The sequence below is a fragment of the Oncorhynchus masou genome, chromosome 22, assembly GCF_036934945.1.
Source record: "Oncorhynchus masou masou isolate Uvic2021 chromosome 22, UVic_Omas_1.1, whole genome shotgun sequence".
In the NCBI taxonomy this organism is placed as follows: domain Eukaryota; kingdom Metazoa; phylum Chordata; class Actinopteri; order Salmoniformes; family Salmonidae; genus Oncorhynchus; species Oncorhynchus masou.
In genome coordinates, this window is record NC_088233.1 from 19,627,380 (window position 1) to 19,915,737 (window position 288,358).

The following is a 288,358-nucleotide window of genomic DNA, read 5'->3' on the forward strand; positions in this document are numbered from 1 at the left end:
AAAACAAAAACAGAATTCCACAAGAGCATCCACCGGAATCGACAAGAATACACAGAACACTAGGGCTGGGTGCTAAACATACAAACACAGAGCACAGAACTGAGGGAAACTAAGGGTTTAAATACAATCAGGGGAAACGAGACACAGGTGCAAATAATAATGGGGAACAAGGGAAAAAACATAAGGTCAAAAAGCACAATGGGGGCATCTAGTGACCAAAACCCGGAAAAACCCTGGCCAAATCCTGACAGAATCCCCCCCCCCTAGGAACGGCTCCTGACGTTCCTACCAGCTCTCTCAGGGTGGAGGGCCCTGAACTGACGAATGAGGTCAGGATCCAGGATGTCTTTGGCAGGAACCCAGGAGCGCTCCTCGGACCGTAGCCTTCCCAGTCCACCAGATACTGCCAGGACCGCTGCACCCGGCGGGAATCCAGTATCCGATGGACGGTATAAGCCGGCTGGCCTCCAATGACACGAGGCGGAGGGGAGGTCTGTCTGCCGGGACAAGGGGAGAAAAACAACAGGTTTTAACAATGAAATGTGAAATGTGGGATTAATCTTAAGGGATCTGGGTAAGTGTAGGCGATAAGAAACTGGGTTAACTCTCCTGGCAACCTTGAAGGGACCGATGTATTTTTGGGACAGCTTGCGAGACTCCACCCGTAGAGGTAAGTTTCTTGTGGAGAGCCAGACTCTCTGGCCGGGGCGCAGGGTAGGCCCAGGACGGCGACGTCTGTTGGCTTGTTATTGGTACCTCTGTGAGGAACGCATAAGATTAAGACGGGTTATCCTCCACATAAGCCGACAGCGTCTGACGAACTTCAAGGCTGAAGGCACTCTGACTTCTGCCTCCTGGTCCGGGAACAATGGAGGAGCATAGCCAAACTGACACTCGTGCGGGGACATACCAGTGGAGGAGGAGCGCAAGGTGTTGTGCGCGTATTCGGCCCAAACAATAAAGGATGACCATGTGGACGGGTTGTCACGAGTCATACATCGGAGGGTGGTTTCCAGCTCTTGGTTCATCCTCTCTGTTTGGCCGTTGGACTCCGGATGGTACCCTGAAGATAGACTGGCAGAAGCCCCCATGAGTTGGCAGAAGGCCTTCCAAAACCTTGAGGCGAACTGGGGACCTCTGTCAGAAACCATATCTTGAGGAATGCCGAAGACTCGAACACATGATTAATTACCAACTCAGCCGTTTCCTTGGCAGAAGGTAACTTAGTCAGAGGGACGAACCTGGCCGCCTTTGAAAACCTGTCGATTATGACTAGGATAGTAGTATTGCCATGGGATGGAGGAAGTCCAGTAATAAAGTCCGATGAGATATGGGACCAGGGTCTGTGGGGAACAGGTAAAGGGTGAAGGAGTCCTTGAGGGCGGAGGTGAGAAGATTTGCCCTGGCAGCACACGGGACAGGCATTGACGAAAGTGGCAACGTCTTCTCTTATGGTAGGCCACCAGAACTTACGCTGGATGAACTCCAAGGTGCGACCTACGCCCGGATGACAGGTGAGGCGAGAGGAGTGCCCCACAGAAGGACCTGAGTCCTCACTGCCTTGGGGACAAACAACCGATTGGCAGGACCTCCTTTCGGGTCCGGTTCGCTAGCTTGAGCACGTCTCACGGTATCCTCAACTTGCCACGAGATCGGAGCCACAATCTTAGCAGCAGGAAGGACAGGCATGTCCGTGTCATCTCGAATGGCAGGAGCGTAGACTCGGGACAGGGCATCCGGTTTGAGATTCTTCGACACGGGCCGATAGGTGAGGATAAACTGGAATCGATTGAAGAAAAGAGACCATCTAGCTTGTCTAGAGTTCAACCGCTTCGCCTGCTGGATATACTCCAGATTTTTGTGGTCCGTAAGCACTTGAAACGGGTGAGAAGCCCCCTCGAGCCAGTGTCTCCATTCCTTCAATGCCATCTTAACCGCTAGGAGTTCACGATCCCCCACATCGTAGTTCCTCTCAGTCGGGGTAAGCCGGTGTGAGAAGAAAGCGCACGGATGAAGCTTCTTGTCTTCACCCCTCTGAGACAGGACAGCTCCAACACCAACCTCTGATGCGTCTACCTCCACCACAAATGGTTCATCCGTAGTCGGTAGTATCAGGATGGGAGCAGAGAGAACGCGCTGCTTGAGTCCTTGGAAGGCCGTCTCAGCTTCTCTTCCCCACAAAAACCTTGCATTGCCACCCTTGGTTAAAGCTGAGAGAGGGGCTGCCACCAAGCTGAAGTTCTTGATGAACTTGCGGTCAAAGTTTGTGAAGCCCAGGAAACGCTGAACTTCCTTAACGGATTTGGGGGTGGGCCAATCCGCTACCGCCCCTACCTTCCTGGGGTCCAATTGGACTCGACCGGGTTCCACTACAAATCCCAGGAATTGTACTCGGGATGAATGGAATTCACATTTTTCCGGCTTAACGTACAGATGGCTGTCCAGGAGGCGTTTGAGTACTTGTCTGACATGCTTAGTGTGTTCTTGAAGGGAGCTCGAAAAGATGAGGATGTCATCCAAGTAAACGAACACAAATATGTTAAGCATATCCCTAAGCACATCGTTTATGAGCGCTTGGAACACCGCTGGGGCGTTGGTCAGGCCGAAGGGCATCACCAAGTATTCATAGTGACCAGTAGGCGTGTTGAAAGCGGTCTTCCACTCGTCACCAGGTCTGATCCGCACAAGATGGTATGCGTTCCGCAGGTCAAGCTTAGTGAAAACAACTGCTTCCTGGAGCAGCTCGAAGGCTGTGGCCATAAGGGGTAGCGGGTAACGGTTACGGACGGTTATGGCATTGAGTCCCCGGTAGTCGATGCAAGGACGTAATCCACCGTCTTTCTTGGCCACAAAGAAAAACCCTGCTCCCGCCGGGGAGGTGGATGGACGCATGAGGCCTGCTTCCAGAGCGTCCTTGATGTAGGTATCCATAGCAGCTCGTTCAGGTGGAGATAGGGAAAAGATCCGACCCCTGGGGGGGCAAGTGCCCGGAAACAGGTCGATGGGGCAATCGTAAGGTCTATTGGGTGGTAGCATGGTGGCCCTCTGTTTTCTAAACACCAGTTTGAGGTCATGGTAACACTCGGGAACTCGGGTCAGGTCGATGGATTCTAAAGACTCGGGAGTAGAACTCGGGGAATTCTGGAAAATACAAGTAGCTTGGCACGTAGGACCCCACTGCTTGATAGTGCCCACAGACCAGTCGATGTGAGGGTTATGGCTGTGAAGCCAGGGGTATCCAAGGACGAGAGGGAACTCGGAACAGGAGATCAAATGAAAGTACATCAATTCCTGGTGTTGTGAAACTGAAAGTCGCAAGGAGGTAGTGACATGAGTGACAAGTCCAGATCCCAAAGGGCTTCCATCCAATGTAGTGACCCTCATGGGTTCACTTAGAGGTTCAGAGGGAACGCCATTCTCCTTCGCCCAGACACCATCCATGAAGTTACCTGCGGCTCCAGAGTCTACCAAGGCTTGAGGGTGAAGCTTGTGGTTGTCCCAGGAGAGGGTGACTGGAATGAGCAGACGGGAGTTGGACGGATGGGAGGAGGTTATGTTTCCCGTTACAGTTCCCCCGGTCTGTACGGGACAGAGCGTTTCCCTGGAGCCCGGGACACGTGGAACGGAAATGGCCCGGTTTGCCGCAATATAGACAGCGTCGCTCCTCATCCGGCGGTCTCTCTCAGCCTGGGAGATGCGTCCAATCTGCATGGGTTCCGATGGAGCCAGCGAGGATAAAGGTGGGGACTCGGAGCTGGGACTGATAGGGGCTAGAGGTCTACGGTTGAGTTCTCTCTCTCAGACGCTGGTCAATGCGTGAGGCCAACTTGATCAGGGACTCGAGATTGTCCGGTGGTTCCCGAGTGGCCAGTTCATCTTGGATAGTGTCGGAAAGGCCTTTCAGAAAGCACACCGTGAGCGCCTCGTTGTTCCAGCCACTTGCTGCTGCCACCGTGCGGAACTGGATGGCATAGTCCGTCACGCTGCGCCAACCTTGGTGGAGAGTCAGGAGCTGTTTGGCTGAGTCAGAACCACTGCTTGGGCCTTGAAACACTCGTTTGAATTCCTCAGCAAAGGCAGAGTAGCTGGCACAGCAGGAACTATGGGCATCCCACACAGCAGTAGCCCAGGCCAGGGCTTTTTCCGACAGCAGGGTGATGATATAAGCGATCTTAGACCGGTCGGTGGGAAACGACGAGGGTTGTAGCTCAAAGGAGAGAGAACATTGGGTGAGAAACCCTTTACAAGCACTTGGATCACCTGAGAACCGTTGGGGAGGTGGAAGACTAGGTTCAGCCAGGGGGTTAACTGCCATGGGTACGTGAATCTGAGGTACTGGGACGGGAACTGTTGCCGGGTAAGACGATCAGATATTTGCTTAATGGAATTCAGCATCTCCGACAGAAGATGAGAATGTCTAGCCATTAAGGCCTCTTGCTGAACCAGGGTGGCTTCGTGGCGTTGGACAGTCTCCTGGTGGTGGGACAGCATGGCAAAAAGGTCCTGGGAACTGGCTGCCTCTGGGTTCATTTTTGGCTCTGTGTTTCTGTCAGGACCCGGTTACGAACCTGGGTCTCCGGAGTGAGAAACAGTCACTTAACCAACTGAGCCACGAATAGTCAGCAGAACCCAGAAGATGAGGCAGACACAGCAGTACTTAAGACGGTGTATTTAATAAAGTAAAAAGGAGAAGTCCTTCAATACAAAAAATGGCAAATCCAAAAGGTGGTAGGAATAGCACAAAAAAGCCTCAAGAGATACTCAAAAACAAAAACAGAATTCCACAAGAGCATCCACCGGAATCGACAAGAATACACAGAACACTAGGGCTGGGTGCTAACATACAAACACAGAGCACAGAACTGAGGGAAACTAAGGGTTTAAATACAATCAGGGACAACGAGGTACAGGTGCAAATAATAATGGGGAACAAGGGAAAAAACATAAGGTCAAAAAGCACAATGGGGGCATCTAGTGACCAAAACCCGGAACAACCCTGGCCAAATCCTGACACTCAGTTAATTTGATAAAAATATAATCTACAGATAAATCATGGAATCTTTTGAAAACCACTGCTATTGCATTGAATGTACAGAATGTACAGATGCAGGATATTAATTTAATCACCCTTTGAATTTGAGATTTCCTGCTATGCAAAACATGTAAAAACTTGTAGTGTATTTGAGGTTTAAAAAGGCTTCTAAAGTGTGAAATTACCAATTTGAAATTTCAGACTTGCATTTCACCTTATGAAAAAATGTATCAACCCCAACATAAAATGTCCATCAACTACAGTATAATCCACATAATAATTACTATTTCCTGTTGGTGCATTATTATTTCCCTGCTGTACCAAACCAGCGTAATTTAAGATCTTACAGTGGCCTACATTTGTATGTAGTTTCATATTTTTTTTAGGCAAAATAAGCTTAGAGGAGCAGTATTCTATCTAACGTATCCTACATTATTAAAGCATTCAATACAAAAGTGAAAAAGCATACAATGCTAACACAGGCAATGTGAGTGTTCCATTGGCACAGCACTTGGTTATTTAGTAAATCCAGAAGAAAATCCTTCTCCAACTCCAGCTTGCATCACTGTCTCCATGGCTGAGACTAATGATGAGAAGAGGAGTCTCAGAGTCTTGGCTGGCTGAGAGTGCTGCTTCTCTCTGTAGTCATCTGGCCAGTGACTGACAAGACTAAACATTGAGCCAGCCCTTTTATTGTCTCAGACAGAAGTCTCCGGAACCATCAGCAGAATTTCCCCCCAGTTCACAACCCTCACACATACAGGCGGGATTGTCTACTAGTAGTTAGTATTCATTTCTTCCACCGGCAGACTGTCACACTCTGGGTAGCCATTGTAGGTCCTCTTTAGGGTTGTTCCTAGTACATGCCTTTAGATGCTCAGCTCACTGTCATTGATTGTCAGAGAGGTGGACTGGGTTGTGGCAATGTGCCAGCCAGAGATGTGTAATGAATGAAACATGGCTTGTCAGTATCCAATGGTAATCTTTTACAGCAATGACATTTCCAGCTATATGTTTGTTCTCACACCAATAATCAATTCCATGAGAGACATGTACAGTAGTTTGCACAGCACAGTACAGGATGGACAGTAAGTATATTTTATCATGCTTTTCAAGATTCAAGTTTAAAATGTGTGTTTATGATTGGGTGTACCTGAAGACATTAAAGCAATATCCTTACTCAAATATTTTTTTCCCCTGGAACCCCTGTCGAAAATATAAATTAAAGTTTTAAACATCGGGAATAATGTAATTACAGGTGTAACGTTGCCAGTAATTGCTGCTCCTATTTTAATTAAAACCAAACAACCCCAGAGTATTATATAGCGTTTATGATTCAGACTTGAAATAGTAAAGTTGTATAGCGTGATGGGACTATTGCAACTGACCTGTCTGAAGTCTGGATCTCAGTTTCATCACAACAGTGTTGAATAAATATAAAAAGTCATTGTTGTGCTGGATCCAAGCAATATTCATTGATAAACAGCATCTTTCGAAGAACAGGCTTGGAGAGGCCAGACATGATTAATTATTCATGTCTTGATACATGTTAGACTGCATTTCATTTCTTAACTGGGCACATTAAAACATTATACTGGATATGTGTAGGGTCAAATCTGGTCTGCTGATATTCATTTTTAACCTTTCAACAAAGGGTACTGACATTGGATCCTTCTCATGAATAAGGGATGAAGAATATCCTTGTAATCTATTACTGAACATCACAAAACACATGCCAAAACACATTGATAATAGTCGGTGTGCTACTACAGAACAGAACAGGTTTAGATTTGACTTATTTTACAAGCATAATCATAGATAAATACAGACCTGCTGAGTCAATAGATTCTGTAGTTGGTGGTTTCAGGTGGTATTAAAAAAATAGCCTGTTAGAATTGGCATGGAGCATGGTGAATTAAGAACAGAGCGTGACAGAGTGAATGAAGAAATACAAGCACTGCATGGTTCCGAATGGAAACCATGCATTGTGTTAGAGAAACAGTCAAGCCTCTATTAAAAGATAGTGGCAAAGCCAACTAAAATACATCAGTCTTCCTTGGTTTTACAGTGTGGCCACTGTTGTGGCTAATGTAGGAGTGAGTATGCAAGCGCAATTAGGTCCTCCATTCATGAAATACTTATTTGTCACCATGGATTAAAATTATGTTTATTTATTGTAGTCTGCTGTATAGTCAAGAAGATACAGTTTTGGTCTACTCAATTTAAATACAAATGAATACCCACCTGAGTATGTCCAAACTGGTCCAAACCATTGTAACATGACTGACAAGATAATGAAACTACACAAATTGCCCATCGTCCTGCAAAACAGCCAGTACAATGTAGTGTGTGAATACAAAGACGTAATGTGGCTCAGTTGTTAAGACTGTGGTGTTGACTACACAAAGGTTGTGGGTTCAAGTCCTATAAGGATCACATGCTAAACATGAATGCATTCACTGAGCTGTAAATTGCTTTGGATAACAGTGTCTGCTGTTTGACAGACATATTTCTAAAGGGACCTGAATGACATACATGGATTTGATACATGAGCATGTACAGGTTTGTGTCAGCTCCACATCTGTGACATTCTGCAGATCTACAGCATAGTGTGCACAAGATATTTTGTGTACCTAGTAGTGGCCCATATGGAGTCTATTCATACACGTATATGTCTTTCAGGTCTTTCAGCAATAGACTTACTGTAAGTAATTAAACACACAGGTTATAGAAAGTTGAGTGATGAAAATGGTAATTGTGTCGGTTCCCAGACAACTTGTTTTCTAAGAACTTTTGCTGCCCTGAGACTCTCCTCTGCTCCTCCAGCTTTGTATTATCCCCCCTCAGGCCCAGATGTATGGATGAATGCTCGATCCGAGGTCAAATTGGCCATTCTTTCACTTGCACACATTCCTCAATGGGACTGATACTTTGGAGGAGTGGATGCAAGCAAGCAGCTCAACAATATGATTAGCATAATTCCGTCATTAATTGGGAATTCCTTTCACTTTGAAAAATAGCTGCTGGTATGGGACGCGGCCTCTCTTCATGAGAATGGCAGCCACGCATAGCACTTCAGAGCTGGCCAAAGACATGCACCCAGTCTCATTAAGGGACTCCTACAGGCCTGCTGCTCTGAATGAGGAGATTGCTAACGCCTGTGTGAATGACTGGCTCTGCTTTTTACCAGAGAGGGGCCATTCAGGTGAAGGTTCCCAAGACTCAGAGCTGCATAATTCTGGTCTGGTGTTTTAACCACTTTGACACTTGGGTCGATTGATTCTTCATGAATAGCAACCAAACTTCAGTTCAAGAGCTGTCCACAACAACCGTGTTAAGACAAATTAACACGTGTATCAGATTTACACTTGTATCCAAAATATAATTTTCCTAAAAGTACAGAAAAAGAGAAACTGAGTGCTGGTGCTCTCTTGATTTGGCAGTAGCGTGCCGTGGTTCTGGGGCCTGGGCCTTCAGTGAAGTCCTACACAGTCCCACCCGAATTAATCCACCTCTTATTACCATCATCATGATGCCATGGCTCTAGACACTATACATTTAGACAGAAGCGCAGTATAACCAGGCGTTGCGTCACCTTGAAATTTAAATTTTTATTCAGAGGAAGAGGGGAAGAGGGGAAGAGTACAATACCTTTTCATTGTGCAGATTCATTGCCCTGCGCACTTGTTCGTTGAGCTGTAGATCCACTCAGGTGTCCCCAAAAGTTTTCAAAAGCACCATTGTTTGTAAGTGCCCAGCCGTACTTTGGTGTCTCGTTGCTGCCTTGGTTAGACAACTCAGGTTTGCAAAGCCAGTGTGGCTCCAAACACCAAATCGATCACTTGCAAATAATAGGCATTCCCAGCAGTACAGTTTGAGGTGCTTCTCGGAGCCTGTCTTTGTAGCGTCGGGTTTGTAGCGTCGCCGTCTACCTCACCTGACAATGTCTAACTTTTCTTGAAAAGTTTGTCTTGAGAATGGCGTTATAATTATATCCTCGACCAAATCAATATCTTCTCCTTCCGCCATTGTGGGTTGAAAAAACAGCTTAGTAGTAATTCGTTGATCAATTTAAGTTTCCTAGTTCTGAGACCTTCCAATTTATTTTTTATATTACCTTTATTTAACTAGGCAAGTCAGTTAAGAACAAATTCTTATTTTCAATGACGGCCTAGGAACAGTGGGTTAACTGCCTGTTCTGGGGCAGAACGACAGATTTGTACCTTGTCAGCTCGGGGGTTTGAATTTGCAACCTTCCGGTTACTAGTCCAACTCTCTAACCACTAGGCTGCCCTGCCGCCCCATATAGGACCTGCCTCTCAATATTGGTAATCCAATCAAAAGACGTGCAGGCACTACGTCTGCTAGCTGGCTCCTGTGTAACACTGGAGACAGCCAGCAGGCGTACAATAGCCAACTTTAAAGCTGAATGGTTGACACTAAATTTTAATTTCCATTCACTTTTTAAGCTACAAGCGCCCGCACTGTTGATTCTGAAGACCTGAGGGCAGATTTTAGACCCCTGGCAACACATGATGGCTGAATATGATTGGATAAAATATCTAACATAAAGACCAGCCCTCCAAATCTCAACCTGGGGCTGGAAGCAGTGCAACCAAGAGGAACGCTATGAAATGAAGAGTGTAACTCTTACTCTAGGGAATAATTTAATACATATTTGTGGGAAAATATATATTTTTTAAAATTATATTCTGATGATGTTTAGGCCAGCAGAGAAGGCCTTGCTGGCCCTGACGGCCCACCACTGTGATTTGGACACTGTGTATGTGCATGTCTTATTCCCATAAAGTGGAATCCTGGTAAGATCATAGAGCATTCCAATTCATGGAGAATACTGAAAATAAAATGACAGCGAGTGTGTCAAGTGAGATGAATGAATGTGTAATCAGCGGAGTAGGACTGGTCCTGATTTATCCCAGGAATGAGGGAGACCAGTGCGTCTCTGAGGATTTATATTTTTTGGACCAAAGAGTCCTATTGAGGATGAATGAGTCATCAAGGCCTGGGTTGACTGCTTCCACAAAAAAACATAGGGTATCCTCATTCCATGAATGCCTGCTTAAGAAACTTAATTTTTTTTTACTTTAATTAAACGTAACATTTTACTGCTAAATAGTACTGTGCTCTCGATTCTTGTGGTCTTTTCATTTAATCTTTCAAGGTTTTTCGTGAAGAGAATGATGCTCTTCTCTCTTGACATTTATTTGTGAAATTCTTTGTTATCTACATCAGTAGAGGCACGTCTATATAGTTTAGAGAGAATATCTGTGAACAGCGTAATAATGGTTATGTGTATTGAGATAGCGGTTATGTGTATTGAGATAGCGGTTATGTGTATTGAGATAGCGGTTATGTGTATTGAGCTGAAGGCAACAGCATTGTCAAATATGAGTCATTCTCACCATGGCAAGTTCAAGTTTCTACTGTTGTGACATGGGGCAGTAGAAAAGCACTGAGACAAGGGGAAATCAAAGAGTGAGTGGCTAATTATCATCATCGTCTGGCTCGTCAACAGTCCAAAGTTAAAATGGATGATCACTCCCAGATGAAAACATGCCACTAGTATTCATTTGGCTGCATGTTAAATAGTAGACTTTAATGGAGTTGTAACTAGTCATTAGTTTTTTCAGAGCTTGGCTTAAATTATGATTTTATGGAAATATAATATCGTAACATACGGTATAATTTTGTCGATGGAGAAACTCCTCCTCAAAGTGCATTCACCCAAATCAAGAAGGATACAATGCAAGACATTCAGCTCAGGAGCAGAATTGTATAAGCGCTGGGGGTGAAAAAGGTACAGTGATTCAAGGAAAATAAATAGCATTCTCAAGTGAATTGATTTTAATTATTTTATTTCACCTTTATTTAACCCGGTAGGCCAGTTGAGAATAAGTTCTCATTTACAACTGCGACCTGGCCAAAATAAAGCAAAGCAGTGCGACAAAAACAACAACACAGAGTTACACATAAACAAACGTACAGTGAAATTGATGGTCTGGGTTGAAAACATTTGAGAATACTTTCAATAACCACTGGGTTTAACTAAGTGTTGCTTTTACATTCAGCCAGTGTTATTTGAGAGAAGGATGACAGCAAATAAAGGATGTAAAACAGTAACAGCACATGTGCTCCAAGTTTGAGTGGCAAACAATGGAATCAACCACAAACCATACTATTAGAAGCCAAAGAAATGATTGTTTTGTTTTCCAAAACTAATTTGTTAAATGACTCCAATTCAGAATGATTGATGTTTATCTATATTTATTTCTGGTATTCTGATTTATTATGTGGATTAAAGTTCCTGTCCAGATTCTGCTATGCAATTTAGACTTTTTTTCAAAGACAAATATGTGACAACCATATATTTATTTATTTATTAACATTTCATGATTTATTATGAGAAAGCTAAAATTTTCAGCCTCTTGTATTATGTGGGATAGATATCAGTTACAGAAATATCCAAAATATTTAATGGAACCACATTCACCACCACCACCATAGGCCTACTGATAGTGCTGAAGCTTATAAGGTGGGGAACAGTTTCATAACAGGACATGCCCTCATACATGGATTGCAAGTATTGATTAACACAACTTAATTTGATGGCACTCAATGGGTCAAATTTGAAAGCAGTTTAGCAGAGAAAAGCATAATTTTAGAATTTATATTGGAAATATGACATGCCATCTTCATAAAGCTTATATTTAAACAGTTTGGGGCCGAGAGATACATTTGATTCTCTTGCTAAAACATTTCACCCTGACTGCACAGCAACATTGACTTCTGAACAATCTCACACAACAGAACCAGAAAAGTATTTGCTTTAAGTGCACAACACTATTTATAATGAACTAAGTCACCAGGGAATATTATTTTAAAAGTTACGGAAAACCAAACACTAAAAGCTCTTGGTTGTGCTTATGTTGGACTGCAGACTCTCCGATGAATGACATGTGAATTATGATATGTAAACCACCCAGGTGTAGACTAACAAATGTGTCTCTAAATTCTCCTGTACTAAAATTATATGTTTTTGACCTTTGCTGAACTTTGAGATCTTTGAGCAATCATACATCTTTTGTCATCACTGTGAGTGACGTCTTTGTTTTGATCCAAGTAGTCAGGTACGATATAGTGCTCTCAGAGGAAGAACGTTGTTCATTGACTGTATTAACTTCCAAAACATCAGATCCTTAGATGGAGTTATATTATTATAGTTGGATGGTCTTCCTGGTCTTTCTCTCATTTCGCTTGTTATCTCTAAATAAATTGTTGGACGTTGTGACAGTGTGGCTTGTTGTTTTTCTTTTGCGTGTTAAAACTATCTGCCAATTCCTATTTTCTAAAAATGAAAGTGATGATATGTCAGGGCCACTTGGGAAACGTTACTTTGTGCAGCGTCAATTACCTCACCACAGCAAACTGGGATAGCAGGGCCAATGGCCACATCTATAAATGTTTATATTGGAGAGAATGTGGCCAACTACTTTGATAGTTTCGAGGATTCATTTTTTTTTACAGTCATTTTACAGTGATTTGTCATTTAACAGGGAGGAGGGTAATAATAAAAAAAACAATCAAATAAACTACATTCAAAACTTTAGTAATAAGTTGGGCCAAGTACAAGTGTGACTTGAGCAGTACAATGTGTGTAACACTAGTTATGGCACAGTTATAACCTACTCTTATTGGCCTACAGTAAGTGACTAGAAGTTAAATAACGGCCATCAGACTAGAACATTCCAGTCCAGTTCAGATGTACCCAACTTAATGTGAATGTCACTTTTTGACCATGGCTAAGGTCCAAGCTATTTACTGCAATGAATAAGTGGCGGACACATCTAAATGTTTGGATTGGCTGTGATTATGTGGGAGCCTGGGGACTGGGGTCTCCATTGTGGACTCTCCAGATTAGTCTGACTACAGCCAGTCATTATCTGCAGTCACAGTCCTCTCTCCAGTCCATTCCATTCTAGCCAGCTCATATCCTCATCAGCTGCTTCTCTTATAGAGGACAAGAGTTCAATATGGGATTATAAATCTTATCAATAGGGCAAAGAGCTTTTCCTGCATGAGCTTGTGACCTGGCCAGGAAAAAAAGAAAAACTAGGGCTCGGGAGTTTTTGCTTGTCAGGCTGATCCAAGCCCTAATCATGAACACTACTTGTTCACCAATGTGCTTTTAGTTCTGTAGAGTTCTACCCTTGTGTGTATTAAAGGGATGGTATACATTACCCATCCCAAATACAATTACATGTTGGTGTTCGTGTGGTCTTGATATGAGTCTGACTTGAACTAATGTTTCAGATTTGTTCAACATATATAGTACAAAATAACACATGCCTCAGAATGTATTCTTTCTTCAGGTGTACACTTCCAAACCAAAGTCTTGGCAAGTGTTGAAGTCATGGAATAAAAAGATCTATCACATCCACTCAGATGGCCAGTGCTGTCTCACAGCAATACCATGTCCTGATGGATGTCTGTTCCTATGCCATGAGACTCCTTCCAGCTATTTCTTGTTTATAAGAACTGGAGCTTCCATACCACTCAGGGCCTTTAAAGTGATAAGCTGCATTTATTTCCTGAACTCTGGGCTTGTTCTGGACATCTGTTAAACCTGATGGTTAAACCAGAACCTTTGTCTGTGTCTCCACTTCCCCCCCCCCCGCCTCCAGATTTTCTTTCGAAAAAATGATGACTCGTGAAAGGAGTTATCTGGGGGGAGAAGATGGGAGATGGGAGATGATAAAAACACAGATGCATCGTATTCTCACTTGTTTTGAGATGATGTCAGTCAGTTCGATGAGGAACTAAAAGACACCGCTTGGCCTCTGGCTGTGAGAACACTCATTACGTTTGATTAATATATTATATAGCAAGCCAGGAAATAGATCACACATTGGATATGTGACTGACTCATAAGGCTATAATCTTCTACTTATTTGTCAGAAAATGGATCACAAAATTTCTCAAGGTGAAGTAACAGTTAATCTCACAAACATCCCAAACTAACACAAAACATTTGGTTCTAGGGTTCTTGGGAAAAAAAAAACAGTCAAGATTTCATTGTGATGTGGAGTGATGTTTTTGAAAGCTCTGTTCCCTGTCTTTTAATATATGATTAGGCATTTGTCGAGGTAGGTAACGGCTGAACTAGATTTTTGAATTTGCTCTTATTTCTGTTTTCTCTTAGTTTCGTTTAATTTGCTCTTATTTCTGTTTGCTGCCTTAGTGTTTGTGCTTGTATGGATTCAAAGGAAAGGATTTTCAGAGGCTCTCTTCATATTTATAACATGGAACAAATATAAACCCAACAGGGTGTACCTATTAGAGGAGCAATCACATATTAACAGGGCTGTAGCCTTTTGGGGGAGTGAGGTTTGGTTGGGCCCCCCCCCCCCACCTTGTGGAAAAATCTTTTAGAGGCCCCCCTCTTGACGGTGGAGAGAAACATTTAAGTTTAAGTTAATTTCCTACAATTCCTAACATTTTCCATGGGGTGTCGAGAAAATGTGGCCGTTTTAAAGGTCCAGTGCAGTCAAGGTGATTTTCCTGTGTTTTATATAGGTGCAGAGTGTTCAATTTGCCTGCTGGGAGGCAAAACCATTGACAACTGCATGCAGTTTTCAAGGGATTGTTAAATAAATGTTTTAAATATTTGGTTTTAATATCATCACCTCTTGATGAGCATAGTCAGAACTACAACATGTCCGATTATTCCACATGTAGCTCTATCATAGGAGTTCTACAGTTATACAGACACCGACTGAGTTCCTGAGAGACCGCTTATGTCGCTGATGCCTAGAACCATCCCTGCATATAAACCCGACAGAGTGTACCCATCATATGAGGAGGAGAAGAGCAGTCTTTAAACCACCCAGGCAATATTGACCTCCCTGTTCTGTGCTCAGATCACTCCTCCATCTGGGTCAATGTTTAAAGTGCCTCTGCAACCCATAAACAAAACCCACGCTTGTGTTTCATTCTTATAAACATGCATTTCAGAATTCAACCCATGACAAAAATAATCTATGTAATTGACTGTAAGTATGATGTATATTTCGGTGTGATTAGATGAAATGATTACATTTTGAAAATCTATTATCACGTGCGCACACACACAAAATCAATCTGCCCAGGCTTAGAGTCTGACATGAAACAAACCCGTGCTTGATCAGCCATCCAAAACAAAGCCTTCAGATGTTCCCAAGCAAAGTTTCCAAAACGTCCTTGTTAGATCATCTCATTTTGATTGGTTTATTTGTCGTCCAGACCTCAGCCACATCTGGTGGTGAGGCTGTGGTTGGTTGGTTGGGGCAGATGGATGCGATTCACATGCTCAGTGTATGTCCTTTGCCTCTCCTCTCCTCTCCCTGCCCCTCCTCTCCTCTAATATCCTCCAGGACCCATATTTCACATATGCCAAGCAAGAAGGCAGCTATATCTCTGATTGTTAATGTTTACCCTGGTGATTTACAGTATAATTTATTCAGGATCATTTACAGGAAGCTTTTATTCAGGATATTTTACAGTATCATTTATTTAGGATAATTTACAGTATCATTTATTCAGGATAATGTTAAGTATAAATGAAGGCATTGGAATTGGATAGGGATCAGTACATATATGTACAAGGGCCAAATTAGCATAGGTCACTGTTCATTTCAATGTTTTGTCTCCACATATTCCAATGATTTTGAAAGTCAACACATATCCAAACCAGATTTAGGGATCCTACCTCAGCTCTTTCTATCTGCTATTTACATGGCTTTGTTCTTGTCAGTTATGAATAACATAGGTGCCTCCACATGTGTTCTCCAGCTCGTGGGCCTAATAGGAAGTATATCCGCTATGGTACACAGATGTTCATTCTAAGGGTCATTTGCTGTTGATGTTGTATTAGCTAACTCAAGTGTTTTAGCTAACTGACCCAACAATGATTTACGATCTTTGGGGACATGCAGGAAGTGTGGGGCGTACATAATTAGGAGGAACATTTTTCCCGCTCTTTCCTCACTGATACTCACTGGACATTCTTTCTTAGGTCAGAGGTCAAGCAACTGGTATAGTACTTAAATCCTCACAAATGATTAATCCTCTGCTACAAGTTTGATATACAATACTGGTGTGGACAAACACACCCTGTGAGTCAATTGAAATATGGGAATTATGGTGGAATGGCTAAAACTGTAGGGGATGTTCATGTTTAGAGTATGTGAGCATGTGGGGCATGACTGTGAATGGTGAATCGGTCAGTCACATGCATTGTTTAGGTAGAACCTGAGTAATTGGCTGTGGTTACGCACATGTGCACAGACAAAGGGAGAGAATGAAAGCCTTTGATCCAAACAGACCAGGCCAGTCTTGCTGCTGCTGCACCTCCATACTTTTCTCTGTGTTTCTTTCATCCAGGTGTGGATGTAAAGGTCAAAGGCATGGTCTGTGTAAATGGCACGTACTACCTGGGTTCATTAAAAAACAGTCTTTAATACGCTCAGTGCAATAACTAAGAACATGCTTTTTCACCTCCATAAATATCTAAATGTATCACCTTGTAAAATTCTCAGCAAATGTTAATAATGCCATTAGCTGAATTGCATTTTGAAGTACCTATGGTTGTTGTTATTTGAAGGTTACCAAGAATGGTCAAATAAATATGACTATGTATCCTTGACTTTCTCAATTTGCTGTCTAAGTTAAATAATACAGTCAACAAAGGACATGTCAGACAAAAAAATATGAAACAGAGCCACATGCCCAGCACACCATCCCTGTGGCTGATATACTGATATACTATCCAGAAATCCTGTGGTAGATGAAGAACTGTATGTTGACAGAAAACATGAAAAGAACCACCTCAGGAGCAGGCAGCCAATATTAGAACAGTGTGCCTCCTTTGTGATGTCCGGCAATTGCAGTGGGCAGAGTCAAATGGATCCTGCTGAGATGGCTAAACAAGCGTTATGTTATCACCAACAGAGCTCACGGCTCGGGATGAATTTATTTGTGTTCTGATTCAATTTTCAACATAAAAGAAGACTGTTTTTGTATGTTTTATCTAGAAGCAGCTGCTTGATGAGAATAGAATTGCTAGCCTATATCTGAAGGTGAAATGCAGTTGTTTCAAAAGGAAATTAAATGTAATTGTAATGGAATGATCGCTGTTATACCTTCTCAGAAGAGGATCTTAAATGAACTGTTTTAGGTTTAAAAATGTACAATTCATATAAAGAATCTGCAGAAGAGAGATGCTCTCCTAACATTATTATACTGTATTTCAGTCACAACTTACTATGACTCCTTGTATTATCATTGATCAATTCAAAGATAACATTGCTATCGTCACGTGATCTTTAGTCTTTCCCAGTTAAGTCAAGATGTGTTTGGCCTCTTGTGTGCTCTGTTCCCCCTATGGAACATGCACTTTTTCTGTTTATTTTGCATATCTACAGGAAATCCCCTTCCATGTCTAACCGGTAATGATTTGGTGCACTACTCCCATGGGATCCCTGACACTGAACACCTCAATCCCTTTATTTTAGATGTAATCACCTGACCGTTCACTTAATTTCCCTAACCTTGCCAAATACCGGTTGATTCACATTAAGTTAAGGATGTCCACATAATCTGCACTGTTTACGAGGTTATACTTATTCCAGAGTGGATATTTTATCATACATTGTGTCATTTCATTGCAGAACTCTGGCTCTACCGCCTTCCTTTACATCAGTCATCATTATGTTCCTGATAGGCATTTATAAGTAGTCCCACAGTTTCACTCTGTTTAAGGTAGGTTGCCCTGGATATTAAAGGGCATCCACAATACTGAATTAAATATTTTGTTCGAGCTTATCCCAAAGTTAATGTGACCAATAGGACTACATGGAATGCTTAGATTTTTTGATCTGGAGAAATAATTTATATCTGCTGTAATACATTCAGAGCCTCAAGTATAACAATAGCATCAGTGTAGCCTATTCCAGAGGTAGGGGAGAAGTGGACGGATACTGTACATTTAAATTTCAATCTCAATACTATTGGTAAAATGTCAAGCCTTGGGAAGTCGGAGTAAGCGTTTAGACAGAAGACCTGGAGCATCAGGTAAGCAAATTTCTTAGAGTTACAGCCAACCACATATCCATCCAAATTTGTCATATTTTTTCATAGGTACTTGATGTGTGGGGTGTGCCCAGAAGTCTGTGGGGTGTGGAAAGAGTCAAAGGTTATTCCACTACCTATGGATAAAACAATCCGCCCTCATTGATCCAAATAGTAGTCCTATAAACTGTGTTAAGTAAATTATTGTAAAGAATGGTATCTGTACAAATCCAATATTATTTATTATGTAATGGTCTGATAACGGGTTTCCACCATGCATACAGAGAAGGGCATTCCACAAGTAATGCAAATGACAGATGATTAGCTAAAGAGTATGAATGACAGGAAGTTAGTGTGTGCAGTGTTGTTAGACTTTAGTGCTGGTTTTGATGTAGTTTATCATGAACTGTAGCTAGGTAAACTCAAATGTTATGGTTTTATGTCTGCCCCTCTATCCTGGATGGAAAAAAGGCAAAAAGTTTTCTATAATGGTTGTCACGCCCTGGTCTTAGTATTTTGTGTTTTCTTTATTTATTTTGTCAGGCCAGGGTGTGACATGGGTTTTGGTATGTGGTGTGTTTTGTCTTGGGGTTTTTCATAGGTATTGGGATTGTGGCTTAGTGGGGTTTTCTAGCTTAGTCTATGGCTGTCTGAAGTGAATCTCAATCAGAGGCAGGTGTTTATCGTTGTCTCTGATTGGGAACCATACTTAGGCAGCCATATTCTTTGAGTGTGTAGGGGGTGATTGTTCCTGTTCCTGTCTTGTGTTAGTTTGCACCAGTTTAGGCTGTTTCGGTTTTCACGGTACGGTTATTGTTTTTGTATTTCCTTTGTTTCATTAAACATGAATCTCAATAGCCACGCTGCATTTTGGTCCGACTCTCCTTCACATGAAGAAAGCCGTTACAATGGTAGTATTTTGTACAGTAAAGAGCTACGCTGTGGTGTTCCTCAAGGCAGCTGCCAAGGTCCACTTCTCTACTCTATCTTTACTAATGCTTTACCCTCAGTAATGAACAATGCAAGAGTGGTTATGCATGCTGATGGCTCTGCAATGTATAGCGCTGCATCAGCATGTAATGATCTAACAGAGGTACTGAGCAGATAACTACGAATGGTGTCAGTGGGTTAATATAAACACATTTGTGTTGAATATTTCTTAAACAAAATGGTTCAAGATACTGTAATGCTTGCTGGAGACCCCCAATTAAATAAGTTGATGAATGGGACGCCTGTAGAACAAGTTTAAAATACCAAATAACTTGGCATCACGTAAGGTCATTGCTGGGCATTGCTGTAACAAGAAAATGTCCTGAGCATGTAACATCCTGCACTCTGAATCAGGTGATTCAATCTTGGGTTTTTTCACAGCTAGGGTATTGTCCAGTCATATGGTCATCTGCAGCAAAAAAATACCAACTCAAAGCAGAGCTGCCAGATTAGCTCTTCATTGCTTTATCCAAATGAATGTCAACCTAAAGCCTGAGAATATCTCATGAATTCCCTTTAACTTCTTATGGCTGGCAGTATTGAGTAGCTTGGATGAATAAGGTGCCCAGAGTAAACTACCTGCTACTCAGGCCCAGTTGCTAATATATGCATAGCATTTGGATAGAAAACACTCTGAAGTTTCTAAAACTGTTTGAATGATGTCTGTGAGTATAACAGAACTCATATGGCAAAAACATGAGGAAAAATCCAACCAGGAAGTGGGAAATCTGAGGATTGTATTTTTTCAACTCTTTGCCTATCGATTATACAGTGTCTGAGGTCAAATTTCACTTCCTTAGGCTTCGACTAGATGTTAAGTCTTTAGAACCTTGTTTGATGCTTCTACTGTGAAGGAAGGGTGAATGGGAGCTGAATGAGTCAGTGGTCTGGCAGCGTGGCATGAGAGTTAGCTTGCGTTCCATTGCATTTCTGACGACAAAGGAATTCTCCGGTTGGAACATTATTGAAGATTTATGTTAAAAACATCCTAAAGATTGATTCTATACTTTGTTTGACATGTTTCCACGGACTGTAACAGAACTTTTTGACTTTTCATCTGGCCTTCGCGTCATGAATATGGATTACTGGGCAAAACACGTGAACAAAAAGGAGGTATTTGGACATAAATTATGGACTTTATCGACAAAATCATATATTTATTGTGGAACTGGGATTCCTGGGAGTGCATTCTGATGAAGATCATCAAAGGTAAGCTTTTTTGAAATCTGACACAGCAGTTGCATTAAACACAAATTGCTATCCAGTCTTTACATTTTCCTAGCGGTTAAAGCGTTGGGCCAGTCACCGAAAGGTTGCTGGTTTGAATACCCGAGCCGTCAAGGGGAAAAATCTGTCTGTGTCCTTGAGCAAGGCACTTAACCCTAATTTGCTCCAGGGGCGCTGTACTACTATGACTGTAGTGGCAATTCCCTATAAAAAGCCACTAGCACAGAAGAGAGCCGTCCATAACTTGTCCACAAGAATCAACTTTCCAAACGTTACTCTTTTTGAGTGAAGTTTCCATTTATTGCCCATATAAAATATAAATACACATAGTCCTATACAAAAGGTGTAGAGAGATGCATTCTATAAACTGTATCTGTGATACGCTAAAAACTGTATACCTCCTCCTCTCACCTGTGCTAACCTTTCCTGGTCATCTACATACCTATATACAATACATGTGACCATTGACCCAAGACCCCAAAATATAGAGCCCTCTAGTGTACAGAACAAATTCAAATAACCCTTGACAGACAACAAATACACAACATAGAAACAAGACAAAACGACTCCTAAAATGGCTGACCCTGTAAAACAACACATTTCAGAGCACCTATCCAGTGTTTTTTTATTTCATATATTTTTTATATATTTTTCAAGAAACCATAGTATTTCTCAGACCAATCAAATAACATATAATGTAGTCATATTATGACATTATGGCGTCAGCTAATGGGGATCCTAATAAAATAAATAAAATAAATAAAATGTAAATACAAACTGCATCATTAAGGCACTATACTGTCATGAGCACCATCCCCATCTCTCTGTCTCCTACACTCAGGCTGCTGCGACCTCAGGTTGTAAATTCCTGGAGGAGATTATCTCCTCATGACCATCGTATATAGAGAGAGTGAGTTTTCATAGAGAGAACAAAGGAATTTCTTCCACCTCACAGAACTTGAGGTACGAAAAACATTTATATTCTGGAGAAGGTATAAAAGATTGGTGAAGAATCCAGCTACGAACTGGTCCGTTTGGTACAATTTTGTGAAACTTATGGGAGACAATACGGCCACATTACCATAACACTGTTTATACAATAGCCTCAGATATGAGGCTTACATCTAATTGTTGTATAAGATGAATGAGTGAGGATGATACTGTTTGTGAAATTGTGTAATGTGATTTTGGACTGTTTAATGAAGGAAACTCCAATTCCCTTTGGAGTTGAACTAAATCAGAGGACCGCCCATGAGCACAGTTATGGTCTGGCGTCCTGGGACAGGCCCCTTTCTGCTCTTCCAAATAAAACCCCCACCTTGAGAATTTCTCAACAGACAATGTTTCTCTCAATTACTAGAGGACAAAGGTTACAGACCAGCTTGCCTCGATAACGAGAGGGCCAAGGTTTGAGAGGAGACCGAGCCTAAAGTTTGAGTAGATGGCTGAATCTTTTAACCATACCACGTGGTTAAACTCTTAAGAATATCGATACCGACAGAATAGAACAAATCTTTGATATTAATTACTAGTCTGCAGCTAGGAATTCGGTATCATTGAACGCGAAGACCGACAACCGCTGAAACATCTGTTCTATAACGACATGAATGATTGTCACTCTGAACTATCCATTCTAACCACGACAGAGAGAAGGCGGACAAACTCTCCAACAAAACAAACTTTTCAACAGAGATCCTGACGACACACTGAGCGTAAATATATATATTGATTGCAATTATTACAGAATGAGTGAGTAAAGGATGTGCAAAGGATTAGCATTTCAAATGTTATAATTAGCACCTTTGTAGTGTCTCATCTCAGTTGACCAACACTTCCCTGTTTGTCCACCAAGCCGCGATACCGGTTTATCCCACTAGAGAAGATCTGTTATCATTTCCTTGTAACTATCTACTGTTTGTTTATGCATTTCTGTGAATTACTTAGTTAGTAAATAAATTATTTAAGACAATTGATGTATGGATGACTCATAGTGAAGACTGGGCTGGTGCAAATAACCAACAATTTATGACGTTTGGAATGAGACTAACATGAGGTAAATAATAATTCATTAATTCGAAGACTAAGTGATCAGATATTAAAATATCTGAAAGTTATATTATGAAAATTATAACTTTATAATCTGAATATTTTCCTTGGCGCACCGACTTCCTAGTTAATTACAGTTACGTGATTAAGTAGTTTAATCACGTAATAATAGAGACTTTTTGATAAAGTTTAATCTTCAGTTTAATGATAACAAAGACACGACAATACTTACGATGCAATTCAAATCTCAATGAACTCCATGTGTCCAGTTATTAAAAGGATGAAATGTCTGGAATGAGTGCAGATAAGGGGTCCTTTAACTAATTAAGAGTGTCCCCCTTATGACACAGTAACAGAGGAATGATTCACACCATGCAAAAAGCATTAAAAAGGCCATTAAGCATTCACAACAAGAAGCTGTTGATGTACACTTTTAGAAAAAAAGCTTCCAAAAGGGTTCTTCATGTGTCCCCATAGGAGAACCCTTTTTGCTTCCAGGTAGAACCCTTTTGGGAACCATGGAGAACCCTCTGTAGAAGGGGTTTTACATAGATCCAAAAAGGGTTCTTCAATGGGTACTCCTATGTGGACAGACGAAGAACCCTTTTAGTTTCTAGATTGCACCTTTTTTTCTAAGTGTATATAGAACACATTAAGGGAGGACCTCCTGAGCAGCGCAGTGGTCTAAGGCTGTGTCACTAGAGATTATGGGCTCAAGTCCAGGTTCTGCCGCAGCCAGCGGCGACCCGTGGGATGGTGCACAATTGGCCCAGCATCTTCCGGGTTAGGGAGGATTTGGCCGGCAGGGATGTCCTTGTCCCATCACGCACTAGCAACTCCTGTGGCGGGCCGGGCACAGTGCACGCTGACGCAGTAAAAATGTTTATTACAGCAACATTGGCAGGCAAACGACAGGTCAATGGCAGGCATGGGTTGATAATCCTGAGTTGTGTGGCAAAAGTACAGGATGGCAGGCAGGCTCAGGGTCACGGTGGACAGAAAAGGTCAAAACCGGGAAAAACAGGAACAATCAAGAGACAGGAACAGAGGAGAAAACGCTAGTAGGCTTGACGAAACAATATCAACTGGAAACAGACAAACAGAGAACACAGGTACAAATACACAGGGGATAATGGGGCATTGATGGGTGATACCTGGAGGGGGGTCACAAAGACAGGTGAAACAGATCAGGGTCTGACAGTGTGGCAGGCTTATGGGTTTAGTGGGCATTGTGTCAAGAAGCAGTGCGGCTTGGCTGGGTTGTGTTTAGGAGGGCGCACACCTCTCCACCTTCGCCTCTCCAGAGTCCGTACAGGAGTTGCAGCGATGAGACAAGACTGTAACTACCAATTGGATACCATGAAATTGGGGAGAAATAGGCGTAAATATAACATTTTAATTAAAATAACAAATAAGAACACATTAAGGGCTGGTCGCTCATGTTGGTTAAAATGTCTTTAAACCCTGTAAAGTAGTCTGGGATTCTCAAACTAATCAAGAAATATGGCCGGTTTTACACTGACAGCTTAATGGCTGGGTTAGTAATGAGTTAACCCACTGCCAGTCCACATTCAGCACCACAATGCCATTTTATACAGAGAGTAAACTGGTTACCTAGTGGCTTGGATGAGATACATGGCCATGCATTTTATTTATGACACAAAATGTACTTAATGGGTGTCCATTAAAAGGCTGGTTACTTCCAATAATAAATTAAATCAACACCTAGTTTTGAGAACTCTAGTTTTAGAGATTTCAAGAGCTGAATATTAACATATTGTGTAACATGACTGTTGATACCAGCTGTATCGTGTGTGTATTTTAGGAAAAACATTTTAATAAACCAATTATATGGTTCAGCCCTCTACATAAATTGAACATGACAAACCATGACATGTTTTCGGTGGAAAGGTGGAAAGACGTTTAAAGCCATGTCCACTTCGGTATACAAGGTTGTCAATAAAACAGTTATTTTCCTTTTCAATCTTCAGCTCTTTTCCCTCAAACTAGTAGCTATTCAATCACACCAGTCTCATTTTTCAGTAGTAGAGTTGTTACCGTACAGGCTTCATGATAGAGAGCAGTATTAGTAGGCTATATGGTATGCATCCAAAATGCCATAGGGCTCTGGTCAAAAGTAGTGCACTGCATATTATGAGGAAGCTTCTCAACTCCTTTTTGTAAGAATGTGCTGCTGATATCAACGCTTGAGACAATCATCTGCTCCAAAGGGATTGATTACAATCAGGAGTGTGTGGAAACTATCAGGATTGTTTAAAGTAGAAATGACTTGGAAACACTGCCTCAGTCCTTTAGCTGAATAAAATGTTTTGAGGAAAGACACATTTGCATGATTTGTGCAAGGAGTGCACAAGTTTGTTAATATTGCTTTTATGTTTTTTCAACATTTAGAAAAAATTGCAATACTTGCCAGAAAATTAAACACAGCTCAATAATTAGCTTTAACAGTTCAGAATATATTAATGCTACATCACTGTCACATAGCAAACCCCGTTTCAAGTTTTATTAGTGGTATGTACAAGATACACATGGTATACACCGTCCAACGAAGTGCTTACTCGCAGGTTCTTTCTCGACAATGCAACAACATCAAGAAATAATAAAAGATAAGAATATGAATATAAAGTAAATGGCCCAGTAGGAACCGGCAAGACCCTCAGCCTCCTCAGCTATCTTAATATCTTGGCTTTAGTTTTGAAGACCAAATGGTTTGCATATGCTCCTATATCAATAGAAATGCAACCCCAAGCCTTTCAAATATGAGCTGCTGCTATCTGAAGCAAAGTTGAGATGATTATAGTAGTAGATTAAAGAGCATAGTTGATTCCACTTTCAATGGGTCATTTCCCACAGAGTGAGTCACAGTAAAGGTTTTGAAGCGTATCGTTTCTTGGAAAGTAAGTTAAGTCACGTCACACACACTCTTCATCACAATTATTTGTATATATCAGCACAAGCGGATTCCCTGACATCCTAAATATGAGGAAAGCACACTGTTTAGATCCATCCAGAACAGACACGGGTCTATTTCCAAACCACAACTCTAAGAGTTTTCCATTGGAATTCATATCAGAAGTGTCAAGGGCCTCCGAAACCCTGGTGCTCGACATTCTGAAGCCTATTTGCAAATGACCTCCTTCACCAGAGAGGAGGATAAAATAACAGTCTGCTCTCCATTCAAGGAGTACCTGGGACAGCTAGTGCACCGGGCAGACGTGGGGAGAGGTGGGGAGCCAAGGATTGTCAAAGCTGGGTAACAGAATCCTCACTGATATAATGCCTTTGCACCTCTTCCCACCCACCCAACCGCTGGTGTTCCATTTCTCTATTTGTGTTTTTCTATCCTGGTGTCCAGAGTTATTAGCAAAACTTTGGGTTCTCTTCTGACACACGGGTGTAATAAAGCAGACGTTAGTGGATTTGCGCACGGTGTCCATGTTCCAGATTTATATGATGGATGAGAGCAGTGTCTGGCTGCGTCAGGTTGTCTGTTCTAATAGGTCTCTAAGGAGCACAATCAGCCATTCCCGCTGTGCTCCAGATAAATAACGAGTGGGAGGATTCTGCTCCGGGGGTCCAACAGGGACCAGGAAGGAAACCAGCGGCACGGCACCCTGAGAAAATGTCAATAATAGCATTTTTCGGATAATGATCCTAATGTGGAGTGAAGGCAGAGAACATGAGTTGCACACTACTAAAATATGTTCATATTTCCCAAACCATGGCCTATCTGTCCATTTGTGTGAATTCACAACGTTTCTAAATCCATGATGAAGGGTAGCATAAGGTGTGCTGGCTCCCGGTCGAACCACATGCATGAGCCCTAGACAGTTTCTCTTGCTTTGTGAGCCGTGAGTTTAACTCCACTGTAATGTTTATGTTCACTGGAAGCTGTCTCCTTTTTGAAGTGTTAAGCATTACACTGACAAGACCTCTTAATAAAAATCTACTTAGGGCACAGAAATGTACTGTTTTGGAACGGATGGACAGTGCTGGCTGGGTCTGATTGTGATAGATATACAGCCGTATGGTTTGAATAAATACACTATGAACATTTGGAACATAGAACTTTTTGGGACTATTAAGTCAAAATGGCGACAGAGGTGTACTCTCAAATCTCTAACCGGTCCAGCCAGAACAGGACTGGCCACCCCTTGGAGCCTGGTTTCACTCTAGGTTTCTTCCTAGGTTCCTGCTTTCCAGGGACTTTTTCCTAGCCACTATGTTTCTGCCTCTGCATTGCTTGCTCTTTTGGGGTTTTGAGAACTGCTGATGTAAAAAGGGCTTTATAAAATAAATTAGAGTTGATTTGATACAGCCTTAAATCTCAATGAAATACTAAGGAATTTCCCTTAACAGATGTTTGAAAACTAAAAGGCCAGTGCAGCCGACAATAATGGCAACTTCCACAGGTTATAATTCCCAAGAAGCTGCATTAATGAAATCAATCATTAAAATCAACAATATCCAGGATGAAGAAATGTAGATGCTGGGCTGGTGAAACACAAAGAGCAGCTAATGACCATATTGAAAAGTTAGGGCACTAATTCCACTAAGTAAACTGACAGAGAGAAAACAAAAATAGAATAAAATATCTATTAAATTGCGCTATATTAACTGTCCCTGTATCTCACAGTAGCAACAGGAAATGTAAATTATTATGTGGATCAGAATGAATGGTCATTTTTGTAGAGGATGATACATTTCTCATTAGGGTAAATCAAGGTTGACATTTTAAAGGAGAAATTACAAACTTTAGAAGCTTTATTAAACCTTGAATACACTACAATTTGCATTTCCTACTGTGCAGGGAAACTGTCTGCGACAACAGAGTGATCAAATTAAGATAGCATATCTGTAGGAATTGTAATAGTTACAGAGTGTTGCCAAGCTGCTTTCTAGTTCTGAAGTTTGAGCTTAGAGCAAGGGAGAAAAAACTATTTTTGGTTGCCAGGCAGTATCTAGTGTTACATTGGAATGTGAAAATGTAGCTCTATCCTGAACAGAATATGGTTTTGTTTTTCTCTCAACAATCCTGAGGAAAAGAGAGGAACATTGGATTTACCAACAGAAATGGTGCTGTGAACAACAGTGATTTGTAGTGCTTTTTGTGAATCTGATGTGATTACGTCACATAAACAGTAATCGTTCTCTATTCTAACTTATATTGGGGGATATCATTTTGATTCTCTTAGCACATTTTGCCATACAATTTAAGCTAATTGCTATTTGTCACGGGTAGTTTTGAATTTGCTATGCACTCTTGGTGCTGATTTTGGCAAGAACAGACGTGGATTATGTAAGAGATAAAGATCAACACCCACGTGCATCTCTATGGGTACAAAACATGACTCAGGGTGATGATGCAGACAAGACAGTAGAATGTTTTATTTTTGACAGTCATGCAGCTATGAAAATGTGCATTAATGATCTGGCTATTGGGAAGACTAAAGATAGCTTGGACTACATTTTCTCTAATGCAGCTCTCCATATAATTTTCTATGTAGTGTTCATGCTCTATTTCTGTCATCACAGACATGCTCCATAGCCACAGATGTTCTTCCCTAATCCACCTGTAAGTAGTAGTGGATAGAAGCCCACTGACCACAGTCACCCCTGCCCTGAGAGAGGGACTGACAAGTCGGAAACCTGCCCAGATGTAGCCCAGATGCTTAATAATAGCCCATTATTATTGTGTATGGAGTGTCTGTCTCCTGCTGGGCAAAGAACTATTGCTGTCCCATGGATAGCTCCCCACCTCTCATGTTCCCTGCTCCATATTTCCTCATCTTGAATGGAACTCCAGCTGTCTAGGAATCTGGAGGAGTGTCTCTCGTTTTGACATACCCTGCTGGATCCTTCACATCCGTCTCCCTCCCTGGAACTAATCGAACCTGACCCCGCACTCTGGCCACACCTGCTGCTCTCACAGTATACAGTAATGCATAGAATGCATAGACAAACTCAACACAGGCTGGGAACACTATGGGAATGGCTGCCCATGGCGCCAGACTGGTGAGGACTGGCAGAAGACACACTGTGTCCTGTCCTCCCCGAGAGAGAAAAAGGGTAATTTCCTGAACAAAGGACTTGGTCATTCAGATGTTGCCAAATGATAGGGAGTTTACAAGGCCCATGGGTCTTGGCTGTAACAGTGCTCTGTAAATCCTCGAAAGCTGCCATTTTGACACAACACACAACACGGTTCTGGGTTCTATCACTGGCTCCTCGTTTCACACGCTCGGTTTGCCATGGCAGGCTGGGCCCGGGGCACTGGGAGAATACAGCTTAGAGGTGATCTGAGGCCAGGCCAGGCTCCACAGAGGTTACTCTGAGGTTGACTGTAGTGGTAGAGTGTAACGTGTTTGTTGATTTATGTTGTTAACTCTCTCTCAGGGCCCTCCTGAGTGGCGCAGCAGTCTAAGGCACTGCATTGCAATATTGCAGCGTCACTACAGCCTGGGGTTCGTTCCCAAGCTGTGTTAATATTGGGCGGCGCACAACTATCCCAGCATTGTCCGGATTAGGGGAGGGTTTGGCTCTGTTTTTTTTACCTTGCTCTATCGACTCCTTGAGGCGGGCCAGGCGCCTGCAGGCTGACTACGGACGTCAGTTGAACAGTGTTTCCTTCGACACATTGGTGCTTTCAGGTTAAGCGAGTGGGTGTTAAGAAGCGCGGTTTGGTGGGTCATGTTTTGGAGGACTCATAACACGACCTTCGCCTCTCCTGAGCCTGTTAGGGAGATGCAGAGATGAAACAAGATTGTATTCATGAAACTGGGGAGAAAAATTAAACTCTCTCTCAGTATGATCTCTTTTCTCAATCAGGATATCGACTGTGTAAATTAAATGGATTATGTTGATAATGACCTTCCTTATTCTTTACCAAATATAGAAAATGGAAATGGAACATGTTTGAATAGGTTTCCCTGTTTTCAATGTAGCAGTGAGTGTTCCAAGGTAAAAATGGAACACACCAGGGTTGATACAAGAAGACAATGCCATGAGGAAATGCAGAGGAAACTTTTCACCAAGGATAATGGAGGACCACCCAATGTAATTACATTCCCTGGGCAGTATCAGTGACTGACACACACACACACCTCATTACTTTTATCACACAGTCACATCAGTGGGGTATTATATTACACCGCCACGTGTCTATATGTTGAAACATAAATGAATTACTGAAAGCATAACCATGTGCCATGTTGATAAATGCATTGTCATTTGAGTGGGCTCTACCTCTCCTACATAAAGGAGTCATGAGTGGGGAGGAGGAGAAATATGTTTACTCTTTATTGGGGTCTTAAGCGGTGTCTTGTTAAAGGAGTTATGAAGTGATAAAAGGATGCTGGCAGAGGAGATGAGTGGAATATTTTTCCATGATAACAGTGTCAGTTGTGTTTGCTTTATGTATTAGAAATGTAACATTTGCTGTGAATATTATCAGAAATTGTTGGCTTTTATTGGAATTAAGAAGCACATTTCCTCTGCAACAATGATGAATCACTAAGATTGCCTTGGTTTAACCGCAGGATCAAAAATCCCCAATCTCTATTTTTCTACAGCTTAGTGTTGGCATATCTCTCAAGGTTTCACATGAATATACAGCGCCTTTGAAAAGTATTTAGACCCCTTGACTTTTTCCACATTTTGTTACGTTACAGCCTTATTCTAAAATGGATTAAATTAATTGTGTTCCTCAGCAATGTACACACAATTCCCCATAATGACAAAGCGAAAAAAGTTGTTTAGACATTTTTGCAAATGCATTAAAAAGGAAAAACAGAAAGTTAGGATTGCATTTTGTAGTGAGAAAACAAGTGATTACACTTTTTTCCTTGTGTTATGATGAAATAAACATGTATAGCACAACAATGTGAACTATAGATGTGGGATATTCATTTGAGCCAGTTTGCTACATCAGGAAAATGATCCTTCACCAACAGGAGATGAGAACTATGTGGATTTTTGTAGGGTTTAATGCATTCTATTAACCTATTAACTGCCCAGACTGGTAAATTGAAGGTGTTCAATTTGGTAAAATCCCTGGTTCCTAAATTAGACATGAAAAAACAAATGTTCAATATTTCCTTAATAATCCTCCTTTATTCAGGAGTTTGGTCTGGTACAGTGACTATTGTTCAAATGTGTGACTAACCGGGATATACTTTCACATTTATTCATAGAAGACTTAAGTCCAGAATGAAGGTCAGTCATATAACAAAGTCTGTTTATGCATCTCAGCAGGTGACAAAACAGCAGGAATGCAATTATTTTGTTTGATTCACTGTCATTCACACATGTTGGGCCTCCTGTTGTGAACTAATGAGACAATGTTTGTTAACACGGTGCCACAAAGACAAGCAAGCTGTTTATCTATGCAGGATTCAGGTTCAGACCTAGGCCTACTATAGGCTATGTAGGCTAATGCTCTGGCTTTTAAATGCAAGCCAATTTGCCATCTAAACCTCTGGGTTTATAATGAGCGGACAGTAGTGGTCAGGTCAAAAAGTTCCCCAGTAATGCTCAAGTACATAGTTGTGTTCCCCTGCTCAGCAAGAAGTCTAAACCAAGACTTAAACCCAGGCCTCAATAATGCATGATAAGAAAGAGCCATGTAGCAACATGTCCCCGTGGTTTAAGTCATGGTTTACACCTCTTTACTTATGATTTAGTTTTCTGTCCAGTTTATGTTCCGTTTTGTTCATTGTACTGTTTATTGTTTTCTATATTTATATTGTAATTAAGTTTGCTACAGCTTATTTCCCTACTTCACTGACGTTGAAACTATTTTGGCATGGGCCCTCAAATCCTCAAAAAGCTGCACTATTGAGAGCATCTTGACCGGCTGCATCACAGCTTGTTATTGCATCTGAACCGCCCTCGATTGCATACGCTACAGAGGGTGGTGCGGACAGCCCAGTATATCACTGGGGCCGAGACAGGAAGGCCCGGAAAATTGTTAAAGGCTATAGCCACCAAAGCCCTAGACTGTTCTCTCTGCTTCTACATGGCACGAGGTACCGGAGCAACAAGTCTGAAGGCTCCTTTTTAAATTCTATCCCCAAGCCATAAATAGCTAACGAAACAGCTGCACAGACTCTATGCATACTCACAGGACTCTACACACTAACTCACACACACTCACACTGACACTCCAACACCTGACACCAACAGGCTCCTGATCAGATTCTATCCTCAAGCCATAAGACTGCTAAATAGCTAACGAAACAGCTACACAGACTCTATGCATACTCACAGGACTCTACATACTAACTCACACACACTCACACTGACACTCCAACACGCACACACACACACACACACACACACACACACACACACACACACACACACACACACACACACACACTTAATTTGCTCACACACATTCATAGTGACTGTGCACACACACTCACATACAATCATCATATACGCTGCTGCTACTGTTTATCATATATCCTGATGCCTAGTCACTTTACCCCTATACATATCTACCCCTAATACTTCAGTATCCCTGCACATTGTAAATATGGTATTGGCACTGACCCTGGAACTGCCCCCGTATATAGCTTACTTACTTTCTGGTGTGTTTTTGTTCTACTTTACTTTATTTTATAGTACTGCTCATATTGATTACTGCATTGCTGGGAAAGAGCAAGCAGGGAAGGCATTTCACGATACTTGTGCACATGACAATAAAACTTTAAACTTAAATGCCTCACCTTGAGCACTGCACCGTTACCATCCTACTGCCTTATCACGGAAACCTCCACCACTAAGAGTGCTCCTTCACAATAAACAAGATACCTCTCTCATTGTTGTATCTGTAAAGACAAGATACCTCTCTCATCTCTCTCATTGTTGTATCTGTAAAGACAAGATACCTCTCATCTCTCTCATTGTTGTATCTGTAAAGACAAGATACCTCTCATCTCTCTCATTGTTGTATCTGTAAAGACAAGATACCTCTCATCTCTCTCATTGTTGTATCTGTAAAGACAAGATACCTCTCTCATCTCTCTCATTGTTGTATCTGTAAAGACAAGATACCTCTCTCATCGCTCTCATTGTTGTATCTGTAAAGACAAGATACCTCTCTCATCTCTCTCATTGTTGTATCTGTAAAGACAAGATACCTCTCTCATCTCTCTCATTGTTGTATCTGTAAAGACAAGATACCTCTCTCATCTCTCTCATTGTTGTATCTGTAAAGACAAGATACCTCTCTCATCTCTCTCATTGTTGTATCTGTAAAGACAAGATACCTCTCTCATCTCTCTCATTGTTGTATCTGTAAAGACAAGATACCTCTCATCTCTCTCATTGTTGTATCTGTAAAGACAAGATACCTCTCTCTTCTCTCTCATTGTTGTATCTGTAAAGACAAGATAACTCTCATTGTTGTATCTGTAAAGACAAGATACCTCTCTCTTCTCTCTCATTGTTGTATCTGTAAAGACAAGATACCTCTCTCTTCTCTCATTGTTGTATCTGTAAAGACAAGATAACTCTCATTGTTGTATCTGTAAAGACAAGATACCTCTCTCTTCTCTCTCATTGTTGCATCTGTAAAGACAAAGATAACTCTCATTGTTGTATCTGTAAAGAGCTGTGGTGTCACTTTTAGTTTCTGATCGTTTCTATAGCGACGGGCCACCCAAGTTCACTCCCGAGTGGTCTAAGGCACTACATCTCAGTCCTAGAGGCGTCACTACAGACCCTGGTTCAAATCCAGGCTGTATCACAACAGGTCGGAATTGGTAGTCCCATAGGGCAGCGCACAATTGGCCCAGCGTCTCTCTCTCTCTCATTATAAATAAGAATTTGTTCTCAACTGACTTGCCTAGTTAAATAAAGTTTAAATTAAAAAAATATATATATATAAACCATACAATATAGTATGTCAGAGATGATTCCGCAGGCCCTACTACGGAAAGACTTAGTCGTCCTCTACTCTCAGCTAAGATGATTTATTTGACATAAGGGAAGTATGTAGGCAGATTGTGGCATGTGAAATTTCAAAAGTAGACATTTAGCTATGGGTACATTTGCCGCAGTGTTTGGTATTAATCCACAGATTCATGTGACTTCAGTAAAGACTATCTTCACAAGTATTTAGGACAATAACTACTATTTATGGAATGGTTTAATTGTTCAAAATGGATGGTTTTCTCTGTTGGTTTCCCTGAGTTAGTTCTGAGTCAGTCTATGGTTGCAAATACCAGGATTTCTGGAAAACCAGGAAATGTATTTAAAGTTCATGGAATTTTGCAACCCTAGCTCAGACATTGTCTACAAAGCCCAGGAAGAGAGAGCCAACCATCATTCCAGCATCTTTGATCCCCAGGGCCTGAAAATGTTTTCTCAACTGATAATGTACCTCTGCTAGCTCTGGATCAGAGAGCATTGAGAGGAGTATTTCCACAGAAATACAAAAATAAATGCAATTTCCTGAAGCTAAAAAAGACCCTTCAATAATATGAAGCAGTGTCTTGGAGAGATACCTTAAGATACCTTATTGTTGAGTCAAGCATTTCGTGCCTAATCCTCGTTCTAATGCTTCTTCTGTTAAGCAATAACAGTGGCTATTGGGTCCAGAGGGAAAGACTTCCATGCGTCACGCACAGCGATCCGCTCTAAAGACGCCGCATGTTTGCTCCGAGCGGCTGGCCCATGCCGCTCAGATCAAAGCCCCGATAGGTCACCGGCGCATTCCGCAAAATATTTGCTTGATAACAGCTGGCAGATTTGCCATATAACAACATAATAAGAAAAAGACCCTCATAAGGAAATGGTAAGCCCCTCTCTTCCAGCTCGGACTCCTCTGGATGCAAAAGGCAATATCGTAACGTGATGAAGTAGGTCATGAAAATGGAAGACAGATGTGATGTATTTCCTTGGGTGCTGGACACAGGGAATCCATGACTTAATGCTTAATGCCCTGATGAAAATGTGCATTTATTGATAGAGAAGCAGGATATCAGATCGCATGAGATGTGCTCCTCAGAGATGGAACGTTTTTTAGTGAGTTCAGACCTTTTTCATTATAACGTTTAAAGCGTCGTCGTGGTCATCTTACATGGCTAGAATACAAGGTTCTCAATATGCTCTGTCATGTAGGTGTGCATACAAAAGCTCCCATATGGCAGCAGCGAACAATACATGTATTATGAAAAATGGCCAAGCGCATCACTGCTCTCCTAGTAAGTGACTATACTGACTATTATTGACCATAACATCCTTATGGCATTAGTGGATGTAATCTGTCATCATCTGTTCTCAACTTGTAATGCCTTGCTAATAACGCCTGATGGAGTTATTAGTGGTACATAAATACCTGTAATGCTGATAGGTACAGCGGGGCAAAAAAGTATTTAGTCAGCCACCAATTGTGCAAGTTCTCCCACTTAAAAATATGAGAGAGGCCTGTAATTTTCAACATAGGTACACTTCAACTATGACAGACAAAATGAGAAAAAAAATCCAGAAAATCACATTGTAGGATTTTTAATGAATTTATTTGCAAATTGTGGTGGAAAATAAGTATTTGTTCACCTACAAATAAGCAAGATTTCTGGCTCTCACAGACCTGTAACTTCTTCTTTAAGAGGCTCCTCTGTCCTCCACTCGTTACCTGTATTAATGGCACCTGTTTGAACTTGTTATCAGTATAAAAGACACCTGTCCACAACCTCAAACAGTCACACTCCAAACTCCACTATGGCCAAGACCAAAGAGCTGTCAAAGGACACTCTGACCTCTATCATTGCCAACAAAGGGTATATCACAAAGTATTGAGATAAACTTTTGTTATTGACCAAATACTTATTTTCCACCATCATTTGCAAATAAATTCATTAACAATCCTACAATGTGATTTTCTGGATTTTTTTTCTCATTTTGTCTGTCATAGTTGAAGTGTACCTATGATGAAAATTACAGGCCTCTCTCATCTTTTTAAGTGGGAGAACTTGCACAATTGGTGGCTGACCAAATACTTTTTTTGCCCCACTGTATATAGCTGGGCAAAATAAGAAATATTATAATGTGGAGATATTGTGCGTGAACACCCTTTACATGTGTGCCTGTTTCTCTCATTTCAGAACTATTACCTCACTTTTTGGCAACGAGGAGACTGATTAACGTTTTAATTAATTTGGAGACGTGAGTGGAGCAAATGGAGAAAGCATTAGCCACAATAGAAAATAGTGACAAATAAAAATGGATTTGAACTGGCATTGCGCAACATAGGCTTCCACTCTAACGGCAGTCACTACACATGCACAGAATGTATTTTAACTGCTTGTGCATTTATAGAATGGTGTCCAAGTCAACCATAGCATATGGTTAGTATCTGAAAGGGAATGTCCACAGCCCAGCTTTCTGACATGTTTGATCATGATTTGTCATGATAAGAGCACACCTGCATTGGGAGAATACAGTTCCAAAATGGAACAGACAATGACAATGGCCTTTGCACATGACATTTTGAATGAATCAATAAGGAACCCTGGTCACCAAGGGGGGTTCACATCATGCGAGTGGCCTTCAGGCTCACACATGAGAAACATCACAAGACTGACTCCCATGTCTGGAGGGTTACTGGGTAGGACTTCTGCTTGTCAGCGGGGTCCGAGGTATGGGGTGGGGAAGGAGGGGCAAGACAGGCAGGCCACATGTAGACACTGTGTTATCCACCCTTCCCTTCCATATGGGAATGTTTACTTTCCCTTTGAGATCAGTTTGAGCTGATTGCATGACACATTTTAGCAAATTTGCAGGGGAACTTCAAATGCCTTCAAAACCCTTTTTCCATACCCTGCAAGACCACCCCATTATGTCTGATACCCTTTGTGAATAGGAGGTAAATATGCCTTATGCCTACGGACTGTATACAGTGCCTTCGGAAAGTATTCAGACCCCTTGACTTTTTCCACATTTTGTTACATTGCAGCCTTATTCTAAAATTTATTAAATAAATAAAAATCCTCAGCAATCTACACACAATACACCCATAATGACAAAGCGAAAACAGGTTTTTAAAAATGATTGCTAATTTATTACAAATGAAAAACAGAAATACCTTATTTACATAAGTATTCAGACCCTTTGCTATGAGACTCGGAATTGAGCTCAGGTGCATCCTGTTATCATTGATCATCCTTGAAATGTTTCGACAACTTGATTGAGATGTTTCTACAACTTGATTTACCAACCTGTGGTAAATTAAATTGATTGGACATGATTTGGTAAGGCACATACCTGTCTATATAAGGTCCCACAGTTGACCGTGCAAAAACCAAGCCATGAGGTTGAATTGTCCGTGAATTGTCCTTAGAGCTCAGAGACAGGATTGTGTCGAGGCACAGATCTGAGGTAGGGTATCAAACATTGAAGGTCCCCAAGAACACAGTGGGCACCATCATTCTTAAATGGAAGAAGTTTGGAACTACCAAGACTCTTCCTAGAGCTGGCTGCCCGGCCAAACTGAGCAATCGGGGGAGAAGGGCCTTGTTCAGGGAGGTGACCAAGAACCCGATCAGGCCTTTATGGTAGAGTGGCCAGATGGAAGCCACTCTTCAGTAAAAGGCACATGACAGCCCACTTGGAGTTTGCCAAAAGGCACTTAAAGACTCCCAGACAATGAGAAACAAGATTCTCTGGTTTGATGAAACCAAGATTGAACTCTTTGGCCTGAATTCTAAGCGCCACATCTGGAGGAAACCTGGGACCATCTCTACGGTGAAGCATGGTGGTGGCAGCATCATGCTGTGGAGATGTTTTTCAGAGGCAGGGACTGGGATACTTGTAAGGATCGAGGCAAAGATGAACGAAGCAAAGTACAAAGAGATCCTTGATGAAAACCTGCTCCAGAGCACCCAGGACCTCAGAATGGGGTGAAGGTTTACCTTCCAACAGGACAACGACCCTGTTGCATACAGCCAAGACAATGCAGGAGTGGCTTCGGGACAAGTCTCAATGTGCTTGAGTGGCCCAGCCAGAGCCTGGACTTCAACCCGATCTAACATCTCTGGAGAGATCTGAAAATAGCTGCGCAGCGAAGCTCCCCATCCACCCCGGCAGAGCTTGAGATGATCTGCAGAGAAGAATGGGAGAAACTCCCCAAATACAGGTCTGTCAAGCTTGTAGCGTCATACCCAAGAAGACTCGAGGCTGTAATCACTGCCAAAGGTGCTTCAACAAAGTAGTGAGTAAAGGGTCTGAATACTTATATAAATGTGATATTTTCAGTTTTTTATATTTAATACATTTGCACACATTTGAAAAAACATATTTTTGTCATTATGGGGTATTGTGTGTAGATTGATGTGGGGAAAAAAACAATTGAATCAATTTTATAATAAAGCTGTAACGTAAGAAAACGTGGAAAAATTATTTCAGTATATAGAAGGACGTCATGGGAATGTTGTTTTTGAGGCTAAGTTTGACATGTTAAAGTACTGTAAATGTAAAATAAACTCTCCAAAACTGTCTCCCTAAGATACTCAGACAGACAATGAAAGCAGAACACCATTACTTTATTGTGGAAAAAAAGCAACATTGGGAAAGTTTATACTGGCGCATCGTTTAAGCAAAGGCTACAAATCTTGATAATTTATACAAATACAACAACTTTCAAAAAATAAAACTTTAATTTAGTAAACTCTCCGAGTGCTCCGTGAGTATGATTCACCAATACAACCCACCGCTTGAAATCCCTGAGCAGAGAGACAGAATGAAACACTTATTTCCATCTTCATTCATACTATAATTTGTTCATAAACAATTTATCCACAAGAGAAATTAGCACAACTTGTGATGGGGGTTGTAGGAGTGGGGTGGAAGGTGTGAAGGTAGAATAGTTTATTGTGATAACCGAGTTCAACATTTCACTATAACAGACAGATAGACATGGTGACCATAGCTATATACAACACAGTGTTGTACAGTGTTGTGCTGTATGGTCAAGACCATCACAATCATCAGCACTGTAACAACCAGTAAGACCATCCAGCTCCAGCCAGACACAGTGCCATGCTGTGACTCCAATACTGGCAGACAGACATGAGAACAGAGGTTACGTACAGAGTAGAACAGGGCAACTATCATTTTTTTGTTCAAGAAAGAACAAGGCAACTATCAGACTACTAACGTCATAAAGCACTGGATATGACCTCGGATGGATGGGGTGGCTGCAGAGACAGCAAAAGAACAGCAAACGAAATGGAACGATATGAATACTTTTGACTTTTTGGTAGCCATTGAATTTATTGTCTATGATGAACTTTTTAAAATCAAATGCAATATCTTAGCATAATCAAGATACACCTGTCAGAAAATGGGGTTAAGAATCAAATAGCTGTATAATACTTTTTTTCAGTCATGATGCAAGGCAAAGTCTTCCAGACAAACGTGTACAGGTATATCACATTTCTTGAAGGGAAATGGATCAATATTTATCCTACGAACTTCCTTCAACATACATTTAAAAAGATAACACAGTACCAGCTGGTTTATATGCCAAGATAACACAAAGAAATAACTTACAAATATTAAACCGCCCGGTGGCTGTGGGCTTCTTTACCATAAACATAAATGTCATAGCGGGATCATCTCCAAAACACTTTTTCTTCCTTCCAAATGTAAGTTGATAAATGTTGGTAAATGTTTTAATGACAAGCACCAAGTAGATGTTAATTACACATAATATATACAAAATGGACGTTTAAGACCAAAAAAGTGAGAGAACATTATGTATTGATACTATGGAAAATACTTCATATCTTACAGATACTGAACCTGCTGGGCACTGACCTCCCCTTGCAAGTCAGACTATTGTCTCCATTATAATGTATGTGGATTTTTACTGTATATATTAAACTTCATGTATACATACAAATAAAATAACATTTACGTTTTCAAAGCAATATTACATAAAAAGATTCCCTCAGACAAACTATAGCTGTGCATTGTTATGTAAAGGAGTGCATCGATTAGACAGCTATTTTGGTTAGGAGATTTCAGTCATCAGTAATAGCTTCCAACTGTCCTCTAATCATGTCTGAAGACAGGTCATCAGTATGAATCACGAAGGAAGGGGAAGTCCTCAGTTCTCTGGTAATGTCCAAACCTCCAGCTAGCATGCCAACTTATAGGGGCCAATGTTAGTACCATCGGAAGTTAGTTGGTCATTTCCTTTCATAACACATTACTGTCCTCTAAGACAAATATCCAAGGACACATGAGTAGCCTACACAGGATCCATGTGATGTCTCTCTATGAAACAACAAGATTATTGAAGGAATGTGAAATTATCTGCTACATTTACATGGAATAGTTTCACACCTTCAATTAGAAAGGTATAATAGAGTTTGCAAATAATGACAGACATTTCTTTCAGTTCAAAGTCATTTCACCTTTCCATCTGACAGATGTATTGGCATTTTATTTCACAACTACCACTGTGTTTTTTGGCAACAATTTTCTTTTACCTTTATTTAACTAGGCAAGTCAGTTAAGAACAAATTCTTATTTTCAATGACGGGTTCCCTTTTTATCACTCAATGATGCTCAACAATCTGCTACATATCGTTTGCAGGCATGGTGCTGTAGGTCTCAATGTCCAACAACATGTCAAATCAGTGAAATCTCATAGGCATTCGGAATCCATAATTAATCAACCCTGACCTCCACTAGTTGCATGCTGGGCAAAAGCCGGTTGAGTCAAGGTCGTTTTCATGTAATTTCCACCCCCAAATTCTACGCGATGACGTTGAATCAACGTGGAAAACAGATTGGATTGGAAAATAGTTAACGTAAGGCAATTGTCTTATTTTCACTCAACTTTTTACTTAAATCCAATAACATGGTGATTTTGTTGTTGTTGATTTAACATTGAATTCATGTTAGTTGACAACTCAACCAAATGTAAATCAAAACTAGATGTTGAACTGCTGTCTGTACCCAGTGGGAGTGTTACATTTGAGAACAACTGATAAAGCTGTTTACAACTGATAAAGCTGTAAACTCCAATACCATGCCACGAGTTCCACTGATGTGCACAGAAGCCAATGAACTGACTTCAGACGAAGAACATAATTAGACGGTGAGTAAAAGTAACTTCTACTCCACTGCTCCTGCTTCAGAGGGCAGCGCCTTGGGACGTTTTTTTCGCTTTCACTCACACACACTTTTAATCTTGCACTGTCCCAGGACAAACGTTGTCCTTAAATATTTTTTAAGAATCTATAACTAATTCAAAACCTAATTAACCACAAAATATGTCCCACTTCAAGTTAAGTGCTCTGTTCAAGAATCCCAGATCCTGGGAGAGCACCCTTTTTGGACAAAGTTCCAGAATGTCATCATCCAATGTAGTGCTCCTCACAACAGACAGTCACGAGGAGCGTTCTGCTGTCCTCCCCCTTCCTCACCTTCCCAGTCTCTCCTCCCTCTCTCCTCTGAGGGTGACTTCTTCCCCAGGCTTGCTGCACAGATGGCTTGCTGGCTGGAGAGCTAACTCACAGCCCCATGGTCCTGAGGCCCTGTTTCTCCATGATGTTCCACAGCTTGCGCAGGTTGGACTGGGTGATGGTGTCGTCTGGTTTCAGCTGCAGAGCTCGCAGGTAGTTGGTCTCCGCCTCCCGCAGCTTCCCGTTGAGATGGAGAATGGCCCCTAGGTTCATCAGGGCTGCTGGGTACTGGAACACAAGAACAGGACAGTTCAGTTCAGTCATTCTCAGAATCACATCTCACAGAACACTACTTAAAATAATGGTTATCTTTGGTTCTTTATAGCACCATTTCTTCTAGCAGTATAGAAAATCTTTGTTCAAATGTCACTCTGAATGGTGTCTTCAGTAATCGCAGACACTAACAGTCAGAGATGGATATGAAGGGGAGTGAGTATGTGGTTGGGAGTGGAGTAGAGTGCTGAGAGCAGTCAGGCCTATTGAAGCAGTAGCAGACGTGGCAGGAGAGTAACAGTCTCCTACAGTACAACTCAGTCAGACCCCCCCAGAGCTGTCAGCTTATTAAAACACTTTATTAACCTCCCACTAACAGCCTCTGTTTTGACTGTGGAATTAATTGCATAAATCATATATAATGTTACAACATCCCAAGGCTGACAGCCATAAAAAGATGTTTGGATATAAATAATGCAAGTTATGTCATATCTACTTATTATATGAATCTAGACTTGGTCGGATACATTATTTAATAAGAAAAGTACTTCTCGAAAGAGACGGCATGACAGTCCACTAACAAGTCCTGAGAAAATATTGATAGGACAACGATTAAAGTTGAAATAAAGTAGTAGAACAGTTTTAATCACATATAAATTGGTGGGGTTGTTTGACTAGAATGGAGGCATTTTATTGCCTGAAACCAATTTCTACCTCAATACAGAATACTCAATCCTCTTTATCATACAGGCCTACTCAACATGCTTTCAGTTGACCTATTACAATAATGTCTGATTGCCAAAACAGAGGACAAATGTAATGATACTGTAGGTTAATTCAGTCAGCCAATAGGATATAGTAGTCATTTTTCAGACCTTAAACTAAATCAGTCTCAGTTAACAGGACCAATCGCCAAAGTTACACAGCATACTGTGACAGTAGTGGTATGCTGTTGGACCAGCCATCTAGACCGCCCAGGCCATAGTGCCCTTCTCAGGGGGTGGTGTCAGGACTTCTCAATGTCCCTCTGTTTGGGGCTCCATATCTGAACCCAACTCTTTGAAGTGGGACACATGGATTAATGTCTTTTAATGCATTTTCCTGCTGATGCCATGAGGTAAAATAGCAGAGTCAGTTCAAGGGATGTGTCACATGGGATCGTAAGAGAGTGGTGTTCAGATCCCAATCTAAATCAAAACAATCCAGAGCAAAACAAGACCAAAACAATCCAGAGAGACGTGAGACCAAGGAAGTGTCTCACGTCTCATATTCATTTGGAAGATAATGAATTGTACTTGTGTACAGTTACGCAACTGTTACAGAGTAATAACACACAGCATTATATTATGGTTGATTAATTACTGTTTTGAATGTAAAGTTCAGAGCATGTCATGAGAGAGATCAAAATAATTCTAACTAAATAATGACACATACTGGGTGAGTTGCTGAACTGCACATGCATTGTTTTTTTTCTGATAGTTTTTTCTGATTTGCTATTTGTCAAATGTAATCTGACTCAATAAAAAATACCAATAACAGTTTGTAAGTCATAGAATATAATTCTGCTGTTTTGGTGACTTATAAGTAATTATCACATATAGGTATTTGTCTCATGAAACGCCATGTGTTTATGTCATCATGGTTTGACATTTTCACAAATTTCACCAAAAGTTTATAAAATACCTCTTCCCCTCAGACCATACACCACTGTGGAGTAATACTGCTGCCAATACTGTTGCATGGCAGGGGAAAAGTGTCTATGAACGGAATGGGAAATGCTGCATGGCAAAGGTTTACAAATTTCTAAATGGACCCCACTATGCACATTAGTATAAACAACAGCGTCTTGGTGATATATTAAAAGTTGACACGAAGAACTTAAATCTCTGGTCTCAATTCATGTCCTTAAAAAATATATTTTTCACCTTGCATGTTGTAATTGATGAAACAACATCAACTGTGTGGAACAAATAGAAACGGGACTAGTAATTCCAAATCATGTTGTGTGCTAGCTAATAATAGATACAGGTACTGTAACCGCCAAAATAAAGGAACACCCAACAGAAAATGTCCTAATAGGGCGTTGGGCCACCACGAGACACCATAACAGCTTCAATGCGCCTTGGTATAGATTCTACAAGTGTCTGGAATGTGTCACCATTCTTCCACGAGCAATTCCATAATTTGGTGTTTTGTTGATGCTGTCTCAGGTGCTGCTCCAAAATTTCCCAATTGGGTTGAGATCTGGTGACTGAGTCACACACACATGCACGCACACACGCACGCACGCACACACACGCGTACACACACGCACACACACACACACACACAGCCAAATATATTTTAATATTCATGACGTCGTCGCTGCTCACGTTGCTCCCTTTGTGCACTGAGTGATATGTGTGCATGTGATGTTGGTCCGTATAAACCAGATATACCCTCCATGAATCAAAGTATGTGAGTTGATGTAAATAATATTTACTGGTCTGTGGCGTGTAATGAGGAGCAACCAGGCACTGCAGTTGACATATTTATGAAACTGACTGTAAAAGAAAATGACTTTAAAAACGGTTAAATCTCCGTGGATTGATGAGAAATTGAAAAATGTTATGGTTGAGAAGGACGAGGCAAAAAGAATGGCAAGTAAGTCAGGCTGCATAACTGATTGGCAAACCTACTGCAAATTGAGAAATCATGTAACAAAACAGAACAAAAAGAAGAAGAAACTACACTATGAAACCAAGATAAATTATATAAAGAATGATAGTAAAATGCTTTGGAGCACCTTAAATTATATATTGGGAAAAAAGGCAAACTCAACTCCCTCATTCATTGAATGAGGTAACTCATTCATCACAAAACCCACTGATATTGGCAATTACTTTAATGATTTTTTTCATTGGCAAGATGAGCAAACTTAGGCATTACATGCCAGCAACAAATGCCGAACCTACACATCCAAGCATTGTAATTTTGAATTCCATAATCTCGAATTCAGAGTGTGGAAGAGGTGAAAAAATTATTATTGTCTATCAACAATGACAAGTCACCTGGGTCTGACAACTTAGATGGAAAATGACTGAGGATGATAGTGGACAATATTGCCACTCCTACTTGCCATCTCTTCAATCTAAGCCTACAGTACAGTGTGTGTCCACAGGCCTGGAAGGAAGCAAAAGTCATTCCGCTACTCAAGAGTAGTAAAGCACCTTTATTGGCTGAAATAGCCAACCAATCAGCCTGTTACCAACCCCCAAAAGTAAACTTTTGGAGAAAAAAATGGTTTCACCGGATACAATGTTATTTTACAGTAAATAAAAGCACATTTTATAGGGAAGGGCATTCAACATGCATGGCACTCAGACAAATGACCGATGATTGGCTGAGAGAAATTGATAATAAAAAGATTGTGGGGGCTGTTTTGTTAGACTTCAGTGCGGCTTTTGACATTATCAACCATAGTATGCTGCTGGAAAAAAGTACATGTTATGGCTTTACTGCTATACTGTGGATTGAGAGTTATCTTTCTAACAGAACACAGAGTGTTTCTTTAATGGTAGCCTTGCCAACATAATCCAGGCAGAATCAGGCATTCCCCAGGGCAGGATGGTGGCAAAATTGCTGTTATAACATTTATCCAGTGTATCTATGCATTTAACTAAAGTCACAATGTACTAAGGTGACTTGCTCCCTCTACTAGAACACTCCCCTTTGTCTAAGTGACTGACTCATGGACTTAAGGCCAAATTTAGCAGTAGACTGGACTAAGCTCTGAGAGACGAGCAAGACAAATGGTTTCGGTTCCTTTTAGAAACAGTGTCGAGACAATGAGCATTTAGAAATGGCATGACATTTATCAGCAAGACCTCATCATAGGCAACCGCAGCATCTCATAGTCCTTTGGCTGTACATTGGGGTCACCAACCAGTGCTTCCTCATGGCTATTGTTCTGTTTGGTTGTCACACCACCCAAAGGGGGGGGGTGGTACTTTTATAATAAAAACCTTTTGAGAGATTGTTAAGCACTCCAGAATTGCAATTCTTTAATAAAAGTTGTTGTTTGAAGAATCTACAGTCTCTCTTATTTTCTGGTTAGAATTTCCATGACAGTAGTTGTCTAGGCCCCTTACTTTTTTTCAATCTTTACTAATGACCTGCGTCACTCAACATTATACACATCAGCTACTACAGCGAGTGAAATCACTGCAACACTTAACAAAGAGCTGCAGTCAGCTTCAAAACGAGTGGCAATAAATAAGTTAGTCTTAAATATTTAAAAAAACTAAAAGAATTGTATTTGGAACAAATCATCCACTAAACCCTAAATCTCAGCTAAATATTGTAATAAATCATGTGGAAATTGAGCGAGTTGAGGAGACTAAACTGCTTGGAGTAACCCTGGACTGTAAACTGTCATGGTTAAAACATGTTGATACAACAGTAGCTAAGATAGTGAGAAGTCTGTCCATAATAAAGTGCTGCTCTACCTTCTTGTCAGGACTATCAACTAGGCAGGTCCTACAAGCCCTAGGTTGGTCGCACCAGGACTACTGTTCAGTCGTGTGGTCAGGTGCCACAAAAGGGACATAGGAAAACTGCAATTGACTCAGAACAGGGCAGCACGGCTGGCCCTTGGATGTACACAGAGAGGTAATATTAATAATATGCATGTCAATCTCTCCTGGCTCAAAGCAGAGGAGCGATTGACTTCATCACTACTTGTGTTTATGAGAGGTATTGACATGAGCTGTCTGTCTAAACTACTGGCACACAGCTCGGACACTCATGCATACCCCACAAGAGATGGCAGAAGAGGTCTCTTCACAATCCCCAAGTCCAGAACAGACTATGGGAGGCACACAGTACTACACAGAGCCATGCCTACATGGAACTCTATTCAGCATCAAATAACTGATGTAAGCAGTAAAATTAGTTTAAAAAACAGATAAAAAAACACCTTATGGAACAGCGGGGACTGTGAAGCAACACAAACAGACACAGAGACATGCATACACACGATAACATGTGCACTATACACACACGATAACATGTGCACTATACACACACATACACATGGATTTTGAACTGTAGCTTTGTGGTAGTGGTGGAGTAGGGGCCTGAGGGCACACAGTGTGTTGGGAAATCTGTTATGAATGTATTGTAACGTTTATTAAATTAATAATAAAAACAGAACACAAATACAAAAACAGATTACCTTGAAAACAACGGTCAGACATCTTGGAGGCAGTCTCCAGTTCTTATTAAACCTCTGTGTTTAAACCCCCTATCCTCCTTTGAGAGCCCTCTTTCAAAGTCACTGAGTGCACATCTTCTAACCATGGTAGCCAAAATAATGGGCAACTGGGCATTTGTTTTTATACATGGCCCTAAGCATGATGGCGCCGGAGAAGAAGGCAGACGATTTACATGACCCCAACAGATTGTGTTTTTTTGTTCGTTTATTTGTGTTTGAAACTTTTTTTAAACTTATTTTGTATATAATGTTGCCGCTACAGTCTCTTATGACTGAAAATTACTTCTGGACATCAGGACTGCGATTACTCACCGCGGACTGGCAGAATCGTTTTTTTCCTTTAACGAGTCTGATGATATACTGCTTTCTCAGGAAAAGACCCAGATCCCTGTGATTTGCATAAAGAGGAGAAGAAGAAAAAGGGGCCGGAGGGTGGGCTGCCTTCTGAGAATTCGTAGGTGATCGAATAAACCCCCACTTCCATCCATTCTGCTAGCAAACATGCAATCTTTGGACAACAAAAATAGATGACCTACGCGGAAAATTAAACAAACCCCCACTTCCTTCCATTCTGCCAGCAAACGTGCAATCTTTGGACAATAAAATAGATGATCTACGCGGAAGATTAAACTACCAACAGGACATTCATAACTGTAATATCTTATGCTTCAAGGAGTCATGGCGGAACAACGACACTATCAACAGACAGCTGGCCGGTTATACGCTGCACCAGCAGGATAGAACAGCGGCGTGTGGTAAGACAAGGGGCAGCGGACTATGTATTTTTGTAAATAACAGCTGGTGCACGATATCTAAGGAAGTCCTCAAGCTATTGCTCTCGCCTGAGGTAGAGTATCTCATGATAAACTGTAGACCACACTACCTACCTAGAGAGTTTTCATCTGTATTTTTTTATAGCTGTTTACATACCACCACACTTAAGCACTAAGACAGCATTGAATGAGCTGTATTCTGCCATAAGCAAACAAGAAAAGCTCACCCAGGGGAGGCACTCCTAGTGGCCGGGCACTTTAATGCAGGGAAAATTTAAATCCATTTTTACCAAATTTCTATCAGCATGTTAAATGAGCAACCTGGACCACCTTTACTCCACACACAGAGATGCATACAAAGCTTTCCCTTGCCCTAATTTTGGTAAATCTGACCATAATTCTATCCTCCTGATTCCGGCTTACAAGCAAAAATTAAAGCAGGAAGCACCAGTAGCTAGATCAGTGGTCAGGTGAAGTGGTCAGATGAAGCAGATGCTAAGCTACAGGACTGTTTTGCGAGCACAGACTGGAATATGTTCCGGGATTCCTTCGATGGCATTGAGGAGTACACCACTTCAGTCATTGGCTTCATCCATAAGTGCATCGCTGACGTTGTCCCCACAGTGACCGTACATACATACCCCAACCAGAGCCATGGATTACAGGCAACAACAGCACTGAGCTAAAGGCTAGAGCTGCCACTTTGAAGGAGTGGGACACTGACCCGGAAGCTTATAAAAAATCCTGCTATGCCCTCCGGCGCACCATCAAACAGGCAAAGCGCCAATACAGGACTAAGATCGAATCTTTCAACACCGTCTCTGACGCTCTTCCGATCTGGCAGGTCTTGCAAACCATTACAAACTACAAAATAAAGCACAGCCGAGAGCTGCCCAGTGACACGAGCCTACCAGACGAGCTAAACTACTTCTATGCTCGCTTCGAGGCAAATAACACCGAAACATGTATGAGAGCACCAGCTGTTCTGGAAGACTGTGTGCTCAGGTGATGTGAGTAAGACCTTTAAACAGGTCAAGATTCAGAAGTCCGCAGGGCCAGACGGATTACCAGGAAGTGTACTGCGAGCATGCGCTGAACAACTGGAAAGTATCTTCATTGACATTTCCAACCTCTCCCTGTCCGAGTCTGTAATACCAACGTTTTAAGCAGATCACCATAGTGCCTGTGCCCAAGAACACTAAGGTAACCTGCCTAAACGACTACCGACAAGTAGCACTCACGTCTGTAGCCATGTTGTGCTTCGAAAGGCTGGTCATGGCTCACATCAACACCATTATCCCAGAAACCCTAGACCCGCTCCAATTTGCATATCGCCCCAAAAGATCCACAGATGATCCATCTCTATTGCACTCCACAATGCCCTATCCCACCTGGAAAAAAGGAACACCTATGTGAGAATGCAATTCATTGACTACAGCTCAGCGTTCAACACCATAGTGCCCTCAAAGCTAATCAATAAGCTAAGGACCCTGGGACTAAACACCTCCCTCTGCAACTGACAGGCCGCACCCAGGTGGTAAGGGTAGGTAACAACACATCTGCCATGCTGATCCTCAACACAGGGGCCCCTCAGGGGTGTGTGCTCAGTCCCCTCCTGTACTCACTGTTAACTAATGGCTCCATGACCAGGCACGACTCCGACACTATCATTAAGTTTGCCGATGACACAACAGTGGTAGGCCTGATCACCGACAACGACGAGACAGCCTATAGGGAGGAGGTCAGAGACCTGGCTGTGTGGTGCCAGGACAACAACCTCTCACTCAACATGATCAAGACAAAGGAGATGATTGTGGGCTTCAGGAAAAAGTGGACCGAGCATGCCCCCATTTTCATCGACTGGGCTGCTGTGGAGCAGGTTGAGAGCTTCAAATTCCTTGGTGTCCACATCACCAACAAACTAACATGGACCAAGCACCCCAAGACAGTCGTGAAGAGGGCACTACAAAACCTATTTCCTATCAGGGGACTGAAAAGATTTGGTATGGGTCCTCAGATACTCAAAAGGTTCTAAGCTGCACCATCGAGAGCATCCTGACTGGTTTCATCACTGCCTGGTATGGCAACTGCTCAGCCTCCATCCGCAAGGCACTACAGAGGGTAGTGCGAACGGCCCAGTACATCACTGGGGCCAAGCTTCCTGCCATCCAGGACCTCTATACAAGGTGGTGTCAGAGGAAGGCCCTAAAAATTGTCAAAGACTCCAGCCACCCTAGTCATAGACTGTTCTCTCTGCTACCGCACGGCAAGCGCCAAGTCTAGGTCCAAGAGTCTTCTAAACAGCTTCTACCCCCAATCTATAAGACTCCTGAACACCTAAATAAATGGCCACCCAGACTATTTGCAATGCACCCCAATACATCACATTTACACCGCTGCTACCCTCTGCTGTTATCACCTATGCACTTTAATAACTCTACCTACAGTGGTTCCTCCTTTAAAAGTTGTGTCATACTGCAACACACCTTGCGGGCTGCTGCAGCATTCTATGGCACATTATTTAATTGTCAGCCATTTTTACGTTAATGAAAGTTAGTGCTAGTTTGACCACCAGAGGGCAACTTTGAGAAGCATTTGATAGTCTCCCATATTATGGTGTTTCTATTCTGAGAAAAACGAAAAACAAAACTCAGGATGGAAAATATTGCGCTGTACAACGCGACGGTCGGGAGAAGGCTACAGCATAAGAGGATTGGTGTAACGCCTGGACCAAAGCGCAGCGGACCAAAGCGCAGCGTGGACCAAAGCACAGCGTGAAAAGTGTTCATGATATTTTTATTATCAAAAAACAATCGAACAAAGTAACAAAATGAAAGCGAACAGTTCTGTCAGGTAACAGAGACTAAACAGAAAATAACTACCAACAAACACAGGTGGGGAAAAGGCTATCTAAGTATGATTCCCAGTCAGAGACAACGATAGACAGCTGCCTCTGATTGGGAACCTTACTTGGCCAAAACAAAGAAATAGACAACATAGAATGCCCACCACAAATCACACCCTGATCTAACCAAATAGAGAAATAAAACGGCTCTCTAAGGTCAGGGCGTGACAATTGGAGGATTCTAAATTAATATCTAAGGGGTATAATATTAACACACCCAAATTATAGTTAACCAATACTCATTTCGCCTATGGTCGGCCTACAGTATATATACAAATATTATTTTCAATGACGTGACAATAATTACATTTAGAGGATTGGGGTGACTCTAAATTAATATCTAAGGGGTATTTTCCGTTAGGATCTGTGAGAATATCCAAGGGGCTTCTATATAATTCTAAATTAATTAATAATAATAATAATAATAATGACTTTGTTTAAAAAATGACGATATTTTGGAGATTTCGTTTCCCATTAACCTAGAGTGAGCGAGAAAAAGGCCTGGGGTAAGACATTCTCACTAATTTGTAAATAAAGCCAGTTTGTTATTTAGAATGATTTATTTCTGGAGAAATCTAATTGTATTATTTAGCAGACATCACTTGCTTATATTCCATCAACAAATATATTTTAAGAATATCATGGAATATAACTGAACATTTTAATTTCTCCATCCTTGTCTCAGAGCAGCGCGAAACGGTTCTGAAATAGACGTCCACAGTGGGAAGGCAATATATAACGATATTTTGGAGATTATTAAAAAAAAACGACAGTGAGCGAAATATAGCCCTGCTAATAGCCATAATGACCATGTGTGTTTGAAAGAGTATTTTCCAGTAAGCAACTATTTGTTTGCCTTCATTAGACAACTTTGTTCCAATATTTCTGTAAATCAGTATTATTTATTCCCATAGTAATTTGTTATGGATCCATAACTAAATCAACATCTGCATTTTGAAAGAGCATTTTTATCATTATTTTATAAACGAAAGCATAAAGATAGTGATGAAGAAATACAGTACAGTACAGCATAAGCTTTACATTTGGATAATAAAGCATTTAAACATTTTGAAGATATAAGCTACCTGCATTTGTTTATTAGGCTACTGTGCAGTCTGACAAGTAAACATAGCCAACAATACATACTGCAGTAAACATAGGAAAGTGCTGAATTCCTTACATAAGGGTGAGCAGGCCATGTCCAGACTTTCTTGGTGACCTGAAGTACCTTCAATAATGGCTGTACTAGAGAATGCGTGCACACGGGAGACCTGTGGTTCAATTCCCCGACCAGGAGGAAGGAGTAAGCTGTCCTTGTAAATAATAATTTGTTCTTAACTGACTTGCCTAGTTAAATAAAGGTTACACTAAGAGCATAACATTTCTACACCCTCATTTTCTAATTCTAGTCTAACCAATACCCAAACGGAGATTCAGTGAAAATAAAATCTCATTGATTTATCAAGATCAGTCCCCATGCTTGTCTCAGAGCAGCACGAAATGGTGCTAAAATAGTTGTAGGCTATTGCTTATAACTTCAATATGCTCTTTAAATAAATAACAGCTACACCACTTTTAACAGCACATTACACAACACTTGTGAGACTCATATCGTCTACGGCCTACAGTATATCGAAAAATATGACATGACTCATAGAGCATTGGAAGATATTTCTGTAATTCAGTGATATGATGGCGTAGCAGTCAGACGTCTTCGTTCTTCGTCCTGTCGTCCTTCGTCCTGTAGTGTCCCTTGTATATATCGTTTTTTTGAAACAAATTTTTAACATATTTTTCTTCGCATATCTTTTAAAATATTTTGCTAAACTTCAACATCTAAATACCGCAACTGCTAAAATGCAGAACTAAGAACAGATATAGCCCTTGGTTCACTCCAGACCTGACTGCAATAGCATCGAATAGCCCCCGCAATATGCAACTGTTCAGGGAAGTCAGGAACCAATACACGCAGTCAGTCAGGAATGCAAAGGCCAGCTTCTTCAAGCAGAAATTTGCATCCTGTAGCTCTAACTCTAAAAAGTTCTGGGCCACTGTAAAGTCCATGGAGAACAAGAGCACCTCCTCCCAGCTGCCCACTGCACTGAGGCTAGGTATTGTAACACGGTCCCCACCGATAAATCCATGATTATCGAACTTCAACAAGCATTTCTCAACGGCTGGCCATGCCTTCCTCCTGGCTACTCCAACCTTGGCCAACAGCCCCCCCAGCAGCTACTCGCCCAAGCCTCCCCGGCTTCTCCTTTACCCAAATCCAGATAGCAGATGTTCTGAAAGAGCTGCAAAACCTAGACCCGTACAAATCAGCTGGGCTTGACAATCTTGACAACCCACCGTACCTTCTCCGCTGTGCAATCTGGTTTCCGAGCCGGTCACGGGTGCACCTCAGCTCAAGGAACTAAACGATATCATAACCGCCATCGATAAAAGACAGTACTGTGCACCCTTCTTCATCGACCTGGACAAGGCTTTCGACTCAGTCAATCACCATATTCTTATCGGCAGACTCAGTAGCCTCGGTTTTTCTAATGACTGCCTTGCCTGGTTCACCAACCCCTTCAAGACATAGTTCAGTGTGTCAAATCGAGGCATGTTGTCCGGTCCTCTGGCAGTCTCTATGGGGGTGCCACAGGGTTCAATTCTCAGGCCGACTCTTTTCTCTGTATATATCAATGATGTTGCTCTTGCTGCGGGAGTTTCCCTGATCTACCTCTATGCAGACGACACCATTCTGTATACATCTGGCCCTTCCTTGGACACTGTACTATCTAACCTCCAAACGAGCTTCAATGCCATACAACACTACTTCCGTGGCCTCCAACTGCTCGTAAACGCTAATAAAACCAAATGCATGCTTTTCAACCGTTCGCTGCCTGCACCCGCATGCCCGACGAGCATCACCACCCGGGATGGTTCCAACCTAGAATATGTGGACATCTATAAGTACCTAGGTGTCTGGCTAGACTCTAAACTCTCCTTCCAGACTCATATCAAACATCTCCAATCTAAAATCAAATCTAGAGTCGGCTTTCTATTCCGCAACAAAGCCTCCTTCACTCATGCCGCCAAACTTACCCTAGTAAAACTGACTATCCTACCGATCCTCGACTTCGGCGATGTCATCTACAAAATAGCTTCCAATAATCTACTCAGCAAACTGAACGCACTTTATCACAGTGCCCTCCGTTTTGTTACTAAAGCACCTTATACCACCCACCACTGCGACCTGTATGCTCTCGCCGGCTGGCCCTCGCTACATATTTGTCGCCAGACCCACTGGCTCAAGTTCATCTACAAGTCCATGCTAGGTAAAGCTCCGCCTTATCTCAGTTCACTGGTCACGATGGCAACACCCACCCGTAGCACGTGCTCCAGCAGGTGTATCTCACTGATCATCCCTAAAGCCAACACCTCATTTGGCCGCCTTTCCTTCCAGTTCTCTGCTGCCTGTGACTGGAACGAATTGCAAAAATCGCTGAAGTTGGAGACTTTTATCTCCCTCACCAACTTCAAACATCTGCTATCTGAGCAGCTAACCGATCGCTGCAGCTGTACACAGTCCATCTGTAAATAGCCCACCGAATTTACCTACCTCTTCCCCATACTGTTTATACAGTGCCTTGCGAAAGTATTTGGCCCCCTTCACTTTGCGACCTTTTGCCACATTTCAGGCTTCAAACATAAAGATATAAAACTGTATTTTTTGTGAAGAATCAACAACAAGTGGGACACAATCATGAAGTGGAACGACATTTATTGGATATTTCAAACTTTTTTAACAAATCAAAAACTGAAAAATTGGGCATGCAAAATTATTCAGCCCCTTTACTTTCAGTGCAGCAAACTCTCTCCAGAAGTTCAGTGAGGATCTCTGAATGATCCAATGTTGACCTAAATGACTAATGATGATAAATACAATCCACCTGTGTGTATTCAAGTCTCCGTATAAATGCACCTGCACTGTGATAGTCTCAGAGGTCCGTTAAAAGCGCAGAGAGCATCATGAAGAACAAGGAACACACCAGGCAGGTCCGAGATACTGTTGTGAAGAAGTTTAAAGCCGGATTTGGATACCAAAAGATTTCCCAAGCTTTAAACATCCCAAGGAGCACTGTGCAAGCGATAATATTGAAATGGAAGGAGTATCAGACCACTGCAAATCTACCAAGACCTGGCCGTCCCTCTAAACTTTCAGCTCATACAAGGAGAAGACTGATCAGAGATGCAGCCAAGAGGCCCATGATCACTCTGGATGAACTGCAGAGATCTACAGCTGAGGTGGGAGACTCTGTCCATAGGACAACAATCAGTCGTATATTGCACAAATCTGGCCTTTATGGAAGAGTGGAAAGAAGAAAGCCATTTCTTAAAGATATCCATAAAAAGTGTCATTTAAAGTTTGCCACAAGCCACCTGGGAGACACACCAAACATGTGGAAGAAGGTGCTCTGGTCAGATGAAACCAAAATTGAACTTTTTGGCAACAATACAAAACGTTATGTTTGGTGTAAAAGCGACACAGCTCATCACGCTGAACACACCATCCCCACTGTCAAACATGGTGGTGGCAGCATCATGGTTTGGGCCTGCTTTTCTTCAGCAGGGACAGGGAAGATGGTTAAAATTGATGGAAAGATGGATGGAGCCAAATACAGGACCATTCTGGAAGAAAACCTGATGGAGTCTGCAAAAGACCTGAGACTGGGACGGAGATTTGTCTTCCAACAAGACAATGATCCAAAACATAAAGCAAAATCTACAATGGAATGGTTCAAAAATAAACATATCCAGGTGTTAGAATGGCCAAGTCAAAGTCCAGACCTGAATCCAATCGAGAATCTGTGGAAAGAACTGAAAACTGCTGTTCACAAATGCTCTCCATCCAACCTCACTGAGCTCGAGCTGTTTTGCAAGGAGGAATGGGAAAGAATTTCAGTCTCTCGATGTGCAAAACTGATAGAGACATACCCCAAGCGACTTACAGCTGTAATCGCAGCAAAAGGTGGCGCTATAAAGTATTAACTTAAGGGGGCTGAATAATTTTGCACGCCCAATTTTTCAGTTTTTGATTTGTTAAAAAGTTTGAAATATCCAATAAATGTCGTTCCACTTCATGATTGTGTCCCACTTGTTGTTGATTCTTCACAAAAAAATACAGTTTTATATCTTTATGTTTGAAGCCTGAAATGTGGCAAAAGGTCGCAAAGTTCAAGGGGGCCGAATACTTTCGCAAGGCACTGCATTTATTTACTTTTATGCTCTTTTGCACACCAGTATCTCTACCTGCACATGACCATCTGATCATTTATCACCAGTGTTAATCTGCAAAATTGTAATTATCCGCCTACCTCCTCATGCCTTTTGCACACAATGTATATAGACTCTTTTTTTCTTTCTACTGTGTTATTGAGTTGTTTATTGTTTACTCCATGTGTAACTCTGTGTTGTTGTCTGTTCATACTGCTATGCTTGATCTTGGCCAGGTCGCTGTTGTAAATGAGAACTTGTTCTCAACTAGCCTACCTGGTTAAATAAAGGTGAAATAAATAAAAATATTTATTCCCATAGTTATTCGTTATGGATCCATAACTAAATAAATATCAGCATTTTGAAAGAGTATTGTTATCATTATTTTTAAAGATGCCATTATTAGTTACATTGTTTTAGTTTGAACGTGCAGACTGGCACTAAGAACAGAACATCGGGAACGTTTCCCTAGTCAGCGCCATTATTAGTTCAATGCTCCTTAAATATTTTGGAGAGTTTCAAATAACGTAAAATAATGGAGAAAAAGGCCATTCTTGAACATGGGGTGAGATATTGCTGCTAATTTGTAAATAAAGCCAGTTTGTTATTTAGAATTATTTATTGATGTTTTTCAAGGGGGAAAACCAAAAAACCTACAGTCATCTCATGGGTTTCCCTGTGAAGGCCAGCACAGGTATTGAACCAGCATCTGTAGCAACACAGCTTGCACAGCTATGCAGTGCCTTAGACCGTAGCGCCACTCAGGCACTGTACAACATGATGGTCGGGATTGGCATACAGTACTACAGTAAAATAATCCTAACAAAATCAAATAATAAAAACCTTAGTGTTATAACAGTTTTAGTAAGCAATACTGAAGTCGTGCACAATTATCAGTTTCTATTTAGGTTTATGTCGCCCATTCTTTGTCAGTTAGAGACACAGTAGGACCCAAAAGCATAATCAGTGCTCTAACTCCAAGATGGCAGCATGTGAAGTCGTTTGTCTGTCACTAGTACATTTTAACCTGCTAATGACCTATTTATTTATGGTTGCGTAACTTCGTTGTTGTGTAGCGCAAACTATTTTATTTTTGCTGGTGTGAAGATCACGGGTCCTCCTCAACTCTGCACTTCATTACTTGAAGTTTACAAAAGTAACCCTATCTCTGGCCTTAGTTCCTCCTTCGTCTGCAGAGTGTCTTGTCCAAGCTGCTCCTTTTTGCTCTTAGCCTAGCTGTCAGTGGCAGCTCAACAATCTCAATGTTCTCTCTATAGACCTGAACACCCAATCTACTCACACGCGCAAACACTCACATTCAGACTCATACATACACAGAGTCTCTCTCTCTCCCCTTACCTTCGTTGGCCTCTAATAAACAAATATAAAAAATAGTCAGAGAAAATGACAGTTTTCATGGTATTGCTTTGTGCACTGACTTTACTGAACTCTGGAGAAAACGAACATTGTCGCTTGGGTGAGTACATTCGACAATGTGCTCTCCCGTCCATTGGACATTTTGTCTGCAGGAACTCGCTCTTTTTCACGCGGTCCACTCGTCCAAGTACCGATGTATTTGTGGCATGATGTGAACAGTATGAATTTGTGTCACTACCAAAGTCTAATGGTTTTAAATGACTGTTTTGTATTGTCTGGAAACACACTTGTAGAATTCGGTTGCAGTAGTGTCTTAAAAAAGAGAAACCGTGCAAGGTTATTAAACAGAGGTGCCTAGTTATTCTTATTTTTCTGGGGGTGTGGCTATATCTGTAAAAATCTAAATTCCATGTAATTGTGGCAAAGTCTGAAACTATTTGTAAACAGTCGGAATTTCTTGCTTTGAATATTGAGGTTTCAAAGGGCCTCTCTATAACTGTGATTGGCTGTTACAGACCCCCCTCTGCTCTCTATAACTGTGATTGGCTGTTATAGACCCCCCCCTGCTCTCGGTGATGCATTTTCTTCTTAGACGTACCTTATGTCTAAACTTTTTTACAGTGAAATGATATTGATTGGTGATCTCAACTGGTGTTGGTTAAAGTCGGTGTCTGATGATTTAAAAATGTTTTGTAATTCTATGAATATTACCCAGTTGATTAATTTACCCACTTGCCCAAATCTTAAATGCCCAGATAAATCTACCCTGATTGATTTGATATTGACAAATGTTCCACATAAACATTCTGCGGTTGGTGTTTTTTGTAATGATTTAAGTGACCATTGTGCTGTTGTTGCTATTAGAAATACTAAGATTCCTAAGACAAACCCACGTTTTATTCGTAAGAGAAATTTGAAGTGTTTTAATGAGCAGGCTTTCTTTCATGATTTGTTTTATTTTGACTGGAGCAAGATTGAGCTTATCCCTGACGTGGAAACTGCCTGGAAATTCTTTCATGATGGTTTTTCCCAAATTGTAAACAAACAAACATGCCCCATTCCACAGGTTCACAGGTTAAAGGGCGGGGCCATGGTTTTCTTCTGAGCTGTCTTGCATTATTCACGACCGTAATCTAGCCTGGGCTAAAGCAAGGAAATCATGTTGTGATGATGATCGGCTTATTTTTAGGCAGTTACGAAACAAGTGTTCTTTTCTTCTCAGGAAGGCCAAGTCTGAATATTTTATGTCTGTTACCACTGATAACCTGAATGACCCTAGAAAGTTTTGGAAGGCTATTAAGTCTATGTCTGGTAACAGTAATGTTAATGAATTACCGTCATGTGTTTTGAAGGACTCTGTTGCTATATATGACAAAACTGAAATGCTGAATTGTTTCAATGAGCACTTTGTATCATCTGGTAGGCTGTTTGTTTCAGTGTCCTCTGTCTCTGTACAACCCTGTGTGGATGAACCAGTGAGAGCTGGTCAAACTTTTAGCTTTTTGCCATTCTCAGTGCAGGTGGTACATAAAGCCGTGAAACCCTTAGATCAGAGAAAGCCTGCAGGTCCTGATCTTTTGTATCCCTGCTTTTTAAATCTGCCAGCTGATTTCATAGCTGAACCACTTACCTCTCTGTTCAATCTAACCATGGAATGTAATGAAATTCCAAAGATCTGGAAATCAGCATTTGTCCTACCACTTTTAAAAGGGGGAGATCCAACTCTTTAAAAAAATTATAGGCCAATCTCAAAGCTGTCACCCCTGGTGAAAATACTTGAAACCTTTGTAAGTGAACAGCTAAAATAGTTTTTATTTACTAACTCTATTTTATCAATGTACCAATCGGGCTTCAGGAAGAAGCATAGCACAATTACAGCAGCCATGAAGGTTTTAAATTATATCACTGAAGCCATTGACAAAAACAGCACTGTGTCTCAGTTTTTATTGATCTCTCTAAGGCTTTTGATACAGTTGATCATACTATACTAAGGCAGAGATTGTCGAGTGTAGGTCGTTCGAAGCATGCAGTTGCATGTTTTGCTAACTATCTGTCTGATAGAACTCAGTGCACTCAATTTGATGGGCTTATGTCTGTTAAATTGTCTGTCTTAAACTGCAAAACCCTTACGCACCACTGCACTTTGTATACCAGGGTTGGCTGGCCTTTTCTCGTCACTCGTAGGCTCAGTCACTGGTATACTTTTATTTACAAAGCCATTTTGGGTTTACTACCTTTTTATTTGTGCATTTTTATTGTTCAGAAATGTAGTGGGTCGTCTCTTCGTTCGCTGGACTTCCTGCTAACTGTTCCAAATGTCCAAACTAAATTTGGTAAAAGGGCTTTTATGTCCTCTGCGCCATCGTCTTGGAACACCTTACAAAATACTTTTAAACTGGAAGAACTTGTCCTGATTGGTGTTTTTAAATCACTGATGAAGGATTTTGAAGCTGATTCCCTGACCCGTCAATGTTTTTATTTGCTGTTTTATACTCTTGTGAATTCAATGGTTTTTACTAGATTACTTGAAGCTTTTCCTGTTGTCTGTCTGTATTTCTTTTGTAATGACTTAGTGTTGCCTATCTTGGCCAGGGCGCTCTTGAAAAAGAGATTTTAATCTCAATGAGCCCTTCCTGGTTAAATAAAAAAATAAAAAACTCCCACTTGCGCTGGCCAGCAGCAATAAGAGGTGACACAGGGTACCGTACTAAACCACAAATGACCTCTAAGTCACGTGGCGTAAGCTTGCGACTATTTATGGAGGAACCACTGTACATATACATATTACCTCAACTAACCGGTGCCCCTGCACATTGAGACTGCACCGGTACCCCCCTGTATATAGTCTCGCTATTGTTATTTTACTGCTGAGCTATAATTACTTGTTACTTTTATTTCTTACTCTTATCCATATTTTTTTAACTGCTTTGTTGGTTAGGAGGTTGTAAGTAAGCATTTCACTGTAAGGTCTACACCTGTTGTATTTCCATTTGATTTGATGGGATAATTAATGCTTAATTAACCCAGGAACCACACCTGTGTGGAAGCACCTGCTTTAAATACTTAGTATCCCTCATTTACTCAAGTGTTTTATTTATTTTGGCAGTTACCTGTATGTCTGACCCCTTAACCCTTGGCCCTAGAAGCGTTACTCTGAAGGTATGCAACCTAAAATACTTCTTATGTCATGGTGACAGTGAACTACAATTCAGGCATTTTTGGTCATCTAGTCATGAATGAGGTCCTGGAATTGTGGACATAAAACCACAGACACTCTCCCATTGTCTGGCCATTTGTCTTGCTTTCTTAACAGTAATCTGAGCTGTGTTACCTGCAGGAGAAGTCATGTTCAGCTGTGCTTTGCTCTGCTCTGGGCTGTTCTGCTCTGGTCTCAGACACTCATCATCTCTGTTTTTCCAGTGTCAAGGTTAGATGAGTGATGCTCCATGCATGAACATTTCGATGGGAACAATATGTCCAATATCTCCTCTTCTCTCATAGGGGGAATTAAATTGATAAATAAATCAAACTTGCCTGTGGAATAATCTCATTGTCCCTTAGAGAGCCCCGCGTATCCCTTAACAGATGTAAGAAAACACATTGGCTACAGTGGCCGGGGCCAAAGTAAAGGCTGGCCTGACCAGGAATTCCCACTAACGCTTTCTCCAATGTGTTAAAGCGTTTAATTGCCAGAAAAAATAATAATTTGTGATTTCATCTTAGAAGTGCTTCGGTAACCACAGACTGCGGGACTGGTACTTTTGTAGCTAAAGCAATATCCTCTAGCAGAAGAAGTAAAAACATTTCTATACGTTTAAATCACATGAGAAGCCAGATTTCATGGTTAAATGGTCATGGTACTTTTTTTACTGGATTAAGTAATAAATTACCCTGTATTTGACCCTGCAATTGATGGTCAAAGCACGGGATAAGATTTTAGGAACCAATTTGCAGGACAGAGCGTTTTAACTAGAACACAGAAAATAATAACCATAACTGACCACAACGAAATGTAACTAATTTAAAAAGAAAGCACATAGATGGTCTCCTGAGTGGCGCAGCGGCCTACGGCACTGCATCTAGGTGCAAGAGACGTCTCTACAGTCCCTGGTTTGAATCCAGGTTGTATCACATCTGGCTGTGATTGGGAGTCCCATAAGGCGGCGAACATTTGGCCCAGCGTCGTCTGGGTTTGGCCAGGGTAGGCCGTCATTGTAAATAAGACTTTGTACTTAACTGACTTGCCTAGTTTTTATTTTTAAATATATGTGATATGAAAGGGCCACACGTTGGTAGTGGTGAAATACCGGCTACATGTATGTTATTGTTCTTCTGTGGTGTTGTAGTGGTCTGATTGTGTGTGAGGTGGAATTAGCCCCAATTAGCCATTTTCCCCCTCCGGTGTCATGTGGCTCGTTAGTGTTACAAGGTCTCAGGTGTGAATGGGGAGCAGGTGTGTAAAATTTGGTGTCATCGCTCTCACATTCCCTCATACTGACTGGTCACTGGAAGTTCAACATGGCACCTCATGGCAAAGAACTCTCTGAGGATCTGAAAAAAAGAATTGTTGCTCTACATAAAGATGGCCTGGGCTATAAGAAGATTGCCAAGACCCTGAAACTGAGCTGCAGCACGGTGGCCAAGACCATACAGCGGATTAACTGGACAGGTTCCACTCAGAACAGGCCTCGACATGGTCGACCAAAGAAGTTGAGTGCACATGCTCCGCGTCATATTCAGAGGTTGTCTTTGGGAAATAGACGTATGAGTGCTGCCAGCATTGCTGCAGAGGTTGAAGGGGTGGGGGGTCAGCCTGTCAGTGCTCAGACCATACGCCGTACACTGCATCAAATTGGTCTGCATAGCTGTCGTCCCAGAAGGAAGCCTCTTCTAAAGATGATGCACAAGAAAGCCCGCAAACAGTTTGCTGAAGACAAGCAGACTAAGGCCATGCATTACTGGAACCATGTCCTGTGGTCTGATGAGACTAAGATAAACTTATTTGGTTCAGATGGTATCAAGCGTGTGTGGCGGCAACCAGGTGAGGAGTACAAAGACAAGTGTCTTGCCTACAGTCAAGCATGGTGGTGGGAGTGTCATGGTCTGGGGCTGCATGAGTGCTGCCGGCACTGGGGAGCTACAGTTCATTGAGGGAACCATGAATGCCAACATGTACTGTGACATACTGAAGCAGAGCATGATCCCCCTCCCTTCAGAGACTGGGCCGCAGGGCAGTATTCCAACACGATAACGACCCCAAATACACATCCAAGACGACCACTGCCTCGCTAAAGAAGCTGAGCTTAAAGGTGATGGACTGGTCAAGCATGTCTCCAGACCTAAACCCTATTGAGCATCTGTGGGACATCCTCAAACGGAAGGTAGAGGAGTGCAAGGTCTCTACCATCCACCAGCTCCATGATGTCGTCATGGAGGAGTGGAAGAGGACTCCAGTGGCAACCTGTGAAGCTCTGGTGAACTCCATGCCCAAGAGGGTTAAGGCAGTGCTGGAAAATGATGGTGGCCACACAAAATATTGACACTTTTGGCCCAATTTGGACATTTTCACTTAGGGGTGTACTCACTTTTGTTGCCAGCAGTTTAGACATTAATTGCTGTGTGTTGAGTTATTTTGATGGGACAGCAAATTTACAAAGTTATACAAGCTGTCACTCACTACTTTACATTGTAGCAAAGTGTCCTTTCTTCAGTGTTGTCACATGAAAAGATATACTCAAATATTTACAAAAATGTGAGGGGTGTACTCACTTTTGTGATATACTGTATGCTGCTCTTTCAGAAAAGCATGCATCACAACTTTGTCCATTTGCACAATTTCTCTCATTCACTTTCTCTTGTAAATGTCTACACTCACTGAAAATTACATTCGGTAGCTACTAGCTATGCTTGTATAACTTTATGAGCTGGATTTGCCTGTCTTTGCAATGAGTTTTGTTATTTTTCGCTCATTAGCATTTAGCTAACAGTGTCTATGTGATTTCTCTATTAGTTTGTGCAAATTTGGTTAGCATTGATTAGAGGCCTGATGGGCATGATAATAGAGGCCTGATGGGCTTTTCTTGTGTTTTTAGCGACCCCTTGTGTGATATGCTGGTAATACTGTGAATCCTGGGATGAGTGATGGCCAGTATGACGATATGAAAATCTGTATAATGCCCAAGCCTAGTTGGTTGTCTGATTTGCAATTCTGTACTTTACCATAATATTTGGGTGTGTGGTGCATGTGTGTGTGACAGAGAGAGAGAATGAAAGAGTGAGAGCAAGAACGAGAGAGCACGAGAGGGAGAGAGAAGGGGGGTGCGACAGTGTGTAAACATGTTTTAGGGATTGATTTAATCAAACTGTCTTGAGGAAGACTAATTGAAACCAGCTGTCTGGGAAGAAAGAATCAGGGGAAGTAAAAGCTGAGTCCCCTGGAGGAGAACACCTCTGGCTCCTTGGACTGAACACAATGAAATACCATCACAGGCTAGGCCTTTATATCCTCAGCCTCAGACACTTACACATGAGAGATAATGGTGTGAAAGGACTCCTGGGTAGGGATTCTACTGCTCTTCGTTCTCTTCGTTCTCTTCCTGCTTTTCCTTTTAGTCCTTCTCCAGTCGAGCTTCAAAAGATCCCCGCCCCAGCGACCCTCCACACCCTCCAAACCTTTCCTCTGGCATGTAGTTGTAATGGAAGCGTCACCAGATGTGGAGTATATTAGCTGGACCTCAGAAGAAACATCTGCTTAAAACCATGGGAGTATGATGAGGAGGGAGCAACGACTGGCCATAAACCTACTTTATGCCACTGTAAATAGAAAGCATAGGGACCATATCTAATTGGACTGGCAAACGTAAAGACTACAGATGCTGTAATTTTATGGTGACCAAAGCAGGCCTCTGATAGGCTGGTCTCTGGACAGAAGGAGAAGGGGAGGGTTGAGGCACCAAAGCCATTGAGTTAAGCCAATCGTCCAGTCCTAAGTAAAGTGATCGGACAAGTGGACTTAATATAATATGAAAATGCCAGTGCTTGAAAGTCAAGCAATCAAGCTATACAGGAGTTGAAGCATAGCATGCAATCGCAAATGAAGATAGACAGGAACATTTTTTGAGAGAACAAAGGGTAATACTGGGGAAGATGGATGAACATCCTCAATCATTACCTCGCCTCCACTGTAAGCAAGCGAAATGACAAGGGAGGCATCCCAACAATGTGACCGCATTGGGCTGAAACAGCCTCTGTTTTTGGACTTGGATACATCGAATGCATGTTTACATATTTGTGGATGCCAAGAGACGAAAATGTAAATATTATAATGATGATATGTTCCTGAAATAGACAAGTACATAGGAAAGCCAATCATCTTGCTGCTCCGAGGGCAAAAATATAGCCAGAGCCACGTATATATATATTATCGATAAAATGTAACAATACAGGTGCAGAGCGTTCAATTTGGCTGCTGGGGGGCAAGGAAACCCCCAGCTCAACTAAAATCATTGACAACTACATACCGTTTTCAAGGGATTGTTAAATAAATGTTATGACTACTTGGTTTTAATATCATAATATCTTGAAGAGCATTCCACATTTAGCTCTATCATCAGAGTTATACAGCAAGTAACTGCATGCTTTTTATGATCACTAAACATCAACTGATCATGTATTAGATACGTGACGGTAGCCTATCCATGTAGCTAAGCAACATGTGTCATTTAGCTTGCTTCATTAGAGATGAGGCTTTTGGACAGAGCTTGACATCGGCAAGTCCTCGTCCTGGTAAAGTTGTCAGTCGGACTAATGTCATTACCACTAGATGGCAAGCAAATCAAACAATATTTTAGCCATATAACCATCTAGTTTATCCTCTGAAAGTTAGCTTGTTAACTTGCCGTATTGACGTGATCTGTTATTAGCTAGATAGCCCCCCAGCTTGCCCCCCAGCAGGCAAAACACTGTACACCTTATTGTGACCTTTTATTGTTAACAACCTATTTAGACAGTTGGGCCAATGTTGTTTCTGCATGAAATATTTACACGACACTACAACAGTCTATGGCAGCCATGTTAGCTCCCCATTAACATTACATGGGGAATATTTAAACAATGCTATGTAACTGAATGTATAGAATCAAACAACAATTCTAAAATGTGGCCGAACTCTCTAAAGATATTGCTCTGATCTCAGCCAATGTTCTGACCTTATTGTGGTTCTCACACTTCAAGCAGCACAAACAAGAACTATTCTAATTTTAGATAGTATTTTTAACAGTAAGGTTGGATAGCTTGCATCGCTCCAACACCAACTACATTATGCTCTTTCCTTTTTCCAGTTTGCTGGGGTAGGACATCATTGTGAATATTAATTAGTTCTTAATTGACATGCCTGGTTAAATAAATTAAATAAAGGTTAAATAAAAAAATAAATAAACAGAATAACTGTGTTAGTAAACAACAATCACAGTGTCTTCACAGCGGGGACTGTCTGGGGGTCTATACTATTAGTAGCACTGAGTTATGGAAATGAGTTTCACACTTTACCTTCACCTCTTTGGTGTACGGTCTCTATCAATGCATTTAGTTGAACTATGACAATAACGAGGATTGTGCTGCTCCAAGAGGGTGGGAGTTTGACTCATAAATACAAGATAGTCCATTGAAGCCAGACAGATATTTGAATGTATTCAAACAAATAATCAACGTTTTTACTCACTACCATTACATAAACATAGTGGGTAAACCGTGTAAATTGTGTATTTTGTACGTTTGTATCTACAGGAAACATTTCAGTTGGCTGAATCAAACATCAATGTCGGTTGACACTATCCAGACACACTTTGATTGTTCCTTGACAAGTGAATTCTTCCAATCAGGAACTAACATTAAGACCACAGAAGCCAAACATTCTTTCCCCCACTGCAGTTCAAACATCTGTGTTGTCAAACGATAGCCTACTCAACTATCTGGGTCTATTCATTATCCACACACCAAAGCCCTGTGACTAAGTGTTATTATCATTATTCCTTTCAGTCTGACCACCCTAAAATGGCCCTGGCCCCTCCTTTGAAGTCACTGATTGATGCTGCACACACAAACCTTACAGCCCAGGACAACATAACCCATGTCTTTCTCCAAACTTTGATGACTCTTTTGACAATAAAGGCCATTATGAGGAAACAGGCAAGACAATGATTGGCCAGAGAGCCACATAGCCAGTGATTGCCCAGAGAGTCATTTAGCCAGTGATTGTCCAGAGAGACACCCAGCCAGTGATTGGCCAAAGAGCCACTGGCCAGAGAGCCACCCACCCAGTGATTGGCCAGTGCGCCACCCAGCCAGTGATTGGCCAGAGAGCCACTGGCCAGAGAGCCACCCAGTCAGTGATTGGCCAAAGAGCCACTGGCCAGAGAGCCACCCAGCCAGTGATTGGCCAGAGAGCCACCCAGCCAGTGATTCAGACAGTGTCCATCATGTTGAGTAATAAAGGGTGATTAAAGGTTGATATACTCACGTTGGGTCTTATGCTGGCTGCTCGTCCGTAATACTTCTCGGCTGCGTCATTGAGACTGGCTTGTCTGCAAAGGAAAGCAAAAAAAAAAACAATCATCACTTATTTCTTCGAACTTCAGAGGGTTCAGAGGAGACCTTGACCTCTGTCTGTTTACTGCTGCTCTGGGGTCAGTGAGGACAGGCTGAGGAGAGAATGCCGTGTCGAAATTAGAGGAGTCAATGAAACAGGCAGTTTGTTTCCAGGCCTTTCAGCAGACAGCACCCCATGCTGAGTGGTGTACAGCATGCCCTGGTTGTTTCCATTATATCCCGGGTTGTGACCTTTATGTCATGATCTTTGACCTGTGTGTCATTAAAATAGGCTTCTCATCAACCACTGCCTTAGTAAGAACAAACATAACTTCAAAGGCGAGTCTCCTGTCTTCTGTGTAAAAAATATCTGTTGTTTTTGGTACTGAAGGTCAGTGGGGTTGGGAGGATTTGAGGCCTAGGAAGAAGATCGTCACAAAATCCATGTCAAATAATTTGCACGTTTAAAGTATTTCTTACAAAAACATTGGACACAAACAATTATCATATCTAATGAAATTGTAAAGGACGCCACAAATACAACAAATCATACAATGAAAGACAGTGAAAAACATATTTTAAGGTAAAGGCACCTCTAGACAGATGTCCTCCTGAGAATCCCAGAAGACTTCAAGTATTTAAAGTCTGTAGACGCTCCAATAAAAAATCCAGTCAAAACAAGAATGTCTTCCATATGCTCATCTCCGTGTACAATACACCACGCCAGTACGCTTAGATTACCATCGTACCTGACTGTGTGACTCTTTCCCTTTGGCCAAGAGCTTTTCCGTTTATTCATATTCCTATAAACCAGGAATCATTTTTACAACCTGCAGCTGCATTTCACTGATGGTAGCAATTGTCTCATTGCAAACAGTTTAACTTTGACACAGTCAAGGACGGAGTCAAGGACGGCTGGCTCCGGAGCCCTGAGTCATAATGATGAAAGCGAGACCATCTGAACTGAACTGGGCTTCCATTAAGCCTGTCTGATCTTATTAAGGTATCCTCCTCCATATGGTATCCTCCTCCATACGGCATATACAGACATTTTCATATTCCACAACTAGCATGACAACACCACACCTGAGTAGTCTCTAAACCCAGAACGAAATCTCATAGGGTGTCAATAGAGCTAATACCTGAGCTACATGTCATACCGTAGCGCATGAGTGCTGTCCTATTCCTGTGGAACTGTCATCACAATATGACATGATTGAGGCACGAGAAGCAGGTTTGGTAAATCTCTTAATCTTATGTCGGTTTGCATTACTAGCATACAGCATGTGATTCTAATATTAGCAAAAACAGTTCTATCCAGCATCCCACAATGACATTTAAATCACCCCAATTTCAGCTGCAGGGGTTTCCCCTCATGAAATGTTAATTCTGCCAAATCAGTCAATCACATTTGAGATGCTAAAACGGTTTGTACTTCATAAGGTAAGAGAATGGGTCATTGTGTATTCTTAGGACGGTTAAACTAAACTAAATATACATACAAAAACAAATGACTCCAAGAAACAACACTTGATACCCTTGTGGCTCGTTTCAAAACAAACAGACCATTAAGCTCCATATGTGACCAACATTGCCGTTAGGCCACAGTAGTAATGGCTGGCCAACAGACATGGGGAGTGGATGCTTTCCCTATGAGGTAACACCAGTGGTGGGGTGAATGAGTCTCTATGGTGTGAACTGATATGATATATGTTTTGGACGGACACGACATGATCAAACTCAAGAAGAATGACTGATGTATAGGATCACAGTCTGTCTTCTGCATCTGTCATACTGTGTCTCCAGCTCTAATGAGGGTGGAGAATCACTGAGACTCATTGAGAATCATTACTCAGTGCAGAGAGCACTGCCTCACGCAAAGAATTATTGATACGCTTTAGTTCAAGGCCTTTGTGTAGGAGGTGTGGGAACTGGTGTGTGTCCTCACAACGAAACCTCAAACACCTTGTCTTAATTCAACTCCAGGAAGCAGAGCCCAAGAATATTAAGTTCCATAAAATGTACAGTAATGACAAAGATGGGTTTGTTGTCTAACTGTGACCGTAACCATGTGTTGCAATAATGGCAATCATATTCAGACTAGAATATTGTCTCAAGAATGAATCTAATGTCATTTTCAGGTCTATAAACACTTCATTATCAGACTGGAGAACTGCCACATCATTGTCACCAGACAAAGAAGATCTTTAATGTGAGTAGCAAAGGATTGCCTGTGGATAGTGGGTTGTGAAAGCACAACAAGCACAATGGGAGAAAACAACCGAAACTTCTGCCTTCGGTTCGACCCGTCCACTGAGATACAGCTGTTGGGAAGAGAGGTGAGAGAGGAGAACCAGAAGAGCCCGGAGAGGAAGAGAGAGGGAAAATAGGGATAATGAGTGAACGAAAATAAATAACTCCCTGGATGAAACGAGGCTTGATAGTCGGTAATCTAAATGTGCTTTATTAACCCCGGTGCAGACGCACAGACACACAAATCACATGGCTGACACTACACATTACTTCATTTAAAAAATACAGATGACTTAATTAACTAATTGTTCCAGCAACAACCGCCAGTGTACGATCTGTGTACTAACGACATCTAGCCCATCTGTCTCGTGCAACAAGACACACTTGTTACACAAATGTTACGCAATTATTCCTTGTTCCTTCTGTCAAACAGATCTGGGTTTCCAGAACAGTGATGTGACACCACACAGCCTGGCTTGCAGAGGGATTTGAGCACTTAAAGGGCAGCATTAGCACATTCCCCTGGGAGCTAGCAGTCAGCCAACCTTCCTCTCCCTTTCCTTCGCCTCGCCTCGCCTCGTCTGCTGGCTGCTGCCACTGATCTGTAGACCCGGACGAAGGTTTGGAATAACGTGCTGATTGTTTAAAGAAGGCCGGGGGAAATGGATAGCAAGGAAGTAAACTTGTCAAAGACCAAGAGCCCCAGAGAGCAATAAGAGAAGGTTTGTACATCTTAAAGTTGACTCCTCCCCACCCTCTCCCTCCCCTGTTCAGATTCACTAGTATCCCCCACCAACCGAGGGCCTTCCACATCTTGGTTCCAAGACAAACACATAAAGAACATGAGTTCCAGAGGAGAGAGACCCCATGCCAGCGTGGCGGTGGGGAGTCCCTCAATGAGCCCAGCCGGAGACCCTCTTTAACAGCCAGGGGTCCTGACCCTGGAAGAGGCTCTGTAAAGCATGGACGGCTGGGATGCTGGTGGTGCACATCCCCCTGGATCATAGTGATGTGCAGTGGAACACCTTGTGAAAACCAGCTGGATAAAGACATTATACACAGCTGCATGACGTGGCCTCTTTCTGTCTTTGGTCAAGAAAGTGAACCCGAAGCACAATGATTCAAGACATCGCATTAACTGTTTTAGTAGTCGTAATTTCCCACCGCCAGCAGTAGTAATGCTCACACAGAAAACCCCTGATTAACCATGGTAAGTCCTAACAAGGGAAATATAATATTGTTGGCTCTAGTAATCCTCTCTCAGTCATGTGGCATATTCTAAATTGGCATGTTCCTCTATTTACAAATTTGCTCTCGCGCCTTGTGACTTGAAACACAGCACCTTGCAGCTTCCAGGAGAGCTGTGAGACAGACGCCGCGCTGCTGAACTTGCTCTGGTTTGGAACTGGCTCCACATGAATAAGACAGAAACAGCAGAGGGAGCGACGAGGCAGGCATGTAGCAGCGCGCCGCACTAAGACAAGACGGCAGCTCCCTGGCTACCGCTCGCTGCAGTAGAGAAGGGGATTACAGAAGCTGGTCAAGTAAATCACACTGGCAGAGGAGAGCTGTAAGCCCTGGAATAAAGTATAGAGACAGTAGATGCTCTCCCTCTTTCCCCCAACCCTTGACTCCTCCCTCCTCCAGCCCTTGTCCCCTCCCTCTCAGTGTGTCTGTCCCATCCAACACTCACCTGAGCATGTGGGCTGCGCTGAAGACCACATCAAACTCCCCGCTGTCCAGACGGGCTGCCTTCTCCGCCATCTCAGCCGCTTCCAGCAGACGAGACTCCTCCAACAAAAACTGACCTGGGAGCAGCCAGAGGGGGAAAGGAAAGGGAAGGAGAGAGAACAGGAACACCATGTTAAAACGCGGTGTGTGGATGTATTCCTAGAGAGGGATGAATAGTGGCTGGGAATATTGCCTTTGGCCAGGGGAGATAGGCAAGCCTCTGTCAGCCCTAAGAGTGATTTGCTGAAACACAAGATACGAGTGGAGCGTACCATCACTCTTTGGCCATCACTCAGGCCCATTTGTCCAATTAGTAGGGTTGTGATAGGAATGTTTCTCTTACATGTGCGTCAGGCCTGGCTGGAGATCTGAGTTCTGTACGTCTGAGGTGCAGCTGAAATGTAGAGCAGGGCCTTTGTAGACCTCCCCAATGACGCTAGAGTGTGGACCCCTGAAGGAGCCACGAACTGGGAGGAATTAATAGTCTGTTGATTTTGGTGGGCTCCACTACTGTACCATGCTTCCAAACCACTGGGTGAAACCAAGTATATTTTCCGAAATAGCTGTGAATGTAGACCTTGCTACAAGCCTTATGTGAAGGAAAGACTGATTCGCCCCTGACTGATTACCAATGTATTGCAGAGCACCTACAGCTTAGAAACACTGCAATGGCAAGGGATAGATTTCAATATGTCAACTCTTATTTTATTGGAGTGGTTAAGAATATGTAAGAGCAGTTCCTTCAAATACCAAGAAATGAAAAAAATGATTTCATTTTACGAATGATCGATCAAAATGTATGTAACCACAAATTATTTTACTGGCACTCCCTCTCAAACGCACATTTAAAAGAGGAAAGTTCAAGTGACTTAGTATCAAATAAAATAAAATGTGATTTGTCATATGCTTAATTAAGGTAGAAATGTACATATAGGTAGGGATAAAGTGACTAACCAACGGGATAGATGATAAACAGTAGCAACAGCATATGTGATGAGTCAAAAGTGTCAACTATTTATCTAACTATTTAGCAGTCTTAGAAGCTGTTCAGGGTCCTGTTGGTTCCAGACCTGATGCATCGGTACTGCTAGTTGTGCAGTAGCAGAGAGAACAGTCTATGACTTGGGTGGCTGGAGTCTGACAATTTTTAGGGCCTTCCTCTGACACCGCCTGGTATAGAGGTCCTGGTTGACAGGGGGTTCGGCCCCAGTGATGTACTGGGCCGTGTGCACTACCCTCTGTAGCGCCTTGTGGTCGGATGCCAAGCAGCTGCCATACCCAGTGGTGATGCAGCCAGTCAAGATGCTCTCAAAGCTGCAGCTGTAGAACTTTTTGAGGATCTGAGGGCCAATGCCAAATCTTTTCAGCCTCCTGAGGGGGAAGAGGCATTGTCGTGCCCTCTTCACGACTGTGTTGATGTGTGTTGACCATGATCATTTCTTAATTTGTAACCTTAATATAATGTTGGTGAATCAAAAGAAACTGACCCAGAATGGCAGTACTTACCGTAATGCATATAGCAATTTCCTTTAGTGGGGTCTAGTTGGATGGCCTTCAGAAAGAACCTCTCTGCTTCAGTCTTCTGACCCTACGAAGGGAGAGGAAATAAATAAATTGTCAGTATTTGTTGCCGTTGAGATGCTTTTCATTTTATTATAATACATAATGATTTTGCTAAGCCACAAACTTAATGTAACATTACATCGTAATATGACACCTTGTGTCATCCTAAAAAAGATTTACCCTCAAAGTACACAATGTCATGCTTGGCACAGCTGACTGCCTGGTCTGAGCATTTAATAATAACACACTTATATCTGTACAAATATATCTGTACACAGAGGCTGTGACTAATCCACTGCAGCTGAGAGAGAGACAAACAGACACACAGAGAGATGGAGAGACAAGAGAGACAAACAGACACACAAAGAGAGAGACAAACAGACACACAAAGAGAGAGAGACAAACAGACACACAAAGAGAGAGAGACAAGAGAGGCAAACAGACACACAAAGAGAGAGACAAACAGACACACAAAGAGAGAGAGACAAGAGAGACAAACAGACACACAAAGAGAGAGAGACAAGAGAGGCAAACAGACACACAAAGAGAGAGACAAACAGACACACAAAGAGAGAGAGACAAGAGAGACAAACAGACACACAAAGAGAGAGAGACAAGAGAGACAAACAGACACACAAAGAGAGAGAGACAAACAGACACACAAAGAGAGAGAGATAAACAAGAGGGAGAGAGAGAAATGTGTGCACACGCACACAGAGATTGAGATAGGGTGCATAGAGTCGTTCCGGGTTACGTCACACAAGGAGTGACAGACAGGGTGACTGGAGCCTGATGAGGGGCAGCAGCAGCAGTGACAGATTGGGGCCCAGTGGAGCCCAGAGGAGCCAGTGCCCCGGGGGGCCTCAGAGAGCAGGATCAGATTAAAACTAACACACAAAGGCTCCAGCCAACACAGCTGCCTCTCTCTGTCTCACACACACACACACACACACACACACACACACACACACACACACACACACACACACACACACACACACACACACACACACACACACACACACACACACACACACACAACGCAGATCTTATCTGTGTATCAGATGCACTCTGATGGAGATGAAGATCACAATAGAGGTTCAACTAATCAATTAAAGCCTATAGAAACCTAAATATATGAAATGCCACAGCATTTCACATAATGAACAAAAAGAGGCAAGAGCTCCCTTAATATTACATAAACCACTAACCAGAATAAATTATGTTTACTAAATACACTATATAGAATGAACACAATTCTTTAATTTTAATTGCAAAAGGCTTTGAACAAAACGCCTTTATCCAAACACTGAAATCAGATTTGGATGATTCCGTGCCTCATACATTTTTCACCGGGTTTACCTTCAATAACTCAAAAAGTACTCAAAATTTCCAAGTGTAAATATTAGAGTTTATTCTCCATTGACAAGATGGAACATTGAATTATATGTTTAATGCAGCTCAAGGCTCTCAAATTCACAAATAGTACAAAGTGCTCAGCTGAGGAGCAGCTGGAATAGTCATAACATCAGCATATTTCTATTTATTGAAGTTCAAACAAAAAGCCTGTCAGGAAACCACGTTATGAAAATTTAATGCAATGGCTCTCATTGTTTGTGTGGATTTGAATCATGTGGTACATACAGGTAACTGCCAAAATAAAGGAAACACCAACATAAAGCGTCTTAATAGGGCGTTGGGCCACAAGCCAGAACAGCGTCATTGCACCTTGGCATAGATTCTACAACTGTCTGGAACTCTCTTGAAGGGATGTGACACCATTCTCCCACAAAAAAATTCCATAATTCTGTGTTTTGTTTGGTGGTGAAAGAAACGCTCTCAGACACTGCTCCAGAATCTCCCATAAGTAGTCAAATTGTGTTTAGATCTGGTGACTGAGAGGACTATATAGTTTTCATGCTCATCAAACCATTCAGTGACTTCTTGTGTTCTGTGGATTGGGACATTGCCATTCTATGGGGGCATAGCCATGGTAACCAAAATAATGGCCTGCCCAGGATTTTCATACATGACCCGAAGCATAATGGAATGTTAATTGCTTAATTACCTTAGGTACCACACCTGTGTGGAAGCACCTGTTTCAATACACTTTGTTTCCCTCATTTACTCAGGTGTTTCCATTATTTTGGCAGTTACTTGTACTTTGCAGATTTGACTGAGAAGTGAGGAAACTCTCTTTACTGGAGAAAAGTTGTCAAAGAAATCTTTGCAGAATGTGAAAATAATATGTCCCATGTTCCCCTGTTGATGTTCTCATCTTTTGAATCCAATTTTGACATTATCAGGCTTAGAGGAGTTTTATTCCTGAGTGGCTTGTTCAATGAAATCCAGTTTCATGTCTAGACTGCTAACGAACATCATCATTTCAACATTAGAGCTCATTAGCTTTCCCCCTCACAACTGTCAGGTATCCGGATCAAAACATTATTTAGTGTGTGAGGGGAAAGTGGCGGTTTGTATGCATCCTAGTAGGTTCTTAAAATGGCTGTGCAGCGCATCGGGCCACAGCAACAGCAGCAGAGAGAGATTCTTATTAACTATGTGTGATCGATGCTGATAGATGGCCTGACAGTCTGCAGTGTTTGAATGGACTGGAATCGATGGAAGAAACAGCTCTGTCTGTCTTTCTATCTGTGTGTGTCTGTCTGTCTTTCTATCTGTGTGTCTGTCTGTCTGTCTTTCTATCTGTGTGTCTGTCTGTCTGTCTTTCTATCTGTGTGTCTGTCTGTCTGTCTGTCTCTGTCTGTCTCCCACCACCCATATCCACTTCCTATTCAATATCAACTCATTATGGAGGTGAAATCTCCAGTTTTCACACATACTGCGCTTATTGTTAGTGTTGACCCCCTAATCTCCCAGTGACATCAGACGTGGAACAGATGTGTACTTCCACTCTGGCAGCCATCAAGGTGATTATAAATGGAGCCTGCATCTGATTAGGCCCGGAAATGCCTTGTGAATGACTGAGTTCAATAACACCCACCACCATGGTACACATCTCCGCCCTCAGCTACACCCCTCCCCGCAGGGGGTCCCGGGTGTGGTGCACAGGGGTCAGCCCAGCAGGAGAACGACGCCAAACCCTGTCCCCCAATGCGCACAACCCCTCCCCCAAACGACGATCCCCTGCCAGGATCTGAACTTAGGACCCTTGACAGGAAGGCTATTTCCTCATCACTCACAGTGGGGGTAAAGGGTATGGGAGTGGAGGTGGGGGTCACTTTCCTGGTGTGGTATCTGATCAAGACTAAACTCAGTCGACAGTGAAGAGACAGTAGAGGTAGTGGTATGGTGGAAGGTCGGAGGTCACGATGGGGCTGATGGAGGTAGAAGGTGAAGTGAACATCTTCAAGGTAGCTCTTACCAACTTACACACCTGGGCACTCATAGATACAAATATGTATATGGTTGAGCCACTGCATTTCACACTACACTCTGTTCTTTGAAAACCATCTCAAGGCTATTGAGTCTGTAAGTCTGAGAGCTCTCTCCTCTCCTTATCCCTGAGGTTGCATCATTTACACACAGAGGAGAAAGAAGGCCCAGGTAAACCATTGTTGATCTCTGCCTGAGATTTGTATTGATATTTGTATTTATTATGGATCCCCGTAAGCTGCTATATGTGATAATGTCAAAACCCGCAATGAAGTCAAACCAAACAGTCTTTTTTGTCATCAACTCCTTATTTGTGTGCTATGCTTGTTGAATGTGCTTTCCTACAAGTGTGCTGAAAGTCTGTTGTCAAATTGTTTGCTATAAAATAGCATTGTTTCGGGTGAAACACAATTTTTCCCAAAAGTTTACTAAGGTTTGGTAGCAGACTGATTGGTCAGCTATTTGAGCCAGTAAAGGGGGCTTTACTATTCTTAGGTAGTGGAATTACTTTTGCCTCCCTCCTGGCCTGGGGACACACTTTCACATTGGTTTAAATTGAAAATATGGCAAATAGGATTGGCAATATTGTCCACTATTATCCGCATTAATTTTCCATCCAAGTTGTCAGACCCCGGTGGCTTGTCATTGTTGATAGACAACAAAAAAACAACCTCTTCCACACTTACTTTACGGAATTAAAAATTACAACGCTTGTCTTTCAAAAATTGTTCAGATATACTTGGATGTGTAGTGTCAGCGTTTGTTGCTGGCATCTCATGCCTAAGTTTGCTAATCTTGCCTTTGAAAAAATCATTAAAGTAGTTGTCAATATCAGTCAGTGTTGTGATGAATGAGCCATCTCATTCAATGAATGATGGAGCTGAGTTTGCCTTATTTCCCAAAATGTAATTTAAGGTGTTCCAAAGCTTTTTACTATCATTCTTTTTGTCATTTACCTTTGTTTCATAGTGTACTTTCTTCTTCTTCTTTTTATTACATTTCGTCACATGATTTCTCAATTTGCAATACGTTTGCCAATCGGTTGGGCAGCCAGACTTATTTGCTATTCCTTTACCTCATCCCTCTCAACCATACAACTTTTAAATTCCTCATCAATCCACAGGGATTTAACAGTTTTTACAGTCATTTTCTTATTGGGTGCATGCTTATCAGTAACTGGAATAAGCAATTTCATAAATGTGTCAAGTGCAGCGTCTGTTTGCTCATCATTACACACCAACAAATATTCTTTACATCAACATAGGAATCGCTACAAAATGTATGACCCCTGATACACTATATTAGGCCCAGCCGTTGGAACTCTGGTTTTCCTAGATATGGCTACTATATTGTGACACTACATCCGATGGATCTGGATACTGCTTTCAAGCACATTTCTACAGCATTAGTAAAGATGTGATCAATACATGATGATGACTTCACTCATGTGCTGTTGGTAACTACCCTGGTAGGTTGACTGATAACCTGAACCAGGTTGCAGGCACTGGTTACAGTTTGAAGCTTTATCTTGAGTGGGCAGCTTGACAAAAGCCAGTGAATATTTAAATCACCCAGAAAATATACCTCTCTTTTGATATCACATACATTATCAATCATTTCACAAATGTTATCCAGATACTGACTGTTAGCACTTGGTGGTCTATAGCAGCTTCCCACAAGAATGGGCTTTAGGTGAGGCAGATCAACCTGTAGCCATATTACTTCAAAAGTATTTAACATGAGATCCTCTCTAAGCTTTACAGAAATGTGTTTCTGAATATAAAACAGCAACATCTCCCCCATTGCCATTTCTGTATTTTCTGTACATTTTATAACCTTTTATTGCTACCACTGTATCATCAAAGGTATTATCTAAGTGATTTCTAGAGATTGTCATCTGTTCCTAGCAAATGATTGATTTCATGAACCTACATATGTTAACGTGGGCTTTTTTGAGAACTTTTCTTCTGGGATGCTTACATGTTTTCATTGCTTTACTGGGAAGCTTAGCAGAAGTAGATATTCACATCTTATTTGTAGGCTTGATTACCAACAACGACGAGACGGCCTACAGGGAGGAGGTGAGGGCCCTCGGAGTGTGGTGTCAGGAAAATAACCTCACACTCAACGTCAACAAAACTAAGGAGATGATTGTGGACTTAAGGAAACAGCAGAGGGAACACCCCCCTATCCACATTGATGGAACAGTAGTGGAGAGGGTAGTAAGTTTTAAGTTCCTCGGCATACACATCACAGACAAACTGAATTGGTCCACCGACACAGACAGCATCGTGAAGAAGGTGCAACAGCGCCTCTTCAACCTCAGGAGGCTGAAGAAATTCGGCTTGTCACCAAAAGCACTCACAAACTTCTACAGATGCACAATCGAGAGCACCCTGTCGGGCTGTCTCGCCGCCTGGTACGGCAACTGCTCCGCCCACAACCGTAAGGCTCTCCAGAGGGTAGTGAGGTCTGCACAACGCATCACCGGGGGCAAACTACCTGCCCTCCAGGACACCTACACCACCCGATGTTACAGGAAGGCCATAAAGATCATCAAGGACAACAACCACCCGAGCCACTGCCTGTTCACCCCGCTATCATCCAGAAGGCGAGGTCAGTACAGGTGCATCAAAGCTGGGACCGAGAGACTGAAAAACAGCTTCTATCTCAAGGCCATCAGACTGTTAAACAGCCACCACTAACATTGAGTGGCTGCTGCCAACACACTGACTCAACTCCAGCCACTTTAATAATGGGAATTGATGGGAAATTATGTAAAATATAGCACTCCGGCCGCAGACACAGGTACCCCCAGCGACGAAAGTGTAGGAAGATCAGGCTCCAGGACGGCGAAACTACTCGTTGTTTGTATCTGTATCTACAGCGCTGGAAACATTCATTTATTTCCAATTGCAAAACTCATCTGGGACTAACTTCATTAGCTTGATGGCTAGCAGCTTAGCGGCTCTGTTAAGCAGGCTGTCTGTTAACAGGGATTCTGGGACAAGAAATAGAGGTCCCAGTTGTTAAAAGCTAACCGCGTCATGGAATACATGCAAAAACAAGTTCAGTATTTATATTTAATGAATATTGGTTATGTTCTAGTGAAAAATAACAAAACGAGTGTTTCCTGCATAGTGTTGAGATGCACACTCTGATGACATCACTTGTGTTCCAGGGATGATCGAGATGAATACAGGCATGAGCTCGGAAAGTTCCTCTAAATCAATACCCCTTCCTTTACTAAAACAACAGTGTGTTTTTCCTTGCCTGCTCACTCAAGGGAAGTTTTTCTTCTCCTGTTGTATATTGTTGTTCCCCTGGTGTATGATGAGACAAATCTACGTTTCAGAGATTGTATCTAATGACTCTTGATAAGAGACCAGTTCATGTCAGCTTTTCCCTTAAATGCTTGCTAAGTTGTTTGTTAAACTTACCACCACTCACTTACTACAGACAGGGAAATACATCTGGCAAGGTGGTCAATATGGAGAAAGATCATGTTCATCTACAGCCATTATTCTCTAGAAAGGTAAACGAGTGATTGACAAAGATAAATGTGCTCTTTGTCTTTGTCTGGGACCCTGTGGAGTGAATTACCCCTAGCACACAAACCAGCCTTTCTCCTCTTAGTCCAACCCGGGTCAACTACGTGACCTTGGTGAACAGCATCTGACCAGTCGGAAGGCCCTGGAGGCCCAGAAGGCAGTAGGGTCCGGAGTTAGAGGAGGATCCACATCAGATCAGTCCCTCAGGGCTAATGTGTTGCAGGGACTGGTTAGTTAGCTGGAGCCATTTGCAACCTGTATTAGTGAAACTGATAAGGGGTCAATATGGAGATCCGGTTTAGGCAGTTGTATAGAATCACTCCCGGGATTTGGTAACAGATTTTAAAAACACACATCAGTTTCAATCAGGAAGCTATCCCCACAGGACGATGGCGCACCTTGAGAAACTCTATGTGATCACCCCCCCCCAAACACACACACACACAGGCCATTGATGATCTGCATGCACACTCTCAGGCTACTTGCAGAGCTGAATAAGAATAAGAAAGCCAAGAAGTGAAGGAGGAAGATGATGATGGTGAAGAAGTTACCGTGAGGGCCAGGAGTTTGCCATAGGTCAAGTGTGCTGGGATGTGGTCTGGCTTGGCTCTCAGGGACTCTCTGTACCAGTGCTCGGCCTCGGTCAGCTTGTTCAGTCTCATGTAGGCCTCTCCTGTGAGGGGAAGTGAGGCATCAGGTCAAGGTTCAGAGGTTAAGGAACCACATGTCTTCCCATTGTCTTACTAAGGAATCAAATGACAGCTAGGGTAGTCATGCAGAAAGGCCTGCCATCACTTCAGTGCACTTTGAAACCCGATACCAAACGGGTGTTTTATGAGCTAAAGGACCTTTTACTAGGACTAGGGTCATAACAAAATCGCTAAGTAAAGGACGGCTTTTGAATTTGTCTGCATCAGTTGAATAGTGTCCCACTAAAAGCCTAGATCGGATCACAATATGTTTTATTAATATCCTCTATCCTATCACAAACTCCTAATACCTGCTCAGCAACAATCCTATAAAAATAGTCATCGAACTAAGGTGTATTTTCAGATCCCCCATGTGTTAGTTGGATGGAGTTCTATGGGATGTCTAAGTAAGTCTAAAGTCAGAGTAGGAGAACAGACATGGGCCTGACTCAATCCTTTAATATGACTGGCCTGAGCTGATTGTTTGATATGTTGCTGATGACATGTGTAGAAACACCCTTCCTGATTCTTCAGACAGTGATACCTCTTCCAGCCTTGAAAACGTTACCCACACCTGAACAAACAGTCCCTCTTTCTTTCTCTCTCCTGCCCCTGACACGTATTATAACTGCATTTCACGACATAGTCAGATAATTGGGGAAAACACAAACCAAAACAATGCTTTAAATGTAATGATCTCAGGAATAATACTGGGATAGGGGACGTGACTGCAATAAGAACTTGTAACAGGGGTCTTATATATTTTTTTCGTTTTTGAGAGGAGGGCTAATTGAAGCTAGATTATAAATTGGGGATTATGGCGAATCATTTCCACTGATAAGAAACAGGAGAGAAACAACAGGTGGCTGGTGATGAATGTTGACCTGCTGACCTCTGAGACGATCAACAGACGTCCCCCCTGTTCTTCATTAGCAATGGCCTGTAATAGACCTTTTAATATACGTCTAAATACACGGTACTCAAGCATGTAGTGGTATCAAATATAAGACCCCAATTCCATTTTTGCTTATGATAAGGATCAGAGTTAATGCAGTATTTTGTAAGCAAGTATATAAAGTATCCAAGGAAAGTAGGCTTTATGTTGGAGTAGATATCTTTCAAATTGTTCTGCATAAGCATAAGCATTTACTGTATGTCCTAGTTGGGTTACAGAATACCTAGACTTAATTTATTTCCTTTCCAGCAGCTAATATAATACTGTACATTGACTGTTATGATTATGATAAGGGCAACATGAGTCGCTTTATCTACATATTTGTCAGACATGGTGTAACGCAGAGCTAGTAACAGCAGAAGACCGTGGTGAAACGGGCTTTGTGCCGCTCCCGTCTACCATCAGATTCAGATGGAGGTCTATGAGGAAGCACAGACATGGACATAAAATACTTATTAGAGACACAATTTCCAAGGAGTTGAAAATCACATCTAGTGGACCATTCCATTGCCCATTTGAGCGGGGGGGGGGGGGGTTTGGCAGATAAAGACCCAACTTTGACCCAGACTGCCATGTACACTGACGAAAGTTTCCCCTCTTGAGAATGACAAACACAATGACAGCACCCAAGTGAATTGGACTGTAAATAGATAGGAGCAGGTGCACCAAACATTTAAATGAGCTGCTCAGAGTAATGTAAAAATCAGCTGCAAGAAATATGGGAAAATGCCGCAACATCCACCCTGCTAATGCCCTTACAGCTTTCAAACTGAGGGAGGTGATTTGCTATTGATTTCTCAGCACCTCCGTCAAGCTGAATTTGACTCCACTGGTGAATGTACTGTACTAAGGGGGGGTTGCTGGAATTCAACAAGATGAAGAGTGAGAGCAAGAGAGGGAGGGAGGCAAAGAGAGACTGAGAAGAAGAAAAAAAGAGAGGGAGAGAGAGAAGACAGAGAGTGACAGAAAGAGAGAAAGAGTGAGTAAAAGAGTGAAAGAGAGACAGAGGAACAACATGGGGGAGCCACAGAGAAGGACAAAGGCATGTCAGCAGGCCCATTGATTGACAAGAGTGCTAGTGGAATCAGGGGTTACTTGAAATTTAAAATTATTGCATTTTGAAATCAAAAGTCGCAATTTAGTCTGCAGCTGCTTTCACATGACTGTAACACGAGGAGCGTAGTTATTATCGTTAACACGCTGTGGAAGCCTCAACATCGGGGCCTCGATGGGAGCGTTGAGCTGGAGCCACACACCCGTGTTTGATGCTGATTTCCACGTCCAATACTGGCTTGAGATTTATAAGACGTTATGAAAACAGAGCACCTCTAAAACCAACGGCCTTAAGCAGAGTCTACACTCTGCTACACAAAAACGGGCTAATGTGTAATGCTTACTGTAAGCATAGCTCAGCTGACGAGCTCAAGACCCTGGCCACAATCAATGCAACTCAATCCTGTGACCCCCTTCAGGTGGAATAAAGTTCAACAAACTCAGCCAGAAGTGCATGGACCAAGCTGACAACCAACAGCTGACACAATGATTACAAATGTACCCCCCACACCTCCAATCTACCAATCTTCTATTTCATTCCTTTTTCTCCTCACAACAAAAATCTAAGCTTTTGTGTTTAGTTTGAGAGAAAGATAATTGCCACTTACCCATCATGTTATAGAGGCTCTGAGGTGCAAATTGTCTTGGCATTTTCTGTATTGCTTCTTTATACACGGAGAGGGCCTCCTATGAATGAATAAAACAAATGGAACCATCCGTTAGGCACGAGGAGCCAAACATGCCAGGGCCACAAGTCATTTGTCCACTGCAGCCTGGGCCCTCACAAGCTGAATGGAAGCATGGAATCAGAGGTCACTAAGAGGTGGTTAAGACTTGGTGGAGGAGAAAGGATCTATCCTCTCCATGACATGGCCAGTCAGAGAGCTAGTGCAGTGTCACACAGCCTCTCTCTTTCGCTAAAGCCCAAGGCAGTGATTCCCTTTAGGCTCTGTTAGTGGGTAGGCTTAGCGGAGTCGCCAACAACCGGATGCATCCGGTTTTCAGGGATACAACTAATTCAACCTGGCTTCCTCATCTGCTGAAAACCAGATTCAGGAACTCCACTCAGGCGTTTTCTTTTACGCCAGCTACGTTAGGTTAATTAGTGGGTATACTAGTGTAGAAGGTCAGTGGGTGGTGGAGCTTTTCTCCTGACATTTCCACAATCTCAGAACGGATGCACTTTTCGACCTGCTTGTATATGATTAGTGTGTGTGTTCCTGTGAATACGTTTGGTGTGTGTCTCCCTGTGTATGTGTGTGTGTGTGTGTGTGTGTGTGTGTGTGTACCCCTGTCTGCTCCCCTATCCTACCTCCTGGTGCCCCTGCTCATGGAGCAGCTTTCCCAGGTTGTACAGGCAGCTGGTGACAGAGCTCTTGTGTGTGTGGGGGTCCTTCAGGTTCTCGTCAGGGATTTCGGCGCAGGTTAGGAAGGTCCTCTTGGCTTCGTCCAGTCGCCCCTGGTTCATCAGGACAATCCCAGTGTTCAAGTAGGCGGCTGCAGGGGGGAACGAGAGACATATAGGTGATCCATTACTTGATCAACATGCAGCCAGAGAGTAATTAGGCTCTATGGGGCTGAAACTAGTCATTATGAAAATTCTTTCTGAATAAATTGACCAGCCACTGATGATCAATTGGCTGCCGCATCCATGGGGTAACAATACATATTCAAACACTCGTGGAAGGGAGTGTATGGGGTGGTCGTGGCTCCACCAATACTGTATACAGTGCCTTGCGAAAGTATTCGGCCCCCTTGAACTTTGCGACCTTTTGCCACATTTCAGGCTTCAAACATAAAGATATAAAACTATTTTTTTGTGAAGAATCAACAACAAGTGGGACACAATCATGAAGTGGAACGACATTTATTGGATATTTCAAACTTTTTTAACAAATCAAAAACTGAAAAATTGGGCGTGCAAAATTATTCAGCCCCCTTAAGTTAATACTTTGTAGCGCCACCTTTTGCTGCGATTACAGCTGTAAGTCGCTTGGGGTATGTCTCTATCAGTTTTGCACATCGAGAGACTGAATTTTTTCCCATTCCTCCTTGCAAAACAGCTCGAGCTCAGTGAGGTTGGATGGAGAGCATTTGTGAACAGCAGTTTTCAGTTCTTTCCACAGATTCTCGATTGGATTCAGGTCTGGACTTTGACTTGGCCATTCTAACACCTGGATATGTTTATTTTTGAACCATTCCATTGTAGATTTTGCTTTATGTTTTGGATCATTGTCTTGTTGGAAGACAAATCTCCGTCCCAGTCTCAGGTCTTTTGCAGACTCCATCAGGTTTTCTTCCAGAATGGTCCTGTATTTGGCTCCATCCATCTTCCCATCAATTTTAACCATCTTCCCTGTCCCTGCTGAAGAAAAGCAGGCCCAAACCATGATGCTGCCACCACCATGTTTGACAGTGGGGATGGGTGATGAGCTGTGTTGCTTTTACGCCATACATAACATACATGTGTCTCCCAGGTGGCTTGTGGCAAACTTTAAACGACACTTTTTATGGATATCTTTAAGAAATGGCTTTCTTCTTTCCACTCTTCCACAAAGGCCAGATTTGTGCAATATACGACTGATTGTTGTCCTATGGACAGAGTCTCCCACCTCAGCTGTAGATCTCTGCAGTTCATCCAGAGTGATCATGGGCCTCTTGGCTGCATCTCTGATCAGTCTTCTCCTTGTATGAGCTGAAAGTTTAGAGGGACGGCCAAGTCTTGGTAGATTTGCAGTGGTCTGATACTCCTTCCATTTCAATATTATCGCTTGCACAGTGCTCCTTGGGATGTTTAAAGCTTGGGAAATCTTTTTGTATCCAAATCCGGCTTTAAACTTCTTCACAACAGTATCTCTGACCTGCCTGGTGTGTTCCTTGTTCTTCATGATGCTCTCTGCGCTTTTAATGGACCTCTGAGACTATCACAGTGCAGGTGCATTTATACGGAGACTTGATTACACACAGGTGGATTGTATTTATCATCATTAGTCATTTAGGTCAACATTGGATCATTCAAAGATCCTCACTGAACTTCTGGAGAGAGTTTGCTGCACTGAAAGTAAAGGGGCTGAATAATTTTGCACGCCCAATTTTTCAGTTTTTGATTTGTTAAAAAAGTTTGAAATATCCAATAAATGTCGTTCCACTTCATGATTGTGTCCCACTTGTTGTTGATGCTTCACAAAAAAATACAGTTTTATATCTTTATGTTTTAAGCCTGAAATGTGGCAAAAGGTCGCAAAGTTCAAGGGGGCCGAATACTTTCGCAAGGCACTGTACATCGGCATGCAAAGATGAACTGTATGCTAGACTCGTTCGACCTAGTCCCTATCCTCAGTTCACTCTGTCCATCCTTCCAAAGTGAACTGGTCTAATCAACAAGCCTTTTGTAGGAATAAATTGCATATATCCCCCTGGCTAGAGTGTTTCTGAAGACTGTTTCCATAAAGGATGTGTGTCTGAAAGAGAGAACAGTAGTAATGGAACTGGATATCATTAGAGTATCATCATGATGCTGCCACTTTGGAATTGTTCATGAACAGATTCTACGTTGTACCAGCTGCCAGCTAAACACATTGAATTATGGTACAACCTTGACAAATGACTTTTATTATCTGACTGACTCTCATACCTTCACCTCCAATACCCCCCACCACCGCTTTAGGTGACTCATTAATTTAGTTATCGGCAGTAACAGATAGGATCATTGCATAATGAACGAGAACTTCAAAGTGTGATCATCATCTGATTACATTCATAATTATTAATTACACTTTGGGAGACAAAGGAAAGGACTCCACCTGCTAACCAGGCAGTGCGACAGCTGAACCTTACTGATACAGTAATGAGCTAGCAGGAAGCATGTTTGTAAGAGTTTCCTCAAGATAAGACTCAAGAAAAAACTACCACCATTAGGGGATAAGGAAAGAAGTGGAGAGAGGGAGAAATGGAGAGATGGAGAAATGGAGAGAGGGAGAAAGGGAGAGAGGAGAGAGGGAGAAAGGGAGAGATGGAGAAAGGGGGAGAGGGAGAAAGGGAGAGATGGAGAAATGGAGAGAGGGAGAAAGGGAGAGAGGAGAGAGGGAGAAAGGGAGAAAGGGGGAGAGGAGAGAGGGCGAGAGGAGAGAGGGAAAAAGGGAGAGAGGAGAGAGGGAGAGAGGAGAGAGGGAGAAAGGCAGAGATGGAGAAAGGGGGAGATGGAGAAAGGGAGAGAGGGAGAAGGGGAGAGAGGGAGAGAGGAGAGAGGGAGAAAGGGAGAGAGGAGAGAGGGAGAGAGGAGAGAGGGAGAAAGGGAGAGAGGAGAGAGGGAGAGAGGAGAGAGGGAGAAAGGGGGAGAGGGAGAAAGGGAGAGAGGGAGAAAGGGAGAGAGGAGAGAGGGAAAGAGGGAGAAAGGGAGAGAGAGAGAGGGAGAAAGGGAGAGATGGAGAAAGGGGAGAGGGAGAAAGGGGGAGAGGGAGAAAGGGAGAGAGGGAGAAAGCGAGAGAGAGAGGGAGAAAGGGAGAGAGGGAGAAAGGGAGAGATGGAGAAAGGGGGAGAGGGAGAGAGGGAGAAAGGGAGAGAGAGAGAGGGAGAAACGGAGAGATGGAGAAAGGGGAGAGGGAGATGGAGAAAAGGAGAGAGGGAGAAAGGGAGAGAGGATAGAGGGAGAAAGGGAGAGATGGAGAAAGGGGGAGAGGGAGAAAGGGAGAGAGAGAGAGGGAGAAAGGGAGAGATGGAGAAAGGGGAGAGGGAGAAAGGGGGAGAGGGAGAAAGGGAGAGAGAGAGGGAGAAAGGGAGAGAGAGAGGGAGAAAGGGAGAGATGGAGAAAGGGGAGAGGGAGAAAGGGGGAGAGGGAGAAAGGGAGAGAGGAGAGAGGGAGAGAGGAGAGAGGGAGAAAGGGAGAGATGGAGAAATGGAGAGAGCGAGAAAGGGAGAGAGGAGAGAAGAGAGAGAGAAAGGGAGAGATGGAGAAAGGGGGAGAGGGAGAAAGGGAGAGAGGAGAGAGGGAGAAAGGGAGAGATGGAGAGATGGAGAAAGGGAGAGAGGGAGAAAGGGAGAGATAAGGAGAGAGGAGAGAGCGAGAAAGGGAGAGATGGAGAAAGGGAGAGGGGAGAAAGGGAGAGATAGGGAGAGAGGAGAGAGGGAGAAAGGGAGAGATGGAGAAAAGGAGAGTGAAAAAGGGAGAGATGAGGAGAGAGGGAGAAAGGGAGAGGGAGAAAGTGAGAGAGGGAGAAAGGGAGAGATGGAGAAAGGGGGGGAGGGAGAGAGGAGAGAGGGAGAAAGGGAGAGATGGAGAGGGAGAAAGGGAGATATGGAGAAAGGGGGAGAGGGAGAAAGGGGGAGAGGAGAGAGGGAGAAAGGGGGAGAGGGAGAAAGGGAGAAAGGGAGAGAGGGAGAGAGGGAGAGATGGAGAAAGGGGAGAGGGAGAAAGGGGGAGAGGAGAGAGGGAGAAAGGGGGAGAGGGAGAGAGGGAGAGATGGAGAAAGGGGGAGAGGGAGAAAGGGAGAGAGGGAGTAAGGGAGAAAGGGAGAAAGGGAGAGATACTGAGAGAGGAGAGGAGAAAGGGAGAGATGGAGAAAGGGAGAGAGGAGAGAGGGAGATAGGGAGAGAGGAGAGAGGGAGAAAGGGAGAAAGGGAGAGAGGGAGAGATAGGGAGAGGGAGAAAGGGAGAGAGGGAGCGATAGGGAGAGAGGAGAGAGGGAGAAAGGGAGAGATGGAGAAAGGGAGAGGGAGAGAGGGAGAAAGGGGGAGAGGGAGAAATAAATACAATTGGGAGAGGAGAGAGGGTCCTTGAACACTCAATCATTCATCCAGTAATGGAGCAAGCTTGTCTGTGCCCTCCCTCCCCCATTGGCAGATGCCTGGACACCTGCGCTGTGCAAACACAAGAGTTTGAAATGGGGAGAGGGAGACAAGCCAGAGTTGGCCTGGGCCAGTTTATAGGGGAGTGGAGAACTTGGGAGCAGCAAACCACTGAACAGAGAAAGTTAGGGAGAAATCTCAACAGGTGTGTGTCTGTTAAGATGGAGAAGAGGGAAATGTAATACAGTTTCCTAGAGTACTGTAAAATGAGAGTGGAGAAATAGGTTCTGAGAGAGGAGAGAGGGAGAACAGGGAAAGCCCTTGGGGCTAGTGTTGAGAGTGTTGAGGGGGCTAGTGTTGAGTAACATCTAAAGGGGGAGTGTTGAGTAACATCTAAAGGGAGAGAGGGAGATCTAAAGGGGGCTAGGGATCTAAAGGGGGCTAGTGGAGTAACATCTAAAGCCCTTGGGGCTAGGGAGAACATCTAAAGCCCTTGGGGCTAGTGGAGAAAGGGGGCTAGAGTAACATCTAAAGGGGGAGTGGAGAAAGGGGGAGAGGGATTCATAATAAATACAATTGTGTAATAATTGAATCTATTGACATGAGTGGTCCTTGAACACTCAATCATTCATCCAGTAATGGAGCAAGCTTGTCTGTGCCCTCCCTCCCCCATTGGCAGATGCCTGGACACCTGCCTTGGGGCTAAGTGTTGAAATGGTACATCTAAAGCCCTTGGGGCCTTAGTGTTGAAAGTGGAAACATCTAAGAGTTTGAAATGGTAATAAAAAGCCCTTGGGGCTAGTGTTGAAACATCTAAAGCCAGAGTTGGCCTGCTCCCAATGGCCAGTTTATAGTAGTGGAGTGCCTCAGAGAACTTGTTGTTTTCTTGTAGCAGCAAACCACTGTAACAGAGAAAGTTAGGGACTCTCATGGCTACAAATCTCAACAGAAGTCTAAAGCCCTTGGGGCTAGTGTAAGTAACATCTAAAGACCTTGGAATGAACAACTAAATGCTAGTGTTGATAACATCTAAAGCCCTTCCTAGTAAACATCTAAAGCCCTGTAAAATGAAGTGCTACCAAATATCTAGTTCTGTTCTGAACAATCGAATTGTGTAAATGGATCTGTTGAGTAACATCTAAAGCCCTTGGGGCTTAGTGTTGAGTAACATCTAAAGCCCTTGGGGCTAGTGTTGAGTAACATCTAAAGCCCTTGGGGCTTAGTGTTGAGTAACATCTAAAGCCCTTGGGGCTAGTGTTGAGTAACATCTAAAGCCCTTGGGGCTAGTGTTGAGTAACATCTAAAGCCCTTGGGGCTAGTGTTGAGTAACATCTAAAGCCCTTGGGGCTTAGTGTTGAGTAACATCTAAAGCCCTTGGGGCTAGTGTTGAGTAACATCTAAAGCCCTTGGGGCTAGTGTTGAGTAACATCTAAAGCCCTTGGGGCTAGTGTTGAGTAACATCTAAAGCCCTTTGGGGCTAGTGTTGAGTAACATCTAAAGCCCTTGGGGCTAGTGTTGAGTAACATCTAAAGCCCTTGGGGCTAGTGTTGAGTAACATCTAAAGCCCTTGGGGCTAGTGTTGAGTAACATCTAAAGCCCTTGGGGCTAGTGTTGAGTAACATCTAAAGCCCTTGGGGCTAGTGTTGAGTAACATCTAAAGCCCTTGGGGCTAGTGTTGAGTAACATCTAAAGCCCTTGGGGCTAGTGTTGAGTAACATCTAAAGCCCTTGGGGCTTAGTGTTGAGTAATGCCTGTGTGCTTCCTGTTGTCCTCCCCTCAGGCTGACACAGCATGATTAATAACCCACTGTCACAGAAACAGCACCCAGGGGAATACAAAGCACCATGACCTCTCTGTGAAGACCACTGATCATTAGACAGTCGTGTGTGCCGGGACAGACTGGGACCAGAAATCGGCCCTGTATTTCTAACACATCGGGCCCTTTCTTCCCCCTCGAGGCAAAAAATGGACCAGCCCATCTGGTGTGTGTGTGTGTGTGTGTGTGTGTGTGTGTGTGTGTGTGTGTGTGTGGAGAGACAGTACTGCTCATGTATGCATACAGAGTCTATAGACACTCACAGGTTATACAGCATGTCTGCCATGTTCCTGCGGTAGTAGAGGGCATTCCTGTATGCCTGCTCAGCCTCCGCCATCTTGCCCTGGTTCTTCAGGACATTCCCAAGGTTGCCCCATGCTGATAGAGGGAGGAATAAAGTCATTAAGGTTAACAGGGTCAACCAACATGGCTGCACGCCCCTTTTGGACACACTATCACTTCCTGGGTTTACGGTATGTTATCGAGCCTGGTTCCCGATCTATTTGTACTGTCTTGCCTGGTCACGTCAAATGTCAAGTCAAACAATGAACATAGGCTATGTATAGAGTTGGTAAGACAGTACAAACTGATCTGGGACCAGGCTGGGTTTGACCCTCCTCAGAGGACATTGTGCAGGCTAAAACAGAGGGTATATCTGCTGCAACTGAACTACTGGGCTTAGAGTGAGGACAGAGAGAGATGATGGCGCACCTGGGAGTTAGTGTGTCAAAGATCCCTATTATTCCCTAACAGAAAAGGAAGAAAACAATGGCTCCCTTTGACTCTCCATAGTAGATTAATGGCAATACTGTAAAATGGATTGCAGATTAATTGACAGGTAAATTGGGTCTTGAAATGTCATAACAGTGAAAATTATAAGAATGAATCTGGTAGGCAATTTTCAGTTGTCAAGTGGTAATTGTATATTCTATTTTCCTTGGGAAATACATCTACATCGATTACTGCTTTAACTCACATATAGAGGAAAATGCACATAGCCTGACAACCAAATTGACTGAATAGTGTTTCCCTTCAATATTTTAGCTTGAAAACTAAATCCATACAGCTTAGTATGGGCAGTTGGAATTCATCATGTATACATATGGGCTTATACTCTTATACACTATTTAACTGTGTCTACATACAGTACAGCTGAAGCCAGGGCACACTGGGGCAACAGTATGAGCACTGTGAACAGGCCTGACAGAGAAGAATCATCCCCTTAGACACGGTTTCTTCTTGTTCTCCTGATGGCTGTGTAGCATTTCATTCAAATGTATCGAGTGGTCACTTATGCCAAAGGCTCGTTTGAGCTGTGCATTATTTATTAGATATCAGATATCCCAAAAGTCTCAAATTCAATATTAGCAACGCCAAGCAGAGAAAAAAAAGACAAGAACTTTATTGTAAACACAATATTAAACATTTTAAAATAAATATGCTAGAAAAGAAAATGTTCTAAGTGGTGTTACCATCCACTGTGAATTTGTTAGGTCTCTTTTACAGTGTTTTCTCACAGAACTCATTCTCAATGCTTAACGAGCGTGTCACTATTTCAGACTCACAAATGGCATGAGGACAGTGAGCCAGGGAAGGAACGTAGCTGCTGCTCTGCTCTGTGTTGGCAGGATCAACAGCTGTCATGTCTCAGCTCTGCTGCAACATGTCCTGCCATTACCTCTGTCTCTAGCCCGGGATCACTATCTCAAGAATAACACTAGTACACTACCAGTTATTCAGTATTATCTTTGGATGAACCTGAATTTGAATGTTTGAATATTCAAGTATTCTAGTTTCCCCTCATTGCCAGTCAAGCAGGGATGTCAGTGAAGATGCCGTCCAAAAGTGAAAAGGAGAGAAACTGTAGTCTGCCCATAGTGAGGGATTTAGTAGGTTTACAATGGAGGCCTTGTGTTGAAAGGTCCTTCAGCCATGATATACTGCCTGGAGAGGATAAACTGTCTGGAAGTAGACATACTGTAAACAATTTAACAGGTAGCGCTTAACACTCATGATTCATCATGAGCTCCCGAGTGGTGCAGCAGTCTAAGGCACTGCATCTCAGTGCAAGAGGTGTCACTACAGACCCTGGTTTGATTCCAGGCTGTATCACAACTGGCCGTGATTGGGAATCCCATAGTGCGGCGCACAATTGGCCCAGCATAGTCCTGGGTAGGCCGTCATTGTAAATAAGAATTTGTTCTTAACTGACTTATGTTTTTCTTTTTGTATTACATCTCAGGGTACATCTTGAAAATCCTACTTTCGTTCAATCCCAGGAAGTAGCTATCACTGAATGTGATGCTACTTTAGGTCATACAGTCAACCTGTAAATATATTATGTGAGAATGTTAAAGTGAAGAAGGATGTCTAAGTAGGACCTTTTTCAGGGAGCTCTAAGCTACATTATTCAGTGCAGAAGTCATGAAAGCTCATCTGACATGACACACACTAGCCTGTTGAACACCTTTTAAAGCACACTCAGGCTATGCAAACGTCACGGTCTGAGATGTTGTGTGAGTGTGTGAGTGTGTCTCTATGTGTCGATCTGTCTGTGTATTACCTTTAGCAGGATTAAAGTATATTCCTGACTTGTAGAGCATCTCCTCGTTCTGCCAGTCTTGGTTCCTCAGCACTGTTTTAACCCCAAACAGTAGGACCAGGGTAACGCTACAGTACACCACCACAGTCCTGGAGGAGCTCCACCTCAGCCGTACGTACAGGGCCCTCAGCCCCACCGCCAGCAGCAGACAGAAGCCCATACTGGGGATGTACAGTACCCTCTCTGCTATCACAAAGCCCACGTAGAAGAACAGGTTGGTGGCAGGGAGGAAAGGGACGGCCAATAGGCCCAAGGAGAACAGCACTACGTTTTCAGTGGTGGGCAGTGGAGTCCTGGTAACGTAGTGCTTTTTGGTACCGTTCTGTGAACTTGCAGTGTGAGGCTCTGTTTCAGAGTTTGTGTGGTTGGGAACATCGGGGTGGTGGCAGCTGTGTCCATTGGTGTGGGACCTCCCGTTCCCGTTGGTTACATGATGGGCTTTTCCGTTGGTCTCCTTGCCCTTGACCTGGTGGGTGCGAAGCCCAAACCAAGCCAGAAGGAGCAGTCCCACATAGAAGGCCAAAGTATGAAGGTTCCTCCAATCGGCAATGCTTCTGATCAGAGGCAGGGTGTCCATGGACCAATCGAAGCTCAGGGTGTTTGGGCACAAGAGAAGCCACATGTTGACGGCAGGCAGATAGAGGAAGGTTAGAGTCCGAGTGAGGAGGGATGGGGAGTCCCCCGCTGGATTGTCTGAGTTGGAGAAGTTGGGCGGTTTGTTGCCCATCCAGTAGAGGCGGTAGGCCAGCAGAACAGCCCCCCAGGCAGCCAACAGCAACACACTCAACAGCAGGTGGACGTTCCTCCTCTAAAAGAGAGAAAACAACAACAGAGCTGAAACTAGGAGGAACGGCAATCGACTGGAAAGCTAGCAGCAAAGGCAAGAAAAAATATTATGAGACGCTAGGGCCAAAGTAGTTTTCTGGTTGGTTGGTGATTTTTCTGACTCTTGGCATGTGACTTTGATCCAGGCCATGTTGGTAAATCGAGCATAAGGTTTAATGTAATTTAGAAGAAAAAAATGCAAGAGTCTGTTATGTAAGGTTGTCTGGAACAAAAGCTGTGTTCATGCACTATTTGTCCAGCCAAGTGTTAGACTGCAGATTTAGAATGCATTGCAAGGAAAGTCAACTACAATTGATTTTATTGTTATGTTTTGGCTGTGATGGGGGTTTTGAATACCCATGAACAGGAAGATATCAGTTAACCGCGAATGCCTTGGTTGCTGGGGCTTATAAACCAAAAAAATCCCAAAAGAAAGGGGAAAAATGCCCTGTGACTTTGTCTTTGATTCAAGCCAAAATAATCACGGCTATACTGGATTCATTGACTGTTGCTGAGCAAATGTGGTCTTACATCATAGCATTCCCTTATTCTGTGTTATCTTTCTCCTCACGCACCTGGCCTTAGACATGACTAAATAAACACCAGAATACATGCCAATAGACAGTCCTATTCATCATAATGCAGGCTTGATATTAAACACTTTCTGAAACTCCTGCATGGAAATGATTATGAAGTATTGAGTGTTTGAAACTTCTGCACGTTGGTGGGAGTGCAGAAAACAACCTGGCCTATATTGTTCCCAATAGAACTGTTCCTGCTGTAGGATCAACTAGTCTTTCTTATGGGGTTTATTTTGGAAGTCACACTCCTGCTAAGAAATCTTTATGGCTTCCCTTCCAAAATATTGTCAGCTAATACATGCAGGGCAACATCCATTTGTGCCCTGCAGTGGTGCTCTTTATTCAAGGGAGGATGATCTCATACTGGTACAGTACACAACAATGAGGCTAGCATTCAGTACATGCATTTCATGTCCGAGCAATGCAGTAATTGACTGCTTTCCCCATAGAGATTCAATGTAGAGGATAGGGATATTATGAAGCAAATCAAATCAAATGTTATTGGTCACATGCGCCGAATACAACAGATGTAGACTTTACAGTGAAATGCTTACTTATGAGCCCATTCCCAACAGTGCAGAGTTAAAAATATGGACAAATATATGCAAAATAAAAAAAGGAAATAGTAAAAAAAAAACTATTAACAGGATACATACAAGGAGCACCAGTACCAAGTCAATGTGCAGGGGTACGAGGTAGTGGAGGTAGTTGAGGTAGTACAGTATGTACATGTACATGTAGGTAGCGGGATAATCAGGCAATCAGGATAAATAATTAACAGAGTAGCAGCAGCGTTTTTGGTGTGTGACAGTGTTTCTATGTGTGAGTTTGGGTGTGTGTGCCATCAACATGCATGTGTGTTTTGTGTGAGAGCGTACATTATGTAGTGTGTGTGTTGTAGTGTCAGTGTAGTATGTGTGAGTGTATGGGTAGTCTAGTGAGAGTGCATCGAGCCAGTACAAAACAATTCAGATAAATAAATAATAAAGGGGTCCATGTACATTTTCCGCATCGCCATTTGATTAACTGTCCAGCAAAAAGCCCTGCAACGTTTTTATTTATTTCATGTATTTAACCTTTATTTACCTAGACAACTCAGTTAAGGACAAATTCTTATTTACAATGACGGCCTACCAAAAGGCAAAATCATTGCAATTGTCTTTAATTCATATCATTCCTTACAGATCTCAAGATTACAGGCTTACACATAATTGAGTATTTATTCCCCATGTGCTGTACAGTATTCCTTTGGTAATATACACACAACCCTTCTTTACCATTAAATGAAAAGCCATGGCTAGTGTACAGCTGAAGATCCTGTTAAGTCCATTTGATGTCCCCTCTTCCATCCTTCCATGCCAAATAGATCACAGTGGCTAATAAGAGTTTCCTCAGTCGGACTGTGAACATGGGGTCCTAGCTCTGCCGGTTGCAGTGCAGGGGGCTTCAGGGCTTCTATGAGAAATGGGCAAGGGACAAGGCCAAGCGCATCATAGAAGACCCCACGCACAAGCTTGCTGCCCCTCCGGAAGGAGATTAAGGGTCCCACTGTTCAGGAAGAATAGGAACAAGGCAAGTTTCATTCCATCAACCACCAGACTGCTGAACAGTGGGATATAGGACAGATGCAGGCCAAACACACGGTCGGACAGAAGGCCGCAGAAACTATGAATATGTGAAAATGTAAATGTGTGACTTGTGTACTAACTTTCCAGTTTTTCGTACTGCATGTAATATGTTGTGTTTGTGTATTTGAATGCTAACATCACAAAATGAATTTCCATGTAAATAGACACAGTATATCGTATCATCGTATCAACCATAACCCGATTGGTAGCTTTATAACATAACATCACTTCATTCCAAATGTATAGCGACTTTATTTATTAACTGTATCTAGTAAATTACAGAAATAAATGTTGCAAATCTACATGTTGAAGACGTCATAATTCTTCAAATAAATATTGAGTTGAGATTCTGCTACCAAATATAAACTGGTGTGGTGTCAGAGTAGCTACGAGATGATCATCGGATCATTAGATGTAGGACTATTGACAGTGATCAAATCTTGATGGATTCCGGCATTTAGTCTCTTTCTTTTTCCACTGGTATGGTTTTGTGGGCCGGCTAGGCGCCCATGGAGTAGACCTCATGTCAAAAGGGCCTGGTAGTTTAACTGTGTACCCAGTGGCAGGCTACAGAGGCTGAGAGGAAAATAATGACGGAAGAGAAAGACAGAGCCAGCCCGAGACTCTTCCTATCTTAGGCGTTTCAGCAATTCTTCAGTGAAGGCACAAATTGTTCAGCAACAATGCTTTCCTAGTCATTGCCTTGAAATAGGCCTTCGGTATGTTGGAGCTAAATTTATTCACAATGCTTCTTGGAAAATGCTGTTGATTATGCCAAGTCGCATATGCTGGGGGAAAATAGAGACAGTTCCAGAGATTTAAAAGACATGTATTAAACATGTATTCAGCCATGTGGTACCAATTTTGCGAGTAAGCCTGTTGATGTAGGCTATGCTACCATCCAGCTCCAGAGCAAGATTCCTTTACCTTAGACTCCCTCGCTCAGGGGAGTCATCCCTATTAAAACAATGTGTAAGGGCAACACTATCAAAACCACAACAAAACTTTTGACAAATCAGGACATGATTTCCAAAGGAAGACAATCCACCACCGTTCTAGAGGTTAATATGTTGCTTGGCAACAGATAGGTCACCAGTTCAATCCATATCCCACGTTTCTTGCTAATTCGAAACAACTGTCAAAAGTCTCATGTGGGGGGCAATCAATATGTGAATTAATTGCCCCCCATGTATCTTCAGAGTTCGTAATGTTAGGTGACCTACACTGGGATATGCTTAACACCCCGCCCGTCCTACAATCTAAACTAGATGCCCTCAATCTCACACAAATTATCAAGGAACCTACCAGATACAACCCCAAATCTGTAAACATGGGCACCCTCATAAATATCATCCTGACCAACTTGCCTTCTAAATACACCTCTGCTGTTTTCAACCAGGAACTCAGTGATCACTGCCTCATTGCCTGCATCGTAATGGGTCCGCGGTCAAGAACCACCCCTTATCACTGTCAAACCCTCCCTAAAACACTTCTGCGAGCAGGCCTTTCTAATCGACCTGGCCCGGGTATCCTGGGAGGATATTGGCCTCATCCCGTCAGTAGAGGATGCCTGGATGTTCTTTAAAAGTGCTTTCCTCACCATCTTAAATAAGCGTGTCCCTTTCAAAAAATGTAGAACTAAGAACAGATATAGCCCTTGGTTCACTCCAGACTTGACTGCCATTGACCAGCACAAAAACATCTTGTGGCGTACTACACTAGCATCGACTTGTCCCCGCGATATGCAACTTTTCAGGGAAGTCAGGAACGAATATACACAGTCAGTTAGGAAAGATAAGGCTAGCTTTTTCTAACAGAAAATTGCATCCTGCAGCACTAATTCCAAAAGGTTTTGGGACACTGTAAAGTCCATGGAGAAAAAGAGCACCTCCTCCCAGCTGTTCACTGCACTGAGGCTAGGAAACACCGTCACCACTGATAAATCCACGATAATCGAGAATTTCAATAAGCATTTCTCTACGGCTGGCCATGCTTTCCACCTGGCTACCCCAAACTCGGCCAACAGCTCTGCACCCCCGCAGCAAGTGGCCCAAGCTCCCCCCCGCGTCTACGTCAACCAAATCATGATAGCTTAGGTTCTGAAAGAGCTGCTAAATCTGGATCCCAACAAATCAGCTGGGCTAGATAATCTGGACCCGCTCTTCCTAAAATTATCCGTCGCCGTAGTTGCAACCCCTATTACTAGTCTGTTTAACCTCTCTTTCGTATCGTCTGATGTTCCTAAAGATTGGAAAGCAGCCCCGGTCATCCCCCTCTTCAAAGGGGGAGACACTCTAGACCCAAACAGTTACAGACCCATATCCATCCTGCCCTGCCTTTCTAAAGTCTTCGAAAGCCAAGTTAACAAACAGATCACCGACCATTTCGTACCTTCTCCGTTATGCAATCTGGTTTCCGAGCTGGTCACGGGTGCACCTCAGCCAAGCTCAAGGTCCTAAACGATGTCATAACCTCCATCGATAAGAGACATTACTGTGCAGCCGTCTTCATCGACCTGGCCAAGGCTTTCGACTCTGTCAACCACCGTATTCTTATCGGCAGACTCAACAGCCTTGGTTTCTCTAATGAATGCCTCACCTGGTTCACTAACTACTTCTCAGATAGAGTTCAGTGTGTCAAATCAGGGGGCCTGTTGTCCGGACCTCTAGCAGTCTCTATGTGGGTGCCACAGGGTGCAATTCTCAGGCAACTCCTTTCCCTGTATATATCAACAATGTCGCTCTTGCTGTGGGTAATTCTCCTCTACGTAGACGACACCATTCTGTACACATCTGGCCCTTCTTTGGAAACTGTGTTAACAAACCTCCAAACGAGCTTCAATGCCATACAACACTCCTTCCGAGGCCTCCAACTGCCTTAAATGGCAGTAAAACTAAATGCATGCTCTTCAACCGATCGCTGCCCGCACCCGCCCGCCTGACTAGCATCACTACCCTGGACTTTAAATATGTGGACAACTATAAATACCTAGGTGTCTGGTTAGACTGTAAACTCTCCTTCCAGACTCATATTAAGCATCTCCAATCCAAAATTAAATCTAGAATCGGCTTCCTATTTCGCAAAAAAGCCTCCTTTACACATGCTGCCAAACTTACCCTCATAAAACTGACTATCCTTGACTTCGGTGATGTCATTTACAAATTAGCCTCCAACACTCTACTGAGCAAATTGGATGCAGTCTATCATAGTGCCATCAGTTTTGTCACCAAAGCCCCATATACTACCCACCACTGTGACCTGTCTGCTTTGTTGGCTGGTCCTCGCAACATATTTGTCGCCAAACCCACTGGCTCCAGGTCACCTATAAGTCTTTGCTAGGTAAAACTCCGCCTAATCTCAGCTCACTGTTCACCATAGCAACACCCATCCATAGCATGCGCTCCAGCAGATATACTGCACTGGTCATCCTCAAAGCCAACACCTAATTTGGCCTTTCCTTCCAGTTCTCTGCTGCCAATGACTGGAACGAAATGCAAAAATCACTGAAGTTGGAGACTTACATCTTCCTCACTAACTTTAAGTGTCAGCTGTCAGAGCAGCTTACCGATCGCTGAAGCTGTACCCAGCCCATCTGTAAATAGCCCATCCAACTACCTACCTCATCCCCATATTTGTTTTTGTTTTTTCTGCTCTTTTGCACACCAGTATTTCTACTTGCACATCCTCATCTGCACATTCTATCACTCCAGTGTTAATTGCTAAATTGTAATTACATCGCCACTATGGCCTATTTATTGCCTTACCTCCTTACTTCATTTGCACACACTGTATATAGACCTTTCCATTGTGTTATTGATTGTAAGTTTGTTTATTCTATGTGTAACTCTGTGTTGTTTTTGTCACACTGCTTTGCTTTATCTTGGCCAGGTCGCAGTTGTAAATGAGAACTTGTTCTCAACTGGCCTACCTGGTTAAATACAGTTTTTTTTTAGAGTAAATAAAAAAAGGTCAGGTCCCTGTGTAAACGGTTGAAGACAGTTTCACACGTTAACAGACGCCTCAGCATTACTTCAGGTAAATAGCATACAATGGCTATTCTTCCAGAAATAAAGAATTAACAAATCATTGGTTTTCATGTCATAAAATTCCTACTAAACTTGTTCTGTGGAGGTTTAAAGCTATTACAACACCTGGCCATGATACATCTTTTGGAAAGGTAGCCTAACCCACCGTGAACTTAGTCGTTCTGCACCAAGGAACCAAATGGACAACTACAGCATTACTGACTACAGTATTACATCTCTTGATAAACACCACACCAATATCACTGTGTTATTTGCTGTGGCGAATTGAAGGTATCTGTATCAAGAGTCTGTGAAAGGACAAACTCTAAGACAGAGGGGCTGATGTGTAAGCAGAGGCATAGAGAGACAGAAAGTAGGTTAGCAGCCTTATAGGACAGGAAGAAATAAGGGCCCACTTCCCCTGGAACCCAGGTGAATAGCACAGCTATGTATCATGGGACTATAAATGAAGAGTGAGTGACTGTATGTTTTAGCTGACCACAGGATTAGCCATTGGGTCGGTTCAAAGGACTCGCCATGCTTATGACTAAAATAAACAGATGAACAAAGGGGATTATGGTCAATGTCATCACCCCTTTACATTGGGGCTTGTATTGAGCAAATAATATATCTTACTGTGCAGCTTTCCCTTTAAAGATTATCTGACCTTTGGATAGCCTGGTCCCAGATGACCACAGGAGTTGGCAAGACAGCATAACCAGATCTGGGAGCAGGATAACATTGGGACGCTCTTATGACAGCATATGTATCGGTGTGAGGAGCTGAATTTAGGCAATGGATAGAACAAACAGGGTTATTATAATGAGTCTACTGCACATCTAATGATGATAGTGATGTACCCAAATTCAATTCTTAATTCATAATCTTTCAAAAGGAAGAATTTGAGAAGTAAACAGCTGTAGGAGTTCCTGCTATGTTTAAGGGAAGTTAAAAGCCTAAAATATGTCTCTCATGTGGTTTAGTTTGGGGATGAAGTAACAGAGAAGAGGCACAGCTTTGGGTTGAAATATGACATGCATAAAAGAGGGATAGCGGCGACGCGACGGGGACATTTAATGCTTTTCAACAGATATAAATCAGCAGTATTGTTGGTGGCCACCCTACATCCCAGATCACCCTGCCGTTAGGTCCCACAGTTTTGTCTTATGAACTTCTTGGGAACCTGTCGGCTGTCCACTTGAAAAACTCCACAAATCTCACCATGGGCTTTACACACACTAAATCCAACTCGAAAACATATTACAGTGCAAAGTAGCTCTGCCACTTCTCAAATTGAAACAAGCGAGAGAAACTGTAAATAAGATGGTGTGGATGTAGATGGAGACCCCGGCCTGAAGCTGCTGTAGGATGCTGGCAGGGAGCCAGAGTAAGAGGTACTGTAGCCACGTAACGAATGCCACGCAACCACCCCACTCTGCAGGACTGAGCTCGCTGTGCACGGCTGCCTCTGGCTCTGACAGGCAGATTTATCCCTGTTGTGATGGGACCACCCTCCAGAAGGGCAGGGAGTCTTTCCTGCTGCCTGTGTGCTGCTGATGGCTTTCTAGCCCAGGGCCAACACATGTGAACTACCTGGCTCAGGCGCAAATGTATGTCATGCTAACTCTCTCTAACTCACTCCCCAGCCTTGGTGCACACTGTCAAACACCAGCATGCTAACCACATCCATATGTTTGTTGGAGTTTTCTTTATTCACGTGTGTATATGTTCTGATGTTTCTCTGTTAAGTACAGGCTAATACCTTAGGGCAGTACGGCAAACATGAAAAAAGCCTTTAATGATATTGACACATTTGTGACCTCTGAAATATTTTGTATATGGACTAACCTCACTGCCTGCAAAACAGGATATCAGTTGAACATACTGTAAATGCATTAGGGCCTGCTAATAAAACTCTCAAGGGTTAACCTTTCGGCGGTGGATAACTAGAGGACCATCACTATTATCTCACAAATAAACAAACATGTGCGTCTCCCTAATATGCCTCCAGTTAAAATGTCCGCCTTTTCAAAAGCACAAGTTCAAATAGGGGCCCGGCGAGGGGTACCCGATTGCCACAACCCCATTATGATGCGAGCCAAGGAATTCCAGCTTTGTCTCGTTTGTCTATAATCCAGTTTAGCTTGAAATAAGTGGTTTAGCACAACCCGGTAGGTTGCATGGGGCTTTTCTTTTGTATTTCAGGCTCAGTTCAGAACTGAAACAATTTTGCTTTTATGAGGCAGGCATGTGAAGAAAATATCCTTGGAGATGAAGTGCAAAATAGACCAATTTACACAAAGTATTTTCTGGTGCTTTGAATGCCTTTCTTCTCAACACTTGGGGTGGAAACTACCGGTAAGAAAATTACATCCAGAAAGGATTCTTGAGTGCTGCCACTAAATTGTCGGATAGGTGCTGTGCCATTGATTATGCTTGGTGACTGGAATGGGCAGCGTTAAAACATTTTTTTGGGGGCAATCCGGTTTTCAAAACCCACACACATTTACTTTTGAATATGTAATTTAGAACCTACCATCATTCAACATTACTTTGAATAATATCTACTACATGTAACACCTAACAAATTCATCTGAAGCCAGATACAACGCTGGGGGCAGTCATGTTGTGACCACAGGCCATAGGGTCCGAGGGGTTACAGGGTCAAACTTCAAACCTTCAGTGGGTCAGCCACAGCTTACAGTCATGGAGAAACCCACAGGAGACTCTGGGAATGGACCAGAGATGAGGCAGGAATCTGGTTGAGATAAAATATGACATTTATTGACTGTGAAACATTGAAGATAAAAACATGGGGGCTTCCAGCAGAGCGGCAAAGGCCAGGAAGAGGGGAAGATGAGAGAGGATGGCACGGCATCACTTCACATGACAGGACATTACCTATCAAAGAGTATAACTCTGCATGAGACTTACAACATTCATCATCCATGGTTATCTGGGTAAAATATTAAATGCCATGAAGTACTCACTGCTGAACTTTAAAAGCACTTTATTTCCTTTCTATACTAATATTGATTGGATTAGGCATTCTGTTTCAGCCTACAGTGGCTTGCGAACGTATTCACCCCCTTGGCATTTTTCCTATTTTGTTGCCTTACAACCTGGAATTAAAATAGATTTGGGGGGGGGGGGTTATATCATTTGATTTACACAACATGCCTACCACTTTGAAGATGCAATATATATATTTTTTTGAAACAAACAAATAAGACAAAAAAAACTGAAAACTTGAGCGTGCATAACTATTCACCCCTCGAAAGTCAATACTGTGTAGAGCCACCTTCTGCAGCAATTAAGGCTGTAAGTCTCTTGGGGTATGTCTCTATAAGCTTGGCACATCTAGCCACTGGGATTTTTGCCCATTCTTCAAGCTAAAACTGCTCCAGCTCCTTAAAGTTGGATGCGTTCTGCTGGTGTACAGCAATCTTTCAGTCATACCACAGGTTCTCAATTGGACTGAGGTCTGAGCTTTGACTAGGCCATTCCAAGACATTTAAAAGTTTCCCCTTAAACCACTCAAGTGTTTCTTTAGCAGTATGATTAGGGTCATTGTCCTGCTGGCAGGTGAACCTCTGTCCCAGTCTCAAATGTCTGGAAGACTGAAACAGGTTTCCCTCAAGAATTCCCCTGTATTTAGGTGATGAGAGGTGTTGAGTTTGGGCCAGACATAGCATTTTCCTTGATGGCCAAAAAGCTCAATTTTAGTCTCATCTGACCAGAGTACCTTCTTCCATATGTTGGCAAAGACCAAACGTGTTGACTTATTTTTATCTTTAAGCAATGCCTTTTTTCTGGTGACTCTTCCTTAAAGCCCAGCTCTGTGGAATGTATGGCTGGTGTGGTACTCTGGACAGATACTCCAATCTCTGCTGTGGAGCTTTGCAGTTCCTTCAGGGTTATTTTTCGTCTCTTTGTTGCCTCTCTGATTAATGCCCTTCTTGCCTGGTCCGTGAGTTTTGATGGGCTACCCTCTCTTGACAGGTTTGTTGGTGTGCCATATTCTTTCAATTTTTTAATAATAGATTTAATGGTGCTCCGTGGGATGTTCAAAGTTTCAAATATTTTTTTTATAACCCAACCCTGATCTGTACTTCTCCACAACCTAGTCCCTGACCTGTTTGAAGAGCTCTTTGGTCTTCATGGTGCCAAGTGCCCCTTGCTTAGTGGTGTTGCAGACTCTGGGGCCTTTCAGAACAGGTGTATATATACTGAGATCATGTGACAGATCATGTGACACTTAGATTGCACACAGGTGGACTTTATTTAACTAATTATGTGAAGTTATTTTTAAATTTCACTTATAAAATTCTGACTATTTTGTGTATGTCCATTATATGAAATCCAAATAAAATTCTATTTAAATCACAGGTTGTAATCCAACAAAATAGAAAAAATGCCAAGGGGGATGAATATTTTTGCAAGGCACTGTATATACAAAACCAAGGAGAAATTTCACCCTAGATGATGAGCGCAAATAGAGCCTGGAAACTGTTCAAACTGAAATGCCTTGAGTTACGCCAGCTCATGTTCTGTTGGTCAGCCTTTATTAACCATAATCACAAAATCAACAGAGGACCCCTTACAGAATGCTACATTCCAGCACCTCTCTTCCTCTCTCCCCCGCTCTCAAACTCCACCTCTTTAGCACACTCTCATTTGATGTTCCAATAATCCGCTCTGCTCCTTCTGAGGAAACCACAATCACACATACTCCTGTGGAAATGGTTCCTTTTTGTGCCAAAGACAGGTGACCCTGGTTTGAGGGTCAGTGAGGCTCCCCTTTCCCATGTTGTCCCCTTGTGCCTTAATTAGAGCCCATTAATGCCCCTCATCAGTAGCAATAATGAATGGCAACCTGAAGAGCTTAATTCAAAGTATAAAAACCCCAACTGGAGAGAGGCTCTTGAGTGGATGAAATGTGAACTTCTAGTGTCGGGTAAGCAGATCGCTGTGTAGAACAACGCTGGGTAGGGAATGTGCTGCGTTAGCTGGAGCGCTACAGTGTTTCTCCCTGAAGTATGATGGAGGTGGTCTAACACCAACCCGAAAACCTTAAGAAACATAAACAGTCCATCAATGGGAGATCCTTACGGTGTTGAGTTTGAGTGAATATCGTAACCCGAGCTGATACGGTGTTTGAAAGTTTGCCATGAAGATGCCAATCATAGGCCAGTACAACACTTGATTGAGAGGGTCCAACAGGTCAAAGGGTCATGCTCACCTGAAAATGTGCTGACTTCATAGAGTTGTTACCTCACATTAGCTCCTCATACATCAACAGTGGAATCAGAATTAAATCAATATCAATTCATTCAAGTGCCTTATTACCAGGCCAACGGAAGTACGTTTGAATATGTGTCTTCATTAGTAACCAATATTAGCCAAAACCCTTCGCAGAAGAAGAGAAAGGGTAATGGAGACCAAATGAAAACACTGTAATGACAACAGAAAACACAAGTCAAAACATTTAATTGGAAATATTTATTGAGTGAAACCACAAGTAAGGGCCTGAAATCTAACCAGTGACAGCTCCTATATGCTAGTCCTCCGGTTTCCCTATCTATTTATCTTGTCCGCTTGGCTGTGTGAGTCCTGCTTGGCTGTGTGAGAAATACATGTCTAATCTGCTGAGACAAGATGCTGATTCAAGTTTGCTTGCAGGGGGGAGGAAAGACAGAGGACAGAGGTCCTGGAGTTTGATGATAATTCCGCACGGTCCACAAAAACTGCATGGATTTGGGATTTCTACAGAGCCACATGCTGTATATTCCCAGTCGCCTGTTGGTTGACAACACTTGTTGAATATTTGAAAGAGCTTTGCCCTCTGCCTGGGATTCCCACTCATTACCATGCCGTTTGGCAGATCAGACCACTGTAAGCCTCTTCAAAGATTATGCTTGGAGGCAGACAAGAGCTCTGATTATCTAAGCCAAGAAGATCTGCTGTCATAGGGCTGTCAGAAGCAAATTGCTTTCACTTCTCTCAGAGGGGTCATTTCATAGAGTGGTTTTCACTGAACATTGTTGTGTTGTTTTGTCTTGTTAAGCTTCACCGCTTCATCTCTGTGACAACGTAACATTCGCGCTGTTTCTATTGGCCACACTTCAACAAAGACAAAGTGATGACTTGTGGTGTGACAATGAATTGCTGACGCAGGTTTATAGGGAGCATTTAGTGCGTAATATTGGTTTTAAGGCCTCCCGAGTGGCACAGTGGTCTAAGGCACTGTATTGCAGTGCTAGAGGTGTCACTATAGACCCTGGATTGATCCCAGGCTGTGTCGCTGCTGGGCCGCAGGTCCGGGAGACCCATAAGGCGGCGCACAATTGGCCCAGTTTCGTCTGGGTGAGGGGAGGGTTTGGCCGGCCGGGATGACATTGCTCCATTGCACTCTAGCGACTCCTTGTGATGGGCCGGGCGCATGCATGCTGACTACGGTTGCCAGCTGTACGGTGTTTCTTCTGATGCATTGGTGTGGCTGATTTCCGGGTTAAGGGAGTGTTGTGCCAAGAAGCAGAGCGGTTAAGTGGGGTCTTGTTTCGGAGGACGCATGGCTCTCGACCTTTGCCTCTCCCCAGTCCGTACGGGAGCTGCAGCGATGGGACAAGACTAATAACACTATTTTTGTTATAAATATGAGAGTGAATTAAATTGTCTATACACAAAAGTAAAATATGAACAGATAAATATATGACAACCCCTCCCACACACACAATCACACGATCACACTGCAAGGTAATGTGAAGGATAAAAACCTTGCAGGTTTCACAAATGAATGACAAAATAGATAATAATTAGCTTGTCAGGGAAAGTGTGTGTGTGTGTGTGTGTGTGTGTGTGTGTGTGTGTGTGTGTGTGTGTGTGTGTGTGTGTGTGTGTGTGTGTGTGTGTGTGTGTGTGTGTGTGTGTGTGTGTGTGTGTGTGTGTGTGTGTGTGTGAGAGAGAGAGAGTGTGTGTGGTAGAATATCAGAGCCATTTTCTCTGACTCATTACAAACCACAACTCTGCTCTGGATGAGCTCAGAATAAATGATATTGATGTTATTGGACAACATGCAGGAGAGCTCTGACAAATATACATTCCTATTTTCTGTGCCTTTCTTGGGTTCAGATGTAAATGCAAAAAAAGCAAGCGGTAGGCCTTTATTAGAGTATATTACTGACCACCCCACAAGACACAAGTGGATAAAAAATATTTGATCGAAGAGGATAACAGATAACACATTGTGGTTAATAAAGCAGTATTTTTAGGCTGTGATGGGCACATCACAGCAACTACACTACCATCCTCACTTATACTCCCAAATTAGCTGGTTCTGGCTGAATGACTTGACATGTCTCTTTATTGGGCGAGCCACAAAAGGAGGCAGATACAACAGAGATTGTGGTTTCATAATTGAATCAAGGCTGAAATAGTTGTTCACGAGAAAAATATTATTTGCTTTGAGTTCCAAAAGAGTGGTTTGCGACAATACAATCACAGTTAGAAAAATATTAATTAACCTTAAGGCGTTTTCTGTTTTGAACCGATGATCACTCGACTACACAGCTGATGCCCCCTGGACTGTTTCAATAACACGGTGCCACATTTTGCTTACCTGTCGGCCCCAGCCTCGAACTCAGGTCCTGTATGTACCTAACTGACCCGCTCTGCCCATTCATCGCCATTTACCCGTTGTTGTCGTAGCTTTCCTGATCAACACCTGTGATTGCTTTATGCCTCTCTCTAATGTCAATATACCTTGTCTACTGCTGTCTTGGCTAGTTTTTACTGTTTTATTTCACCGTAGTGCCTTCAGTCCCGCTAAAAATGCCTTAGATAGCCCTTTCGTCCAACCACACACACGTGGAGACCTCACCTGGCTTAACTTGTCCCACCAGAGACTAAACCTCTCTCATCGTCACTCAATGCCTAGGTTTACCTCCACTGTACTCACATCCTACCATACCCTTGTCTGTACATTATGCCTTGAATCTATTCTACCACGCCCAGAAATCTGCTCATTCTATTCTGTCCCCAACACACTAGATGGCCAGTTCATATAGCCTTTAGCCGTACCCTTATCCTACTCCTCCTCTGTTCATCTGATGATGTAGAGGTGAAGCCAGGCCCTGAAGCCCCCAGTTTCGCTCCTATCCAACAGGCGCTATCATTTGTTGACTTCTGTAATCGTAAAAGCCTTGGTTTCATGCATGTCAACATCAGAAGCCTCCTCCCTAAATATGTTTTATTCACTGCTTTAACATACTCCGCCAACCCTGATGTCCTAGCCGTGTCTGAATCCTGGCTTAGAAAGGCCACAAAAAATGTAGAAATTTCCATCCCCAACTACAACATTTTCCTCCAAGATACCACTGCGAAAGGGGGTGGAGTTGCAATCTACTGCAGAGATAGCCTGCAGAGTTCTGTCTTACAAACCAGGTATGTACCCAAAGAGTTCAAGCTTCTACTTTTAAAAATCTACCTTTCTAGGAATAAGACTCTCACTGTTGCCGCTTGTTACAGACCACACTCAGCCCCCTGCTGTGCCCTGGACACCATATGTGAATTAATTGCCCCCCATCTATCTTCAGAGTTAGTGCTGTTAGGTGACTTAAACTGGGATATGCTTAACACCCAGGTCGTCCTATAATCTAAGCTAGATGCCCTCAATCTCACACAAATTATCATGGAACCTACCAGGTACAACCCTAAATAGGTAAACATGGGCACCCTCATAGCTCTAAATACACCTCTGCTGTCTTCAACCAGGATCTCAGCGATCAGAGCCTCATTGCCTGCATCGTAATGGGTCCGCTGTCAAACGACCACCCCTCATCACTGTCAAACACTCCCTAAAACACTTCAGCGAGGAGGCCTTTCTAATCGACCTGGCCCGGGTATCCTGGAAGGATATTGACCTCATTCCGTCAGTAGAGGATGACTGGCTATTCTTTAAAAGTGCTTTCCTCACCATCTTAAATAAACATGCACAATTTTAAAAATGTAGAACCCCGCGATATGCAACTTTTCAGGGAAGTTAGGAACCAATATACACAGGCAGTTAGGAAAGCAAAGGCTAGCTTTTTCAAACAGAAATTTGCATCCTGTAGCACAAATTCCAAAACGTTCTGGGTCACTGCAAAGTCCATGGAGAATAAGAGCACCTCTTCCCAGCTGCCCACTGCACTGAGGCCAGGACACACTGTCACCACCGATAAATCTACGATAATCAAGAATTTCAATAAGCATTTTTCTTCAGCTGGCCATGCTTTCCACCTGGCTACCCCTACCCCGGCCCCCCACAGCAACTGGCCCAAGCCTCCCCACACTTCTCCTTCACCCAAATCATGATAGCTGATGTTCTGAAAAAGCTGCAAAATCTGGACCCCTACAAATCAGCTGGGCTAGACAATCTGGACACTCTCTTTCTAAAATGATCTGCCACAAACGTTGCAACCCCTATGACGAGCCTGTTCAACCTCACTTTATTATCGTCTGAGATTCCTAAAGATTGGAAAGCTGCAGCAGTCATCCCCCTCTTCAAACGGGGTGACACTCTAGACCCAAACTCTTACAGACCTATATCTATCCTACACTGTCTTTCTAAAGTCTTCAAAAGCCAAGTTTACAAACAGATCACCGACCATTTCGAATCCCACCGTACCTTCTCCGCTATGCAAACTGGTTTCTGAGCTGGTCATGGGTGCACCTCAGCCACGCTCAAGGTCCTAAACAATATCATAACAGCCATTGATAAAAGACAATACTTTGCAGCCGTCTTCATCGACCTGGCCAAGGCATTCGACTCTGTCAATCACCGCATTCTTATCGGTATAATCAACAGCCTTGGTTTCTCTAATGACTGCCTCGCCTGGTTCACAAACTACTTATCAGATAGAGTTCAGTGTGTAAATCGGGGGGCCTGTTGTCCGGACCTCTGGCAGTCTCTATCGGGGTGCCACAGGGTTCAATTCTCGGGCCAACGCTTTTCTCTGTAAACATCAAAGATGTCGCTCCTGCTGCTGGTGATTCTCTGATCCACCTCTACGCAGACGACACCATTCTGTATACTTCTGGCCCTTCTTTGGACACTGTGTTAACAAACCCCCAGACAAGCTTCAATGCCATACAACACTCCTTCCGTGGCCTCCAACTGCTCTTAAATGCAAGCAAAACTAAATGCATGCTCTTCAACCGTTCGCTGCCCGCACACCGCCCGCCCATCTAGCATCACTACTCTGGACGGCTCTGATTTAGAATATGTGGGAAACTACTAATACCTAGGTGTCTGGTTAGACTGTAAACTCTCCTTCCTGACTCACATTAAGCATCTCCAATCAATAATGAAATCTAGAATCGGCTTCCTATTTCACAACAAAGCATCCTTCACTCATGCGGCCAAAAATACCCTCGTAAAACTGACTATCCTACCGATCCTCGACTTCGACGATGTCGTTTACAAAGTAGCCTCCAACACTCTCCTCAGCAAACTGGATGTAGTCTATCACAGTGCCATCCGTTTTGTCACCAAAGCCCCATATACTACCCACCACTGCGACATGTATGCTTTTGTTGGCTGGCCCTCGCTACATATTCGATGCCAAACCCACTGGCTCCAGGTCATCTATAAGTCTTTGCTAGGTAAAGCCCCACCTTATCTCAGCTCACTGGTCACCATAGAAGCACCCACCCGTAGCATGCATTCCAGCAGCTATATTTCACTGGTCACCCCAAAGCCAACTCTTCCTTTGGCCACCTTTCATTCCAGTTCTCCGCTGCCAATGACTGGAATGAATTGCAAAAATCACTGAAGCTGGAGACATATTTCCCTCACTAACTTTAAGCATTAGCTGCCAGAGCAGCTTACCGATCATTGCACCTGTACATAGACCATCTCTAAATAGCCCACCCAACTACCTTATCCCCATATTGTTATTATTATTTTTTGCTCCTTTGCACCCCAGTATCTCTACTTGCACATTCATCTTCTGCACATCTATCACTCCAGTGTTTAATTGCTAAATTGTAATTATTTCGCCACTATGGCCTATTTATTGCTTTACCTCCCTAATCATACTACATTTGCACACACTGTATATAGACCTTTCCATTGTGTTATTGATTGTACGTTTGTTTTACTCCATGTGTAACTATGTGTTGTTTGTGTCGCACTGCTTTGCTTTATCTTGGTCAGGTCGCAGTTGTAAATGAGAACTTGTTCTCAACTGGCCTACCTGGTTAAATAAAGGTGAAATTAAAAATATGTATATTTAAAATAAAATGCATCAGCAGTCAAAACAAATCAAGAGTGATTTCAATAAAAACACTAATTAAAATGGGTAAAAAGTAAATAGAAAACATGTAAAATGTACAACAACCAAATGAATTGAATTAGCTCTGCATGAAAATAGGCATTCCAAGACACTGCACTGACGAAGACATGAGCTTCATGTTATTTCTCAACTGTATCTGTGACCAGGGTTATTTCCAGCCCAGAGTATAAATCAAACATGCTCAGTGAAAGCCTCAATGATGATGGAACAGACAGACTCACCAACCACAGAATCTATATTTAACCTAAAGCGGGTGCTGCATGACACTTCTCACTCTTTCTGTAGCGTGCAGTTCTGGGGGAAAATTAACAGACAATCAAGGGAAGAAGTTCTGACACTGCTTGCCAATGCTGAAGGGGGGAACAGACTGGTGATAAATAAAGAAGAGCGAGAATAAGAGACGGAGAGAGTGAAAGTGGCTGTAAGATATTTAGAGCAGCTAGCGAACGGATTGGTCTTTGTTATCGAAGATATGAAATGTTCCTTTCTGCTTAGTGAGTGTAGTCTGTTTCTCTCTCTCTCTCTGTTTCACTCTCTCTTTTTCTCTTACTCTCTCGGTTTCTCTCACTCTCTCAGGTTCTCTCTCTCTCACGCTCACACTCTCTTGGTTTCTCTCTCTCGCCACAGGGAGAACCAGGGTCAGAGCTTTGGCTGTCTCCGACACGATGTGTGTCAGCTCCTCTTATCCCTGATGAGTGGTAGGCCAGAGAGAGAGAGAGAGAGATCAAGAGCTTCCTAATCCAGTCACTTTCTATCAGCACAGGCCCACTACTGTAGCCACATTTTCTGGAGCTGTGGAGGACATTATGGGAGAAACTCTGGATGCACTGAAAGATCTGTTCCTTCAGCATCAGATGGAATTTCTACACATTATTATACTGTTACTTGATATTAGCATCTGTATAATGAGAAAAAGCACTGAGAACAAAGCCTTATTGTTGACCATGTGACCAACCTAAATAGAATGAACTTTGTCTACTCTTATGTGGAAAATATCTGCTTAATTTTTAAATACCCAGAACAGTAGCTCTCTCCAAAGACAGATGCATTTGACCTGAACCGTCTGCCTATAGGTCTGCTCAGTCATGCGAGGTCCACTAGAGTGTAGCCATCCCCAGGTGGGAGGTAGGTGGGTGAGGGCAGGGGATAGGGGCTACCTCCACCATGCTCACTCCATCATACGGTGACAGCGGCCATTAGAGCATGCATAAGCCATCTGTGGAGCCCAAGATATAAGACCCTGAACGGTCTCACAGTAGAAAATGAAATGCCAAGGACATGTCAAGTCTACATGCAGTGACAACAACTCACGTGCCCTCACACACACCTGGCCGCCTCTGGTTCTCACCGCCCCCGGAGAGGCTACACACTAGGGTTGGGTGGTATCCAGAAAATAAACAAATTGCAAAGAAAGGCAATCCAGCTCATAAAGCTATACATACAGTACCAGTAAAAAGCTTGGACACACCTACTCATTCAAGGATTTTTCTTCATTTTTACAATTTTCTACATTGTAGAATAAGATATCAAACTATGAAATAATACATATGGAATCATGTAGTCACCAAAAAAAAGTGTTAACAAATCCAAATACATTTTATATTCTTCAATGTAGCCACCCTTTGCCTTGATGACAGCTTTGGACACTCTTGGCATTCTCTCAACAAGCTTCATGATGTAGTCACCTGGAAAACATTCCAATTAACAGGTATGGCCTTGATGAAAGTACATTTGTGGAATTTATTTTGTTCTTAATGCGTTTGAGCTAATCAGTTGTGTTGTGACAAGGTAGGGGGGGGTATACAGAAGATAGCCCTATTTGGTAAAATACCAAGTCCATATTATGGCAAGAACAACTCAAATAAGCAAAAAGAAACAACAGTCCATCATTACTATAATACATGAAGGTCAGTCAATACGGAAAATGTTAAGAACTTTGAAAGTTTCTTCAAGTGCAGTCGCAAGGATGCACTAGGATGAAACTGGCTCTCATGAGGAACGCAACAGGAATTGAAGACCCAGAATTACCTCTGCTGCAGCGGATAAGTTCATTGGAGTTAGCAGACTCAGAAATTGCAGGCCAAATAAATGCTTCACATAGTTCAAGTAACAGACACATCTCAACGTACACAGCCTGGAAGTGTGTTGGGTCATTGTCCTGTTGAAAAACAAATTATAGTCCCACTAAGCGCAAACCAGATGGGAAGGCATATTGCTGCAGAATGCTGTGGTAGCCATGCTGATTAAGTGTGCCTTGAATTCTAAATAAATCACTGACAGTGTCACCAGCAATGCACCCCCACACCATCACACCTCCTCCTCAAAGCTACGTGGTGGGAAACATAAATGCGGAGATCATCTGTTCACCTAATCTGCGTCTCACAAAGATACGGCGGTTGGAACCAAAAATCTCAAAATTGGACTCATCAGACCAAAGGACAGATTTTCACTGGTCTAATGGCCATTGCTAATATTTCTTGCCCAAGCAAGTCTCTTCTTATTATTGGTGTCAGCAATTTGACCATGAAGTCCTGACTCATGCAGTCTCCTCTGAACAGTTGATGTTGAGATGTGTCTGTTACTTGAACTCTGTGAAGCATTTATTTGGTCTGCAATTTCTGAGGCTGGTGCCATAATATGGACTTGGTCTTTTACCAAATAGGGCTACCTTCTGTATACCACCCCTACCTTGTCACAACACAACTGATTGGCACAAACGCATTAAGAAGGAAATCAATTCCACAAATGTACTTTTAACAAGGCACACCTGCTAATTGGAATGTATTCCAGGTGACTACCTCATGAAGCTGGTTGAGAGAATGCCAAGAGTGTGCAAAGCTGTCATCAAGGCAGCTTAGCACACTTGGAAGAATCTCAAATCTATTTTGATTTGTTTAACACTTTTCTGGTTACTACATGATTCCATGTGTTATTTCATAGTTTTGATGTCTTCGCAATTATTTTACAATGTAGAAATAGTAAAAATAAAGAAAAACCCTGCAATTAGTAGGTGTGTCCAAACTTTTGACTGGTAGTGTAGATAGGTAGGAGCTACAGTGTCATTTTTGGTGAGTTTCGACAATGACAAGTGAATGTGAACGAGAGATGTACAAATTAACACAGTTTTGATACATGCAGTACTGGCTCTCCAGCAGCATGTCTACAAGCTGTGTCTGTGTGGAGTCGCTAGGGTAACGGGCCTGCCTGCTCTGCTCAGACAAAAGGGGGGAGGAGAAGACTTACGAGAACAGAGAGGAGAAAAAAATGCAAGGAAATCAAGATCGCAGTGGCAGCTGTACAGATGACTCATCCAAAGGGCTTTGCCTTCTCAAACACGGCATAAAGCTATCACCATAAGATGCACCATCATTTTATTAATTCAGCTACTTACTTAGATAGCAAGTTAAACTATGGGTTGTGTTAACGTATAATTCTGCGTTTTCAAGCAAGACAAAACACAATCTATCAGTAGACAGCGCTCTGACTGATGTGAAGCTACTTTTCTCTGGTAGGCTACTTTTCTCGGTGTAGCCAGTCTATTTTTCTCTAGTAAAATGCAAGATTAACTTTAAGCAAAACATTAGGAGATGTAGCTGGCTACATTATTTCTGTGATAGGCCTAAACATTAGAAATATGATGGCAATGCATCATTTTTGCTTTTTCATTGTAAGCTCATTTACTTATGTGGCTACCATCAAAATAGTGTTGCACTTCTTTTGTCATCTGATGAAAATAAAGATATTTTATGCCAAATGTGTTGCACTAATGTTTGTTTTGTGAATGAAAATTATAGTTGCAATTATAGTTCATTGATCATTATATTGAAGCAAAAAATACACTGTTGGCTTTCAATATACTGTAGAACTCCTGTCAACACACAGCTGAACTCCTGTTGTGCCATTTAAAAAACGCAAACTTAACTGGCTCAACTGTGCTGGGGAACTAAGTAAGCTTCATAATGTTGGGGGTGACGCTGGGGGTGACGCTGAGGATGACCTAACCTTAGTGTTAGTCACATGAGGTGTCATGACATCACACCAGGAGTCCTCTTTATCCAGCTGATAGTTGTAATGTATCGTGTTTCAGCATTGTGTATTCACAGAGGATGGGAGGCATGATATGGTAAAGAGTGACTGACAACCCCTTAGGGCCATAAGACCATATGAGTTAAAGCAACATCACCGACCACCACTGTCTTTTTCCCAACATAAAAAGTACACATGATGCAAGAGGTGCTCTGTTTTTCCCCCTGTTTGAGATATTATGGCAGGATGTACTATTATGTGGGCACAACTGTCCACAGTCACAAACAGAGGAACAAATGGGCATTCACTCCCAGTCCATTTAAACAACATTTTAACCACACATCAAAAGGGAACTATTTTAATTACAGACATTATAAAATGTTTATCCAAAAGCATGGGGTAAACATTTATATATCCTCTCTTTTCTCATTTTTAATGCTCCCGAGTAGACAAAACTCTTTGTCACACAGTTGTCCAAACATTTACTTTAATAGCCAACCAACAAAGCAATTTGCGTGGTGGAAAAACATTGCAAAAGCCAAGTCCTAGGAAAGACATTTTACTGCATATTGCTAATGAAGAGCTCATACTGAAAAGCAATGCTAACGTTGGCCAAGGTAGGTGTACTAATTGTATCTTACTTCAGTATCTGTTATTGAAAATGAGCCTATTAACCAGTTCCACGCACAAAATTAGCTCATAAAAAACATTTTTCCACATAAAGATAAATCGGTTAGACCACAAACGTAAGCACTGCCAGCCATGTTATATTTGGATGCTAATAAAGTATTTGGTAGGCGTACATACAGGCTAGCATGCTATCCTTCCATAAATGCTACAACACTCACAAAGGCGACATTACAAATATCCACGTAGAGAAGGGGGACTTGAATAAACAACTGACAGTGTAGAAAAGTACTCCCATCCCTATCGACTACATGTCTTGGCTGTAGTCTATTATTGAAAAAGAGTCTAATCCTGACCTGTTGGAAATAGTGCAGAATGTGATATCCCTACTGTAAACATTGGGCCCAACTCCCATACAGTGTAGCTATAGCTAGCTAGAAGAAATGTGATAGTAGTAATGTTTGCAGTAGGATATACCATGGTTTGTTCGTTAGTCATAAAGACGTGAATATAACACCATCAGCATACTAGATGTACAAAAAGTCTGCATGGTAATTAAAAACAGCTCTTTGAGCTTAGTGATGGGTGACTGTGATTGGACAGTGTGATGGGTGACTGTGAGGAGGACAGTGTGTTTTGGATTTTTTATAAAGTGAACAGCAACCAAAAGCAACCAAGAGTTCTACCAGGTCTCTCAATAAAACTCACCCCAGAGAACTAGGGAGAAGAGGCTGCCAAGAACTCACTAGACTCAGCCTCCAACATATCTCTCTCTCTTTCTCTCTGTTAACCCAACATGTGTTTATTCACTTACTCTCATCCTCTTTTTCTTTCTTGGACGCACACACACGTCTAATCACCTCTCACACACGCACACCTCTTCATTGTTTGACTTTGTAAGGATCGGGAAATACTGAACATCAGCATATTTGATGCTGATTATACTTCATGCTGATGAGATTAAATCTACCATTCCAACAAGCACATACAGTGGTTCCTCCTTTAAAAGTTGCGTCACACTGCAGCACACCTTGCGGGCTGCTGCAGCATTCTATGGTATGTTATTTAATTGTCAGACATTTTTTTAACATTAATGGGAGTTAGTGCTTGTTTAACCACAAGAGGGCATCTGTGAGAAGCATTTGATAGTCTCCCATATTGGCAATACTAGAGAATTAAAACCTTTTTTGAAATAACATAGTACATGGGATTGATTTTAAGAAATTTGGTTTGATTAATATTATTGTGTTTCTATTCTGAGAAAAATGAAAATCGATTCTGCTAGGATGGAATGGAAAATATTGTGCTGTACAACGTGACGGTCGGGAGTAGGCTACAGCATAAGAGGATTCCAAATTAATATCTATGGGGCATAACATTTCCACACCCCAATTGTAGTGTAACCCAGATTCATTTCACCTATGGTAGGCCTACAGTATATCCAAAAATATATTTTTCAATGACGCGACTCTCCGCCAATAATTACATTTAGAGGATTGGTAGATTTAATTCATATCTTAGGGGCATTTTCCATTAGGATCTGTGAGAATATCTGGGAATATCTAAGGGGATTTTATAAAATTCTAAATTAATGAATAATAAATTTAAAAAAATAATAATAATGATGGCTTTGTTTAAAAAGTAACGGTATTTTGGAGATTTTGCTTTCATTTAACCTAGAGTGAGTGAAGAAAAAGGCAATTCTTGAACATGGTGTGAGACATTCACCACAAATGTGTAAATAAATCCAGTTTGTTATTTAGAATGATTTATTTCTAGAGAAACCTAACTTGATTATTTAGCAGACGTCACAATCTGGAACGGTGCTGAAATAGACGTCCACAGCTGGAAGGTTGTATATAATGATATTTTGGAGATTATTTCATTTAAAAAAATGACAGTGAGCGATTGTAATCTGAATAAAGGCCAAAATATAGCCCTGCCAATAGCCATAATTTCCAGTAAGCAACCATTTGTTTGCCTTCATTAGACAACTTTGTTCCAATATTTCTGTAATTCAGTGATATTTACTCACATATTAATTCGTTATGGATCCATAACTAAATCAACATCTGCATTTTGAAAGAGTATTTTTATCATTATTTTAGTAACGAAAGCATAAAGATGCTGATGAAGAAATACAGTATTGTACAGTACTATTATTACTATTCAATCAATCAATCAATCAAATATATATTATAAAGCCCTTTTTACATTAGCTGATGTCACAAAGTGCTGTACAGAAACCCAGCCTAAAACCCCAAACAGCAAGCAATGCAGATGTAGAGGCACGGTGGCTAGGAAAAACTCCCTAGAAAGGCCAGAACCTGCATCATCAGCCAGTCAAGTTATTTCGTATAGGTCTAGGCTCTGAAGAAATAGACTCCAATTAAACCTTCTTGTTGTTTGTAAAGTCAAATTAAAATGAAGAATATTGTTGAAATGAATTGCTCGACTGGTGTAGGTTTTCTCCATCTGTTAGGGTGCAACACTTGCATAACAAGTTAGCTACATTTTCAGCACCAGCCACTGTTTACCTCCTATTGATTTGCGCTGTGGTTGACGCCAGTAACTTTTAAAATTCAACCTTTATTTAACTAGGCAAGTCAGGAAAGAACAAATTCTTATTTACAATGACGGCCTAGCCTGGCCAAACCTGGATGACGCTGGGCCAATTGTGCGCCGCCTTATGGCACTCGGAATCACAGTCGGATGTGATACAGCCTGTATTCGAATCAGGGACTGCAGTAATGCCTTTTGCACTGAGATGCAGTGCCTTAGAAAGGTCGATACAAATTATATGTTGCGAGTTGGGGAGAGGGGTTTTTCACACCTAGGTCAGCTATTAGACAATTCTGTAGTAAAGGTTGAATAGTCTATTGTTCATGTAATGATGGGCGGTGAGTCGTAAGTAGGTGCAGGTGAAACGTTTTAATAAAACAACAAAACCAAGAACACGACACTAACAAAAGGCAGTACACCGATACACAAGAACAACACTAACTGGTGAGTGAACCTGGGAGAGTGACATAAAAAGTGGAGGAAATTATGAAGGTAATGGAGTCCAGCTGTGAATCATAATGAATCATAATGATTCACAGGTGCGCGTAATGATGAGTGGCAGGTGTGCGTAATGATGAATCCCAGGACCGGTGGTTAGTGCTCTGGCGACGTCGTACGCTGGAGGGGAGGAGCAGATGTGACAGTTCAGCTAAAAGCCCATCCTAGAAACATTGTTTGCAGAATTCACAGTCTGTTACAGGACGCTTGTGAAAAACAAAATGCCTCCAGCTGTCGAAACACAGAATATCTAAGGGGCTTTTATTTAATTAATTTGCGGGGTTAATAATAATAATTTCCCCCTTTCCACTTGTTAAATAGCCTGGATTGTAACTCCCATCTTGTTCCTCGCCCTCTTCCCTGTGTCATTCTCCACCTGAGTGGCTCGCTTGTGGGCGTGCTGGCATGATATGGCAGCACCTTCGATTGTGCGTCTAGAATTCAGCATAGCAAGTTTGTATGAAGGTCTGATTATTCACAGGCAAATAGTCATAAGCTCTAAACCGCTCTGGTGTCAAACAAATTCTCTCTTTCTCTCTTTCTTTCTCTCTCTCGGAGGACCTGAGCCCTAGGACCATGCTTCAGGACTACCTGACATGATGACTCCTTGCTGTCCCCAGTCCACCTGGCCGTGCTGCTGCTCCAGTTTCAACTGTTCTGCCTTATTATTATTTGACCATGCTGGTCATTTATGAACATTTGAACATCTTGGCCATGTTCTGTTATAATCTCTACTCGGCACAGCCAGAAGAGGACTGGTCACCCCACATAGCCTGGTTCCACTCTAGGTTTCTTCCTAGGTTTTGGCCTTTGAGATATCAGCTGATGTACGAAGGGCTATATAAATAAATTTGATTTGACTACACAGCTGATTCAAATGATCAAGTTATCATCAAGCTTCAAGTGATATTTATGTATTCATTTGTGACGATATCCTTGATATGATCCTGCTATTGTCACATGCTACACATGCACATGTACCTATCTATCCAATGCTATTGTGACTAGGGTGGGCATTCTAGTTTATTTATTTTCTATTTCTTTGTGTTTGGCCGGGTGTGGTTCTCAATCAGAGGCAGCTGTCTATCGTTGTCTCTGATTGGGAATCAGACATAGGCAGCCTTTTTCCTTTCGCATTTGTGGGTAGTTATCTTTGTTAGTGGCAATATTGCCCAAGTTAAGCTTCACGGTGGTTTCCTTGTTTTGTTGGCGACATTCATTTCAAATAAAAAGAAATGTACGCTCATCACGCTGCGCTTTGGTCCAGTCATTTCCAGGAAGAGGATCGTGACAGTTATCATGATTTGTTATAAGGGATATTATACTTTAGTCATTCACAATTATCTGGTAATGTAAATGTCTATTTATCATCATGTGTCTGTTTTTCAGCATAAAGTACTCTGTAGCCACTTAGTGTGGACACCAGGTGAGACTACACACACACAGATTCCTGTTGAACAGTCTTTTTAACTACCTTATTTTCTCAATAACAGTCTCTCTCCTTCACTTCATCCCTCTCCCCCTTCTCCCTAAATCCTCTAGGTTATATCAGCTGTGTTGGTGAACCCCTCCCGTATCTGAACTGGCTGACACAGAGGGCACAGCATCACCATAGTTGAGATGACACTTGGTCGGATCAACAGGAAGTGTTATTAAAGAGATGCTTTACATTGAAATACACATAGAGATGTAGTAGTTCAATAGTTAATGATCCAAGGTCAGTTTTGCATTTCACCTCCTGATGATTATGATGACTGACTGTGTTAGAATAAAAAAAAGGCTCAATCATGCACTCTCTCTATCCACCTGTCTCTCGTCTGCAGGTATGTTTTGATGTGAGAGAGGAAGCCAGTCCCGTCATCACCACTGGGAGCCCAAGGCTAGTTAGGAGACACCGCTAGAGACACTATGTAATTGTGATGAAGTGAGAGAATATTAGGGTAGCACTGTAATTCATGAATCATATGCCGTCTTCCCTGCTCCTCTGTTACCTCGTTCCCTTTCTGTCTACGCCTCTCTACCCACCTTGTCTTTCTGCCTCTTTTTTTATAATGCACACCATATGTGCATTGAAGCACAGATTGAACTTCTATTTATAACATAATATCACAATTATAATATTCATAATGCATGTATTATGCATTTATAACACCTGGATAATGAACGTTCAAAAAAGTGTTTCACATTCTCCAGTGGTTGAAATTAAGTTCTCATTGAAATACTACACCTATATCCTGTGTCCTCAGATTAATGGAGATGAAGGGAGTTAGACACGAATATGAAGTGTAGTGTACTGTTTTTTTCTGTATATATGAATTACAAATCAGCCTTTACTTAAATCATGTTTCTAGTCTATTGCATAGTTACAATGTGTAATCATTGATGTCGCAGGAGTGGTAAACACTGTTGAAGTGTATAATTGTAATACATACATCCAGACACTGCATCATTCAAATAATAGAACCGCACCTTTATTTGTCAAGGAAGAGAACACGATCAGTGAATATATTCAATGTACAGGCTACAACGTGGGGATCTCATGCGTGGTAATAACTACATGTATATAGGACTTGCATCCTTGGCACAATAAAGTTATTATATTCTACTCAATCCATAGGCTTCATTAATGCCATTCAGACTTGAAGTTGATACAACAACTATGATAGCTTAGGTTCATAGAATATTAGGTTCTGAACTAATATTTATACCAAACGTTTTAGGGTCCATACACAGATTGGCTACATACTGTAATACATACAAGAAAAAAAGTTAGCAAATTAATGAATTACATGTTTATCGTCAGTCAGACTGGCGTGTCAGCATGCTTACTTATGAAAATCCACATGCCTGTAATACACCAACAATCTTTGAAACCAAAGACATTTGAAATATAAGCAACTTTCTTTCAGAACACCTATCTTTCAACACAAATCCAAATAGTGGCTGTCTCAGACTGACAACAGAGACACATTTGATGTGACCACCCTCCAGCACCAACAATCATTGAAACCAATGACATTTGAAATATAACCCACTGGGCAAACACTGGTTGGATAAATGTTGTTTCAACATAATTTCAACAAAATTATATTGAACCAACATGGCACAGACGTTGAATTGACATCTGTGCCCAGTGGAAAGTAACGTTCTTTCAGCACGGCTAAACACAAAATCCAAAAGGCGGCTGTTTCAGGTTGACAGCAGAGACACACTTGATGTGACCCTCCTCCAAAGAGGGTAATATAAATTCTATCCTTCTTTTGAGACAAGGCATAGAAAAATATAATTATATTCATTTATTCTCAGTGCTATCAATAGATTGCATACAAAAATGGTCTGAATATAATCATGTAATTTCCCCAGAAATTGCACATGCTAAATTGGGGTGATTGACCTCTCTGTCTTTAGTTCAACAACATGCTTTCTCCCCTGCATGTGTGTGATAGGGCTTCATAACCGACCAATCAGTTGCGAGCCTTCCGAGGTATGAAAAGACATGGACAGCAGCCATCAGATACTGGCAGAGACAAAGCACATTAGCATGTAAATAGAAGCTCTAATAAATTAGGCCCAGATAAAGCAGCACTTCGAAGGGGCCAAGGCTCATACATATGAAATGGGAGGGGTGAAACAACAACAACACTCCAATAAAACGTGATGAAATATGCAGGGATTTTCACATTGTCGAGTGATTACTGTGTGGACGTGTGCCTGGTACAGTGTACGCCAGTGGTTTGTGTTCTTGGAGAGTGGGCCAGCTGAATCTGGGATATACAGAGAGAGCGAGCCGTGCACATTCTCCATTCTTTCCTATGTGAGCACGGGTGCTGGAGCGTGAACAGGGTGGGACCAAAGTTGGGGAAAATGTGAACTTTATGCAAATATTCTGCTGTATTACAATGCTATTGCCCAATCAAAGCTCACTATAGCTTCCAGCCCCTACTGGATTGGCTGTTGATACCTAGCACTAACTAGCCTGCTTGCTAGCTTGCTAACACACACATGAGGGCAAAGCTAGAGTGGCTATCCAAATTAACATGTTGCATAGAAATCCCCTCTTACTGGAGAACTTGGACTGAATAATATACTATTGTACTGACTTCACAGAATGACTTTGCTTTCACATAATAACTCTCAAGCCCCAAGCTCTTAACTGTCAAGATTTTTGAAACCACAAAACGAACCCATAATAACACAATGGGAGATTTGCGGTGGATATAAAATGATAAAGAAATAGACTGAAAGCCACAATCACATAAGGATCCCATTTCAATATCCTAGAACACAGTTCTGGAAATGTCAACAGACATAAATTCGTACGGGACAGTGGTCAAATGACCACCCCTCATCACTGTCAAACGCTCCCTAAAACAGTTCTGCGAGCAGGCCTTTCTAATCAACCTGGCCTGGGTATCCTGGAAGGATATTGACCTCATCCCGTCAGTAGAGAATGCCTGGTTTATCTTTAAAAGTGCTTTCCTCACCATCTTAAATAAGCGTTCCCCTTTTAAAAAACGTAGAACTAAGAACAGATATAGCCCTTGGTTTACTCCAGACTTGACTGTCCTTGACCAGCACAAAAACACAGAGTTGTTGTGCACTAGCATCATATAGTCCCCGCAATATGCACATTTTCAGGGAAGTCAGGAACCAATACACACAGTCAGTCAGGAAAGCAAAGGTTTGCTTTTTCAAACAGAAATTTGCATCCTGCAGCACTAATTCCAAAAGGTTTTGGGACACTGTAAAGTCCATGGGGAATAAGAGTACCTACTCCCAGCTGCCCACTGCACTGAGACTAGGAAACACTGTCACCACCGATAATTCCACAGTAATAGAGAATTTCAATAAGCATTTCTCTACGGCTGGCCATGCTTTCCACCTGGCTACCCCAAAAGCTCTGCATCAACCACATCAACTGGCTCAAGTCCCCCCCTCCCCCGCTTCCCCTTCACCCAAATCCAGACAGCTGATGTTCTGAAAGAGATGCAAAATCTGGACCCCTACAAATCAGCTGGGCTACATAATCTGAAACCTCTCTTCCTAAAATTATCTGCCGCCATTGTTGCAACCCCTATTACTAGTCTGTTAGGGTCCTGTGTGGCTCAGTCGGTAGAGCATGGCGCTTGCAACGCCAAGCGTCGTGGGTTCGATTCCCACTGGGACCACCCATATGTAAAAGTAGTGGCCCCAGCCGACTTGTAAGTCGCTTTGGACAAAAGCGTCTGCTAAATGGGATATATTATTATTATTATTATTCAACCTCTCTTTCGTATCGTCTGAGATTCCTAAAGATTGGAAAGCGACCACGGTCATCCCCCTCTTCAAATAGGGTGACACCCTATTTCAACACAAACTGTTACAGACCTATATCTATCCTGACCTGCCTTTCTAAAGTCTTCAAAAGCCAAGTTAACAAGTCACCAAGTCACTGACCATTTTGAATCCCACCATACATTCTCCATGCAATCTGGTTTCCGAGCTGGTCACGTGTGCACCTCAGCCACGCTCAAGGTCCTAAAAGATATCATAACCGCCAACGATAAAAGACGATACTGTGCAGCTGTCTTCATCGACCTGGCCAAGGCTTTCGACTCTGTCAATCACCGTATTCTTATCGGCAGACTCAACAGCCTTGGTTTCTCTAATGACTGCCCCTTGGTTCACCAACTACTTCTCTGACAGAGTTCAGTGTGTCAAATCGGAGGGCCTGTTGTCCGGAACTCTGGCAGTTTCTATGGGGGTGCCACAGGGTTGAATTCTTGGACCGACTCTCTTCTCTGTATACATCAATGAGGTCGCTCTTGCTGCTGGTGAGTGCAGATCAATGAACACGGTTGCACAGTAATGTTTCTTATCGATGGCGGTTAAGATATCGTTTAGGACCTTGAGTGTGGCTGAGGTGTACCCATGACCAGCTCTAAAACCAGATTGCATAGCAGAGAAGGTATGGTGAGGTTCGAAATGGTCGGTAATCTGTTTGTTGACTTGGCTTTTGAAGACCTTAGAAAGGCATGGTAGGATAGATATAGGTCTGTAGCAGTTTGGGTCAAGAGTGTCCCCCCCCTTTGAAGAGGGGGATGACCGCAGCTGCTTTCCAATCTTTGGGGATCTCAGACGACACGAAAGAGAGGTTGAACAAAAGGCTAGTAATAGGGGTGGCAACAATTTCGGCAGATAATTTTAGAAAGAAAGGGTCCAGATTGTCTAGCCCGGCTGATTTGTAGGGGTCCAGAATTTGCAGCTCTTACAGAACATCAGCTGAACGGATTTGGGAGAAGGAGAAATGGGGAAGGCTTGGGCGAGTTGCTGTGGGGGGTGCAGTGCTGTTGACCGGGGTAGGAGTAGCCAGGTGGAAAGCATGGCCAGCCGTAGAAAAATGCTTATTGAAATTCTCAATTATGGTGGATTTATCAGTGGTGACAGTGTTTCCTATCTTCAGTGCAGTGGGCAGCTGGGAGGAGGTGTTCTTATTCTCCATGGACTTTAGTGTCCCAGAACTTTTTTGAGTTAGTGTTGCAGGAAGCAAATTTCTGCTTGAAAAAGCTAGCCTTGGCCTTTCTAACTGCCTGTGTATAATGGTTTCTAGCTTCACTGAACAGCTGCATATCACGGGGGCTGTTCGATGCTAATGCAGAACGCCATAGGATGTTTTTGTGTTGGTTAAGGGCAGTCAGGTCTGGGGAGAACCAAGGGCTATATCTGTTCCTGGTTCTAAATTTCTTGAATTGGGCATGTTTATTTAAGATGGTTAGGAAGGCATTTTTTTTAAATATCCAGGCATCCTCTAATGACGGGATGAGATCAATATCCTTCCAGGATACCCCGGCCAGGTCGATTAGAAAGGCCTGTTCGCTGAAGTGTTTCAGGGAGCGTTTTACAGTGATGAGTAGGGGTCGTTTGACCGCTGACCCATTACGGATGCAGGCAATGAGGCAGTGATCGCTGAGATCTTGGTTGAAGACAGCAGAGGTGTATTTAGAGGGCAAGTTGGTTAGGATGATATCTATGAGAGTGCCCGTGCCCAAATTGATAATTTGTGAGAGATTGAGGGCATCAAGTTTAGATTGTAGGATGGCTGAGGTGTTAGGCATGTTCCAGTTTAGGTCGCCTAGCAGCACGAGCTCTGAAGATAGATGGGGGGTAATCAGTTCACATATGGTGTCCCGAGCACAACTGGGGCCAGAGGGTGGTCTATAGCAGACTGCAACGGTGAGAGACTTGTTTTTAGAGAGGTGGATTTTTAAAAGTAGAAGTTCAAATTGTTTGGGTACAGACCTGGATAGTAGGACAGAACTCTGCAGGCTATCTTTGCAGTAGATTGCAACACCGCCTCCATTGGCAGTTCTATCTTGTCTGAAAAGGTTGTAGTTTGGAATTAAAATTTCAGAATTTTTATATCAATGATGTCGCTCTTGCTGTGGGTGATTCTTTGATCCACCTCTACGAAGACGACAACATTCTGTTCACATCTGGCCCTTCTTTGGACATTGTGTTAACAAACCTCCAAATGAGCTTCAATGCCATACAAGACTCCTTCCGTGGCCTCCAACTGCTCTTAAATGCTAGTAAAACGAAATGCATGCTCTTCAACATTTACATTTACATTTAAGTCATTTAGCAGACGCTCTTATCCAGAGCGACTTACAAACCGATCGCTGCCCACACCCGCCCGCCCGACTGGAAGGTTCTGACTTAGAATATGTGGACAACTATAAATACCTAGGTGTCTGGCTAGACTGTAAACTCTCCTTCCAGACTCACATTAAGCATCGCCAATCCAAAATTAAATCTAGAATCGGCTTCCGATTTCGCAACAAAGCCTCCTTCACACATGCTGCCAAATTTACCCTCATAAAACTGACTATCCTTGACTTCGGCGATGTCATTTACAAATTAGCCTCCAACACTCTACTGAGCAAATTGGATGCAGTCTATCATAGTGCCATCAGTTTTGTCACCAAAGCCCCATATACTACCCACCACTGTGACCTGTCTGCTCTTGTTGGGTGGTCCTCGCTACATATTCGTCGCCAAACTCACTGGCTCCAGGTCATCTATAAGTCTTTGCTAGGTAAAGCTCCACCTTATCTCAGCTCACTGGTCACCATGGCAACACCCACCCATAACACATGCTCCAGCAGGTATATTTCACTGGTCATCCCCAAAGCCAACAAGTATTTGGCCTCCTTTCCTTCCAGTTCTCTGCTGTCAATGACTGGAACGAATTGCAAAAATCACTGAAGTTGGAGACTTTTATCTCCCTCACTAACTTTAAGCGTCAGCTGTCAGAGCAGCTTACCAATCGCTGCAGCTGTACACAGCCCATCTGTAAATAGCCCATCCAACCAACTACCTACCTCATCCCCATATTTGTTTTTCTGCTCTTTTGCACACCAGTATTTCTATTTGCACATCGTCATCTGCACATATATCACTCCAGCGTAAATTGCTACATTTGTATTACTTTGCCAATATTGGCCTATTTATTGCATTACCTCCTTATTTCATTTGCACACACTGTATACAGATTTTTCTATGGTGTTATTGTACATTTGTTTATTCTATGTGTAACTCTGTGTTGTTGTTTTTGTCGCACCTCTTTGCTTTATCTTGGCCAGGTCGCAGTTGTAAATGAGAACTTGTCTCATCTCAATATCTGCCGTTCAATATCTGCGACCTGTATGCTCTAGTCGGCTGGCCCTCGCTACATATTCGTCGCCAGACCCACTGGCTCCAGGTCATCTATAAGTCTATGCTAGGTAAAGCTCCGCCTTATCTCAGTTCACTGGTCACGATAACAACACCCACCCGTAGCACACGTTCCAGCAGGTACAGTGGGCAAAAAAGTATTTAGTCAGCCACCAATTGTGCAAGTAGTCCCACTTAAAAAGATGAGAGAGGCCTGTAATTTTCATCATAGGTACACTTAAACTATGACAGACAAAATTAGAAAAGAAATCCAGAAAATCACATTGTAGGATTTGTAATGAATTTATTTGCAAATTATAGTGGAAAATAAGTATTTGGTCACCTGTAATCGTAGATTCAGATCATTCAGGCGAGAAAAAACGTCACCCAGATAGGCCAGTCGTGTGAGAAACTCGTCATCATGCAAGCGGTCAGACAAGTGAAAATGATGGTCAGTAATGTGTCAATACTTTGCCCATTGATAACCAGCGCACTTCTGTATGTTGTAAAAGCGTTACATGGTCGCTGCCCATGTCATTGCATAGTGCAGAAAATACATGAGAATTCAGAGGCCTTGCTTTAACAAAGTGAACCATTTTCACTGTAATGTCCAAAACATCTTTCACGCTGTCAGGCATTCCCTTGGCAGCAAGAGCCTCTCGGTGGATGCTGCAGTGTACTCAAGTGGTGTCGGGAGCAACTGCTTTCATGTGTGTTACTACTCCACTATGTCTCCCTGTCATGACTTTTACGCCATCAGTACAGATACCAACATGAGCAGCAGCTACGTTTGGCTACATACGGACCGTTAGTGCAATTCCCGCGAGAGAGTAACGGTTAAAGTGATTTGATGTTAATTATTTGACTAGGCTACCTGTATTTGACATTGTGTTGTAATTTCGCTGAACACTAGATGTTTAATTTTATATTTGGCAGTGAAACAAGGCTACTCAGGCGAGAAAAAAAACTCACCCAAATGTATAGGTCCTGTAAAAATATAAATGGACTGTTAGAAAATGTGAAAAAAAAATATATATATATTAATGTGAATCCCATTTTTATTTGGCGTACCTCCGACGGCACTGCGTGTACCCCCGGGGAATACTTGAATACCCCAGTTTGGGAATACCTGCCCTGGAGCACTCGGCCTAAACATCAGCGCCACATGTAACTTCCACAAAGCTGTGAATGATCTAAGAGACAAGGCAAGAAGGGCCTTCTATGCCATCAAAAGGAACATAAAACTCGACATACCAATTAGGATCTGGCCAAAAATACTTGAATCAGTTATAGAACCCATTACCCTTTATGGTTGTGAGGTATGGGATCCACTAACCAATCAAGAATTCACAAAAGGTGACAAATACCAAATTGAGACTCTGCATGCATAATATCCTCATTGTACAACGGAAAACACCAAATAATGCATGCAGAGCAGAATTCCCAAACTTCCATAACAATGCCATCAGAGAGATGAACCTGGAGAAGAGCCCCTTAATTAAGCAAGCTGGTCCTGGGGCTCTGTTCACAAAACACAAACAGACTCCACAGAGCCCCAGGACAGCAACACAATTAGACCCAACCAAATCACGAGAAAACAAAAATATAATTACTTGACACATTGGAAAGAATTTATAAAAATACAGAGCAAACTAGAATGCTATTTGGCCCTAAACAGAGAGGACACAGTGGCAGAATACCTGACCACTGTGACTGACCCAAAATTAAGGAAAGCTTTGAATATGTACAGGCTCAGTGAGCATAGCCCTGCTACCGTAGGTAGACCTGGCTCTCAAGAGAAGACAGGCTATGCTATGTGCACACTGCACACAAAATGAGGTGGAAACTGAGCTGCACTTCCTAACTTCCTGACAAATGTATGACAGTATTAGAGACACATTTCCCTAAGATTACACAGACCGACAAAGAATTTGAAAACAAATCCAATCTTGATAAACTCCCATATCTGCTGGGTGCAATCACAGCAGCAAGATTAGTGACCTGTTGGCAACCAGCAAAGAACAAACACAATTGTAAATAAAACCCATATGTATGTTTATTTATTTTCCCTTTTGTACTTTAACTATTTGCACATTGTTGCAACACTGTATATAGACATTTGAAATGTCTTTTTTCTTTTTGAACTTTTGTGGTTGTAATGTTTAATGTTTATTTCACTAAGTGTTTATTATCTATTTCACTTGCTTTGGCAATGTAAACACGTTACTCATGCCAATAAAGCCCTTACATTTACATTTAAATTGAATTGAGAGATACAGAGAGAGAGAGAGAGATCATTACAACACTGTATATAGACATAATGACATTTAAAATGTCTTTAATCCTTTGGAACTTTTGTAAGTGTAATGTTTACTGTTAATTTTTTATTGTTTATTTCACTGTGTTTTTTATCTATTTCACTTGCTTTGGCAATGTAAACATATGTTTCTCATGCCAATAAAGCCCTTAAGAGAGACAGAGAGAGAGAGAGAGAGAGAGAGAGAGAGAGAGAGAGAGCAGCATGATTTGTGACCTGTTGCCACGAGAAAAGGGCAACCAGTGAAGAACACACACCATTGTAAATACAACCCATATCTATGCGTATTTATTTTATCTTGTGTTCTTTACCATTTGTACATTGTTAAAACACTGTATATATATATATATATATAATATGACATTTGTAATGTCTTTATTGTTTTGAAACTTCTGTATGTGTGATGTTTACTGTTAATTTTTATTGTTTATTTCACTTTATATATTCACTTTATATATTATCTATCTTACTTGCTTTGGCAATGTTAACACATGTTTCCCATGCCAATAAAGCCCTTGAATTGAATTGAATTGAATTGAGAGAGAACGCTGGTCCCAATATAATAACAAAGTAGAATTCATTCAGGTGACTTGGTGTCGTGATCACAGAAAGAGACATACTGTAACCTTATAATTAACAAGGAATGCATGAGACCTGCCAGCCTTAACATCACTCAACATTCCCTGCTTGTTTCTTCTGTGCTGGGGGTCAACGATATGCAGTGCGTCTGTGAAACGGACAACTGCCACCTCAAAGCTGCACACTAGAAATGGGTATGCATAGCTTATGACCCACGGGTGTCTGCCAAGACCATTCATCAACACCATGGCAAAGCATGACAGAAATCCATAGGCTCGGGTCCATCCATGCGAACATTGTGTAAGTAGATCTGCGACTCTCGTCTCAGGGAAGGGTTATCAGGGGAGATGTGTTGGTACGGTGGATTTCCAATCAAATGTCGAGAAGCTGTCAGATATGACGTATACTTTCTTTCAGTCCTCCTAGCACTGCATTCTCCCAGCCAGCCCTGACACACTATTAGCAGGCCTGTATGCCTCTGTCAACGAATGGGCAGTACTCCAGAGGACAACAAACCTCAGATAAGGCTTAAATCAAGAGAGAGAGGCTAGCATGGAGACAAAGACAGCAAGGGCCTTCACTCACTTTTTCACACTGTGATGAGCACTAAAACGGAGAAGTTAGATTTTTTTCTTCCCGTCTCTCCCTCATTTCTTTCTGTTCATTCACTCTCCCCCGTCCCCCGCCCACCCCCCTCCACCAACTCTCCCGCTCCCAGAAACACCCTTCATCCTTCGCATGTAAGCGTCAGCATCCTAGAGTGCCATCGACTCTTCTTGGATCCCTTTTGTCACATTTGTGCACGTCTTTTTCAACGTGGCCTGATGCGCAAAGACTGGTGGAAGTGACATTGACTAGACAGCAGACAGTAAGCACTTGACAAGGCGCAGTTAACACAAGCACGCGCACACACACACACACACACACACACACACACACACACACACACACACACACACACACACACACACACACACACACACACTGAAGATTAATGTCAATGTTATGCATTTCATGTAAACAAAATAGCTCCTCATCATCATTATGTTACATTACAGTGTCATTCATCTCAATAACATGCACTACATTATGGTGACGGACGAGTAATTAACAAATCATTAACAAACTGAGTTTGGGTCAATGGTTTACTTATTACTAAAGCATTTTCTAATTGGGGTTTGCTAACAAATCATGTTGCAAGGGAAGGCAATGATGCATAATGATAATGACACTGTTTAAGGATAATGTAATGATGTAGGCACGATGGGAATTCAAATTCAACTGACAAAACTCTCTAGCAGCCTCCCATGACCCCATTTCCATAATAATATGGTTCCCTAACTCATGTCACTGCATAACCCATTCATAGACGCCAACTGCTTTAGTGTCTATTGACGATAGTATCACCTGGCTGAGGGCGTTTTGTTAAGATCCCCAAAGCTCATTCTGAACGTAAAAACGCATCGCTTTCGTTATGGTTTTGGAAACATAAGGAACGTATTTTTCAATTCAGCAAGAAATTATTTTCCAAAAAACAAAAGGTTCAATTACTACACACCTTTATAGTTAGTGTTCCCACACGGCCATGTTACATCGCTTGTTATGGAAAACACACGGAAGATAGGCAGCCACCCGTGCTAATTAGCTATCTAGCATGCTCTGAACACCTGTTTGTAAGCGTAACATGGGAGGAAATGTAGATCGTCAGCTGGAGGCACACAACTTGTGGATCTGTGCCAAACTGCTACAGTAAGTATATCTTTTTAATTTGAGTGATTCTATCAGACTGATATGAAAGATAAGTGGAATATCAGCGTATGTTTCGAAAACCGTTTCGCAAGCAATGATTATTGACGTTTCTAAACGTTTGAACACAGCGTCGGAATGGTAGTTCATGCGCAGCCAACCGTGGGCGAAGCTAACCACTGAAAACCCTAGGGATAATAAGAAGGGTTTGGAGTGCTAGTCACTGCTCTGACATTCATGTATGTATGTATGTGTGTTTCTGTGTGTTTGTATGGGTATATAAACAATTTCCATGAAGAAACAGGATAAATAGTGTCCCCTTTGTTTTCTTTCCCCGTTTGTATATTTTCCTTGCATTCAGAGGACAAAACAACAGCTCATTCCAGATCACACAGCTGTACATACATGCATTTTTAAAATTTAAATAACATCCTAATGAAAACAAACAACACACAGGAATACTTCCACATAGCAAGACCCATGTGAACAGATCAGCTTTCCACTTTGGGGTTTGCCAGGCTTTTGCCAAGGGGAGAGAGAGGAGGAAATGAGATACATGGGAAAAAACAACACCGCAGGGCAAGGACAAACTGTTACCTTGTAAACCAGCATGATGACCTGACGCAATTTGAGCCGGTGGAAAACACAGACGTCGTAGAGGGCCGACACGGCCAGCACCGTCACCCCCTGCTCCTTCCACAGCATGCTGCAGGCGGCGCAACCCAGGCTGCCCAGGAGCCAGGCCCCCAGCCTGCAGAGCCCCGCAGAGCCCCCTCGCAGGGTGCAGTGACGTACGTAGCACAGCAGCGACAGCAGGAAGAACAGAGCAGAGCCCACGTCGGCCCGGCCAACCACGCCCGCCACTGCCTCTGTGTGAATGGGGTGCGAGGCAAACAATAACCCAGCTAGGAGGCTCCACAGGCCCCCTCCAAGCAGCAGGCGGGCCAACCAGGTGAAGAGGGCTGTGACTGCCCCATGGAGGCCCACATTGACTAGGTGGTAGCCCCAGGGCTCCAAGCCGCCCAGGGCATGGTTGAGGCGGAAGGAGAGGGTACACAGGGGCCGGTAAGACTTGTGGCTGCCGCTGTGGGTGAGCAGGGTGCCCCAGAAGTCATGGTAGAAGATGTTGATCCATGGGGTCTCTGGGAGCAGGTCCTGGTTGGTTTTGATCGCACGGCTGTGGAGAGAAGGACAATAGAGGGGTTAGAAGGTGTATGTGTTATGATCCTCATGCTTATAGATAACCTGATCAAGAGCAACGCCACCATAGTACTTGGGTCTTTTCAGTCAATTCAATCTTCACTGTACTATGATATTCAGTAGAACTGAAAGGACTGAAATACATGTCTAGATTCCTATTAAACTCAGAAGTGGTCATTTATCATGCCCCAAAGAAAAGAGCTTCAGAAAGAAATCAGTTCACCTTGAACTGTCATGCTCGACAGAGACACAACCAATCACAGTGAGAGATGAGGTACATGTAAGGATGTGTGATCAAACCTCTGAGTGACCTTCTCAGCTTCTCCAATTTGACCACCTGGGGCCTCAATCCATTTATACCAACAAGACCAAATGCCACAGGCAGTGTGTGTCCTTTCTCCTGATAAACTATGGATGTATTGTCTCCTTTTTGGATGTTTTGGAGACCTAAACATAAGTAGTAGGCTATGCATTGTAGTATACTTTGGCGTATACAAGTACTGTAGCTTTAAAGTTGTGTAAAACTCCTCTGAGAGTTCCTCTGAGATCTTACTGTGTGGACTCGGGGGCCAGGGAGGAGCATGCACCACACCCTTGACCAAAAACAAATAAAGCAAACGAGAGATAGAGGGGGAATGCCATGTTGGCATAATGGAGCGTGGGGAGCCAGGGACCTGTCAATCACAGCTAGCCTTGTCTCTACCAACCGCTGACTACCAGGTATCTCACACACAGACACACCACACTGGGGGGGAGAGAACATTTACATTTACATTTAAGTCATTTGGCAGACACTCTTATCCAGAGCGACTTACAAATTGGTGAATTCACCTTAGAACAAAACAGAAGGGACTAGAGAGCAAACTAGAAAGCAGTGTTAAGGCCATGGATAATCAGTGTTGAGGGGCCATGGAACGCCCGTGCTGTCTGTGCATTTCTGTACATGTAGTTACCCCACTACAGGGCAGCCCTGGCCTAGGTACTGTACTATCCCCTCTCCCCATGGCTGGGGTCGAGTCTGAGTGTTTGACCCTGGTGGTCATACATCAGCCCCAAGCTGTGTGAGGGGTGGAAGGGTGTGCTATTTGCCCCCTACCGGAGCAGAGATTATCTGGGTATTTGTCACCCAGTTCTGAGGTGTTGTCTGGCTCTGGCAGTAAGACAAGGCCTTGACCCTGGTGTATGGGAGGCAGGGGGAGCAAAAAGGGAGGTGATGGCAATGTAATGAGTCTCTTTAGAGAGGAGGAGATGCATTATAACATAGAATGCATCATTTAAAATAGTGATGGATGGGATATGACACGATAACACACAGAGAGCTCCAGGTTGTAATGAGTCCCCACGGCAAGCCCAATTAGCACACGCAATTAGTTGTGGAGCGAGGAGAGGGAGAAAACAGGCATGCACTGCACAACACAGACTGAGACAAACAAGAAATTCAAATAAAGAGGCCACGGCAGCAGATGAATCAAGCTGAAATTGATCTATGGGTCCCTTGTTTTTGTTGAAATCATAAAAATAATTTATTTGTCTTACTACCGCAGCATTTGTGTTGCTCTGAAACCTAGAACTTTTACCTGACATTGTCCTATTGAATGGTGGAGCCGCCAGTAGCAACCATCTTGCACTGACCCTTAATATGGCTTTACCAGAAAGCAGATGGGTTTGTTGGAAAGGATGTGGAGATTGCAATCCACAACAAATGACCAAATAAAGGACTTCTGACAGGGCGAGGAGAAATCGCCCGCCTTATGATCGATCTGGGGGGAAATGAATACAACTAACCTGGCCTATGTGGAGGTGGAGAGGCAAAGATAAGCCTATAGAAATGCCTGACATGTCAGTAAGCAGATCATTAGGTTTCAGACCTGGGTTCAAAACTATTTAAATCATTTCATATACTTAAGCTGGGCTTGCTTGAGCTTGCCTGGTGCAATGGAACCAATAGAATGGTTGCAAAAGTGCCAACCCTGCCCATCTGGACCTCCAATCAGACTAAAGCAAACGCGGAAAGTATTTGATAGTTTTCGAATAATATTTAAACATAGATCTGATGGGTTTTTGTGGGGCTCCAGGCAGCTCATCACTGGCAGGGTTAGGACTCTCTCTTTGGTTCATGACTACATGTCAGTTTATTTTCTCTGGCCCATTTGTCAAGTGAGATCTTCACTCCACCACAAAAGGCTCACATCAGCGGTGTTATGGTTCAATTACATCTTTAAACCATTTGGATGACAAGTGTGCCTTTTTTCCATTGCACATTGCCGTGGAGACAGAAAGGACAGATACAATATATATTGCTTCAAAACCAACTCCAGCTCTGGCACCAAAATAGAAGGCCAGAAACTAATGCCAGTCTCTCTGAAGCAGTCATAAATTAATCACAACGCAAATGTTCAGCTCTCAGATTGCCTTCTTCTTGACTATTAGAGAAGCATGCGAGCACCTACACCACTGGGGTTGACAGGCACTCTAGGGGGAGAGGATAGAAGAATGTGGAAAGAGAGAGAGGGGGAAAAGAGAAGGGGTCGTCTAACTCATGTCTCCTTGCCCACCACTGTTCCAAGTGGATGTCAACAAATTAGCATGATGATGTGTCCAATGCAATCCAAGGCCATTCATTCATTAATCCTGCATGGCTGCGTGGGTCCTGATTGCCACAACGCATCCAGTGCCTTTCAGCTCTGGCTACAGGGCCTGCCGGGCCTGCCTGCCTGGTGGAGTGGAAGATTGGGTTTCTGTGGCTGGGCCCCATATTTCTGGGAAGCTGGCGGTAGCAGGACCTCTCTGTGCAAACCTTTTCCAGTCGGGAGCGCATTCCTTCCGCCAACACCATGCTTCATCCGCCTGCCTGCGTGGCGACTCCCAGAGGACCGGCGGTATCATGCGACCGCTAACAAGCTAAACCCGAAAAGCACTACCTCCCACTCCCATCACCATCGAAGACTTTAACTCTGTCCTAGCCAAGTCATGTCTGCACCCAATCTCTAGGAAGAGTATCATGTTACTCAATCGGTCAGATATTTGTTTCCTTATCACTCTGCCTTGTCAAAGTATTTGCACAGAGTCTGGTGCATTTTTTATGTACTAAATATTTGTAGTGAAACTTCCGTTTCAAAAGGAGGGTTCGTCTAAAGCTAAAGAGATACAGACAGGGCAGGCAAGTCAGATAAACATCAACTATAAAGGGTGTAAGCTCAAAGAGTAAACATTATCAACTTTATGTAGGCTTAGTATGTAGATAGCTGAATCCTCCAGACAAGATGGTACTCATAGTGATTACTACGGTGGATCTAGTATGTAGATAACTGAATCCTCCAGATAAGATGGTACTCATAGTGATTACTACGGTGGATCTAGTATGTAGATAACTGAATCCTCCAGATAAGATGGTACTCATAGTGATTACTACGGTGGATCTAGTATGTAGATAACTGAATCCTCCAGATAGGATGGTACTCATAGTGATTACTACGGTGGATCTAGACGAAACCCAAATGCAGCAGTGTTGACAGCAGCTCGCCATCCCAGTGTTTTGACCAGAATAGTGCATTTAAATAAAGGCAAGTGATTCACCCAGAAAGAAAAACAAACCCAGTAAAGTGTATGGTGCTTATGTCAAAGTAGTGACTAACCCTCCTCACAACTTCCAAATTCTTTCAATGAGGAGGATCACTTTCCCTTCAAACAGGCTCAACATTAAAGAGACAGCAACAGAAAACATGGCTGCCACAGCTTTATACACTGACTATACTAAACATTAGGAAAACCTTCCTAATATTCAGTTGCACCCAATTAAAAAAAATGTACCCTCTGGATGGTACACATACATAATCCATCTCTCAATTGTCTCAAAGCTTAAAATCCTTCTTGAACCTGTCTCCGCCCCTTCATCTACACTGATTCAAGTGGTTTTACAAGTGACACCAATCAGGGATCATTGCTTTCACCTGGTCAGTCTGTCATGGAAAGAGCAGGTGTTCTTAATGTTTTGTACACTCAATGTATTTTGTAACTGTATTTTTGCAAAAAAAAGTCTACAAAATGGTTGTTTTTACTCTGTCAGTAATGAAATATTGTGATATTAAATATTATCTCTCGTTGTTGACAGATACTGATGCAGCTTTGCTGTAGGAAGTTGTCTACAGGACCTTCAGTGTCCTCATCCAGACGACATGGTCACCGTAGTAACTAGCATTCAGTATCATTCAGTATTCCTAGAAGAGCTTGACATGTGAATACATCAGCTGGGGTTAAATAAATAGGGCTTACACCATTCCCATGACAACAGAAACCCACATTAAAAGACCATCTGAAACTGAGAATTGATTGACTTTTCCATCTCCTCTCTGGGAGGAAGAGGTGCAGAAAAGGCCCAGGAGCGGTCAGAGACAGAGATGAGATGAGATAATAGAGTTGTGATTGAAAGCCAGAGGAATATAAATCCACATCTTCCTTTGACAGTACCATTAGCCATTTGGGATGGTATGGTGAATCAGATAATTCTGAGAGCAGAAGCCAGATATGAGGACAGATAGTCTTCCAAAGACTAAAGAAACCTGCATATTAATGACTATGCTAATTTTCCAGTGTGTTTCCTGCCTTCCTCTAATAAATGACAGTTGAGAAGCATGAATGGAGGGTTTCACATCAAAACAACTACACATCGTCTTTGACAGGAAATGTTAAGATCAAAAGAATGGAAAGATGACTAACTACTAGGTAAAACACTTAAATAGCCTACATAAATGTAACTTTAATCATGCAGCATGCTATCAGTGAGACAATTGTAGAGAGCGAGAGCAAGGACAGAAGAAAGTGACATTTCTCAGAACAATACAACATATTTTTCTATTTCTGCCAGCATGTGAAATGAAGGAAAACAGCTCTGGCAGTTGGGAAAAGTGATGTCGTCTATGCCAAGTACGTGTCATCACCCTGGTTCAATATCTGAAAGGAACACAGCCATATTTTGCGAATGCCTACTGAGGCTTCAGGGTTGTCCACTCAGTTTTTCTGCCAGCTCCTTTGTCTAATGTTTCTTCCCATGGGCATGCTAGCAGGTCAATAACAGAATAGTAGAATGCCCTCATGGTGCCAATTTGAGTGATTTCTCAAGGTTGGCAATCTTACTCTCTTTTGATAACAACACAAATGTAATTAATTTTTGTACTATTGAGTGCTTTTGAAAACTGATTTTGTTTGTAAAATCCTGACAATACATACAATATCTGTTAAGGTAGTGTAACATGAAAATTACGTTATTATATAAGAACATCAGGGAACATAGATGCCATAATGAAAGTCATCTATCTGATTGAAGATGTTAAAATGTAGAAGTCTCTTTCACTCAGGAAAAAATAAAAAGCTCAAAGTCAGTCACAGGGGTAATTTGCCTAGAAAAAGACTTGCCTTGAGAGAGAAAAACCTACTCCTTTGTGTCATTGTTACAAATCACTTCTTAGAGAAACACACTATTAATAGGACATGTCTGGAAAAGAATATGCCAATTGTTCAAAATCATGTCTCAGTGCTATTAAATACTTCTCTGAGAAACAGCTGGTTTGCGTCCCATTCATATTCAGACAACAATCATAACAGATCTCTTTGTCAACAGACACCTTGATCAACAAGAATATGTCCTGAGTTATCACTACCATTCATTTCTGCCCCACCCAGCTAAACCACATTTATTATTATTTTTTTATTTATATGGCCCGCTGGCAGCCGACTAGAATAAATGTCAGCCATTTTTATAATTGAGTTTAGTAGGCCTATAAGTAGCCCGGTCTCAGATACAGTGGGGCAAAAAAGTATTTATTCAGCCACCAATTGTGCAAGTTCTCCCACTTAAAAAGATGAGAGAAGCCTGTAATTTTCATCATAGGTACACTTCAACTATGACAGACAAAATTAGAGAAAAGAAATCCAGAAAATCACATTGTAGGATTTTTAATGACTTTATTTGCAAATTATGGTGGAAAATAAGTATTTGGTCACCTACAAACAAGCAAGATTTCTGGCTCTCACAGACCTGTAACTTCTTCTTTAAGAGGCTCCTCTGTCCTCCACTCGTTACCTGTATTAATGGCACCTGTTTGAACTTGTTATCAGTATAAAAGGCACCTGTCCACAACCTCAAACAGTCACACTCCAAACTCCACTATGGGCAAGACCAAAGAGCTGTCAAAGGACACCAGAAACAAAATTGTAGACCTGCGCCAGGCTGGGAAGACTGAATCTGTAATAGGTAAGCAGCTTGGTTTGAAGAAATCAACTTTTGGAGCAATTATTAGGAAATGGAAGACGTACAAGACCACTGATAATCTCCCTTGATCTGGGGCTCCACGCAAGATCTCACCCCGTGGGGTCAAAATGATCACAAGAACGGTGAGGCAAAAAATCCCAGAACCACGTGAGGGGACCTAGTGAATGACCTGCAGAGTGCTGGGACCAAAGTAGCAAAGCCTACCATCAGTAACACACTACGCCGCCAGGGACTCAAATTCTGCAGTGCCAGACGTGTCCCCCTGCTTAAGCCAGTACATGTCCAGGCCCGTCTGAAGTTTGCTAGAGAGCATTTGGATGATCCAGAAGAAGATTGGGAGAATGTAATATGGTTAGATGAAACCAAAATATAACTTTTTGGTAAAAACTCAACTCGTCGTGTTTGGAGGACAAAGAATGCTGAGTTGCATCCAAAGAACATCATACCTACTGGGAAGCATGGGGGTGGAAACATCATGCTTTGGGGCTGTTTTTCTGCAAAGGGACCAGGACGACTGATCCGTGTAAAGGAAAGAATGAATGGGACCATGTATCGTGAGATTTTGAGTGAAAACCTCCTTCCATCGGCAAGGGCATTGAAGATGAAACGTGGCTGGGTCTTTCAGCATGACAATGATCCCAAACACACCGCCCGGGCAACGAGGGACTGGCTTCGTAAGAAGCATTTCAAGGTCCTGGAGTGGCCTCGCCAGTCTTCAGATCTCAACCCCATAGAAAATCTTTGGAGGGAGTTGAAAGTCCGTGTTGCCCAGCAAACAGCCCCAAAACATCACTGCTCCAGAAGAGATCTACATGGAGGAATGGGCCAAAATACCAGCAGTGTGTGAAAACCTTGTGAAGACTTACAGAAAACGTTTGACCTCTGTCATTGCCAACAAAGGGTATATAACAAAGTATTGAGATAAACTTTTGTTATTGACCAAATACTTATTTTCCACCATAATTTGCAAATAAATTCATTAAAAATCCTACAATGTGATTTTCTGGATTTTTTTGTCTGTCGTTTTTTTTTGTCTGTCATAGTTGAAGTGTACCTATGATGAAAATTACAGGCCTCTCTCATATTTTTAAGTGTGAGAATTTGCACAATTGGTGACTGACTAAATACTTTTTTGCCCCACTGTATGTGCCATCTTGTGCAGTTTAACTGGTTAAGATGGCCTCACCTTGAGCTCTGTTAAAACATTGCAGGTTTTCTAGTGTTTTTCTCAAATGTTCTTAATCAGTTTGTTTCGTGCATTACTACGAACACCCGGGTAGAACTATTGGAATACGAATCGCTTAGTACTCACTGTCCACCCGACTTCCACAAACACACTGAGAAGGCGGAACAACGGAATAGCTTCTTCGGTAAGGCGCCTAGCTGCTTGGGATCATTACTGGAGGGTAGGAAGCAAAGACGCCAAAGGATAGGTAGACGTGGTGGGGTCTTAGTGAGTTAAGACACCGGGCGACCCGTCCTCAATTACCGAGCATACTACTCGCCAATGTTCAATCATTAATGAACAAACTTGACAAACTCAGAATGAGGATCTCCTTCCAGAAGGACATCAGATCCTGCAACATACTGTTTGATTTGGCTTTCTTCCAACATCCAACTGGATTACACACAACCAGCGGGTTTTCAGTTTTTGGAGCAGATAGGAGGTGGTCTCTCTGGCAAGAGCAAAGGTGGTGAGCTCTGCTTTATGACCAACAACACATGGTGGGACGGAGGAAACGTACAGGAACTTGCGAGGATCTGCTCCCCCGACTTGGAATACTTAGTCATCAAATGTCACCCTTATTACCTTCTGAGAGGGTTCTCAAGGATTATCGCCATGGCTGTGTACATTAATCCGCAAGCCGACACCAAAAAGCCTTTCAAAGATCTCCATTGGACACTGAACAAACTGGATACCGCATTCCCGGAGGCAGCGTTCATTGTTGCAGTGGACTTTAACAAAAGTAACTTGAGAACAGTGCTCCCAAATTATTACCAACACATCGACTGTCTAACTTGCGGAAATTCTATTTTCGATCCCTGCTACACGCCATTTCGACACGGGTGTAAGAACCTCTCCCGTCCTCCTTTCGGCAAATCCAACCATGACTCCATCTTGCTTCACCCTGCCTACAGACAAAAATTCAAGAGGGAAGTTCCGGTGGTCAGTTCTGTACAGTGTTGGTCCGACCAATCAGAATTCACGCTGAACTCTGAACTCCTCTCTATGCAACTGGGTCCTGGACTTCCTGTTGGGCCGCCCCCAGGTGGTGAAAGTAGGCAACATTACCTCCTCGACACTGATACTCAACACGGGGGCCCCACAAGGGTGCGTCCTCAGTCCCCTCCTGTATTCCCTGTATACCCACGACTGCGTGGTCTCACACAGTAGTTCCAACTCCATCATCAAGTTCGCTGACGGCACGACAGTAGTAGGCCTGATTACCAACAACGATGAGACTGCCTAGAGGGAGAAGGTAGTAACTCTGACGGTGTGACGCCAGGTAAACAACCTCTCCCTCAGAGTCAGCAAAACAAAGGAGCTGATTGTGGACTTCAGGAGGAACAAGGCTGAACACGCTCTCATCATCATCATCATCATCATCATCATGTGTAATGGGTCAGCAGTCACGACCTCCACTCATCACTGTCAAACGCTCCCTGAAACACTTCAGCGAGCAGGCCTTTCTAATCGACCTGGCCGGGGTATCCTGGAAGGATATTGATCTCATCCCGTCAGAAGAGGATGCTTGGTTATTTTTTTAAATGCCTTCCTCACCATCTTAGATAGGCATGCCCCATTCAAGAAATGTAGAACCAGGAACAGATATAGCCCTTGGTTCTCTCCAGGCCTGACCTCCCTTAAACAACACAAAAACATCCTATGGCGTTCTGCATTAGCTTCGAACAGCCCCTGTGATATGCAACTTTTCAGGGAAGCTAGAAACCAATATACACAGGCAGTTAGAAAACAAAGGCTAGCTTTTTCAAGCAGAAATTTGCTTTCTGCAACACAAACTCAATAACGTTCTGAGACACTGTAAAGTTCTTCGAGATAAGAACACCTCCTCCCAGCTGCACACTGCACTGAAGATAGGAAACACTGTCACCACCGATAAATCCGCTATAATTGAGAATTTCAATAAGCATTTTTCTATGGCTGGCCATGCTTTCCACCTGGCTACCCCTACCCCGGTCAACAGCACTGCACTCCACACAGCAATTTGCCCAAGCCTTCCCCTTCTCCAAAATCCAACCAGCTGATGTTCTGTAAGAGCTGCAAAATCTGGACCCCTACAAATCAGCCAGGCTAGACAATCTGGACCCTTTCTTTCTAAAACTATCTGCCGAAATTGTTGCCACCCTATTACTAGCCTGTTCAACCTCTCTTTCGTGTCGTCTGAGATTTCCAAAGATTGGAATGCAGCTGCGGTCATGCCCCTCTTCAAAGGGGGGGACACTCTTGAACCAAACTGCTACAGACCAATAACTATCCTACCCTGCCCTTCTAAGGTCCTCGAAAGCCAAGTTAACAAACAGTTGACAGACTAAATGCATGCTCTTCAACCGATCGCTGCCTGCCCCCCTGTCCAACATCACTAATCTGGACGGCTCTGACTTAGAATATGTGGACAACTACAAATACCTAGGTGTCTGGTTAAACTGTAAACTCTCCTTCCAGACTCACATCAAACATATCCAATCAAAAGTTAAATCTAGAATTGGCTTCCTATTTCGCAACAAAGCGTCCTTCACCCATGCTGCCAAACATACCCTTGTAAAACTGACCATCCTACCAATACTTGACTTCGGCAATGTCATTTACAAAAAGCCTCCAACACTCTACTCAGCAAATTGGATGCAGTCTATCACAGTGCCATCCGTTTTATCACCAAAGCTCCATGTACTACCCACCATTGCGACCTGTACGCTCTCGTTGGCTGGCCCTCGCTTCATACGTGTCGCCAAACCCACTGTCTCCAGGTCATCTACAAGACCCTGCTAGGTAAAGTCCCCCCTTATCTCAGCTCGCTGCTCACCATAGCAGCACCCACCTGTAGCACACGCTCCAGCAGGAATATCTCTCTGGTCAACCCAAAACCAATTCTTCCTTTGGCCGATTCTTCCAGTTCTCTGCTGCCAATGACGGGAACGAACTACAAAAATCTCTAAAACTGGAAACACTTATCTCCCTCACTAGCTTTAAGTACCCACTGTCAGAGCAGCTCACAGATTACTGCACCTGTACATATCCCATCTATAATTTAGCCCTAACAACTACCTCTTTCCCTACTGTATTTACTTATTTATTTTGCTCCTTTGCACCCCATTATTTCTATCTCTACTTTGTACATTATTCCACTGCAAATCAACCAGTGTTTTACTTGCTATATTGTATTTACTTCACCACCATGGCCTTTTTTTCTACTGTATTATTGACTGTATGTTTGTTTTACTCCATGTGTAACTCTGTGTTGTTGTATGTGTCTAACTGCTTTGCTTTATCTTGGCCAGGTCGCAATTGTAAATGAGAACTTGTTCTCAACTTGCCTACCTGGTTTAAATAAAGGTGGAAAAAAATATCAATGGGGCCGCCGTGGAGATGGTAAATAACTTCAAATTCCTCGACATACACATCTCAAGGAAGCTGAAACGGCCTAACCACATGGACACTGTGGTGAAGAAGGCACGACAGCGAAGAAATTTGGGTCTGCCCCAGAGGGCCCTCAGTGTTCTACAGGAGCACCATCGAGAGCATACTGTCGGGCTGCATCACAGCTTGGTATGGCAACTCCACTGTTGCGGACCGCAAGGCACTTCAGAGGGTGATACGTGCAGCCGAACGCAACATTGGGTGACTCGCCAATAGTTTCCCCCATGGACATTTTCCCTCCACACCCCTTCAACACCACGCCAGTCAGTCAGGAACACCAGGCAATACAGTCAGTGGAGTAGAGTAGAGTCACCCAGCCAGTCAGTCAGGAACACCAGGCAATACAGTCAGTGGAGTAGAGTAGAGTCACCCAGCCAGTCAGGCAATCAGTCAGGACCACCAGGCTATACAGCCAGTGGAGTAGAGTAGAGTCACCCCGCCAGTCAGCCAGGACCACCAGGCTATACAGCCAGTGGAGTAGAGTAAAGTCACCCCGCCAGTCAGCCAGCACCACCATGCTATACAGCCAGTGGAGTAGAGTAGAGTCACCCCGCCAGTGAGCCAGTCAGTCAGGACCACCAGGCTATACAGCCAGTGGAGTAGAGTAAAGTCACCCTGCCAGTCAGCCAGGTCCACCAGGCTATACAGCCAGTGGAGTAGAGTAGAGTCACCCCGCCAGTCAGCCAGTCAGTCAGTCAGTCAGGACCACCAGGCTATACAGCCAGTGGAGTAGAGTAGTCACCCTGCCAGTCAGCCAGGACCACCAGGCTATACAGCCAGTGGAGTAGAGTAGAGTCACCCCGCCAGTCACCCCGGACAAACAGAGAAGGTTATTGTGGTGTAGCTCATTGTAGCCAGCACACAACCACTGTGGCCACCGTTAAATCCCCATTGTCATGGATGAATAGTTCCTCCACTCTTTGACACGTATGATTAGTGAGATTATAATAGAAGCCTCAGACAAAACCAGCCTTGAGAGGCGTGAGTGTTATACAAATCAGGATCCCTTTCAATGCATCCATTGTTTGATAAGTCAGAGGGAAAAACATATTTACATGAATTACACACAGCTAAATTCCTAAAATACAGGTTAAAGAAGACCCACAATTTTATGTGACATCTTCTACATACCACGATGTAGCGAGAACCACCAGCTACACAAATTAAGTGCTGGGTGTTACACGTCTCTCCTCAGACAAGGGTAAATGACTCCTGTGCAATCCTACATCAAAGTCATTAATGGAGGAGTAGAGACCGGAGGGTCAAGATACAGGACGTGGACACCTATAGACCACAGTGCCAAAGTCAACAAGAGCAATGCTCAACCTCTACGAATTTCCTTCTTCTCCCATTTAGGCTATACACTCATATTCACCTCATTCCATATCCTTAGGTCAGAAACTCAATGCTGTGGCATAAACCTCCAAGAAAGCTGAAAAATATATTGTAGGTTGATTTTTTTTTTAAGCATCCTCTCTTTTCTAGAAGGCACCAAATACAATTTTGACTGTGTACTTAATAACTGTAGCATGCTCTAACACAGTAGTAACTGTCTATCCCTGTGAGGGGTTATTTGCAACGCTCCGTCAGTACAAACACAGACTCACTCCATTTCATTCAACAGTAGATAAGCAAACAGGGGGAAACTGGAGCAGACTCAAGCAGGCAGCATTGCTGCGCTGTTTTAGTTCAATGGACAACACCGCCTGCTCCCTAGCATCCCGATCAGTCCTTTGTATTAGACTGGGACAGTCCCATTGGGGTGTGCTCTGCATCCCGATCAGTCCTTTGTATTAGACTGGGACGGTCCCATTGGGGTGTGCTCTGCATCCCGATCAGTCCTTTGTATTAGACTGGGACGGTCCCATTGGGGTGTGCTCTGCATCCCGATCAGTCCTTTGTATTAGACTGGGACGGTCCCATTGGGGTGTGCTCTGCATCCCGATCAGTCCTTTGTATTAGACTGGGACGGTCCCATTGGGGTGTGCTCTGCATCCCGATCAGTCCTTTGTATTAGACTGGGACGGTCCCATTGGGGTGTGCTCTGCATCCCGATCAGTCCTTTGTATTAGACTGGGACGGTCCCATTGGGGTGTGCTCTGCATCCCGATCAGTCCTTTGTATTAGACTGGGACGGTCCCATTGGGGTGTGCTCTGCATTCTGATCAGTCCTTTGTATTAGACTGGGACGGTCCCATTGGGGTGTGCTCTGCATTCTGATCAGTCCTTTGTATTAGACTGGGACGGTCCCATTGGGGTGTGCTCTGCATTCTGATCAGTCCTTTGTATTAGACTGGGACGGTCCCATTGGGGTGTGCTCTGCATTCTGATCAGTCCTTTGTATTAGACTGGGACGGTCCCATTGGGGTGTGCTCTGCATCCTGATCAGTCCTTTGTATTAGACTGGGACGGTCCCATTGGGGTGTGCTCTGCATCCCGATCAGTCCTTTGTATTAGACTGGGACAGTCCCATTGGGGTGTGCTCTGCATTCTGATCAGTCCTTTGTATTAGACTGGGACGGTCCCATTGGGGTGTGCTCTGCATCCCGATCAGTCCTTTGTATTAGACTGGGACGGTCCCATTGGGGTGTGCTCTGCATTCTGATCAGTCCTTTGTATTAGACTGGGACGGTCCCATTGGGGTGTGCTCTGCATCCCGATCAGTCCTTTGTATTAGACTGGGACGGTCCCATTGGGGTGTGCTCTGCATCCCGATCAGTCCTTTGTATTAGACTGGGACGGTCCCATTGGGGTGTTCTCTGCATCCTGATCACCATGGAGAAATAAGCGCAGGGCAGCCCTGGTTAGGCAGCTATGCATGGTGGAATGGTGGTTGTTGGGGTTGAGGTGTTTGTTGCATCATTGGCGGTACTGTAACAGACTCATCGAGAGCAGAGCCACAGCAGGGCTGTGATTGATAGGGCTGTTGGAGTGCCCCTAGCCCTATGACAGAACACTGTCTGGCTTCACTGTCCAGGGTTGGACGGAGTAATTAAGGAAATGTTCGGCACTCAGCTTAGCTCTGTTTAGTAAAACAGGAGCCACGGATGGCGATACATGTTCTGTGAGCAGTTCAACTTTTCACACATGGAAATCTTGCATTTTGTAACTGCATCGCATAGTTGAGCTTCTTCTGAAAGCTATAACGACCCTTTTAGTGTACTGTAGAACTTCCTCTGTAAAGTGATAGTTATAGCTAAAACACTTTTGCTTCTATTGAGCCAAGTTAGGGTGTTCTTCGGTACAACAATCCATTCTTTGTAGTGCCTCTTCCAAGGTTAACTTTCAAGTTGTATGTAGGTTATAGCCTTGCCTAGCCAATCCCAGCCAGGTGTGAGAGCCAATTACAAACCTGCCAGTGCAGAGCAGGCTGGGTGATATACACCCAGATTATTACATCCCATAAATCTGTCAACGAGCTCCTGGCTCCGGCATAGAAAACAGGAGGCTGTTGGGACAACACAACGCCATGCACTCTCTATCTGTCCCTAACTCTCTATTTTTCTTTCCCCTCTACATAAAGCCCCCCATCCCCATCCCACCTCGCTCCTCTGTCTTTGGTAAAGTATTGTGGGTAGACAAAAGTCAGTGGTTTCCACTTTTGTGTCTCAGATGGTTTCTTTCAGGGGTTAACCCACTTCCTGAGGGTTTAATTCAACATGCAGGCCCTCCTGTGAGGACTTCCACTCACAAACCAAAACACCTGTCTGGTAAACAGCTCCCTGTTGACATATGATGAGACTGTGGTGTAGGGAGACATGTACACAGGTCTAAAGTATGGTCATACAAGACAGGGAACTAGGCCTGTCTTGGGGTCATACATGTGCTGCTGGCTTGAATGTCTGTGCAGATCGTGAAGTCAGAGGAATACATATTTAAAAACAGTTTTAAGTCTATTAAGCCAAACAATCTTTCAATTGGATCATTTTAAGTGTTTACTGACCTGCCTAGTTAAAAAAAATGCATTTAACTTTTTAGCTCTTAAGAATTTTACTGATAGGCAGCTCTGACAGACAAATAAGCTTTATCCAATGCTCCGGAGGAACAATAGTTTCTCTCTAGTTTTTGGGGGGCTCCTCACAACAGGAGAGATTTTGTCAAACATTGACCTTTTCGGACAGGGTTTAATCAATTCCTTCGACTTTGTTCCCCTTGTGTTTTGGAGAGCCCTCATCTCTCATGGACTGGGACATCAATATGAGGGCCAATTCACTCATCTGCTCATGCTATTTTTGCATGAGTCCCATCCTCCCATCCTGCTAACCATGGGTTTGTTTAATAATTTTGGCTGAGGGTTGTTGACCTGGAGGAGGGCAAAGGGAGGGATCGGGGAGATATAAAGAGAGGGCTGACACCAGATGAATGAGAGCGCGCCTGTGGAATGCCGAGCTCTAGACTCCCATGCAGGCTGCACATGTAGCAGGGAAAAGGGGTGGGTGGTGGGCCTGTGCCCCCCAGCACTGAAGGATTTTATGAGGCACGCCGACACTCAGGATGGGCTAGGTCGTGGCACACCACCACTGACCCGCCCTCTTCCTCTGTTCACTGAAGTTTACAGAAGGAACGTAAGTAGCAGGAAGAGCCACTGACAAAGAATGCCAGTGGACCAAGAAGGAGTGGACGGTTTTAGTGATCTGACCTCTGCAAGCGCGGTCTTATTTCAGTCTGTGACATTCGAAACAGCTGTAGGAGTAACATTAAATTCTATTCATCTTACTACTACCGCCGATTGTCCTTCTGCTGGTGCGTTAGTACATAATGAGGCCATGGCTTATCACTCTACTGGTCACTCCGGCAGCAATTGTGATTACCTAGCGTTTTCTGAGAGCTCAGTGCAATCTATCAACATAAGAGCCATGACAGCAAATCAATTAGAATAGGCCAAGGAGCCATGAGAGAGAGAAAGAGAGAGAACTAGGGTTTTACATGATTGTATTCCCAATTTTCTCTTTATGTAGATGAGCAAGAGCTGAAAAAACCCAGCTATCCTTTTCAACTTCAGGGCTGGCACATTGTGATGATCAGTGTAATGTGGATGCTATAACCAAATTAAAATAAAAACTCTGTTTAAATTATGTAAAGAAAAACAAAATCCTATGACACACTAACTAACACATTTGCTAATTTGAAACAAGTGTATTCTCTGAAACAGGATACTGCATGTAACCACCCTTGTTTTTCACGAGGCATCAACATCACAGACTGGTGGCATATGTTGCGTATCCACATCTGCACACATTCGTTATGCAAATGAGGGCGGTCTCGAGCAGGATGCGGCCCTGTGTGATCTCATTAGATAGTATCACAACAGGCCTATGTTCACATATGCCTCCCACCCAACCGTACAGCTTATTACTTCCCCATTAGGGTTCCGGGCTTAAATGAAGGCACATGTGCATGGAGCCCCCATTGGAGGAGACCATATTGAGCGAAGGCTCCCAGTGCTACAGTGGAGGGCCCGGCTAGCTTAACATTGAGTCGTTCCCCATTGTGTAGTTGGTAGCTCTCCAATGGTCTTCAATGCGGCCTAACTGCTCCATCTGATAATGCAGCCTTTAACTCAGTGTTTGTTCTTAGATAGCCAAGACCAATGACAGGCTGTGATCTGGAAAACAAACACGATGCGCTAGGAAAAATTTAATCTGGTCAAGGTCTAGTAATCGGGTCTCAAACATAATGGGGTATTTACTGGTGAGCCAGAGTAGACTATGTAATAGTTCAGGATTATAAACACAAATATCAGAATATAGAATTGAAAAAAATCTGAAATGTGTGGTTGAAATGAAAAGTTAGATCAAAATAAATAAATCTATGTATAAAGAAATGAGGATTCATGATCTGGTCCATCTCATTGGCCTTCAGGCCTTCTTAATGCAATTCAAACGAGGACACCGCTCTCGCGTAAGACTGCAGAGTCTAGTAATCCTATAAACATGGCTAAGAGGAACCCAAATAGCCACTTACGTGTTTTTAAATGCTTTTGTCTTCCACATGATGTCAATTTGCATTTCTGTGAAGGAGCTCATTTACGTATTTCAAATAAAGAAAACCGCACTTCCTGGTAAGCAGTTGTACTTTTACTGCCTTTGGATTTGACCATTTACTTTTTAATTTATATAACGCTGAATTCATCAATGTAGAAATTAACACAAATAAACAACATGGTCAGACAGTTGATGGCGTGGGGGGTTATTTAAGTCTGCCATAGGCTTAGTTAAAAAGATTGCTGGCCAATAAAAACAAGCTGTTTAAATAGAATAATGTAAAAGTATTGGTGAAAACCTACAACAAAGCGAGCTTAAGTCTAACAGTGTCAGATTATGGGTCACATACCATGCAAAACCACTGATCGAACAGACCGATCGATATCTGGGGGAAAACAACACTTTTAGCAGGATTGCCACTTACAAACAGGCTAAAGAAGTCATACGGTTTCAATGCAACCACACAGACAGTGATGTTAACCAAGCCAACCTCTCGGACAGTTTCCTGGTCCCTTCACATAGTCTGCATTATTATATCACTGTGGTATTAAGAGATACTTTCTTTAATCCACTTCCATGAGTTAATAAAAAAACAAACATTTTTTTCTCAGTTCCTTCAGCTGGTTCAATCGAATCACAGACCTAGATGTACTACAACAGTCAGCACATTCCAGTCAGCAAACCAATTCCACAGTACAGAGGCAATCATCAGCTCATTTCTCTCTGTGTGGTTCTTGTGCCATAAAAAAAGACATTCCATAAGTAGTGCACACTTGTTTTCTTTGTGAAAGCCAACATCCCATTTGAGGGGTTTTAAACGGGAAGAGCTAAATGCCAATTAGCATTAAAATAGCTTGAGAAAAACTAAGCAGAATCGATAGTCTATGATCAATGTGCTTTGCCTGATGTATTCTCCCTGCTGTGATGAAAGAGAATTGAATTATTGGAAAAACAACCCTGTTCTGTGGGTAGACATGTCAGCTGCTTTTTAAAAATCTTTATTTCACTAGGTAAGTCGGTTAAGAACAAATTCTTATTTTCAATAACAGCCGAGGAACAGTAGGTTAGCTGCCTTGTTCAGGGGCAGAATGGCAGACTTGTACCTTGTCAGCTCTGGGATTTGATCTTACAACCTTTCAGTTACAAATCCAAAATTCTAACCACTAGGCTACCTGCTTATCTTGATTAGCTAGCCAAAACAGTGTTGTGGGATTTAAGCTGGGAGCTTTTCTGCATCTCAATCTTTCCCAGAATGTACACGTTTGACCTAAATAAGATTTACTGTGTGTTTCTCTTCAATACTCCAAACTGTGAAATTAGCTCAATTCAGGAAGCAAAAGCCACTGGTCTGGTCTGAAAGGAAACCTATAAGAAATACAAATACCTTTTGTAAGAGTAGCACATACAGTGCCTTCAGAAAGTATTCACACTAGAGGTCAACAGATTATGATTTTTCAACGCCGATACCGATTATTGGGGGACCAAAAAAAGCCAATACCGAATCCGGACAATTTTTATATTTATTTGTAATAATTACAATTACAACAACACTGAATGAACAATGAACCCTTTAATTTTAACTTAATATAATACATAAATAAAATCTATTTAGTCTCAAATAAATAATGAAACATGTTCAACTTGGTTTAAATAATGCAACAACACAGTGTTGGAGAAGAAAGTAAAAGTGCAATATATGTAAAAAAAAGTTTAAGTTCCTTGCTCAGAACATGAGAACATATGAAAGCTGGTGGTTCAATATTCCCAGTTCTTCAATATTCCAAGTTAAGAAGTTTTAGGTTGTAGTTATTATAGGAATTATGTCGTGTCGATTATTTCTCTCTATACCATTTGTATTTCATATACCTTTGACTATTGGATGTTCTTATAGGCACTTTAGTATTGCCAGCCAAATCTCTGGAGTTAATAGGCTTGAAGTCATAAACATCGCTGTGCTTCAAGCAATGTTAAGAGCTGCTCGCAAATGCAGTAAAGTGCTGTTTGAATGAATACTTACGAGCCAGCTGCTGCCTACAAGTCAGTCAGACTGCTCTATCAAATATGAAATCATAGACTTAATAATATAATAAACACACAGAAATGCGAGCCTTTGGTCATTAATGTGGTCAAATCCGGAAACTATCATCTAGAAAACAAAACGGAACCATTTTGTATTTTGTCGAACGGGTGGCAACCCTATGTCTAAATATTGCTGTTACATTGCACAACCTTCAATGTTATGTCATAATTATGAAAAATTCAAGCAAATTAATTACAGTCTTTGTTAGGAAGAAACACAGTTCACAACGAGCCAGGCGGCCCAAACTGACTCTGCTTGCACTGAACGCAAGAGAAGTGACAGTTTCCCTCGTTAATATTGCCTGCTAACATGAATTTATTTGAACTAAATTTGCAGGTTTAAAAAAATATATACTTCTATGTATTGATTTTAAGAAGGCATTGATGTTTATGGTTAGGAACATTTGTGCAACAAATGTGCTTTTTTCGCAAATGCGCTTTGTTAAATCATCACCTGTTTGGCGAAGTTGAATTAGGCTGTGATTCGATGATAAATTAACAGGCACCGGATTGATTATGTACATCGCAGGATGAGCTAGTTAACCTAGTCATCCATGTGTAGTTAACTAGTGATTATGTGAAGATTGATTGTTTTCTTTAAGATATGTTTAATGCTCGCTAGCAGCTTACCTTGGCTCATTGCAGCCACAAGGTCCTTTTGACGCTGCCATCTCGTAACAGGTGGTCAGCCTGCCATGCAGTTCCCTCATGGATTGTAATGTAATCGGCATCCAAAAAGGCAGATTACCGATTGTTATGAAAATTTGAAATCGGCCCTAAGTAATCGGCCACCCCTTTTCAGTCAACCCTTTGACTTTTTCCACATGTTGTGTTACAGTCTGAATGGATCAACAACATTGTCGTGACTCAACAAAAGTAACCTAACTGACAGAGTGAAAAGAAGGAAGCCTGTAAAGAATAAAACTATTACTGAGTACCATTCTCCATATTTTCAAGCATAGTGGTGGCTGCATCATGTTATGGGTATGCTTGTAATCATTAGGGACTGGGGAGTTTTTCAGGATAAAAAAGAAGCAAAATCCTAGTGGAAAACCTTGTTCAGCATTCCACCACACACGGTGAGATGAATTCACCACTCAGCAGGACAATAACCTAAAACACAAGGCCAAATCTACACAGGAGTTGGTTACCAAGAAGACAGTGAATGTTCCTGAGTGGGCAAGTTAGTTTTGACTTAAATCTGCTTGAAAATCTATGGCAAGACTTGAAAAGGGTTGTCTAGCAATGATCAACAACCAATTTGACAGAGCTTGAAGAATTTCAAAAGAATAATGGGCAAATATTGTACAATCCAGTCGTGCAAAGCTCTTAGAGATGTACCCAGAAAGACGTGCAGCTGTAATCGCTGCCAAAGGTGATTAACATGTATTGATTCAGGGGTGTGAATACTTACAGTACCAATCAAAAGTTTGGACACACCTAACTCATTCAAGGGTTTTTCTTTATTTGAACTATTTTCTACATTGTAGAATAGGGATGCTATGTCTTTGGGGAAGAACATTGTTTCATCCATGAGCGAGCTAGCTAGTTTTTTTTAATGACCAGCACTGCAGGTGCTCGAGACAACTTTACCAGCATCATAGCATATGTATTGATGAATCGATGTGACATATGAAATACGAGTGATAGTATAATCAATGTGTAATAACTACGTACAAAATTAATGAATGCGTTAAATTATTATGTGACGTGCAGTCATATTCAGGTCCTGATGGTCAATAAGCTTATTTGACATGTCAAATAGTGTCATTTCACACGTCAAAGAGTGTTAAATAGTATACTTTTTGACACGGAAAGACCCAAACGGCATTCCACTGAAAACCTGGTTGAGAATGATCAAATGAACAACGAAACAGCACAGCAAGTAAGTGAAAGAAAAAGGTTTTGATTATGTTTTACTGGTAATGGGGACATATGTAAATGCCAACAAAATAACTTTTTGGTCAGTGTGGTGGTGTGTGTGTGGGGGGTGTGTGTGTGTGTATAACCTTTATATATATAAAGCCAGTTAAGAACAAATTCTTATTTACAATGACGGCCTACCCCGGCCAAACCCGGACGACGCTGGGCCAATTGTGCGCCGCCCTACGGGACTGCCAATCCCATTTTGGATGTGATTCAGCCTGGATTTGAACCAGGGACTGTGGTGATGCCTCTTGCACTGAGGTGCAGTGCCTTAGACCGCTGCGTCCATGTGTGTGTGTGTTAACTATTACTATAATGCTTAAAGGCAGCTAAAATGTATTTAATATTAGTTATCGGTATCATTTTTTCTTGGCAATGAAAATATTGGATATTGGTATCAGCCAAAAATGTCATTTTTTTTATTTCACCTTTATTTAACCAGGTAGGCCAGCTGAGAACAAGTTCTCATTTACAACTGCGACGTGGCCAAAATAAGGGAAAACAATGCGACAAAAACAACAACACAGAGTTGCACATGGGATAATCAAACATACAGTCAATAACACAATAGAAAAATCTATATACAGTGTGTGCAAATGTAGTAAGATTAGGGAGGTAAGGCAATAAATAGGACATAGAGGCGGAATAATTACAATTTAACATTAACACTGGAGTGATAGAATGTGCAGATGATAATGTGCAAGTAGAGATACTGGGGTGCAAAAGATTTAAAAAAATGAATCAATAACAATATGGGGATGAGGTAGTTGGGTGTGCTATTTACAGATGGGCTGTGTACAAGTACAGTGATTGGTAAGCTGCTCTGACAGCTGATGCTTAAAGTTAGAGAGGGAGATATAAGTCTCCAACTTCAGTGATTTTTGCAATTCGTTCCAGTCATTGGAAGCAGAGAACTGGAAGGAAAGGAGGCCAAAGGAGCTGTTGGGGATGGGGATGACCAGTGAAATATACCTGCTGGAGCGTGTGTTATGGGTGGGTGCTGCTATGATGACCAGTGAGCTGAGATAAGGCGGGGCTTTACCTAGCAAAGACTTATAGATGACCTGGAGCCAGTGGGTTTGACGACGAATACGTAGCGAGGGCCAGCAAATGAGAGCATACAGGTTGCAGTGGTGGATAGTGTATGGGGCTTTGGTGACAAAAAGGATGGCACTGCGATAGACTACATGCAGAAGGTAAAGTGGGATTAGAAATAGTCGGTGATATGTTTGATAACTTGGCTTTCAAAGATTTTAGTTTGGGTCGAGAGTGTCTCCCCCTTTGAATAGGGGGATGGCCGCAGCAGCTTTCCAATCTTTGGGGATCTCAGACGATACGAAAGAAAGGTTGCAACAATTGGGGTGAAGGAGAAGCGGGGGGGACTTGGGCAAGTTTCAGCATGGGGTGCAGTGCTGTTGGCCGGGGTAGGGGGTAGCCAGGTGGAAAGCATGGTCAGTCGTAGAAAAATGCTTATTGAAACTATCAATTATCATAGATTTATCGGTGTTGACAGTGTTTCCTAGCCTCAGTGCAGTGGGCAGCTGGGAGGAGGTGCTCTTATTCTCCATGGACTTTACAGTGTCCCAAAACTTTTGGGAATTAGTGCAACAGGATGCAAATTTCTGTTTGAAAAAGGTAGCCTTGGCTTTCCTAATTGATTGAGTATATTGGTTCCTGACTTCCCTCAAAAGTTGCATATCGCAGGGGCGTTTTTGTGATGGTCAAGGGCAGTCAGGTCAGGTGAGAATCAAGGGCTATCTGTTCTTAGTTCTACATTTTTTGAATGGGGCATGCTTATTTAAGACGGTAAGGAAAACACTTTTAAAGAGCAACCAGGCATCCTCTACTGACGGGATGAGGTCAATATCCTTCCAGGATACCCAGGCCAGGGGAACAGTGGATTCCCCACCTATTGGGGAACAGTGGATTAACTGCCTTGTTCAGTGGCAGAACGACTGATTTTTACCTTGTCCGCTTGTGGATTTGATCCAGCAACCGTTCGGTAACTGGCCCAACACTCTAACCACTAGGCCAACTGCCACCCCAGGACAATCAATTCAGAAAATTTCAAGAACTTTTAAAGTTTCTTCAAGTGCAGTCGTAAAAACCATCAAGCACTATGTTAAAACTGGCTCACAAGAGGACCGCCACAGGAAAAGAAGACCCAGAGTTACCTCTGCTGCAGAGGATAAGTTTGTTAGTTACCAGCCTCAGAAATTGTAGCCCAAATTAATGCTTCACAGAGTTCAAGTAACAAACACTTTTAAACATCAACTGTTCAGAGAAGACTGCGTGAATCAAGGGGTGCTTTGCTGGTGACACTGTCAGTGATTTATTTTGAATTCAAGGCACACTTAACCAGCATGGCTACCACATCATCCTGCAGTGATACGCCATCCCATCTGGTGTGCGCTTAGTGGTACTATGTGCTGCATCAGATGACCTGTCCTCCACAATCACCAGACCTCAAACCAATTGAGATGGTTTGGGATGAGTTGTACCGCAGAGTGAAGGAAAAGCAGCTAACAAGTGCTCAGCATATGTGGCAACTCCTTCAAGACTGTTGGAAAAGCATTCCAGGTGAAGCTGGTTGAGAGAATGCCAAATGTTCAAAGCTGTCATCAAGGCAAAGGGTGGCTATTTTGAAAAATATAAAATATATTTTAATTTGTTTAACCTGTTGAAACTCTAGGGGCGCAATTTCATTTTTGGATGAAAAACGTTCCCGTTTTAAACAAGATATTTTGTCACAAAAAGATGCTCGACTATGCATATAATTGATAGCTTTCGAAAGAAAACACTCTGACGTGTCCAGAACTGCAAAGATATTTTCTGTGCGTGCCCTAGAACGTGAGCTTCAGGCAAAACCAAGATGAGACGGCATCCAGGAAATGAGCAGGATTTTTGAGGCTCTGTTTTCCATTGTCTCCTTATATGGCTGTGAATGCGAGAGGAGTAAGTCTGCCCTTTCTGTCGTTTCCCAAGGTGTCTGCAGCATTGTGACGTATTTGTAGGCATATCATTGGAAGATTGACCATAAGAGACCACATGTACCAGGTGTCCGCCCGGTGTCCTGCGCCGAAATTGGTGCGCAAAAGTCAGCTGCAAGTATTTTTCCACAGAATTCAGAGGAGAATGCAGGCTTCCACGAACGATATATCAATGAAGAGATATGTGAAAAAACACCTTGAGGATTTATTCCAAACAACGTTTGCCATGTTTCGTCGATATTATGGAGTTAATTCGGAAAAAGTTTGACGTTGTAGGTGACTGAATTTTCGGTTCGTTTCGGTAGCCAAATGTGATGTACAAAACGGAACGATTTCTCCTACACACAGACGCTTTCAGGAAAAACTGCGCATTTGGTATGTAACTGAGAGTCTCCTCATTGAAAACATCCGAAGCTCTTCAAAGGTAAATGATTTTATTTATTTGGTTATCTGGTTTTTGTGAAAATGTTGCGTGCTAAATGCTACTCAAAATGCTAAGCTAGCTTAGCATACTCTTACACAAATTAGTCAATTGCTATGGTTCAAAAGCATATTTTGAAAATCTGAGATGACAGTGTTGTTAAGAAAAGGCTAAGCTTGAGAGCAGGCGCATTATTTTCATTTTCTTTGCGATTTTCAGAAATCGTTAACGTTGCGTTATGCTAATGAGCCTGAGGCTTTAGTCACGATCCCGGATCCGGGATGGGGAGTTTCAACAGGTTAACACGGTTAATACATGATTCCATGTGTTATTTCATAGTTTTGATGTCTTCACTATTATTCTACAATGTAGAAAACGGTAAAAAACTTTTGACTGGTACTGTATGTGAATGAGGCATTTCTGTATAAAATGTTTTGCAAAAATGCCTAAAAACATGTTTTCACTTATGGGGTATTGTTTGTAGAGAAAAAAAATGTAATCCCTTTTAAATTCAGGCTGTAACACATCAAAATGTGGTATTATACAAGGAGTGTGAATACTTTCTGAAGGAGCTGTATAACTACGCACAATTGGTCTGGGGGGATTTCCTGGTTTACGTACTCGTATTTTCTTAATGATGGGTTATAAAGTTTACCAGAAGTTAGATCTGATGCAGCAGAGAAGAAAAAACAGTCATAAAAAAGGCAAAATATTGTTGGAATAAAGTAGCAGCAATTTCACATGGGTCTGGTAACCTAGTCAAGAATCAAATCCATTCCTTGCATAATAATAGAATGTTTTCTGCCCAATGATAGCTCAAAGAATCCACTCTGAATGTATTAAACTATGCCATTGCCAGCACAGATCCCAGCACAGATAGCCTTGCAAAAAAACAAACATTTAAGTGTTTTTTCAAGGAAAGAATCCCTGCACAAAGTATTTTTCCTGATTAGCACCAGAACAACAGGGGACAGTACATACTGTTAGCATGGATAAACCCAAGCCACAGACGGAATACGTCAGTCTGTTTATTTCTATGGCTGGTTTCAGCCGGCAAGGCAGTCTTGATAAATCATGGGATTTGCTGAAAAATCCATCGCCACACCGAACTGACTCTTCCCTGTCTTTCTAGCCATGACAGTTATATCGACGAGAGTGAAAAAGATATAAAACATTTCACAAGGGATTTGGAAATGCCCCCTCCTTTTCATCACTACAGCGTGTTTACTATGAATTGTAGTTAATCAAGTCTGGGGTTATCATTAAGGTGACATCATATTTCTACTGAATGTGACTCGTGAATTTATCAGAGTAGGTAGGGCACCACCGGGGGGCTCGACAGAAGTTTTTGAAATGAACAAGCTCTCCTGCGTCATGAGAAAGGAGAAAGACAATCCTCCAACATATGGGTGACACATCAAACAGCACCCCTTCTTGAAAGAAAGGCCCCATAGTCAACATTTCACATGTAGGCGGATTTATGGGTCCAATGCCAGCCATGTTAGAAGGAAACGGGGGGGCATATGTTATCCTGCAGACGTTTGTGTTTATGATATCCAGATTTTGAGGATATCTTTCTTTCAGCAGAGCCACAGTATAATGTCTCCAGAACTGAGCTTGATCAAACCCCAAGCACCCATTTCTTGCCACACTCACTAAAATGTTTAGTGGTCAGTACTGCAGGGGATTCAACAACTCAATAGCAGTGGCGTGGGTGTGATGTCTGTTCAGTATTGCTGAAGTGTTGACCATATATGGGGTTTCAGAATATTTTGCAACACGTTACCTTTAACTCAAATAGATTTAACAAAATTACAGAATTTCATGTGAAGTCCTTTATGCAGCAAAATACCCAACAGAAATACCAATTTAGAAGAGCAAGGCCCCCTGTAAAGGACCCTCTTTAGCTTTTATAAGAAAGGAAAGGAATTCTGGAATTTAGTTTATCCTTATACCCGAATACATTCACAGACCGACCTACTCAACACTTCACTTAAGCATATTCAAATTCACAAAGGGACTGGCATTCATTGCATTTCTGGAATACTTTCTGGTGGCATATTGTAGATGGAGTGAATAAAGCAGAGGGAGGGGACAGGGGACACAGTGGTACAAGCCCCCAGCGAGGAGGACAAAGAGACAGGCAGAGCTCTGCCTAGAAGCTGGCTCTGTGAATGAGCCAGACAAAGAGCTGAGTGGATCTGTCCATCGATCAGGGAGGGAGAAGGAGAGCCAGTCCATTGCCCATGCACTGAGGCCCGGCCTTAGAGAACCACTGGAGCAGAACCATGTGTGGTCCATTACCACACCCAGCACACCCAGCCATTGAATGTGAGAGAGAACCAGGGCCATTGATTAGGGGCCGCCGTAAGAGCATGACTGCGTGGGCTTCCTCTCCTTCAGGGGGGGACAATGGCACTGACAGGCGCTGTATGAGGACAGAGAGAGAAGGCATAGTGTGGAGATGACTGGTTAGCAAACAGAACAAGCAAACTCCTACAAAACAACTGGCTCTCTGATGAGAGCACTGCCGGAATTGATGTCTCGCATTTTGTGTAACTTGTTAATTAAGAAAGGACAAACAATGGAACCCTACCAGGTAAACCACATTAAAACGTTTTTATTGTCTACGGATACATCTGAGAACGAAGGGTGTTTATTCAGTCATGTTCCATCTGGAATCATGAAACACCACCTTTATCTCTATGAAGCATAATCTGAACCAATGTTTAACGATCACACTAAAGCACTCAAGTGTCTCTATGAATATTAGACCTCATCCCTTCCACATTCATCTGTCCTCATCCTGTCTTCTCCAAATACTGAGAACATAACTGCACAGCAGGAAACAGATGGAACCATGTCCTTCTCACATCAAAGGATGGAAGCGGCCATAACAGACCAGGTCTATGCCTCTCCAAACATACAGATGTATCTGCATTAGCTCTATTCTCACTGTTTCCAGATCAGCCTGCCAAGACATGTAACAGCCTAACAGTGCTCTTTTCAGGAAACCTTTCTTTAAGGAAATAGGGTCTGCCGTGTTCTTCCAGTGCACAGGATAAGAGGTCAAGGGAACACAGGAAAGAACAGGAGGACAATGACGTCACTCCCCTGCCCTGACCAGTCAGCCAGGTCTTACACAACAGGCTATGTGCCATCTTATCTGCTGCTTAGAGAGGACAAGGGCGGGTCAGCGAAGGGGACCCCCCTCTGACACACAACCCCAGCCTGCGGTATGTTGCTGCATTCTGTATCTTAAAGGGTCAGAGAGGATCCTGCAACGCTGAGCACATACACACAAATACTTTGAACAGCCACTTGTTACAGCCGGTGACGGATGCCTGAGTGACGACATGACGTTTGAAATCACATGGAGTACGTGCGGAGGGCTTAGTGAGGAAGTGTGAAGGGCATACAGTATTTCCTGGTCCATGGAACATGGGATTGTTCAGATAAGGTTAAAGAAGCAACTCAACACTGTACCAGAAGAAGAGAAAAATCTCTCAACTGTAGGCGAGTGCATGTCCCAAGATTTGGCAGTGAATGCAAGATCTTTGGGAACAAAATCAAATCAAATCTTACACATATTTAGCAGATGTTATTGCAGATGTAGCAAAATGCTTCTGTCCAAGCTCCAACAGTACAGTAATATCTAACAATTTACACAGTAAAATGTTTTAATACTGAATCAAAATCAAGACCCTGCTCTCACTGGACCCTTTAACCAGATGTAAAATCAACAAGTCTCAGAATAGGGGTGGTGAGTTGACCATGAGAACATCTGGAAATATCCCCGTTAGGATCCGTCCCCCACGACGTAGTGTGAGTGATGTGTACTGAGCTGGTGAGGTAAGCCAGTAAAAGTACCTGTAGTAAAACGGTCCTACTGTGTAAACACTTTGATCCCTTGTAAGAGGATAAGTTAAAAAAAGGGCAGTAAAACAGCATAGTTCAACATTATGGGTGGTTGACCACCCAGGTATAAAGGGGTAATGTGGAAAAAATGACGACAAACAATACATCACAGAGTAACACGACCCACATGTTCTCCCACCATGCAAAGTCAAACACATCCCATGTGAGACAGAGAAGCATCAGGCATCAAAGCAACACAATCTGACCAATTAGGACTGTGTGATAGCCTGTGTGATAAACTGATAAAGGATTGTGTGATGAATTGATCCGATATTAATGAAGATCATTAAATGCTCTTGGTAAATTAAAACAGTCATGTAATTATCACTATCATGAATTATGAACATGCTGTGAAACTACCCTCTATGAAACATGGCTACATCTGTTGTCTCCTTCTTCCTCTCATAAAACTTATGAGCCTGGGATATGCCTTATCAAAACGTAAGAGCCTGGGTTATGCCTTTTCAAAACGTATGAGCCTGGGATATTCCTTATCAAAACGTATGAGCCTGGGATATGCCTTATCAAAACGTATGAGCCTGGGATATGCCTTATCAAAACGTAAGAGCCTGGGATATGCCTTATCAAAACGTAAGAGCCTGGGATATGCCTTATCAAAAACGTATGAGCCTGGGATATGCCTTATCAAAACGTAAGAGCCTGGGATATGCCTTATCAAAACGTATGAGCCTGGGATATGCCTTATCAAAACGTAAGAGCCTGGGATATGCCTTATCAAAACGTAAGAGCCTGGGATATGCCTTATCAAAACGTATGAGCCTGGGATATGCCTTATCAAAACGTAAGAGCCTGGGATATGCCTTATCAAAACGTAAGAGCCTGGGATATGCCTTATCAAAACGTAAGAGCCTGGGATATGCCTTATCAAACGTAAGAGCCTGGGATATGCCTTATCAAAACGTATGAGCCTGGGATATGCCTTATCAAAACGTAAGAGCCTGGGATATGCCTTATCAAAACGTAAGAGCCTGGGATATGCCTTATCAAAACGTATGAGCCTGGGATATGCCTTATCAAAACGTATGAGCCTGGGATATGCCTTATCAAAACGTATGAGCCTGGGATATGCCTTATCAAAACGTATGAGCCTGGGATATGCCTTATCAAAACGTATGAGCCTGGGATATGCCTTATCAAAACGTAGGAGCCTGGGATATGCCTTATCAAAACGTATGAGCCTTGGATATGCCTTATCAAAACTTATGAGCCTGGGATATGCCTTATCAAAACGTATGAGCCTGGGATATGCCTTATCAAAACGTATGAGCCTGGGATATGCCTTATCAAAACGTATGAGCCTGGGATATGCCTTATCAAAACGTAGGAGCCTGGGATATGCCTTATCAAAACGTATGAGCCTTGGATATGCCTTATCAAAACGTATGAGCCTGGGATATGCCTTATCAAAACGTATGAGCCTGGGATATGCCTTATCAAAACGTATGAGCTTGGGATATGCCTTATCAAAACGTAAGAGACATTCAACAAGACAACTAGAGCCAGCCACAATGGAACACAGCCCTATTCCATATGTGTGACCTAAGAAAACACAGGATGACTACTTCAGCCTAACTAAACCCCTCCACCTCATGGTCATTTACAGAATAGCTAGTAAAGTACATTTTTCAATGGAATCTATCCATAAGGGGAGCCTGGCAACTGAAATGTCTGCCTTTTTTCAACAGTCTGACTGTGAACATCTGAACAAAAACCGAATTAAGGGAGACATAGATATGATTCAAAAACAAATGTTGATGCAATATGAAAAAGTATGGGTGGAGGAGATTAATCATAAACCCAAATTGAGAACCTGCTGTTTGATTAAGGGTGAATTCGTGTGTGAGAGATATATTATGCATATTGTGGTGAAATGGAAGAGAAAAGCCTATGTAACTAACCCATTTTATCCTCTATTGCCCTTTCTACCATGATATACGCTTGCTATAATTCCAGAAAGCCCACCAGATAAACCCTGGCATTATGTGGCTGAGTGATGAGGAGAAGTTTAAATGTTTTTTGTCCAATGTATATTTCCATTTGCAGAATATTTAGATAAAGCCTAGAAAAAAAGAAAAAGGCATACCTATAATTTAAATTGTAAAAAAAAATAGTTTACATGTGGTTAACGGCATGTGTGTATATAGATTGTGTAGAGGCTTGTTTTTTTATGAATCTTCTCTTTGTGCCAGACTGGGTTCAAGTGACTTCTGTATTTATGCATCAGTATATGTTATGTATGTATGTATACATTGTGTATGTACAGTTGAAGTCAGAAGTTTAGATACACCTTAGCCAAATACATTAAAACTCAGTTTCACAATTCCTGACATTTAATCCTAGTCAAAATTCCCTGTTTTAGGTCAGTTAGGATAACCCCTTTATTCTAAGAATGTGAAATGTCAGAATAATAGTAGAGAGAATGATTTATGTCAGCTTTTATTTCTTTCATAACATTCCCAGTGGTTCAGAAGTTTACATACACTCAATTAGTATTTGGTAGCATTGCCTTTAAATTGTTTAACTTGGATCAAACGTTTCGGGTAGCCTTCCACAAGCTTCCCACAATAAATTACATTTTGGCCCATTCCTCCTGACAGAGCTGGTGTAACTGAGTCAGGTTTGTGGGCCTCCTTGCTCGCAAATGCTTTTTCAGTTCTGCCCACAAATGTTCTATAGGATTGAGGTCAGAGCTTTGTGATGGCTACTCCAATACCTTGACTTTGTTGTCCTTAAGGCATTTTGCCACAACTTTGGAAGTATGCTTGGGGTCATTGTCCAATTGAAAGACCCATTTGCGACCAAGCTTTAACTTCCTGACTAATGTCTTGAGATGTTGCTTTAATATATCCACATAATTTTCTTTCCTCATGATGCCACTTATTTGTGAAGTGCACCAGTCCCTCCTGCAGCAAAGCACCCCCATAACATGATGCTGCCACCCCCATGCTTCACGGTTGGGATGGTGGAGTTCTTCGGCTTGCAAGCCTCCCCATTTCTCCTCCAAACATAACGATGGTCATTATGGCCAAACAGTTCTATTTTTGTTTCATCAGACCAGAGGACATTTCTCCAAAAAGTACAATCTTTGTCCCCATGTGCAGTTGCAAACCGTAGTCTGGCTTTTTTTATTGCCGTTTTGGAGCAGTGGCATCTTCCTTGCTGAGCAGCCTTTCAGGTTATGTCGATATTGTGATAGATACTTCTGTACCTGTTTCCTCCAGCATCTTCACAAGGTCCTTTGTTGTTGATCTGGGATTCATTTGCACTTTTCGCACCAAAGTACGTTCATCTCTAGGCGTGTCCTTCCTGAGCGGTATGATGGCTGCGTGGTCCTATGGTGTTTATACTTACATACTATTGTTTGTACAGATGAACATGGTACGTTCAGGCATTTGGAAATTGCTCCGAAGGATGAACCAGACTTGTGGAGGTCTTGGCTGATTTCTTTTGATTTTCCCATGATGTCAAGCAAAGAGGCACTGAGTTTGAAGGTAGGCCTTGAAATACATCCACAGGTACACCTCCAAATGACTCAAATGATGTCAATTAGCCTATCAGAAGCTTCTAAAGCCATGACATCATTTTCTGGAATTTTCCAAGCTGTTTAAAGGTACAGTCAACTTAGTGTATGTAAACTTCTGACCCACTGGAATTGTGATACAGTGAATTATAAGTGATATTATCTGTCTAATAATCTGTCTGGAAACAATTGTTAGAAAAATTACTTGTGTCATGCACACAGTAGATGTCCTAATTGTTTTATTTTTTTATTTCACTTTCCTTTAACCAGGTAGGCTAGTTGAGAACAAGTTCTCATTTGCAACTGCGACCTGGCCAAGACAAAACAAAGCAGTTCGACACATACAACAACAATCCTAAACGACTTGCCAAAACTATAGTTTGTTAACAAGACATTTGTGGAGTGGTTGAAAAACTAGTTTTAATGGCTCCAACCTAAGTGTATGTAAACGTACGACTTTAACATTATGTATGTGTAACAGTATAGCTTACGTCACACTCCTCGCCCCTACCTGGGCTCGAACTATGGACCTTCTGCACACATCTACTACTGCCTCCCACGAAGCATCGTTACCCATCGCTCCACAAAAGCTGTGACCCTTGCAGAGCAAGGGGAACAACTACTTCTAGGTCTTAGAGCGAGTGACGTCACCAATTGAAATGCTGTTAGAGCGCACCCCGCTAACTATTTCACATCGGTTACACTCACCACCCTTTTGACCTCCTCCTTTTCCTCAGCAACCAGTGATCCGGGTCAACAGCATCAATGGAACAGTGTAGCTTCCGTCCCTCTCCTTGCCTCTACCTGGGCTCGAGCCAGGGACCCTCTACACACATTGACATCAGCCACCCTCGAAGCATCGTTACCCATCGCTCCACAAAAGCCGTGACCCTTGCTAAGCAAAGGGAACAACTACTTCAACGTCTCAGAGCGAGTGACGTCACCGATTGAAACGCTATTAGCACGCACCCCGCTAACTAGCTAGCCATTTCACATCAGTTACATATGTATGTATATTATTTTACTGCTCTGGGGATGTAATTTACTTTTATGTATTGATTTTTACCTTACTTCTTTTTTCACTCTTTATGCGATGCACAATGCAGAGGACACCGGAAGAAGAATTATCATTTAATTACCATAGTGAATTATTGTAATGTTTGTTTATGTGCCAATTAGTTCCATAAGGGACGGCTTGCAACTTGGATATTTGACACGAAAATACAACTTAATTTATTCATTAATTCATACAGAGGTAGATAAGAATGACACCAATAATGTAAACAAAGTGGAGATCAAAGTTGTTTTAGTTTGGCTGGCTCCATTTTATTATAGAGACATGAGAACATCTGTCTAGGAATTTGTGAACTGCAATTAGTGAACTGCAATATCAGGTATGTGAAAAGATATTTGTCTGTGCACCCTATTCATAAAAAATAAGTGCATTGATAGAGAGCAATACTGCATGCAACACCATGAGTAATATTTCAAGTGCAACCTATATACGACTAAATAATCTAAATTAAATCAAATGCACTCTTGTTTTGCTCTCTAATCACTTATGGGAAAATAATTTGTTATTGCAGATTACTCTATTGAACATCACTCCTCCTTTAAAGTTCCTCTACTAAAAGAATACAAAACATTTAGTATGTAAACAATATAATGTTTTTTCTTTGTTCTACTAAAGTTACCACAGAGGCAGCTTTTCATGATGCATGCATATTCATGATGCAGATTAGGAATTCATCAGTTGCATGTGTTAAAAATGCTTTTAATAAGTATATTCATGATATAGATCAATTATATCTGGATTTTAATCCCTTTGTTGCTGTGGAGAGGGGAATTCTGGGTCAAGCAGGCTGCGGGATATTTTCCAGTCCACCTACAGCAGTGCAGCGCAAGGTGCTGAAATTCTTTGACAACACAAGCGAACAAACCATCACCGGCCTCGCCTTCTCCCCCGCGGCCGTCACCCCTCCCCCAAGCCATTCCTCCTCAAACAGACCAGGGACAAACGATGGCACAGTGACCTAAAAACCATACCCCCACAATGGAATTATTCACCAACCTTCAAATCCGATTTCTATTAAAAGTCAGCTGCAGCCAGAAGTGATACTGTGGAGTAACGTTGTAGTGCAGAGGAATGCCCTGAGCAGCCATCATCAACTAATGAGCTGTACTTCTGAGACAAAGACATGGGCTCGCCAGACAGGCCTGCTTTGTTTCATCACTCTGGTTAGCCGGCTCAGCACTGACCAAGAATCCCCAACCCAGAAGGAAAAAGAAACACAGCTTGATCTAATTCATCATAATCTTTTCTGAACTATGTCCATGACAGCTCTATTTTCACATTTTTTCCCCGGATATTGTTGAAGATTGGTGCTTTTATGTGGAATCGCCACTTGGCAGTCGGCATAGGCCTAAGCAAGCAGCTTTCCAAAAGTCTAGGCTGCCAAGGAAACAAGTGCCCAGGCACACGGCCGGCACTGGTTCTCTGATTATTCATCTTCTGAAAAGTTTACAATGGATTAGTGCAACATTTATAAGTCATTTGTTCCAAAATACTACAAAACCATTAATTTCTTCTGACAATGAGACTGCATAAATATGAATTATCAATATAAAAAAAGAGTTATCGCACTGGGCACACGCTGGTTAAATCAACGTTGTTTCCATATCATTTCAATGAATTTTGAATTGACGTCTGTGCCCAGCGGGATGTTTTAGATGAAGCATGTATCAATACACATTTATTTGTTCCTTTGAAACTGACATTAATGTCTATATCAAATAAGTCTTCAGTAATGTTTTGTCTTGTGGGACTCGTTTGGTTTCTGTAGAGGACAGCTGGGGAGCACAGTGCACGTTGTTAGTCTGTGAGAAAGTTTGTTTGTTGCAAGTGTCAAACTTTTATTCTGTAATCAAATGAAAGCCAAGTTACTGCTAGTAACTAAAGATGAAAGGTGGTTTATTTTATTCTCTAGGACTGCACGCCCACAGTTTGTACATTAAATAATAGACGTTGGATGTGGCTGCAGAGTAGATGTATTTGGCGTGACTCATTAGAACATTCTCCAATGTTCTAATGGCAGTGACAACTACAAGTAACACAGCACTCCTTTTCATATGGACAGCTTTCAGATTTTGATTGAGATTCAGAATGAATAATAGTCACATATACCGGGTTGCAGGTGTGATTGCAGGGTACAGTGAAGAATTTAGGCTTCAAGCTCCAACATGCAGTACTAGCGAAATAAAATAATTAAATTGGCAATAAAAAAACTATAGAAATAGCACTTTATATACCATAACAACTGAGGCAGTGATGAATAAATAAATGTCCATTGGGATGGAGGCAGAGTAAAGACTGTTGAGAGGGTGGGGTGGAGGAGAGGGGGAACTAACAGGTGGCTAAACCACAGTGACAAGTGAGGCAGAGATGAAAGTGAGAACAGGAGTGCTCCTGTTACGCATTGTGTTACGTTCCCCTGCAAGTTGTTCAAACAGAAGGGGGAACTAACAAAGAGTCACTGACAACAACCACAATTAAACAGGTGGGGTTTCAGGAGGGGTTCTAAAAGACACTCATGGGTGTCCACTGAAAGTTGCATAGCAACAACAACTGGGACCTAAAAGACACCCACAATGAGTGCCCACTAAATTTACCCACTAAGAGAAAAACTAAAGAAGAACCCACAACAAACTTAAAGACAGAAAGCAAACCAAAAAGGTGGCGCAAAACTCAACCAGGGAAATCGGATAAAGGATCGCTTGTCTCGAAATGAAAATAGGGCGAGCCAGGTGAAACACCTTCCCACTAACGAGATGTCAACCAGCACTGGTGTAACACATACTGACTAACGGGATGTCAACCAGCACCGGTGTAACACATACTGACTAACGAGATGTCAACCAGCACCGGTGTAACACATACTGACTAACGAGGTGTCAACCAGCACCGGTGTAACACATACTGACTAACGGGATGTCAACCAGCACCGGTGTAACACATACTGACTAACGGGATGTCAACCAGCACCGGTGTAACACATACTGACTAACGAGATGTCAACCAGCACCGGTGTAACACATACTGACTAACGAGGTGTCAACCAGCACCGGTGTAACACATACTGACTAACGGGATGTCAACCAGCACCGGTGTAACACATACTGACTAACGAGATGTCAACCAGCACCGGTGTAACACATACTGACTAACGAGATGTCAACCAGCACCGGTGTAACACATACTGACTAACGGGATGTCAACCAGCACCGGTGTAACACATACTGACTAACGGGATGTCAACCAGCACCGATGTAACACATACTGACTAACGGGATGTCATGTAACACATACTGACTAACGAGATGTCAACCAGCACCGGTGTAACACATACTGACTAACGAGATGTCAACCAGCACCGGTGTAACACATACTGACTAACGAGATGTCAACCAGCACCGATGTAACACATACTGACTAACGGGATGTCAACCAGCACCGGTGTAACACATACTGACTAACGAGATGTCAACCAGCACCGATGTAACACATACTGACTAACGGGTCAACCAGCACCGGTGTAACACATACTGACTAACGAGATGTCAACCAGCACCGGTGTAACACATACTGACTAACGAGGTGTCAACCAGCACCGGTGTAACACATACTGACTAACGGGATGTCAACCAGCACCGATGTAACACATACTGACTAACGGGATGTCAACCAGCACCGGTGTAGCACATACTGACTAACAAGATGTCAACCAGCACCGATGTAACACATACTGACTAACGGGATGTCAACCAGCACCGATGTAACACATACTGACTAACGAGATGTCAACCAGCACCGGTGTAACACATACTGACTAACGGGATGTCAACCAGCACCGGTGTAACACATACTGACTAACGAGATGTCAACCAGCACCGGTGTAACACATACTGACTAACGAGGTGTCAACCAGCACCGGTGTAACACATACTGACTAACGGGATGTCAACCAGCACCGGTGTAACACATACTGACTAACGGGATGTCAACCAGCACCGGTGTAACACATACTGACTAACGAGATGTCAACCAGCACCGGTGTAACACATACTGACTAACGAGATGTCAACCAGCACCGATGTAACACATACTGACTAACGAGGTGTCAACCAGCACCGGTGTAACACATACTGACTAAAGGGATGTCAACCAGCACCGGTGTAACACATACTGACTAAAGGGATGTCAACCAGCACCGGTGTAACACATACTGACTAACGATATGTCAACTAGCACCAGTGTAACACATACTGACTAACAAGGTGACACCAAACGGTGCACCCTACATATTAACGAGCAATACGTGCTGAAGTACAACCTTAAAATATAAATTTTATTTTTTATTATATATATAAATGGAAAAACCATAGACTGTAACAATTGGCATAGCTAAAATAACAGTACTCTCCTCATTTGAAAAAATGGCAAAGTATTACAGAGAATTCGGATCTTGTAAAAAATGTAAATGGAAGAGTATGTATTTAAATTCCGAGTCAAATATGAAGTTGTATTTAATGTAAACAAATAAACTTGTGTAACGGTTTTCTTTATGCGAAAGAGAGTCGGACCAAAATGCGACGTGGCTATTGAGATTCATGTTTAATAAAACAACAACTAAACACAAACACTACAAAACAAGAAACGTAACACGAAAACCGAAACAGCCTATACTGGTGCAACGTAACACATAGACAGAAACAAGGACAATCACCCGCCAGTATAGGCTGTTTCTGTCTATGTGTTACTTTATAACAGTATAGGCTGTTTCTGTCTATGTGTTACTTTATAACAGTATAGGCTGTTTCTGTCTATGTGTTACTTTATAACAGTATAGGCTGTTTCTGTCTATGTGTTACTTTATAACAGTATAGGCTGTTTCTGTCTATGTGTTACTTTATAACAGTATAGGCTGTTTCTGTCTATGTGTTACTTTATAACAGTATAGGCTGTTTCTGTCTATGTGTTACTTTATAACAGTATAGGCTGTTTCTGTCTATGTGTTACTTTATAACAGTATAGGCTGTTTCTGTCTATGTGTTACTTTATAACAGTATAGGCTGTTTCTGTCTATGTGTTACTTTATAACAGTATAGGCTGTTTCTGTCTATGTGTTACTTTATAACAGTATAGGCTGTTTCTGTCTATGTGTTACTTTATAACAGTATAGGCTGTTTCTGTCTATGTGTTACTTTATAACAGTATAGGCTGTTTCTGTCTATGTGTTACTTTATAACAGTATAGGCTGTTTCTGTCTATGTGTTACTTTATAACAGTATAGGCTGTTTCTGTCTATGTGTTACTTTATAACAGTATAGGCTGTTTCTGTCTATGTGTTACTTTATAACAGTATAGGCTGTTTCTGTTTATGTGTTACTTTATAACAGTATAGGCTGTTTCTGTCTATGTGTTACTTTATAACAGTATAGGCTGTTTCTGTCTATGTGTTACTTTATAACAGTATAGGCTGTTTCTGTCTATGTGTTACTTTATAACAGTATAGGCTGTTTCTGTCTATGTGTTACTTTATAACAGTATAGGCTGTTTCTGTCTATGTGTTACTTTATAACAGTATAGGCTGTTTCTGTCTATGTGTTACTTTATAACAGTATAGGCTGTTTCTGTCTATGTGTTACTTTATAACAGTATAGGCTGTTTCTGTCTATGTGTTACTTTATAACAGTATAGGCTGTTTCTGTCTATGTGTTACTTTATAACAGTATAGGCTGTTTCTGTCTATGTGTTACTTTATAACAGTATAGGCTGTTTCTGTCTATGTGTTACTTTATAACAGTATAGGCTGTTTCTGTCTATGTGTTACTTTATAACAGTATAGGCTGTTTCTGTCTATGTGTTACTTTATAACAGTATAGGCTGTTTCTGTCTATGTGTTACTTTATAACAGTATAGGCTGTTTCTGTCTATGTGTTACTTTATAACAGTATAGGCTGTTTCAGTTTTCGTGTTACGTTTCTTGTTTTTGTATTGATTCGTGTTTCCTTTGTTTTATTAAACATGAATCTCAATAGCCACGCTGCATTTTGGTCCGACTCTCCTTCACCTAAAGGAAGCCGTTACAACTTGACTCAGCCCTCAGCCCATCATAGTTATGGGGGCAACGTTTTCAGATGAAAGGCCCAGTGCATTAAAAATACATATTTTCCTGTGTTTTATATATACAGTTTGACACTGTGAGGTTGGAAAAATATTGTGAAATTGTGAAAATGATGATAATGCCCTTTTAGTGTATGAGCTGTTTGAAAAGAAAGGCAGAAATGTCAGCCTGTTTTGGTGGTGGGATGGAGTTTTGGCCTTGCTCTTTGCTAAGAAGCTATTTTTGCTATTATTTTAATTGAAAAGGGTAAGGTACTTAATTGTTACCCAGAAATGATTTGATACTGAGATAAAATCCGCATGAAAACTGTTGCTAAATTGGCTGGGCAGAAGGAGTGGCTGGATAAAGGCCTTTATATATACAGATACAGTTTCACGAAAGATGTAAGACTACTTGCTGTGAACCAGCAAAATGCTGGACAGGCAACTACTGGAAACAATAACATGTTTTATGGCCGTTTTCATTCCAGCTGTGCTGTAACATGGAGCCGCCTTTCTATTGGGATTCCAATACAGCTCACTCACTGTGGAATGCAGCATGTGTAGGAAACGTCAGCAGCCTCATGTTAGGAGTTATTACAGTATTACTACGTCATAGTAAGACAACATATTTCAATTCAGGATGATTACTTATTCACTTTAAAATCTTGCATTCTCTTTAGGCATTGGACATACAGTATATTGTGATTCCAACATTATGGATCACCATTTGCTGCATATAAGACCACTGTGGAATATTAGAGTATAGCCTATAATATTCAGTAAGGAAAATAAATATTACACATGCAAACCTCCTTCCTCGCATGCCTTTCCAGAGCAGAGGGACCACCGGTTTGGAGCGATGCTCATTAAGAAGCCAGAGGCTGGGAGATTTGGATTTCAGTAGAGAAGTGAAACAGTCGGACTCATCCTAGAGGAATCTAGTAGTAAAACTCTCTATGGTATATTACAGATACGAGCTCGTAAAAACTGGGCTCAGTGAGTGACTAAGCATAAACTGCTTTTGGAGGATAATGGAGGCAATCATCATTTCACCGGAATTTACCACTCTTGGTCCCTGGACTGGGATTTGGTTTTTGTTTGGTTGGCTGGTTGGTGGCTTCGGCATGTCAGTCGAGGCTTCCAGGGTCGATAGATAATCTTTCTGTTTGCGGTGTAAAACGATAACTTTCTCATCATGTGGACAGGGCCGATATGTAAACATTCCTTGAAGCCAAAACCTTTGGAAACACTCAGACATCAGGGTTTATTGGTTAACAGTGATGAAATTACAGCTGCTTAGACTTGAACTCACTCCTGGTTTCATCTGTAAGCACACACCAAGCCCATCCTCTGAAGGCGAAGAGGAGCTGAGTTCAGGGCCCTTTGATATCATAGCGAATAAGGTTATATGGACAGAGGGGACCTGATCCTAGACTCTGGGATGCTTTTTGAACAAAGGCCCAGAGTATCAGTAAATCAAAAGGTCAGTAAGCGTCTCTCTTCACTGATCATAGAGACTGATTCAGATTACTGGGGAGAAAGCCCCGAGAGCTGATCACATCATCGTCTAAATCCCCCTGTCTCCCTCAATGACCCACAATGCTTCTCATTAGCCCGAAGAGAGGTGATGTTTTCAGACATTGAGCTTCTGCTGTTGTGCTATGCTTTCCTGATCTCCTTTGGAGCCAAAAACTACATCTATTCCAGCTCATGCAGGGTATGACACCTACTGCTTCCCTTGACACATGTTGAAAGGTGTTTAGAATCCTTAGAGAATGGGCTGCAGTGTTTCTCTAACATGGAAGGTTTTCCAAGAGTTATGATCATCTACTATGGACTAGAACAGTACAGCACTGAAGGCCCTAAGGCAGAAAAACAACATTAGCTATTAAAGTTGCTTAAATTAGTTGATATTCACTGTGTCAACTAAACTTTAACCAGGAAACTATAAATGATATAGCCTCAAACACAACATGTTGATAGACCGTACCGTTAACGAGTTGAGACTTGGGTCTAACAGGTTTATGCCAAGAAATTATATGCTATTTTATATTTGCATGCATATACCTCTCTAATTTCACAGGACCCAACCTGCAGATTAAATTGAACTAAAACCGTTTTTTATAATGTGGTTTAAATCCAAAATCTCTGACATCAGAAAAGCAGACACAGCATAGTGCCAAACAAATAAACAAACTCAAAGCCTGATTGAATTGACTACAAGTCTTATCTGAAATGGTATAAAGGATTTGACATGCACAGAACATATACTGTCTACAGGCCTCCTGTGCCATATACAGTGTTCCTCACTGAGTTCCCAGAATTCCTATCGGACCTTGTGTAACGGCTTTCCTCCTCTTCATCTGAGGAGGAGTAGCAAGGATTGGACCAAAGCGCAGCGTCGTAAGTGTTCATCATATTATTTATTCAACAAAGAACACTAAACACAATAACAATGGAGAAAGAAATGAAACAGTTCTGTAAGGTGACATACACATAACAGAAAATAATCCCCCACGCCACACAGGTGAGAAAAGGCTACCTAAATATGATTCTCAATCAGAGACAACGGACGACACCTGCCTCTGATTGAGAACCATACCAGGCCAAACACAAAACCACAACATAGAAAAAAGAACATAGACTACCCACCCAACTCACGCCCTGACCATACTAAAACAAAGACATAACAAAAGAACAAAAGTCAGAACGTGACATCTTGTCACCATGCAGATAATATTACATTTTTTGGGGACTTCAATATTCACATGGAGAAGTCCATAGACCTACTCCAAAAGGCTTTCAAAGCCATCATTGACTCAGTGGGTTTTGTCCAACATGTCTTGGTACCTACACATTACCACAATCATACCATGGATTCTGTCCAGTAGAATAGATATTGTGGATCTAAATGCTTTTGCTCATAATCATGGACTATCAGACCACCATCGTATTATATTTGCAATCGCAAAAAATTATTTGCTTAGATCCCAACCAAGGATTATCAAAAGCCGCACTATAAATTCTTGGACAACCTGAAGATGCCCTTCCAGACTCCCTCCACCTACCCAAGTACGTTGGAGTACAAAATCTTAATCTTGCCTAGATTCTAAAAACAAAAACAATTTGTCACAAGAAAGTAGCTCCTTGGTATACAGAAACCTTCCAGTAAGCGTCCAGAAAATTGGAACGGAAATGACGCTCCACCAAATTGGAAGTCTTCCGACTAGCTTGGCAAGACAGTACAGTGCAATATTGAAAATCCCACACTGCTGCTTGATCAGCCTACTGTTTCAACCTGATTGAGGAGAATTAAAAACAATCCAAAATGTATTTTTGATACTGTCGGAAAGCTAACTGAAAAACAGCATTTCCCACTGAGGATGGCCTTCACTTTCAGTAAACAATCAGTAAAATACAAACTACGGACTCTGCACATTTCTGAATGTACAGAACTGCCAGGACGACACTCAAGTTTTTTTAATCCTGTATCTCTTGACACATTCACAAGAATAGTAATGGCCTCTAAAACTTCCAGCTGTCGACTGAACCCTATTCCAACTAAACTACTGAAAGAGCTACTTCCTGTGCTCACTAAAAATGGCAGTAATAAAGCCTATCCGGAAAAAGCCAAACCTTGACCCAGATATTTCTTTTAATTAACTAGCCTAAATCGAATTTCCCATACCTCTCGATTTATTTAAAAAAAGCTGTTTCTTAGCAACTCACTGTCTTCCTGAAGACAAATAAAGTATACAAAACTCTCCAGTCTGGTTTTAGACCCCATTATAGTACTGAGACCGCACTCAGCGGTAAATTACCTTTTAATGGCGACAGACCAGGGCTCTGCGTCTGTCCTTGTGCTCCTAGACGTTAGTACTGCTTTCAATCACCAGATTCTTTTGGCCAGATTGGAAACCGTACTTGATGTACACACTTGATGTACACATGTGGTTTAGATCTTATTTGTCGGAAAGATATCAGTTTGTCCCTGTGGATGGTTTATCCTCTGACAAATCAATGGTTAAGTTTTGGTGTTCTAGCACCACTATTGTTTTCACTATATACAGTGCCTTCACACCACTTGACTTTTTGTTGTGTTACAGCCTGGATTTAACATTGATTCAATGTATTTGTTTTGTCACTGGCCTACACAGAATACCCCATAATGTCAAAGTGGAATGATGTTTTTAGAAATGTTCACAAATTTATAAAAAATGAAAAGCTGAAATGTCTTGAGTCAATAAGCATCCAACCCCTTGTCACGCCTTGGTCTTTGTATTTTGTGTTTTCGTTATATAGTTAGTCAGGCCAGGGTGTGACATGGGTTTATTGTTTATTGTAGTTTCCTATTGGGGTTTGTAGTATTTGGGATTGTAGCTGATTAGGGGTGTGTGTGTTTAATAGGTTTGGCTGCCTGAGGCGGTTCTCAATCAGAGTCAGGTGATTCTCGTTGTCTCTGATTGGGAACCGTATTTAGGTAGCCTGGTTTTCGCTTTGCATTTCGTGGGTGATTGTTCCTGTCTCTGTGTTAGTTTCACCAGTCATGCTGTAATAGGTTTCACGTTCTGTTTGTTGTTTTGTATTTATTTGTTATTCATGTATAGTTCGTTTTGTTTGTTCTTGGTGTTCTTGGTAAGCAGCTCCAGTGTTGATTTGGCATGGTTTTATGTTATTGTCCTGCTGAAAGGTGAATTTTTAGGATTTTTCCTGTGCTTAGCTCCGTTTTGTTTGTTTCACTATTAAAACATGAGTAACCTACACGCTGCATTTCGGTCCGACTCTCTTTCAACAAAAGAAGAACGCCGTTACACCCCTTTGTTATGGCAACTCTAAATAAGTTCAGGAGTAAAAATTTGCTTAACAAGCCATACAATAATTTGCGTGGACTCACTGCATCCAATAATAGTGTTTAATATGATTTTTGAATGACTGCCTCATCTCTGTATCCCACACATACAAATATCTGTAAGGTCCCTCAGTCGAGCAGTGAATTTCAAACACAAGACTCAATCGAAAAGACCAGGGAGGTTTTCCATTGCCTCGCAAAGAAAGGCACCTATAGGTAGATGGGTAAAAAAACAACTGACATTTAATATCCCTTTTGGCATAGTGAAGTCATTAATTACTTTTTGAATTATGTACCAATACACCCAGTCACTACAAAGAAACAGGCATCCTTCCTAACTCCGTTGCCTGAGAGGAAGGGAACCGCTCAGGGATTTCACCATGAGGCCAATGGTGACTTTAAAACAGACACACGACTAATGGCTGTGATTGAAGAAAACTGAGGATGGAACACACATCCTTGACCTTTTCCACATTTTGTTGTGCTACAGTCTGAATGGATCAACAACATTGTACTTACTCCACAATACTAACCCAATTGACAGGGTGAAAAGAAGGAAGCCTGTAAAGAATAAAACATATTCCAAAACATGCATCCTGTTTAAACAAGGCACTAAAGTAATGCTGATTTTTTTTAAATCCTGAATACAAAGTGTTACGTTTGGGGCAAATCCAACACAACACATCACTGAGAAACACTCTCCATATTTTCAAGCATTGTGGTGGCTGCATTATGTCATGGGTACGCTTATAATCATTAAGGACTGGGGAGATTTTCAGGATAAAAAAGAAACAGAATGGAGCTAAGCACAGGAAAAATCCTAAAAATTCACCTTTCAGCAGGACAATAACATAAAACCATGCCAAATCAACACTGGAGCTGCTTACCAAGAACACAGTGAATGTTCCTGAGTGTGTCACCCCCTGATCTGTTTCACCTGTCCTTGTGCTTGTCTCCACACCCCTCCAGGTGTCACCCATCTTCTCCATTATCCCCTGGGTACATATACCTGTGTTCTCTGTTGGTCTGTTGCAAGTTCGTCTTGTTTGTTCAAGTCAACCAGCTCCGGCTTTTCCCCAGTCTCTCTTTTTCTCATCCTCATGGTTTTGGCCCTTGCCTGACCTGACCCTGGGCCTGCCTGCCGTCCTGTACCTTGTCCCACTACTCTGGATTATCGACCTCTGCCTGACCTGACCCTGGGCCTGCCTGCCGTCCTGTGCTTTTGCCCCTACTCTGGATTATCGACCTCTGCCTGTCCTGACTCTGAGCCTGCCTGCCGTCCTGTACCTTGTCCCACTACTCTGGATTATCGACCTCTGCCTGACCTGACCCTGGGCCTGCCTGCCGTCCTGTGCTTTTGCCCCTACTCTGGATTATCGACCTCTGCCTGACCTGACCCTGGGCCTGCCTGCCGTCCTGTACCTTGTCCCACTACTCTGGATTATCGACCCCTGCCTGACCTGACCCTGGGCCTGCCTGCCGTCCTGTACCTTGTCCCACTACTCTGGATTATCGACCTCTGCCTGTCCTGACTCTGAGCCTGCCTGCCGTCCTGTACCTTGTCCCACTACTCTGGATTATCGACCTCTGCCTGACCTGACCCTGGGCCTGCCTGCCGTCCTGTGCTTTTGCCCCTACTCTGGATTATCGACCTCTGCCTGACCTGACCCTGGGCCTGCCTGCCGTCCTGTACCTTGTCCCACTACTCTGGATTATCGACCCCTGCCTGCTTGACCTGTCGTTTGCCTGCCCCTGTTGTTGCAATAAAAAATGTTACTTCAACACAGTCTGCACTTGGGTCTTACCTGAAACCTGATAGTATGATCTGGCCCTGACTGACCCAGCAGACTTGGACCAGCTCCGCAACGCCATCTCCTCCCAAGGAGCCCTCATTGGTAGACATGGGGAGTTGCTTCATGGTCTGATAGAAGGGTTCCAGGACGTGGCCGAACGTCACGAGCTAGCATTGTATGCTTTGTGGGATGTAATTCAGTGGGTTGCCTACTAGGCAGTCTACCACAATGGTAACCTCCCAGCCCCTCAGTAACCGAGCTAGTAGCAGCGCCATCACACCGGTTTCCTGGGAACCCCGCTTACCTCCCCCGGAGAGCTACGGTGGAGATTTCAGAACCTGCCGGGTCTTTCTCTCCCAGTGCTACCTCGTTTTCGAGCTGCAGCCTTTTTTATTCCCATCGGACTGCTCGAGGATAGCGTGCATTATTACGCTGATGTCCGGGAGGGCACTCGCCTGGGCCACGGTGGTGTGGGAGCAACAATCCGCCATCTGCCTCAGTCTGGAGGTATTCGTGGTGGAGGTGAGAAAAGTGAGGCTCCGGTGTCCAGGAGAGAGGCTGCCCGGAAGATACTCCAGCTTAGGCAGGACTCCCTCAGTATGGCAGACTATGCGGTAGAGTTCCGCAAGCTAGCAGCGGAGGGTGCCTGGAACCTGGACACGCTGTTCGACATGTTCCTTCATGGATTATCGGAGGAAGTAAAGGACGACCTTGCAGCCCGGGAACTACCGACGGATCTCGACTCACTTATCTCTTTAACCAGCCGGATCGATGGCCGGCTACGGGAATGTAGTAGGGAGCAGAGGTCTGATTGCAGTCCCAATCGCTCACTCAAGGATCCCACCTTGCATCTGATGAACTCCAGAAGTCCTTGGCGTCCCGGAAGTCCCCAAGACTATCCATGCTTACCCGAGTCCTCCAAGAGCCTCCAAAAACTGCCGATTTGCCCCTTCCCGAGCCGATGCAGCTCGGCAGGGCTAGGCTGTCTTCAGCCGAACGCGTACACAGACTTAACACCCAGAGTTGTCTGTACCGCGGTACTGCCGGTCATTATCTACCTGTGTCTAGCTGTCCCTTCAAGAGACCTAGCTCATTGGTAGGAATGAGTACTCTGGTGGGTCTTAAGGATAATGTTGCTTCTCTCCCAACTTGCCTCCCTCTCCATGCCACCCTGCTGTGGGGCGACCAGTCCAAGTCTCTCCAGATACTCATCGACTCAGGGGTCGTTACCCTGGCGCCCGAGCTGGGCATCCCCAACTCAACCCCTCTCCATTCCCATGGATGTTAGAGTGCTGGACGGGTGCTCTATACGCCAGGTCAACCACCATACCACCCCCATCAACCTACGAGTGTTGGGGAACAACAGCGAGACGATCCAATTCCTGCCAATTGAGTCTCTACAGGTTCCTGTGGTATTGGGATTCTCTTGGCTCTCGCAACACAATTCCTCGATTGACTGGTCTACTGGTGGCATCGAGGGCTGGAGCCTGTTCTGCCACACACATTGCCTGAAATCAGCTCTGCCTGCCCTGGGACATCTTCTCGGGTGCTTGGAAATTTCCCAGAACCTCTCCACCACTCCCGCGGAGTACCAGGACCTCCGGGAAGGGTTCAGTAAGGGCCGGGCCACTTTGCTTTCAAAACACCAACCGTTACCCAAGGAGGTTAAGCCGGATGCGCTGGTCACGCCGGTATAGCCCCGCGGCTACACCCCCAGAAGACCCCCGGAAGACCTTACCCCCCTGCTCCAAAATCAATAGCCCTCTGCTGTTCGTCCTCTGCCCCGTACCCTCCGTATACTTTCTACGTTCATGTGTCTAGATTTAAACCCATGTCTCACAGCCCTTTGTCTTCTGTCTCCTGTTGCCCCTACTCTGGATTACCGACCTATGCCTGACCTGACCCTGAGCCTGACTGCCGTCTTGTACCTTGGCCCCACTACGCTGGATTATCAACCCCTGCCTGCTTTGACCTGTCGTTTGCCTACCCCTGTTGTTGCAATAAACATTGTTACTTCAAAACAGTCCTTACTTGGGTCTTACCTGAAACCTGATAGAGTGGCCGATGACTTCCGATGGAAATTCAGGGAACTCAGTGAGGAATGCTTTTCCAAGAGTGTGCAAAGCTGTCATCAAGGAAAAGGGTGGCTACTTTGAAGAATCTCAAATATAAAATATATTTTGATTTGTTTAACACTTTTTTAGTTACTATATGATTCCATATGTTTTATTTCAAAGCTTCGATGTCTTCATTATTATTCTACAATGTAGAAAATAGTACAAATAAAGAAAAACCCTGGAATGAGTAGGCTTGTCCAACATTTTGACTGGTACTGTATGCTATGGTCACAAGACGCAGGCCTTGTTTCAACCTTTAAGTCTTCATCTCTTCAACGGGTCCTATGATTGAGTGTAGCCCAGGGCTGTGAAGGTGAACGGCAAGACATTGGAGTGATGAACCACTCTTGCTGTTTCTGCCTGGCTGTCTCCCCTCTCTCCACTAGGACTCTCTGCTTCTGACCCTATTTCAGGGGCTGGCTTGCACACACTCTCCTATGCCATCTCCAGGAGTGGTGCATCACGTTGTACCAGGCTTTTTTAATCTATTCTCAATCTGAGTGGGTTGAGTTACTCACCTGATCTTCCTTCCTGTCCTCGGGCTTGAACGATGGGGGAGATCTTCGTGGGCTATACACGGCCTTGTCTCAGAGTAGTAAGTTAGTGGTCTGTTCATATACCTTTGGTGATGTGGGGGTAGTGCTTGGCAAAGTGGGTGGGGTTACATCCTGCCTGGTTGACAATCCTCCCCCTGTCTCAGTCTCCAGTATCTATGCTGAAATAGTCCATGTGCTGATCCAGTTTCTGCTGTTCTGTCTGCGGCTATGAACCCTGACCTGTACACCGGTCGTGCTACCTTGACTCGGACCTGCTGTTTCGACTCTCCCTCTCTCTCTCTACTGCACCTGCTGTCTCAACTTTTGAATCCTCGGCTATGACAATCCAAATTACATTTACTGCTGAGGCGCTGACGTGGCTGACGTTTACATTCTCTCAACCAATGTTGCTATTTTGTTGGTTCTTTTGCTTTTGTGTAACTTATTTATTTATTTTTTGTGTACATAATTTCGCTGCTACCGTCTCTAATGACCGAAAATAACTTCTGGACATCAGAACAGCAATTACTCACAGAGGACTGGAAGATACTTTTCTTTTCACTGGAACAGGCCCAGATCCCTGCCGTTTGCATGAAGAAAAGACGCAGGAAAAGGGTCCGCAGATCGGGCAGTCTTCTGTGAATCCGTAGGCGAGTGAGAAACTCCCACTGCCATCCATTCTTCTTGCTAACGTTAAATCATTGGAAAATAAAATTGATGACCTACGATTAAGATTATTCTACCAACAAGCAACAGGACATTAAAAACTGTTAGATCTTATGTTTCACTGAGGCGTGGCTGAACAACGATACGGACAATATAGAGCTAGCGGGATTTTCCATGCTCCGGCAGAACGGAGACGCTACCTCTGGTAAGACGAGGGATGGGGGTGTGTGTCTTTTTGTCAATATCAGCTGGTGCGCCATGTCTAATATTAAAGACTCAAGGTATTGCGCGCCTGAGGTAGAGTACCTTATGATAAGCTGTAGACCACACTATCTACCAAGAGAGTTCTCATCTATATTATCTGTAGCCGTTCATTTACCACCACAGAACGAATCTGGCACTAAGACCGCTCTCAACCAACTCTATAAGGCCATAAGCAAAGAAGAAAATGCTCACCCAGAAGCGATGCTCCTAGTGGCCGGGGACTTTAATGCAGGCAAACTTAAATCAGTTTTACCAACTTTTTACCAGCATGTCACATGTGCAACCAGAAAAAAAATCAGAAACTATTATGGACTACAAAGAGAAACCCAGACGCGAGCTGCCCAGTGACACGTGCTTACCAGATGAGCTAAATGCCTTTTATGCTCGCTTCGAGGCAAGCAACACGGAAGCATGCATGAGAGCACCACCTGTTCTGGATGACTGTGTGATAACGCTCTCGGAAGCTGATGCGAACAAAACCTTTAAACAGGTCAACATTCACAAAGCCGCTGTGCCAGACGGATTACCAGGACGTGTACTCACAGCATGCGCGGACCAACTGTTAAGTGTCTTCACTGACATTTTCAACCTCTCCCTGACCGAGTCTGTGCCCAAGGAAGCGAAGGTAACCTGCCTAAATGATTACCGCCTTCTGGCACTCATGTCGGTAGCCATGAAGTTCTTTGAAAGACTGGTCATGGCTCACAACAACAGCATCCCACCGGACACCCTAGACCCACTCCAATTCGCATACTACCCCAACAGATCCACAGATGACACAATCTCAATTGCACTCCACACTGCCCTTTCTCACCTGGACAAAAGGAACACCTATGTGAGAATGCTGTTCATCGACTACAGCTCAGCGTTCAACACCATAGTGCCCACGAAGCTCATCACTAAGCTAAGGACTCTGGGACTAAACACCTCTCTCTGCAACTTGATCCTGGACTTCCTGACGGGCCGCCCCCAGGTGGTAAGAGACGTCTGCCACGCTGATCCTTAACACTGGGGCCCCTCAGGGGTGTGTACTTAGTCCCCTCCTGTATTCCCTGTTCACCCACGACTGAGTGGCCTAACACGAATCCAACACCATCATTCAGTTTGCTGATGACACAACAGTGGTAGGTCTGATCACCGACAACGATGAGACGGCAGTGTGGTGAGAGTACTGGCAGTGTGAGTACTGGTAGTGTGGTGCCCAGGACAACAACTTCTCACTCAACGTGAGCAAGACTCAGGAGCTGATCGTGGATTACAAAAAAAGACGGGCCGAACAGGCCCCCATTAACATCAATGGGGCTGTAGTGGAGCGGGTCGAGAGTTTCAAGTTCCTTGGTGTCCACATCACCAACGAACTAACATGGTCCAAACACACCAAGACAGTAGTGAAGAGGGCACGACAAAACCTTTTCCCCCTCAGGAGACTGAAAAGATTTGGCATGGGTCCCCAGATCCTCAAAAAGTTCTACAGCTGCACCATCGAGAGCTTGGTTGCATCACCGCCTGGTATGGCAACTGCTCGGCATCTGACTGTAAGACGCTACAGAGGGTAGTTCGTACGGCCCAGTACATCACTGGGGCCAAGCTTCCTGCCATCCAGGACTTATATAATAGGCGGTGTCAGAGGAAAGCCCATAAAATTGTCAGAGACTCCGGTCACCCAAGTTATAGACTGTTTTCTATGCTAAAGCACGGTAAGCGGTACTGGAGCGCAAAGTCTAGGACCAAAAGGCTCCTCAACAGCTTCTACCCCTAGGCCATAAGACTGCTGAACAATTCATAAAATTGGCACCGGACAATTTACTGCTGTTTATTATCACTTCACTCCCACCTACATGTACAAATGACCTCAACTAACCTGTTATACTGCACACTGACTCGGTACCGGTGCCCTCTGTACATGGCCTCGTTATTGTCACTCTTATTGTTCTACTTTTTATGATTACTTTTTATTTTAGTCTATTTGGTAAATGTTTTCTTAACTCTTCTTGAACTGCACTGTTGGTTAAGGGCTTGTAAGTAAACATTTCACGATAAAGTCTACACTTCTTGTATTCGGCGCATGTGACAAATAAAGTTTGATTTGAATTGATAACCACAGATTATTATTTGACCCTGCTGGTGAACTTTTCAACATCTTGAAGAACGATTTGGCCTTAATGGCCATGAACTCTTATAAGCTCCACCTGGCACATCCAGAAGAGGACTGGCCACCCCTCAGAGCCAGGTTCCTCTCTAGGTTTCTTCTTAGGTTCCAGATTTTCTAGGGAGTTGTTCCTAGACACTGTGATTCTACATCTGCATTGCTTGCTCTCTGGGGTTTTAGGCTTGGTTTCTGTATAAGCATTTTGTGCTTTAGAAATAAATTTGATTGATCACATTGCCTATATTTAAACATATTTTCTAAAGCATAATGGTATTCAGATATCATCCTTTTTATGTGGTATGTAATGGCACTTTCTAGAAATACATATCTAATATGTCTATGAATAATCTCTTCCACTATGCTGAGCAAAGGTGCCCTGCAAATCCTAATGCACCATCAACATCAGGCTCTGTGTGTGTGTGTGTGTGTGTGTGTGTGTGTGTGTGTGTGTGTGTGTGTGTGTGTGTGTGTGTGTGTGTGTGTGTGTGTGTGTGTGTGTGTGTGTTTTGTGTGGCCTTTAATGCATTAATGTACTTAATTAGGAGCAAACAGTATGCTTAATAAATGAGGAATGTTGAGACTGAGAAAGAGAGAGAGAGGGAGAGAGAGAGAGATAGACAGAGATAGTAGATAGAAAGCCCCCATTAAAGCATTGAGTTGAATTATACTCATGCTCATGGTTGGGTTTAACCTGCCAGTAAGAGATCTTCTCCCTGATAACAGAGTGCAGAAGAGGTCACTAATTTTCATTGTTAGGCTTAGGCCTCATTGTCTGGGATAAGTCAGTGAAGGGAACAGATTAATTCAAACTTTACAGTACTGTACAGTCTTAGTTGTAGTTCAAATGATATTCCAACCTAGTCTGATAATTAGACACATTTCAAATGAACTCTATGTGCAGAAAGAAATATGGACAAATTACCACAGATATGCCCCAGTATTTCTTAATGGTGTTTAGCTATTTTGAGTTAGTGGAACATCATCCACTGACATAAGAACCACATTCATCTGGATCAGAGTGGCATACTATAATGAACGACTTCAGAGAAGAGCATGGGAAGACATTTACTTGCTTATTTTTGACACCCCCAGACAATTAATTAGACTATAATTGTCCTTTTATCTTGATCATTCTGGCCTAATAAATTATATCAGCTCCAAAATACCTCCTGTCCTAGCAGTCTGATATAGGTTACACATCACAATCATTGTGTAGTAATGAACAGAGCAGTGGTTTGATAAGCTCTGGTGATACCTCTGGAATGATAGTATCAATCACTCCTCATCTATAACGACATTCCATGGATAATGACCCAGTGTGTTATTATGAGCATAGCCTCCCATTCATCCCCTTCTCTTAGTTTTAAATGAACTACATGGGAATCAGAATTGTATACTGAAGCTTCCAGATATGGAAATGTTACTACTTTCAAACCAACAACACATTTTTTACAACTAAGCAAGTCAGTTAAGAACAAATACTTATTTTCAATGACGGCCTAGGAACAGTGGGTTAACTGCCTTGTTCAGGGGCAGAACAACAGATGTGTACCTTGGGGATTCGATCTTGCAACCTTTCGGTTACTAGTCCAATGCTCTAACCACTAGGCTACCTGCCATCCCATACATTCACATTCAAGGTGGCTTGCTCCTTAAGGGATACTGCCTTTATCATCGACATTTGTGGCAATACTCCATTTTGAGCTTGGGAGAGCACTAATTGGTGGGTGTTTGTGAACTGTTGCATAATAATTGAATCACTTGGGGAGAGGGTAGTTCTCCCCCATCCAACAACTTCAGTGCAACAGAATGCATTCCTGGATCTTAACAGATATAAAAAATGTCCATTGTGTAAACTGGATTAAAACACCACACGGTATATACATTCGATTCAGCTCAGTGGGCAAAAGCTCAGCCCAGACGCTTGTACAGTGCCTTGCGAAAGTATTCGGCCCCCTTGAACTTTGCGACCTTTTGCCACATTTCAGGCTTCAAACATAAAGATATAAAACTGTATTTTTTTGTGAAGAATCAACAACAAGTGGGACACAATCATGAAGTGGAACGACATTTATTGGATATTTCAAACTTTTTTAACAAATCAAAAACTGAAAAATTGGGCGTGCGAAATTATTCAGCCCCTTTACTTTCAGTGCAGCAAACTCTCTCCAGAAGTTCAGTGAGGATCTCTGAATGATCCAATGTTCACCTAAATGACTAATGATGATAAATACAATCCACCTGTGTGTAATCAAGTCTCCGTATAAATGCATCTGCACTGTGATAGTCTCAGAGGTCCGTTAAAAGCGCAGAGAGCATCATGAAGAACAAGGAACACACCAGGCAGGTCCGAGATACTGTTGTGAAGAAGTTTAAAGACGGATTTGAATACAAAAATATTTCCCAAGCTTTAAACATCCCAAGGAGCACTGTGCAAGCGATAATATTGAAATGGAAGGAGTATCAGACCACTGCAAATCTACCAAGACCTGGCCGTCCCTCTAAACTTTCAGCTCATACAAGGAGAAGACTGATCAGAGATGCAGCCAAGAGGCCCATGATCACTCTGGATGAACTGCAGAGATCTACAGCTGAGGTGGGAGACTCTGTCCATAGGACAACAATCAGTCGTATATTGCACAAATCTGGCCTTTATGGAAGAGTGGCAAGAAGAAAGCCATTTCTTAAAGATATCCATAAAAAGTGTTGTTTAAAGTTTGCCACAACCCACCTGGGAGACACACCAAACATGTGGAAGAAGGTGCTCTGGTCAGATGAAACCAAAATTGAACTTTTTGGCAACAATGCAAAACGTTATGTTTGGCGTAAAAAGGCAACACATCTCATCACCCTGAACACACCATCTCCACTGTCAAACATGGTGGTGGCAGCATCATGGTTTGGGCCTGCTTTCCTTCAGCAGGGACAGGGAAGATGGTTAAAATTGATGGGAAGATGGATGGAGCCAAATACAGGACCATTCTGGAAGAAAACCTGATGGAGTCTGCAAAAGACCTGAGACTGGGACGGAGATTTGTCTTCCAACAAGACAATGATCCAAAACATAAAGCAAAATCTACAATGGAATGGTTCAAAAATAAACATATCCAGGTGTTAGAATGGCCAAGTCAAAGTCCAGACCTGAATCCAATCGAGAATCTGTGGAAAGAACTGAAAACTGCTGTTCACAAATGCTCTCCATCCAACCTCACTGAGCTCAAGCTGTTTTGCAAGGAGGAATGGGAAAAAATTTCAGTCTCTCGATGTGCAAAACTGATAGAGACATAACCCAAGCGACTTACAGCTGTAATCGCAGCAAAAGGTGGCGCTACAAAGTATTAACTTAAGGGGGCTGAATAATTTTGCACGCCCAATTTTTCAGTTTTTGATTTGTTAAAAAAGTTTGAAATATCCAATAAATGTTGTTCCACTTCATGATTGTGTACCACTTGTTGTTGATTCTTCACAAAAAAATGCAATTTTATATCTTTATGTTTGAAGCCTGAAATGTGGCAAAAGGTTGCAAAGTTCAAGGGGGCCGAATACTTTCGCAAGGCACTGTATTTGCGACAAAAAGGGGGATAATCATTTTACTTCTCGGTAGTGTCAACCGGCAGCCGCGGTGGGCTTAGAGGGGCCAGCAGGGTCAAAGTGGAAGCCAGTCACAGGCTCCTCCTGTGTCCTATCAACTTCCACTCTAAACTGTCAAACATAGGCAGAGAATGAGAGGGAGAGAAGCAGAGACCGAGAAGGAGAGAGAGAGAAGCAAAGACAGAGAAGGAGAGGGAGAGACGCAGAGACAGAGAATGAGAGAGAGAGAAGCAGAGACAGAGAAGGAGAGGGAAAGAAGCAGAGATAGAGAATGAGAGGGAGAGAAGCAGAGACAGAGAAGGAGAGAGAGAGAAGCAGAGACAGAGAAGGAGAGGGAAAGAAGCAGAGATAGAGAATGAGAGGGAGAGAAGCAGAGACAGAGAAGGAGAGGGAGAGAAGCAGAGACAGAGAAGGAGAGAGAGAGAAGCAGAGACAGAGAAGGAGAGGGAGAGAAGCAGAGACAGAGAAGGAGAGAGAGAGAAGCAGAGACAGAGAAGGAGAGGGAAAGAAGCAGAGATAGAGAATGAGAGGGAGAGAAGCAGAGACAGAGAAGGAGAGAGAGAGAAGCAGAGACAGAGAAGGAGAGGGAAAGAAGCAGAGATAGAGAATGAGAGGGAGAGAAGCAGAGACAGAGAAGGAGAGGGAGAGAAGCACTCTCAATTGTCAGACATTTACACAACTTTAAATATGAGGACAGTTAGTGCCCTCACACACCCTCCCTCACCACCTCAAATGACTCTTCTCTGGGACACCCCCATGGAGGGGTGCAACTGAGGCCCCTCCAGAGGGAGAGAGAAAGCACTCTGCTGCAACAATAGGGGTGCACTCAGGTTTTTATGAGGTGCAAAGTGGGGTATTATTCTCTTCCCCTCCCCCCTCAGTATGGAATTGTGAACCTAAATAAAAAAATATGTACCATATATGGAATTTTACAATTTGAGAAGTGTTAGTACAATTGACCAAGCCAGTCTGTTGGCTACAAAAGGATTTGCTGGAAGCCAAAGCTGGCAGGTACTGTACTGTGAGGTAAGGTTCAGTTGCATGAAAACATATGAATTAAACTATGGGTACAGCTGGTTTTGGAGTTTAGGAGTACTAAAATAAATAATTTGTCATTAAATGTTTCCCTGTGATATTCATAATGTACTCACAAACTTCCAAACCCCAACGACAGATTTGATTGGAATCTACTGCACTCTCAATGTCGTGCATTGGCTGTTGTACTATATATCACCACATTTCTAATAGAAAGGAATTGTGGTTATTGCCCTTCCTTATGGCTTGTAGGGGATATTAAACCACTTGAGTTCAGTAGAAGGGTGAATAACGTGTACATCCCTTCATAGCAGGATGTCTATGTCATGCCATATTAATAGCCCTTGGTTGGGATTCATATTGCATTTTGTGACTTTGATATCTCTTAAAATGAAAAAATAAATATTTTTGGCCTGTGGTACGATGGAAAACCACAGGGTCCAATATACGGCCATAAAAACAAATGGGCTGTGCAGAAATATGGTCCTTTTGTCATCTCAAAACTGAGAGGGATAGTTGGGAACAAAGGCCTTGCAGCATGCACAGCCCACAATCTGCAGCAGGCACAGCCCACAATCTGCAGCAGGCACAGCCCACAATCTGCAGCATACACAGCCCACAATCTGCAGCATACACAGCCCACAATCTGCAGCATACACAGCCCACAATCTGCAGCATACACAGCCCACAATCTGCAGCATGCACAGCCCACAATCTGCAGCATGCACAGCCCACAATCTGCAGCATGCACAGCCCACAATCTGCAGCATACACAGCCCACAATCTGCAGCATGCACAGCCCACAATCTGCAGCATACACAGCCCACAATCTGCAGCATGCACAGCCCACAATCTGCAGCATGCACAGCCCACAATCTGCAGCATGCACAGCCCACAATCTGCAGCATGCACAGCCCACAATCTGCAGCATGCACAGCCCACAATCTGCAGCATGCACAGCCCACAATCTGCAGCATGCACAGCCCACAATCTGCAGCAGGCACAGCCCACAATCTGCAGCATGCACAGCCCACAATCTGCAGCAGGCACAGCCCACAATCTGCAGCATGCACAGCCCACAATCTGCAGCATGCACAGCCCACAATCTGCAGCATACACAGCCCACAATCTGCAGCATGCACAGCCCACAATCTGCAGCATGCACAGCCCACAATCTGCAGCAGGCACAGCCCACAATCTGCAGCATGCACAGCCCACAATCTGCAGCAGGCACAGCCCACAATCTGCAGCATACACAGCCCACAATCTGCAGCATGCACAGCCCACAATCTGCAGCATGCACAGCCCACAATCTGCAGCATACACAGCCCACAATCTGCAGCATGCACAGCCCACAATCTGCAGCATGCACAGCCCACAATCTGCAGCATGCACAGCCCACAATCTGCAGCATGCACAGCCCACAATCTGCAGCATGCACAGCCCACAATCTGCAGCATGCACAGCCCACAATCTGCAGCAGGCACAGCCCACAATCTGCAGCATGCACAGCCCACAATCTGCAGCAGGCACAGCCCACAATCTGCAGCATGCACAGCCCACAATCTGCAGCATGCACAGCCCACAATCTGCAGCATGCACAGCCCACAATCTGCAGCAGGCACAGCCCACAATCTGCAGCATGCACAGCCCACAATCTGCAGCAGGCACAGCCCACAATCTGCAGCATGCACAGCCCACAATCTGCAGCATGCACAGCCCACAATCTGCAGCATACACAGCCCACAATCTGCAGCATGCACAGCCCACAATCTGCAGCATGCACAGCCCACAATCTGCAGCAGGCACAGCCCACAATCTGCAGCATGCACAGCCCACAATCTGCAGCAGGCACAGCCCACAATCTGCAGCATACACAGCCCACAATCTGCAGCATGCACAGCCCACAATCTGCAGCATGCACAGCCCACAATCTGCAGCATACACAGCCCACAATCTGCAGCATGCACAGCCCACAATCTGCAGCATGCACAGCCCACAATCTGCAGCATGCACAGCCCACAATCTGCAGCATGCACAGCCCACAATCTGCAGCATGCACAGCCCACAATCTGCAGCATGCACAGCCCACAATCTGCAGCAGGCACAGCCCACAATCTGCAGCATGCACAGCCCACAATCTGCAGCATGCACAGCCCACAATCTGCAGCATACACAGCCCACAATCTGCAGCATACACAGCCCACAATCTGCAGCATGCACAGCCCACAATCTGCAGCATGCACAGCCCACAATCTGCAGCATGCACAGCCCACAATCTGCAGCATGCACAGCCCACAATCTGCAGCATGCACAGCCCACAATCTGCAGCAGGCACAGCCCACAATCTGCAGCATGCACAGCCCACAATCTGCAGCATGCACAGCCCACAATCTGCAGCATACACAGCCCACAATCTGCAGCATACACAGTCCACAATCTGCAGCATACACAGCCCACAATCTGCAGCATACACAGCCCACAATCTGCAGCATACACAGCCCACAATCTGCAGCATACACAGCCCACAATCTGCAGCATACACAGCCCACAATCTGCAGCATACACAGCCCACAATCTGCAGCATGCACAGCCCACAATCTGCAGCATGCACAGCCCACAATCTGCAGCATGCACAGCCCACAATCTGCAGCATGCACAGCCTATAATCTGCAGCATTGAACAGGCTCTTCCATCTCCCATTGTCCCCTCTGGACTTGTCACCTCAGCAGGTAGTTCCATCAAATCAATTACCAGTAACACTGCTGTGGGAAGCAGTGGCGTAGGCAGAAATCAGTTGTTGGCAGGGCCAGCAAAAATGTAGGTGGGACAACATTTCGGCACTCAAATCATCATTAAATGATCATAAAAGAATAACCTACCCTATGCCCTACTATAATCAAATCACACACAACAAACCATCTAACATTACAGACCAAATAGTCTTCTCGGCCTACATAAAGCCATGACTCTATAATTTAACATAGCGCTGACATAACCTACACATAACAACCATAAGCATATAATTAATAGACTATGAGATTATAACATAATGCCTTGATATAACAGTAATAATCACAATAGTCACCAACCTTTTCTTAGTAGAGATCACTTTATGAGTCAAAATGGAAGCAGAGAGTAATTCTCTGCTAGGCGCGGGAGATGAAGTACGCCGACAATGTATTGTTTGATATCAATTAAAATGATCAATGGTGATAGGCTGCATTGACTGAAAATAAATATTATTTCATGCAGTTGCCTATGTTCATATATAATAAGAGATATTTCTCCATGATATTTCTCCATTTCTCCACACCTTATCATAAATAACATAGAGTCCCTTATATTTCAAAAGTTGAATCTCAAGCTAGACTATATGATAACACTGGTAATAGGTCAGTTGTTGCAGCTTCGAAGGACCCCAAGAGCACAGTGGCTTCCTTCATTCTTAAATCGATGAAGTTTGGAACCACAAAGACTCTTCCTAGAGCTGGCCAACCGGCCAAACTGAGCAATTGTGGGGAGAAAGGCCTTGGTCAGGGAGGTGACCAAGAACCCGATGGTCACTCTGACAGAGCTCTAGAGTTCCTCTGTGGAGATGGGAGAACCTTCCAGAAGGACAACATCTCTGTAGCACTCCACCAATCAGGCCTTTATGGTAGAGTGGATAGACGGAAGCATCTCCGGAAGACACTCCTCAGTAAAAGGTGCATGACAGCCCGCTTATAGTTTGCCAAAAGGCACCTAAAGACTCTCAGACCATGAGAAACAAGATTCTCTAGTCTGATGAAACCAAGACTCTTTGGCCTGGCACCATCCCTACGGTGAAGCACGGTTGTGGCAGAATCATGCCGTGCGCATGTTTTTCAGCGGCAGGGACTGGGAAACTAGTCAGGATTGAGGCAAAGATGAACGGAGCAAAGTACAGAGAGATCCTTAAAGAAAACCTGCTCCGAAGCACATAGGACTTCAGACTGGGGCGAAGGTTCACATTCCAACAGGACAATGACCCTAAGCACACAGCCAAGACAACTCAGGAGTGGCTTCGGTACAAGTCTCTGAATGTCCTTGAGTGACCAAGCCAGAACCTGGAATTGAGCAGCAACGCTCCCCATCCAACCTGACAGAGATTGAGAGGATCTGCAGAGAATGGGAGAAACTCCCCAAATACAGGTGTGTCAAGCTTGTAGCATCATACCCAAGAAGACTCGAGGCTGTAGTCGCTGCCAAAGGTGCTTCAACAAAGCACTGAGTGAAGGGTCTGAATATTTATGGAAATGTCATGTTTCCGTTTTTTATTTGTAATAAATGAGCAAACATTTCTAAAAACCTGTTATTGCTTTGTCATTATTGGGTATTGTGTGTAGATTGATGGGGGGGGGGGGGGGGCAATTTAATCAATTTTCGAGTATAGCTGTAACCTAACAAAATGTGGAAAAAGTCAAGGGGTCTGAATACCTCCCGAAGGCACTGTACTGTATGCATGTTTAGGCCAGTGCTTGACTTGGACTGAAATAGGTGCTTGTACTCATTTTGGGTGCCAGTACCATTTATTTTTAGGTGCAGGAACTCCTCAATTCTTTTGAGCTAATATTCTACAGGAGGTGCAGGAACTCAAGCAGAAGAACATGTGAGGTGCCGGTACTCAGTTCCGGTGAGCTCCTGCCCAAGTCAAGTACTGTCTGAGGTAAAAAGACCAATAATGTCCTGTTTGGAACACTGACAAGTTAAGCAAATAACATAATCTTATTGGGTGCCTCTGATGGGGAGCCCTCCTGGCTTTAGTCTGTCTAGTTAGCTCAGACACTGCTCTCTCCGCTTGATAGGGATCAACTGGACTGATCTATTGCTGCCTGTTTCCAGATACTCTGAATGCCTATTTTCTTTCAAATCACTGAGAAAAACTGGAATCCTTTTGTTTGAAATGTGAAAGTATTGAGAAGAGAGGGCAGATTGGGACTGATCTAGAATAGGTGGAATTTCCACTTAAAGACACCATTGATGTTAACAACAAAGCAGAGCACAGCATTGCATATAGAAATCAACATGATTGCATTACCTTTGATAAGGAGCCAGCAGCACAGAGTTAGGGAGAGGTTGCGGACCATAGAGGAGAAAAAAAATAAGGACACAATTCGTACATGATTAAACAACAAAAAAAATACCTAAAATACCCACGTTTGAATACTGTATGTTTGAATGCACACATTATCACAAGCATTTCTGTTGGGTTCTGTCATGCTTCAGACTAATTTGATCTTCCACAGCAGTAATCCTTGAGTTATCACCATTTTGTTATTGTGTTGCCAAGGCACACAAAGAGTGTTATACAGTAATATCCCTCGTCTGAATGCGCTGTTGTCTTTTTTGGACCATTTGTGGTGAACATTTTCCAAGCCATGGGCAGCCTTAGGCCAAAGTGTGTTAGAACACAGACAGTGTTTAAATGATTTAGTCCTAGTGGACTGCCTGTGGTACTCCTTATGTCTCTTACAATCAGAGGGAAACACAGTGAATCGAAAAGGGCTCATTCTGCCAATTCTACGCCAGGTGCTATTGATTCAATGCTGCCAAATAGAAAACGTTAGACGATGGGGGAAAAACTCAGTGCGTTGAGGTCAGGGGCAGAGACAACCTGCTTTCATCAATGTAAAGGCAAAAGCAGGCCTTCCAACACTACACATACATTTTTCCAAAAAGGGCTCTTCGGCAGTCCCCAATACCCTTTGAAGAACCCTTTTTGGTTCCAGGTAGAACTCTTTTGGGTTCCATGTAAAACCCTTTCTGCACCTGTAGGGCTTTTACTCAACTCATGAATATCTGCATTATCTAACTACTCTGTATTATGTAACTACTACTACTACTAATACACACTGAGCTTAGGCTCTGATCCTAATCAAATCTGCCTTAAATCCCTGAAAGATAAACACAGGCAAATAAATACATCCACCACTGATCTAATAACTCAGCTGATGTTGAAATGGAAATACACACTGAAGTAAACTCAAAGCAAATGCACACTGTCAAACTTCCTTGACATGTTTGAGAAAAAAATTAAACTTGGCAATTTTTACTTTAAAGCCGTCACTTTTTGTGTCAAAGGATTGTATTGACAATTACATTGAAGTTGATGCAAAGAGTCAATATTTGCCTTTTTCACAACAATTGAACCGCTCTCTTTGAAGTTCTTGATGATCCGATAAATGGTTGATTTAGGTGCAATCTCACTGGCAGCAATATCCTTGCCTGTGAAGCCTTTTTTGTGCAAAGCAATGATGACGGCACGTGTTTCCTTGCAGGTAACCATGGTTGGCAGAGGAAGAACAATGTTTCCAAGCACCACCCTCCTTTTGAAGCTTCCAGTCTGTTATTCAAACTTAATCAGCATGACAAAGTGACCTCCAGACTTGTCCTCGTCAAAACTCACACCTGTGTTAATAAGAGAATCACTGACATGATGTCAGTTGGTCCTTTTGTGGCAGGGCTGAAATGCAATGGAAATGTTTTTGGGGGATTCAGTTCATTTGCATGGCAAAGAGGGACTTTGCAATTAATTGTAATTCATCTGATCACTCTTCATAACATTCTGGAGTATATGCAAATTGTCATCATACAAACTGAGGCAGCAGACTTTGTGAAAATTAATATTTGTGTCATTCTCAAAACTTTTGGCCACGACTGTACATGCTTGTGCTAATAACGATTGGTTAGACCTCAGAAACACCCTTAAAGAGGCCGTTTGTCCGATATGTTTGTGTAGACAAAAATACTGAGGAGACTAGCTGAATGTATCAATGTTTATAAAGCCAAATCTAGCTGTGTAAGCCCATGCCTGCAACTGTTGCCAGCAGTTACTTCCATAATAGTAGATGTGGAAGCTGGTTGCTACACAGGGCTGGCTGGGCCTGCGACAACCAGCGAGACAGCCAAGGGCTACCCCTCACCCTACAACACGCACACCATCATCACTGGTTCATTGGATCGACAGCACAGGAGCTCTATGAGGTGCCTATATTTCTTCATTTTGCAGTGAGTTTGACAATCCTGGCGTCTAGGCCTACCATTTATAGAGGTGTTCACTTTTTTGCAGCGTGACAGCAGCTGCAATCTCCTGAAAATTATTATTTGTTGGACACCTGCCCTGATATATGGTCCTCCTTGCAAGTCCTCAGCAAAGATGTGTACAGCCAGACTTGCTTTTGTGTGATCTCAATAAATCCCACGACCATTTTTCAAACAGCCATGGATGAACCTGTCAAGGCTGCCCTTTCCTGCCGCTGTCAGAGCTTTGTACACCTCCCTGTGCTTGGTCAACCTGGGTGTCCAAATAGAACGCTGTCAGAGCTTTGTACACCTCCCTGTGCTTGGTCAACCTGGGTGTCCAAATAGAACGCTGTCAGAGCTTTGTACACCTCCCTGTGCTTGGTCAACCTGGGTGTCCAAATAGAACGCTGTCAGAGCTTTGTACACCTCCCTGTGCTTGGTCAACCTGGGTGTCCAAATAGAACGCTGTCAGAGCTTTGTACACCTCCCTGTGCTTGGTCAACCTGGGTGTCCAAATAGAACGCTGTCAGAGCTTTGTACACCTCCCTGTGCTTGGTCAACCTGGGTGTCCAAATAGAACGCTGTCAGAGCTTTGTACACCTCCCTGTGCTTGGTCAACCTGGGTGTCCAAATAGAACGCTGTCAGAGCTTTGTACACCCCCCTGTGCTAGGTCAACCTGGGTGTCCAAATAGAACGCTGTCAGAGCTTTGTACACCTCCCTGTGCTTGGTCAACCTGGGTGTCCAAATAGAACGCTGTCAGAGCTTTGTACACCTCCCTGTGCTAGGTCAACCTGGGTGTCCAAATAGAACGCTGTCAGAGCTTTGTACACCCCCCTGTGCTAGGTCAACCTGGGTGTCCAAATGGAACGCTGTCAGAGCTTTGTACACCTCCCTGTGCTAGGTCAACCTGGGTGTCCAAATAGAACGCTGTCAGAGCTTTGTACACCCTCCCTGTGCTAGGTCAACCTGGGTGTCCAAATAGAACGCTGTCAGAGCTTTGTACACCTCCCTGTGCTAGGTCAACCTGGGTATCCAAATAGAACGCTGTCAGAGCTTTGTACACCTCCCTGTGCTAGGTCAACCTGGGTGTCCAAATAGAACGCTGTCAGAGCTTTGTACACTTCCCTGTGCTAGGTCAACCTGGGTGTCCAAATAGAACGCTGTCAGAGCTTTGTACACCTCCCTGTGCTTGGTCAACCTGGGTGTCCAAATAGAACGCTGTCAGAGCTTTGTACACCTCCCTGTGCTTGGTCAACCTGGGTGTCCAAATAGAACGCTGTCAGAGCTTTGTACACCTCCCTGTGCTAGGTCAACCTGGGTGTCCAAATAGAACACTGTCAGAGCTTTGTACACCCCCCTGTGCTAGGTCAACCTGGGTGTCCAAATAGAACGCTGTCAGAGCTTTGTACACCTCCCTGTGCTTGGTCAACCTGGGTGTCCAAATAGAACGCTGTCAGAGCTTTGTACACCTCCCTGTGCTAGGTCAACCTGGGTGTCCAAATAGAACGCTGTCAGAGCTTTGTACACCCCCCTGTGCTAGGTCAACCTGGGTGTCCAAATGGAACGCTGTCAGAGCTTTGTACACCTCCCTGTGCTAGGTCAACCTGGGTGTCCAAATAGAACGCTGTCAGAGCTTTGTACACCCTCCCTGTGCTAGGTCAACCTGGGTGTCCAAATAGAACGCTGTCAGAGCTTTGTACACCTCCCTGTGCTTGGTCAACCTGGGTGTCCAAATAGAACGCTGTCAGAGCTTTGTACACCCCCCTGTGCTAGGTCAACCTGGGTGTCCAAATGGAACGCTGTCAGAGCTTTGTACACCTCCCTGTGCTAGGTCAACCTGGGTGTCCAAATAGAACGCTGTCAGAGCTTTGTACACCCTCCCTGTGCTAGGTCAACCTGGGTGTCCAAATAGAACGCTGTCAGAGCTTTGTACACCTCCCTGTGCTTGGTCAACCTGGGTGTCCAAATAGAACGCTGTCAGAGCTTTGTACACCTCCCTGTGCTTGGTCAACCTGGGTGTCCAAATAGAACGCTGTCAGAGCTTTGTACACCCCCCTGTGCTAGGTCAACCTGGGTGTCCAAATGGAACGCTGTCAGAGCTTTGTACACCTCCCTGTGCTAGGTCAACCTGGGTGTCCAAATAGAACGCTGTCAGAGCTTTGTACACCCTCCCTGTGCTAGGTCAACCTGGGTGTCCAAATAGAACGCTGTCAGAGCTTTGTACACCTCCCTGTGCTTGGTCAACCTGGGTGTCCAAATAGAACGCTGTCAGAGCTTTGTACACCTCCCTGTGCTAGGTCAACCTGGGTGTCCAAATAGAACGCTGTCAGAGCTTTGTACACCTCCCTGTGCTAGGTCAACCTGGGTGTCCAAATAGAACGCTGTCAGAGCTTTGTACACCTCCCTGTGCTTGGTCAACCTGGGTGTCCAAATAGAACGCTGTCAGAGCTTTGTACACCTCCCTGTGCTAGGTCAACCTGGGTGTCCAAATAGAACGCTGTCAGAGCTTTGTACACCTCCCTGTGCTAGGTCAACCTGGGTGTCCAAATAGAACGCTGTCAGAGCTTTGTACACCTCCCTGTGCTAGGTCAACCTGGGTGTCCAAATAGAACGCTGTCAGAGCTTTGTACACCTCCCTGTGCTAGGTCAACCTGGGTGTCCAAATGGAACGCTGTCAGAGCTTTGTACACCTCCCTGTGCTTGGTCAACCTGGGTGTCCAAATAGAACGCTGTCAGAGCTTTGTACACCTCCCTGTGCTTGGTCAACCTGGGTGTCCAAATAGAACGCTGTCAGAGCTTTGTACACCTCCCTGTGCTAGGTCAACCTGGGTGTCCAAATGGAACGCTGTCAGAGCTTTGTACACCTCCCTGTGCTTGGTCAACCTGGGTGTCCAAATAGAACGCTGTCAGAGCTTTGTACACCTCCCTGTGCTAGGTCAACCTGGGTGTCCAAATAGAACGCTGTCAGAGCTTTGTACACCTCCCTGTGCTAGGTCAACCTGGGTGTCCAAATAGAACACTGTCAGAGCTTTGTACACCTCCCTGTGCTTGGTCAACCTGGGTGTCCAAATAGAACGCTGTTAGAAAGTGGAGCAACATTTTGCCTCTGGTTCCAGCGATCTGAGGATTGATTCTTTGACCCTTTTAGGCTCATCCTCAGGTTTGAGCCATGGCAGCAGAACAGGCTTCTGTCATTCATATGGGCATGTTCCTGCAGATAAAACTGGATTCTAACCCTGAGTTGAATGATAATGAGGATTTGTGATGTTCCTGTTTCATAGAAATGCAATTACTGTACCTTGTCTTCCAATGTATTGTATAAGCCTTTGTAGAGAATAGATGCACACCACAGGAGAGTTATAAAGAGCTTCTCAACCCCTGTGCCTCTAGAGTGTTTTAGCCCCTTATCTGGTTTAGTGAGGATCTAGTTCTGTAACAGCTGCCTCATCCCCTGTGAATCTCCTAACACTTTCCCACAAAGTCTCCTAAGTCAGACAAATCTGCAAATAATTAAAGCTTCGGTGGGTTTCATTGTTTAATATCTCCAGAACTTGCACACAGAGGAAATAAATGCCTTCATGAGAAAAACATTTCAGAATGCCAAATCGTCTGTGTGTCATGCTCTTCACTTTGAGAGAAGAAAAGCTCAATACAAAAAGGAACATGAAAACTTTCATGTGAGATGACATCCACCACAAGGCCTTATCAGCAGGGGTTTGGAGAGGACTTGCATAACACACAAAATCTGCTTTTGATTACGGGCGGCTGCATCATTGCTGAGACACACACTGTAGTGAGCACATGCGGTAGTGCAGTGGACCTACGGCCAATCTCAAACCAAGCTCTGATTTTCCAGTGCAGATGCCGCCTACCATGCCCTTACTGCCTTGTCCCACACAAGAGATTATCCGGCCCAATATGATGATTAAAGGGAATGTAATGGGGCTGAACTAGTTGATATTTAACATTGACAACCATTCCACAAGGGGGCAAATGTTATACTGTGAAAAACCATGAGCTCCGATGGCTTCTGAGGATATATATTCCAAGAGAAACTGTTATTTTAAACAGCTCTTTCCACTATTAATCAAAGCCGGAAATAGGAAAAGCAGCACAGTACTCCTGAAGCAAGGCAGAATCCCTCTTCACTGACACGAGAACCTTCTCGATGATTATAGCAGAGCTGTAGATGCTCTCCAACAGTGCATGAGCTCTGACACTACAGTGGTATCATCCACAGTGGAACCATAAGGTCAAGAACTACAACAGCATTGTGGTATTTGCACAGAAGGTTTTTGATCAAGTGAATTGTTTTAGGCTAATGGAACAGCTGGCCTTGACTAGTGTTGAGTGTGTCATGGAGAGCAAGAACAGCTAATCACGGCACACAACTGAGGGATTGTAATTGTGCAGGGTGAGGGCCAAGATCTTAAGTTGTGTAAATGCAAACCTGCATGGAACCAACCGCCAATTGTCCTAGAATAAACCTAAGGTACAACAACAATGGCCAAAAAAAGGGGAGGATAATTCATGTAAACTAATGTTTAACGTCTAACAGCTCTTTCCCAGATGTGGATAAATCAAGCGACCATTGGCAGCTTCCAACCGTAATACTCGTCTTCCGTGCATTATTGAGCCTCGTTGTATTTCACATCAGGCCAGATTCTGCATACAGAGACCAAAACAGTAATTAGTCAAATGTTTCACTCAAACACAGGCTGCCAAAGACAGACCCAGTTGCTGCAGGACTCCTGGTCAAACACCAAGAAAAATTTGGGCTCGACAATAGTTGACATAAATGTATCGCAATCAAGCTGCAGATGTGACATTTGCATGAATAGCATCACACAAAGTGATGGGCTAAATTATAGCCCAGCCTTGTTTGAAAGATTTTGATCAATCAGAGATGTTGTGCAGAGTAACAGAAATTCATTGTAATCATGGTTTCTTTTGTTAGATTTTGAAGGGGACGAGCCCAATGTTCCAGTAAGCAAGGATGACTGTTATTTCGCCTTGTGTAATTTAGGTATTTTCAGACGAGATGTCTCCAGTGTTCACTTTCTGTTCGCTTTTGAAAAGAGCAAGCGCTTCGGAAGCACAGCTTGCTATCACTTCTGGAAGCAAGACATCAAAATGAAAGTGGTGGGGCACTACTGCGATGAAAAAAAACTATAAATTGAAACAAACAAACAAACGTCACCGGAATGTCTTTTTGAAAGCTTTCACTTCATTGGGTCTCACCCATGTCCAACAAACACGTATTTCAACTCTTTTCTCACCACAAGATTATTCTATCAGACGCAACGGACACGTGTTACAACAGTGCACCCTGGGAAATGGAAACAGAACCTGGTAGCATTATTTCCTACGACTTCTGATTACCAGAGACCCCTATCTTTGTTCATTGAGTCATTACCGCAAAATGAAAAGCTCATTGAGCAGACAAACACAGAGCATGGGTCCTGCTAGTTCATCTGTTCTTCATGACACCCAGTATCAATCACTCCCATGGTTTACTCCCAGACGCCTCTCCCAATACAGCACCCAGCGGGTGAGATATACCACATCTCCAGACACACCTCAGATCTCTGTGTGTCAGCAGGCCCCACATGCTATGGATCAGACATTAAGAAGATATAGGAGAGTCCTTTTAGTGCATTTTCATTTCCTTGTGCTAGTCAAAAAAGTGGCTTCTTGGCTCCATTCATCAATAAATAAGTGCACACGCCATTTTGAGACAGTATCCAGACCCAGGGTGTATATATAATACATAAAGTATGGCTCTGTGACATTGCAGGCAAGAGACGCTAAAACCCATTATTTTCCATTATGGATACCCTTTATTGTCAAACTGGGGATGAATTAATAAAATGTCAAAAATCTCCCAAAGAGAACCAGCCATCGGTGTCTCACTGCCAAACTGTGACCAACAATTTTACTCATCAACAGAAATCAATAACCCCATAATGTCAGCCTGTAGTGCCTCTATGATTGTCAGGCAATTGACAATAGCTGAGCTGCATGGGAGCATTCCTGAGGGAGCTGACAGATAATGGTGTCAATCTATTCTGTTCGAACAAAGAGCCTGGGGGCCTGGGAGCACACATGGCACCAACCTGAGAATGACAGGCTGCGCTAGTTAGCATCCATCCAGTACTCAGTCACATCAATCAGAGAGAGTGACAGGCACCCTACATTACCAATCCTGGAATGTTGGTCCAAATGACCCCTGATGAGGTAGATAGAGGGGCCCTTGAAGTTTTTGAGCGACAATTTGTTTCAAGAGTTCTCGCTCAGATGTGAACGACTTGAAGAGGAGCCCCGGCTTTTACACCAGTCGCTCACACTAAAGACAAGCAGAACATAAAACACCAACCAGTATTAGGAGGAATTGACTTAAACTTCTCATAATTAGACAGCCTGATGATTTTAACTTGCGACTGACCTGACTGTGCTAAATATGGAGGTGGTGTCGACGCCGTCAGGTAAAAGTCCTTTAAGTCAATTCCTTATAGACTGCAGGAGTTTATGGTCAGAACAGATAGCCCAATGCCTTCTTTTCGCAGCATGAACTAACAGACAGAGATCAGCCTTTTTCCTAATGTCTCTCCCCCTCCAGATTGAATCCTTTATTTTTCTAGAGATTACATTTAGGAAGTCTCATTAGTCTGTCAGATGAGCTAACAGCACTCTACTTCAGCTTCTCAAACCTCAGGGCCCATGAAGTAAAAACAGTTGCACACACTCTCTCAGAACCCCAAACTTCCTCACCGACCAAAAATAACCTCTGTCACACACCACGTGCACCCTCCATGCGTCGGAGAGGAAGACCTCACTTGGCTTGATCGGCAGAGGGGGAAAATCATATATACCAAGTTCAAAGATTATAATAAATGTTACGGTTTGCGATCCTAAGGGTCAACACACAGCCAAAATAAACGACGGGAAGCAAATGTAGAAATGTTTCAAACAGTGGGTGGACTGACACTGTCTATCGCTGACTCACTGTTGAAGTCTTAATGAAATACTTTCTGTTTAAACAGAAAGAAGTTTGATGGTGAGAGACAGAGAGCGAGAGAGAGAGTTGGATGAAAATGTGAAATACAATACAACATGAGTCTTTCTCCATCTGGAGAAATGTCAGACTTGTCTTCCTCTCAGAGCCAGGAAAACTGGAATTAGAATAAAATCCATTACACACTAAATTTCATTACCATAGTTGTTACTTGTTGTGCAAATAATGCCATATGCAATCGTCCAACATGCACACAAAAACACAGTTATTGCCAAAACAGAAGTAGGGTTGATGAAACCCTCACTGCTCAGCAGAAGTTAAAATAACAGCCAGCTTGAGTCAGACTGAGCAAAGAATGAAAAGTAGGGGGATGTTAGTTAACTCCAGCTTCAATAGCCATGACTTAACCCTGCAACATCTCAGGTTTCATTATTCTATATCCCACACAACCACTTGGTGAAAAGCCCCAGAGGGCTGAGATTACAGTGTTGGAGTGGATTCAACTTCCCCTTTCTCAAAGTAGCAATTTGATGAAAGGTTGGGGGTCACACTTCCAAGCTGTTCTTCACCCACTTGAGACAAATGATATACTGTACAGTAAAGACTGTACCGTCTGGATGTCAATACGTGCCACTGCCCTAAAGGGTCCCAAAGGTTGCCGGACGATGCAGAGTGACATGTATTCAAAGCACTATGTTGGGAGGGCTCTGCCTTTACAGTAACAATTAGAGATGTACTGTGACAACCTGAGATGGGTACTCAGACAAACCTGGATGACATAAAGTACGGTACAGCATAGGCCCACTACTGGGAAGAGTATTCTGGGCCTCAGTGCAGGCACCTCCCACACAGCCTATCTACCCACAAATCACCATCAAATTACTTTAGTATTCAAAACACACCTTGGCCTGATCTTTCTCATCTGCTGTAACAAACCATGCATGACCTCAGCAGTAAGACAGTAAGGATCTGTGGAGAGAGCCTGGTATGCCAACACTATAGCAACTAAATATAACTAACCACAGTTTCCCCTGTCCTACATATGACTCACTCTCCAGGTTTAGGAAAAACAAGATACAATCATATTTTAAAACGACCACAATAATAACAGAACCTCAAAGAAATCCAACACCTGTATCTTGTAGCACTGGCAAAAGCTGAGTGTATCTCCAACAGAGAACATTCACTGACTGAGAAAAGTTGATTTGTAAAATAGATTACAATTTTATCACAGGTGACTTTATTTCTCAACTCTTCAGACACCCATCCATCCCACAGCCATGCCACCCACTGCTGAGTGGACACAGCAGAACAGCTTCAGTTGGCCATCGCAACACTGAACTCCCATTAAGTAGGCTACATTAAACCAGGCACGTACACCCAATCCACCCACAAAGAGCTGACCCGATTGGTTCTGACAAGTTGTTCCACAAAGGTGCCGCATCTTTTCTCTGCCCCAACAGTGAGGTCTTATTTCACTGTCCGTCCAAAACAACGGCCGACACAACCAGGGCCTTAATTCTGTGACAAATGAGGACCTTCATTGGGTCCAGGGAGAATAGTGAGACCCACACAGTCCCTTTACAATGCACAAAGGCACAGGCCTGGACCAGGATATGTCACAGTCTTATCACAATGTGCCAATGTCCCGTGTTACGGGGAAACAAGGCCACCGAGATGGCGGTACTGAAAAAAGTGTCTCCTTTATTGAAACGGCGAACGACAGCATTCTTGTTCGATATAGGCAACAAGGGAGTTTTTGTTTCTCATGGATTGGGTTCTTTACTCGCCCCTTCATCGACAACCCGTTAATCCCATTAATATGAAGAGAGCTCGGCAACCCGTGCTGGAACACGGTATTAGACCCTTTAGCCAACACGGGCCCTCGAAATCCAAGGCCTTGTCTAGACCCATTACTGATACACCCACATGAAATCAAATGATCTGAGACCCATGTCTATTGATGGGGGGGAACACTACACCAGGGTTCCCCAACTGGGGGCCCGCGGTTGACTTTATTTGTCCCCCGCAGTTGTCTAAGCAATATATATATATATATATATATATATATTCACATGCATTCAGTGGCAAAAAAAATATGTGAACCCTATGGAATTACCTGGATTTCTGCATAAATTGGTCAACAAATTGTATCTAATCTTCATCTGTCACAGCAATAGACAAACATAGTGTGCTTAAACGAATAACACAAAAAGTTTTGTATTTTTCTTGTCTATATTGAATACATAATTTAAACATTCACAGTGTAGGTTGGAAAAGTATATGAACCCCTAGGCTAATGACTTCTCCAAAAGATAATTGGAGTCAGGAGTCAGCTAACCTGGAGTCCAATCAATGAGACGAGATTGGAGATGTTGGTTAGAGCTGCCTTGCCCTATAAAAAACACTCGCAACGTTTGAGTTTGCTATTCGCCTTGAACAAAAGAGTTCTCACAAGACCTAAGATGAAGAATTGTTGACTTGCATAAAGCTGGAAAGGGTTACAAATGTATCTCTAAAAGCCTTGCTGTTCATCAGTCCACAGTAAGACAAATTGTCTATAAATTAAGAAAGTTCAACACTGTTGCTACTCTCCCTAGGAGTGGCCGTCCTGCAATGATGACTGCTAGAGCACAGCGCAGAATGCTCAATGAGGTTAACTTCTTCGATATAAGGGGCGCTCTTTTAATGTTTGGATAAAAAAACGTTCCCGTTTTAAACAAGATATTTTGTCACAAAAAGATGCTCGACTATGCATATAATTGACAGCTTTGGAAAGAAAACACTCTGATGTTTCAAAAACTGCAAAGATATTATCTGTGAGTGCCACAGAACTAATGCTACAGGCAAAACCAAGATTCAATTTCATATAGGAAATGCCCCAGATTTTGAATGCGCTGTGTTCCAATGTCTCCTTATATGGCTGTGAATGCGCCAGGAATGAGCCTACACTTTCTGTCGTTTCCCCAAGGTGTCTGCAGCATTGTGACGTATTTGTAGGCATATCATTGGAAGATTGACCATAAGAGACTACATTTACCAGGTGTCCGCTTGGTGTCCTCCGTCGAAATTATTGAGCAATCTCCAGCTGCGTCCACTTTTCATTTGGTTCAGAGGAGAAAGGCAACTGCCACGAATGATTTATCATCGAATAGATATGTGAAAAACACCTTGAGGATTGATTCTAAACAACGTTTGCCATGTTTCTGTCGATATTATGGAGTTAATTTGGAAAAAGTTTGGCGTTGTAATGACTGAATTTTTGGGGGGTTTTCTTAGCCAAACGTGATGAACAAAACGGAACGATTTCTCCTACACAAATAATCTTTTTGGAAAAACTGAACATTTGCTATCTAACTGAGTCTCCTCATTGAAAACATCCGAAGTTCTTCTAAGGTAAATGATTTTATTTGAATGCTTTCCTTGTTTTTGTGAAAATGTTGCCTGCTGAATGCGAGGCTTAATGCTATGCTAGCTATCAATACTCTTACACAAATGTTTGTGTAGCTATGGTTGAAAAGCATATTTTTTGAAAATCTGAGATGACAGTGTTGTTAACAAAAGGCTAAGCTTGTGAGCCAATATATTTATTTCATTTAATTAGCGATTTTCATGAATAGTTAAAGTTGCGTTATGCTAATGAGCTTGAGGCTATGATTACGCTCCCGGATACGGGATTGCTCGGCGCTAGAGGTTAAGAAGAATCCTAGAGTGTCAGCTAAAGACTTATAGGAATCTCTGGAATATGTTAACATCTCTGTTGACGAGTCTACAATACATAAAACACTAAACAAGAATGGTGTTCATGGTAGGACACCACAGAAGCCACTACTGTCCAAAAAAAACGTCTGAAGTTTGCAAAAGTGCACCTGGATGTGGACAGGTGAAACTACAGTTGAGTTGTTTGGAAGGAATACACAACACTATGTGTGGAGGAAAAAAGGCACAGCACAACAACATCAAAACCACATCCCAACTATAAAGTATGGTGGAGGGAGCATCATGGTTTGGGGCTGCTTTGCTGCCTCAGGGCCTGGACAGCTTGCTATTATCGACAGAAAAATTAATTCCATGTTAATCAAGACATTTTGCAGGAGAATGTTAGGCTATCTGGTTTGGTTACTACATGATTCCATATGTGTTATTTCATAGTTTTGATGACTTCACCATTACTCTACAATGTAGAAGATAGTAACAACAAAGAAAATGAGTAGGTGTGAGTAGGTGTGTCCAAACCTTTGACTGGTACTGAATATGTACAGTGGGGCAAAAACGTATTTAGTCAGCAACCAATTGTGCAAGTTCCCCCACTTAAAAAGATGAGGGAGGCCTGCAATTTTCATCATAGGTACACTTCAACTATGACAGACAAAATGAGAGAGAAAAAATTCCAGAAAATCACATTGCAGGATTTTTAATGAATTTATTTGAAAATTATGGTGGAAAATAAGTATTTGGTCAATAACAAAAGTTATTTTGTTATATACACTTTGTTGGCAATGACAGAGGTCAAACGTTTTCTGTAAATCTTCACAAGGTTCTCACACACTGTTGCTGGTATTTTGGCCCATTCCTCCATGCAGATCTCCTCTAGAGCAGTGATGTTTTCGGGCTGTTGCTGGGCAACACGGACATTCAACTCCCTCCAAAGATTTTCTATGGGGTTGAGATCTGGAGACTGGCTAGGCCACTCCAGGACCATGAAATGCTTCTTACGAAGCCACTCCTTCGTTGCCCAGGCAGTGTGTTTGGGATCAATGTCATGTTGAAAGACCCAGCCACGTTTCATCTTCAATGCCCTTGCTGATGAAAGGAGGTTTTCACTCAAAATCTCATGATACATGGTCCCATTCATTCTTTCCTTTACACGGATCAGTCGTCCTGGTCCCTTTGCAGGAAAACAGCCCCAAAGCATGATGTTTCCACCCCCATGCTTCACAGTAGGTATGGTGTTCTTTGGATGCAACTCAGCATTCTTTGTCCTCCAAACACGACGAGTTGAATTTTTACCAAAAAGTTATATTTTGGTTTCATCTGACCATATGACATTCTCCCAAACTTCTTCTTGATCATCCAAATGCTCTCTAGCAAACTTCAGACGGGCCTGGACATGTACTGGCTTAAGCAGGGGGACACGTCTGGCACTGAAGGATTTGAGTCCCTGGCGGCGTAGTGTGTTACTGATGGTAGGCTTTGTTACTTTGGTCCCAGCTCTCTGCAGGTCATTCACTAGGTCCCCCTGTGTGGCTCTGGGATTTTTGCTCACCGTTCTTGTGTTCATTTTGACCCCACGGGGTGAGATCTTGCGTGGAGCCCCAGATCGAGGGAGATTATCAGTGGTCTTGTATGTCTTCCATTTCCTAATAATTGCTCCCACAGTTGATTTCTTCAAACCAAGCTGCTTACCTATTGCAGATTCAGTCTTCTTTGACAGCTCTTTGGTCTTGGCCATAGTGGAGTTTGGAGTGTGACTGTTTGAGGTTGTGGACAGGTGCCTTTTATACTGATAACAAGTTCAAACAGGTGCCATTAATACAGGTAACGAGTGGAGGACAGAGGAGCCTCTTAAAGAAGAAGTTACAGGTCTATGAGAGCCAGAAATCTTGCTTGTTTGTAGGTGACCAAATACTTATATTCCACCATAATTGGCAAATGAATTCATGAAAAATCCTACAATGTGATTTTCTGTATTTTTTTTCTCATTTTGCCTGTCATAGTTGAAGTGTACCTATGATGACAATTACAGGCCTCTCTCATCTTTTTAAGTGGGAGAACTTGCACAGTTGGTGGCTGACTAAATACTTTTTTGCCCCACTGTATATGAGAGAGAAAGATTTTAGTTTTTGGGGGGGGAAGCATAAAAGACTGTAAAAGACACCAGCAAATCAACTCCAAGTCATTTTAATTATGGAAACCTGTTCCAAAGTATTCCTATGCGTAATAGAGAGATAAAGTTGAAGACGGAAGTTTACAATCACCTTAGCCAAACACGTTCAAACCCAGTTTTTCACAATTCCTTCCATATAATCCTAGTAAAAGTTCCCTGTCTTAGGTCAGTTAGGATCACCACTTTATTTTAAGAATGTGAAATGTCAGAATAATAGTAGATTGACTGATTTATTTCAGCTTTTATTTCTTTCATCACATTCCCAGTGGGTCAGAAGTTTACATACACTCAATTAGTATTTGGTAGCATTGCCTTTAAATAGTTTAACTTGGGTCAAATGTTTCGGGTAGTCTTCCATAAGCTTCCCACAATAGGTTTGGGCCATTTCTCCTGAAAGAGCTGGTGTAACTAAGTCAGGTTTGTAGGCCTCCTTGCTCCCACACGGTTTTTCAGTTCTGCACACAAATTGTCTATAGGATTGAGGTCAGGGCTTTGTGATGGCCACTCCAATACCTTGACTTTGTTGAGCCATGTTGCCACAACTTTGGAAGTATGCTTGGGGTCATTGTCCATTTGGAAGACCCATTTGCGACCAAGCATTAACTTCCTTACTGATATCTTGAGATGCATGCACATAATTTTCCTCCTTCATGAAGCCATCTATTTTGTGAATTGCACCAGTCCCTCCTGCAGCAAAAGCACCCCCACAACATGATGCTGCCACCCCCGTGCTTCACAGTTGGGATGGTGTTCCTCGGGTTGCAAGCCTCCACCTTTTTCCACCAAACATAACGATGGTTATTATGGCCAAACAGTTCTATTTTTGTTTCATCAGACCAGAGGACATTTCTCCAAAAAGTACGATCTTTGTTTTCAAGTGCAGTTACAAACCGTAGTCTGGCTTTTTTATGGCGGTTTTGGAGCAGTGGCTTCTTCCTTGCTGAGTGGCCTTTCAGGTTATGTCGATATAGAACTTGTTTTACTGTGGATATAAATACTTTTGTACCTGTTTCCTCCAGCATCTTCACAAGGTCCTTTGCTGTTGATCTGGGATTGATTTGCAATTTTCACACCAAAGTACATTAATCTCTAGGAGACAGACTGCTTCCTGAGTGGTATGGCGTCTGCGTGGTCCCACGGTGTTTATACTTGTACTATTGTTTGTACAGATGAACGTGGTACCGTCAGGTGTTTGGAAGTTGCTCCCAAGGATGAACCAGACTTGTGGAGGTCTACAATTTTCTTTCTGAGGTCTTGGCTGATTTCTTTTGATTTTCCCATGATGTCAAGCAAAGAGGCACTGAGTTTGAAGGTAGGCCTTGAAATACATCCACAGGTACACCTCCAATTGAGTCATATAATGTCAATTAGCCTATTAGAAGTTTCTAAAGCCATGACATAATTTTCTGGAATTTTCCAAGCTGTTTAAAGGCAAAGTCAACTTAGTGTATGTAAACTTCTGACCCACTGGAATTATGATACAGTGAATTATAAGTGAAATAATCTGTCTGCAAACAATTGTTGGAAAAATTACTTGTTTCATGCACAAAGTAGATGTCCTAACCGACTTGCCAAAACTATAGTTTGTTATCAAGAAATTTGTGGAGTGTTTGAAAAACGTAATGACTCCAATCTAAGTGTATGTACATTTCCGACTTCAACTGTATATGTGATTCTATACAAATGTAAGCAAGGTTTAAAATGATTATGTTTTAGTCAAATGTTATATCTGTTTGGGGTTCTTGTGGTCAATTTGCAGTCTACATATTATTATCAATTAAGTTCCGGCCCCCTTACCATCTGCTAAAGAAAAAAATCAGCTCACGACTGAATCTTGTTGATGATCCCTACACTACACCAAACCTTTACTGCGGGGGGCCTCTCTTCAGATATCGTGGAGAGTGTGCTGCAAGGGTTCTACTCTTTGACCAAGCTTCATGTGTTCTTTAATGCTGTCCACCACAGAGCAGTAAACCCGACAACTACATAAGGCCCATCTCATTTATGTGGATGCCTGTAGGATGATTACAAAGCATCCTGCTACATTTAGGACCACTGACTGTGAGGCTGTCGGTCTGTGCACAGGGTCTTTCATGAACCGGTGGGCAGTGACTGATCAGACCAACCCACACTCACCCTATTCCTACTGCAACTCACACATGACAATCATCTGCCAAGGCAATCACAGAGGCAGCAGAATGGGCCAAGTCTATCCAATTTCTCCCATGGCCGATACCAGTCAGCTCCAGCAATCAAAGCCGTGGGGAGTTTGATCCCTTCAACCTCTAGACGTTCTCCATGCTGATGCAGCTCATCACAAATAGCTGGAGACAGAGGGAGGGTAAGACCTCTATCTTAAGACCTACGTCTAGACACCATCTGGACCATGGTGGTTATGGCTATATGCTGTCATCTAAGCAACACCTTCATTATGTTAAATGCCATCAATAATTAATTAATAACTGTTTTGAATTAACCTTCAGTGATACATTTTTTAAATGTTTTAATTTTATTTCACCTTTATTTAACCAGGTAGGCTAGTTGAGAACAAGTTCTCATTTTACAACTGTGACCTGGCCAAGATAAAGCAAAGCAGTGCGACACAAACAACACAGAGTTACACATGGAGTAAAACAAACGTACAATCAATAACACAATGGAAAGGTCTATAAACAGTGTGTGCAAATGTAGTATGATTATGGAAATAAGGCAATAAATAGGCCATAGTTGCGAAATATCTACAATTTAGCAATTAAACACTGGAGTGATAGATGTGCAGAAGATTAATGTAGAGATACTGGGATACGTAAGGTTACAGAGGATATGTAAGGATATGTAACTTTGAAATGATGTAAAAATATATAATATGTTATTACAGAGCAGATACCTACCCAAAAGGTTATTACTCTTCACAACGCCCTTGATTTTTCAAACCAAATCCAGTTTTGATCACCTGAAGCAGTGCTTAGACAGTGAGAGCTCAGAGGGATTATGACTGAGAAAGTTCACCTCAGCGCGGCAGGGTCACACCAGATCACCCTGTGGGAGCTGCCATCACATGTAATAATGCTGACAGTCACTGAGAGAGGCAGTGACCCAGATAAGAAGGGCAGTAAAAAATAGCCCTTAGTTAGTTAACAGTGTTGCTGTGTGACGTGCAACCCTAAACCCTCCCTCCTTTCCTGTCATTCCACGTTGAGCCTGATTATGTGCTGTAAAGTGCATCAACACAACACATTCTCATGTTCAAACTTGGAATATTGAACAAATGTTTCCACATGTTATGCGATTCGATTGTTCATTTCAATGGAAACTCATTGCATGTATTTGAGCTATTCTTGCTTCCACAGCTCAGGAAATGTGGACTGAGGTCCAGTGCCTTTAAATTAAGTCAGTTTGTCAAGTGAAATAACAAGGTCTCCTCAAATCGTATTCAGAGGTTATTGGCAGTTAGGAAAATGTGCATTGTATCTAGTCAACTGTTTCCCATGACCTAAAAGTGAACTGATCGTATCCAAGGCTAAAATGTTTCAAGTAATTATGTGGGTTTGTGGGAAACTGAAGCAATGCACAACATACTGCAACCTCTTATTAATAGTATTTTTAGCAACAAATATTGAAAGCTTTTTAGACTCGCATTTGCGGCGAGAGTGAAAATCACATCTTCATGTCTGCTGGAAAATACAGTTATTAAGTGAAGTCAACCCATGTATCTTTGATCAGAACTGTGCTGATCTTTTTAGACTGTAGATGAGAAATCATATGTCTGATCACAATTGAAACCAACTTCTCAGCATTTGCATTAAGGGAACAATAACTGCATAACTCAATAACTGGAAGTCGCAAGAGATAATAGTAATAATAATAGAATGGAAGGACATTGTATTGTATTGTAAACCATTGAAATAAGAGAACATTTCAAAACTCTTCAGTCTTAATGACGTTCAAAGAAATCTCAAAGCACATGGAAAAATAACAGGTGTCAATGTGTGAACAATACAAGGGACTCCTCTCACATGGACCTCTTAGATGGCTTCATCGCTCAGACTATCTGACATCTGGCAAACACTGACATCGCCATCCTGATTGCACTGAACATGTTCCTCTTGACTCCACCTCAAACCCGAGGGCACAGGGGAGAAAAACCCTCAACGCTTCTCAAATGTGACCATCTGGCGGCGGCCGACGGAAGATTAGAGCGGGAGGTCCTGCACGCCTTGTCCGCCGTCCGTGTATCCACCCCACTCTGGATGCTTCCACTAATTACAGGGCACTGGGAGAGACTGAGGGAGATATACTCAGACTGTTAGGTTGACGCCCTTGGGTTCTTGGGCTTGTTACATTACCACTGCGCTGGGGCTGGGGCGGGCTGGGGTTGGGCTGGGGCGGGCTGGGGCAGGCTGGGGTTGGGCTGGTCCATTCTATCCCACTAGATGGACACTACAGGCAGGGCTGTAGCAAAGCAGAGCAGAGTCCAGACAGCAGTACCACAGAAACCCAACCAGGGCCAGCCAAGGCTATTTACAGGGCTCAAGCAACCTTACACGGACAGACAACCCAGGAGGGGGAGAGTAGATAGGTCATAGGTCATACTCACACACACAGACTAACAACATTTCTACAAAAACTATCTGCATTGACCCTTCTGTTTTAGTTTTTATTTCTACACTGACATTATGCACACTACACACACTCAGATACCAACACGGACACACTTAATTTTCTCACACACACATAACACGCACACATATTCATACTGAGTCTACACACACACTAACATACAATCATAATTTACGCTGCTGCTACTGTTTATCATATATCCTGATGAGTAGTCACTTTACCCCCATACATATCTACCCCTACTACTCCAGTATCCCTGCACATTGTAAATATTGTATTGGCACTGACCCTGGAACTGCCTCTGTATATAGCTTACTGCGCCTGTATATGCTACTGACCCTGGAACTGCACCTGTATATAGCTTACTGCCCCTGTATACAGCTTACTGACCTTAGAACTGCCCCTGTATATAGCTTACTGACCCTGGAACTGACCATGTATATAGTTTACTGACCCTATATATAGCTTACTGACCCTGGAACTGACCATGTATATAGTTTACTGACCCTATATATAGCTTACTGACCCTGGAACTGACCCTGTATATAGCTTACTGACCCTAGAACTGACCCTGTATATAGCTTACTGAACTTGAAACTGCACCTATATATAGCTTACTGACCCTGGAACTGACCCTGTATATAGCTTACTGACCCTGGAACTGACCCTGTATATAGCTTACTGACCCTAGAACTGTCCCTGTATATAGCTTACTGACCCTGGAACTGCACCTGTATATAGCTTACTGCCCCTGTATATAGCTTACTGAACCAGGAACTGCACCTGTATATAGCTTACTGACCCTAGAACTGACCCTGTATATAGCTTACTGTACCAGGAACTGCACCTGTATATAGCTTACTGACCCTAGAACTGAACCTGTATATAGCTGGGGCGGCAGGGTAGCCTAGTGGTTAGAGCATTGTAATAGTATCCAGAAGGTTGAAAGTTCAAATCCCTGAGCTGACAAGGTACAAATCTGTCATTCTGCCCCTGAACAGGCAGTTAACCCACTGTTCCTAGGCCACCATTGAAAGAACTGACCCTAGAACTGGCCTGGTATATAGCTACTGACCCTGGAACTGGCCCTGTATATAGTGTACTTACTTTCTTGTGTTCTTCTTATTTCTGGTGTGTTTTTGTTCTACTTTACATTTTTTATAGTTCTACTGATATTGATTACTGCATTGCTGGGAAAGAGCAAGCAGGGAAGGCATTTCACTGTACTTGTGCACATGACAATAAAACTTTAAACACACACACATACACACAGCACTCTGACTACACTATAAGAGGCAGAGGTTGTTAATTGACAGAAAGCTACATAATGACGTGTCATCAAACATAGTGATTCATTACAGTTTGAGCCACTCAACCACTCCTTAATGCGATACGTGGAAGACACCATGTCAAGGTTTATTTATAACAGATTACTGGACAGGCAGGCAAGAACTATGGACCATGAATCCATTCTGAACATTAAGTAACAACATGTTGGGGGAAAAAAATAATCATCCTACCTCTAAGCAGTGCTTTATATCTGTAACAATATGATTCTAATTATATTCCACATATCCCTACTTTATCATAAAAAAGTCTAGGAATTTCGGTATTCCACTGCTTCTCCCCAACCGAAGAAGCCTTGTGTGTCAATGACCTGAAGCATTTGGCACTCTGGTCATCAAGTCCCAGACCACATCATCCGACTGCAGTGCTACAAGCTTTGACTGCATCCCCCTGTCAGGCCACAGCAACGCTCAGGAAGTCTCTGTCCTCAATAACAAACTATGTGTGTCATTCACACATTTATATACATCACCATCCTAACAAGATAACATTTTAGCTGAGAAAGAGAAGTGTGCCATGCAGCATTGTTGAAGAAGAGCAAGGCATTTCATACTAGCCATGACAAGAGATACAATGCATTCGGAAAGTATTCAGACCACTTGACTTTTTCCACATTTTGTTACGTTACAGCCTTATTCTTAAATTGATTAAATATTTTTTTCCCTCATCAATGTGTACACATTACCCCATAATGACAAAGCAAAAACAGGGAAAACAGACCCTTTGCTCAGTACTTTGTTGGGCCAACATCCCGGAGTCGCCTCTTCACTGTTGACGTTGAGACTGCTGTTTTGCGGGTACTATTTAACAAAGCTGCCAGTTAAGGACTTGTGAGGCGTCTGGTTCTCAAACTAGACACTCTAATGTACTTGTCCTCTTGCTCAGTTGTGCACCGGGGCCTCCCACTCCTCTTTCTATTCTGGTTGGAGACAGTTTGCTCTGTTCTGAGACGGGAGTAGTACACAGCGTTGTACGAGATCTTCAGTTTCTTGGCAATTTCTTGCATGGAATAGCCTTCATTTCTCAGAACAAGTATAGACTGACGAGTTTCAGAAGAAAGTTCTTTGTTTCTGGCTATTTTGAGCCTGTAATCGAACCCACAAATGCTGATGCTCCAGATACTCACCGAGTCTAAAGAAGGATAGTTTTATTGCTTCTTTAATCAAAACAACAGTTTTCAGCTGTGCTAACATAATTGCAAAAGGGGTTTCTAATGATCAATTAGCCTTTTAACCTCTTGCGACGAGCAATCCCGTATCCGGGAGCGTAATTATAGCCTCAAGCTCATTACCATAACGCAACGTTAACTATTCATGAAAATCGCAAATAAAATTAAATAAATATATTGGCTCACATGCTTAGCCTTTTGTTAACAACACTGTCATCTCAGATTTTCAAAATATGCTTTTCAACCATAGCTACACAAGCATTTGTGTAAGAGTATTGATAGCTAGCATAGCATTAAGCCTAGCATTCAGCAGGCAACATTCTCACAAAAACAAGAAAAGCATTCAAATAAAATAATTTACCTTTGAAGAACTTCGGATGTTTTCAATGAGGAGACTCTCAGTTAGATAGCAAATGTTCAGTTTTTCCAAAAAGATTATTTGTGTAGGAGAAATCGCTCCGTTTTGTTCATCACGTTTGGCTAAGAAAAACCCCCGAAAATTCAGTCATTACAACGCCGAACTTTTTTCAAAATTAACTCCATAATATCGACAGAAACATGGCAAACGTTGTTTAGAATCAATCCTCAAGGTGTTTTTTACATATCTATTCGATGATAAATCATTCGTGGCAGTTGACTTTCTCTTCTGAACCAAATGGAAATGTGCATGCAGCTGGAGATTACACAATAATTTCGACGGAGGACACCAGGCGGACACCTGGTAAATGTAGTCTCCTATGGTCAATCTTCCAATGATATGCCTACAAATACGTCACAATGCTGCAGACACCTTGGGGAAACGACAGAAAGTGTAGGCTCATTCCTGGCGCATTCACAGCCATATAAGGAGACATTGGAACACATCGCATTCAAAATCTGGGGCATTTCCTGTTTGAAATTTCATCTTGGTTTCGCCTGTAGCATCAGTTCTGTGGCACTCACAGATAATATCTTTGCAGTTTTGGAAATGTCAGAGTGTTTTCTTTCCAATGCTGTCAATTATATGCATAGTCGAGAACATTTTCGTGACAAAATATCTTGTTTAAAACGGGAACGTTTTTCATCCAAATATGAAATACTGCCCAATAATAAACTTGGATTACCTAACACAACATGCCATTGGAACACAGGAGTGATGGTTGCTGATAATGGGCCTCTGTACGCCTATGTAGATATTCCATTAAAAAATCAGCTGTTTCCAGCTGCAATAGTAATTTAAAACATTAGCAATGTCTCCACTGTATTTCTGATCAATTTGATGTTATTTTAATGGACAAAAAAATGTATTTTCTTTCAAAAACCAAAGACATTCTAAGTGACCCCAAACCTTTGAACGGTATGAATAAGGTTTTTGTGCAGAAATGTCTAAAAACCTGTTTTCTCTTAGTCATTATAGGGTATTGTGTGTAGATTGAGGATTTTTTGTAACGTTAAAAAAATGTTGAAAAAGTCAAGGGGTCAAGTCACGGGGTCTGAATACTTTCCGGAGATAATGTAACTCAAACAATATAGTGATATATATAGTGATATAAGGGTATAGTGCTTTCAGATCAACGCTCTCATTTCATCATGAAATTGTCAACAATATTTCAGAGAAGAGCGTGTAGGTGTAGGCCTAGGACTTCTGAAAAAAAGAAATCTCTATATCTGTTTTCTAAGAAGACATTAAGTTGATCAACTCCCTCATGGCTGACACAGGAGAACAGTTTTATTTTCCTACTCCTGTCCTCCACATTTCCCTTTGATTCAGTTCAGTATCATCCAAACAAAATCACGGATGTTTTTGCAACATAAATCCAAATCAGCAACAATAATGCTGATGATGCAGCTAATGCCAAAGCCATGTTCACAAAACCTGCAGAGAGCAGACCCTTTCTTTTTCTGCAGGGTCATACATCAAACGCATCTGGACAGGTTCATAGCAATTCAGAGAATGAAATTGGGCAATATTTTTCTCCTGACACAAACCTATTCACTCCTATTGGTGGTAAAGGTCTCAGGATTATAGCTATAGACAGAGATATGAACAACACGTATGACATATGACTCACTATGTTGTCATCCAGGTGTCAAGGCTCTGTGTGATAATGATGACCGTGCCCAGATGGAGAACTCCCAGAAGTCATTCTGACATCACATAATGGAGTAATTGTCCACTCCTCAAGGATGGGCTGTTTGTGCAGGGAGTTGGGTGTGGTGGTGGTGGTGAAAGCATTGACAGAAGAAAGCCTTGTGAGGCCCCTCCATTCCTCCATAGAAAAGTTATCTTCGGTGCTAGGCTAGCAAACACATTGCACAAAACATGTAGTTACGGTGTTGTTAACTTAGACCATGACAAGTTACAATTAATAACAACTGGTATGTGGCAGGTGACTTAAATTAACCAGTAAAACCAGTGACCTTTCATCAGGTTTTTCCGACAGAGATCTGACTCAGCAAACCCTACATTCATTAAAGCAAGGCAGAGCACTCCATTCTTGTAGGCGCTATTTTCTCAAGAATACAACTGAAAGTAACAAGAACAGTATAATGATGTATTCCTGAGCAACAAGACTCCAAGAGTAGATGGATGTGAAATCCTCATGTGGCATGCTGTCAGTCACCCTTGGTGCTCCTGGCCATGATCAATGCACAACTGCCACATTGGATTTCAACTTTGAATCATGAAATATTTAAATCAAAACAGTTTCTCAACTCGTGTACAAAATTGCTTTCTGAATTTCGAGAGGAGGATGTATTACACATTGAGACAGAATATCCATATTTGATTCCTTGCAATTTAGAATTTAAGAAATTCAGTTGTTAAGTGCACAACTACATGTAGCCTAAAGGTATAGATAACATATTGTCATGTTAGAAGGTGCAAACCAATTTGCATTGAAATTACCTCAAATATTAATCTAAAGAGTGATATCCAATCTGATAAGATCCTTATTAGACAGTTTTAAGGTTTATGGTTTAAATTCAGTTCTCCCCAAAAAGTGAGCTCACGGTTTGATAAAGATAAAGCTTCTTATTCACACATATAATATCAGCCATCAGTAAGCCCCTTTCCCCATCATTATACCACATCTTCTCCAGGCAAATCACATGTTAAGAAGTCAGGATACCACCTCACTAATAACTACTAATTAAATACTGTACAAGCCTGAACAAGGATAGTTAGTATGTGATATCTCAGAAACAAATAGCAGTTGATATGTTTTGGGCTTCAGTACAGTAAAAGAGTGGGTTTGTCATAAGATAGACTATTATTACAATGGCCATTAGTTTAAAATTATATTCACATGGGGGTGCGTGCTACGCACACACACACTACAACCTGGAGGCTGAAATGTAGAATGTGTACACTGACACATCTCAGTGGTCCTGCAGCAGTCAGTGGTAGTCTTAACCCTCTCCACATTGTAGCCACTCCCAGGAAGATTTATGAAAACTGAACACCACTGCTGTCACATGAGTGATGGTGTGTCCTGAGCACAAAGTACAAAGGCATATACTCCTGTATAAGTTTATGACTCCATCACAAAAATGTAGGCTATAAGATTACAATGAAACTTTGGCCGCTGGTTCGAATACCCGAGCCAACAAGGTGAAAAATCTGCCGATGTACCCTTGAGCAAGGCACTTAACCCTCATTCGCTCCAGTGGCGCCGCACTACTATGGCTGACCCTGTAAAACAACACATTTCAGTGTGCCTATCTGGTGTATGTGGGGGAAAAAAACATTAAAAAACAAAAAAATAAACATCAACACACCACTTGGCATGAGTGCAGTAGATTTACGCTCACTGAACAGCATCCCCAGGCTACATTTTAATGGTCTCAATGCATCCATAGAAACAGTAGCACTTATACTAATAACTTAATTTCCTATAGGCCATAGCTGTCCAAATACATAACAATGATGGCTCTAATTCTGCATGTATCAAACCTTTTATAAGCAGTTAGGCTATTGACCAAATGATTGAAGTGTAATACATTGGCATCTGCATTACAGTATAAGCCTCCTATGTAGTACACTGCATTACTTGCTTATCATAGACCACCAGGTTAGTTTTAAAAACCTGGTGTACATTTAGACATCAGGCATTACAAGTTAAAACATTATATTTAAATTATTAATCAATCAATTAATAAATCAACCAAGCTAATATACTGAGGCCATAGCGGGTTAAATGCCCAGCAGTAGGTCTATAGCAGTAAGAAGTTGGTAAAAGAAAAGTGCTTAGGTTTTGTGTTAAGATCTTCATTCCTTACAGGTACTTAAATCTGTTTGGCCCGGGAGAAATATTGTTTCCCTGGAGGCAGATACATTTTCACGGTGCAGCCCAGACGGCAACAGACTGAACTGAACGCATCTCTACTTTTAAGACCGTTGCTTTTCAATGGAGCATGAACCACTTGAGAATTGATCAATGTTTTAATCTGCCTAATAAAGCACGCTGTTTTTAAGACGTCCTATTGCCTATTTAAAACAGGGTTGGCTTATTTAATTTGTTTAGGATCATCAATCATTATTGTCTGTTAGAATAATGATATTCATTAAATATGATTCACCTGTTTCTCGGGACGGTACAGCACCTAACAAATACGACTGGTTCACATGTAATTTGAAAAGACTTGGTCATGATAACGGTTTTATTTTAGTGATGTGCCATGGACATGGTGATTATGGAATACAACGTATCAAATTACTCCCATAATAATTTTGTAGGGTTAGGTTAATTTCGCCTGCAATAATGTATTATCGTCTCAGGATTCAAACTTTATGCAGTGACACTGTGTACTGGCAAGCTATACCTGCTGTTTACCAAGACCTTTGCCGCCAACACGGAGCTGACAGAAGTCACCCTCCCTCGGCCCGCCATTCCTTACGCTACCGCGAAATGTTGTATAGAAATGTGAACACGTTTCCTACTATGCCAAGCAATAAACTACCATTATGCAAAACCATTGTGTTGTATGACAATATGGGCAGAACAGCAATGCCATCGGAGGCGGGCGTCATCTGTCATGCAATCATGTACCTGTCATCGTAGCAGAAATCAGCGCCCAGAGTGTTGACATAGAGGACCAAAGCCACAGCGCTGCACACGAATTCTGCAATCATTTCTCAAAAAAGAAAACAAGAAAAGAAAACGAAGAACAGTGGAGATAGATCTCAAATCCGATCTCTATTCTCTCTTTCCGTCTTTGTCAAGAAGTCTCTACGAAAACAGAAATTCCAATTCCCCATCCTCGCAAAGTGTTGAAAGTGGATAATCCAGGCATCCTCCTTCTAACCCATTTTGAGCTAGAGGAGGGCAGTTTTGATCCGACACGAAATAAAGCAAAACGGCCAGCATTTACGGTTTCTGTAACTGCATTTGCACGCCTTTCCTACAAGACTGCTCCTATGATGCATAGTGAGTGGTCCGCTGGATAAACGTCGTGATTGAGCCGCGTGTGGTTCAAAGGATATTCTGCGCATGTGCGATGCCCCTCCTCCCAACAGTGAATAGAAGAAAGGATGCTAATGATTTGAAGATTAGGTTTGACTGCATGGTGATGGCACACCTCTTGATTGCGAACCGCTGGTATCCCCCGTAGTTTTCTATGTGTATTCTAGCCGTGATTATATAGCCCATTATGAGTGTGAATATGCCATTCTTGGTTTAAAGGAACAGTGACACCGGTCGCGCGTGTTTTTTCCAACCTCTGGGGAGCTCTTTGTATACACAGCATAGTCGCATAATCTGGTTTTAAACCGAGCAGTAGGCTATAAACAGTACTTGGTTCGAGCCACACTGCGCCAGGCATACAAACACTAGGTTTGATCTACCCTCTGCTGAAACCATTTTTTTTATATAAATATAATTTGAAACTAATTGAATAGAACTACTGCCTACAAGGATACAAAATATGAGTTATTCAGGCTTCAAATGTCTGTTGATTACTGGATTATAACATCTGAAATGGCATAATGGTTGTTGTTCATTACTCTTAAATAACCAATCAACAGACATTTGATTAGAGACTAAGGATTGTATGTCAGAAATGAGAATGTGAACTGACAGATGTCTTCTCTAAAGTGTTACGACACGTTAACCCTGTAGTAAATATTCCATTGAGGCTTGTCTTCAGAGGCAAAACACTCCACTTAAATTGCAATAAACCTGAGGCAGAAAAAATAGTCCAATAAAAAAAAGAACAAACAATATTCTTAGCAGACTAAACTCCACTCCATGTTGAACGAAGTTTCTGATTAGAATACTCTACCAACGGAGTGGAGCAGAGACAAGACGTTGTGGAATCTTGCTCCGACTACATCGATTCGCCCAAAATCAATACTTTAAAAATGTAAATTATGAAACGCCAACCTTGTACCTGTGTTCTTCCTTAGTATTTGCGTGCCTTTCTTTATTTCCATACTTTTTCAATAAACATGAATCAAATACAACCACCGACATCACAAACGTCCTTCACCATGGAGTGGAGTTTATTCTGCTACCTCAGGAGATCATTTGAAGTTAAATTGTGTTAAAGAAATCTACGGCAGAGAAAGAATATGACCACCTGGGGGGAAAAAAATATTTCCAGGGGAAGTAGGTGTAATATCTGAATGACCTATTACTATCCATAATGTACAACATGGTTATAAAACACTTATAACAGATCCATTCCTTTAGTATGAATCAAGGCAGGCGGGGTGTCTTTACAGCAATCATTTACTTTTGTGGCCATTGCAGGCTACTATGACGAGTGCTTCCATTGGTCTTTGAAAACATCCAGTAGAGGGCTCACACAGCAAGAAGAGCCACACGGACTGTTCTCAGCAACAGGCAGTCAAACTTTGAAGCAATGCAGCACAGTCATTCTTCCAACTGTATCAAGTGTTTTACACGAAAGCAAGTGTTTTCAATATGCACTATTGGAATAATATAACCATTTGAGTGTTTGGATATGGAGAGATTGAGATGAAGTAGGGGGAACAGATGAGGAAAACTAAAAACAGAATCAATCTCTGTGCTCCATAGTGTGATCCATAGATGAAGAGGCCAGTATGGTACACTGCACTTAGGCGCTTGAGCAATGGAGATAACAGAGCATCTCCACTTTCAAAATTTTTGCACTCCCACTTTCTTCCCCAAAAAGTATCATGATCCCATCAGGTAATTTGCTATTTTCAATGATTAGTAATATTTTGAGCTAGTCTGCATTAAAATTGATATGTCCATTTTATATATGATATAATAATTAACAGATTGCATCCCCCATCGCCTCAAGATGAATGCTTTAGCCCACTGGAAAGTTTTGCTTCCCTCCCACACACCACTGTTTTGGTTTAGTGCAGTTAGAAAGCACTAGTTGTACCATTAGTGTTGAAAAGGAAAAGACACCTGGAAAAGAAAATTGTTCATCTATTTTGTTGTACCGTTACATTTGTATCATTGTTTCATGTCTAATGCACTCAAGGTGTTCCTACATATCCTTTGAGAGGCGTCCACCACAAGCAAATTTTGTCATTTGACTTTGCCTCTAAGAACCATGATGAGCACAGGCATGTCTGATTAGGCTTCACTGTATCGCAGCCTCTGGGAGAATCTCAATTGCTTGCGTCCTCTCTCCTTGCCTCAGAGGTAAGGTACATCTGGCTTTCTCCTCCAATGTGTTTTGAGAAGGAGAGAGGATGCGAGGAGTATGCATTTGAGATTCTGCCACTGACATCCATCAGCCTACCAAAGGTTGGACCTTTGGAGAAAACTGAATGTCCGGTAGCTCACGGGCTGTCAATGAGTAGCTCGCAAGAATATACCAAAGACAGTACAGTATGAAGCACAGAAGGCTGGTGGCACCTTAATTGGGGAGGACGAGCTTGTGGTAATGGCTGGAGAAGAATGGGTGGAATGGTATCAAATACATAAATCATATGGTTTCCATGTGTTTGATGCCATTCCATAGGCTCTGTTCCAGCCATTATTATGAGCCATCCTCCCCTCAGTAGCCTCCACTGGTATGAAGATAGGTTAGAACTGCATCTCCAATAGAAATCTCTGATCACACTTGTAGGTGATGTCATGTTGACATTAGTTAGCAAAGTGGATGCGTAGAACTAAGCTATATATTGTTTTAAGGTCATACCAAGGAATATTTTGCTATTTGATTTTGGAATTTTAAGATCCCTTGAAGTATCAAAAAATATATAGAATAGTTTTTTGATGAAAAATGTTATTTGGCCTTACTGCTACTAGCCCATACAAACACATTGAATAACAGAAGCACTACATGGAACAACATATAGTCACCCAAAAATTATCTGAAGGAAGTTTGTTCTTAAGAAAGATAAGGAATTATTATTATTATTATAGGTAATTATATATTTTGTTACATGTATTCAACCCCTTATTTTTGGCACTGAACAGTCTCCTTATAAACTTCCATTAACTTTTTCAAACGGTAACGGGACATTCAGACGGATCTTGTGAGGCCCGTGGGCACCCTACATCCTACAGGCCTCACGAGAGTCTCACCTTTGCACAGAAGGGTCATATTAGTGGGAAGGTGGAAGACAGAAGTTGTAAGATCGGCTGTAATGAGTTCAGATGAGTCTCAAGATGCTTGTGAGGGTCGTAGAGCAAAAAGGAGAACACCATCTTGTTTGTGAGAGGGGCCAAACCGTTTGAATGCTGCAGATGATTTTGTGTGAAAAATGATTTTTGGGATGTCTCATGGTCTGACAAACACTGCTCTAGCTCTGTCACATTTCACTCTGGTCACGGCCGGCTGCGGCACAGCCTGGAATCGAACCAGGATCTGTAGTGACACAGCTAGCACTGCGATGTAGTGCCTTAGAGCGACTGTGGGTGGTGTTAACCAGAAATATTTTTATTCTTTAAATACTGTCAAACTATTTGGTGGAATGTGCTTTGACTTTTTTAAATGTTATATCTTGAAGACAACATTAATTTGCTTTAACTCTCGTGTACCATTTGCCTACATGTGCATTTGCCGACAGGCATTTGCAGAGCACAACAAAAAATAAACCAAACCAAGCATCACACAGTTCTTCTCTCTAAATTCCCTTTCCCCTCCATGTCTCACTCACTCAACTGCATTCTAACCGATCCCTCTACACACATTTCTTGAGTGAACACACATATATTCCAACAATGAGCTGCAGTGTTGGAATAGTTGCATTCCTGTGTACAGTGCCATCAGAAAATATTCATAGCCCTGGATTTATTCCACATTTTGTTGTGTTACAGCCTAAATTCAAAATGGATTAAATGTATTATTTTTATAACCCATCTATACACAATACCCCATAACGACAAAGTGAAAATATGTTTTTAGAAATGTTGAAATGAAATACAATAATTTACATAAGTATTCCCACTCCTGAGTCAATACATGTTAGAATCACCTTTGGCAGCGATTACAGCTCTAATATCTTTGCACACCTGCATTGTACAATATTTGCCCATTCATATTTTCAAAATTCTTCAAGCTCTGTCAAATTAGTTGTTGATCATTGCTAGACAATCATTTTCAAGTCTTGCCATAGATTATCAAACAAATTTTAGTCAAAACTGCAACTCAACCACTCAGGAACATTTACTGTCTTCTTGGTAAGCAGTGTAGATTTGGCCTTATGTTTAAGGTTATTCTTCTGCTGAAAGGTGCATTTATCTCCCAGTGTCTGGTGGAAAGGAGACTGAACCTGGTTTTCCTCTAGGATTTGCCCTGTGCTCTATTCCGTTTAATTTTTATCCTAAAAATCTCCCCAGTCCTTAACGATTACAAGCATACCCATAACATGATGCAGCCACCAATATGCTTGAAAATATGGAGTGTGGAACTCAGTAATGTGTTGTATTAGATTTGCCCCAAACATAACACTTTGTATTCAGGACAAAAAATGAGTTACTTTGCAGTGCATTTTTTTGCGGTATTACTTTAGTACCTTGTTGCAAACAGGATGCATCTTTTGGAATATTTTTTATTCTGTGTAAATTTCCTTCTTTTCACTCTGTCAATTAGGTTAGTATTGTGGAGTAACTGCAATGTTGTTGATCCATCCTCTGTTTTCTCCTATCACAGCCCTTCAACTCTGTGACTGTTTTAAAGTCACCATTGGCCTCATGGTGAAATCCTTGAGCGGTTTCCTCCCCCGGGCAATTGAGTTAGGAAGGACTCCTTTGTCTTCGTAGTGACTGGGTGTATTGATACACCTTCCAAAGTGCAATTAATAACTTCACCATGCTCAAAGGGATATTAAAGGTAATGTCTGCTTTTTTACCCATCTACCGGAAGTGACCGTACGTACATATCGCAACCAGAAGCCATCGATTACAGGCAAACTCCGCACTGAACTGTAGGCTAGAGCCACCGGGACACTAATCCGGACACTTATAGGAGCGGACACTAATCCAGACGCTTATAAAGCATCAAACAGGCAAAGCATCAATACAGGAATAAGATCAAATCCTACTATACTGGCTTGTCGGATGTGGAAGTGCTTGCAAACCATCACGGATTACAAAGGGAAATCCAGCTGCGAGCTGCCCAGTGACGCGAGCCTACCAGTCGCGCTAAATGCCTTCTATGCTTGCTTCGAGGCAAGCAACACTGAACCATGCTTGAGAGCACCAGATAACCTGCCGCCCCGTAGCACTCACATCTGAAGTCATGAAATGCTTTGAAAGGCTGGTCATGGCTCACATCAACACCATCATCCCAGAAACCAAGGACCTACTCCAATTCGCATATTGCCCAACAGATCCACAGATGATCCAATTTCAATTGCACTCCACAATGCCCTTTCCCACCTGAAGAAAAGGAACACATATGTAAGAATGCTGTTCATTGACTACAGCTCATCATTCTACACTATAGTGCCCTCCAAGCTCATCTCTAAGCTAAGTTACCTGGAACTGAACACCTCATGGTGAGGGTAGGCAACAACACATCCCCCACGCTGACCATCAACACAGGGGCCCCTCAGGGGTGTGAGTGTTTAGTCCCATCCTGTACTCTCTGTTCACCCACAACTGCGTGGCCACTCACAACTCCAACACCACTATTAAGCTTGCCGACGACATGGCGTTGGTAGGCCTCATCACCGACGATGATGAGACAGTCTATAGGAAGGAGGTCAAAGACCTGGCAGTGTGGTGCCTGGACAACAACCTCTCCCTCAAATGTGTTCAAGACAAAGAAGCTGATCGTGGACTATAGGAAAAGGAGGTTCGAGCATACCCCCATTTACATCGATGGGGCTGTAGTGGAGCGGGTTGAGAGCTTCAAATGCCTTGGTGTCCATATCATTAAGGACCTATCATGGTCCAAACACACCAACACAGTCATGAAGAGGGCACGATAACACCTAGGAGGCTGAAAAGATTTGGAATGGGACCTCAGATCCTACAATAGTTATACAGCTAAACCATTGAGAGCATCACCGTTTGGTATGGCAACTGTTCGGCATTTGACCGCAAGGAGCTACAGAGGGTAGTGTGACAAAAAATTGTCAAACATTCCAGCCACCCAAGTCACAGACTGTTCTCTCTGCTAACCGCACGGCAAGCAGTACCAGAGAGCCAAGTCTGGGACCAACAGCTTCTACCCCCAAGCCATAAGACTGCTGAACAGTTAATCAAATGGCTACCAGGACTATTTACATTGACCCCCTTATTTTATTCTTATCTATTATAATTTTTTGCACTGGCTCTCTGGCACAGGCTTGATATACACTCACTGAACTCTAACCACACACTCACACATACTGTACTACACTGACACTCCAACACAAACACACACAAAACACACACACAAGCATTTCACGGTAAGGTCTACCTGTTGTATTCGGAGCATGTGACAAATGCTTGTTGAATCTGTTTGAAATCCACTGCTTGCCTTAAAGACCTTACAGATAACTGTATGTGTGGGGTACAGAGATGATTCAAAAATCATGTTTAACATTACTATTGCACACAGAATGAGCCCATGCAAGTTATCAAATCAAATCAAAGTTTATTCGTCACATGCGCTGAATACATCAGGTGTAGGTAGACCTTACAGTGAAATACTTACTTATTGGCTCTAACCAATAGCGCAAAAAATGTATTAGGTGAACAATACGTAGGTAAAGAAATAAAACAACAGTAAAAAGACAGGCTGTATAAGGTAGCGAGGCTATAGAAGTAGCGAGGCTACATACAGACACCGGTTAGTCAGGCTGATTGAGGTAGTATGTACATGTAGGAAACATTATGTACAAAATAAGTTACAAATAACGTGGGAAAAAACACACAATAGCAAGTTATTATGTGGCTTGTTAAGCACATTTTTACACCTGAACTGATTTAGGCTTGCCATGACAAAGGGGTTGAATACTTATTGACTAAAGACATTTCAGCTTTTCATTTTTACTACATTTGTAAAAATGTCGAAATACACCATTCCACCTTGGCATTATAGGGTGTTGTTTGTAGGCCAATGACAAACCATCTCAATTGAATCCATTTAAAATTCAGGCAGTAACACAACAAAAATGTATGTTGAAAAAGCAAAGGGGTGTGAAGATTTTATGAATTCACTGTATTTTCCGTTACTTTGCAAACTGTCAGTACCGTTTAAGAATTGGTTTTCCTAGGGTTAGGATGTCACCCACTAAACATAGACAGATTCCCCACTGAAAATATGCTAAACATTTGTTTGATAAAGACAAATACCATATTTTCATCAGAATAATTAAGCCTGAAAATAACTATTCTAGACGCAAGATGCGCATTACTTCGCAATTGCAACTTTTTTTATTTGGAAAAAGAAAACATTTCCATTTTATTATGTTATATTACATAATGTTTTTACTATAAAATAGGAGTGTCTTGACTGTGATAAGGGCTCGGGAAATAAGAGGATCTTGTCTGCTACATTAATGAAACAAGGCTATGCCATTGCACAGCCATAGGCTTCTACAAGCAAGCTCCACTGCTGAGGTTATTGCCTTTTTCAAGATTGTGTTCCACGATACAATATAACCAGTTAATAGTACAGGTTCAATACATCAATCATAAATGCCAGTTTTTTTATTGACTGAATATATGGGGCAATTTAGCTATTATGATTTGTTATCTGTAATGGTTATGATACATTAGACATTGTTGAGCACTGTTGGCATATCAATAAAATAGAGAATAAAAGAAGAAGAAAAACATCTGGGCTTTAGATTTTTTTTTAAATGCATATATTTTTTAATTGGAGTACTCAAGTTCAATATAATTTATTGCAGCAAGACCAGAAAAATAGTTGTGTTCTGTTCATAAATATGAGTCCCTCTGTGAAGAAACAGTATAAAAATATATATTTGCATCCCACTTTCAGACAAAGTCAAGCACCCAAGGCAATTGATGAAATGCTATTTGATTAGAGTTCCCCATCTAGCAAGGAAGGTATCAATGTGGCCATTCACTTAACAGCAAGAGACAATGATGTAATACATTTCAATAATTAATTCAACTTTATATGCCTGTAACCCATCTGCCAGTGAATGTCTGATCAGGCAATGTATTCTGCATTGACAGTGAAAGCAGTATAGTTAAAACAAGGACATTTAAATAGTATTTGTAGTAATTATGTTAGCTAGATAGTTACTTTCAAACCTAATGCTTTTTTCGGCAGGGACCAAAGAATCCAATTCTACTTGCTATTTCTTTAAAAACAACATTTGACCTTTATTTAACTAGGCAAATCAGTTAAGAACAAATTCTTATTTTCAATGACGGCTTAGGAACAGTGGGTTAACCGACTTGTTCAGGGGAAGAACGACATATTTTTACCTTGTCACCTCGGGGATTCAAGCTGGTCTAATGCTGTAAACATTAGGCTACCTGCCACGGAATTTATCAGACACTCTTATCCAGAGCGACTTACAATAGTGATTAAATACATTTTCATACTGTTTTTCATCATTTAATTTCATAATCGAAACCACTAACTCTGGAGTTGCAAGCGCCATGCTCTACCGACTGTATTACAAAGGAGAGTAAGAGAGCAATAAGGGAATGACTTAAACTCCTTAATGTCATCGAGGTTCAATGATTTATTGACGAAGCAGAAATTACGCCTTGCTAGTGTACAGCAAAATGTAAGCAAAAGCAGCAAGCATACTGTAGAACATGAAACATAATTTTATACGGTCACTTTAATCTATGAGTAAAATTTTCCAGTGATACTGTATATTGACAGCAGCTATTGAATGATGTACATTGTGTGAAATGTGTACACAATTTGTGTGTGTATAGTACAAGTCAAACATTTGGACACACCAACTCATTCAAGGGTTTTTCTTGAATTGTACTATTTTCTACATTGTAGAGTAATTGTGAAGACATCAAAACTATGAAATAACACATATGGAATCATGTAGTAACCAAAAAAGTGTTAAACAAACCTAAATATATTTTATATTTGAGATTCTTCAAAGTGGCCACCCTTTGCCTTGATAACAGCTTTGCTATTATCAAGTATTCTCTTAACCAGCTTCATTAGCTAGTCACCTGGAATGCATTTCAATTAACGGGTGTGCTATGTTAAAAGTTAATTTGTCGAATTTCTGCCTCTCGGGCTTTCTTGCTAGCCATGTTCCCTCGTAATGATGCCGTTCCTCCTTTGCTGCCTCCAGCTCCTCCTTGGGACGGCGATATTCCCCAGCCTGCCACCAGGGTCCTTTACCATCCAGGATTTCCTCCCAAGTCCATGAGTCCCCTTACCACTCTGCTTGGTCCTTTTGTGGTGGGAAGTTCTGTCACGGCCGTCGAAAGAAGCGGACCAAAGCGCAGCATGCTGAGCGTACATATTCCTTTTATTTAGGATGATGCCGACAAAAACAATAAACAATACAAAACCACCGTGAAGCTTAAGGGCTATGTGCCACAAACAAAGTTAACTTCCCACACTGAAAGGAGGGAAAGGGCTACCTAAGTATGGTTCCCAATCAGAGACAACGATAGACAGCTGTCCCTGATTGAGAACCATACCCGGCCAAATTATAGAAATACAAAATCATAGAAAACAAAAACATAGAATGCCCACCCCAAATCACACCCTGACCAAACCAAATAGAGACATAAAAAGACTATCTAAGGTCAGGGCGTGAAAATCTGTGCATGTGTGATTCCCACGGTGAAGCATGGGGGAGGAGGTGTGATGGTGTGGTGGTGATTTGCTGGTTACACTATCAGTGATTTATTTAGAATTCAAGGCACACTTAACCAGCATGGCTTCCACAGCATTCTGCAGCGATACACCAACCCATCTTGTTGGTGCTTAATGGGACTATCATTTGTTTTTCAACAGGACAATGACCCAACACACCTCCAGGCCGTGTAAGGGATATTTTACGAAGGAGAGTGATGGAGTGCTACATCAGATGACTTGGCCTCCACAATCACCTGACCTCAACCCAGTTGAGATGGTTTGGGATGAGTTGGACTGCGGAGTGAAGGAAAAGCAGGCAACGTGCTCAGCATATGTTGGAACTCCTTCAAGACTGTCGGAAAATCATTCCTCATGAAGCTGGTTGAGAGAATGCCAAGAGTGTACAAAACTGCCATCAAGGCAAACGGTGGCTACTTTGAAGAATCTCAAATATAAAATATATTTTGATTTGTTTAGCACTTATTTGGTTACTATATGATTCCATGTGTGTTATTTGATCTTTTTGATGTCTTCACTATTACTGTAAAAAATAGTAAAAATAAAGAAAAAGCCTTGAATGAGTTGGTGTGTCCAAACTTTTGACTGGCACTGTACGTGTGTGTTTGTCAGCGTGTGGCATTCTCCCACATCTAGTACCATTCCACCAAATAACATCGGTCTTCAGACATAAGACTAAAAGGAGTAACATAGGACATAGAGACGTCCTTTAAATTAATGACAGTGCAGAGAGAGTATCTATGATAATCCTATTTCTCACAGACACAGTATTGTTCAACGGACACCCATCGTCATTCCAATCCCCTGGGTCTGTTGAATGGTGTACAAACTCCCCACAGTCCTGCTCTGTTTCTTTCCAGCTATTAGGCTGTCCATCCCCCCAATACCTGAAGTAGAAACAACACATAGAATCAAACTGTCAACTCTATCAGAGCCTACTACTCCAGTCAGTGATTTCTAATAGAAACAGAACTCTTCAATTGTCTTACGTGGTAGTCAGTGGTGTGCCGTCCACCCATTTCCAGGTTCCCTCAGCAAATGTGTCAGTCAGACCAATCCAGATTTGTTTGTTTGCTCCGTTTAACCCATTGATGAATATCTGTCATTGCGGCACAGAAAAAAGACATTGCTCATACTTATCCTCTATCACCCACCTCTCTCTCTGTCTTTATCTCTCTCACCTGTTCCTCGCTGTTGTTTATCATCACAAGGTGTGCTTCTCTCCTTAGACAGTCCATTCTGCTCTCCTCCCAGGTTTTATTCACAGTTGACAAGAAGTAACAGCTGGTTTTGAACTTTATCCATCCTTCGTGACAAGGTCTCCCTAGAAGTTTTCCTTACTTTATTTATAATCATTGATTGATATCACTCTCATTAAATGAAGTAGCAAGAAAACAACATGACACAGAAAGGACTTCTAATGAAGTCAAAGGTCATTTTACTCACCTTTGAGCTTCTTGTTCAGTCTGATTGTCTCCCTCTGTAGCTGGTCTCTATCTTTAGTCAGGGTGCTATAACTGGTCTGTAGCTGGTCTCTCTCTTTAGTCAGGGTGCTATAATTGATCTGTAGCTGGTCTCTCTCTTTAGTCATGTTGTTGTAGCTGGTCTGTAGCTGGTCTCTCTCTGGAGAATAATGCTGACCAGTGACTAGGGGAACAGTGAAACATTGAAAACATTTATCAATAATTATGTCACTGAAGAAGATCAATGTTTTAGTGAGAACATACTAAACTTACAGTGTACACACAGGCCTATGATTCCAGCCAGTAGGAGAACACACAGCAGCCCCAGACACAATGCAGCAACTTTGTATGGTCTCTTCCACCACTGAAAATGTACTACATCACAAGATATTATCAATCTTATTAGAAACATATTGGGTCGTTTTCACAGCATTCTATTTCCTTACAACTGGTCAAACTGATGACATTTGGAACTTTTGGACAGAAAATCTTTCCCTTCTTTTTGATTATTGCATTTTCTCCCCGGTCCCTAAACGTTTGACAGAGAAAACTTGACCAATCTCAACTAGATGGAAGTATTAATTCTATCGATGTATGACATTACTCTGGTGAGCAAGGGTTTATTTAGTCTTCTAGAACAGGATTTCTCAAACTCTGTCTTGGGGCCTCCCCTGGATGCACCTTTTGGTGTTTGCCCTAGCACTACACAGCTGATTCACATAACCAACTCACCATCAAGCTTTCATTATTTGAATCAGCTGTGTAGTGCTAGGGCAAAAACCAAAAGGTGCCCCCAACGGGGCCACAGGACCGAGTTTGGGAAGCCCTATTCTAGTGCAACATACAGTATAATGACAGAAGAGAAGCTGCATGTATCTAATTATAGACAAGTTGACTAACAAATAGTCTACCAAAATGTTGGAAATTATAAGCAGAAACATATCTAAATCATGTCAAAAAATCTTTCCTCTGACTATAGCCTATGACACATTTAGTCGGGCGGTTGTCGTCGGGCCGTTGCAGATGGATTATTAACAAATGCGGTTGGGTGCGGGTGAACAAACAACTGACCCGCACCACTAGTGTGTGTGTGTGTGTTGGTACCTGAATATTTAACACCATCTCTTGTTCTGGTCATACTATGTGTGTCGTCATCAATATCCAATATCTTCATTGTGCTGGAATCATTGTCTTCTACCTGTGTTTGGAAAGATTTCCTCAGGTATCTGTACACATATGCTCAGATACTGTGCCTGTACCTTGCAGTACTTTAGGTCTACATTCAGAAAATCTGATGGCCCGCAGTATGTATGTATGTACAGTATGTATTGGCAAAGTTTGTCTATCAAAAACACTTTAACCCAAAACACTGAAGCTAAAAAAGTCAAATATACTAGCATGCCAAATAAGCACACATAAACAGACAGATTCTCAGACCCTCAGTGACACATTAGCCCACAAAATAGTCAGACAATGAATACAAAATAACAAATGCAATGGAAATAATTCTTACCATGGTCTTTGACATTTGAAAATGGATTAATCCAAATATATTGCACTTGTGTGGATAAGTCATATGATGAACCTACTGTACTGAAATGTATTGATCTAACACCAAACGCAAGATCCTGGTCACCAAACGTGTTTTATAGTCCAAAGTACAGTACATTTTGTGCCAACATCATCATACCATTACTTGGTCAAACAGTTACGAAGTAATAATGTACCATTGTAACTTGTGGTTGATTTGGGCGTACCCATCAAATGTGATGATTAGTAAGAAACTATCCATCTGTCTAAGGCCTTATGGTTAGGCAGGAAGTCAAGATAATGTGATTTCCCAGGAAAGGTGCTGCATAGGATTTAAGAGAGGTCATAGTTCTTTAGAAGACGAGGTGCAGTTCATGGTCGAACAAAGATTTTACAGAACAACATTCTTCATTCTTTATGTTTTCTACTGTACTGGCGCTGTACTGGTCATTGGCACTTCTCCTCCTCTCTCACTCTCACTCTAATTGTTTCACTTCCCTCTCACTTTCTTGTTCTTTCTCTTTTCGTTCTGCATTTTTATGCAGATGCAGATATTGTGAAATCAAAAGTAAATGCTCCATAAGCAGACTCAAGTCACTCTCCTGAAATGCCTCTCAGAATTGTTCCTTGCAATAAGTTATTTTCACCTATAATTTATTTAAAAAAGGTTTGATACATGAGGTTAATATAACATGGTGTTTAGAGGGATAAGAAACATCTCTGGTTTAACATTTTACTGCAGTGGGCCGAATCAGGGTCAATCAGAGGGATGTGTCTATTGGAAATCTCTGACTGGAGTAGTAGGCTCTGATATAGTTGACAGTTTGAGTCTATGTGTTGTTTCAACTGCAGGTATTGACCCTGATTTAGCCCACTGCAATAAATTAAGTGTTTTAATGGAAATGTCATTTTATGTCTATAATTGGATATAATCAATTCATCCAACCATTGACATTTTCTTTGTCAGTGTACTCTCTCTGTGCTCCAGATGTGCTACTAAAGACTGGTGGACAGTAAGGTTTCTCATTTCCCTCCATTCTAAGAAAAACACTTGTGCTATTGGGTTTGGTTGAGCTAAAGTTATTGCATCATCTCCTGCTGCTGCCCTTTCAGAGCACTCTCATTCTGTTGTTGATTCCATAAAGCCTCAGCCCCGACACGTGTGAGGTGTCCGTCTTGCTTTGTCTAACTATCCTCAGATCTTACATATTCAAGGAAGTACAGGGACGTTGCTCTGGGATTGTGGGGTAATAACAGGTTTTAAGGACTACTTCTGGGGGTTAAACAAGTACTGTATGGAAAGAAGTTTAAAAGTGGAAGAAACGTGAGTGTAGTAAAAAGTGGAACTTACAGCAACTGAAGTTGGCTGTGGAGAGTAACATTGTATGAACTCCAATGGTAGCATCTACTGTACAGGCCCTTCTTGAAGGGATTCACATGTAATACGCTTTGACTGGCACATAAAATATAATGAGGGTGATGGACAGATATACAGGGCTAACCAACCAGATCAGTGGAGGCTGTTGAGGGGAGGACGGCTCATAATAATGTCTGGAAGAGAGCTAATGGAATGACATCAAACAAATGGGAACCATGTCTTTGATGTACTGGATACCATTCCACTCATTCCTCTCCAGCCATTACCACGAGCCCGTTCTCCCCAATTACACTACAGCAACCCAATGAAGCCCACCTGAATATGTATATTCATTCATCCATACCAATGGAAAGGGAGAAAGACAAACAAGCTGGAAACAGAAGACAGATCATCATTCTGTAGGTGATGCATGAGGTAACGTGGGACTATCGCATATGAATGCATTATCTCTGGCAAAAGTAACATTGTTGTAGCACCATCAGCAGTTCTTTGTTCTGTAATGTTATTCCTTCTCTGTAATTCATTTCCTCTACCTTGTATTGTTGATCATATTGTGCATCCCTGTTGTGACATCAAACCTCCCTTCTGCTGTCCAATCTGTGCAGCGGTCTAGTTCCATATTGGGCAGCCTCACAGCCATAAGGGAAAACATGAGATCATTAGCTTTATATCATTGCTCAAAATTCTCCTCCTGTCACATGGCTTGCACTGCAGCAAAATAGATGTCTTTAAAATAAATAATGCTGTCACTTCAGGCTTGATAGCGGGACAGGCTGCTGATGGCTAGATGGAGTAGGATATTGACGATGTACTCATTATAGGTCTAGAATCAGTGCCATGGTTATTCACATAATTTGTTTCCCTCTGCGTTAGTCTGAAGAGAGTTTTACTACAGCAGCAGCAGGCCTGTTAATAATGAGGAGGCTGGGAGGGTGGATGTCTCTCACACTGACATGTGTGGTACTGTTTCAGAACATGTACAGGCTTTAACATTGCTGAAGGGTAGTAGCGTCTTGGGACTCTTGAGCTGTCTGGCTATATAAAATTAGGGGAACCATCATTTACGATGACTTCGGCTCTCGCCAAGTGTAATGATGCAAAGAGAGAGAGACAATCCAATGTTAAAAAGCAATTAAATGCTGAGTGGGAAAGTAAGTGGAAAGCTCCCTGTATAATCAGGGAATTCCAATGTTATCTTAGACTGAACTTGACTCAGTCAGAGGTTCTTTAAACAGAGGGGCATGGACTCCCATTATGTTAACACACTTCCAGTTCTACAGTGAGATAACCAGTAGTCTAACCTCACTCTTCTGAGTCCATCATGTGCTGGTGTCAATGCCCTTCAGTGCCTTCGCCTTTTAACTGTGACAGACTACAAGACACTGGATACATTGTGTATTTTTCACGTGTCTAAGGGGAGCAGGCCTGTCTTGAACTCTGGCTATGAGGGTAACAGGTGTCTTTTTTTTACAAGCATAAGGGTTGTTCTGAGATTAATTCTCAATATTCCCGGGATAGAATTTGTGGAAGCCGGATTGAATGAGTCACGGATAAATAACTTTAATATTTCCGCTCCTGCATCCACGCTGCAGCATCTGCCTCCGCTATCTCTTTGGGGAACTGAGTTTTTTTAGCTTGTCTCAGTTCTCGTGGCCATTCAGTTATGTGCACTTGTGATGTAAAGTGGGAAGGAATTCTCAGTTTGGGCAATATCCACGAGTCACTTCCTATTATGGGACAGGGGGCAATGTTTTCAATGCCCATGAAGCTCAAAGCATCAGTCTTTTTCGCTCTGGTAGCTGTACACATTTGCAACTCAACAGAAGAGGTCAAGGTTACTTCATGACAAGATGGAGCACTCGGTTTATTCACACAGCACAGAGAGGAACTAGAAAGGACAAGGAACAATGTAAATAACTGCCAGAAAGGACAAGCATGTATTTATTTAGAAACTATTTATATAAATGCATTACCAACCAGGCATTTACAGTGCCTTGCGAAAGTATTCGGCCCCCTTGAACTTTGCGACCTTTTGCCACATTTCAGGCTTCGAACATAAAGATATAAAACTGTATTTTTTTGTGAAGAATCAACAACAAGTGGGACACAATCATGAAGTGGAACAACATTTATTGGATATTTCAAACTTTTTTAACAAATCAAAAACTGAAAAATTGGGCGTGCAAAATGATTCAGCCCCTTTACTTTCAGTGCAGCAAACTCTCTCCAGAAGTTCAGTGAGGATCTCTGAATGATCCAATGTTGACCTAAATGACTGATGATGATAAATACAATCCACCTGTGTGTAATCAAGTCTCCGTATAAATGCACCTGCACTGTGATAGTCTCAGAGGTCCGTTAAAAGCGCAGAGAGCATCATGAAGAACAAGGAACACACCAGGCAGGTCCGAGATACTGTTGTGAAGAAGTTTAAAGCCGGATTTGGATACAAAAAGATTTCCCAAGCTTTAAACATCCCAAGGAGCACTGTGCAAGCGATAATATTGAAATGGAAGGAGTATCAGACCACTGCAAATCTACCAAGACCTGGCCGTCCCTCTAAACTTTCAGCTCATACAAGGAGAAGACTGATCATAGATGCAGCCAAAAGGCCAATGATCACTCTGGATGAACTGCAGAGATCTACAGCTGAGGTGGGAGACTCTGTCCATAGGACAACAATCAGTCGTATATTGCACAAATCTGGCCTTTATGGAAGAGTGGCAAGAAGAAAGCCATTTCTTAAAGATATCCATAAAAAGTGTCGTTTAAAGTTTGCCAAAAGCCACCTGGGAGACACACCAAACATGTGGAAGAAGGTGCTCTGGTCAGATGAAACCAAAATTGAACTTTTTGGCAACAATGCAAAATGTTATGTTTGGCGTAAAAGCAACACAGCTCATCACCCTGACCACACCATCCCCACTGTCAAACATGGTGGTGGCAGCATCATGGTTTGGGCCTGCTTTTCTTCAGCAGGGACAGGGAAGATGGTTAAAATTGATGGGAAGATGGATGGAGCCAAATGCAGGACCATTCTGGAAGAAAACCTGATGGAGTCTGCAAAAGACCTGAGACTGGGACGGAGATTTGTCTTCCAACAAGACAATGATCCAAAACATAAAGCAAAATCTACAATGGAATGGTTAAAAAATAAACATATCCAGGTGTTAGAACGGCCAAGTCAAAGTCCAGACCTGAATCCAATCGAGAATCTGTGGAAAGAACTGAAAACTGCTGTTCACAAATGCTCTCCATCCAACCTCACTGAGCTTGAGCTGTTTTGCAAGGAGGAATGGGAAAAAAATTCAGTCTCTCGATGTGCAAAACTGATAGAGACATACCCCAAGTGACTTACAGCTGTAATCGCAGCAAAAGGTGGCGCTACAAAGTATTAACTTAAGGGGGCTGAATAATTTTGCACGCCCAATTTTTCAGTTTTTGATTTGTTAAAAAAGTTTGAAATATCCAATAAATGTCGTTCCACTTCATGATTGTGTCCCACTTGTTGTTGATTCTTCACAAAAAAATACAGTTTTATATCTTTATGTTTGAAGCCTGAAATGTGGCAAAAGGTCGCAAAGTTCAAGGGGGCCGAATACTTTCGCAAGGCACTGTATATTATGAATTAAACATTAGCAGCATGTACTGCTGACAATGAACATCATCTGATTGAATGGATCCTTAGTAGAATTAGCTTGCAAAAGCAACTGCTTTTTAGAAGTAAAACACAAAATCCTTTGGTTATATCTGTCTGGACTGATGCAGCCAATACCGCACATCTATTCTATACAGACATAGACATTCCAGGAGGAATGTTGCGGATTTCTCAAAATGCCTTTTTCTCTTTCTCAAGCAAAGCAAGGAAAGGGAATCACTGCAAGTCCTCGAGTGTCAGGTTGGTGCACGCTTTGCGTAAACGTACAGATAATTCTGCCAGTCCACACGCGTCCTGCCAGACACACGCCCCTGTCCCTTTCAGCATACACTCAAGCACAGGAGCACTCTTACTAATTTACATAATGAAATTACACCAGAGTTTCTCCACGGTTGAATCAACGTCTCACAGTGTTTCCTCTAGGATTTTTTTTTCAGAAGAGGTGGCAACGGTAGTGGTGGGGGTCCTTTTTGAGAGGAATTTCTACTCCAAAATGTATGAAAATTAACATTGGTTGACACCATCTGAAATATAAGTGATGCGCGCCACTGCACTGTAAGGAGATGATGTCAGGCGGTGGGTGTAGCTGGTGCATGAAGTCAGGCGCAGGAGAGCAGAGATAAGCGAACAACCCACTTTAGTAAAGGCAATAGCACAAAGTAACAAACCCAAATGTGTGAACAAAATAACGGTTTCCATTAAACACGGGTAAAACAGCACCCAGGAAATAAACCAGCTGGAAACGTACCAACCTAACAATAAACAATCACGCACAAAGACTTGGTAAACAGAGGGCTAAATACATAAAACATAATGAGGGAAATGAAAACAGGTGTGTGGGAAAACAAGACAACACAAAAAAAAATAGATCAGCGATGGCTAGAAGACCAGAGACGTCGACCGCCGATCACCGCCGAACAAGGAGAGGCATCAACTTTGGCAGAAGTTGTGACAGATGATGAGGTGCAAGCAGTGCCTCATTCACTCCACTGTTCAATCTGCTACAAATAGTTGAAACTTGTCACTCTGATCTTAAAGGGATAGTGTGATATTTTGGCAATTAATGCCTTTGCCTACATAACCAGAGTGAGATAAACTTTTATTTTTATTATTTTTATTTAACCTTTATTTAACTAGGCAAGTCAGGAAAGAACAAATTCTTATCACAATGACGGCCTAATGAGGAACAATAGGTGAACTGCCTTGTTCAGGGGCAGAACGACAGATGCACTTTTTATGTGAGGGGGATGATTAGGAGGAATAATGAAGAGGGTAAAGTAGAAAGAAAGTGTAGGGAGGAAGATAGAGCTTGAGAGACAGAGAGAACGTTTGGCTGCACACAGGATATAGATTGTTAGTGGAAGGTTGATAACCTCTATAAAGTAAAACCCTCAAACCCCAAACCCATGCAAATAGGGGAATGTCTGAGCACCTGCAATGTTTCAACATCCTTGAAGTGGTTTAACGATATAATTGAAAAAACAACTTGAATGTCTTTCTCAGAAAGAATATTTCCACGCCATGGAAATGGGAGTTTTTTAAATTTATTTTTTATTTCACCTTTATTTAACCAGGTAGGCTAGTTGAGAACAAGTTCTCATTTACAACTGCGACCTGGCCAAGATAAAGCATAGCAGTGTGAACAGACAACAACACAGAGTTACACATGGAGTAAACAATAAACAAGTCAATAACACAGTAGAAAAAATAAAAAAAGAGTCTATATACATTGTGTGCAAAAGGCATGAGGAGGTAGGCGAATAATTACAATTTTGCAGATTAACACTGGAGTGATAAATGATCAGATGGTCATGTGCAGTCAGAGATACTGGTGTGCAAAAGAGCAGAAAAGTAAATAAATAAAAACAATATGGGGATGAGGTAGTTAAATTGGGTGGGCTATTTACCGATGGACTATGTATAGCTGCAGCGATCGGTTAGCTGCTCAGATAGCAGATATTTAAAGTAGGTGAGGGAGATAAAAGTCTCCAACTTCAGCGATTTTTGCAATTCGTTCCAGTCACAGGCAGCAGAGAACTGGAAGGAAAGGCGGCCAAATGAGGTGTTGGCTTTAGGGATGATCAGTGAGATACACCTGCTGGAGCGCGTGCTACGGGCGGATGTTGCCATTGTGACAAGTGAACTGAGATAAGGTGGAGCTTTACCTAGCATGGACTTGTAGATGACCTGGAGCCAGTGGGTCTGGCGACGAATGTGTAGCGAGGGCCAGCCCATGAGAGCATACAGGTCGCAGTGGTGGGTGGTATAAGGTGCCTTAGTAACAAAACGGATGGCACTGCGATAAACTGCATCCAGTTTGCTGAGTAGAGTATTGGAAGTTATTTTGTAGATGACATCACCGAGGATCGGTAGGATAGTCAGTTTTACTAGGGTAAGTTTGGTGGCGTGAGTGAAGGAGGCTTTGTTGCGGAATAGAAAGCCGACTCTAGATTTGATTTTAGATTGGAGATGTTTGATATGAGTCTGGAAGGAGAGTTTACAGTCTAGCCAGACACCTAGGTACTTATAGATGTCCACATATTCTAGGTCGGAACCATCCAGGGTGGTGATGCTAGTCGGGCGTGCAGGTGCAGGCAGTGAACGATTGGTTTTACTAGCGTTTAAGAGCAGTTGGAGGCCACGCAACGAGTGTTGTATGGCATTGAAGCTCGTTTGGAGGTTAGATAGCACAGTGTCCAAGGAAGGGCCAGAAGTATACAGAATGGTGTCGTCTCGTACACACATGGCCAATGCCCTTACTCTATACCGCTGCTCTACCACTAAGCCTTCATGTCCTCTTGAAATATAAGGCACTATAAACACTTGGAGGGGTATCCATGTAATTAACAGACACAGAGGAGGTTCCTAAGAGTCCATTTAACGACAGTTTATTATCAGCAACTTAACATTATAAAGGAGTCTGCTTATCTGTGACCCAGCTTCCTTCCCTTACAGAGACAGCAAGTCAAGTAGATAAAAGGGCAGAAAGTGCTCAGTTCAAAACCCGGCATGAAATTACAGGAAATCCTCAGATAGCTCAGCACTGTATCAAAAAAATAATGGTCTCCGTGAGCTAAACACGTCCTAACATACAGGAATGTTTTTTTGTCCTCTGTGCTCTGGGCTGTGTAATATTTCAAACTGTTTATAACACTGTCTAGGGTTACATACTGTAGGCTCTGTGGTTTCCAGACAGTCCTGGTGATCAGAGATATCCCTCTGGTTATAATAGGCCTTAATCTTGACAGCACTTCAACACTGGGAACACAGCGGACATAAGGTTGAGAGAGAAATGGAGGATTCGGGGTAAATATTTGGATTGGTATTTTGACCATCGTCCACATCATGCCTCTCTTGTTTTTTAAATTTAAATTTATTTTTTTATTTATTTCACCTTTATTTAACCAGGTAGGCCAGTTGAGAACAAGTTCCATTTACAACTGCGACCTGGCCAAGATAAAGCAAAGCAGTGCGACTCAAACAACACAGAGTTATACATGGAATAAATAAGCGTACAGTCAATAACACAGTAGAAAAATCTATATACAGTGTGTGCAAATGTAGTAAGATTAGGGAGGTAAGGCAATAAATAGGCCATAGTGGGGAAATAATTTCAGTTTAGCGATTAAACACTGGAGTGATAGATGTGCAGAAGATGAACGTGCAAGTGGAGACACTGGGGTGCAAAAGAGCAAAAAATAATTAACAATATGGGGATGAGGTAGTTGGGTGGGCTATTTACAAATGGGCTGTGTACAGGTGCAATGATCGATAAGCTGCTCTGACAGCTGATGCTTGAAGTTAGAGAGAATGATATAAGACTCCAGCTTCAGTGATTTTTGCAATTCATTGGCAGCGGAGAACTGGAAGGAAAGGCGGCCAAAGGAAGTGTTGGCTTTGGGAAATGTACCTGCTGGAGCAGGTACCAGTGACCAGTGAAATATACCTGCTGGAGCACGTGCTACAGGTGGGTGCTGCTATGGTGACCATTGAGCTGAGATAAGGCAGGCCTTTACCTAGCAAAGACTTATAGATGACCCGGAGTGACGAATATGTAGTGAGAGCCAGCCAACGAGAGCATACAGGTCGCAGTGGTGGGTAGTATGTGGGGCTTTGGTGACAAAACGGATGGCACTGTGATAGACTACATCCAGTTTGCTGAGGAGAGTGTTGGAGGCTATTTTGTAAATGACATAGCCAAAGTCAAGGATCTGTAGGATAGTCAGTTTTACAAGGGTATGTTTTGCAGCATGAGTGAAGGAGGCTTTGTTGCAAAATAGGAAGCCGATTCTAGATTTAACTTTGGATTGGAGATGCTTAACATGAGTCTGGTAGGAGAGTTTACATTCTAACCAGACACCTAGGTATTTGTAGTTGTCCACATATTCTAAGTCAGAACTGTCCAGAGTAGTGATGCTAGTCGGGCGGGAGGGTGCGGGCAGCAATCGGTTGAGGAGCATGTATTTAGTTTTACTTGCATTTAAAAGCAGTTGGAAGCCACGGAAGGAGTTTTGTATGGCATTGAAGCCAGTTTGGAGGTTTGTTAACACAGTGTCCAAAGAAGGGCCAGATGTATACAGAATGGTGTTGTCTGCGTAGAGGTGGATCAGAGAATCACCAACAGCAAGAGCGACATCATTGATATACACAGAGAAAAGAGTCGGCCCTAGAATTGAACCCTGTGGCACCCTCATTTTAGAAAGGCAGGGCTGTAGTGGACATCGACAGGGCTGTAGTGGAGCGGGTCGAGAGTTTCAAGTTCCTTGGTGTCCACATCACCAACAAACTATCATGGTCCAAACATACCAAGACAGTCGTGAAGGGGGCACAACAAAACCTATTCCCCCTGGAGACTGAAAAGATTTGGCATGAGTCCTCAGATCCTCAAAAGGTTCTACAGCTGCACCACGAGAGCATCCTGACCAGTTGCATCACCGCCTGGTATGGCAACTGCTCGACATCTACAGAAGGTAGTGCGAACGGCCCAGTACATCACTGGGGCCAAGCTTCCTGCCATCCAGGACCTATTTCTGTCAGATAAAAGCCCATAAAATTGTCAGAGATTCCAGTCACCCAAGTTATAGACTGTTTTCTCTGCTACCGCACGGCAAGCGGTACTTGAGCGCCAAGTCTAGGACCAAAAAGCTCCTCAACAGCTCCCCATTAGCCATTAGACTACTGACCAATTCATAAAAATCGCCACCAGGACAATTTACATTGACACCCCCCCCTCTTGTTCACTGCTGCTACTTGCTGTTTGTTTGTTACCTATGCAGAGTCACTTCGCCCCCACCTACATGTACAGACTACCTCAACTAGTCTGTACCCCGCACACTAACTTGGTACCGGTGCACCCTGTATATAGCCTCGTTATTGTTTTTCTTATTGTGTTACTTTTTATTATTACTTTTTATTTCAGCCTACTTGTTAAATATTTTCTATTGATTTGATTCAACCAGTATGTGCCCCTTTGGGCAAGATCTCTGTGTACCCAATAGCTCAGTGAAATCATTTCACACAGGTAACAGAGAGCGTAAATCGGTGTTGGTTCAATGTCAGATGCCCTTCATTAACCTGTTGTTTGTCATTGGGTTGTTGATTATCTGCTGGCCTCCACTTCCCTCTGGTCTTATCGGTGCTACGGTGCTCTGTGGACCCTGCTCTCTACTGCTGTGCAGGCCCTGCCACTCACAGAGCTGTGTGTGCTTGTGACCCTCTGTGGCACGCTCTCCAAACGCAGACCATTTTCACTCCCTGTGTGCGATAACACCATGAAAAACAAAACACAGAAAGGTTATTCCAGGGCTGCTTTTTAAATGAGACTGTTTCCACTTTTGATTGGAAAAAAAATGATGAACTTGTGTACATGGAGGAAACCAGGGGCCAAATTAGAAAGCTGCTCCGGCTCAGAAATCAGGACACTGGGCCTTCCTCCAGGACAAGCCGGGACGGGGATGTGTGTGCGTGCGCAAGTATAAAATTAACTATTCAGACAAAATTTGTTTAGGGTTATAACTCAGGGTTTGCAACGGGATTGAAGAGGCCAAAGGCCTGTCACATTCTGGCTTCCCAAATGGAAACTTTTTTTTGAATAGGTAACAAATGTGTGTGAGACAAACAGCTGCCAGAAATCTTCTAAGGAAGGACACATTTTCCTCCATGTTCGCTGTGAGTTCTCCACTTGCTCCTCTCTGCCAGTAAAAAGATTATCCAGGAACCTAGGCGAGATAGAATTGTTTTCCATCAAGCCTCTATTTTAAGGCCAGCAGATGTCTTCAAGTGCATCTTTCACAATATCATGCCTTTTTTCCTTTTCCACTGAATGTTTGTTTATTGCAGTGTTGGTGTGGGTACAGCATTCCTGCTGCTGATGTGACCGGGTGAATGAATGAGAGAGAGAGACAGAAAAGGATAGAGAGAGAGAGAGAGAGAGGGAGAGAGAGAAAGGGAGGGGGAAAAAGAGAGAGAGAGGCAAGGACAAAACAACAAAAAGTGACACGAGTCACAATGAGTGGTTCTCTTGCTATTTGCCTTAAATGAACATCTTGAAGCTCTTAATCTCATCAAGGCTGTTATTTGTGTTGCCGCTCTCTCAGAAGTGGCAGGCTGGCTGAGCCTCAGCTGTACATACTCCACCCATACATCATAAAGTGCGGCCTGATGCCTGCGAAATCCCAATTAATCCTCAGCTCACTCCTCTCATTACCCTCGGGTATAGAAGGTGATGTGTAGGGCAGGACTGGAGGCCATCCACCTCTGGTGAAATGACGCCACCTACATGAATTGCTGAATGAAAAGAGTGGCACTGGAGAATTTCTGTGTGTCTGTGTGTTTGTGAGTGTGTGTATGCGCACACGTGTGCTTGTGTGTCTCCAATGTAGAGATAAGTAAGACTCCGTGGCTCTGAGGGCTGAGAGTGAGCCTGTGGATCGGTCAGAGAGAAGCACTGTTCCACACTGACACGTAAACACTCATAGCCACAAGTGAGATATTAGATGCCCCGAAGATAACAGCCAACAGAGTGCCTGTGAAAATATGGAGGATGCTTTTTTATTGGGATTAGAGTGCTTGCCAGCAGTGGCTCCTCTCCTCCTCCTTTCCCTCTAAGGCTCAAGCTGGAACGTTTGCGTGGAACAGGCAATTAACATAAAGCCCAGACCTGTGGCAGGCCCGCCAGGCTGACTGGATCACAGCAGTGCAGCTCCAAGGTCCCCGCTCTCTCATCCCACACGTTCAAATTACAAAGCAACCATTCGGCCATATATCTGCAGCCATCTGGCGCACATCTCCCCACACTGACATACAGGCTCCTCACAGGCTTTGACCTAACGAGCACAGCCCATGTACAGGGCTATTGTGCATTATATCACTAATGTTAATGTCAACATGCAGAGGACGGGACCTCTGTGTGGAGTTCTTTCTTTCTTGTGGTGATGACCCAGGATGACAGGGAGTCTTATTCTGATGAACTGGCAAACGGAATATTTAATTGTCAAGATTAACAGCATTTAAACTAGGGGCTCTAAAGGTTATTCAGGCCTAACACCAACCCCCTTATTGACTCTGGGAGCAACAGTATCCTAGGCCTACTGCATGTTGGAAGAGTGGGATGGAGTTGGTTTGTAAGTTTGGTCTAATATAGTGTTGAAGAGACATGGATTTGTCAGTCTCAGGCAGCTCTTTGCTTATTTTGGTTTGGAAACACTGCCACTGGATTTCACTTTGAAAGACTACAAATCAATTTCTCATATTTTCAATGAGATAAAAACAGGTGCTGTTCCTGGCCCCCTACCAAAAGAAACCATGAGTTGGACTTTTACTTTACAGGTTAGTGCGAACGGGATCAAGGCTTCCATCCGCTCACCCCTGTATGTGATGACGAATAGGAAGAAAAAGATCACTCCAACACCCACGCTTTTGCTCCCATCGTATATATGATGATGTCTGTGGTAAAATGTTCATGGTGGTGCTATTTTGAAAATGGCTCTGGACTATACATCACCTCACAGTATTCACCTTCCCTAACGTTGGATTTAGAATTTTCTTCTCCTCTCCTCCTTCGTCTTCTTCGCTACTCCTCCTCCTCCTTCTTCTTCTCTCTTCGGTATATAATAAATATCCCTAATTTAGCAGCTCACCACCCTCCCTCCTCATTGATATGTTGGGGGTGCTGATTAGCTCTGCACCATTCAAGGCTTATCCTAATGATGTTGATGGCTGAATGAAGCCTCTTGAAGTGAACTGACCTTACTGTCCTGACGATGTCCATTGCCAGAAGAGAAGCCATTAAAATCTACTCAGGTAAAGGTTTCTTGCTTACAGATACATTCTCTCTGTGACATTTTATAAAGCACTATGTCTTCCCTTTCTGTCAGATGGTGGCACAGAAATTAAACAATTACAAAGGAGTATATAATAACATAGACTCATCATACAGGAACATGTGCATGGAAGTTACCCTCCATTAGATGAGAAAGTGAATAAACTGAACAATAAAAAGACGAAGCCAATGTGCTGCTTATTGGTGTGGCCTGATGTGTGGAATAATGAGCATGACTCGACCTTGGACGCAGCAGCCAGAATCCCCACATTTTTCATCAGGCAGAGATCAAACACTAGACTGCTGTGCAGAGGATGTAGCCTGCGCTTGATCAGAGCACAGAAGCTAAAGGATCATTAGTAGTAAGCTGAATACAAGTCCTGAAGCTTAGACAGAAAGGACATAGAGTGTCAGTAAGACATAACTTTATCATCTCCGGCCTCACTCTGGGAGCACCATGCTAGAGATGTACTGCCCAATTTAACATGTGGGACTGTATTACTGGAAGCTGTGTGGCCATTGTGCTCACAGGACGCAGGTAAAAGAGATATATGACCAAAACACAACAGAAAATCTAACTAGCAGGTGTGTCAAGCACAAACGTGGTCTGTGGAAATATATATTTTTTAAATCATTGAAAGTGTTGACTTTGTTGGGTTTAAAGTTACAGGACATTCCCGGGAATTCCACAGTTCTATACTACGATATACACTGAGTGGACAAAACATCGTTCCATGACATAGACTGACCAGGTGTATCCTGGTAAATGTTATGATCCCTTAATGATGCCACATGTTAAATCCACTTCAATCAGTGTAGATGAAGGGGAGGAGACAGGTTAAATAACGATTTTTAAGCCTTGAGCCAATTGAGACATGGATTGTGAAGGTGTGTCATTCAGAGGCTGAATGGGCAAAACAAAATATTTAAGTGCCTTTGAACAACGTATGGTAGCCAGGCGCACCGGTTTGTTTTTCACGCTCAACAGTTTCCCGTGTATATCAAGAATGGTCCACCAAATCCAGCCAACATGACACAGCTGCGGGAAGCATTGGAGTCAACATGGGCCAGCATCCCTGTGGAAGGCTTTCGACACCTTGTAGAGTTCATGCCTGACACATTGAGGCTGTTCTGAGGGGAAAATCAGGGGGTGGGGTGCAACTCAATATTAGAAAGGTGTTCCTAATGTTTGGTATACTCAGCATATACAGTATGAGCAGACTGAAAATCAATATTAAGCCAATGTTAACCCACATTCACAGCAGTATAACCGCCACTCTTCCGGTAACATGATTATTGGATTTGAAAACATAGACTGAAGAGGCGTCTTAAAAAGCATACCCTGGGGAGCTCAGTGGCACAATGCTCTTCACCTCCTAGCTCTCCTCCCCTCTCCTTCTCTCAGACCATCTCAGGACATATGATCAGCATTAATGTACAATGGGAGCTCAATTTTTCTCCCAGCAGGTTTGAAAAAACCCCAAGTTCTCGGGTAGGAAGTGTTTATGAAGCAATAATGGTAACACAGTGAAACTCCCTTGTCCAAATAGCCCGAGTCAACTAGAGGCCTGCGCTGCTGGAGTCCCCGCTCTGATGGGATCAAGACAGTCTAGTTTGTATTGCATATGTAGTGTAGTATGGGAGTTGTTCACTCATAAAACTGTAACACAATATTGATCATAATATGGTGAAACTCAATATAGCTCTAGTCTTATCAGAAATGTACGCTCTGATACTGTACTGTACTGTACTGTACTGTACTGTACTGTACTGTACTTTGAATGTGTCTTACACAACATAAGTAATACAAAGAACAACCACGGACCCTTTTTTCAAACATGTATACACATACAGTTGAAGTCGGAAGTTTTCATACACTGAGTTTGGAATCATTAAAACTCATTTTTCAACCACTCCACAAATTTCTTGTTAGCAAACTCTAGTTTTGGCAAGTCAGTTAGGACATCTACCTTCTGCATGACACAAGTCATTTTTCCAAAAATTGTTTACAGACAGATTAAATTACTTATAATTCACTGTATCACAATTCCAGTGGGTCAGAAGTTTACATACACTAAGTTGACTGTGCCTTTATACAGCTTAGAAAATTTCAGAAAATAATGTCATGGCTTTAGAAGCTTCGGATGGGCTAATTGACATCATTTGAGTCAATTGGAGGTGTACCTGTGGATGTATTTCAAGGCCTACCTCCTTGCATGACATGATGGGAAAAGCAAAAGAAATCAGCCAAGATCTCAGAAACAAATTGTGGATCTCCACAACACTGGTTCATCCAGCAATTTCCAAACGCCTGACGGTACAACGTTCATCTGTACAAAGAATAGTACGCAGGTATAAACACGTCCTGACCTTAGTACCTTTTTATTGTCTCTATTTTAGTTTGGTCAGGGTGTGAGTTGGGGTGGGCATTCTATGTTTGTTCTGTGTGTTAAAGTTCTATGTGTTTGGCCTGGTAAGGTTCCCAATCAGATGCAGCTGTCAATCGTTGTCTCTGATTGAGAACCATACTTAGGCAGCCTGTTTTCCCACTATGGGTTGTGGGTAGTTGTTTTCTGTGTCTGTGTTTTCACCATACAGAACTGTTTCGATTTTCATTTCTTTCCCTCACTTTGTTATTTTGTATTTTTCGTGTTCTGATATAATACATTTATCATGGACACTTACAATGCTGCATTTTGGTCCGATCCTTCCTACTCCTCATCAGATGAAGAAGAAGATTGTTACAGAACTACCCACCAAAAAAGGTCCAAGCAGCATGGTAATACCCAAAATAGAGACATTAAAAAGGAACTAAGGTCAGGACGTGACACCAATGGTGTTTATACCTGCATACTATTGTTTGTACAGATGAACGTTGTACCTTCAGGCGTTTGGAATACCCTACTCAACAAATTGGATGCAGACTATCACAGTGCCATCCGTTTTGTCACCAAAGCCCCATATACTACCCACAATTGCGACCTGTACGCTCTCGTTGGCTGGCCCTCGCTTCATTCTCGTCGCCAAACCCACTGGCTCCAAGTCATCTACAAGACCCTGCTAGGTAAAGTCCCCCCTTATCTCAGCTCGCTGGTCACCATAGCATCACCCACCTGTAGCACGTGCTCCAGCAGGTATATCTCTCTGGTCACCCCCAAAACCAATTCTTTCTTTGGCCGCCTCTCCTTCCAGTTCTCTGCTGCCAATGACTGGAACGAACTACAAAAAGCACTGAAACTGGAAACACTTATCTCCCTCGCTAGCTTTAAGCACCAGCTGTCAGAGCAGCTCACAGATTACTCCACCTGTACATAGCCCACCTATAATTTAGCCCAAACAGCTACCTCTTTCCCTACTGTATTTTTAAAATTTTATTTATTTATTTTGCTCCTTTGCACCCCATTATTTTTATTTGTACTTTGCACATTCTTCCACTGCAAATCTACTATTCCAGTGTTTTACTTGCTATATTGTATTTACTTTGCCACCATGGCCTTTTTTTGCCTTTACCTCCCTTATCTCACCTCATTTGCTCACATCGTATATTGACTTGTTGACTACCTGGTTAAATAAAGGTGAAAAAAACCAAGGAGCAGAGGGTTCTGAACTCCTGGACTTGGGAGGAGATACTAGACGGTAAGCGACCCTGGAGTCAGGCTGGGGAATATCGCCGCCCCAAAGAAGAACTGGAGGCAGCGAAAGCTGAGCTATGGGATCTGAAAGCTGATGTTATGGGATCTGAAGAATAGGTAACATACTGTAATCTGTACATGTCTGATTGAAAACAACATACACCAGTGGTGTCCACACATGAGGCGACACGCTAAAAGAGATGTGCATCAACAAATAAATAGGACATATATGGTGACTGCAGAGGAAACAATGCTGTAATGTCACTGCAACATTTCATAGAATTTTCCATCTCTGCTGCAATTTCTGTGTGATTGCCGGAAAAGTATGAAGCTGAAAATAATATTCAGCTGAAAATGAATGACCTAAAAGTCTCACTGGGGCTGAAGAGACACGAGTTACTGCAGTGTGACAAGACAAAAAAGAGAGTGGTGTTTCCGGGACATTAAAAACAAGATTAATCAAAACAAGATGTAGAAATTAAAACAAGAGCTGTGACGAAGCCCCACTGCAACTGAGCACCATAAATCCACAGCTATCTGATCCCAGTGAACACTCCCCATGCTAACTTTCCACGATAATGCCACGACCACCCTGCACAATCCCTTAAAATAAAACATCATTTTTTAACAGCAAAGAATTTCTGCTGCAAATTGAATCAAAATGTGTTTCAGGAACATTGGTGTCCCAGGGGGAAGGGTTTATAGTTCAATGTAGCTAACGCTAAAAGGCTACATGGAGGTCAGATCAGATCAAATCCTCCACTACAGATGGATCAATCTCTGTTTTATTGGCGAAATAACGTTTGAGAACATGAACATTAGTCAATTTATCTGACTTTTCACTAGTCCTGAATGGGGAGTACTGTAACAGCCTATTCCACTTTAGCATATGGAGATAGTTATGCCATACCATGAAAATGGAAAGATCGAAATCTAAATTACTCTACATTGCGAAGGCTTAAGTGGTGGTACATTTTATATTTCCATTGTCAACCATCTTAAGTAAAAAATGGAATATGATAGTGATTGCTTACCACAGAAGAAGTGGCTTCATGTTAGGGAGAAGAGAGCAACTTTACAGTAGGCCTTAGAGTGTAGCCTATTACTCTTATCATATCAGAGACATTCAGATGTAGGATCATAATTTGAGCCAGTTTGCTACAGCAGGAAAACAATCCTGTAGCAACAGGAAATGTGAACTATTATGTGGATGATAATTAATGGAATTAATTATACAATTTTAAACCTCAAATCTGCTCCAAATTTGTATTTCCTCCTGCAGGATCATTCTCAGCAACAAAAGAGTAATCAAATTAAGATCCTACATCTCTATCTGATTGCTGCCTGCATCCAGTAGAGTTTCAAATGAACCCTGTCTTAAGAGATCCACAGATCCAGTATAGCATAGTCCCATAGTATCCAGTCAATATAACAGCCTATGAAACTCAGCTTCCTGGCTGCAATGTAGAATCATGGTTTCATGTTCCAGGCTGTTAAAACTGTAGATGGCCGCAAAAGCTCGGAAATAACAAATAGCAACCAAGAGGACTGTCATAATGTCCACTTGGATTTCAGTGAGCAGACTTGTCTTGCATATCTTTCATCAAGACAATTTAACAGGCCCAGAAATCCATGTAAAATATGGAGAAACATACAATGAAGTTATAGAGCAGAGGTTTATTCGATTTAGAGTTACTGGCTGTGAAGTCACCCCCATAGGACAGCTAAAGACATGTTCACTTAAAAAAAAACGATGGCTTGTGCTTTTCATGCAGTATGGCTTGCCAACATCCAGATATGTGGTTATTTTTGTATTTTTTTAAAACAAACATGTAATTATAATACTGCCTCTATATCTTTGTACTGTCAAAAAGCATGTTTGCCCTTTTGTTGCAGTAGGGATACGTGTATATGCTGTTAAAGCAACGAATACACAGGCACCGCACACGCAGAAACACACGCACGCACACACAAAGCACCAACGGACACATTTTTTTCTCTGAGCTTCAAAGAGGACATGACTTAGCTTCTATGAACACAATATACAGCAGCTCTGAAATATTTAAACCAGGTCTGAAATCAAGCTTCTCATATGAATTCTTGAGGTAATGTTTTCATATGAGCTGGTGTTTAGGCTGCAGACACAAGACATTCTGGAGAAGTTAGAGACATTAAATGTTTTGTTTGTGGTTATAGCAAATTAAACCAAACATCTGTTCTGCATATGACCCAGATTAATTAAGAACAGTGGTGGAAAGGATGAGCACAGTGAAGGATGAGCACAGTGAAAGGAAACACTGGCATCCATTTTTCTATTTCACCTTTATTTAACTTGGCAAGTCAGTTAAGAAAAAAATATTTTTAACAATGAGAACCTAATGGGGAACAGTGGGTCAGCTGCCTTGTTCAGGAGGAGAAGGGCATATTTTTTTTACCTTGTCAGCTAGGGTATTCGATCCAGCAACCTTTCAGTTACCAGCCCAACACTCTAACCACTAGGCTACCTGCCAGCCCATTGAGAGAATCATTTCTCTGTTGTGATCAGAAAATTATCATATCCAAGTTTATATTTAACAGGCAGTGAAGGCTCCTCAAAGGAGGAAGGGAAGGACCATCCTCCTCAGTGAATTATATATTTAAAAAAATGTGAACCATTAACAAAGTTATCCTTTTTTAGATAAAACTATGCTACACTAAACAAAAATATAAAAGCAACATGCAACAATTTCTAAGATTTTACTGAGTTCAAATCAAATCAAATGTTATTAGTCACATGCACTGAATACAACAGGTGAAATGCTTAATTGCAAGCCCCTAACCAACAATGCAAGTAAAAAAATAAGAATAAAGAGCAGCTGTAAAAAGTAGCTGTAAAATAACAATTGCGAGACTATATACAGGTGGTACATGTACAGAGTCAATGTGTGGGGGCACCGGTTAGTCGAGGTAATTGAGGTAATATGTACATGTAGGTAGAGTTATTAAAGTGACTTTGCATAGATAATAACAGAGTAGCAGCGGCGTAAAAGAGTGGGTGGGGGGGGGGCAAAGCAAATAATCTGGGTAGCCATTTGATTAGATGTTCATGATTAGTTTAGATGTTTATGACTTGGGGGTAGAAGCTGTTTAAAAGCCTCTTGGACCTAGACTTGGCATTCCGTTACCGCTTGCCGTGCGGTAACAGAGAGAACAGTCTAAAACTAGGGTTTTGATCAAGACAAAGGAGATGATTGTGGACTACAGGAAAAGGAGGACCGAGCACGCCCCCATTCTCATCGCCGGGGCTGTAGTGGAGCAGGTTGAGAGCTTCAAATCCCTTGGTGTCCACATCAACAACAAACTAGAATGGTCCAAACCCACCAAGACAGTCGTGAAGAGGGCACGACAAAGCCTATTCCCCCTAAGGAAACTAAAAAGATTTGGCATGGGTCCTGAGATCCTCAAAAGTTTCTACAGCTGCAACATCGAGAGCATCCTGACCAGTTGCATCACTGCCTGGTACGGCAATTGCTCGGCCTCCGACTGCAAGGCACTACAGAGGGTAGTGCGTACGGCCCAGTACATCAATGGGCCAAAGCTGTCTGCCATCCATGACCTCTACACCAGGTCTTGTCAGAGGGAGGCCCTACAAATTGTCAAAGACCCCAGCCACCCTAGTCATAGACTGTTCTCTCTACTAACGCATGGCAAGCGGTACCGGAGTGCCAAGTCTAGGACAAATAGGCTTCTCAACAGGTTTTACCCCCAAGCCATAAGACTCCTGAACAGGTAACCAAATGGTTACCCAGACTATTTGCATTGTGTGACCCCCCAACCCCTCTTTTACTCTGCTGCTACTCTCTGTTTATCTTATATGCATAGCCACTTTAACTATACATTCATGTACATATTACCTCAATTGACCCGACCAACCAGTGCTCCCGCACATTGGCTAACCTAATCTGCATTGTGTCCCACCACCCACCAACCCCTCTTTACACTTCTGCTATACTCTGTTCATCATATATGCATAGTCACTTTAACCATACCCACATGTTCGTACTACCTCAATAAGCCTGGCTAACCGGTGTCTGTATACAGCCTTGCTACTCTTATTTTCAAATGTCTTTTTACTGTTGTTTTACTTCTTTACTTACACACACACACACACACACACACACACACACACACACACACACACACACACACACACACACACACACACACACACACACACACACACACACACACACACACACACTTTTTCTTTTTTGCACCCTCCGCACTATTGGTTAGAGCCTGTAAGTAAGCATTTCACTGTAAGGTGTAGACCTGTTGTATTCGGCGCACGTGACAAATAAACTTTTATTTTATTTTATTTGGAATAGCCTTGGCTTCTTAACTTCTTCGATATAGGGGGCGCTCTTTTAATTTTTGGATAAAAAAATGTTCCCATTTTAAACTAGATATTTTGTCATGAAAAGATGCTCGACTATGCATATAATTGACAGCTTTGGAAAGAAAACACTCTGACGTTTCCAAAACTGCAAAGATATTGTCTGTGAGTGCCACAGAACTAATGCTACAGGCGAAACCAATATGAAATTTCATACAGGAAATGCCCCAGATTTTGAATGCGCTGTGTTCCAATGTCTCCTTATATGGCTGTGAATGCGCCAGAAATGAGCCTACACTTTCTGTCGTTTCCCCAAGGTGTCTGCAGCATTGTGACGTATTTGTAGGCATATCATTGGAAGATTGACCATAAGAGACTACATTTACCAGGTGTCCGCTTGGGGTCCTCCGTCGAAATTATTGCGCTGCATCCACTTTCCCATTAGGTTCAGAGGAGAAAGGCAACTGCCACGAATGATTTATCATCGAATAGATATGTGAAAAACACCTTGAGGATTGATTCTAAACAACGTTTGCCATTTTTCTATCGATATTATGAAGTTAATTTGGAAAAAAGTTTGGCGTTGTAATGACTGAATTTTCAGGGTTTTTTCTTAGCCAAACGTGATGAACAAAATGGAGCGATTTCTCCTACACAAATAATCTTTTTGGAAAAACTGAACATTTGCTATCTAACTGAGAGTCTCCTCATTGAAAACATCCGAAGTTCTTCAAAGGTAAATGATTTTATTTGAATGCTTTTCTTGTTTTTGTGAAAATGTTGCCTGCTAAAAGCTAGGCTTAATGCTATGCTAGCTATCAATACTCTTACACAAATGCTTGTGTAACTATGGTTGAAAAGCATATTTTGAAAATCTGAGATGACAGTGTTGTTAACAAAAGGCTAAGCTTGTGAGCCAATATATTTATTTAATTTCATTTGCGATTTTCATGAATAGTTAACTCTTGAAACTCCCCATCCCGGATCCGGGATCGTGAATAAAGCCTCAGGCTCATTAGCATAACGCAACGTTAACGATTTCTGAAAATCACAAATAAAATGAAAATAATGCGCCTACTCTCAAGCTTAGCCTTTTCTTAACAACACTGTCATCTCAGATTTTCAAAATATGCTTTTGAACCATAGCAATTCACTAATTTGTGTAAGAGTATGCTAAGCTAGCTTAGCATTTTGAGTAGCATTTAGCACGCAACATTTTCACAAAAACCAAATAAATAAAATCATTTACCTTTGAAGAGCTTCGGATGTTTTCAATGAGGAGACTCTCAGTTACATAGCAAATGTGCAGTTTTTCCTGAAAGCGTCTTTGTGTAGGAGAAATCGCTCCGTTTTGTACATCACATTTGGCTACCGAAACGAACCAAAAATTCAGTCACCAACAACGTCAAACTTTTTCCGAATTAACTCCATAATATCGACCGAAACATGGCAAACGTTGTTTGGAATCAATCCTCAAGGTGTTTTTTCACATATCTCTTCATTGATATATCGTTCGTGGAAGCCTGCTTTCTTCTCTGAATTCCATGGAAAAATACTTGCAGCTGAGTTTTGCGCACCAATTTCGGCGCAGGACACCGGGCGGACACCTGGTAAATGTGGTCTCTTATGGTCAATCTTCCAATGATATGCCTACAAATACGTCACAATGCTGCAGACACCTTGGGGAAACGACAGAAAGGGCAGACTCACTCCTCTCGCATTCACAGCCATATAAGGAGACAATGGAAAACGGAGCCTCAAAAATCCTGCTCATTTCCTGGATGCCGTTTCATCTTGGTTTTGCCTGTAGCTCACGTTCTAGGGCACGCACAGGAAATATCTTTGCAGTTCTGGAAACGTCAGAGTGTTTTCTTTCCAAAGCTACCAATTATATGCATAGTCGAGCATCTTTTTGTGACAAAATATTGCGCTTAAAACGGGAACGTCTTTTTATCCAAAAATGATATAGCGCCCCTAGAGTTTCAAGCGGTTAACATTGCATTATGCTAATGAGCTCGAGGCTATGATTACGCTCCCGGATACGGGATTGCTCGCGCTAGAGGTTAAATGACTGCCTCACCTGGTTCACCAACTACTTCTCAGATAGAGTTCAGTGTGTCAAATCAGAGTAAGTAAAACTAAATGCATGCTCTTTAACCTCTTGAAACTCCCCATCCCGGATCCGGGATTGTGACTAAGCCTCAGGCTCATTAGCATAACGCAACGTTAACGATTTCTGAAAATCGCAAATAAAATTAAAATAATGCGTTTGCTCTCAAGCTTAGCCTTTTCTTAACAACACTGTCATCTCAGATTTTCAAAATATGCTTTTGAACCATAGAAATTGACTAATTTGTGTAAGAGTATGCAAAGCTAGCATAGCATTTTGTGTAGCATGTAGCACGCAACATTTTCACAAAAGCCAGATAACCAAATAAATAAAATCATTTACCTTTGAAGAGCTTCTGATGTTTTCAATGAGGAGACTCCCAGCCACATACCAGTTGCGCAGTGTTTCCTGAAAGCGTCTGTGTGTAGGAGAAATCATTCCATTTTCTACATTGCGCCTGGCTACCGAAACGAACCGAAAATGCAGTCACCTACAACGTGAAACTTTTTCCGGATTAACTACATAATATCGACCGAAACATGGCAAACGTTGTTTGGAATCAATCCTCAAGGTGTTTTTTCACATATCTCTTCATTGACATGCAGTTCGTGGAAGCTTGCTTCTCTCTCTGTGCCCCATGGAAAAATACTGGCAGGTGACTTTTGCGCACCAATTTCGGCGCAGGACACCGGGCGGACACGTGGTAAATGTGGTCTCTTATGGTCAATCTTCCAATGATCTGCCTACAAATACGTCACAATGCTGCAGACACCTTGGGGAAACGACAGAAAGGGCAGACTCATTCCTCTTGCGTTCACAGCCATATAAGGAGATCATGAAAGACAGAGCCTCAAAAATCCTTGTCATTTCCTGGATGCCAAGTCATCTTGGTTTTGCCTGAAGCTCATGTTAAAGGGCACGCACAGAGAAGATATTTGTATTTCTGGACACGTCAGAGTGTTTTCTTTCGAACAGTAGCAATTATATGCATAGTCGAGCATCTTTTTGTGACAAAATATCTTGTTTAAAACAGGAACGTTTTTCTTCCAAAAATGAAATAGCGCCACCATAGGTGTAAGAGGTTAACCGATTGCTGCCCGCACCCGCCCGCCCGACTAGCATCACTACTCTGGACGGTTCTGACTCTATGTAAACTAGAAACCACATATCCTGAGGCTGCATTTATTGTAGCTGTGGATTTTAACAAGGTTATCTGAAAACAAGGCTCCTTAAATTCTATCAGCATATCGAATGCGCGACCCGGGCTGGGAAAATTCTGGATCATTGTTACTCTAACTTCCGTGACGCATACAAAGCCATCCCTCGCCCTCCTTACGTCAAATCTGACAACAACTCCATTTTGTTGCTCCCAGCCTATAGACAGAAACTAAAACAGGAAACGCCCATGCTCAGGTCTGTTCAACGCTGGTCCGACCAATCTGATTCCACGCTTCAAGATTGTTTCGATCACGTGGACAGAGATATGTTCCGGATAGCGTCGAACAACAACATTGATGTATTCGCTGATTCGGTGAGCGAGTTAACCTGTTGCGTCGCGCAATCCCGGATACGGGATTCTATTTATAGCCTCAAGCTCATTAGCATAACGCAACGTTAACTATTCATGAAAATCGCAAATGAAATGAAATAAATATATTTGCTCTCAAGCTTAGACTTTTGTTAACAACACTGTCATCTCAGATTTTCAAAATATGCTTTTCAACCATAGCTAAACAAGCATTTGTGTAAGAGTATTGATTTCTAACATAGCAATAAGCCTAGAATTCAGCCAGCAACATTTTCACAAAAACAAGAAAATAATTCAAATAAAATCATTTACCTTTGAAGAACTTCAGATGTTTTCAATGAGGAGACTCTCAGTTACATAGCAAATGTTCAGTTTTTCCTGAAAGAATCTTTGTGTAGGAGAAATCGCTCCGTTTTGTTCACGTTTGGCTATGAAAAAAACCTGTATACAGTTATAGCCTCAAGCTCATTAGCGTAATGTAACGTTAACGATTTCTGAAAATCGCAAATAAAATGAAAATAATGCGCCTGCTCTCAAGCTTAGCCTTTTCTTAACAACACTGTCATCTCAGATTTTCAAAATATGCTTTTGAACCATAGCAATTCACTAATTTGTGTAAGAGTATGCTAAGCTAGCTTAGCATTTTGAGTAGCATTTAGCACGCAACATTTTCACAAAAACCAGATAACCAAATAAATAAAATCATTTACCTTTGAAGAGCTTCGGATGTTTTCAATGAGGAGACTCTCAGTTACATAGCAAATGGTCAGTTTTTCCTGAAAGAATCTTTGTGTAGGAGAAATCGCTCCGTTTTGTACATCACATTTGGCTACCGAAACGAACCGAAAATTCAGTCACCAACAACGTCAAACTTTTTCCGAATTAACTCCATAATATCGACCAAAACATGGCAAACGTTGTTTGGAATCAATCCTCAAGGTGTTTTTTCACATATCTCTTCATTGATATATCGTTCGTGGAAGCCTGCTTTCTTCTCTGAATTCCATGGAAAAATACTTGCAGCTGAGGTTTGCGCACCAATTTCGGCGCAGGACACCGGGCGGACACCTGGTAAATGTGGTCTCTTATGGTCAATCGTCCAATGATATGCCTACAAATACGTCACAATGCTGCAGACACCTTGGGGAAACGACAGAAAGGGCAGGCTCATTCATCTCGCATTCACAGCCATATAAGGAGACAATGGAAAACGGAGCCTCAAAAATCCTGCTGATTTCCTGGATGCCGTTTCATCTTGGTTTTGCCTGTAGCTCACGTTCTAGGGCACGCACAGAGAATATCTTTGCAGTTCTGGAAACCTCAGAGTGTTTTCTTTCCAAAGCTATCAATTATATGCATAGTCGAGCATCTTTTTGTGACAAAATATTGCGCTTAAAACGGGAACGTCTTTTTATCCAAAAATGATATAGCGCCACTAGAGTTTCAAGTGGTTAATTAGTACATCAATGACGTTGCACCAACAGCGACTATAAAAACCTTCCCCAACCTGAAACCATGGATTGTTAGCAGCATTCGTGCAAAACTGAAAGCGCGAACCACTGCTTTTAATCAGGGCAAGGCGACCGGAAACATGACCGAATACAAACAGTGTAGCTATTCCCTCTGCAAGGCAATCAAACAAGCTAAGTGTCAGTATAGAGACAAGGCAGAGTCGCAATTCAACAGCTCAGTCACAAGAGGAATGTGGCAGGGTCTACAGTCAATCATGGACAACAAAAATAAAACCAGCCTTGTCGCAGACCCAGATGTCTTGTTCCCAGACAAACTAAACAACTTCTTTGCTCGCTTTGAGGACAATACATTGCCACCGACACGGCCCGCAACCAAAACCAGCAGACTCTCCTTCACAGCAGCCAACGTGAGTAGAACATTTAAATGTGTTAACCCTCACAAGGCTGCTGGCCCAGACGGCATCCCTAGCCGCGTCCTCAGAGCATGTGCAGACCAGCTGGCTGGTGTGTTCACGGACATATTCAACCAATCCCTATCCCAGTCTGCTGTTCCCACATGCTTCAAAAGGGTCACCATTATTGAGGTTCTCAAGAAAGCTGAAGTAACTGAGCTAAATGACTATCACCCCGTAGCACTCACTTCCGTCATCATGAAGTGCTTTGAGAGACTAGTCAAGGATCATATCACCTCCACCCTTCCTGACACCCTAGACCAACTCCAATGTGCTTATTGCCCCAACAGGTCCACAGACGACGCAATCACAATCACACTGCACACTGCCCTTACCCATCTGGACAAGAGGAATACCTATGTAAAAATGCTGTTCATTGACTACAGTTCAGCATTTAACACAATAGTACCCTCCAAACTCGTCATTAAGCTCGAGACCCTGGGTCTCGACCCCGCCCTGTGCAACTGGGTCCTGGACTTTTTGACGGGCCGCCCCCAGGTGGTGAGGGTAGGAAATAACCTCTCCACCCCGCTGATCCTCAACACTGGGGCCCCACAAGGGTGCGTTCTCAGCCCTCTCCTGTACTCCCTGGTCACCCATGACATCGTGGCCATGCATGCCTCCAACTCAATCATCAAGTTTGCAGACGACACTACACTGGTAGGCTTGATTACCCACAACGACGAGACGGCCTACAGGGTGGAGGTGAGGGCCCTCGGAATGTGGTGTCAGGAAAACAACCTCACACTTAACGTCAACAAAATAAAGAAGATAATCGTGGACTTCAGGAAACAGCAGAGGGAGCACCCCCCTATCCACATCGACGGGACAGTAGTGGAGAAGGTGGAAAGTTTTAAGTTCCTCGGCGTACACATCACAGACAAACTGAAATGTTCCACCCACACAGACACCGTGGTGAAGATGGCTCAATTAACTATAAGCATCAGTTGTCAGAGCAGCTTACCGATCACTGCACCTGAACACAGCCCATCTGTAAATAGCTCATCCAGCTACCTCATCCCCATATTGTTATTATTATTATTTTTTGCTCTTTTGCACCCTAGTATCTCTACTTGCACATCAACATCTGCCCATCTATCACTCCAGTGTTAATGCTAAATTTAATTTATTTCACCACAATGGCCTATTTATTGCCTTTCTACATTTGCACACACTGTATATAGATTGTTCTATTGTGTTATTGACTGTATGTTTGTTTATCCCATGTGTAACTCCGTGTTGTTGTTTTTGTCACACTGCTTTGCTTTTTTTTGGGCCAGGTCGCAGATGTAAATGAGAACTTGTTCTCAACTGGCCTACCTGGTTAAATAAAGGTAAAATAAATATTGTTGTTTTTTAATAACGCTGTCTGCCATTTGCCCAGTACAGTTGAAATCGGGATTCATCCGTGAGCGTTTGCCCACTGAGGTTGGAATATGGTGAACTACGGTCAGGTCAAGACTCTGTTGAGGATGATGGGCATGCAGATGAGCTTCCCTGAAATGGTTTCTGACAGTTTGTGCAGAAATTCTTTGGTTGTGTAAACCCACAGTTTCATCAGATGTCTGGGTGGCTGGTCTCAGACAATGTGGAGGTCCTGAGCTGGTGTGGTTACACGTGGTCTGCGGTTGTAAGGCCGGTTGGACGTACTGACAAGTTCTCTAAAACAATGTTGGAGGAGGCTTATGGTAGAGAAATTAAAATTCAATTCTCTGTCAACAGCTCTGGTGGACAGTCCTGCATCAGCATGACAATTGCATACTCCCTAAAACTTGAGACATCTGTGGCATTGTGTTGTGTGACAAAACTGCACATTTTAGAGTGACCTTTTAATGTCCCCAGTACAGGGACCACCTGTGTCATGATCATGCTGTTTAAGCTTCTTGATATGCCACACCTGTCAGGTGAATGGATTATCTTGGCAATGGAGAAATGCTCACTAACAGGGATGCAAACAAATTTGTATGAAATTTAAGAGAAATAAGCTTTTTGTGTGTATGGAACATTTCCGGAATCTTGTATTTCACCTCATGAAAGATGGGACCAACATTTTACATGTTGCATTTATATTTTTGTTCAGCATAAATATTTTCTCATATCACCAAATAATTGATTAAAACACACTGTTTCGCCATGAAGGTCTACTGTATCCTCATCAGCACTCTGTAGGGTATCACCATTGTGTAGCCTGAGGACAGCTAGCTTCTGTCCTCCTCTTGGTACATTGACTTCAATACAAAATCTAGGAGGATCATGGTTCTCACTTCTTTCCATATACTTACACAGTAATTATCAAAACCTCCAGAGGATGTCTTCCAACCTATCAGAGCTCTTGCAACATGAGCTGACATCAAAGGATATGGGAAGGAATCTAGTACTGAAAGCAAAAGTTACCTAGCACTGCTGTGCATAAAATGTGGTGAGTAGTTGACTCAAAGAGAGAAACACAATAGTTGAACTTTTTCAGAACAAATAAATGTCTTCCAAAATGAAAAAGAAGTAAGAGAATCAAGAGAGAGAGAGAGAGAAAGAGAGATATATAGTATATTACTTTTTTCACTTTCACTTACTTAGATAATATAATGTAGCTAGTTTAGCCTGTTTGAGCCTGATGCATCCGGCTCAAACAGAGAGAGATGCTATGTTAGCTAGCTGACTATGGCTATCCAATACTGAATCTCTTCCAAGTCAAGGTAAGCTTTTGGTTTTATTAATTTATTGCCACAGAGGTCCACTGGTGTAACTGCTAAACTGCTTGCTTGTGTGGGTTTACTTAACTAACGTGTTAAGGTAAAGTCAGTTGTACAACTGAATGCCTTCAACTGAAATGTGTCTTCTGCATTTAACCCAACCCCTCTAAATTAGAGAGGTGCGGGGGCCAAGGTTTGGCTTGGATTTATTTTCCCGCCTGGTCACAGGCAGCTGATGTGTTGTGCACTGAAGTCCACAAGCGAAGGGAAAAGGTGAGAGGAGGAGACCACATAGATAGATGCGAGAAGGAATTATACTAGATATACAATGAGCTATGAAAGTGAACTGTGTTTGCGTGCGATCAGTGTTGTATTCATTGTGCTGATTGTTTTGAAAAAAATATCTTAAACGTAACGAAATGGGAATAAACTTATCTGAAATTGTCCAATAGAAACGATTGTTTGCAACTGTTGGACTAATGATTACACCCTAGATCAGCCAGATGCAGGCAAGAGTGTGCAACCTGGTATTGAATGTGACATCTAAATGTAAGGATCAAAGATGTAGCGTAATGGTAATGTACAGTGCCATCGGAAAGTATTCAGACCCCTTGACTTTTTACAGGTTTTGTTACGTTACAGCCTTATTCTAAAATGGATTAAATAACACATTTTCCTCAGCAATCTACACATAATACTCCATAATGACAATGTGGAAACAGGTTTTTAGACATTTTTGCTAATTTGTATATCTTTTTTAACATAAATACCTTATTTACATAAGTATTCAGACCCTTTTCTATGAGACTCAAAATTGAGCTCAGGTGCATCCTGTTTCCATTGACCATCCTTGAGATGTTTCTACAACTTGATTGGAGTCCACTTGTGGTAAATTCAATTGATTGGACTCTTTGGCCTGAATGCAAAGCATCAAATCTGGAGGAAACCTGGCACCATCCCTACGGTGAAGCATGGTGGTGGCAGCATCATGCTGTGGGAATGTTTTTCAGTGGTAGAGACTGGGAGACTATTCAGGATCGAGACAAAGATGAACGGAGAAAAGTACAGAGAGATCTTTGATGAAAACCTGCTCGCAGAGCACTCAGGACCTCAGACTGGGGCTAGGGTTCACCTTCCAACAGGACAATGACCCTAAGCACACAGTCAAGACAATACAGGAGTGGCTTCGGGACAATTCTCTGAATGTCCTTGAGTGGCCCAGCCAGGGCCCGGACTTGGAGAGAACTTAAAATTGCATCTTGTATCAAGATGGCGCCTGAGGGAAATCCTGCCGTCTTATTGGCTCTTAACCAACCATGCTATTTTGTTTTTGTTTTTCTCGTTGTTCGTAACTTGTTTTGTTCATAATGTGGCTGCTAACGTCTCTTATGACGATCCCCGTGATTTGCTGGAAAAGGAAATATAGGTTTCTTGGAAAGAGATCAGGATGCCTTGTGAGGATCAGGTGACGAGTGGCTAATCTGCCCTTGCCTTCCGTTCTGCTAACGTTCAATCGCTGGGAAAATAAATGGGACAAACTGAAAGCAAGTATTTCCTGCCAACGGGACATTAAAAACTGTAATATCTTATTCTTCACCGAGTCGTGGCTGAACGATGACATTAAGACCATACAGATGGTGGGTTATAAACTCTATTGACAGGACAGAACAGCAGCCTCTGGTAAGACACAGGGCGGGGGCCTTTGCATATTTGTAAACAATAGCTGGTGCACGATATCTAAGGAAATCTTGGTTTTGCTCTCCTGAGGTAGAGTATCTCATGATAAGCTGTAGATCAAATCAAATCAAATGTATTTATATAGCCCTTCGTACATCAGCGGATATCTCAAAGTGCTGTACAGAAACCCAGCCTAAAACCCCAAACAATGCAGGTGTAGAAGCACAGTAGTTAGGAAAAACTCCCTAGGAAGAAACCTAGAGAGGAACCAGGCTATGAGGGGTGGCCAGTCCTCTTCTGGCGGTGCCGGGTGGAGATTATAACAGAACATGGCCAAGATAGATCACACTATCTACCTCAAGAGTTTTCATCTGTTTTTTTCATAGCTGTCTACATACCACCACAGACAGAGGATGGCACTAAAACCACACTAGTGGTTAGAGTGTTGGACTAGTAACCGGAAGGTTGCAAGTTCAAACCCCCAAGCTGACAAGGTACAAGTCTGTCATTCTGCCCCTGAACAGGCAGTTAACCCACTGTTCCTAGGCTGCCATTGAAAATAAGAATTTGTTCTTAACTGACTTGCCTAGTTAAATAAAGGTCAAATAAATAAAAAACACTCAAGGAGCTGTATTCTGCCATAAGCAAACAGGAACACGCTGTGGCAGAGAAACTTAAATCAGTTTTACCTCATTTCTATCAGCATGTTAAATGTGCAACCAGAAGGAAAACAATTCTAGACCACCTTTACTCCGCACACAGAGACGCGTACAAAGCCCTCCATTTGGCAAATCTGACCATAACTCTATCCTCCTGATTCCCGTTACAAGCTAAAATTAAAACAGGAAGTACCAGTGACTCTGTCTATAAAAAAGTGGTCAGATGAAACAGATGCTAAACTACAGGACTGTTTTGCTAGCACAGACTGGAATATGTTCCAGGATCCTCCCAATGGCATTGATGAGTACACCACATCAGTCACTGGTTTTATCAATAAGGGCATCGAGGACGTCATCCCCACAGTGACTGTACGTACATACCCTAACCAGAAGCCATGGATTACAGGCAACATTCGCACTGAGCTAAAGGGTAGAGCTGCCGCTTTCAAGGAGCGGGACTCTAACCCGTAAGCCTATAAGAAATCCCGCTCTGCCCTCCGACAAACCATCAAACAGGCAAAGTGTCAATACAGGACTAAAATAGAAATGTACTACACCGGCTCTGACACTCGTTGGATGTGGCAGGGCTTGCAAACTACTACAGACTACAAAGGGAAGCACAGCCGAGAGCTGCCCAGTGACACGAGCCTACCAGACGAGCTAAATAACTTCTAAGCTTGCTTCGAGGCAAGTAACACTGAAATATGCACGAGAGAATCAGCAGTTCCGGACGACCATGTGATCACGATCTCAGCAGCTGATGTGAATAAGATCTTTAAACAGGTCAAAATTCTGTAATTCCAACATGTTTCAAGCAGACCACCAAAGTCCCTGTGCCCAAGAACACTAAGGTAACCTGCCTAAATGACTACCGACCCGTAGCACTCATGTCTGTAGCCATGAAATGCTTTGAAAGGCTGGTCATGGCTCACATCAACACCATTATCACAGAAACCCTAGACCCAACCCAAATTTGCATACCGCACCGACAGATCCACAGATTATGCAATCCCTATTGCACTCCACATTGCCCTTTCCTACCTCGACAAAAGGAACACCTATGTCAGAATGCTATTCATTGACTTACACCTCAGCGTTCAACACCATAGTAACCTCAAAGCTCATCACTAAGCTAAGGACCCTGGGACTAAATATCTCCATCTGCAACTGTATCTTGGACTTCCTGACGGGCCGCCCCCAGGTAGTAAGGGTAAGTAACAACACATCCGCCATACTGATGCTCAACACGGGGGCCCCTCAGGGGTGTGTGCTCAGTCCTCTCCTGTACTCCCTGTTCACTCATGACTGCATGGCCAGGCAAGACTCCAACACCATCATTACATTTGCTGATGACACAACAGTGGTAGGCCTGATCACTGACAATGATGAGACAGCCTATAGGGAGGAGGTCAGAGACCTGACCGTGTGGTGCAAAGACAACAATCTCTCCCTCAACGTGATCAAGAAAAAGGAGATGATTGTGAACTACAGGAAAATGAGGACCGAGCACACCCCCATTCTCATCGACGAGGCTGTAGTGGGGCAAGTTGAGAGCTTCAAGTTCCTTGGCGTCCACATCACCAACAAACTAACATGGTCTAAGCACACCAAGACAATCGTGAAAAGGACACAACAAAACCTTTCCCCTCCAGGAGACTGAAAATATTTGGCATGGGTCCTCAGATCCTCAAAAGGTTTTCCAGCTGAACCATCGAGAGCATCCTGACCGGTTGCATCACTGCCTGGTATGGTAACTGCTCAGCCTCCAACTGCAAGGCAGTGCAGAGGGTAGTGCGTACGGCCCAGTACATCACTGGGGCCAAGCTTCCTGCCACCCAGGACCTCTATACCAGGCGGTGTCAGAGGAAGGCCACACAAATTGTCAAAGACTCCAGCCACCCTAGTCATAGACAGTTCTTTCTGCTACCACATGGCACTCACTTGAGTGCGAAGTCTAAGTCCAAGAGGCTTCTAAACAGCTTCTACCCCCAAACCATAAGACTGCTGAACAACTAATCAAATGGCTACCCAGACTATTTGCATTGCCCCCCCTATTGTTATTATCTATGGATAGCCACTAACTCCACCTACATGTACATAATTACCTCAATTACCTCGACACATTGACTCTGTACCGGTACCCCCTGTATATAGCCCAGTGGTGGGCCGTCAGGTCCAGCAAGGCCTTCTCTGCTGGCCTAAACATCATCAGAATATAATTTGTTTTAAAATATATTTTCCCACAAATATGTATTAAATTATTCCCCAGAGAAAGAGTTACACTCTTCATTTCATAGCGTTCCTCTTGGTTGCACTGCTTCCAGCCCCAGGTTGAGATTTGGAGGGCTGGTCTTTATGTTAGATATTTTATCCAATCATATTCAGCCATCATGTGTTGCCAGGGGTCTAAAATCTGCCCTCAGGCCTTCAGAATCAACAGTGCGGGCGCTTGTAGCTTAAAGTGAAAGGAAATTAAAATTTAGTGTCAACCAATCAGCTTTAGATGCCTGCATGTCTTTTGATTGGATTACCAATATTGAGAGGCAGGTCCTATATGGGCAGGTCTCAGAACTAGGAAACTGAAATTGATCAACAAATTAATTTGTGTACTACTAAACTGTTTTTTCAACCCACAATGGCGGAAGGAGAAGATATCGATATGGTTGAGGATATAATTATAACGTCATTCTCAAGACAAACTTTTCAAGAAAAGTTAGACATTGTCAGGAGCGGTAGACACCGACACTACAAAGCCGACGCTACAAAGACAGGCTCCGAGAAGTACTGCAAACTGTACTGCTGGGAATGCCTATTATTTGCAAGTGATCGATTTGGTGTTTGGAGCCACACTGGCTTTGCAAACCTGAGTTGTCTAACCAAGGCAGCAACGAGACACCAAAGTACGGCTGGGCACTTACAAACAATGGTGCTTTTGAAAACTTTTGGGGACACCCGAGTGGATCTACAGCTCAACGAACAAGCGCGCAGGGCAATGAAGCTGCACAATGAAAAGGTATTGTACTCTTCCCCTGCAATTCTCAGAATAAAGGTGACGCAACGCCTGGTTATACTGCGTTTCTGTCTAAATGTATAGTGTCTAGAGCCATGGCATCATAATGACGGTAATAAGAGGTGGATTAATTCGGGTAGGACTGTGTAGGACTTCACTGAAGGCCCAGGCCCCAGAACCACGGCACGCTACTGATATAGCCCCACTATATTGTTATTTACTGCTGCTCTTTAATATATTATTCTATCTCTACTTTGCACATTCTTCCACTGCAAATCGACCATTTCAGTGTTTTACTTGCTATATTGTAGTTACATCGCCACCATGGCCTTTTTTGCCTTTACCTCCCTTATCTCACCTCATTTGCTCACATTGTATATAGACTTATTTTTCTGCTATATTATTGACTGTATGTTTGTTTATTCCATGTGTAACTCTGTGTTGTTGTTAGTGTAGAATTGCTTTATCTTGGCCAGGTCGCAATTGTAAATGAGAACTTGTTCTCAACTTGCCTACCTGGTTTAAATAAAGGTGAAATAAATAAATAAAATAAATACATTTGTTAGTCTTATCTCTTCTTATTCATTTTTTTTCTTCTTAAAACTTTGTTGTTGGTTAAGGGCTTGTAAGTAAGCATTTCACTATAAGTTCAACACCTGTTGTATACGGTGCATCTGACAAATACAATTTCATTTTTTTTTTCATTTGATTTGAAATAGCTGTGCAGCAATGTTCCCCATCCAACCTGACAGAGCTTGAGAGGATCTGCAGAGAAGAATGGGAGAAACTCCCCAAATACAGATGTGCCAAGCTTGTAGAGTCATACTACAGTCTCGAGGCTGTAATCGCTGCCAAAGGGGCTTCAACAAAGTACTCAGTAAAGGGTCTGAATACTTATGTAAATGTGATATTTCAGTTGATTAATTTTTAATAATTTAGCAAACATTTCTAAAAATCTGTGTTTGCTTTGTCATTATGGGGTATTATTGTATGTAGGTTGAATAAATGTTTGAATAAGGCTGTAACATAACAAAACGTAGAAAAAATCAAGGGGTCTGAATACTTTCTGAAGGCACTGTATCTTCAACGGCAGAGGGATATGTTTAAAGTCAAGGTAATCTAACTTCAAGCCAAGGGCATGTGGAGCTGGTTACCTCTGAGAATAGGGGACGATTGAAAACAACGGCGGTCAAACCTTTCACGTTTTTGCTTAAACTTACCACAAATTGAACTTGGCCCATAATCTTTGAACAAAGGCAGGCAGACAGGTCAGTATACAGTACAGTCCAAATCTATAGTGTAACACTGATTATTGCACCTACATCTGAGCAATACATATTCCTTTTATTCAGTAGTTCCAAAGCTCATTAGCTATGTGCCATAAATCACGGTAGATTGGTGTGTATTAAATCTAGCTCGAATAACACAATTTCCTGTGTTTAGAAGAAATTCTTCCAACACAAGTGCCTTAGGGGCTTATACAGTATTATGTATCTGCATGTGTTCTTCTCTTATTTCTTTACGGTGCCGATTCTTTCATCTAACAAATTACAAATGGCACATTAAAAAGCTGCATAAGTAGTGAGATCACCCCAAAGAGCATGCATACCATAATCCAGTACTGTATCTGCATTTGCATTACAGCCCCGTTGGAGGAGAGCGCTGTTACTGGGGGAGCTTGACAGATGCACTAGACTGTCTAAACAGCTGGCTGTGTGTTATCTGGAGCTCCCCAGTAAGTCTATCCATCTCCACACAGTGTATTCATCTGAAAGATCAGCAGCTGATGGATCTCATGAACAGGATTAGTGTTTTTGGCTCCACACGTTTCCAAAGCGCATATCTTGATGTAACACAGATCTTTCCCCTTGCGTTAATCTTACTGTTTACCCATAACAGTCCTGTAACCATAAACATTGTCCAGGAAACATAAAGAACTGTGTGCATGTGATCAATCAATACAGACTACTTTGGCTGAGTCTGAACTAGGAATATGGAATATGTGCATTTATCTACATCAGTTGAAGCTTTGTTGTCTACTGGACTGCAAGCAGGGTTAAGAAAGTTAAGAAAGACTGAGGCTCATACCGGTTTTACAAATTATGAGATTACTTTCAATGGCAGTATCAGATGGTTTTCCCCTAAGGAATGACTTTACAGGTTAGTATTGAGGGAGAGAAAATAGCATTACATGGAGGTCTTCTATCTTCTTCATCATTGTCCTGTGTCTCTGAATGAGGTTGTCAAAGAGCTGCAGAGGCGGCAGAACACTTGGTCCTGAGGCTATCACTGAGTGACACGAGAAACCATGTAGCTATGCATGATCATTAATCTACCTCTTTGAAATGAACACAGTTGAAAAAATATGGCAAAAAATGATAGGCAGATAGACATTGACTCAGTCCATCTGCCTTTCATCTTTCATTATAACCAAATCACTTACTATCTTATATCTAACTTATATCATCTCAACAGGCATGTAGGTCTCAGAAAATCATATTTTGTTTCAGAACCTCACTAGATAGACAAATATATATATATATACTGTATATAAATACTGTTGGTAGACACAATTACTGTAGATAGCACCGACGAGCTAACCACCGACGAGCTAACCACCGACGAGCTAACCACCGATGAGCTAACCACCAACGAGCTAACCACCGTCACTGGCTTGATTGGGAAAAGCATCGTCGACTTCGTCCCCACAGTGAAGGTTCGCTGCTTCCCCAATCAAAAGCCCTGGATTAAAACGAGTTTCACACTAAACTAAAGGACAGAGCTACCGCTCACAAGGCTATCGTAGCCAACCCCAAGGCTACGGTTGAGGACATGAACGCAGACAAGAAGTCTCGCTACGACCTCCATAGAGCCATCAAACAGTCAAAAGGACAATTTCGAAATCACATTATACTGGCTCTGACTCTCGATGCATGTGACAGGGGCTACAGCACATTACGGATTACAAAAGAAGCCCTAGGTGTGATCTGCCCAACGATGCCTCTCTACTAGAGGAACTCAATGCCTTTTATGCACGCTTCGACAAAAACAACACAGAGCCCTGCATGAGGGCCCCCGCTGATCCAGAGGACTAGGTGATGTCGCTCTCTGAGGCTGACGTGAGTAAGGTCAACACTCGCAAGGTCGCAGGGCCAGACTATATTCAAGGGCGTGTCCTCAGGGCATGTGCAGACCAGCTGGTTGGCGGTCACTGACATTTTCAAACTCTCCATGTCCCAGCCTGTAAATCCCCACATTTCAAGCTGACTACCATCATTCCTGCCACAATGACTACCACCCTTGAAGAACTCACATTTGTAAAAATGAGGTGCTTTGAATGGTTGACCATGGCACACATCAACACTCTGGGACTGAACACCACCCTCTGCAACTGGATCCTGAACTTCCTGACGGGCCGACCCCAGGTGGTAAGAGTATCCAACAACACCTCCGCCACCCTGACCCTCAACACGGGGGCCCCTCAGGGGTGTGGCTTAGAGCCCTCCTATACTCCCTGTTAAACCATGACTGTGTGGCCGTGCACAACTCCAACTCCATTATCAAGTTTGCTGATGACACGACAGTGCCAGGACTAATCACCAACAGCAAGGAGACAGCCTACAGAGAGTAGGTCAGAAAACGGCTCCCCCTCACACCTTCTCTGCTGCTAAAATTATTAATGATTAGATTTATTACTATCACTATGCTGCTGTTCATTGATTATTGATTACCATTAACCTTAATCTATTTATTCTGTGACTGGTCACTATTACTCCTATTTGCATGTATACATTACCATTAGTATACTGTTTACTATTATTATTCTGCTACCAGTCACTTTCTCCTAATCCCTGCCAACATGTACATATCTACATCAAATACTCCAGTATCCCTGCACATTGAACATTTAGTAATGTCACTGACCCTTTTAGCTTCTTTTCTTATTTCTCATGTTTGTTGTTTTATTTATTTATTAGTTATACTATTTTGGTATTGAATACTGCACTGTTGGGTAGGGCTTGCATTTTAAACGTTTCACTGTACCAAGGTTTGCGGACCTTTGCAAACAGATCAGATTCCAAAGTCAAACACACCCGAAGGACGTTTTATTAATGCACATCAGCACGCCTATTGACTCCACCTGTTAGAATGTTCTAATTGATGGGCAATGCTCTATCAAACTGAATGCCACTGAGCACCAAAGACAAATAGCATGGCTGCAGTGGCCTCAATATAGATGAAACAACACGTCTACAATAAATCAAATTGTGGCCATTGCTGATATAATCAGGCAGCAATTTAAGAGAAATGCTGACACAGACACACATTCCTAAAATATTCTACTACCATACAGTTTATAATCCCAAACTTAACTTTTGATCAAGATATATAATGTATGCTTACAGCTGGGATCAATACCAGAACTGGAACACATATCACAGGAGACTGACACGTATACAGTCTATCATAATACAGTGGCTTTTGACTTAAAGACATGGGAAAAGAAATGATCTGTTCAACATGTAATGACAGCCTTAAGACAAGACAACAACAACTGGTTGTCGTTCACAAAGCGGGGCCATAAGAGCATAAAACCCAGCCTAAACATTGCCGGCTGCGGAGATGACAGGAGCCGGCAATGAGGAAGCCACAGCGGAAGCCACAGCGTTTCAGCATTGTTAACCGAAACTCTCCTGTCTTTGCCTCTGTATTTTTCCCTTTATAGCAGACATTTTGAGACACTTCGTTGTTTACAGTTTATAATCTGTGTCTGGAAGTCTAAGTACAGTATACTTCAGTATAAGTCTAGGTAAGTATACATATCTACTTAGGTACAAAATGGATTTTGAATCTTAACAAGATTCCCAAAGTAAGGGCTAAACTATATATGTGTGTATATACAGTGGGGAGAACAAGTATTTGATACACTGCTGATTTTGCAGGTTTTCCTACTTACAAAGCATGTAGAGGTCTGTAAATTTTTATCATAGGTACACTTCAACTATGAGAGACGGAATCTAAAACAAAAATCCAGAAAATCACATTGTATGATTTTTAAGTAATTCATTTGCATTTTAATGCATGACATAAGTATTTGATACATCAGAAAAGCAGACCTTAATATTTGGTACAGAAACCTTTGTTTGCAATTACAGAGATCATAAGTTTCCTGTAGTTCTTGACCAGGCTTTTACACACTGCAGCAGGGATTTTGGCCTACTCCTCCATATAGACCTTCTCCAGATCCTTCAGGTTTCGGGGCTGTCGCTGGGCAATACGTACTTTCAGCTCCCTCCAAAGATTTTCTATTGGGTTCAGGTCTGGAGACTGGCTAGGCCACTCCAGGACCTTGAGATGCTTCTTACGGAGTCATTCCTTAGTTGCCCTGGCTGTGTGTTTCGGGTCATTGTTATGCTGGAAGACCCAGCCATGACCCATATTCAATGCTCTTACTGAGGGAAGGAGGTTGTTGGCCAAGATTTCGCGATACATGGCCCCATCTATCCCCCCCTTAATACGGTGCAGTCATCCTGTTCCCTCTGCAGAAAAGCATCCCCACTGTCACGCCCTGACCTTAGTATTCTTTGTTTTCTTTATTATTTTGGTTAGGTCAGGGTGTGACCGGTGATATATGTGTTTTTTCCCCCTTTTTGTATGTTTATGGGGTTGTCTAGTCTAGGTGTTTTTATGTCTATGTTGCTGTATTGAGGAACTGAGACCCAGGGGCGGCAGGGTAGCCTAGTGGTTAGAGCTTTGGACAAATAACCGAAAGGTTGCAAGTTCAAATCTCCGAGCTGACAAGGTACAAATCTGGCATTCTGCCCCTGAACAGGCAGTTAACCCACTGTTCCTAGGCCGTCATTGAAAATAAGAATTTGTTCTTAACTGACTTGCCTATTTAAATAAAGAGAAAATAAAAAAAATTGGTTCTCAATCAATAGTTGTCTCTGATTGGGGACCATATTTAGGTAGCTGTATATCGTGGGTTGGTGTCTATGTATTAGTTGCCTATGTCAGCAAAAGTGTTTATAGCTGTTCTTCCTTTAATAAAGAGGAATGTATTCTCATCACGCTGCGCCTTGGTCTCCTCGTTACAACGAACGTGACATTGACCCCTCTGCAAAACATGACTTAGAACTTGGTGGCAAAACCCTTGTTGGCAATCACAGAGGTCAGACGTTTCCTGTCGTTGGCCACCAGGTTTGCACACATCTCAGGAGGGATTTTGTCCCACTCCTCTTTGCAGATCTTCTCCAAGTCATTAAGGTTTCGAGGCTGACGTTTGGCAACTCAAACCTTCAGCTCCCCCCTTTTCTATGGGATTAAGGTCTGGAGACTGACTAGGCCACTCCAGGACCTTAATGTGCTTCTTCTTGAGCCACTCCTTTGTTGCCTTGGCCGTGTGTTTTGGGTCATTGTCATGCTGGAATACCCATCCACTACCCATTTTCAATGCCTGGCTGAGGGAAGGAGGTTCTCACCCAAGATTTGACGGTACATGGCCCCGTCCATCGTCCCTTTGATGCGGTGAAGTTGTCCTGTCCCCTTAGCAGAAAAACACCCCCAAAGCATAATGTTTCCACCTCCATGTTTAACGGTGGGGATGGTGTTCTTGGGGTCATAGGCAGCATTCCTCCTCCTCCAAACACGTTGAGTTGATGCCAAATAGCTCCATTTTGGTCTCATCTGACCACAACACTTTCACTCAGTCATCTTCTGAATCATTCAGATGTTCATTGGCAAACTTCAGACAGGCATGTATATGTGCTTTCTTGAGCAGGGGGACCTTGCAGGCGCTGCAGGATTTCAGTTCTTCAAGGCGTAATGTGTTACCAATTGTTTTCTTGGTGACTATGGTCCCAGCTGCCTTGAGATCATTGACAAGATCTTACCGTGTAGTTCTGGGCTGATTCCTCACCGTTCTCATGATCATTGCAACTCCACGAGGTGAGATCTAGCATGGAGCCTCAGGCCGAGGGAGACTGACAGTTCTTTTGTGTTTCTTCCATTTGCGAATAATCACACCAACTGTTGTCACCTTCTCACCAAGCTGCTTGGTGATGGTCTTGTAGCCCATTCCAGCCCTGTGTAGGTCTACAATCTTGTCTCTGATATCCTTGGAGAGCTCTTTGGTAATAGCCATGGTGGAGAGTTTGGAATCTGATTGATTGCTTCTGTGGACAGGTGTCTTTTATACAGGTAACAACTGAGCTTAGGAGCACTCCCTTTAAGAGTGTGCTCCTAATCTCAGCTCGTTACCTGTATAAAAGTCACCTGGGAGCCATAAATCTTTCTGATTGAGAGGGGGTCAAATACTTATTTGCCTCATTAAAATGCAAATCAATTTATAACATTTTTGACATGCTTTTTTTTGATTATTTTGTTGTTATTCTGTCTCTCACTGTTCAAATAAACCTACCATTAAAATTATGAACTGATCATTTCTTTGTCAGTAGGCAAACGTACAAAATCAGCAGGGGATCAAATACTTTTTTTTTCGAGAGAGAGAGAGAGAGCGAGAGAGACACTTTTCCTAGTCAAGTCTCCCAAGTACCAGTTGGGTCATTAATACAGTTGGCATGGAAAAAATAAACACCACTTCAGGCCAGTAAGTTGAACTTGTGTAGCGGTAAGCATTTCTCTAAGTGGATACAAGTGTTCTATTTTGATTTATGTTTTCACCACTCATTCATCACATCTTTTTGGACGCATTTCAAATACATCTTCAGCCCTTAATGCTCAACAGCATAAAGCACAGCATGCTTAAGCTCGACATTCCATAGGTCACTTGGAGTTAGGCAAATACATTCTTTCCCCTCTCCTATAATATGTGTGCTGATGGATGAGTTCAACCTGGAATTGATTCAGCCAACGCTCCCTTTAAATTGTACAAAAAAAAACAATAATAGAGATTTTACTGAAAAGAGTACATAGTCAATAGATACCATACTATAGAATCAAACGTAGTACTACTCCAACAATGCTGTATTCTCAGAGTTATCACTTGTTATTGGAGTAGTTTAAAACACTTAGCTTAATGATTAAATGCAGTATTGCACTGGGAATATATGATTAAAGCATTCACTCCAACATTAATAAATGCACATTGTCTTCACACCAGGATAGTTACCTAAATCAAACAGAGACTGCTGTGATGAATGGACTTCTGAAGTCAGGGGAGAAAGCAGGAGGTTGTCTCTGGAAAGAAATAAAAACAGTATCAGAGAGCAATGTTTGCACATGTTTGGCGAGGTACTACATCCCTACATATGTTCCAGACATGAGACTTGGGTGAGGTCACTTTGGGCAAAAATAAACTAGAAGCAGAAATTGTGGGGATGGGTCAGAATGTTCGGATAGTGTGCGTTTGGAAGACAATCCTAGATGTGGCCCAAGTGCTTAAAGTTCTGAAACTACTTGCGTTGTGATAAAGAACAAAAGGACAAAGACCAATCCATTACAGCTCTGCAGGAGATTCAAAAAGATTCAAAGTGGAGATTCATTTGGGGAAGCTTAATCAAAAAGCAAACATACAGTATCAGTGATTTTTCCTCACTCACTTACTGAATAACTTGGCAAACCAACACGGATAGTGACTTGTTCTTTCAAAAGCAACAAAACATTAATGAGGTGATTTGAGCCATGGCATAACAAACTTGCATTGTCCTCTATGCATGGTACAGCGTCATGTGCTGTGTCAGTACTCATCACATCGAAAGGATTCTACAATAGGAAGAATCATGTCTGGCAAAGATAAAAAATACCAGACATAAAGCATAGTATGGTCATGGGGGTGTTGGCATTGTGCATTGTGCAAGATGAATACACTGAATTGTATATAATGAGGGACAACAACAGCATTCAAGAAATAATAATCAATTGTACACCATTTTTTGGGAGGCAGCTGTCCTGTTCTTCTGGAGAAAGAAGGATTAGGAGACAGCAGAAAGGTAAGGTCACCCAAGGTCTCTCCAGCCGGGTACATACAGGGGGAATTTATGGACCATGTGGAACGCACATTTCTACCTTAGAGAGGAGGAAACTTGATTCATGATTATTCAGTGCCCTTGATGGGTCTTATCTTTTTTGACAGAATTCCTCATTTTATAAAACTGAAGACAAAAACATAAAGACTGGAAGCATATGGTGGGCTGGAACATGACCAAGATGGCCTGAGCTCTCCAAGCTCTAGCACAAAGAGAATATGTTTTTAAAATGTACGCTTTTCTTAATTTAATCAGCACAGTCATTACCTTGATTGAGGCGAGGCATATGAGGCTAAAAGCAAGACGAATGAGAGGAATTTTATATCAGCAACACCGTAGAAGACGCCTGAATGACTAGTAGATCTGGATGCTTACGGTACAACTTTTATAACAGGCAAATGGAAAGTTTTAGTATATGAGGAGGCTTTGTTCTGCTCTGGGGCATCTGAATGTATGGTGATGCGGAGGCAGGCAGGAAACACCACTTGTGAGGTGCAGAGTACCAGGCCTGGAGGATTTCATGGGAAGTTTAACAGGTGTGGTGACATCATTGGCAAATAAAAACCTGTAGAAAATGTCTCAAGTCTGTCCAACTGCAAACACTTAGACATAAGTGATTGAATGTGGTCACTCACATAGTCTGAAAGACCACGCGTATTATGTCTTCGATGTCGACTCACAGCTTAGCTTGTATCATCAGGGCCAGATAGAAAACACTCTTGACTAAAATCTAGATCCAGCAGGAAATGGATGCTACCGCTTACATTTTTATCAAATATTTGGCTTTCAGCTTAAGACAGAGAGTACATGCTCTTTGGAAAAGCCTTGTTTCCCTACACATTAGTATCAGGGCCTTCTGGGATGCTAAGAGAGAAAACAAGGATCCAAAGCCAATCAGATTGAGAATGAATGGACAAGTCCAGTTAGTGTTAACAGTGACGAAGATAAATGAGAACAATAGTGTGCTGCCTCAGAGTACACTAAGCCCATGTCTGAGGAATTCAAGGAATGCATGAGGCATAAGATATAAACCACTGTACTGTCAGTTCAGTCCATTCCAAGACAGAACCCTGCACACATCCAATATGTCATGGTGGCTTTTCAAATAACACTCTGGCAGAGTCTGATTCTGATATAAACAACCTATTTCTGCTGATTGAGTCCAAAAGGACTTCTGCACCAGCTCCAATAACAGAGCTTTGCTTGTGATGTACTTCCTTGTGGAGTTTGTGCTTCATCTGCCAAGACTAGAGCCTGTTTAAAGGCTGTTCCATACAGCACTCAACATGATTAATACACAGAGAGAACGCTCACACATCTCTGCCCTTAACACAACTTCTGAACCAGAAATTGCGGTCAAGAACATGCCATCCATCATGGGTTAAAATTGAATTCATATAAGGTGATTACTTGGGAGGTTGTGCACGCCGCTCACATATGCATAGTTTGTCATATTTCTTTGAGTTGCCCAAGTACATGCATTAGATTCACTCCATTAATATAATTTCAAGGTCAGATGTATGTTTTTGAATGCCTCCGTTCGTACTCTAGACTCTGGAGCGGTTGCTTGAGTTAAGGAATGCATCAGCAGAACTGCAGGTGAAACCATAGCGTAGAAAATCATGGCAATGCAATTGGCAACAGATGATAACTGTGATACGGTAACTCAGTTACGGTACTTAATGCACTTAATTTGCTGTTGCTAACACTGGATAATTGAACCAGACGGATTGGCAAACAAATCAACCAAAGCAAATGTCATAGCTGCCACTGCTGCTGAGTGGAAGCATAAGGCCATTTTGAAACAAGTTAACGATATTAAATTCCTGTGAGATTTTTAGGGCAAATGTAATCACAGTTTGATCTATATATTTAAGACAACATCACATAAACCGTGGCCTGTCCAAATCAGTGTTTTAAAAATCGTGTCAATGGAAGCGTAACATCCAGCCAGTGTAATCTTTTTTGTTGTTGTTGTAGGTCTTCATGATATACACATGGTGGCAGCTTGTTTTGAAGCTAAACGAGAAGTGTTTGCTGCAATGCTCCGCAGAATGCAGGATAGAGCATCCATATAAACCTAAGCTGAATGTCCCTGCTTTGTTTTACTGTTGGGTGGATGGCTCCGATGCAGGATGTGGTTCTCTTAAAAACATATTGTGCAGAGAAAACACATCTATTATGACTGAACAAGTTCCTATGGTTTCATTAAAACAGAAAACATTTATACATTTGTGCTGATGAATAGGTCATTGTCAGAGATGTTCATTGTTCACTGTGTGAGTGATTTCAGATACATACTGTACAGTGGAGACTCGGCTGCATCCTGCATCCTCATACTCACTAATGAGTTTCAACCCAATGCGTTGCATTTGAGTGTGACACTGACAACTGAAATGTGCTTATGAAAAAATATGGAACATACTATCCTGATCTGTTTACACTGTCTTGTCGCACTTGCAACACTGACATTATGTAATGCTATACAACAAATGCTCCAAAACCAGTACCACAGTATGCCACATACTCATCATTGTTAGGCACTTTGGACAGATTTATGTTTGGGTACACTGAAATGTAGGGTTGGTGTCCTAGTTTGTAAAAATATAGTTGTGACAGCTCCCATTGCACTTCTCATGTTTTGACCAAGAGTCACAATTGGTCATTCCTGACATGTCTGGAACAGTAAAATATCTTGATTGACCAAATTTCAAACATATTACGCTAGCTGTGGCAAGGTTACAGTGCTGTGGCATATACATTTTTTCATTATGGCAGTGAGATGCCCAATGTCGAGAGCTCAAGTCATTGAAGCATAGATCATTTATAAGAAAATCTGCTAAAGTTAGATAGGTCGAAACAACTCACAGAAGTAATGTAACTCCAATGTAACTCCTGTAGCAGTACATGAATTGGCTCCTACATGGCACGAAGGCAGCCACTTTTATATTCCTAATATTCATGTCTGCCAATAACTATACTCCTCAGCCAACCACGTCTGGACTAATCAATTAAGTTATTGCATTTCAAAACATTTTGCTATGGTGCAGTGAGAAAATTGTGTTTTGTAATGGTATTCTCAAGATTTTTTACAAGGCTAAGAGAAAATGTTGCAGATTTAAAGCTAATTTCCTGTTATTTACACTTTTTGCCATGGGGCAGATATTTTTTGTTGTTGCTGGTTTATAGCTCATCTGATGCTTTTGTTCACATTTGGCCATGAGGCTGAGAGAAAATGTAGCAGATTTAAAGGTCATTTACCGCTATTATACACATTTTGCCATGAACATGAGAGAAAATGTAACAGTTTTAAAGCGAAATCACTGCAATTCTACACTTTTTCCTATCATATACTATCTGGGGCCTCCCCGACCTCCATGGAGGTTAGGGACCCTGGGGCACGTGCCTTGCGTGCCCGTTCGGTAATCCTGCCCTGCAGCCAACAGCAACTCCAGTTAAAGCCATTTAACAGAGTTAGTGACAGTATATTTATATATTTTTTATCATCAAGGATATAAACACCACCAAAGTGTGTTGTCCAACCAACCAACTAGGTATTTATAGGTTACAGCTACCACATTAGGCTACCTGCCTTGAATACTAAAATGACCAAATAAGCCAAATAAAGTTGATATTAAAATATACTGTAATTCTTCCACTGGTAAGACACCACTCTGATATCACTTATTTCTAGGGCAGAGAAGCAGTTGATTGTGAGGAGTAAAAGTATGCCACCCTCTGGCATTCCTACAGTATCACCACATTACTACTTCCAACTCAAACCACTACCGTAACCTCACAAAGGTAGCTAGGAGAAGAGCCAGTATCTCATGGCCAGTGATAGCATTAGAAGTGTCTCCAAGGCGCAGTAAGAACTGAGTAGGATTCAGTACAATTCTCTCCTCTATAAAATGACATACCGATTTCACAAAGCTCATCCAGAAAATCTTGTGAGTTATAGCATATTGGTCAACATTAAAATGTATCGCCGGAAGCCAAAAGTTAATAGATCCACTTGATTTAAATTATCTTAAAAGTTCTCAGTAGGACAAAGAGGCAGTAACAAATCATGACTGACGTGAATAACAGAAAGATCATGGTGAAGGACATTTCCACAAAGAGGGACATCATGGACTGCTGAGGTTGATAGATACTGTATATGCATCATAGTGATATCAAATATACTTCTGAAATATGAAGCACAGTTACATACGTGAATGCATGCTTAAATCTAAACTCTTCAATGCATTGAATTATTACAATGGCTTTATCTGCTGGTTGAGCTGCTAGGTCGTTCCACCAAATGAGTGCCTTTTGCATCCATTTGATATTTTAAGTAGAAATTTTGCACCAGCATTGAATTTTAAAAGCATGTTATATTCAATGAAGAGCCCTTTAATATACAGTGCATTCGGAAAGTATTCAGCCCCTTCCCTTTTCCAAATTATGTTACGTTACAACCTCATTAATCCACACACACTATCCCATAATGACAAAGCATATAATTACAATTTATTTTACAGAAATAACTGTTTACAGTTGAAGTCGGAAGTTTACATACACCTGTACAGCGTGGTAAGTGTCCATATTTTTAATAAAGTAATGGAACACTGAACAAAAACAACAAAGTGAACAAATGAATGAAACCGAAACAGTTCTGTCTGGTGGAGATACAAACACTCAACATAAAACAATCACCCACAAAACACAGGTGGGAAAAGGCTACCTAAGTATGATTCTCAATCAGAGACAACGAACGACACTTGCCTCTGATTGAGAACTATACCAGGCCAAACACAAAAACACAACATAGAAAAAGGAACATAGACAACCCACCCAACTCACGCCCTGACCATACTAAAACAAAGACATAACAAAAGAACTAAGGTCAGAACGTGACAAGATAATGATTTATTTCAGATTTGATTTCTATCATCAAATGGGTCAGAAGTTTACATGCACTCAATTAGTATTTGGTAGCATTGCCTTTAAATTGTATAACTTGGGTCAAACTTTTCGGGTAGTCTTCCACAAGCTTCCCACAATAAGTTGGGTGAATTTTGGCACTTCTTGACAGAGCTGGTGTAACTGAGTCAGGTTTGTAGGCCTCCTTGCTCGCACACGCTTTTTCAGTTCTGTCCACACATTTTCTATGGAATTGAGGTCAGGGCTTTGTGATGGCCACTCCAATACCTTGACTTTGTTGTCCTTAAAGCATTTTGCCACAACTTTGGAAGTATGCTTGGGGTCATTGTCCATTTGGAAGACAGATTTGCGACCAAGCTTTAACTTCCTGACTGTTGTTTTGAGATGTTGCTTCAATATATCCACATAATTTTCCTCCCTCATGATGGCATCTATTTTATGAAGTGCCCCAGTCCCTCTTGCAGCAAAGCACCCCCACAACATAATGCAGCCATCCCCGTGCTTCAAGGTTGTGATGGTTTTCTTTTGCTTGCAAGCCTCCCCCTTTTTCCTCCAAACATAATGATGGTCATTATGGCCAAACAGTTCTATTTTTGTTTCATCAGACCAGAAGACATTTCTCCAAAATGTACGATCTTTGTCCCCGTGTGCAGTTGCAAACTGTAGTCAGTTTTTTTATGGCGGTTTTGGAGCAGTGGCTTCGTCCTTGCTGAGCGGCCTTTCAGGTTATGTCGATATAGGACTCTACTGTGGATATAGATACCTTTGTACCTGTTTCCTCCAGTATCTTCACAAGGTCCTTTGCTGTTGTTCTGGGATTGATTTGCACTTTTTGCACCAAAGTACGTTCATTTCTAGAAGACAGAGCGTGTCTCCTTCCTAGGTGGTATGACGGCTGCGTGGTCCCATGGTGTTTATACTTGCATACTATTGTTTGTACAGATAAACGTGGTACTTCAGGCATTTGGAAATTGCTCTCAAGGATTAACCAGACTTGTGGAGGTCTACAATTATTTTCAGAGGTTTTGGCTGATTTCTTTTGATTTTCCCATGATGTCAAGCAAAGAGGCACTGAATTTGTAGGTAGGCCTTGAAATACATCCACAAGTACACCTCCAATTGACTCAAATTATGTCAATTAGCCTATCAGAAGCTTCTAAAGCCATAAAATAATTTTCTGAAATTTTCTGCTGTTTAAAGGCACAGTCAACTTAGTGTATGTAAACTTCTGACCCACTGGAATTGTGATACAGTGAATTATAAGTGAAATAATGTCTGTAAACAATTGTTGGAAAAATTACTTGTGTCATGTGCAAAGTAGATGACCTAACCGACTTGCCAAAACTACAGTTTGTTGACAAGAAATTTGTGGAGTGGTTGAGAAACGAGTTTTAATGACTACAACCTAAGTGTATGTACATTTCCGATTTCAACTGTACATAATTACTCAGACTCTTTGCTATGAGACTTGATATTGAGCTCAGGTACATCCTGTCTCCCTTGATCATCCTTGAGATGCTTCTACAACTTGATTGGAGTCCACCTGTGGTAAATGTAATTGATTGAACATGATTTGGAATGGCACACATCTGTCTATACAAGGTCTCACAGTTGACAGTGCATGTCAGAGCAAAAACCAAGCCATGAGGTTGAAGAGATTGTCCGTAGAGCTCCGAGACAGGATTGTGTCGAGGCACAGATCTAAGGAAGGGTACCAAAACATTTTTGCTGCATTGAAGGTCCCCAAGAATACAGTGGCCTCCATCATTCTTAAATGGAAGAAGTTCGGAACCACCAATAATCTTCCTAGAGCTGGCCACCTGGGCCTTGGTCAGGGAGGTGAACAAGAACCCAATTGTCACTCTGACAGAGCTCCAGAGTTCCTCTGTGGAGAACCTTCCAGAAGAACAACCATCTCTGCAGCACCCCACCAATCAGGGCTTTATGGTAGAGTGGCCAGATGGAAGCCACTCCTCAGTAAATGGCACATGACAGCCCACTTCGAGTTTGCCGAAAGGCACCTAAAGGACTCTCAGACTATGAGAAACAAGATTCTCTGGTCTAATGAAACCAAGATTGAATTCTTTGGCCTGAATGCCTAGTCACGTCTGGAGGCAACCTATACTTTCCCTACGGTGAAGCAGGGTGGTGGCAGCATCATGCTGCGGGGAACTTTTTCAGCTGCATAGACTTTTTTGACAAGTCAGGATCGAGGGAAAAGATGAAAGCAGCAAAGTACAGAGAGATCCTCGAAGAAAACCTGCTCCAGGGCGTTTAGGACCTCAGACTGGGACAAAAGTTCACCTTCCAACAGGACAACGACCCTAAGCACACAGCCAAGACAGCACAGGAGTGGCTTCGGTACAAGTCTCTGAATCCTTGAGATGCCCAGCCAGAGCCCAGACTTGAACACAATCGAACATCTTTGGAAAGACCTGATAATAGATGTGCAGGGATGCTCCCCATCCAACCTGGCAAAGCTTGAGATGATCTGCAGAGAAAAATGGGAGAACTCCCCAAATACAGGTGTGCCGAGCTTTTAGCGTCATACTCAAGAAGTCTCGAGGCTGTAATCGCTGCCAAAGGTGCTTCAACGAATTACGGAGTAAAGGGTCTGAATACTTATTTATGTAAATGCAATATTTCAGTTCTTTATTTGTAATACATTTGCTCAAATCTATTAAAAAAAGTGTTTGCTTTGTCATTATTGGGTATTGTGTGTAGATTAACGAGGAAAAAAACGATTTAATCAATTTTAGAATAAGGCAATAACGTAACAAAATTTGGAAAAGGTCAAGGGGTCTGAACGTTCCGAATGCACTGCAGACCACATGTAGATTTTTCATGTTAATAAAGACTTTCTAAAGTGCCAAAATTCTTAATTTTGTTATGTCCCTCCGTGCATCCTCTGTGACTTCCAAGAAGATTTTAACCCACCAAAATATATCCAGGTTTTCATCATTATTGTAATGCTCATGTTATTAGTGATTATTTGAAGGTAAAACAACAACCTGTCCTTCATTTTAAGGTCAACCCGGTTACATGAACTGAACTCTCGTTTTAATGTGGTGAAACCATTCACTTTCAAATGTATTTTTTCAAAGAACATCGAATTGCCAAGTCATAGCATAAAAGCAGTTGAGCTGTTTTGGCCTTTTTCTGGTGTTTGGGGGTGGAAATCTGAACCGGTCGAGCATAACAACCCTGTTACCCAAAAATATACAGGCTAGATATGCTTGAAATTTTTTAGGTAACGCTTTACATTAAGTTGCCCCTATTACTATTTAGTTGCACAATAATAACTGTAGTAATGACATAGTAGTGGAATTACATAGTAATACGGTTGTAGCTGTTTCAGTTTTTCATAATTGTAACAAGGAATGTGTAATTACAAATCCACTTGCTTAATATTACTACATATTTTTTGTTCCACTATGTAAATAATGTTTTGTAATTATACATTATAAAGTCACCTGTGAATACCGTGTTATTAACTTGAACCAAAATCTGACCTTGTTACATGTTACTACAAGGTGCCACTACCATTGAGTCCACATGTAATACCAGAGTTTATAAATAGGCTTAGACCTGTTAACAACAATTAAAACAAGGAACACCCTGTCATTAACTACCAGCCATGTTCAGTTAATTTATTACTATGCTATGACCTGGCTCAAAGGCTATACCAAATCAAATGTAATGTAAGAACAATATAGTTACATAGGAGATACTTGAAGTTATCATGTACCTACCCAGAAGCAAGCAACTTGATATAAAGTGAATCCCAGTAGAGTATAATCTTTGTAATTACTATGCAGTTACAATGTAACAACCTTTGCAGACAATAGACTAACGAGGAGAAAGTATGAGACAGGACAACATTAGGTATAAACCTTTTAGTGACATTGTTCTTACAATGTAACAATCTTTATCAACCAACTCTGTAATTACAATGTTGTTACAAGGGATATACATGTATTTACAATGTATTTACCCAGGAGCAAGCAACTTAATGTGTAATCAAGTGACATTTAAATTACTTTGTAATTAAAAACCTGGCAACCTTTGTAGACAATAGGCTAACCAGAAGAAAAGGAGACAAGATACATTTTTTCAGTTTGACTTTTCTTTAGGAATCTGACATTTTTTTCTTCCATTTTCGCCTAAAATGACATACCCAAATCTAACTGCCTGTAGCTCAGGACCTGAAGCAATGATATGCATATTCCTGATACCGTTTGAAAGGAAACACTTTGAAGTTTGTGGAAATGTGAAATTAATGTAGGAAAATACAACACATTAGATATGGTAAAAGATATAATCTTTGAAATGCAAGAGAAAGGCTATAATTCGGCGCAAATTAGATTTTGGACACTACATGGCAACAGTGTATGTGCACAGTTTTAGACTGATTCAATGAACCATTGCATTTCTGTTCAAAATATTGTCAAAAAAAAAAAGACTGTCCAAATGTGCCTAATTGGTTTATTAATACATGTTCAAGATAATAACTGTGCACGCTCCTCAAACAATGGCATGGTATTATTTCACTGTAATAGCTACTGTAAATTGGACAGTGCAGTTACATTAACAATAATTTAAGCTTTCTGCCCATATCAGATGTGTCTATGTCCTGGGAAATGTTCTTGTTACTTACAACCTCATGGTAATCGCATTAGCCTACGTTAGCCCAACCGTCCCGTGGCGAGGACACAGATCACTATCAGATTCATATTCAAACCATTGAAATTCAATTTCCTGTTTCAGACTCAAAGCAAAAGCCATATATATATAAGCCATTTAGTAAAATATACTAACACAGGTTGGTAAAGCTCGCTAGCATTTCCCCATTACACCTATTCCGCCAGAAACTTACTATAGTAATTTTTTAACCTCTTGATATGTGTTTTTTATTATTGTTGAACATTTGCTCTTTATGACAGAATGTTAAAATGTGTTCACCAAGTTACACATCTAAAAAGGCACCGAATTGGTGGAACGACCCTGCTGTTTTATAAACAGCATGACAAAGCTCCATTCTCCCATTAATCCATGCTGACAGACCCAACAAGAACATTATGCACCCTCACATCTTTCAACAGAACACAGGGTGTTGAAAATGCCCTGTCTTCCCTCATTATGCAGTCCTGTACATCAACCTTTAAGCAATTTGGCCTTGGGTTAGGTCTCCTCCCATTTCGTTTGGAACTGTATCACAGGGAGTGTTCTCAAGCTCCTGTCTGACTGATGTCTCGGCCTTCATGAGCCTTAACCAACCATAACACAGTATTGGCCAGGTTACGTGGGTCTGTCTGTCTGTGAGGTCAACGATTCTTACAAGGGATGCCACCCATAGAGACAGCAATGCCCACTCAGCGTACCAGCGGGTGGTCTATCTATCCAAGCAGGGCATCATTGTGGTTGAGAGAGCAGTTTGGGGCTGCCCGTCATGCCCACAGTAAATGTGTTGAGAGATACATTGCCTATCACTCTGTAAAATGACTTTCAAAAAGCACTCTATGCTTTACCGTTACACTCTATAAGCCATATACCAGTAACTAACAACTCCCAACATTAAATACATTGATGTTTTGTCCTCCAACCGACTGAAGGTCCCTGAGGGTGCTATGTGAGCAGTATTCACTGTGCAGTAAGTATACGCTATGTGAAAAAGCTGGTGTTTTGGCGACTGTGGGCTGGAATGGAAATAATCAGTTGAAGCTGGCTGTAGAAAAGAAGCTGTAGTTCTGAACCGAAGCCCTGTGCTCCCCAGAGGGAGATATGGTTCTCACCATACTCTCATTCTGTTAGCTTTCAGCCTGACACTAAACCTATTGTGACTAAAAGGAATCCAGCTAACATTTTATATCTCCATGAGGAGAACAAAAGTGTGATTTACCAGTGAAGGAAAATGGCATCAATAGGTTGC

The 288,358-nt window shown here is 42.4% G+C and overlaps 2 protein-coding genes and 1 non-coding gene across 4 annotated transcripts; 1 reads left to right on the forward strand and 2 right to left on the reverse strand.

Annotated features, from left to right (window-relative positions):
- Nucleotides 1–37,973: 37,973 nt before the first annotated feature.
- Nucleotides 37,974–220,802, reverse strand: LOC135509156 (protein O-mannosyl-transferase TMTC2-like). Its single transcript, XM_064929567.1, has 12 exons — nt 220,392–220,802; nt 131,727–132,306; nt 91,650–92,496; nt 89,350–89,464; nt 88,087–88,172; nt 82,799–82,983; nt 82,095–82,173; nt 79,341–79,462; nt 71,786–71,867; nt 70,242–70,356; nt 66,228–66,291; nt 37,974–41,151 (listed from the first exon to the last, which is right to left on the reverse strand). The coding sequence occupies exons 1-12, from the start codon at nt 220,472–220,474 to the stop codon at nt 40,972–40,974; spliced, it is 2,538 nt and encodes an 845-aa protein (XP_064785639.1). The 5' UTR covers nt 220,475–220,802; the 3' UTR covers nt 37,974–40,971.
- On the forward strand, nt 122,889–122,964 carry trnaa-ugc (transfer RNA alanine (anticodon UGC)). Its single transcript has one exon. It is a non-coding gene; the product is annotated as a tRNA-Ala (tRNA).
- A 7,773-nt stretch (nt 220,803–228,575) lies between the features above and the next one.
- On the reverse strand, nt 228,576–233,830 carry LOC135509157 (CD209 antigen-like protein E). 2 transcript variants are annotated; one of them, XM_064929569.1, is made up of 7 exons: nt 233,539–233,830; nt 233,130–233,223; nt 232,299–232,400; nt 232,009–232,209; nt 231,744–231,898; nt 231,552–231,661; nt 228,576–231,449 (listed from the first exon to the last, which is right to left on the reverse strand). In XM_064929569.1, the coding sequence occupies exons 1-7, from the start codon at nt 233,599–233,601 to the stop codon at nt 231,272–231,274; spliced, it is 903 nt and encodes a 300-aa protein (XP_064785641.1). In that variant the 5' UTR covers nt 233,602–233,830; the 3' UTR covers nt 228,576–231,271. The 2 variants fall into 2 exon arrangements, with proteins under 2 accessions (XP_064785641.1, XP_064785642.1); XM_064929570.1 differs by having other exon boundaries at nt 231,744–231,886; nt 233,539–233,810.
- Between the last annotated feature and the right edge of the window lie 54,528 nt (nt 233,831–288,358).

What these genes read in the sequence shown, in the direction of transcription:
- LOC135509156 (XM_064929567.1), bottom strand. Translation starts at nt 220,474, where the DNA reads ATGATTGCAGAATTCGTGTGCAGCGCTGTGGCTTTGGTCCTCTATGTC. An exon ending in AAATTGCTATATGCATTACG is followed by an intron (nt 70,357 to 71,785) that starts GTAAGTACTGCC and finishes GGCTGCTCCCAG; the next exon opens with GTCAGTTTTTGTTGGAGGAG. An exon ending in CAGCCAGCATAAGACCCAAC is followed by an intron (nt 41,152 to 66,227) that starts GTGAGTATATCA and finishes CTTGTGTTCCAG; the next exon opens with TACCCAGCAGCCCTGATGAA.
- LOC135509157 (XM_064929569.1), bottom strand. Translation starts at nt 233,601, where the DNA reads ATGACTTATCCACACAAGTGCAATATATTTGGATTAATCCATTTTCAA. An exon ending in CATAGGCCTGTGTGTACACT is followed by an intron (nt 232,210 to 232,298) that starts GTAAGTTTAGTA and finishes CTGTTCCCCTAG; the next exon opens with TCACTGGTCAGCATTATTCT. An exon ending in ACTGAACAAGAAGCTCAAAG is followed by an intron (nt 231,899 to 232,008) that starts GTGAGTAAAATG and finishes AAATAAAGTAAG; the next exon opens with GAAAACTTCTAGGGAGACCT.